Consider the following 266,695-nt stretch of genomic DNA (forward strand, 5'->3'; position numbering starts at 1 on the left):
TTGGTTATGTTTAGGAGGTCATAAATTATCTCAGTTATGTTTATTTCTAATGTATATTCAGTTACGGAAATTACTTCAGCTACACTAAAAATCAACCGTCACTTTTGGTTTCACACACAACACAAATCCTGGGTGAAGTACCTGTGCCTGCCCCATCCAACCACCCCACCTTCCTCCATATATGGACTCTTCTCGCTCTTTATTCTACGTCATTTGACACGTTTGGGAGTGAGAACGGGTTGTTTGCTTATACGTCAGTGACTCTATTTCTAAAAGAATAGAAAAGGTGTTAGAGTGAAGTGTTTATCCTCAACAAATATCTTACTTCCAGACATGACACCCAGTCATGTTTTGTGTGTGTGTGTGTGTGTGTGTGTGTGTGTGTGTGTGTGTGTGTGTGTGTGTGTGTTCTGATAGTGTTTTAGAGCACACACTCACAGTAGATTCATCTACAAGCTCAATGATCTGACACAAAGATACCACAGCAGAGAACAATAGATGGTATTCACCTACATGCATGGCTGATGAAAGAATTTGACTTCCCACTGTGCTCTATTCTTAAATTAGGCCAAACTCCAGATTTTTCTAAAGAAACATTCCACATAAATTCCCCCTTTTAAAATGTTCCAGCCCTGGTTTTGCGTCCACGTCCGTCTTCACTTTCTCCTCCTTTTTCCTGTTTCCCAGTGAAAAACACAGAGGGTGAGGCCTGGAGGTGAGTTTCGGTTCAAAGTTGAAAAGGGCACCACTGAAAAAGAAAAACTGGCAGGTGTTCAACAAGTTTGGCGCATTTATGATAACAGTCAACTTGACTTGGTACTCTTGATCGCTGGCTCTGGGAAAATAAAGGCGCAGAGAGATATGAAGTGTGTCTGCCGTCAAGGTCAGTCTGTGAGTTTGTGTTCAGACTCCTTCACTCAGCCTTCGTGGCAACGGCAACACAGTGAAGCTGCAGCTAACTGCGCAATATCCGTGCATGGACTGAGGCCGGCCGGTGGAATTGTGCAGTGTAAGTGAAAGCTTGACCTCATAAATGCTTAGTGTTAATACTGCATGAATTCACTGGAATTTTGTTTTTATAAATGAGGACAGGAAAGGGTAACAGTGGAGGCATAAATCAGGGAATTTTTTTTTTCCTCTCTCCTCAGAATAAGTGACCGCATGAGTGTAATAATAAACATCTCAGGCAGAGATTGATGTCGGATGGGCCTGACTGAGGGCACGTAGTTGCTAATCTGTACGCAGGCTGTGCCCATGTTGAGCACCAACCCTCCTCACAATTCCCACATTATTCGGGGGCAAAGCAGGAAGAAATGACAGACATAATTTCCCTGTGATCAAACATTGTTGGTCCGCGCATTAACACGCCCGATGCAATCTGTACTGGCACAAAATAATTGAATGTGCTGAAATTGGGTACTATTTTGAGGTATTTCCTCTCTTTAGAGCAGCGGGGCAGATTGGCTTAATTAAGGAGGGAAAAACAGGAAGTTTTAAAGTCACGTCTATAATTAATTGGTTGCCTCAGCCAAAGGGTCTGCCTGGTCAGGGGAGCATGAGGAAGCAGCTCTGTTGTTGTGTTCAGTCACTGGGTTCACGTAAGGCTGAATACAGTCTTTGCTACTATGGATGTTTTCAAACGGGAAACAGTTTAGTCCAACATGGGTTTTATTTTTGCCACCAGTACTATCACTTAAAAGTAATTACTGACATCTTGGAACGAGGCTTATAGTTTTGCCTTTGAGTAGCTGCCACTTTTTTTTAGGTAAAACTGATAAACCGGCAAAAGTGTAATCATCCCTCATTGCACAGGAAATCAGTGAGTGTGCATAAGTTTGGCAAGTGTGGCAGATCAAAGTTGAAAAAAAGGAAGTCAGGCTGTAACCTCTGGGGAGACTCTCAATGGGCCGCTACAACCTGCAAGGCCAATGCCTAATGACCAGTGAAAACATGCAGAAGCATTGGTAGGCTAGTTTTTGGTAGCCTTGCTAGCTTGCCAACCTCAAGTCCGAGGCACAGGCTCCTCTGGACAAAGTGATTTCCTTTGTCCCAAGTGCAATATGCATGCTTGATTTGCACCTATGCACCTTTTGCTCAAACCTAGCACCACTGCACTTTATTTTATCCTATCCCATAAGAATACATCTTTTTATGGATTTTATTATTGTGCTGTTTTGTGCGCTGTCATTTTTTTTATCTGTGCTGAACTGAACTTGTGCAGCAAGAAATCAGTCATTTGGAGAAACACATAACACTTCTATCCCTGAAAAATCAACCTGCTGCAATTTGTTATTCTTTTGCCTTTATTTATTTTTCTTCAGCAGTAACTTATGACTCCAATATGACCAATGCAAAAATTTTCAAATGTAAAAACAAGTTATGGGAGAAACAACCCTGTAAAAGGTCCACCTCCCTCTCATGAAGAATCAAGCAGCAGATTTTGAAGACTTTTCTGTATTACAGTTGTATTTTCTCTGAATTTTCCCTCAAATTCACTAATGTGTTGGTCTGTTGTCTGGCAAAGGGCTTCCACCAACTCTATCCAGAATGACTGACTGCAAAACACCAGATAATGAAGAGGTAACAGGTAACAGAGTGCTATTGCAGTAGAAAAAAAAATATCCCAACATCAGTTTCAAGCGAAATGCATTTATTTATAACACAAAAAACACGAAAAATAATATAATCACACCCCCAACGTGATAACACTGTATTAGCAGTTTGCATGGCAGACAGTAAACATGCTAACTTACTAGCTGCAGTGCTAGCATGGCTAATCCCATCAGTTACGACACGCAGTTCGCAGCTACACTCAAGAGTCTCGCAGGACAGTTTGCCCAGTTATTTTATTGTTAGCCTTCGTCTTCTCTTCCTCTCCAAATAAGTTTGTCTCCAACCTGTATGATTGTCTGACGACTTGTTGCCCTAATTTTTCCATGTTTTGAGATCTCGTCAGCCACTTTGGTGAGTACAACATTATGATCCAACGTTATAATAAGTGGAAACGTGGTTAAAAAATCTTAGAAATCTGTCTTCAGTGGCTTCTGAGATTTTAATGAGGGACTGTCGTCTGTTTGGGGGCCTGCCATGCGTCAGCCTGTTATTTATTTTAGATGCTCATTTGGTTATCAGGAGTTTTCATAAGAGGTCTCAGTAGAGAGACGCCCTATCAGCAGGCAGGAGAGGAGCCTCGCTGGTCTCTTCTGTCAGGCTGCTGCATCCTGCAATTTATCCCCCGTCTTCACTGTGTGGCTGTGCTGCTATCTTGAGCTCTAGATGTAAATTTATTACATTTCATGACTTCAGTGAGCCAAATGGTGTTTACACAAGCATACCTCGTTCTGAAGTCCTGAAGTCTGAGACACTGCATTGCATTCTGGGTAGGAGGAGTTGGTAAAATCCCACCAAACTTTATAGCCCTCAGCTGACCCAAATGACTAAAGCTATCCAAGCAGATTCTGTAGAAGCCGGGAGATTTCTGAGCTGAAGAAGCGATACGAGTCAGGAAGGCATTGTTTCCCCGTTGCTTCTTCATCCAAGTCAAACACAGACATACAAACACAAACATACAACATACAGTACGCCACGGAGTGTGGAAATCACCCATCCCTGACTCACTTCATTGTTTTGTCTCTTTCACACCAGAATAATAACGATCATGGCGGCAATAAGGAAAAATGGATTCCACTCCACCTGTTTTCACAAAACTTCATCAACCCTGTATATTTCTCATCTGTCTAAAAAGTGAAACTGAATCCATTTTCTTTTCTGCTCGTCCTTTCACAGTCGTGATTGACTTCTGATCATACATCACCAGGAGAGAATTTGCTCTCCCCTTCGAGACAGTGATTAGCATATTGCTTGTTGACATATGTTTAATTGATTAAAACAGGCCTGCTGTGATTTCACTGTGTTTTGTTTTTAAAGGCCAGGGTTCTGACAGAAATACTCCGGGAAGTATTGCATTTGGCGGCGAGCTTGGGTTCCCATACACGAGAGCGCTGAACTTAATTCAAAACGCCTTGGACACAAGGCTGACTGTTGGGCTAGTAGGAGAGGAGAGATAGCCATAACCTTGCATTGAACTCCCAAGAATCTCTGTGTACTCCCTGGATCGTGGCAGCAGAAAATACTTACACGAGTTACATGATTTAGTGGATGAGTTTCAAAGCCCAGACCCCTTTCGGCAGACGTCTTGGTAATGAATTAACCTTTCCATTAGAGAGTAACGGTTGCCTGATAAAACTGGCATTGCATTGCACAGAAAAGAGAACAGATTTGATAGTCAAATGGTGCCAGGCTTGTTCCATGCTTTACATAGTTACAGCATGAAAAAAAATGTTTCTCCCGTTGAGAGGGAGTTTACTGAACAGTTGGCCAGTAAGTCAATCAGAGCAGCATCATGGCCACAATATCAGCCCCTTTTTTGGTGTGATGTTGGATGTCCATGTATTATTATTTTTAGGCATCATTTTCCATTTTAAACTTCATGTATCAACCCACATGTTTCTGCCAACTACAGTAACTTGGTTCATTTTTGTGATGATATAATAATAATAATAATAATAATAGTTTTCTCATGAAATTCTCACATGAATCAGTAACTTGTGGATGGGTTGCCACGTAGCTTTGTTCACACTTTTCCTCTGGCGCCAAAATGAGACTGAGTCATTTGTGATATAGTGAAATATCTGAGCAGCTATTTGGTCCATGTATTCATAACCTCCTCCAGATGAACTGTAATAACTTTGGTGATCCTCTGACCCTTCAAGCTCAATAATCATGTCAGTCTTTTAATTTTTCCAATGGCCTCAGCTGCACTCTGTGCTTAGTGCGAATTTGCAAAATGTTAGCATGCTACAATGCTAACTAAGAAAGAGAACATGATAAAGGTTGCCTGCTAAACATCTGTAGGTTAGCATGTGTAAAGCTCTTGTGAAACGTAGCAAACTCACATATATCTCCCCACTGAAACTGCAGTGGACTATACATGCTAACCAGCTAGCTGGTGCATGGTACACATGGTACCTTTAAGCTTGTTTCGTGTGATGTATAGTTCTATCCTAGTTTCCATCGCGTACTGACACCAACGTGCATGTTTTTGGGGATAGATCCATAAAGCAACACAAATGTATTAGTGAGCTCTGTTTTCTACTCTCTGACCTCTTTCAAAAAAAACAAGTCTACAACACTTTCCATTAACCTTGTCTTTGTGTGTGCCAAGTGTGCAAGTTTGGCACACGATCCATAGCAGAGTTCCCAGCAGCCTGCACCTTTAGGAGGAACAACAGATTGAACAAACATGAAATGTGACCAGTGGTAGGCCAGACATTTATTCCCAACATTTTCATTTGTCTTGAATGTTTGCATATCGGAGTAGAGCTTTATTTACCGTTCCTGCAGTACCAGACGCTAAAACATTCACACAGAAGAACGTTTTTTTTCCCCAATACGCATGTATGTATTAATCCTCTGCAGCATCTAGTTCTGAATGTTTAATTAGGGATGGAGGACATATGCGCCATAGAACTTCTATCAACCAAAGGAGAGATGTTTAAAAAAACATGAGTTTCCAATCAGCCTGGATGCAGCCTACATTACTGCGACAGCTCAGCTCTGGACTCACATACAGTCTATATTAGGTGAAGAAAATGGTGAGGAAAGCTTTGTGTCACATTGGAAACGCATTCAAAACACTGGTCTGTCTTACAAGATGCCAACCACCGCTCCATGTTATATTTAAGGTGGCATTGTTGCTTAATTACACGTTAGAGAAGCTGTAGGAGTGGAAAATATGGATAAAAATCTGCTATCACAGTATAGTTGTATATAATTTTGTGTGCCAATAAGCCATAAGATGAGATGGTTTCATGCATATTCTGGTTATGAAAATAAACAGGAATGTCTGTGTACAGCTAACTCAGCAAATGACATACCTGGGAAATCGAATCAATTGATGCAGAGATCATATAAAAATCCAATATTGCCCTAAAACTGTTCAGATAGCCTCATACATCCAGAGATATTCAAGGCAAAACTATAAACATGTGCAATCTGGTACACCAGATTACTATTTGCAGCAGTACTGACCTTATTAAGTATCATGTATAGAGCATTACATGACAGATCCACATTAGATTCAGCTCCCTCAATGTCATTATAAAACTCATCGTCAACAACAGCCCCTGCTTCCATGAATCCAATGATGAGTTCACAGGGCGCTGGGATCAGATTGGCAGTCGGTGAGCTCACAATGTTGGACTCATTAAAAGGAGAGAAACCAGAACTTAGCTATTATTTGCCCATTTTACAAGAACTGTCATCTCATAGCGCTTCTCTCATTTTGACAGATAAGACTTATAATGTCCTGGCAGTCACATGATACACGGCAGCTTTTTAGGTGTTAACTTGTGATTCACTTTCAGGTTAAAGGGTTGTCAGTTGTCAAGGAGCTTTTCCTCTTTCATCATAACAAAGCTCTTTCCCTTTGTCTTTTCCTCCACATTCAGCTTTTAGTTACATGTCCTCCCGTTAGGTCCGATTCCTGATGACTTAATGCCGTCCCTTACAACACACACTCAGCGTGTCCCACCCTCTGATTTTCACTCAGAAGTGTCATTCGTTCCAACGCCCAGCCCTCCTCCATCACACTCCCACTGTTTCTGTAATAAGTAACACTGTCTATACATAGTGATGTGATGTAATCCCTTTATGGAGCTGAACATTTCACTGTTGTTTAGTTTTTAACAACAGTGTCCTAGCTGCTGTTTTATAATGAGCGATCGAGGACTTTCTCCTCATTACTTATTTCCTTGTGACCCTTCCCCCTTAGTGTGACAAGCTTCCTGTGAGTAAGACTGTGAGAGTTTATGACAGGGGTGGAGGAGGCACCTTTATTCTCTCCTAAGCAGTCGTGGATATGTTTACTGACCGAGAGGACAAAATGCTCTGTGGACATAGCTTTGAAAGCACAGTTTGGCTTTCTATGAATCTGACAAGGTGAATAAATCACAGAATAATAATCCAGAATAATAAATGGTTTATATACACAAATTCTCTTTCCACTAGAGATTTTTTAATGGTAGTCCAAATCTAAAAAGACTCCACAAACAAGACAGCCACCATGTTTTTAAGTGTTTTTTCCCCCAGAATGTGCCGGCGTGTCTGTCGAGGAAACCCAAAAGGGCTGAGTCAGAGATCCCATCTCTTCCGGAGGCAGGGCCAGCAGTGCTCTCCTTTGAAAGGCAACATGGAAAGATCAACGGGCATCTCCTGAGGGAGCCACTGGGCCACACTGTGCTGCTTCCCCATGGTCAAACAGCCCTGGGGCCCATAGTCTGCTGCTGCTGCTGCTGCTGCTGCTGCTGCTGCTGCTGCTGCTGCTGCTGCTGCTGCTGCTGCTGCTGCTGGGTTAGCCCGCTCTGTTTACTTTGGGAGGACTTTCAACCCTGCGCAGCCATCAAGATCTCTGTTCTGCCTCTTTGTCTGTCTGCATCTATCTCAAACATGCTCCCTCTTTTCGCCTCTTTCCAGCTTTTGATCACTGTCTTGGACAGCATTCCTACCAAATCCGCAACTCAGTGACAAACATCATTCACAATTACTTTCCGTCACTTTACAGATAATAACTGTAAGCTCGCCGTGAGCATCGCTTTGTGTGAACGTGGCCGTTGATGTGACCCTCAGCTCTGCGAACATCTATCCAGATGAGAGCGCAGGGAGGCTTTCTGCACTGTTGTGTTTATATTTCCTCCCTCGCAGCACCATGGATACAGTGCCAAGGTAGGGCCACCTCATAAATTCACAAAGCTATAAATATTTGCTCGTGCTTTGAGTTCAAAACCAGTTTGCATTTACATATCTAAAGGTGTTTTTGTAATTTATCTGTGTGGAAGCTCAAGGACTTAATGCCCGGTGGTCTCGGTGTGCAAAGCGGGTTGTATATAACACCCAGCAGCAAATGAACACATGCCAAACGTTTCCATTTGCCAATTTCAGCCCCACTCGACATAAGTAACACTAACACTGAAAAAAAGAAACGTTATGACGGACAATTCTTGGGTAAAACAAATGGCAGCGGCTCTAATAAAACATCGAAAAGTTTGATCTTTTGCAAAAGAAAGAAAAATGAGGGCTGTGGATGTGGCCGTTGTGCAGTGCAGCACATTCTTCCACACTCAATAAACTCAGCTAAATCAATATGTCAGAGAGCAGACAGATAACGCTAAGCTCAGACATAAATCTTAACCATCTCTAAAATCTTTTCATGTGGTATTACTCACAGGCCATATTCGCTTAAGTACAGTAAACATTGTGACAGGTACTTTGAGCTGCTGGTTCAAGAGGACACAGGAAAGTGGATTGTGCTTTGAGCCTTCAGGGGCCAGAAGAAAAGGGAAATTCTGAAGTAAAAAAGCTGTCAGGAAGAATAAAGGCTGGCTTTAATGAAACATAAGCAGAGTGTGGAAACAAACCTGGAAACTGAAGTCTGCGTGCATGTTTTTTGGTTCGAGATTCACATTTTGAAGCATTTATGTTGGATTTCTGAAAGTAAGGAGAAAGTTCTCCTAGATGATTTTTTTTTTTCCCCTCTTCACGTTCCTCCCTCCCAATCGTGAACGCATCTGAGAAAAGATTCAGTTTTAGTTCATCGAGGGAGAAATGGGGAGTTAAAGCAAGGCCGCGATTGCCTCATACAAAAGTATGCAATATTAATATTTTGCAAGAACGTGGTCCTTTCCAGCACTTGAAAATTCCTTTCCTTTAAAACACAGGGTAGCTGTAAATTCATTTGCATCACCAGAACAATTTATTGGACTGAATTTAAATAAAAATAATTTCTTAGAAAATAAAACAACAACAAAAAAAATGATGCTAAAATAAACATGATATTTGAAAAATAAATAAATCCAGAAGAATGAATGACATGAAACTTTTTTTTCCTTTTCGGATGGAGCAAGATGTGAATGAAAAAATGAAAATAAAAATATGAAACAACCATCTTTACACCAAGTTTCACATGTAACTCATCAGATGTCATTAGGGTTTAAATCACCCCTCGATTGTTTGATGGTCTGAAATGTTGTTTTTTTTTAAGACTCCATCCAAGCCACTGCTGGAGGACATGGAGACGAACAGTGTGAGAAATTGATTCTGCATGCCACCTGCGCAGCTGTTTCTACCACAAAGGGTGTGAATTTTTAGGAAAATATTGCATTGTGATATAAACTCTTTGTTTTATTCCCTTTTTTCAGCTGTCCCCTTTAACACCTGAGCCATTACGCTCCTCACAGGGACCAGCCAAAGTCATCAAAGTAACAAGAATTTGTTCAGAGGTGTCCTCACTCTCCACTTTGGTCTAATTTTGGTATGAAACGATGCAACTGTACATGCTCGCCTTGTGAATGATACACAGTTTATAGTGAGTCAGGTGGTGCAGCCGACAGTCTTCTTCTGCAGTTTATGTCTTGTAACATAAAGGTCAGGGGGTCCACAGCTATTCTGGGTGCGCTTTGTTCAAACAAGCCATCCAACTGCTTTACATGCAGAAGCGTTTTTGTAGCTCTGTTTTGAGAATAGTACCTTAATGCTAACCAACAGCTGACAACATTCATAAATCACTGTCAAAAATTAGTCTGACGGAGTTGATTATCTTTCAGTAAATAATTAAACAAAACCACTCGATGACATATACCCTGTTTAAACCAAACTAGTTTCAGTCAAATACAGTAAGAGCTTTCAGTGGAAAACATGTGCAGATTCAACACTACTGTACTACAAAAACAACCAGAGGAAAAAAAAAAATTAGAAAAGAAGACATCAGAATGGTTTAACTTCTACTCTATATTGATATCTTTATTAACAATCATAGCCATGTTTTCAACAATGGAAGATTTATAAATATTTTTTTTTCTTTTTGATTGATAAAAGTTGTCTCGGCACTTGTGGCGTGATTCCAGTTGTGGAAAGAAAAAAAAAAATCTAAATGTCCTTAAAGAATACAGCGCTTTACGAAGCAGTGGTATCCAATCAACAGCTTTTTTCTTCAGAGAGGAAATCCGTTATGTACACGATGGCTTTACTTTAAGCAACACGATGTGGTTCTGGGCCACGGGATGGGAGAGACATCGAGTGCATGGCAGGTCCAGAAACCATCCAGAGTAGGCCACCTGACTGATCATCTGGCCTGGAGATTCCCTTTGTTTTCTTAAGGCAACAAGATCCCCACACCAATCTGGAAACCAATCCCGGCTATTCCACACTCGGTTCAAGCTTGCATTGTGACTGAAGGTCGCCTCACCCTTCTTTCCAGTCTGTCCGACTCTTCTTGCATCAGCTGCGAGGAAGGAAGAAAACATTGCCCCCTGAATACTTCCACACTCCATAGCATCCAGACAGAGGGGCCAGGGATTGCTGTCCTCCCGAAGACTTAGATGTTCAAGCTAAGGCCATGGGGCACCAGGGTTCACCCCTCACTGAAGACACATCTGCCGGCTGGGACAGACCCACGCTGGTGTACAGGCCGTCCTGTCCCTGGTACTTCACTGTTGAGCCGGAGCCTGTTCCCTCCCCAGAACTGGGCAGCACGGACGAGCTGACCTGCAACAAAAAAACAACAAAAAAACAATGCATTGTTAACCAAACTGCATTTTCAAAGAAGACATTTCTTATGTAAAATAAGCATCTGTCTCATTTTGGAGTGTGATTCATGGACATTGGACTAAGAAGTCACTTGCATGACACCACTGGAAACAAAAAGCAATGTAATGCTCATTTTACTGTAATCTAATGGTGACACATTTATTAGCAGCAGTCATCACTACAGAGCATCAGTCAGTGTGCATGTGATCCTTTTTAAGCACAACAGCTTTGCACTGCTTTCGATTTGCTCAAATATTCAACCCTCTGGAGGCATCGAGGGCAAAGTTTGACTTTTAAAATCACTGTAAAGATGCTACTTTCAAATTCTAAATGCCCATAAATGTTACTTCAGGTTTTATTAAGAACAATCTCCTGTGCCACATCACCAGTGTGTTCACTTATAATTTAGAAGAAGACATTTTCATTTATTTAAGTCTTACCCCTGACACCTGTCCGGAGGGAGAGCTGGTTTTCGAGCAGTCTTCAGAGTTAGAAGAAGATGTGGATGTGGGAGTCATAGAGACAGAGTTGTTATTTCCTAAAAGAAATAAAAATAAAATAAAAACACATCAAATTTATTGCTGAGATGGTGTTATAAAGAGAAGCTTTTAGATGAAAGCAATCCACAGGCATATGATCAATAATTCTCAGTGACTCACCAGACGATCCCTTTGTTTTGTTCAAGGTTTTCGGTTTTCTTTTCCTTGTCTGGATTCCCTCTTTCTTCATGGCGAGTGGCCGAGGTACCTGCAGATTTCACACCATTTTTTTGGAGAGCGGTTGTTATTTTGCATCGTGACGCGCCAATTAACCCAACAAATTTAGTACCCGCGTATTAAATCTGAGAGAATTGTGAAATAAACTTCGTTAACTCACCCCGTGTAATTTTGTGTAGAGCCCACACGCGTTACACACCGGCTCTCCCTCCGCGTTTCTGCGCCACAAAGTGGTCGTGCTGGTTTGACAATTCGCGCAGGACAGGCCGATTCTTCTGGACGTTGACTGGAGAGGAAAACGTTAACATTGAATTAATGATAATGATCAATGCGTAACTGGAACATTTAGACTTGGAGTCTTTGTCTGTCAGCTAAAGTTAAAGAAAATGTTTTAAAGTGAAAGCCACACTCCACTAATTCAATTAGAATTGGACCATTCACACCCAATTTCCTAACAATAATATTATGATCTATTATGATCTCCAGTTAAATGCCATTTACGCAAAACTTTGTACAGGATGTTCATTTTCAGGGAGTCCATACTTGACATCTGATTTCCTTGTAAAAACTGTGCGTAATGCGCGTAATGGCACCAGAAAAAGATTTGCCCTTATTGTTACGATTAAATTACCCAGCAGAGACAATGGCTGGGGTGACAGATTAAGTGCCCGATTAATTACGTGAACAGATATGCTCATGTATGGGTGGTTTTTAATCCAATCAAATCAGCGCATTCAATTCCGTTAAAGCCGAACTGTGGGAAATTTACCAACAGACGTCTTCGCGTCTAAATATTCTAGTCCTGCATCAGTTTGATTTATATGATTGTTCACTGATAAATTAATATTATTGCATGTTGTGTTAAACGATGTCAACAATTTAGGCAAAAGCACCAATCCTCAAGTAAAATGCCAAATGTGCTGTGATGTATTTTACAGGCGGACTTCTGTCTATTTTACAGGAAGGGCCACACACTAATTTGAAGATATAACAGAAGTTTGTTTTTGTTTTTAATCTAATCTGAACTAACGTTAGATTTCTTTTTGCATCAGACACTATGAATCCCATCGGCGATAACCTCCAGCCATTGTTTGAGACAATTAGGCAGGAAATCGAGCAGTGAAGTGGCCGCCTGCTTACCGTCCGTTTCTGTGGTTTAATTAATGGCCGGCTGAGCCCATTCATTTTGCTGTAAAGGCCGCAGGCGTTGCAGAGAAAGTGGCCCGTGCCGTCGCGCCTCCAGAGCGGCGTGGAGATGGAGCCGCAGTTGACGCACTCTCTGCTCTCCCCCATGTCGTCCAGAATGTCTGAAACTTGAAAGAAAGACATAAATCAACATCTGAACCTGAACGTGCAGCTGTTGAACACGAGCATCTGCCCACAGGTTGTAATTTCCATAAGAGACCGGGCGTCTCAGGCATTAGCACATCAGGTAAAGCAAATTGAATCAGATCCACAGATTTCATGTAGTAAAATAATTAGAATATCTAAAGGATGCTTTTATTAAAATCAGTTAGAACACTGACAGACTTTCAATATACTTCAAGTTTTTTTGTATTTTATGCATATAGTCTACGTATTTGGGTCAGTTAAAAGCCTGCGCGCAAAACAGGCCTAATTTTTCTTGCAGCCCTCACACGCACAAAGCATTTCACACCGAATTCAGCCAAATTTAATGAAAACAAAAGAACATTTTTGTGGTTATTTATGAAGCATTGTTTGTCCTGGCTTATTCTTTCTGCGCTTTTGAGTTGTGGCTCAGGTTACGCTACAAAAGCGCACTAGAGCGCACTCAGTGCCTTGCCTAAAGACACTTCAGCACTTCAATTTAACTTTAACTTCACCGTCAGACATTGAGAATGAGAGTTATTCCATCATGTCCTCTTCAATTTCTTACCTCCATTTGGTCCTCGAATCAAGGGCGCGCCTCTGCTCTGCAAGGTGTGCAGCATCGTGTTATCAAAAGGTCCCCCGGTCCAAGGCGAGGGCAGCTGGGACAGCTGCGGTGCAACATATGGAGAGTATGGACTCGCATAGGTCCCACTGAGGGGCCGAGAGAGGCCGTACTGGTCTCTGCTGCTCACATTCAGCGTGTTACTGTAGCCGGCGTCCCTGGGCGTCCCGTTATTCATGGGCGGGCTTGGTGGGTAGTGGAACCGACTGGAGGTGTGCGGGCTCCCGGTGCTGTATGACGGGCTCTCCGGCGTGGACTGCGACCAGACAGAGTGGCTGGAGACGGCGTGGCTGGGCTGCGCAGAGCCGCTGGCCTGCAGATACGAGAGGCTGGGTATCATGGGGCCAACCCGGGAGCTGGGGACATACACGGGGGAGTTGGGGTTGGAGTGCATATAACCACCAGAGGAGGAATCATATCCAGTCTGGCTCTGGGCGGCGGCGATGGCCAGTGTTTGGTACATGTCGGCCGGGTCTACCAGCAAGCTCGCCTTGTGCGCTCCGCTGGAGAGGACGAGTTTGCTGCCCTGGTCTAAGTCCGTAAACAGCGGGATGTCCTCGGCTGTGGTCAGGGTGTTGTTATGGTGTCCGAAGTGGACGTAGGAGTGTAGTGATCTGCCGTCCGAGCGGCGGTGCCCCAGTGCGTCAAGGTCGTTCGGAGGAGTCCTCAGCTCATCCGAGGTGGGACCGTCCCTCCTGCTGTCACCGGGCAGGTAGGTCTGCTCAGCCGGTGACCCTGGGCTGCTGGATACTTCTCGCTTGACCATGGACCAGCTGTTTTCGCCCAGGTCCATCCAGGAGCACTTTCCATACACTGTTGTGGTTAATAAAAGTCGTCAGGGAGTTGTCTACCCTGTAGCAAAAAAGAGAGTTGGGAGAAAATAAGCTTTACGCATGCGGTGCCAATTTATGGACGAGTGAATCTGACGCACAAACATCTGGACAGAAACTCTCCAAAGTTTCTGGAACAAACGCCGGTCCGCCTCTAATGTACAGCTCGTTTTCATCTTTAAAAGAGCAGCCCACATTTCCACAATAAAAACGACCAAACAGTGAACCTGACTGCTAATTTCACGTCATGTCCGCTGTCTCTGTATCATCTACAACTCCAATAAAACACATCCAGTCCGCAGTGACTGCCATACTCCCATCAGGCGCTCTTAAAGAGACACTGGATCCGTCCATGTCAAATCTCTGTCCTCCCCCCTTCAAAACACACACACAAGTACACACTCACACACATAACAGATAGGAAACAAAACGCAATATGTCACAGCAAAAGAGATAACCGTTTGATAAGACCCAAAACAGATAAGGGCCGAGAGGCAGGCTGGAGCGATAAAAAAAAAATACCCCCGAAATGATGATTTCGCTCCTGCTGCGCTCCACAACCAACACGCCGCCAGATGTTGAATCCAGATGTCAAGAGCAAAGAGAGAAGGAAAAGTAGAGACATTAGAAACTCTCCACCAACATACCTGCTAGTTGTGTGCCATAGGTCGCACGCAAAGTTCCTAATAGTGAGCCGCTGCTTCTCCTGGAAGTAATGGGAAACGTTAGTGCGCTCTGACGAGGTTTATGAGAGGAGGCGCCTCTGGTGGCTGCGGCTGCAGGAGGCGGACCAATCATGTGGAGCGTGAGCGGCTGGAGACGCGATGGGGGTGCCAGCCTGTGAACTCCTCCAATCAATCACACGGAGAAGCTGAGAGAGAGGGAGAGAGAGGAAGAGGAGCGACTTGATCACGTCTGGAACTTCATCAGGAGGACTCGCAAATGCAATCATGTTTCTGAGAGTTGTTGTGACGGTCGACATGCAGCTCCGCCGCGTCATTCCTAATCAATAACTAATATCTGTCCAAAGTCTAACCTCAATATGTTTTTGACACGTCAAAGAATAAAGCCATATTTATTCACCATGATTGTAAATGCTGTTATTTTGCTCTACAACATTCGTTTAAATTACTGACATTTCTTCAAAACTTAATCACAGTTTTGGAATGTGGCTAATTAGATTTACACAAAGAATGAATCTAATTAATACGTCTTTATAGCGCTAAATTGATCTGTTTACTTCATCGATTGTGATTTTACATAACAAATCACATGGTCGGCTAATAAAAAATAGCTAATTATTACACAAGTAAACTAATCAACACTATAAAATGTAGTTTAAATTAGATCCACCAACTAAACCGGAAAACCCTGTTTCCGCGCGAACGCACCATTGACATAGGTCGATAATATAATCAGAGAAAATAAGAAAACAACATTCACAGGGCCTGTTTGTGTGCCTAAGAAATACGTTTGATACTTTTGTACGTTACAGCAAGATTTTTACTTATTATGGAGTATTTATACACATTTTTTCACCCTTTTTTTCCTCAGGTAAAACATCTGAATACTCCCTAAAACTCTGGCTGGTTATTATAAGATGACTTTGATTGATAACTGCTGACTAAAACTCACCATTAATGCTAACTGTATGGTGTTACATGGATATGGACCATTGTGTAGAGATGTCTAATAATATTTATAAAGTATATTTTCTAAAGGGGTAATATGACAGATTACATTTACTGTTGTTTATGCGTATTTTTAATTTCCGCTCCAAATCTGATCTCTATTCAGGCTCTTGATTTAATGACCTCCTCTTTGTTTATTCACTATATTCACCGCGGTGATCAATAAATCCCCTCCCTAATTAGTTTATTTAAGTCAGACGCTTCCATTCAGGATTAAATGGCTTCAGCTGCGTCGGAGCACAAACTCTCGGCACGTCTCCGCGGTGAGGAGCCTCACCTCCGACGGCGATGATTCGTTCAGTCACAATATACATTGTGACTGTGCGGGTGAAGTGATCAAAAGTGACCAGGTGTCAATCGAATCACGCGCTCACCTGGTGTCCTCGTGCGCGCTCACACATGTTAACAAATAGTCGTGCCGGTTCATCACGCTCACAGCCATTCAGCAGGTATTTGTGTCTGTTTGCGTTTTGTCTGGATGCGAGATAACCGAGCTGCACACAGAGCCGAGGACTCCACCATTACTGCTACTAATACTACTAATACTACTACTACTACTACTACTGCTGCTGCTGCTGCTGCTACACAGCAGGCCGGACTGCAGGGAGATACCAGTACTCCTACATTTACCTCTAGTTTTATAATACTACTACTGACAAGTCACTGCAATGCAGAGCTGCAGGGGAGACCTGAGGACTATTTAGTTAATGTCCCTACTACTAATATTATCACTACATACTACAGGCCTAATACCACTACCGCTGCTACAGTCTGCACTGAAAGCTGGAGAGACAGTACTCAGAGCAACTTCTCACTTATGACTAATATTACTAATAAATTACTAATAATATTAATATTACTACTACCAGACTGCAGAGGAGGCCTGTGGATTCCAGCCAAACAACACCACTACTTTTACCTCTACTGTTACTTCAATACAGTACTGAAAGCTACAAAGTTTCATACTAATATGTTTCTCTAAGTAGTAAGTTACTTGTGAGGTATATTTCTGCTACCACTATTACTATTACTATTACAACTACTACCACTACTGTTCCCATGGCTCCAGTTTCTACTACTATAGCCCTCTAGTTGTACAGCTACTACTGTTACAAATACCATTATTATACTCCTAATACCGTTTTTTTTGTACTCTTATGATTATTCTTCTATTGTTAATGATACTGCGATTATTAAACTACTACTAACTACTATTATTACTTTTAATTGCACTGATATTATAACTTGAGGCTACTGTGACGCTTCCGCTACAATGTCAATATTAACATTTAGTTTATTTCTCTTTTTGAAATACAGTTTAACTGCGTCCATATATGGAGGGGTCATAAGAGGAAGTCTGTGTGAGAAACACAACATTATTTCTTTGACTAATAAAAGTCCGGCACTGCTTTTATTGTCACTGCTGCTGAAACTTTACAGTATCAAAGCTGTGCTCTGTCTGCTGCTCTGTGTCTCTCTGTGTTAGATGTCCCTGCGTTGGTCCAAGTTCCCACAGAACTGCAATAATTCTGCTCACATGAGGTCCTCTTTGGGGACATGGTATTTTTACGCACGCTGTCTTATAGGTGTCATGCAGGACCAAACTGGACGCAGCAGCCACGGTGACCGGAGAGGTTTTGGAGATGTGATTTTCTCGGAGGGAGTAACCAAACTATGCGCTACTGTCTCCCATCCCATGGTGTCAGTGAGCAGTTGTCAGGGAGGTGCCTCCTTGCGCGAGAATACAAAATCCTGTTGTTTTTTCTCCCCTCTTTCCTCCCCCCTCTCTCCCATCTTACTCACTGGCTGCGGAGCCTCGAGTTTGATGAATGAGGTGTTTTCGCAGCGATGTCAGAGTGTGCTGCTCGGACACACGGAGCCTGTGAGGAGAAGTGGCAGGACGCCGCCCTGTCTCCACATTTATCCACAGACGGCCAAACACCGCGGGCCCGCGTGAGCGTCAGAGACAGCGGCCTGTAATCTAATTATCTCTATCATACACTTCACTGGAAGACGCCTTTTCACGGCTGTACATCTTGTACTTGAGGATTAATCGACCCATTATCACTGCTGCTATAATAATAATAATAATAATAATAATAATAATAATAATAATAATAATAATAATAATAATAATAATAATAATAATAATAATAGGCATTCGATTTAATTGCATTTAAGCATGATAAAAGCAATTTTAGCTCTAAATTGAATATTAGGTCACATTCTGAATATCTTAAAATATTATAAGAATATTAGCAATATTATTTCCGTTATAACAGAATAAAAGCAAAAAAAAAAAAACAAAACAAAACAACCTAACAATAATAATAATAATAAAAACGCAAAGACTAATTCTAATTAAATCCTCATAATAAGTTACATGTTAAAACTTTTTTTCTATTTTGTATAGATTTTTTTTTTTTTTTACCCAGAAGTCCATGGCCTCGGTTTTATCTGAATAATGTTTGTTTCTTTCAGGAGGTGTGCAGGGTAATGGCCGACCCTCTTCAGGTGTCAGTGCCTTATGTACCGACTTGATAATGATTATCTCCAACACTCCAGCACTTGTTATAGCCTGCTGCTGATGAGCCAATACTGCTGCAATATGCATGATGTTATGGAGATAACAAGGAGCAGGAACAGGGAGTCTTCACTAAATCAAGGGTTAAAGCCTCATTATTACCGAGTGTGAGTTATTCTGCATGGTGGTGTGTGTGTGTGTGTGTGTGTGTGTGTGTGTGTGTGTGTGTGTGTGTGTGTGTGTGTGTGTGTGTGTGTGTGTGTGACAGGACCATTGCTGTGTGGCCTCTTTGCTGAAAAACGCTGGTCAGTGTTACTCATCCAAAAAGCCACTGAATGCACATTTGATTTCTCCTCTGTCACACGGTCATGAAAGGCACTGTGGACATTTAACACGCCCTGCACACAACAATGTCTCTGGTGTCTCCATTATGATTAATGAGAAACGGCTGGAGCTGCATGTAAAACATGCAGGAAAGAGACTTAGTTCATCATTTTAATCACCACTCACATGATTTCTTTTATCTTTGTTTTGCATGTAGAGGCTTACATGTTGTAACAGGCACTTCATGGTAATGAGAGACAAATTTTTTGATTTGGGGAAATATTTTTGTTTTGCTAACCATCACAATAAAATTCATTTTTGCTGTTAAAGCTGCAGTCAAAAGTAATTTTCTGAAATTTACATGAGTTTTATATTGCTGACAATACTGCACCTGTACTGTAAAAAAAAGAATAATTTAATTAATTTCTCTAAGCCTGCTTCAGGCAGCACTTTGGATTTTATTTTGAAAATACATTCACATTTTCAGATGACGTGCATGTGCTATTATGGACAAATAGAGGAGCCTGATGGAGTGTTTTAAGCCAATAAAATTTTTGTATCATCTTTTTAAAAAGTTGTGTGATTCTAAAATACAATATCAAATATTTAAAACATATGTAATTGACAACATATTCATTATAACAATAGAAACATATTACACTGGTGATTCATTATATTCATATTTAATGGAGAGTTTTAAGGCGATCATTACACTGAAACACTCAATTTCAAAATAAAATATTTAATAGCTATAAAAAAAATACATTTATCCCCTTCCAGCAGGATAAATGTATTTATTTATAAGTCTAGCCCCTAAACTGAAACTGAAAAAAGACAAGAAAAACATGAATAAAGCAACAGGCTCACATCTATCTCTCCCTTTTCTTGGAAATGTGTAAATCCATACAGGATGCATCAGTTTAAATCAATGTAGATCAATTTATGAGGGAACTCTCTGAATTTCTCATAAAGTTAAATCAGCCACAGCACCTGTGAAAGCCATTTCATGTGTTTATTACCTCTAGCTTGCTGCTCTGCTGGAGCCTTTAAAACATTGACCTATTTGCTTTTATTTTATGGAAGACACAGTTCAGTTTTATACCTGCACAGGTCTGTTTTCTCGCTGTCTTCCACTGAATGGCAGCTTGTCCAGAGCTGCAGGAGCAAAGGCTGCTGGGAGGCGGTGAGCGTCAGACTCTCCTGTTTGAAGTGGTAGATGATTAAACGGGCCATGACAGGTGTAAAAGCAACCTTTGTCATTTTGGATATGTACCGTCCTTGCTTCCCTGGCTCGCCCACAACGGAACGCCCCGCTCACCTGCCTGCTTATGCTGAGTGTGTGTGTGTGTGTGTGTGTGTGTGTGTGTGTGTGTGTGTGTGTGTGTGTGTGTGCATGAGTGTGCGTTTGAGTCAGTGTATTTTCAGCCTCTGATTAATGAAAGGCCGCACCATCACATTTCCTGTCAGTGTCATGTGATGAACGACAAACACTTGCTTGTTTTAGAGGTGGAAGCGTGTTGTCTGTGTATTCATGCTCTTGCTAAAAAATGACGCTACACACCCCTGAGGAGCAGATGCAGCTGACTTGTGAAAGACGGAGGTGCATTTATCTGTTGTTATGGGTCATTATTTGCATCTCCAGCAGCTCCAGTTTATCAACGTCGCATCACAATGTCACATCAGCCTGACACAAGCTACAGGGTTCACTTGACCTGTTCTCTTAACTCTGGCTCCAGCTATTCCACCACTATAATCAACGGCTTCTATCATCTGTGCTGCTCTTGTCTTCTTCCCTTGAAAAAGAGCCTTGATATCAGTGAGGATACTCCAGCTGAATGAAGATAAAAATAACACATTGTCAGCGTCAATATTTCTCTTTACGATTTCACACAGAGGCTTATTCTGCTATTCTGTGGAGCTGAAATTCAAACAAAGCCTTGGTAGGACTAGCTGAGGCTAAGCACATATGCTCTGTAATGTGAGGGATTAAGTGGATTAGTCAAGCAAAGTCTTGCTGCATGTAATTATAATATTAATTTGCACATTTATCAGGTTGCGCTTAGTCATATTGGATGTGGGATTAAGCGGATAAGGGGAATGAGCTGCTGCCGTGTTGAATTATGAAATTAGTTTGTACACTTTTTAAGCTGGTGCTTCATTTTTGACGTGGACTCTTCGATCTGCAGCAAGTTGTCAGCAGAAAGGCCAAAGTTCATTTGTTATTTTTAGATGATCTATGATGTGGATGGATGACATAGAGCTCCGGGATGCTTTTATTTTTGAGGGCTTATATTGACACACAGGAAACAGAGTTTGCTGTATTTCTGAATGAAAGAAGAGACCCGGAGGGTCAAAGGCACTGTATTCTAAGCGTAATCTCTTTTAATCTCATTTCCATTTCCAAGAAAGCTGACTAACAATATTTTTATTTAGCGAGCTGTAGACTCATAGCGGGAGTCTTGGGGACTTCAGAGAGCCGTGATCGTTTTCTGCTTTTACTTTTGGTCCCATGTCAAAGGAAAGAGCCAGTAGTCAGATAAGCCCCCCATCCATCACCTATAAAAGTTAAGTGTTTAAAAAGCCGTTAAAACAAGATAAGGCAGAGGTGTACAATTCAACGCACTTAGCTAATTGCATTTACAATGTGATCACTACAGTGGGACTGTTTTATGTCTTAAAGAAAAAAAAATACCAGAAGAGCCAAAAAGTGATCCACACTGCCAAAGCAAACAGAGATCAGAGTTTATTTTTTTAGGGTTATTTTAGGATGTTGATCTGTTTCTTTCCAAAATTTAAAAAGTATAATGCCAACATTTCATTTATGTCTCTTAGCCCCAAAATGCTTTTCTAATTAATTAACATTCTCAGTGGTTTGAGATTACAGAAAAATTCCACCAGTGGCTCCAAAACTGGGGGTCGGGACCCTTCCAACGGGCCACAAGGTAAATCTGAGGGGTCGTAAGATGATTTAAAGTTTGAGATTTTTGCGAATGTGCTTTTCGCTTCTTTCACTCTTACTGAGAGTGAGATGACTGTCTGTATGCTAAATTTGAAGCTGCAGCTAGCAGCCGATTAGCTTAGCTCAGCCTGGCTCTGAATGAATTAAACAAACGAGATTTAACATGCTAATTAGTGAGCTTTAGAGGTGGTGGTAGGCCAGTCTTTTGAGAGCGAGGCAAGCTGTTTCCCCTTGTTTGTGTAAAGCTAAGCTATCTGGTTGCTAGCTTCATCTTTAGCATCCAACTCTTGGTAAGAAAGCACATAAGCATATTTCCCAAAATGATTAGCGATTCTTTCAAAAGAAAAACAAAACATTGAATCTACACAGAATTCTGTTCATGTTTTTCTCACTCTAATATTTTTCTAAATGATTATTTAAATCCAACTAATTGATTGGACTCTTGGCAACTCATAGATGCTCCACACAATAAACGGTTTGAGATCGAGTGTGGACGCTGTCTTCCATCTTCTCAAAGACGCCTGAACGCCCGTCTTTCTGTCTCTGGAAAAGCGAGCCTCATCTCATGTTATTGTTTCCACGCTAGCGTCTCCATCCTGTGGAGCCAGCCCCTCTATGTGTTTTGTCTCAGGAGAGAAGGTCAGGTCTCCAGTACACTTTGTGACTTTCCCTGAATCAGCTGTTTGGAGCCCCGGCCTGAGAGAAAACAGCCTTGGGCTAGAGGTGACGTCACTGATAGCCAAACCAAGACAACATGGAGGTGAGTGGGTGGTGGTGGCTACGTAGGGTTGGGCACTTGCTAATGCCTACCATTATAGTAGAGTGATAGAGCTTGGTGGACTGATGCAAGAGAAAAATGTGATTTGCTATGGACTTCGTCATGGACCTCCAACCTTGTGGCACCTATTATTTACGGCTTCTCCTTGATTTTTTGCTTCCTTTCATAACGTGTCATCTCTCAAACTGTCCACTCTCAAATAACTGAACAAAATACCCCAAAATAACTAATAAAGAAAGTGTAATCACACATGGGTGTGGAGCCTACAGCATGCATATAGCCACTGTAGCTCACGTCACGGCCACACAGATACCTCGTGGACCCAGGAAGAACTTTGATTGGCTATCTTGGGCTGCCTGTGTTTTCTCCTACAAGTTTCTGATGCCATCGTCAGGACACGACATCAAAGAAGTTGACAGAAGAAGCTCAGTAGTCTTCTGCTTTTCATCACCGCCTAGCAAAGCCATTGTAAACCTTCTGCTCTCCATCACAGCGCATGAAAGAATGTTAATGTCTGCACGAAAACTTTTGTTTAGAATTGAGATGAGGCAAACCATCCCATCGTATCACCGAGTGAATAAAAGAATCACTGTGGCATTTATGATTAAAGCATGGTACAGCCTGATCATGCATCATGATAGTACATCTGTCTACTGCTGCATTAGTGCTGTAATCAGTTCCAGTTTGTATCTGTAACTTGCATCAAGCATAAATTCAGAAACCTAATGTGCCAGATGGCTTCCAACACAGAAATATCCAGCAATATCTTCTTTCAATGAAGAAATACCCTCCAGCTTTGACAGAACTGATGCTATAACAGCATCTACACTAACCTCTGCAGGAGCTGCCATTGTTTTCTTTGAACGAACGGTCACGCTCTTGTCGCACCTGAAACGGCTGCCAGTAGTTCCTCATAGGATGCTGATTGGTTCAAATGACTGCGCTTGAAGCCTGGCAAGATTGACTCTCACGTTGCGTGATCTCGTGATCAACTGGCAAGGTGATAAATCTAGCTTCGATGTGGTTCGTTTGCCACTGTCAACAGTTGTCATTTCATTAGAGAGTAGTTTCTAGTTGGAGGTAGAAATCTCTGGGAGGAATATCTATAATAATACAAAAGCAAACCCGTCTGTGTATCTGTCTACAGCTAGATGCCATTAGAGGTAAATGAGAAAACCTGGGTGAAAGGACCTTCTAACTGCACACAGAAACAGCAGCAAGATGCCAAACAATGTTTCAAAGAAACTGTCTCTCCATGCGGGAAGTGCCAAAGTTTGGCCTTGAACTTCTGCAAATACAGTTAAACTTTCTTTGCAGGGGAAAATGTGTTCAAATGTGTCGGTAGCTTTTCAGTCCAGAGAACAAACAAGCCCTCGGAGATCTGATAAGATTCCAGCTTCGCTCAAAGAGGTCTGGAGCTCCACCAGACGTGGCCTACTCTGCTCGCCACTTGTCCTTCCATGACCGTGCGGCCTCGCCTCGTCTCGGCCTCTCACACTTCACACACATCCAGACGAGCACGCACTCACGCAGCTCCCCTTCCGCACACATTAAACACACTCTCAGACTGACTCGGAGGTTTCTGTCGCCCTCTCCTTCACTTTAGTCAGTTGCCAGACAATGAAAACATTGAGAGGTAGTTTCTATGGCGTGACCAGGGCTTTTGTTTGACTGAGAAACATATGCATTCTACATGCTCCAATTATGGCTTTATCAGATCGCTGTCAAACACACCAATCATGCGCCTTCCTTTGTGCCCTCTCTAACGGTGTGTACTGTACCACACGGAGCAGTGGCTCGCAGTGTTTGCATGTTTGCCCATGGTGGGTGTGCAATATCTCAGACTGGTTTGCGTCCCTGTTGGCAGAAAACACGCGGCTAAGTCGAAAAACAATGTGTCACGATGCCTTTTACATCTCGGTAACAGATTGGTTTCAAATGCAGAACTTCCTGGTGTGAAATGTTGCAGCAAAATTAAACATGAGCAGCGTTGCCTTTCTCCAGGATTTAACAAAGACGGTCAGTTTGTGCTCTGACTGCCACCGCTGGGTCTCCAGTTTAAGAAAATAAAAGAGGCCATATCAGGGTGATCTGCAGCACGTACAGTTAAATCCCTTATTGTGACTTGCACTGTATGCCTCAACAAAAGAGGCTTAGAAAGACACGCCGATCTGACTTACCATTGGCTCAGTCCTCGATTGGCCTGACTTCCGTTCAGTGTCAAAGTCACGTCCACATTGCCAGTTATTTCACAAGAATGCTGTTATCATAACCAAAGTTGTATAACCATAATATAAATATGTAACGAGTGTATGAAGCTGGAAAAATGTTGGTCAATGATTTTATGAACGTAAAAAAAATCTTTTCCAAATCAAAATCAAAACAAATCCTATTCTGACCTTCAAAAGGAGCCGTCCTCCAGCATGACCCCAGACTCAAAGACGACCCCTGGCCAGTGTGTGTGCTTTGTTTGGATAGACACCGGTCAGCAGCTTAGTGCTTTGTCTCCACTAAGCCCCGTGTTTACAGATGTGCTAGAACGCAGCCTTATAGCCTGAAGATGCTGCGTCCAGGCAGGCAGACATCACTGAGGTCTGAGGTCTGGACTGGCTGATGTTATCCATGAGACATGATTAATGTAAGGTGATAATGCTGCTGAATCAGGGCGAGGATAGAGCGGCTGTCACAGCTTTATCTCCAGTGTGTCATAATGTGAAAAGAGCAGCGATGAGCCAAGATGACCAACACTGTTGTCTTTTACAGTTTGCTTGTTGTTTATGATCAAGATTCATCTGCTGCAACATGACAAACCGGCTGCGCAGACATCTTTAAGATTTCTGCCTCTACTCCAATATAGTGTAATTTCATTTGTGGTGCTCACAGTATTGAAACTTGGCAATTAAAAAAACATAACAGCAGCAAATCTGAACAAACGTTTCTTTGTCTCAGTGTCAATTCGGAAAAGACACATCAGTCAGTCAGAAGGGAGGGACTATTTTATATATATTTCACGAATGCATTTATTAAAATGTGATCTGAAAAACATAAAATAATCAAGTGCAGAACACATTTCTTTCTGCACTGGGGCTGCAAACCTTAAAGCAACTACAAGGGATTTTCATTTTGTGTTGATTTTGGCGGCCCCTGAGGACAAAAACTCTTTCTTTAAAGACACAAATATTCTCATCTGTGTCATCTCAAAGCCGAAGCGTGTTCGCATTGTAGTGCAACGCCTTCACATTTCCTCACCTCGCAGCCTTGTTGTAAGTGAACTGTGAGTCATCCATCAGGGCCCTCTACACCTTAGACTTTTGCCCCAGAGTAAAGTACCTGCAGTACTACATGTCAAACATGGCTCCTCTTAACTTTGTACAGGACATCTTCACGTCTTGGCGGTTTATGGCAGAAAGGATAAAGGTCATCATGAAGGTCGCTGAAAAGATCTAGCGAGGGAGAGGACTGAACAAGCCTGTGTGGGAGAGAAGGAAGCGGAGAGGGATGAATAGAGGGAGGGAGAGGAGGAAGAAGAAAGAATTATGACCAGGAGGGAGGCTGCTTTGACGCCACGCACGGTGAAGGCTAGAGTGTAAAAGTCGTGCCGTAGGAGCACGCACACACACGAATACACACCTAGTGGGATTCCTACCTGTGGCTCGGGTCAGTTGGAGTCTCAAGAGCGAGAGGCGCTAATCAGTAACAGTGTTATATGGCTGTGTTAATCGTTAACGTGGCCCCTAGACACTGTGCCCCTGGCCCAAGCACCTGCAGCCCCTTTTACAGGCATCATCCATGGAAAGAGCAAATAGTCTGAATGCTTGTTGGGCACATCAGCTTTTCATGAAACATCCCATCTGACGTGCCAACAGGTGTTTGATGAAAAGCGTTCCAAAAAAAGCAAGACCAGGCTCAATTATTGGAGATCAGACTTTGTTATTAGCTCCATAAAGCCTTGGCATGCTCTGTGCAACTTTATTGCCCAGTTTTTTCTCCTCTCTTCTCTTCCAGCTTTCCTTCCAGGGTCATAGTAACAGGAGTGAGCGCTATCAGTCTGCCTGACTCCCACAGACGGCCTTCTGGCTTCACACACACAAATGAATATTTGACAAACACCTCTGTCAAAGCCTCCGCTGCATCGAAATTAGCCTTTTTTTTTCCATCGTCTCGCTCAGCCAACACACAGACACACATGCGCTGGCAGACACACAACCACACAAAACAAACTCTTGCACAAGCACGTGGTTTCTCTTCTCCGGGTTTTAGATAAATAGCATAAAATCAAGCTCAGGTCAGGATAACCTCATGGTGACCCATGGGCTCCTTTGTCCTGTAGTGACATCTCTCACCAGCTGCTAAGTCTGGCCTGTTGGCCCGTCCCTGCTGCCTGGTCAACCACACACACACCCAGCATAAATACACATGCACACCATTACTTCCCAAAATTTAACATCAGTCAGGCCTCTTCTCCTCTTTCTGCCATTTGATGCCATTTTTCAGTTTTCCACATCCGAGCAGAATTGATCAAGTCTCAAAGTCCAAGAGCTTGATGCGAACGTAATGGCAGTGACATGAAGAGCGCACTAAGGTAATGTTAATGCTTCTCTGTCCGGGCAGATGGAGGTGTGTGTGCACAGTGCAAACAGACCCTTGTACCGAGGAGGCTAAGCTGGAGCACTCAGCAGTGTAAAAAAATCTGGGCTAATGTCTGTTTCTCTCGTTAAATTGTTTTTTGATAAGGGAATATCTGGAGATAAGTGTTGTCGCTATCCTATCTGCAAACCGGAAGCCAGTCCGATAAATCTCCCCTGTAATCTAATAGGAGTCATGGGCAGTAGCTGCCATTGAGGGAATCCTGTCTGCTGAGGTGAAGACTCAGGCCTGCTCCGATTAAAGACCAGGGCAGAAGTTAGCCACTGCTGCCAGCTTGTAAAAATTGATAACATCTTTACATTAAACAAATGACTATCGCTACTCATTCAGGATTACTTTGGATTTGTTGACATATTAAAGTAATACTGATAGCCTTTGTCAGCTGCCTGGTGACAGTGTATCTCTGTAACAGCGCTCAGAGCCACAAGGCGAAACAAAGTGGAAACATTTGGCATTCGTGTCTCATTCAGAGAGCAGGCCAAGATGGTGAGCTGATTTAAGGATGAACAGATCAAAAATGCCTTCATGACAACTACCGACAAGTTTTTTGAAATATCAATAAAACAGATAATTTGCTAATCCTTTTTGATATATGCTCAACTGAAAACAGCACAAAGACAATATATTGAATGTTTTTCATCATCAGCTTCGGTGATTTTTGTAAATATCTGCTTGTTCTGGATTTGATGCAGCGACATGTTTCAAACATGTTGGGACAGGAGCGACTGGGAAAGATGAGGAACGCTCCAAAAACACCTGTTTGGAACATTCCACAGGTAAACAGGTTCATTGGTAACAGGTGATAGTATCATGATTGGGTGTGAAAGGGGCATCCTGGAAAGACTCAGTCGTTCACAAGCGAGGATGGAGTGAGGTTCACCACTTTGTGAACACATGACTGCATGGGCTCAGGAACACTTTATGTTTGCAGATGATTGCGTTCTGTTTTATAAACCATTCATCTACAATCTATTTTTGCCGTCACTTTTTTTTTTTTTTTTTCATTCATTTCAGCATTTCTTTGTATTTCAGTCACACAATTAGCCACATTCACACAGTGTGTTGCCAAAGGCTGATACAAACACATGAATGCACCACACTGTGATATGATTCTTAAGTACTGTGAAAACAGCTGGTTTCATATATTTTGAGTCAATTCTACACACACTGTGCTGCTGTTGTGTGTGAAAATAACAGCATTCAGCTATTATAGAAAATACATCCCATTTTTAAATTTACATCTTCAGTCGGGACAAATGGGTTTCTTGGTTGGGTGCTGTCCCCAGACAGGGTTGAGAACACAGAGAGACGTAAAATTTTGTTGATTTTGGTATTTTTGAGTAAGAAAAACATCAGGTTATAATCAGGCGGTGTTTCTCAGTGACTTTTACCAACTACTTGTCAAATGATGTCAAAGCTGACTTTGTAGCACAGTAGCAGAAATTTGATAAGAGTTGCAGTCATCCGCAGTCATGTTTCCGATAGAGCTGATGACACCTTCGAGTAGATAATCAGTACACTGTAACACATTTCATCATTTTGACTAGACTATTCAGGTGAACAGTTGGGCTGGTAATTAGCGAGCTTCCAGCATTTAAAGGGTGGCTAACTTTGCACCCCAGCGAGAGGAGGAGAGGATGACTGCTGCCTTCACGAGGAGAAAATGCATCTGAAATCACGTTTTCTCCTTCCAGGCTAGAATCACATTTCCATTTATGCCAATATTGTTTTTTTTTATTATTATTACCACTCTGAGGTTAATGGTGCGAGAAGCAGCTTTTGTTCTTGTTAATGTGTTTTACTGTGGGAAAAGTCAGCTGCAGATGAAGCATTGATGAGATACGGTGTCAGGAAATCAAACCTGGAAAACAAACAGTACGTCAGCTCCCATGTTGTGGAAGCTTTGCATCACCTGCGTGAGTCTCAAACAACGGACGTTTTCTTAATTTCACCAACAAGCAGGGCTTGTCGGAGGTGTCCCTGCTTGCAGACTGTATGGCAGCAAAGTTTAACAAAAGACTAATTGATAATGCAATCACTGCACGTCAATGTGTGTTCTGCACTGACTTGAATGTGAGCTCAGATGGTGGAATATCACTCTGAACTGCAGCAGAAAATCCTCCTTTAATCATTCGTCCTCCTCACTGTCCTCCAGATCTTTTTGCATGACAACAATCTAACTCTGCGAGCTGGAGGTGAACGGGGGTCTGCCCCCCCGCTGACCCGAGCTCCAAGGGGTTGGTGTTAAGTAAACTTTGTCAGCCACGCAACGATCTCCAGCAGAGGACTGTCTCTCTGCTCATCAGGAGACCTCCTCCGTGACCCCCCACCTCTCTGCCTTGGCATTCCTCTGCCACACCACCTCCCTGACCCACCTTGTCTTCATCTCTCCTGCCCTCCCCCGTCAGCCCCGCCATCCGTCCGTCGCCTCGGGTCCTGCTCTCTGTCCCAGCAGCCCGTGCGGCCGGCTGGTGTCTCCTCCGTTGGAGACAGCCTATCAGGGGCCTCACGTCATCTGTCTCCGAGACCTGACTGACAGGTCGACCTCAGAGATTACTGGCTACTATCTGAGGAGGAGGGGGGTCTGGCCTCCCTAAGTGGATGCTCCTTTCTCTCACCATAACACTGGTTGGGAAGTGGAACCTGCTTTAGGCCTCTGAAACGCCAATGTGGCATTTTATCTGTCTGGGAGCTGCTCTGTTGATTTGCTACAAGGTCTGCAGGGACGGAGTACCAGACAGCGACAGATATCAACTATCTTGTCCAGCGTAGACACAGAGAGGAGAGAAAACCTCAAGCTTGTTGGTCTTTGCTGTAAACATCATGAGTTTCCACTGTCCATCCAAGGGGGTTTGTAATAACAGCACGGAAAATCACCCGTCTGCTATCAAGGTCCAGATGCTGCATTCCCAGGCGGCATGCTGAGACCTTCAACCCTAATATTAACAGGACGTTTTTGTTTGTGAAAATTCTTTCAGTGCAGTCGAGTCTCTTCCTGAGTCAAAGCTAAAAGCAGAAAATACTAAAAAAAATAAAATAAAACTGAATATGAAGATGTTTATGGAAAGATTGGTTATTCACTTTCTTGCCAAAAGTTTTATGAGAAGATCGATACTATGCTTATGTTTGTACGCTAAATGCAGCAGCTAGCTTAGCCTCGTTATAATTAGCTAGGCTTAATTATTCACACATTTCAACACATTTCATCTTGTTTTACTCTGTACAAAAATCAAAGTTAAGGGTGGTTTATGTGCCTGACTATTTCTTGCCTCCAATACAAACTCCAGTCTTCAAGCTTATGCTAAGCTAACCAGCTGCTGCCTGTAGCTACATATTCACTGCACAGACATGAAACGGGTATTGATCTTTGTGTCAAACTCCTGGTGAGAAAGTGTATAAGTGTATTTCCCAAAATGTCGAACTGTTCTTTTAACGTTTGCATCTCAGACATTAGCCTAGCGCAGCCTTCAAACTGACATGACTTGAACGTGTTAAGTGTTGATATTTTGCCTTTATTTGCTTCCTATAGGAGGCCTGGTGTATAATCTAGCCTCAGCCTTTCTCCATGACTCTACTGGAGGCTTCTGGCCTTTAAAAAAAGCCCTTTCCCTCGGCCAGGTGCTGTGAAGCTGCCTAACTCTCATGCTCTCGTCACCGCTCTCTGTCTAGAACATGGAGCCCTGGGATATTTGTGTATCGCGTATTGATTTGGAGGTACAACCCCTGGCTGTAAAACAAAGATAAAGAAGTTAGGCATTAACTAGTTTTTTCCAGGGGTCAATCTGAGCCCGTTTCACATAGCTGGAACCCACATGGAAAAAAAAAAGCCCACCAAAATGCCTGCCTGTGTGATGTACTCTGGAATATTGATTTTTCTCTTGGAACAAAAAAAGGCGTTTGCAGTCAGTATTTCCCTCTGAGCTCAGATAGGGCTGCTACATTCCTGTCTACTCCCTCCAAGGTTACTGCCTGCTCGGCGGAGGCGAGCACCTGTCAGATGTACACTTGTTTTCTTATACACAGCGTGCCTTTGTAGCATTTGCTGCCTCCACAGAAGCTCCTTTTTTCCAGTAATGGAGAGAAATTGTAAGCGACAAACGCTCAGGGGGAATTCAGAAAACTCTGGCTTGGGGAGTTTCCTTGTTGTCTCTATCTGAGTTCACAAACTGCTGGACTCTCTGCCTGCATGTGGCTTAAATACTGATCCCAAAGCAAGCCTTGTTTAGAGACCGTCACCTGGCGCCATGCAGGGGGACAGTGTCATCAACACCACGTTGTTTGCTTAGTTAAGAGTTGAATGTGATGAGGTTTGCACTTGTTGATTAAGTATGTCTCCCCCATTGTTCTACATAGTTGTGGAGGTGTGAAACTGATCACATCTAAAGAGAGCTCTAGTTTCTGTTGGTTAATTATTTGAAGAATTTGCTTGTCGCTCTGTTGCAACAGGGTAATACTGGTAGCTATTAATGCCTTTTTTTTTTACAGAAAAAAATCTAAAATATGAACATAATTCACAAGTTATGCTTTCTGTGTTAGTGAATCCATTTAATCATTAATGTGTTTTTTATTTTTCTCCATTTTTACGTGACTGCAGATTACGGCTCTGTTAGTGTTTGTAATCTGCCCAATAAAATTAATAGGTGGCAGCATTTCTAACCCTGTCAGGACTTCTTTTCAATCTCAGCATCAAAAGCACTTGACAGTTTACTGCCCAGGCAAAGGTTGCACCTCCACTGTTTTATAGAATTATTAAGTAAGCAATTATGATAACCCACTGTTTTAAAGATAATAGGATGATAAGGTTCTGCCAAACTCACACTGCAGTTTGCCCTTACGCTGCTCTTCCTGAGGAGAAAATCGATATCTTTTGCACTTAGGCCACTTTGTCCTCTCAACATGCTGAGTGTTTATTTTACCTGTTGAGTGTTAAAAGTTCCAGATGAACCTCAGAAAATTAGAATTATTATCCAAAAAACCCCCAAAAACCTCATGTCTTTGCTTCACATTGTAATGACCCTGCTTGGCTAGTGGCATTTTATCAAAGCTCATAAACCTTGAATGACTATATATTGATAAAGACTGTTTAAAGTGTCATTGGAACGATAACATTTGCACTGTAAATGTGGCATGCAGGCTCCAGGCTCCAATCGTGCTGGGATGATAAGGACAAGCACTGAGTGGGGCTGCAACCAGTGGGTCGAAAGCCATAAAATATTTGGTTTGCGGATGTTGAAAGCCACGTTTTAATTCATCAAAATCTTTAATTGAACATAATTAAACTCCTGCAGGCCTCTAAAGCCAGAAGCTAAATTAACTGTGATAAGCATTTGCAACTGATGCAAACTCAAAATAATTAGTGTTAGTGTGAGGAATATTGGTTGTAACTGCATGTTTATATGATACAAAAAGCATAAAAAAAATAAAATTTATTATTGAAATCACATTTCAACCCCCCAAAAATGTCGTAAAATCAAGTTGTAAAAAAAAGTGCAAGCCATTCTAGAAATCTCTACCTGTTGCTTGTTTTGCTTCAAGCAATCTTACGCCCACATATGTAAAGGACTCTGCTGAGCGTTGTTTGTGTGAACCTTCTACCTCTACATGCATAAATAACTATCACCCACTGAGAGAGAGATGGACGAGTGCTTTGACACTTTGCCCTGATCAATATCAATAAAGCAATCAGCACGCCAGGGGCCTACATGTTTTGAGGAGGGATCTGTGGGAGAGGATAACTGAGTTTATGGCTTTACTGTAGAGGTGGGGCTGCTGCTTTCAGCTACACCAACCCATACAAACACACAAACACATGTATGCTTATATCACTTCTGAGGGACTCTGGGTGATTCCCTGAAGGTTTACCATAACTGTAATTATGGCTGATATATGCTGGACTTTACTTTAGCTATAAATGGACCAAAATTAAGAGAGTTTAGCATCAACTGCAGTTTGACAAATGTCCCCAATTAACTGGCTTAAAGTTAAAATTGCTCCCAAAATGCAACACACACCAATCCTCAGGCCCTTCCCTTCTTCTCCAGCCCTCGAAGAGTCTGTCCAGACAGCCAGATTGCACTTTGCTCAGTCCGACCATAAACTGAGACAATAAATTCAACCGGACCTCTGAACTGGTTGACGTGAGAGAGAAAGAGAGGGAGAGGACCTTCAGACAGTCAGCGATCAATTCCTCCAACATGGAAGGAAAGCCCCTGCGGCCAAAACAAGATGAAAAGAAGTATTTCTCCCCTTTTCTTTATCTGTGTGGTCCGAGCGAGTGCAGGGAAGAATTGATTTCTGCAGCTACAGGTTGTGTTTCTTTAAAAAAAAACACACAGGCTGAGAATTTGAAGTCTGAAATCTCCAAAAAATGTTGTGTAAGAAGAAATATGTTGCAAATGGCGCCGATTCAAGGTCTTATACTCTAACTTTACCCTCTTTTTCTGTTGCTGGAAAATATGCCAGATCTAGAATTCATTTCCCACTGAGACCTCATAAGTCAGTACAGTGAAATCAGAAAAATGCATGTTTTTTTGTTTTCGTAGTTCGCTGCTGAAACTCTGAATGTTCTCTTTAAGTTCTGCTCAGGAGGCTCAATGAGACCCTGTTTCCAGCAGCAACGGAGCACAACTGGGATCACAACACGCGAAGTTCAAGTTCCGTATCAAGATGTGGTTGTAAATTTAGGCTGTTGTATTTCTTGCGGGCAGCCAAGGCGAGGATTAACAACTCTGTTTCAAAGCTCTGAAACAACTGAAGAGTAACCTCTAGATGAGTGATGGCATCTACAGCACGCTGTCACACCAAAATAGAAAACATGAGTAAGTGTCCCGCTGAAGAGTTTGTTGATTTGTCCTCTGCACCGCAAATATAAGTGCATCTGACAGGACAGACCTCCAGCATTTAGTCATTGGATGTACTGCCACCTTGTGATGCGCTCTGAAACCTGCATGTCAGAGCCCCCGTCGGAGCTTCACCTCACAGCACATGTGGAGGGAATAAATTCATTTCTGTCAGGTCATAACTTCAGAGCCAGCACCAAGGGCAAAGCCTGAGGGTGGAGGGGAGTGCTGACTCCGGTGGCAGATGGATGTCACCCACCCTTCTCAGTGATCACAGCACAGACTTGCAGCGGGGTCACAGTCATTTTCCTGATGGCGGTTGCCCGCTCTCCTCTCCAGGGGTTCAATTCATCTCTATCTGCTGCTCAGTCAAGCCCGCAGTGCCGGGCCACCATCACTCACACTCTGCGGGGCAGCCGGTGGATTAGCTGACCCCCCGGTGTGGGAGTAACAACCCCTGCAGTCCAGTCAGCAAACACTGCAGTCCTGGAGCAGCTGAAACCGGCAGGCGTGGGCGGTCAGGGATCCTCCCCAGGATCAGGAGAGATAGTGGCGTCTCCAGCACCCTGACAGTCAGTCAGCATGGCAGGGCTGGTCTGCAGTCAGTCACAATGATGGACAAGCAGCTTGGTCCTGACACTCAGCCCTGAATGTCTCTATTCAGCGTGCAGGCTGATTCTGACATACACTACACGGCCAAAAGTATGTGGACATGCAAAACTCACACTGAGTGTGAGTGATTGTGCAGCATCTCATGGCAAAATGCTGGCCATTAAAATGCCGCCAATCAGCCTCCACTCATCAGGGAAGGCTTTCCATGAGAGTCTGATAACCTGGGTGCAGTGAATTGCTCCCATTCAGCATCAGTGAGGGTCAACCACAGCAAAGCTGGAAGCACACTTATCACATCATCTAAAATACTGTAATACTTGTCACTCTTAGCGTTACCTGTTGACTATATACTTACTGCATACAGCTACAGCAATAATTAGTCTATTGACAGAAAAATCAGTTCATTATTTATGCAATTTGTTGAGTCCAGCTTGAATTAATGTGAGGATCTGTTGCTTTTATCTGGTTTATATTATTATAGCTAGAATTTCTTTGGATTCTGGACTGTTGGCCACTAACACGGGGAAGTTATGACGGGCATTTTTTATTATTTTGTCACAATTAGTCAAGAAAATAGTGAGCAGATTAATCGACAATGAAAATAATCCCTAGTTGCAGCCATACTTTGTTGGGTAAGTGAAAGCACAGGGGCAGCTTCAGCAGGTCGGCTTTGATTACCACTAAAAGCAGAACAACGAATGCGACTCATCACTTCACTGCATTATGGCGTTTCACTCCGCCAAGCAATACAATTACTGACACTACAGGCAATGTGCATTTTCTAGTTCCCCATCTTAATAAAAACAGACACTCTAAAAGGGAAAATACAGATTAGTACCATGAATTTAAGTACGTCAATCATCCTAATAAACATATGTGAAAACTAACGCAAACATAAATCTCATTTTACAATCACTGTATGCTGCAGCATTAACATTTCCTTTTAGTGGAAGTAAGGAGCCAAAACGGCTGCAGAGGAATTCAGAACATGTCCACATACTTATGGCCGTATATTCTCCACGCAGGAAACGGTGAGTCAGTGGCCAGCAGCAGCTGCCATTCACGCTGTTTAACACTGCAGCAGGTAAACCATGAGGGCCCATCGCTTTAAAGACAGGTACTTCAGCATAAAATGACAAAGACACGACACCAGACTACGCACCAACTGTCTCGGCCTTGTGCCAAGTCAGAGATGTGAGAGGGTGTAAGGTGTCACACTCTCCCCTACAGTCAGCATGCATTGACAGAGCCAGAGGGTGACAGCATGATGAATGTCTTGTTATGAGCAGCTGCATACTGCTGCTGTGTGTGAACCAAGCCCAAAGATGTCCAGGTTATGAATGGACTAGTCAATGAGCTAGAACATAAATGGCCTTTGGTCATAATTTCTTAGTGCTATGGAGATGCCTTGCGAGATGTCCTGCTGTCACATCGCTCACTGGAGAAGATGCATCACTCTATTTGGGTCTCTCTCATCTCCCCTGAGTGGTTTTCTTCACTCCTTCCTCTTCTCTCTCGCTCTCTGATTAACATAGCTGACCTATCGCATGCTGGTGCTGAGTCATTATTAGGTGTTAGCATTTTCAATTACCTCACACCTCCCATCTCTGCCACCCTGTCTCCTCTGTGAGGCAGACGCTGCACAGCAGGAGAAAAGCAACAAAATGCTAATTTTCTGCTTTTAAGAAGCTAACTACATCTGAGCTCCCCTAAAAAAAAACCAGGCTAATGAAGAGCAGAAGTGAGAAAAACAAACTTCTAATGTCCCATGGTTCATTTGGAACTTTATTTCAGCTATATGGTTGTTTTAAAAGCACTTATTAGCAATACAGACTGAACGGTTTCCATGATACATGTCGTACTGCATATGTCAAACATTCATGCCAAAGAAAATACTACCGATACATTTCCAACGGGACAGTTACAGGTATTGAAAATGAAGTACAAAATAGGCTTTTTCATAACAACCATAACAAGACAACACTACCATAAAGCGTATTAGTGCTTCTAGCTTAAAGTGTTATCATAACCAATGAAAAGATTCAGAACTGTGCTAAAAAAAGTTGCTTTCAGTCCTAAAAGGGGAACGAAAAGAAAAGAAAATGCTTGTATGTGGTTGCAAATTCCCACATAGCGGCGCAAGCTAGCCACCTTGTTGAGTCTCCACATGGGCAACTGCCTTTTAAAAGAAGTAAGGCAAGTTCTGTCTTTAAAAAAATCATTAGCTTTCCTCCCAAATGAAACACTGGTGAAAAGACACTTGACACTTTTGACAAAAAAATGTCTTTTTTTCTGTTTCACAAATGAACACATTAGGCTTACACAGACCTATTCCAGAGAAAGATGCTTCTACTGAAGATTGCTAGAAAGCTATTGCCAACGAAAAGCAAACACACACACACACACAAAAAAAAACAAACATCACAAACGTATCTCAACATTAATATCGAAGCAGAATGTTTGAGAGATTTTGAGGCTACATATTAGGAAGGCAGTGATACCTATAAATCCTATTTTTTGGGCAGCAATACAAAATAATTTATTCTACATTTTCATCTTAGTGTTCTAATAGATTGTACTCTCTAGCTCAATAAATGTTGATTTTGAGAAAAGGAAATACACTTAAATAAAAAAGTAATACAAGATAAAGAGCACCTTATCCCCATACAAGTTATTTAACAAGTAGATTTTTGGAAGCAAATGGCACAGAGTCATCAATGGTAAATTAGCAATGCTCGTTAAATTGTACATTTTTTTTTTCGTCGGACAAAATACCAAGTCTCAACAGTTTAACATCGAGCTGTGACGAGATACTCTTGTTACGGAAATATTTGCATCGTGTGGGTTTGTGTGTACGACAAACAGGTATGACGGGGGCCGATCACTGGACAGAAGCTGAATGTCTTTGTTTGTCTTGAATTCTTGAACCTCTATGCGACGGCCCTGGAATTCGCAGCCAAAAGGGTGTTGCGACATCCGCCGTTGTTCTCGATACAGCTTGGTAAACAAAGTACGGGTACGGTGTGCTACCTGGCAGTTACTACAACTCCATCTGTGTTTTCACCACTGAGCTGAAGAGAAGTCAGTGCAGAGAAGAGTTTTTACCCTGACTCAGCTTTTCTAGTGCAAAACTGCCAACATCTGGACTTCAACTGCAAGGACAGTCGGCATACAGCGTGTCACAACAGCCAACCTGAACACAGACGTGAAGCTAAAACACTCACTGAAACTTTAAGTGGTGCAAACAGTTAACGTGTCACAAACTTGCCATACTGTCGTGAAAAATGAAGTACTTAAAATCCACATCTGGAGCTTCCGATACCAATACACGTGCATAAAGATTTACAAATACATTAAAACGACTGCAGCTGGCACTGACTGCGACAGATGCGAGAGAACTTTACATCAAAAGGTAACAGCTGACCTCTACATCACCTCCACTGCACTTCTGAGTTTGCTCTGATGCGCAGAGCTGTTCAAGGATAAAATCCAGAAACGGGACTTGCCCCTAAAGTAAATATCCAACAGCATGAGCCTTAAGGAACCATCACAGACTCATTCAGAGAAAAGAATACTCACATATCAAGTAAAAACAGAGAAAGGAGAATGAGAGGGGGTGGTGGGAAAAGGAAGGTGGGGAGAAAGGCGGAGACGCCTGTGGTGCGAGCATCGTTCTGGTTGCAGTTAGGACACATGATGACAGAACAGCAAAACTGATAGAAGTCATATTTTTTCCTTGTTTGTAACAGAAATTCCATCTGAACACAACCAAACCATTAAGACAGCATTTGTTGTGTCGAATAAGACATCTGAGCACGCCCCTGGCTGGCTGACTCGGGTGCTGTGAGGATGGTCGAGCAGCAGTAGCAGCGGCAGCAGCAGCAGCAGCAGCTGGTGTGATTGTGGCTTTGCGGGCGTGGTCGGCGTGGGCTTTAAGAGAAGAGAGAGGAAGAAGAAGAGTCTGTGGGGGTGGGGGGGCGTCTAGTAGAGGAGAATGCGGCGTTCGATGGCCTTGCGGCAGATGGGGCACTCGCTCATTCGGTCCCCACACAGCTGGCAGGTGCCGTGGCCGCACATGAAGATCATGTTCTTCAGCCGGTCCAGACACACCGGACACATGGTCTGCAGAGAGGTGAGGAGGAGCAGCCACAGTTCATGCTTTGTTGTGATACAGTCATCTCAACCACCAATAAATAAATAAATAAACACACAGAGAATCGCTAACCGAGCCAAGCCTCGACAAAAGCTTTATGACACAGACGTCTGTTTGATCTCATAACATTTTTACAGCCCCGTTCATCACATCCTGTCTCATTCTGCCTCAGTCGGTCAGAAGCTACACCTGGTCTGTGTCTACATAAAAAAAACAGGGTGTGTTCAGCTTAATCAGCGAACGTCCTGCAAAGCGTTGGTACTCACAGCAATAGAGGCTCATTCAATTCTGCAAGTAGCCTTGAATGTAATTCTCAGCAGAGCTGAAATGACTAGCTGATAGTCATATTAACTTTCATGATTAATTCATCATTTAAGACATTTATCAAGAAAGAAGCTGCAGACTTACTGATTCAAGCTTCTCAAATGTGAAGGTTTGGACATTTTATATCTTGTGTATAATTTATAAAGTTGAACATCCTCAAATGTCGAAACTGGGAACTTGTAATGGGCATTTTCAACTATATTTTCAGTTAGGGATGTACCGATCCGCTTTGTTCACCTCGATACCGATATCTGAGGTTTAGTAATTGGCCGATACCGTTCTGATACTGATACAGGAAACAGCGCTGAATTACCTAACAAATGTGGTCCACATCATGTGCGCTTCAGCACTGCGTGTTGCTTGCGCATGACTCACAGCACCTATAGCATAGCATTAGACTGAATAGAACGGCCCCTATGTATCGGGCCCAATGTCACCGATACCTGATCTAGAATTTTCTTCAATATCGGGACCGATACCGATATCAATATCGGATCGGTGCATCCCCTTTTTCAGCCATTTTTGACAAAAGAATTCATCATTAATTTGGAAAAACACATCAATAGATAAAGCAATAAAGCTAATAATTACAGGTTGCAGCCCTAACAGTATACTGTTTGAACATACTGTAACATTTGCATCTGTCACTTCTATGCCGGGCTTTCATGTTTTAGTTGACACATCCAGCCAAACGAGAGCCAGCACTCAAAGCCTGTTGCAAAACATCACAGACTGGCGTGGTACGGCGGGGTGTGGATTATTTTCTGCAGAAGAAGGAGAGGCACACTTATTGGCCTCTGTTCTGCAGTGCAGTTTGGACGTACCTGCTCCTTGATGTCCTGGAGCTGTTGCTGTAGCTTCTGTACGTCAGCGTTGACGTTGGTGTTGTCCTTGTCTCTCTGCAGTGCTGGGATGTTTCCGCTGGCTGCTTGGACACAACAACACAAAGGCACGTTGAGGAAAACAGGGATTCAGGTGCCGGCCCAGAGACTGTATAAATGAACACTTTGCACCAGTGGCCAAATCAAAGCTCACCGCCTCATAAAGATAAACTATATTGCCAATTAAACAGAAATGCAGCCACACTGGTGTTGCCATGTGGCACAAGCTGGAAAGTAGATTATACTACAAACATGAGTTTTGTGAAACAAGCATGGATCACAAACACATGCACTCTGAATTTTACTATGTCTGACAGATTAAATTTTGGCTCTAGCAGTCTGTGTTGGCACTGCATTCACTTTTAAATGACTTGAATTCAGAAATGCATACTTTGTAATTATTCCTAATATAAACTGGCATACAGTGCTGCTGGCATTGTATGAGCCACAGGATGCATGTGTGTAATGATACTGGTGTGAAACTGTCTGAATATGTTATTGGAGCACTCAACAAGAACTGGTTGGACTGGGGCCCTGTTGAGGACTCCATCCCAGTCTAGCAAACATCTGCCACAAATAGTGAGCACCAGTGGGATTCTTGGCAGGTGCATCACATATATACTGCATCAGCATATACTGTTTAATGTGTGTGTGTGTGTGTGTGTGTGTGTGTGTGTGTGTGTGTGTGTGTGTGTGTGTGTGTGTGTAACGCTGAAAGAGAAAGGGAGGGGTTTAAGGGGAGGGGATAGGGGCCAGGGCAGCACTGTGGGGAGCCCTTTAAAAAAAGGGTCTGATAAGGGAGGGGATCATAGAGGCATACTTACACCAACTTAGTGCCAGATTGTTGGGCTGGAGAAGATCCTGCGATCCCCCTGCCATAGTGTTAGAGCTCCCTGCTGGGAATAACCAGTCACATTGTTATAGCCGGAGCCGTCCTCACCAGATCAACAGTTGGCCTGAGGACCAAAACTACTCACTACAGCCTCTGAGGGAGGTTCAGAGAAAGAATTTGAAGAGAAAGCTAGCAAGTTGGAAACAGTGATCAGGGACAGAAAGGGAAATAGAGTCTCTTTTATGTAGAATTAACAGTTAAAATGCATAGCGGCAAGTGGTTCTTTCTCTTTTTGCCATCAGCCAATGCTAAAGCATGAGTCTGTGCTCTCTCTGTTAGAAGCGCATCGTGAAAACCAAGTACTACACTAAAGAGCTACGGAGCCAAAATAATCACAGTGACAGATGAATTTCGTGCACTAGATTTGTTTTTGTAACAGACATCGACAGTCGGTGTGACTGGGATGAAGGGAAAGGAGATAAACAACCAATGCTGCCCCTTGCATGAGTGTATGTGTGCCTGCGAGTCAGGTATCAACTGCAAGTAAGATTTGCATGCCAACAAGCCCACACTTGGAGGAATGTTAAATAATTAAGATGGGTAGACATGAGGTTAGTGAACTTACAACAGTTTCCCTTTTAACTCAAAATAAAATGTGGAGGACATGATAGGAACATCAACTCGTGAGACACACCACTCAGAGAAGGATGTGGGCAATAAAATACTGTGTTCAACTTGGAGACAAGAAGATGGATTGTGAATGTAACCAAAAAGAAACAGATTTACACACTTCATGACATCACTATTCATTGGACAGTGTGGAAAGTCATATTTTGGGTGAAACTGATGACATTCAGTCACCAAACACGCTTGTTAGGTGTCTTATCAAACATATCTTATCATTCCAAAACAGTTCTGTATCCCGATTTAGAAAATCTCTGCTAGGGGATTATAATTCAGCTCATTTTCAAATGCATGCCTGTATTAATATGCATATATCATTATGACCGCAGGATGTTTAGCATATGCTTACAAATAAGTCCATCCACTTTATGCGAATGTGATTAGTCAAACTTTTAGAGGCCACAGAAGCATGAATAAGGTAATCAGGTTGTCTGTATACTCTGACATTATTGTATTACCAGGTGCATATCAGTAAAACTTAATCTAGAAATGGCTTCAGAGATCCTATGCTTTGAAATACAAAATCCTCTCTGTTTGGAAAATCTATGCAGCCAAGCATTTGTGAAGCCACTGTCCATTTCAGCCAATCTCTTAAAAAAAAAAAAAGCTAGTACAAATGACGTGACCAAAATGGATGCAATGATTAAAACATGCCGGATCTAGCAGCGGAGACAAGTTAGGAAAGTAAGATTCAAACACCTGATTTAACACGTCCAAGATGGCAAAACAAAGTATCAGTGATGCAAATAAAAGAGTAAAATGCATAAGCGAGGCAGCAACAAAGCAAAAGATACAAAGGGCTAAAGCAAGTACGTGGAAACTAAAAAAGAAGGAAGGAGGAAAAAAGGAAAAAAAGCAGGGGAATTAAAAGGGAATGTGTGGAAGATTCACTCACTAAGGTCATCATCATCATCATCATCATCATCATCAGCGGCATCATCCTCCATACCTTTCCCTCCACAGCAAAGAACAAAGGGGGTGCGGCGTTCCACCACAGCCCGGCACTGTACGCACTTCTTCATGAGGCTGGCACAGTCTGGAGACAACACAACACACACTGATCAGACCTCGATGCTAACTTCATGCTACACACAGTATGCTCCCCCCCCCTCCCCAATTCAGCAGCTTGAGCCCCGGGTGGAAATATCAAGGTTATGATTGATGCTAAAATACGTGTACTTACTCTCACAAGCGCACATGTGACCACAGGGCTGGAACAACACGGCTGCCTTTTTGTCAGAGCAGACCACGCACTCTTCAATCTGCGGAGACACAAATCATACAACAAAGAGAGGGATAAAAGCGTCCGTCCGCTCTTCTTCGTGGGTGTGACGGACAGCTGTGGTGCGTTCTGATACCTTGGTTCTCGACTGGACCTGATCCTTGCAGATGAGACACTTCTTGACACGGGGCGAGCAGAGGGAGCAGGTGGCGATGTGTCCACAGGGCCCGAACAGAGTGTCTCGCTTCATGTCTGAACACACCATACACTCCTCCAGTGATTCGATGTTGCTGTTCAGAGACGGGCTGCGGGTGCCCACCTGGCCACTGGAACATTGAGAATAAAACCACAGTGAGTGTGTGTGTGCATGTGAGAGAGAAAGAGAGAGAGAGCAAGAGAGAGAGAGAAAGTCCAGAGGAGACTACAAGCAAGAGAGGCTGACACAGAACAAAGAAAACAGAGAGAGATTACAGAAGCAGGAAAAGGTAAGACAAGGGAAACGTGTTTCCCTACATGAAACATTTTTAGCAAAGACAGGAAATCATTGATTTTCCTGAGATGGTGCTTCCTTCATTTTTCTCTTTCAGGTGTTGTTACAGTGGCTGGAGCAGAATGAACATACTTAAAAGCACCGAACACGATCCTTTAACATGATCATTATCATCCCTGTGCGTTACCAGGGGTTTCTGCTTCCTTAAAGACCGCTCAGGAGCAGCGTGCTGTCAGTTTGATGAATGGGTGTGTTATATGGCCACATATATGTGAAAAGAGGACTAAATAAATAAAATAGACAAATCTAGGTCTGTGTGACTGTTTTGACCATACATGACCAGACATAGCCTGCTGTTACCTGTGGACAGTCCAGGCAATGCATTACACTCATTTTGTCCAAAGCAGCTTACAACATGAGAGTACACTAGCTGTTTCCCCCAGACTTGAGGCTAAGCTAAGCTATCTGTCTCCTGGCTCCAGTTTCATATTTAACAGACAGACATGAGAGTGGTATTGATCTTCCCATCTAACCCTTGGCAAGAAAGCGAATAGGTGTATTTCACAAAATATCAAACTATTCCTTTAAGGGATGTTTACCTGCTCTTCTCTTTGTGGCATTTGGCCAGAGCCTTGCAGAGGCTGGGGTCAGGACACAGGTCTAGAGGGGACTGGCCCTTCTTGTTACGAATGGTCAAGTCTGCCCCATTAGCTGCCAGGAAGCAGGCAATGGATGCTGCACTCTTCTTTTCTGCCCCCTGGGTGCCCAAGCCCATGATTAACTGCAGACAGTCAGACAGATACAAAAAAACAGAGAAAAATCAGACGCACATCAGGCTTTGGACTTCTGACACAAGAGATTGAATCCAGCGGGAACAGCATCGTGTCGCCACCTTAAACAATGACCCTCAATCCATTAACACAGTGTAAAGAAAGCACTTCTGTTTTTGATGAACCATGTCAAAGTACTATCAGATCACCACTAATTAGCCAATCAAAGACATGCCTTAAGACGGCTGTCTGGCAGTGTAACCCCCTCACCCCCACCCAAAATCCCATTAACTGTCCCTCCTCTCTCTCTCCCTCCTCCAGCTCATCACCTCACTGAGTCTCCCCAAACTCAAAGCCGCTCTCTCTCTCTCTAGCAATTTGGGCCTTCCATGTCTGATTGTCTTCAACCAGTAGCTTTTACATCTCTGCTGATGGAGCCATCGGGCCGGCTAATTCAATTCTCATCTTGAAGGGGTGGTGGTGGTGGTGGGGGATTGGGGAGAGTGACCCAACTGCACATATCTCAATTAGGCCCGCTGTCTGTCTGTTCCGCTCCTCTACTGGGGAACGGGGGGGGGGGGGGGGGGGGGGGGGGGGGGGGCAGGAAGGGGGATAGAAGATAGGAGGAGAAGAGAAAGAAGTGGAAGGGAGACAGAAGGTGACAGGTAAGTCCAGGCCCTGTTGCTTTAAACTCATCCCTGTAGGGATTAGTGGTGTGCTGTTAACATGAAGAGGGTTCAGGTCTGACATGCCCCTGTTGGCCTCTGCAGAGGGACAAGCTCATTCAGGCTGGTCAAGAGGCAGCAGCGAGCTGGTTGACTGCTCCGTGCTAGCATGGGGCTGCTGTCTGAGCGATGGGCCGGTGCAGACTGGCCTGTGCAGTGGTGTAGCTTCCTGTCTAAATGTGATCTGTCACCATTTTTCATATATTGGGCGAGTGGTTCACACACTGATCTTTATACAGGTGTATATACAGATCCTGCAGAATGCTGCCAAGACCAGCCTCATCCAAAATCATAAATGCTAAATGCCATGGCATGATTATACTGTCTAATCACTGGTTGTGCAATTCAATTCTCGGCAGAGCAGACGTGCCACATATTTGTGAGGATGACTACACACTTGACCAACGATTGAGTGTGGATTATGCATTCTCTCCACGTTTATATAGGTTTTCTCTGAGAACTCTGGTATTTTTTCACAGCACAAATACTGCACTCAGACCTCACATGAACTGCAGTCTGTCTTATAGGGCTGATCAATTTGGTGACCTGAGACAAACCCATGTTTGCTGTTAGTCAGAAAGAGTTAACATGAGCTAGCCAACCAGAAATACCACACTGCGGCCTGGCAAAATTTAACACTGATATGACACTATTAGGCTTTGAAAAGAAAACAATGGGTTTCTATAACTATATGTTATTACGGAGTTATGAAGAGTTACTAGATCCACGATAGTCATTAGTAATAACTTCTTGCCCGCTTAACCTTGAAAATTGTTCTTCAAAGTCAGATACAAAACAAAATCTCCAGTGTAAATGTTGCAGCAAGTTGCAACGGGTGCATTAATCTGTCTTACACACAGGGCTGGTGTGTCGAAGTGGCATAAACTGTCCCTCGGTGTGAACATGTGTGTATGGGCATCAGCCCTGCTATACACTGGTGACATCCCAAACTTATACTGGGTAACATTCAACGGTGCCTAAATAAAAAAAAGCAGGTACAGAAAATGGATGGAATGACTTTTCAGACTTCAAACTGGACATTTTAAAGAGGCAGTAGGGCAATGGCAAGTGGTCTGAACTTGCTGCATTAGTGTGTGTGCCTTCACTAGCCAATCATATTTGGGTGTGTCTAATTGAATCACATCAGCCTATTGAGTAATGACCTTGACCCAAGTAAATTACTGTCATCTTGGAGGATCAGTGAGGTTAACAATAGATGTATATGTACAGTGTTCTTGGAGGGTTCCCAGGGCTCCACTTTGCTGACGTCCTGCATATCTTGGAGTTGTCGCAATTGGGACAGCGTGTGGTGACGCAGTGCCTCGTGAAGCGGTGTGTCCCCGTCCTTGTCCTGCACATCCAGCTTGGCCTCTGCCCGCACCAGCAGCTGTTAAGAAAAACACATGCATAAAACAGTCACACAAACAGACAGAAACTCTGGCAACAATCATAAAACAACTTTAATTTTATGCTACAGTGCAAATGCCACAGTGCTGATTTATAAGCCTGCTGCATACAATGAACTGCCTCAGTGCTGTATCCCCCAATTATGGAGTGCATTTTTTCTGGAGTCCACAAGATGGCAACGTGCTATCTCAATCTAACACTACGCCAAATGACTCTAACCAAGACACTGCCTCAGAGAGCATTTCCCCTACACAGCATCAATCTGAAGCAGGACCTCATTCAACTGCAGGACATCCCTGAGAGTAAATTAAATGCTGGTCTGCACTGATGTTGCTGTACTCCCTTTTGTGTATAGTGCAGAATGAGGGACTGATAGAGAGATAACTAGACACAGGATCTTCAGTTTGTGCTGGACGTGAGAAGGGAAAGGGGGAAGAAAAATGACACAAAGCATATGAAAGGAGGATAAGAAAAGAGGGCCCACTAACCCGGACTATCTGGGTGTGTTGACGCTCCACTGCCAGATGCAATGCCGTCTGCTGGTTGACGTTCTGGATGTCTAAGCTGGCATTACCCTGCAAAGTGGGAACAGGAGAGGAGCAAACACACACACAATAAACATATGGACATTCGTGCATACATTAACAACCAAGCATAATGAATCACACATACATATGGGCATATAGATGTGACAGACGAGTGATAAATGTAGAGAAAAAAGAGAAATCAGTCGGAAAGTTAAATAACTGTTCAGCACATGAAAGATGAACACCTATTTTGTCTTCATGTACCGTGACTGAACCTTCCTTCCTTCAAACCTGCCGACCAACAAACTATAACCTCGGGGGTTGGGAAAAAAAAAAAAACGCATCCAACAATAACGCTGCATGTGATTGTCATTTCCAATTGCGAACACCTCAGCTGAGGAGATGTGGAGGGAAGATAAGCATTGTGATCAGGCAGTGTGTGAAATCCCCAAGTAATAAGACTGACTGGCTGGCTGGCTGGCTGGCAGGGAATCTGCAGTGCACCTTGTTGTGTGGTGCAATTTCTGAATAGAAAGCTGAGCCATCACTGTGAACCAGCCCATTGCAGGGACTTGGGAAAAAGGCCGTCCCCTCTGAAAGGTAGCAGCGAGCGTTCATGCGTTGGAATGTTGCAGCAACATTGCTGCCTTGCACCATCCCCTAATTAACCCAGTTCCGACTTGGTCAGGTGACTTTTGCTGTAAACTCCTGTATGTTTTAGGCTTCAGGGAGTTAAACCTGCAATCTCAGAAGGGAAAGTGTGAAGCTATGATTGCAAGAGGAGGAGGATATGAGGGCCCAACAGCACTAAAGAATACCCCTGGAGGCCCTGTGAACCGTATGGATTCAATAAAAAAATGGCAGTTATAGCGGCTTCAAGTGGTCTACAGCTTGCTGGCTGCAGGGAGTGCAGTGGAAGCTGCTCTTAATGGTCTGTAGCCAGGGAGAGCCGGGAGTGCAGGCTGAGCTGATGCAGCTATGCTTAGGGCTGCTTTAGGTCTCTTACAGAGTATGAATAATTGCATTTGTTGTCTTTTTAAGTGATTAAGAATGCATTAAAATGAGCTATTTGTATGTGTGTGAGTGCTTGTGCGTTACTACCTGGTGCACCAGCAGCTCAGCCACCTCCACATGGTTGTTGAGGGCAGCCAGGTGCAGTGCGGTGTAACCGTCGTCCTTCTTCTCATCTACGATCCAAGGCCTTGGCAGTTTGGATAGGAGCACACGCATGGCGCTACACAGAGAGGAGGGGGGGGGGGGGGGGGGGGGAGTGAGTGTTTGAATGGGCTGAGCTGAGATGCAAGACCGAAAAAGCCCAAGAGGGCACAGAGAGTACAGTCAATTTGATAGTTTATGATGCCCACTGCCAAAATTAATCTATCTGTGATTGACTGCCTCATGCACTGTATGATAGCTTATGGCGATACACAAGCTGTTGTACGCAAACACATCACAGTGTCTCTATTGCTGATACACAGCATATTCCAATACAGCTTTTTTTTTTTTTTTTTAACAGCAGAGCATATCCCATTTTCACACATGGGGACAAGAATACTAAATCAACTTAGGGAGGAGTTGCTTTCCAAAGCAGAGTGTTATTTACATCAAGCTTTGAGCGGTACAAGTGCTGTGTGTTATTTTAGAGTACCCGTCCCCCTACCATCTCTTCTGTTAAAAAGGGAAGCCACTTTTCCCTTGATGATGCGCAAAAGCGCCTATCATTGGGAGGCAAAATGGTAATTACACAAGATTTAGCTGCATTCACTCAGGTCTTCTCCTGGGGAAGAAACAGCCAGGGCGGGAAGGGAAAAAAAAAACTCCACTGTTTAAAGAGTGCTGTTTAACAGAGGTGGCTTGGTGTGGTGAAAAGAGCCAGTCAGTTCTGTGCCACTCAAGGTCATTTAGAGGATGTGTGCCACAGAGAGACGTGGCTGCAAAGGCGACTGTACAAGAGGAGGGCTGAGGGGTAGTCACAGTGTCACAGTGGGGATAAAGAGGGAGGCTGACGGTAACTCCCTTCAGCATCACTGAAATGAGAATAGTTTGTTTTACTACTAAGAGGAAGCTACACAGATTTCCATCCCTTATTAAATCCAAAGATCACACAAAAGGCAGCAGGAGAAAAATGAGAAAAAAAGCTGCATGAGAGGCAGATTTATTAAGCTGTAATGCAGTTGTAATTTTTGAAAAAAATACAGTAAATGTGAGTTAAAACTGTTCTTCCTACTAAGTCAACTGAGCTTCATAGCATGACAGCTTTAGTTTAGCATTTGAACTCATCCATTATCTCTTTGCCCCCTACGTCTCTTCCTGCTCTTCTTGCTTTAGCCCCTGGGCACGAATCCAGGCATATGGTACATGAGAAAACTGAAATGAGACTCATCCCTAATTTAATGTATGACTAGGGCATCGGTCGAAGATATGTGATGCAAAAGAAAGGCTGCAAACACAACTTGAATCTGTGCAATATGAAGCAAGACACTCTAAAGCCATATCCCTCAATTGTTCTTGTATCTTGTCTGTAGTCAGGTACACTATGTACCTTCAATAAGCATTAAAGCAGCAATGCTGGAGGGAACACTCGTGACCTTGATTAACCCTGAATAATCATGCAGGGCATATCTTTGAACTGCGACAAAAGGAGGCAGCTGATTTTACTCTGACTTTGATATGACTGAACAGCCCCCATGCGAGCACTGGAGTGTTTACAGTAAGGTAAACAGGGTCTGAAGCAGTAAAGGGAGGAAATAGGCTCTGGCACAGAGCAGGAAGGCCACAGCCTGCACAATCAATGAAAACTGTTAACTATTGAGACAGAGAAAAGAAAGAAATGCAAACCAACATGCTGGCAGGCTTTCAGACTGAAGGTAATCAGGATGGCTGGTTCCCTGCGGGTTTTTGCTAAACCTACAGCTTGTCTCCATCCTTCTGGAGTAATGAAAGAGAGCATCATCAGCACACCCTCTTGAGGAAAGCAGAGAAAGAGGGGCAGAGAGGCAGGGGAGCAAGCAGTCAGCACCTCTGTGCGGACAGAGATCCGGGGCTGGTGTACTGCTGCAGTGATGAACAGCGCAGCACACTGATCCCAGGCTCCCTCGCTCTCTCTCTCTACCTCTCAGTGCACAGAGGCTTACGCACACACACACACACACACATACACACATATACACACTTACTCACACACACCTGCATTGCTTGCAGCTATCTTCAACCACTTAATGCAGAGGAGCACTGCTTAAATGTGATAGCAACCGCACCCATTCTGCCTAATCTCACATTCATAATGTGTCGCCTTTGTTACAAAGAATTATTTGCTTGCTGCTGTAGATTTACCATCTCAGGGGGGACTTTTGAGTAATTTCATCCGTGGCTCTCCCACCGGGTAGGAGTTGAGACTTAAACAAGCAAATTATTCAAGAAAAGACCTTGCCACATCAGATTTCTGCCTGAAGCTATAACATAAAACTTATTCCCAGTGGTTAAACATGGCGCTCTTTTAGCTTTCTTTCAAGTCAAACTGATAGACAATACAGGAATGCTGTTTGTTCCTTAACTACTACAGTTTCCACCAGAATCAAGGGCAATTGTCCCACATAAAGCCTTTGTTCTTTTTGTGCACATTTCCTTCCTCCTATTGGTGCAAAGTGGAACATTTGTGCGATCTGGATTGGCTGGAAATATCTCCTATATGTAGAGCAACTGGCCAATGAATGCACGCCTGCTACACTATAGGGGCACACTGGCGCCTTCTAGTGTCAGAACCAGGCACTTGAGTGCTGGGCAGGTGTTTGCTGGTGTAGGGAGCCCATCCAATAGAAGTCTAGATTGACAGGCTCCCTGCCACGCTGGGCAAAATGGGCGGACATTAATATTAATGCCCCATACTGGCACTGCTGCATTGCAGTTAAGCTATTTGCTGTAAAGGCAGAAAAAAAGAGAGTGAATTAAGAACCAATAAATCCTAGTTGTTGTTTTTTTTATCTCTTGAGTAAGTGATGTTAGTGGTGACTGGGGGGGGTGGGAGAAAAACTGCGTGTTGGCCCTTGAGGTAGGTTGTCGAGCAGGAGACATAACAAACGAGTCTACCTAGCTCAGGCTGCAGACCTTTCACTGAGCAGAAGACACTGACTTGACCTGGGAGTTAACATTTAGACAACTCAGGTATATCTGCCATGAGAAAGGAGAGCGTTAACAAGAGTGAAGGGAGGATCTCCTTATTGCAACTGAACTTTAAATCCACTGCTACGGTCTGTGTGAACACAGGAGGACGTGGAGCTCAGGAGGTGGAATGGTAGAGGAGAGAGGTAGAAGGGGAGACGTGATGGAACTGGGTCACCCTGTGAGAGAGCTCAAGAGTCCCTCAGGAGAGCTACACAGGGGCTTGTTGTCTTGGACTGCAATTTGTCATTGACCAGGACGCTCTCTGACGCCCTCAGCTCTGTGGGTTGGCGTTTGTCATTGTATATAAGACAGTGGAAGTGTGTGTGCCTGCAATTGTGTGTGCGAGCGTCGGGGTCGACAGGGCCCTTCTGCTGCCCTCGCCTGGCTGACAGCCATCTGTGTGGTGGTCAGTAGCCGTTATTACAACAGGAAGTGAGAGTCGGGGGACAATAACTTGGGTAGGACAGGGCAAAACGGGAACAGTCAACATCCAGCCTGAGATTAATGGCCGCGCACAAACATATGGTTACTCTGATGTAGGAGACGTGTTTGGCATACCATCATCCATTAACTAAGGCTTCAAGCTCAAGCAAAAAGATCCAGATTCTGCATTGGAAATTAGTCACAAAAAGGTGCCACCTGCCTTGGCAAAATAAAATGCTTTATACAACTGATAATGAAAATGATCAGTCTCACATCTGTTGGAGTGCTTCTATAATCAAACAGACAGATCAGATCAGATCAGATCTACACCGGTGGGTGCAAATGCTCGACATGCCTAAAAACTTTAACCAGACATGATTTAATTATCACAATTCTTGACTTTGGTAGCCAGAGCTGTCAACTATATCCCATGGACTTTATCAGCAGATGAAGATATGATTCTACCCATTAGATTTTTGGCAAAAAAGTGCTTAACTTTCAAGTAAAAATACAGATAAAAAGTCTATAAAAAGTGGATTGATGGAGGAAACAAAACTACTAAGAGGGCTTTTATTTTCTTCAAAAATGGTTTTAGCTGCCTAACCTTATCCATACTGCCTTCCTGAAACTGGTCACATTGTTCCACAAGGTTTGTCAATATATTTCTTTCCCAGTACCAGCAGGTTTTTTCCCTGAGGCAGAGTCCTTATTGGAAGCCTTTCGAGATGAGAGAACTTCAGACGATACATGAGGTGTCAGCTTATCGGGGACAAGATCAATACTTTCGGGTCCTTTGAAATAGTGAACCCTGTTCCCAACAAATCACTCACAAATGCAACACTCTACCTCCAAATGTAACCCCCCTTCCCCCCTTCCGCTCTGGACAGAGGGGATGCTCTTCATCATGTGTGAGAGGTTTGGAAGACACAGAGTCTCTAAGTCAGAGGCAGCTGGGAGGGTTTGAGGCATTAAACTGTTCAGGATTTCACTGATCTTAAAAACATGCTGCTTTGAGCACTAATGTTCATTTACATACTGCTCATTTTTTAAAATGTTGTCTGTGAAAATCAGAAAGGCAAAACTTCTACACAAAAAAGGCCAATTCCACTGCTGCCAAGAAATAACACAACAGCTACTGGACAATAATTCACACCGCCTATAATTCCCGTGCAAATCGAGCTGGTTGAACTGCAGATTTTTTGAAGTTCAGCCTTGCCATCCCCGCACCCTTAGAAGCAATTAGTTACCAGTTCACTTTGTCAGGGCGGTCCCACAGCTACTCGCTGTCCTGCTGTGGACAGAGTAAATAAACACAGGTAGCGTCCAGGCCAGCAGTGCAGCAGAGAGCTGAGGACAAGAACCTAACTGGCTCCGCTCGATAAAAAAGGCTTTCATTACCATGCCGTGAAGAGAATAATTTCCCTTACAATGTGACCTTCCCCTGCCTGCCTGTACCTGAGGCCCCTGAGTGAGCATGCTTTTATTAAGGACTATTTGCATAAACCGGGAAGGGGGAAGACGGGAAAGGGGTGCATTTCTATGATGTTTTGGTTATCACTATAGCTATTGCTGGTACCTTGAAGGTTGTTTAGGAGACGCAAGGTGCATTCTCAAACAACTTGGGTACAGTTGTCTGTCCATTTGGGGAGTGGGTGGGGGCCTATAAAGGCTTAGCTTTAATTAGCCTTAAATCACCTGGTATTATGGGGTGTCCTGATTCATAGCAATTTATGAAGAAGGAGGCAGCAAGACAGTCAGAGAAGCCCAATGGCGCGTTAATGTCCCATTGGTTCGAGATGACCCAATTATTTCCCCGTGCTACTCTTCCTTTGCACTTTATTCTCCTCAGCACCTTGAAAAAGCCTCATTCTCATTTCTGCACCACCCATAATAGTCATAATATACATCCTTTTACCCAAAAAGCAAAGAATGACATAAAAGACAAAGCAAGGACATGTAGATTATATTAGAATAAAGTGACACCTAAATCATGCATACTATATTGAACAAATGCTCACTAGCATCATTACCTATAAAACTATGTGCCTGTTGAACAGCACTTTTTGCACAGGCTTGGTAGGCCTGCATCATAACGCAATAGGATGTGCCTTCATTTTTAGTCTTTTGCTAACGCAAATCTGGAGACAGTTGAATAAATATTAATAAAACTGAACTCAAGTTAGCCTGCTGTATAAAAATGACTCACACCAGGTTTACCTAGGACTGGCATAAAGGAGTGAATACACTTTGACACTGTGTAAAACGGCCGAATGGTTGACTTAGCATACAAAAAAGTATACAAAACGAGAAAATGAAAATCGTGGCTCAAATCACTTATCAGGCAAAGGTAAAAACAGACGTGAGCACTCTGTCACTAGAGCATCCACACATTGGCCTCTCTTTTCTATCATTACAGTCACTGCACCTCAAACAACCCGCTAACAGAGCAAAGAAAATCATCTCTGACCTCTTCACCTGCCTCACTCCTTTTTCTATAAACACGCTACAGATCACTGCCCACTCATACAACTGCTGCTCCAAGTACAGATTTTCTCCAACTGTAATAGAGAAATTAAATTCATGAAAACAACATAAACCTAAGCACTTCGGCATATAAATCTGGTATGGTTTGTACTCATCCACTGTGGCGGTTGTGAAAAAACAAGCTCATTAATACTCTCCACTAAAAAGAAATGACCCCTGTCACTGTTAAGATAATGGGTGTGAACCCAAACCAGGGCTTCAGAACACCCCTTCAGAAACCTGTGGGTAACATAACATGCTCATTGTGTTTTTCTACAGTCCAAGGTGCAGAAATACTACTGATCCACACTTTGTGCAGCTACATCACAGTGAAAGCCGTATGGCATAAAGAAGTGAATCTACTGTGAAGCAGCAGCACAAAGTGACATGCCATAGGCAGTGGGAGCAGCTCGGCTGATGTTGGTTAGGTTCTGGCCAAAGTTACAAGCTGCAGCAAATTTGTCCAAGACATTTTTGGAGGCTTTTTGTCAATGGTTGCTTTTTATTCAAGTGGACTTATGCAAAACTTACTCACCCCAATCTTGACTTTATTAGATACCTTCTTGGCCTCAGGTGGAGCTACGGAAAACCCTGAATTTCAACTTTAATATGTACATGTTTTCTAACTTGCTAGGTCATCAGCAGTCTTTGTGTTGAGCCACCATGTCATTGTCATTTGACTCATTATCAGGTTTTTTGGCATGAGCTCACACCCCCCGACAGCATCTAAATTACCTCTTATCCCTGAAGCCAATGCTCCATTTCTGATGGACAAAGGCTCTTTCATTGTGACTTGAGATACTGGCCATTTTGTGATTATAAAGTTCCTTTCGGTTTCTGTGAAACAAAATCAGACTAACTCCTGCCCTGTGAAATTAACTGCAGGCGCTTCCACACTGAGGTACAAAGCGGTAAATAGAAGCGAGGGATTGACTCTGGGTTTTGCAGAGCGGTGGAGAATTCAGCTGCTGAAGGTCCTTCGATCGACAGCCACTCAGCAGCATGCCACACTGTCACCATATGGGCAAACAGTCGGAGAGGCTCCCATGATCTACAGTCTCACTGCAAATCCACCACTTTAAATCACCCCTCACTCCGCAGCCTGCCTCCCACCTTTCTGCCCCCACAAACACATTATGCTCACCCTCACACTCCCCGTGAAATGCCCATCTCTGTATGTTGTAACCCGTGAGGGTCCCTCACACATAGCAAGCCAGCAGTCACAGTATGGCCCCTTAAACACAACGGAAAAACGAGGATAACACGCCATCAAATTCTCTTCCACAGTAATTGGCAGAACAGATCCAAAGTGACACAAGCAAGCTGCCATATTGCAGCTGACTCTGACTTCTTCACAGTTACACTTCCAGGCACACATGCAGAGGAAGAAGCTGTGGCTGAAAGAGCGGTTTGGTAATTAAAATCTATTGTTTGCAGTGGGAAATAATAGAGATCAAAGGGCCTTGTATCAGCTACTGCCTCCCCTAAGCACTGAGACAACAGGCCATATGCCCCAGAGCAGCACAGAAAATGTCTAACAGCCAACTTGTTAATGGCAGGGGAATGGAGCTTGTATGAATGTACTATACATTACACAGATAAGGCTCCATAGAAACATGAACATATTCCACACAGATCCACAGATAAGGCAATGAATGTTTTCTCCTGCATTTTCCCATGTAAGCAACTCTACCTCATACCAACAATGTCATGCTTTTTTTGGAAAGAAAGTACGGCGGCATCGTCGATTTTCCTCAGTATTCTTTGCATGTTAGTGCGCAAGCATCCACGTACACACACGCGCAAGCACACCCAATCGACACAAACAAACACAAATCCTTATCCCCTTGACCTGTCATACTGCATTTACATGGGAGCCACTGACTTCAGTGTCCGTACAGGTTACCAAGGTAACATGGTCTGCATTATTCAACAGCTAAGCTTGGTTTAGATGTGAACATCAGCCTGAATGTGTCCCTCAGAGTACATTAGGGTTACTAATACCCCTTCCGCTGACAAAAACGGTATAAGTCTGGACATGGGATACAGCCCAGAAGTTCTGCCCACATTTGACCATACACTTCAACATAATTTCGAAGCTGTTCACACAAGACTTAGTTCTGCGAATTTGGCTCTCTACACATTTAATACTGCTAAAACAAGTGACTGCATTATTTTTTTCGAGGTGAAATTTTTTTGTAGATGATCTAGTGTCTGGCCAGGCCTGAAAATAATTTTGTCACCTTATTAAAAATGATTTTTAGCAACTTAATACATAAAGCCTGATCCATTAAAAAAAAAAGGCTCTGTATTGTTAATGGACTTGGGCTGCGATGACACAAGCATGATCCTGACATTTCTAATTACAATTCAGGGTGATATTAATACATCAATATATATTAATATAAACTCAAGCAAAGAGAAATAAATAAAAACATATAACAATATTCAATCACGCTAGGGGACCAGCTAGTTAAGAACATACTCTGTAACATGACGAGTTTTGTGTTGTATTGTGTGAAACCACATTTACCGCAATGCAAGGTGTATACTTAGTTCTGCAGCGAAAGAAAAATGCAGCTTCTCAGTGTTTCACTAAAAACACAAACCAAAGTGCCATCACTGATGCTTACCTACCATCAAACGCAAAAATAAATTCTATTACTTATTCCAATACGTCAAGTAAATAGATAAACTACATTTGTTTTTAAATGGGGGGAGAAAATATTAAAGATGTCTGACAGCTGTGCTGTGGAAGTATATCACCTTGCTCCATCATATTTATTACCTGCATTGCTGAGGCACTTAAAGTGCCACAAATAAATCCTGCTCTTTCTAGGTTTGGCAAGTAGGAAAAACCATACCATCAGTGCTTATAGTGGCTTCACAATGCAAGCTTTTGTCTTCGCATGCTATAGTCACTTTCCCAAAAGCTCTTTATGTCCTTGAGTCCCTTCAGTAAGGGATGTACCCCTCCCTCTGTCTCTCTCTCCCTCCATCCATCCATCCCTTGATCCCTCATTTTCTCTCTTTCCCCTCTATCCATCCATCCTTCCCTCTCTCTGCTACCCCGACCCCTCCCTCTCCCAACATGTGCTATAGCAACATAGCAGCCAGGACTCAATGCTTCAGCATGCCACAGGACAGACAGAGCATTACAGCATGGCTGAGCTTATCTATTGGCTCAGAGCCACTGTTGGCCCAGCCCAAGGAGGAAGTGTAGGCATTCTGATTGGTCACAGGGGGATTGGGGCTTGTATCAGCTTGTCCTCTGGCTGATCTGTTGGACTGGTCCCAACTCATACAGAGGTGGACACTGGGAGGGCTTCTAGGATTGGGCGACTTTTCAATTAAGTCACAGTGCATGCTGCAGCAAACTGGTGCCCAGGCCCACTGAACGGCCAGTCACTGCACTGCATCTTTTATGAGTACACTCTTCTGTGAGTAATTTAACTAGAATAAGCTACAGCAATATAATGCAGAGTCTAATTGAACAACTGAAGATAATAACAGATAATACTAGGGAGACATTTGTAATTACAAATCATAAATCAGCAGAATCAGTCTCTCTAGACTACATTGAGTATATTATGATAATTGTTCAACATAAAGATATTACCTCCCACTGCGTGCCACAAGAACTCACTGAGTGCAGTTCATCTGGATTCCAAAGGTTACTCTGACATATCTCTGCAATCAGTTATCTTTTAATGAATTACAGATGGGCACCTGTGTATAACTTCTCCCCTGACCAAGTTTATCACCTCCACCATCCTCCCATCAGGAATTATCATATATTACTCTGTAAACACTGCGAGATTATACACACAACAGATAAACACACAAACAGCCAAATCACTATTCCTGAGTGACCTCCCTCCTCAATTTAATCCTGTAAAAGCCTAATATTGTACAATCATGCATTGCATGAATGTGTGTATCTGCATAGGAGCATATGGTGACGAGGGGGAACTCATACATTGTCCTCAGCGGCTACAACACCTTTCCTGTCACCTCTTTTTATTTTATCGATAGGGTTGTTGGCTGGTGCATCTGGCTGTCCTCACCTGTGCTAACTTCCAAAAGCTGGAAAAATGACAACTTACGATCATAAAAGACTAATTGAGACCAAGTGTAACAAAATAACTTGTGCATTTGTATGCACGCATTTACCTGAGTGGCCATACAAATAAACATAGGTCGTAAGAAGTACACTGTTAGTGTGCATGCGTTCGCCTCTGAGAAAATGGTCTTGCACACATGCACCCCTGCAGTGCATAGGTATCTGTGCAGTTTGTGAGTCACTTAACGGTAACATGCGGCGCCAGTAAGGCAAGGTAAAAGATCAGAGGCAGCAGAGGCAGAGGAGCTTCTCCTGCAGTGAGGCTGGAGGGAACAATGGGCTGCTGGATCAGAGAGCCTGACTGCCACTGGCTTTCCCCCTCCAGCACCCAGGTACGTTGGCCCATTCATAAATCACTTTTATTCCTCCAAGCGCTCAACAGCCTCACCTCTTCAAATGATGCACTGTGTAAAGGGATGAGGAGGGAGGGGCGGCATGGGGGACAGAGGAGGGGTTTGAGGGGGAGGCAGAGGAGAGGAACTGACGAGAGAGATAAAGTAAGCATGGGGAAGAGCCAGGCTGATGGAAGAGAAGCACGGAGATTTACTCAAAAAGCACAAACTGGACTCATTAGAAATAGCTCTAATCCCTCTATGATGTTGACTGGTAGAGAGACACACAGAAAGGAGGAATTAAGACAAGCTGAAAGACCAACCAAGACTTCACCAGCAGGCTTGAAGCTCAAAGAAAAAAATGGGGCTGCATCATCATTTGAAGCTAACCAGAATTCTCTGCACAAAACTTAAATCTGAGAGGACACCTGCCTCTCATTTTTGCAAACTCAAAGGAACGAGCTTTCATCAAGACTGTCCATCATAACAGTACACAATGCCTATTAAAAGACGTTCACACCCACCACCCCTGCTCTTTCCCATGTTTAACAGTTTTATAACTTTGGCTAACAATGGAAGCAATCACTGCTTCCTGAGATTGATCAAAAAGAAGAACTATTTAACATCAAAGTGAAAACAAATCTCTACAAATTGATCTTGATTACGTACAAAGCAAAAAGCAAAATAACTGATGGTATTCATCCCCTCAAGTCATTATTTATCAGAGGCACTTCTGGCAGCAATAACAGCCTCAACTCGACATGAATAGTTCTGTGTGGACACTGCTTTTTTTTTTTTTTTAACCCCCATTTTTCTTTCCTAAACTGCCAAAGCTCTGCTATGTTGCATGAGATCCACCAGAAACAAGACATTTTAAAGTCTTGCCACAAATTCTTGATCACGAGCCTTCCAGGGCCTGCAGCACAGAATCATCCTCACAGCGTGATGCTGCCACCACCACGCTTCACGGTGGGGGACTGTGTGTTTCTGCTAGTACACCAACTTGCCCCAAACACAAGATTCACCCGTTGACTACCCAGCGGTGAGCCTTCCACATAGACTTATGTTTAATCTAACATTAATTTGCCACCAGATTAAAAATTGGTAATCTCCACTCAGCATTTTCTAGAATGCCAAAAAACAGCTGGCTGCTTCACTGATGATTTAGAAACAGTATCACAAACTATGTGGAGGATGAATGGTCTGACAATTAATAATGTATAATATTTGTATTTAATTTAGATCAATTTGTAGAGATTTATTTGTTTTGCCCCCTTTCTATTAATCAATGTCAAAACCCCTAATGACACCCATTCGCAATTCTTAAACAACAGGAAATGAATAGCATCAAATATAAAAGTTTCTACAAGAAACTTGAAATGAGCAAATTAATGTTGCATTTTTTTCCATGCACGATGCATCTTCTGAAAAATACAAAGGATAATTAAAACAAACAAATGGCTGATCCTGCACCAATCTGTTTTCTCCACATTTTGTTATTTGAATGGAGATGCGTCTTAAGCGGTACTTGTAGGGAGAACAACCCATCCCACCCCTTCAGCCAGTGAAGGAAAGCACATCCATTAGTCGACCCTTTTCTTATTGATCGATTAACTGCTCAGCTAAACATTCAGCCCTGCGCTATTCATCATGAAGGCAAGATGTAAGCCGTGCTGCTGAGTTTCAGAGGCAGATGGGATGTCGGGATGTAATTGAGATTAAACTGGTGGGTTGGGTGGCTGGAACAGGCAGGGTGGAGACCCACTGAAGGGATATGCAAAACGCACAAGGCCATCGTCAGTGGAGATAGTTATAGACCACAAAACCTTTACCAGCTGAGTAGAGAATTAATGTACAGCATCAGTTCAAATATGCATGTGTACAGTAAGTGCATGTGGTGTGTGTGTGTGTGTGTGTGCGTGTGCGTGTGTGTGTGTATTTACACACAGTATATTAAAAGTTCCACTATGAGGGGAATTAAGGCTGTCTGGAGAGTTACTGGTGGTTCAATTTTAAGTGGTGTGCAAACATAGAGACTGCAGGGCAATAACAGGTGGACATTCACAGTTGCCATTTATGTAGCTGCAATTCTGCACTTTGATTGGCCATGTAAGGTCAAGTTTTGAGCAGACACATTAGCTTGGAATCCATTTTACCTCGCAAATGGTCAATTCTTGTAACAGCCGTAAAGATAATGTAATCGAAAAGCTATAAATTGCTGTGACAATACATTAATTAAATTGCACACTTAAATCAGGGAATGCAGAATTATCTCCACCATGAAAAGGGCCTGAGATATAACAGAGTGAGGGCAGAATGACTGGGAGCTTGTTTGAAGGCTTCTCAAATGAACGGCCAGCGAACTGCTTGACAGCTCATGAGAATACACTTTGACATATGTCTGTGCTGTTTTGAGGGTGTTCGTGAATTTTCACAATCTAATTCAACTGATGTCTACTTGATCACAGCCCGTCTTTCAACGTGATCGCCTTAAAGAGCAAAAACATTAGCTTACACGTCCAGGGGCAGTCTGCAGTTAAGATGCAGGTGGGGTTAGTCAGAGGACTCGTGTGCTGTCATTGAGGTATAAGAGGAGCGGAGAGAGTGAAAAAGAGAGGAGGGCACAGAGGACATTGCTTCCGTACAGTATAGATGTGCCCCGTGATGAGACCAACTAATTAAACAGATTCTTCAGTGGCCGCGCCTCGGGAAAGCTTGAAAAAGACACTTGAAAATTAATGAGAGCTCAAAAAGGAGAGAAAGCAGCAAAAACTTTTCAGTGCCTCAGAGGTGAGGCTGCCACTTGTCTTCCTGCAGCCAAAAGCAGCAAAAATAAATAAATAAATAAATGGGAAAACACAAAAATATTTCCTGCTGCCTAACACCCTCCACTCTCCTCTGCACTACACGTTCACCCTTACTCGCTCCTCCATTTCTCGAATATGCAGTTATTCTAAGTATAGAGGTGAGCAGACGGAAGCTCTACCATAAGTAGTGTGTTCCAGCTCTATTTAAAAAGAAGAATGATAGAGACTGGGGGGCAAAAGGACACACAGAGTGAGGGGGTGGTATCAGAGGAGGCGGTGGAATTGGTGGTGAAGGATGTAAAGCAGGGGAGGGTGGGGAAAGATTCAAGAATATACAAGTGGAAGCACGAGAGACCACTTTATTTGGAGCTACTAAAAATAGTGCAGCAAATGGTAGCAGGGGCTAGCTGGCCTAACGCTCCTCTCTCCTTCCAGGCCGGTGGAATCGATAGGCAGGGAGCCGTAGGGGAGGCTTCCCGGAGCCTGTAGCCAACAGTTGCTGAGGGGGGATATGGAAGAGAGTGGGGGGTGAGGCAAGGAGAGGAGCAGAGTTGAGTGGAGCGGAGCTGGAACTATTTTTTGCACTGCTTGACTAAATATGGTCAGGGAGGTGGTGAGACAAGACACATGAGCAGCCCAGCAACAGGGGCCGAGGCATGTTTCAAATGCTTGGCTTCCCACAAAGTGCTAACCGTTTAGCTTAACCCTCCACACTGTGGGGTAGGAAGCTGCTGGCTGGTTGACCTCTTGGTCCCTAATTTGCTGCCACTGTGTTCCTCCTGTACTCTCTGACCCCCTCACTGCGGCTGCATCTCTACTTGATCTTTTCCAAGTGAAGAGGTGACCCTGCGACGCACGATAAAGAATGCATGAGCTGCGTATTTAGGATTCACAAGCGCAGAAAAATCTAAACACCAAAAATACCAAAAAGGTGTTGCAATATCCTCCATCTCCACTCCCTGACAATGGTAACCAAATTTGCATGGATCGCGAGGGACTATTAAAAGTACAGCTGTCTTCTACCGCAGAGGCACAGCCACCTCTTTTTTTTTTTAAATACCTCCATCACAATTCGGCTCTCAAACATTCAGTAAACTCCCTCTTCTAAGCTGCTGTATAAAGTTCCACTGAATAATAAAAGCGCATTTTAGGAGCAGGATAAAGCTCAGGGGCTGTGCGTGTGTGTCGATGGAATAAGAAAAAGGCAGGGTGGGAGGACGGTTGGTACACTTTCTGCCTCCTCCACCGACCAGGGCATCCTCCCAGTTCTCTCCCTCAGAATGCACATGATGGAGATGAGAGTGCTGCAGATTTTTTTTCACCCCTCCTTCTCTCCCTCTTCTCTCTCTGCCTCCCCTTTTTTTTTCAAATGGCAGCTCTTCATGTCAGCTCTACGTCTTCCTCTTCTAAAGCTATGACTTGTGTTTGTATGGGAATGTGTGTGCATGTGTGCGTGTGTGTATGCCCGCTTTCTCTCCTTTCCCCCTCCTCCCCTCCCTGACTCTGGCACTCAACCCGCCCACCACCACCCCTCCTCCCCCCAATCATAGAAGCTGATTCAGCGAGTCAGGCGTGCACCCGGCACACACGATGGCTGCAGCAGCTGGAGCGCTCTCTAGGTCATTATGGCTCTCTTCACTACGGGAAGAGGAGGAGAGGAGGGGAAGAGAGGAGGAGCAGCTCAGATAAGAAACTGATCTGACAGGTAATATATGCTCTTCCTTGGCTTTCGGACGGAGTTTACCCCTGACGGGCCTTGACGTCTCCTGTCCCGTCTCTTCCCTCTCTCCTCCTCGGATGCGATCAGTTATTAACCGCATGGTTTGCCTGTGAGTCGCGTAGTCGAAAGGGGGAGTGGAATGCACTGTTCTGCTGCAGCAGCAGCAACAGCAGCAGCAGCAGCAGCAGCACTGGGACAGAACTTAACCAGAGAACACCTTTGGGCTTTTCCTTCTCTTGTTCCTCTTGTCTTAAAAGAAGGGAAGAAATAAAGGCTTTATGAAAAGAAAAAAGTATCGAGAGGAAGAGGATGCAGGAGGAGGTGGAACAGGGAAAAGGGAGGCTGGGGAGTTGCTATGGCCCACATGGATTTTAGCCCTGTTTTTTGCACTCTCCACTCTATCTCTCTCATCTTGTTCTTTCTCCCTCCCTCCCTCCCTCCCTCCCTCCCTCTCTTGTCTTGCTCTCTCTCTCGCTCGCTCTCTCGTGTTCCTGGCACTGGCCGGACATGCTGCAGCAGCAGAGCTCTTTGGCTCATTAGGCTTCATGGTTGCAGCCCTACCGCTATCTAATGACGGACTCGTTAACTCAGACCTGCACTGGTGTGGAGAGACATTCCCTTATGCACAATTCGCCCTCTGCTTCCGACACCTTCCAAGATGTTTTTGTCACCATGACTAAGGATACTATAATTACTGGGACTTTTAATGTGTTATTTTTGTCTTTTTTTAAATATCTTTTTGGTCCTTTCTTGGTGGTCTTACCAGACCACTTATCAATTTAACTGAGGGGCGGGGGAGGTCACTGCCATTCTTAATTGATGGGAGGTAAGTTTGAGAACACGTTGCACTTTTAAGCCCAAGGTTGGCTGATTGGGGCGGAAGGATGGAATGTGGCGACCAGAGGGATGACGAAGCATCAGAATAATGAACAGCCGGCAGGTCGGGAGTTCTGAACGGGGGGAAAAGCGGATTGACAGCACACAGCTGTGAGAAGTGTATTAACACAGATGTGGGGGGGAGGAAGGTGAGGATGGGCGGGAGGGGATATTGGGCAGCAATGGTTGGCTGAGTAGATGTGTGTCACTGGCTGAACCCACAGCACTTAGGGTAGTAACCCAGTTTCTTCTCTCTCTCTCTGTAACGGATTGCTATAGGCTAGGCAGGGCATGCAGGGCACACAGTACTGCAGTGTTATCGCCCAAACCAGAACAGACACAACAACCACCAGGCTAATTCGCTGGTTCACGTTCCCCAACCTCCATGTAGGAAGGAATTTCACCCCCCCCCCCCATCTCCTATTTGCTCACCCTCTCGGGTGGCTGTGACATTTCCTAAACAGGACGTCACACCTTTAGGACCAGGCTCATCCACCAACTGTCATCTCCACTTCAACCTCCGCTCATTGCTATTCCAAACCCTTCCACTGCGAAAACATTGCACCACTTTTCCCATTTACTCACTTCTCTACCACCAAGTCTCCAAACTCGAACCTAAGCTGGTCTCCCCTCATCCATGCTTCGTTTCACACCCATTGCCTCAGCACCAAGCCCGCTGGCTAGCTTTGCGTGGTTGGAGGCAGTGTCGACTTGTGGAATGTGTTGGTCTGGGGCAAAGATTCATTAGAGACTTGCTGAACAATTCTCGCCACCATGCAAATGGTTATTGATCGGTTCCATCCCCTCTGCAACAGAACAGCTGCTTTCACTGTAGACAGGTGAGGTTTGATCAGAGGGAAAAAGGAAGTGAGGACAGATGACCATAAAAACAGTGATCTATGAGTGGGAAGAGAGAGAACAAGGTACAGAGAGGGGGGGAGTGGTGGTGGGTGGGGGGTATAGCCAGGACCAATCCACAAGTGCTGAGTGGGCATTAGCGCCTCCATGTGACCTATGGCCTGCCTCTGCGCCTAAAGCCCAAATCCTGCTCACAATAGCTTCCTGTTCCACTTGGATCACCCTCGTTTTCAAACATCAGCAAGCGCTCCAGCTAGCCACTGGGGACGTTGCTGACACAAGAGAGACGAGGGACAGGCAAGTGAGGGGTACGTCGTGGTGCAAGTGAGAGGTAGGACAGGGGAGAGGATAGGGAAAGTGGGGGTGAAATAAGAGAACGACATGGTGGTGAGGGAGACATGCTGAAAGAGAAGTGGGAGGAGAGAAGTGAAAATGTGTAGTATGTCAGCAGGGCAATTCGGCATATAGGTGCACCCCTGCTCCCAGGACGCAGCAAATGACCATCATACAAGACGAGGTGCAGGCAGAGGCGCCTTCCACCACGGACTTTCTATTGAGGAGAAAACTCTTCCCTTTTTTGTTTTATCCAACACCTTAATCTACCTCCTCAACATTTTTCCTGGAAAGAGAAAAAGACCACCATCCAACTGCCATAAAAAAGGGAGCTGTATTCCTCCCCCTGATCCTCCTGGTTTCTCCCAGTTGTCTGGAGGACAGCAGGGGTCACTGGGACAGTCGACTATGGTATGGACTGCAAAACTTCTGTTATGTTCAGGGGCGGGGGGACTGGCTGTTCAGCCTTACATGGCAACCAAACGAAAGCCTTGAGTGTTGAACTGAATTTACACTCAAAGTCACCTTACGGTGCAGACTACCATACTTGGGAGAGAGAACGGTGAGGAAAAATATTCTGCTCCTAACTTCCTGACCTTGGCGAAAGGTGAGAACATTTCATACCTAAGATTACCTCCTTGGTGTACATACTTCTTTATGTACCCATATGAACATATGACAGCTATGGAATGTAAAGAAGTATGTATTCTTGGTGAGGTGCGAGTCCTCGTTCTGGGAAAATGATGTTGGACAGCACTGTGACGACATGTTTGTGCTTTGCAGATTGTTAATATGACTGTGATCGTGGTGTGGGAGAAAATAGCAGGCAAAGTATAGAGGAGGGGGGAAGAGGGAGTGAGAGAGGAAAAGAGAGAGTATGAATGTGAGTTATAAGGCTCATACATTAGCTATACTGTCTCTGGGCAGTCTCACTGCAGCAATGATCGCTGTAGGGAACTTAGTGCTTTCTCAAACTGGCTGACTTAGCCAATAAAAACCTCTCATCCAAGACATGCCAACAATTCATTAGACAATTACGTAAGTTAGCATAAAATGATAGCTATCACGTTTTGAGCTTGCTCTGTCAGCAGTGTGAGTTTAGCACCTTACTTTAGACACCTACAACTATGGGCAAACAGCCGCCTTGTGACATCGCCATATGAACAGGGCCTCCTTTCATTATTGGGTGATTTTACTGCATTACAGCCCTTGAAATTCAGCCAGCTGCAACTTAGCACCAACTTCAGCAGGCAGTGGTATGCTGGAGCTGCTCCTGACCATTAATACCATAATCTTTTCCAGTGCTCCCACATGGCTCAAGGGGAAATGAAAGCAAGGTGAATTGGACCAAAACTCTGCCATTGTTGCTGGCCTTTCTTTAAAACATGCAACTGAAAGAGCAGGACATAGTTGCTGAGGAGGCAGAATGAAGAGGCACTGAGGTTGCTGCTGCTGCTGCTGCTGCTGCTGCTGCTGCTGCTGCTGCTGCTGCTGCTGCCACAAGCTGGCTCTATCCTACTGCTGCATCATATGGCTTCCGTGTTAACAATCTTGTGTGTTTAACTATGACTGCCCTCCCTTTATGCCATTGCCCTTATCCGCACCCCCACCCGACATCAACCCGGCTGCCCCGTGCTCCCCTCCCCTCCCCTGATTCCTGCTCTCATTGTTCACGTTTGCTATGCTTGCCAAATGCTTTGCTGGGCTGCATGGCAGTCAGATTAGACCATCAAAAAGTGACAATGCAGGATCAGAGTCAACTATGGCCCGTCAGCTGATTCCAATTGTTGACTGCTTCAAACAAAAAAAGGCAACAGAATATGGACAGAGGCACAGAGAGAAATGAAGCGAGGGGGGAGGTGGGGAGTAGTTTGCACGCCGAGCTATTCATATCTAGCACTTTCACCTATTCCGACCCCCTCGCTGGCCTGTGCTTGGATCACAGACAATGTCTGTGCCAGTTTTAGCACAGAATTACCTCTCTTAAAACCTCTTTCATGTAGATCCACTGCTCTACTGAAGGTAATTCTTTCCACTGCATTTTGGCTCTCGCTTGAGTAACTACATGAAAAAAAAAAAAACAAATGGAGCAAATAACACAATTAATACAAGCCAATAACCTGTCATAACTGTTTGAGGGCTGATCAAAAAATCAGATAATTAGTCGCTTGGCAATACTTATAATATAAATGTACGACAGTACACTACTAACCCTAGACCTCCAAAGATCATTTATGAAGCTAAAAATACATACAGAGTCTGATATATAAATTGCTCCTTTATCAAATTAGATTTATTTTCCTAAATTGGATTGTTGTTAGAGGCGACAGACTGGGATGTATCAGTGCCTACAAAAATTTTCCCGCAGTGGAGCAATGAAGAAGTGTACATATGCCACTGTAATACCACAGCTCTGTTCCAGTGAATTACAAGACGCTTCATCCTGAACTGATTAATACACCAAGTGTGGGACTGACTGACTCTCTTCCCCTTGAATGAAAGAAATATGCAATCTAGGGTGACATGACTGTTAGACAAAGTAACAATCTCCATTCATTTTACTGGAGTTTACTGACAATTGTTAATAACACTTAAGGCAATCAAAAAAAAAAGTTTGTTGCCTCTAAATCACTTTCTGATCTTCCATTTAATTTTCTTCAGGGTGTGATGAATGAAGAATACAACAAACACCCGAATGAAATTTTCTGAAGGGACAAACTCAACTTGAAGGCAGGACTTAATTTAATTCATAAGAATTTTATACAGTGTTAAACTGATTGAATTGTTGAATTCTAACAGCTGCTGAATGGAGTCAAATCAGTTTATAATAATACTACTTGGGAAAATTAAAAATTACACAACAGAAGGGGCCACTTCAGTCCAGATCTAAAAATGCAAAAGTCTTTTTTTTTTTTTATTAGAGGAAAGCAACAGAATGAAGCTGCATGTTTAGGTTTCAGCTGTTTCATTATTCAGGCCCATCTGCATGATATTCTGTCTGTCTAGCTCCCTTTTCTGTCAAGACATCAGAGACGTGTAGTATTGCATGGCTTGCACTGCATGTTTCTCCCCGGCCCTCAATAGCATTGACCTGCTGTCTGAGTGACAAACACAGCAGATGCTGACATTATCAAATGCTCAGTGCCTGTCGTCCCCCTGCTTTTGCCCTGTTATGGCCCTTAGACGAGGTGAGCAGCCTGGCCACCTGACTCTGAGTGACTGAGAGTGTGTGTGTGTGTGTGTGTGTGTGTGTGTGTGTGTGTGTGTGTGTGTGTGTGTGTGTGTGTGTGTGTGTGTGTGTGTGTGTGTGTGTAAGTGAGCAAGCATGAATGTGCATGTGTATGTTACAAATAGACCTGCCTCTGGTGTGCCATATCAAGCTGGCCCTATGCTGACCTCCATCCTGTCTACAAGCAGTGCCATATATCACTCAGCTGTCGCTGGCCACTCTGAGAACCTCCTTCGTGCCTTGGCAGAAAAAGTCAATAATTATAACAGCTGACTAAAGAAATGAAGGCTGTAAAAGGGCCAAATAAGCATCACTTAACTCTATCTTAGTGCAAAGTTTGAGCTACACAGCGGCTTTTTGGGAGGCAGCACAGGTGCTTGAGACGTTGTATGTTTTGCAGCACAAATAAAAAATCCTGCAGCAATTAGACTGAAAAGAAAAAATGTATTTAACAATACTATGCATGACTAAAACTTTGTAATTTTTTTTAATGCTGTTCTAATAGCAGGAGCGATTGACTAATTTTGCTTTAGATGCAAATGCACAGAAACATAATCAAAGTTCTTAATGTGATCATTTTTTGTATTAGCAGAGGGATGGACTTTTAGTAGAAAGCGGTCAAATACTGTACTACTGTAGAGCGCTGAAAGAGACATAAAATAATCTGCCCTCAGTCACTGTTCAAACAGTACCCTCTGCACTACAAATCAGTCTCTAGGACTTAAATGACTGGTTTAAATTAATGTTGTGACTTGACACCCCGAGTGCCGCTGTAGGAACATGAGTGAGAGAGCTTGTGTATGTGGTTATGCCTCTGCATTTGTCTGTTGGCCGTCTCGGTGACCGCAGCGGCTGCGAGCTTGCAGCAGGGCCCATCTGTCAGAGCCTGTAATTGCTTCATGACTCCAGGACATTTGACTCAAGTGCACTGCCACAGATTATTATTATCCTTTTCTCAGGGAACAATTTTTCTCGCTCTCTGGGAGGGGGCAAGCATAAAACTTAAAAAGATAGCGAGGAGGATAAATAGGCTGCCTGGGAGGCAGCAAAGGAGAAACTTAGGTAAGGTTGATCAACTGTACCTATGCGTTATTGGTGTGGTGGTAAATGGGGTGTAGTGTGCCAAATGTACCTGTGTGTCATACAGAGTGGGTGAAGGTGAACGGGCAAGAGAAAAAAGCAGGAGAGAGAAAGAGCCACGGCATTGTCCATTTCAACCAGTGGGTGGACACGGTGTGATGAGCCACATCTCAGGTTTTAATAAGATGTCTGACTGCAACATGGCCTTTCTCTGCTTAGCGTTGCTCTGTCTTTTTTTTTTTTTTTGATAAAACTTTACTGCAGCAGAGCCTTTGAGACAGTTCACTTCACTTGACTTCACAGCAGTTGCCATGTCCGTCTCTGAAACAGTGATTCCACAATGCTTTGCTAAAGCTGGTAAAATGGAACCAAATCACCTCTTGAATGGATTTGGTCCCCTTCAACCAGCTGTAGCTATGCTTTGATGACTACAGGAACTCCTTTTGCTGTGATGCCTTCAACACAATCACTGCTGTGACAGCAGGCCACTTCTTGATGATGACTGGCTTATGGCTTTCCTTTACCAACAACATCTGGAGTGTTCAGTGATTGTCATGTTCAATGCTAAACCTGTCTCATTTTTGACTAATAAAGAAACCAATGGCAGCTTCCAAACTTTGGTATGCTCCACTTTCCTGACTGAGTGTTGCCTCTCTGCCTCCAACGGGATTGATATTCTGACCACACTATCAATGGCTGTTTCAAAAATAGCAGGGGGGGGAGTAGACATGCAGTGTGCGCTATTTCAGAAACACAGCACTCACATGTCTGTGTGAGAATGTGCGGCTGTCTTGCTAAGACACCAACTAAACTGACTGTCACTGGATGCTAACAGTCAATTACGCTGTGGGTGGGAATGTGCAGCAGAAAATAAATAAATAAAATAGACAGCTAATGCAGCTCAGTGGGGGTGCGGTGGAATTGTAAAGAGATCTGAGGAAGAAATACAGCAATAAGCATGCCAGAAATGAAAAAAGGGGCAACTATAGTTGTTTAGAGGCTTTACAATATACACAAACACTTTGGCCTCCTTCCCTTGAAGCCTCCTGCAGTGATGTTAGACAAGCTGGGGTAGATGAGAGCCAGATGCTCTAGAGGACAGAAGCTGAACACACAAATCACAGGAGCAGACCGCTTGCAAACAGTTACAGTCTCACACATTCGCTCGCTGTTACTGCAGGACAGGCAGGCAGATCAAAACTCCCTTAACGCTGTGTCTCCTGCCCACCCTCCTTTCGATTCACTCTATTTCTTTTGCCTTCCTAATTTGGCGCCTAACGCTATGTCAAACTGACCTGTTCTTAAACTCAGAAAACACACAAGATAACCACAAAAACTCTCCTGAGGGATTTGTTCCAAACTTGATCTAATTTGTCTAATTACTGAAAGTGATTTGAGGATGTATGTATAGCGCAGAAATCAATTATTAAATTCGCTGGAAATAGCACTGTATTCTCTCTAATTTCTCTTGAGTTCAAAGTGTTTTCCATCGGACCAATAACCATGAAATCTATTTGGCTAATGTAAGAGGCACTTGCTTACTCAATCACAGCAGTCTGACTTGATTAGCCTCGTCTGAAATGAGCAAGAGAGAGTGAAAACTCCTAATTTAATCAATAGCAGCCATGAAGAACACATGAATATAGCAGCAAGACCCTAGAAATTAAAACATCTGACCCATTTCGCAGTGTCTCCGTGGGCCCACAATGCTATTTTCTAATTGTGATCCCTGTTACAATACTACCATTGTGGTCTTGCGCATTAGTACTGACATCATATTTGCCTGCATTTTGGAGCACGGTGTGTGTGTGACTGCAGAGCTCCCTGTCAGCTCAGGTGAGGTGATTACCATACGGGGTTTGCCGGTATGTTGCCATACTAAAAGAAATCTGAGCACTATAAGAGAGAGAGATGAGGGCAAATATTACAAGGAGGTAACACGTAAAAGGGTAGAGACCGCCGCTGCAGGGCTTGTTTGGAGCCCGTTTATGAGTCATGGGCTATTAATCGTATTGTTTACAGTATTGTAGCAGCTACTGGCTTCTAGCAGCCCGAGGGAAAGACATGGAGACGAAACAGGCTCCCCTTGCAGGCTGGGGCTGCGGTAAACACACAAGGGGGAACACACAATGTGGATGTCCGCGAAAATTCTTTCCCGAGCATGTTACTGCTGGTTATAACAGCATTTTGACTTTACTACCAATTGTAAACCTTAACAACTAGGTCTAATTTATGAAGAAATGCCTTTAGCCTCTGTTGGTGTGTGTGTGTGTGTGTGTGTGTGTGTGTGAGAGTAATGAACGAGGTGAAATACAGTGAAGCCCCTGTTCCTCCTGCACCCCTGTTGGTAGAGTTGATTTGTCTCTGTATTTGTGACTCCAAGTTGAAAGATTCATCTGTCACCCACGGGGTTCTTCCTATGTGTCTTCCTCAATCTTCTTTCCACCGCTGGAAGACCCACCCACGGTCTTAAAACACCCAGGCACATAACACACATTACACAGACACACACACACACACCAGGGACTCTGACATATCGTAACAGAACACAAAATGGAAGAAGGTTTTTTTTCCTGCTTTACAGGGGCTGTATTGTGGTAGTTTTGATGAGAAATTAAAGGTTAAACTTGTTTAAGCCCCGAATGCTCAACCTAAGCATGAGGAGAGAGAGAGCGGACCTACTATCAGGAAGCAATAATGACATCAATAATTAAATAGAGGGGTTTCATATCATCCCTCATCCAGGGGACTTCCGATCAACTTCCAACTTCAAGCACTTCTCCATGAAAGTCATTGAAGCTACTTTTTAGAAATATGATTCTATGTTCGGAATTCCTCTAAGCACTCAATCGAAACAGCTGCCTCTCCACTGAAAACACACCAGACAAGGTACTTTCACTTCAACCAAGGGAGAGATTTTCGAGGGCTTTAGGACTTGCGGACTGTCTCTCCGATATTGCAGGAGCTCGAGTGTGAAATAAAAGTAAATGGGCAGACCGGAGAAGGCGACATATATCTTCGTTTCTCTGAAGGCAAGGGGACAGAGCGTGGACCGCAGCAAGCAACGCGCACACACCACAACAGCAGCCCTGGTACAGAAAATTCTGTACTCCAGCACTTTTTCGCCACTTAATCAATGAGTCCTGCAGCGGACCAGCTCTCAGCTCCTTTATATTCTGAATCCTGGTTTACATATGCCCATTACACACTCATTGCATTTTAATATTTATAATGCAAGCACTTTTCTGCCAGTCTGCGAGCTTTCCTAAATACGTTTACTATTATTCATTAAAGTTTAAAAGCTGTGCAATAAAAGACAACACAGTAGCCTTGAAATGTTTTTTTTCCCCTCTCACACCGCAAAGTCAGGCAGGGACTGCTGACCACACGGACACTTCGCGTGTTCCGTGTGTGATTGTTATTTATTTCCGTCACCTATGCGGTACAATTTGAGAACAGTTTTAACATGTGAATTAATCACTGACACCTATATCTATTTAACTACATTTAATTATAGAATTTCAGGGATCATCAACTCTGGAACGAACTGCCGAAGGGGATCAGGCAAACCAATTCTGTATGTAAGAAAGACTGAGCAAGAAAAACACCTCGTTGGAGAATTTCTTTTACTTTCATTATTCTACATCCTGTATCTTTCTGCAATTGTGCTGCTGTTCATACTCTGTCTTTATCTGTTAATTTTAGATTTTATGTCAATTTTCTGATCATCTTTTTGTAAAGAGCTGTGTCAATTGTTACTGAAAAGTTTTAAATTAATAGAAAATAAATCCTTGACCCACAATCTGTATGTTGCTTAAATCTATGTGCCAATAAATTTGAATGCAGATTAACTCTGACAAGAGATTATAGCCACGATAAGCAATACTTCATGTTTTTATATAGTTATTCTTTATGTCTATGTCAATCTGCTAATCAACTGATCAGCCACGCAGGAAACAGGCGTTGGCTTTGAACGATTTATTCTGCAGTGTGCCAGAGGTGGAGGGCTGAGTCTGGCCAGGCTTGTGGCAGGTGGCAGGTGCTCCACAGCCCTCTGACCTCAATTCCACTTGTCGTAATGCCAAAGGAATGAATGCCAGTGAAGGGGAATGACATTTAGCCCGGGACAACCACGCTCATGCGCAAACAGGCTCATACACACCCAAACTGCTCAGAATGGGAAGAAGCTGTAACTTTTCTAGAAATCGCTCCAGTCCATAATGCTGACCCCGTAACGTCACTGTTCATCACCTTATGAGGGCCTGGATGATCAAGCGGGTACAGACAGCTGTCTCACTGAGCCATCTTTAATATGCTCATGGTTGAGAGACAAGAATAAAACAGCTCAAGAGTGGAGCAGCAACCTGCCTGAGCCGGAAATAGCTACGGCCAAGGACAAGGCAAACTGCTGCTGCTGAACGGACCAGTTGCTTCAGGCCAGCCTCTGCTCACAACACACGGTGAAGGACCAGCATAACAGTAAAAAGAAACAACAAATGAACTTCAAGGGCTATTAGCTACACTAATAAAGAAAATGTCAAAGCAAGACAGATGCTTTCAAGGCCTCAAAGGTAGTCTAATGTCAATTTGAGACCATACCATCTGTTGGGGAGATGGATGAAGCCTATAGGACTGCTTCAAACTTCAATCACTGTCAAACTAAATAGAGATCCTAAACTAAATTTTATAGCAGGATAAAATGTGATCAGTGAGGTAGTGGAATTAAACTTATTTTAGTTTTCATTGCTTTAAACTACTTTTAAACTCAAGCAGAATCTGTGGAAGAACTTCAAACATCCACATTAAGTGGTCAATCTATTTCAGACTTACAGCTATTGTAAACTTTTGTCCACAAGGAGCATTTTAACGTGAAGCATCACACAAAAAAAGCTGTACTGCCATCTATAAAATGAATCTGTGACTTTCATCTATAGTCTCTGCATATTTTCCTTAAAACACTTTCAGCTATGTCATGATAATCCAGAACTGAAAATTCATGTTTATAACAAATACAACATCTTTTGAAATAACCGGACATTCTTGAGTGCCATGCTTTTCTGATGCCTCATCGGGATCCTCTGGCAATTAATCAAAAATTTGTATTTGTTTGTGAGTGATTGGACCTCGTCTGTCTCCGAGTTTAGACCTGTAGGTGGTGAGCCCAAATCTTTCATTCCAACAGAGGATGATTAAGCAACGGATTAGTAGTAACAGCTAAGTAATTCTGCCATGGCCTCTGCCTCTGGCTGCTAAGAAGCAAAACATAAAGTCTAGTGGTTGTAGTTTTGACTCTTATTTTCAACCGTCTGATACGGCTGAATCATAATAATTCTCTGAATCTCTTTTTCTTGTTTCAGTAGTGCTGAGGTGAATAATCCGTATCGACATGCTAGTTATTATTTAATACTCAAATCTAAATAAGCCAAACAATATGCCAATGACAAAGGACTAACCTGGTGCTCGCTCATTTAAAGGGCTAAACATCTCTAAGTAGTGACAAATTGATTTCAGGATGCTAAGCTTCTCGGCGGATCTTAATTTTTGATTTCTAGACTTTGTTACTGTGAGACTGTACTGTAAACCGTGTGCATCAATACTGAGACATTCATGCATTGAGATTTTTTTTCCCACCATACTTGCCATCTATAAATGTAGTGTGTGAATATTAGAAATATTCAAGGCTTTTAAGGTAAGAGTTCAGGGATTCAGCATGTCTGAATCTGATCTCGGCTTTACTGAAAGCTTTAAGCAGAGATTTATTGAGATGCTGAAAATACCGTTTCCACAGATTCTACTTAAACATGCCCTACTCCCTCAAAGACACCAAATATGTGTGACATTTAGCAAAAGCAGGACAGTGTCTCATACCTGGGGTTTCCTCGCAGGGCAGCATGATGCAGGGCATTGAAGCCGTTATTGTTGGTGATGGTGACATCAGCACCTGCCTCAAGCAGCACCGACAGCATGTCATCTCTCTTCTTGCTTATGGCATCATGCAGAGGTGTGTCCCCTTCTGAATCCTAAAAGGGAAACCTTGTGTTACTACGCTGCCTAAAATGACCTCTCCACTACCATATCATAACAAACTTACCCCCAACCACATAGTATACAACAATTAGTGGAAACCTGACTGATCTTTGACAGTGTTTTTGTATGTTCTTGTTTCTATATTACTCTTCTGAAATGTCACAACCTGTGTCACAAAGCATGTTTCAATAGGTAAATAAGTCTTAGCGTTAGATACCTGGAGGCTGGGGTGGCAGCCAAAGTCCAGCAGGGTTTTGACCACCTGCAAGTGGCCCTTGTTGACAGCTATGTGTAACGGAGTCTGCCTTCTCTTGTTCCTGGCGTTCAAGTCAGCACCGCCCCTCTGCAGCACCTCAATGACAGAGCCCTCATCACCAAAGGCTGCGTGGTGCACTGCCCGGTCTCCATCTTTGTCCTGAGCACAGCGACAAACCCGCATAATGACTCTGTGTTATGTCCATGAGTGGATTCTTACTTGCATGGGTCAAGATGTTTTTATAATATGGAAGAATATGGACGAGAGAGAGGAAATTAATGTATTTTACGAACCTCAGCTTCCAGGTCTACGTTGTGTTTAAGGAGCAGCTTTAGGACATCGACGTGACCGTTCTGACTGGCTGCCTGCATAGCAGTGTGTCCAGCACACTGTCCATTCACCTGTAAAACACATCAAGAGTCAAAGAGAGAATATGGGTGCGTGTCAGCGTCATGTTTCATGTTTAGATGTGCATCGACTGGATTAGCTGTTCACCTGAGGGGCCTAAGAGATTGGCGAGGGTGTGTTTAAGCGTCTGTGTGTGTGTGTGTGTGTGTGTGTGTGTGTGTGTGTGTGTGTGCGTGCGTGCGTGCGTGTGCGTGTGTGTGTGTGTGTGTGTGTGTGTGCGCGCGCGCATGAACGGCTGGGTGTGCATGTTTCATCACCAACTGCAGCACTGCAAAAACTTGGAGCATAAATATTAATGTGGACTCCTTTGGGAGTCTCGAGACGTCTCTTGTCCTGGCAGGCGGATCACTTGGCCAAGCTCAGTGTGCTCAGCTTTAAGCAAATAATTCCACTGAAAGGCAGTAGGGCATCTGGCCAGCCTTCACCACTGACACTGACACACACACAAGCACACACAAGCACACACACGCACACTCATTCACTGCTCTGTGAGTGAAGACAGTATTGCAGACTTGACATGCCAAATTCTTATAAACTATATAGGGCATAGGCTTCTGTCCTGTGGCAAGCAGGTGTTTTCCCTGGGCTGTAGCCTGTGTCATAGCACAATCTGCAGCCATACGGGGGGTTTGTAGAGCTCAGCTTGATTCTAAGAGTGAATCGGGTCTGTGCTGCAGTGCACACCAATGCTCCTTGGTGCCTCCTCTGGGCCCAGCCTTAATGCTTTTCAGATTGAGAGAGGTGCAGAGTGGGAGGATCTCAGAGCCCTTTCCTACGAGACTCTCAGCCTCCTCAATATACTGACAGCAGAGCAGAGCATAGCCAGGGGTATTCCACCTCCAATTATCAATGTACTTAGATCTTTTGTATTAATTCAACAGCAAGATTAATTTGTGTTCATCAAAAACTTCGCGAGAAATCCAGAAGCAGCTCACAGCACAAAATTACTCCCAAAAAACATATGTTAAGCACTTACGTCCACATCAGGTCTCTTAAGGATGTCCTCCACTTTGGCCAGGTCTCCATTGGCTGCTGCCTTAACCAGCTCTTCATTAATGTCTCCGGACTCTTGTGTCTCAAATAGTTTCTTCAGCAACTGAGACAGGCGTTCTGGCCAAACACAGGGAAAACATCACAGTGATTGTGTGTAGATGTCAGAGAACAGGGAGCGGTGAGGGCAAAGAACTAAGATGACACTCTCGTTATGTCACCAGTGCATGTTCATACATACCTCCAGAAGCGTTGCTGACAGCAGAGCCAGAGGGGGCAATCTTGGTGACAGCGGCAGGATTGTAGGTCCAAGAAGTTCCACAAACCTCAACCTTCAGGTCACTGTCAGAGTAGATCTGCTGAACACGGCCCACCTTGCCCAGGGTCTGTTGATAAATATTGCAACAAACTCATTAGTATATGGAGGGCTGTTGTCTTTGGGCTACGTTCTGTGTAACTGAGCCCGTAAGTAGCAGAGGAAAGATGGAGAGAGACTGCTAGAAAGTGCAAAAAACTGAGAGGATGGAGGAAAGGATAAAGAGAAGACAATACCATCTCAACAAAGTAATTGTCCTACACAGAACAGAAACAAAGCTCATGGCAAAAATAAAAATTATATTACAGATTTAGGCTGTGTTCTCATTATTCAGAGGACATGTACTTGCTAGAGAAAGAAGATGGATATAAAAGAAAAAGACCGTTCTACTGGCTAGGCTATTCTTCATCTACACAGGCATTACAGAGAGGACAGAGCAAAATGCTTTCCACTTTTGAATCATATCATCTCAGCCCTGGCTATATGAGAAAGAGGCACTTTGAGTCTGTCGAGCCAGGTCTGGGGCTGTCCTGAAGGATGCCATCAATAATGGGGACTGCTGCAGTAGAAGCAGCAGCGGGCGGCAAACAGCCGTGGTTAGTGATCAAAGCTACAACCCATCTCAGGGTTTTAAGGCTCATTAGCTGCTGAGGGGGGCCAGTTTGGCAGGGACAAGTGGCATATTGGAGTAGACTGGCGTTACATAACCTAAGGCGTGCTGGGCAGCAATGAATAAACTTCATAATAAGTGAAGAATAAAGTCGCGCTACGACCGAAGAAAAGATAAATAAAACAGATAAATGTCAGCAACACAGCCACTGACTGATTTGAGGGGCGGAATCATGTCTCCATATGTTAGAAATACAGCTTTAAATAAAATGAGGGACTGCTAAGTGTGAGGGGAACAGCATGGAAAATTACAGTTATATGAATTGAGAATTACTTAAAGAAGGTTCATGCACACATATTGTATGCCTGTGATAAAGTCCAAGTCAATATCTTCGCACCTTAAAAAAAAAAAAAAGGTAAAAATGTCTGGTGCCAACAGCAGTGATTGTCTCAGATTTTCCTGTAAGTACCTAAAATAACGCAGATTTTTCTCATCAGGTTTAATGAAACTATCCACTAAAGTGTAGTTTAGATTTCAAGATGTTCTGTCACTCAGACAACTTTATAGCTACAGTGGACAATTTCATCTGACGATGTACTACCCAGATTAATTAAATAAATCTATACAGACACATTTCTAAAATGACTCGACATTTTTTGAAAATCAATCATAAAACTCCTCATGTTATTGAAACGGGGCTGCTGAACATTTTATACATATGCGTATATGTTAGCATAAAATTCCAATTGACATTTAAATAAAGGGTAAAGGGTGGTTAAATTTGCAAAAATGAGTGTGAACATCTTTTCAGATTCTTACAGGCAGCATTGCCTCAGCCCACTCTCCATGGCCTCTTTGTAGCAGCTTGATGCGGTCGATGTCATAGCAAATCTGGACCAGGTCTCCCACTAGGAACTGAGAACTGCCTCCCTCGGCCCCGGCTGCTACTTCACCACTGCGCACTACATTGGCCTTTGTCAGCACTGCTGGATTGAATGTCCATCTGTGGATACAGAAATGAATGCATTCAAAAGTCAGATTAATTCACTATAAATTCTGAGCAGACACAAGGAATATGTGGGGATTTTGCAAGCAATGATTAAGTTAAAAAAACATTATAAAATTAAGAAAAACACTTTAAAAAGTGCACCTATGATCAATGAGAGTAATAACATTTTTCTTAATACTAGAAACAGACTGAAAATTAGCAAAGATCCATTTTTTATTATAAATTTTACTGCAAATGGAGCCCTAACTTCTCTCAGGGGTTATAACCCATAAAACCGGAGAAGTGTTTGGTGGCTTTTGACAGAGCTGAACTCAATTTATGGGAAACTATGAGACAACGCAATTTCATTGGTCCCTCTCATTAGCAACCAATAAATCTGAGCCAGTCTATCTATGGACTCACCTGTTCCCACTGGGGTACTGAACGACAATATCGTGATCTTCATCAATGCCACATACTGTGCCAGTGGTAGTGAGCGTCTCAAACATGCCGTCAGTCCACCCACCATGGCCATGTTGGAGGGACTGAACAATCTCTAGGTCTAAGTCGATGTTGACCAGGTCTCCAATCTGGAGACCGCCAGGATTTCTGTTGCCATTCTGCTCACCTGGGAGATAACGGTAAAGTTAGATCTATCAATAGTAAAACTGCATTCCTAAAAGTTTGTCAAAAACAGTATCAATTTAGCACAACAACATTTCAAACCTGCACATGAAGTACAGAGGCAAAGAGGAAAAAATATTTTATGGATATCCTGATAAATCAAATTTGTAATGTAAATATGTGGTAGCATATTAGCAACAAGAAAGCACAGAAAAAAAACATTACAACACATCAAAAGTGCTGCAATCTATGACTAACAACACTATCAAACCTAATGAGGAACTTCTGCTGCAGTGTTCAATGCAGAGAGACAATTCCTTCCTGAAAGACTTGGAAAACTGTAACTGCATGACCTGAGCCTGTACGTGGATTTGGCAGCCAGGTGACTATGTAGTGCTGCCATCTAGTGACCAAACAAAACAAACTACAAGTGAAACTCCCCTAATGCCCTTGAATTCACTGCACCAGAACGATAGGTGAGAGAATTGGTGCAATAAGGATGGTGGACACAGATCAGTGGCTTACTTACCTAAAACGGGACAGTGATCTCTGTAAAAAGAGCCTCCTTTGGCATCCTGGACACATTTCAGATCCGACTAAGAGAGAAAAAGGGGTGGAGGAGGTTAGATAATTATCCTGGGTAATTCCATTAGTGGAGGGGCACGACGGTCATGAATAATGAAACTGATGATTTATACACTTCAAGCCGTTGTGTCAGTGTAGTTTCCCCAGAAAAACCAACAATAGCAGCGCCCTAAGAGAACGGCAGGACAATGAAACACTACACTGCTACAGAGAGAAAGCATCACATCATTTGTGATGACTCAGACGTGCAGCCACTGTGGTAGAATTCGAGGGCAGAGATGATTGTGAGGCAGAGCAGACATTCCTCTGAACTGATGGTACACTTAAGTCCTGAGTACAACAAGTCTCAACAAATTAATAACTCAAGTCTTCCCTACTGCACACAGCCAGCGAGACACTTTTGATCTGATGATGCTTTGCGCACAAAGCAGACATTACAATGCAGGAAAAGGTGTTGGCCTTAAATGCAGCATTTGGAACACACACTTATCTGCAGTGCCTTTGTATGTCTTTGATTTGATCACTGTCTTAATAAGAAACAAAGCCAAAATAAAACTGTCAAGATGGGGGGCGTCTGTTCCACGACTGACTTAATGCAGAGGCAGATGTCGTCTACCTTCCTATTAGCCTATTAGATTAACAAAAGGACAAATCTGCTCTGAAACCGATTGGCCCCTTTCGAAAAAAGGCAAGGACCGTCTGCACCAATGAGGAAGATGCTTTTCATTTGAGACGCGTGTATAGCTGCCCCTGCAACAACCCCAAGAGAATGTCCCCCTCCTCGAAAGTTGACCTCCATGTTCACTCTCTTCTCCTAAAAAGCAGAAAGAACAGCTTGCCTTTATCATGCAGATACCTTCCCCCTCCAGCTGCCTGTACAATGGCGCCTTACTCATGCTGGCTGCGTGGCTCTCACAAAGGCCTGGCAGCAAAAGAAAGACCCTAAGCCCTGTGGTCAAACACAAAAGCCACCTGACAGCTTATCTTTTGTGAGACTGTGTGTGTGCGTGTGTGTGTGAGCAAGTGAGTGACTGAGCGTGAGGGGTCAGTACGGGAGTTTGCTCACCATTCCCTCAAAGCCCACTCTGTACAGGTTCTTGGCCCCATTGTCCCACAGTACGTAGGCAGCGCTGTGAGGGCTGGCTGCACTCCAGTCCTGGATCTCTGTCACCTGTGGAGGATAAGGAGGCATGAGATGAGAAAGACAAAAAAAAGGACACACTGACAGTAGATTGTTTTGAGTTTTAAGCAGAGTTTCATGCCAGTGTTTCTGTTTGAAAAAGGTTTGAACTGGCTGTATATCAAAATAAACACTCTGGCATAGTGTATGTGTAAAATACAACATTGACCAGAAGGGGATAATCTTCTTACAGGGGGATTTTAAAGCAGGTGTTATTCATCTTAAAAAAAAAAACACCACATAATGATATACAATATGATACTTTGTTGATCCCTGTAGGGAAATTATCTTTTCAAATTGAAGGTCAGAGGGAAGGCTGAACTCCAGAACAGCAACCGTGGAGTATTCACTGCCTGCTCATAGACAAGGAGTTGTCTGCCAGCACAACAAGCTGAACTTGGGCTCCTCAAGTTGAAGGGTCCGACATCATCTGGCAATGTACACGGCACCAATCTGCACTCCCAGGCTTGCACGTTTGGTTTTATATACCACTTTTTCCTAACATGGTGTTATATTGTGCATGTGACAGAGGAAAGCAAAGTAGTTGCCAAGCTGATGTAGTAAATCTATACACAGGAGTGTCTGATGCTCTGTATGTTGCACATTCACTGTGTTTCAACTTCAAGGAAAATTTAATTCACCAACTCCTGAAAAATATTAGGAGTGGGACTCATCAAGAACAAATCTGATTAGGCTTTGATTCTCTGGGTCGCAATTAGATTTGGTTTTAATTCTCTCTGCATTGCAATTTTATAGTCAATACTAAACCTTTCATTGTTTTACTTCATTTTACCAGTTGGGAGGAGTTGTGAAATCTTCAAGAATGTTTTAATTAAACTTTTGCAACCATTACTGTGTTTGCTCGCAAAGAAAAACAAGACACAAGACAAAGGCGAGCCTAGTTCAGCCAGACCACAGACCGAGCCTGTGGGATACATTGCTCATCAGGGCAAAGAACTTCTGACACAAGCTGCTACTCAGAAACGGTACTGTGGGTTTCAGAAGACTCTTTCCACCGCTGAAAGGGAATTGGATGCAGTTGTTATTCTGCTAATAAGTAATTAACGGAAATCAGACTCCGGTATCCACAAATGGTTAGCTGCATCATCTTTGATTATATCAGGGTGTCCTAAACATCGATATGTGTGTATTTTTCCATCAAGTAGCATTCAGGGAACATACTTATGGTCTGGAACCAAACTGTGGTGGTAGTATTTAAGCATGTTTAGGTCATCAGAAAAGCAAATTCTCTTCATCGTCATGTCAATTTACTGCATATCTCGAACATATATTTGGAATACACCAACAGACAGTCAGTGATTCTTGGCCACAACAGTTCCTGGCTCCCGCTGGTTTTGACAGAACTTGGAGACACTGATGTGGGAAATGCTTTTCACAAAAAAAAAAACAAAAAAAAAACTGCTCACACTTTCAGAAGCTCCTTCAGAAAACACTCCTATTATCATGGAAACCCAAAGATGGTTAAATAAAGTCAGTGACCCTTTTCTTACAAAGATTCAAAAATCAAAGCCTTCACATTTAAATAAATAACAAGCCATGTGCTTTTCATCCACAGCGGGTGCTCTCTTTAATCTCGGCAGTCTTTTCCTGGTGGGTTGGATCATTAATGTGTTAATAAATCCACCGTTCTCACCTTTGCTCTATTGAACCCCTGCATGCACGTTAAAAATATTAAGAATCAGTGTGAGCCACACACAGTCTTGACTGCCTCACCTGCTGCTCCTGTATAAAGAGTTCATCAAACCACCAAACACACCCCAACAGACACATCTGCCATAACATTTTCATACTGGCTTTTCTTCGATTATTTCTTTTTGTATTACATTATGATGAAAACCTGCCTTTTGTGGTGAGAAGCAGCTCAAAGCTTTTGGCTAATTTTTTTTTTTGAAGGGCACTCAAAGCCAAGTAAAATTGGGCATTATAAGCATAAATATGCAATGAGGTACGAAAAAGAGACTGCAAAATCAATTCAAATTTGGAAGATAAGGTTAAGATTGTCACACGAGACAATTCTCTCTCAATCGCAAGCACCACCCCGGTTTCATCACATCGAGAAAGTGTCAAGAGAAGAGCTGTATTGGAGTAGATGAATTCTTTAATTAAAAGCTGTGCCTTAAGTAAATACAGAAATCAAATCGTTAAATTGTTTTCAGGCCCCTTGCAGAGGTAATTGATTAATGGGCCTTAGGAGGTAATATTCATGCTAAACTAATGGAACATCTAAGCTGCAGGACATGCAATAGCAGTTTTCTGGAGAGCATATTGCTTACAGCATCATAAAACAGTAATGAGATATGCCATTAAATAACACAGCAAAATGAAGTCTTAAATTGCCTGGAGGGACTCTTAAATTGAATACTCTGGGGTCTGGACCGGAGTCAAAATACAAGCACTTTACAGCACATTTACAGCATAAATCTAAATAGACTGTACTAAACAAATGCAGCCTCATCAGACATTGTATTACTTTCTAATGATGTATTTAAGTCTGGAATAACCTACAGCAAGGAAGTCTGTTTATAGCCTCAGCAAAGATATATATAGGAATCAGCAGAATGAAACCAGGAATAAAGGTTTTTCAGTGACACATTCTACTAGTTCCTATTATCAGATCTACATCAATTTGCTACTTAATTTTTATTTAATTCTCCAACACGCCGCATGTTTTGAAAAGAAGTCAATCTCCTGTCAACATAAATCATGAAAATCATGCCATCTTTGCTCCAACGTGTCACTGTATGTTCCCAATTTTTTTTGCTGGAGGACGCCACAAGAAAAGACACATCTTATCACTTTCAACTCCAGCTACAGGTGGCTGATATCACTACATTATTGATAGAGTGATGCAGTGAGACAAGATATTGATTTTGCTTTTTTTGTAATATGCATTACAATGGATCACAGATAAGTGATATAATTTTTCTGAACTTCGAAAAGGCTGCAGAACAATGATATAGTTACAGTGATTATTTCAAAGCCAGCATAATGCTGAACACCTAGCTAGACGCCACAGGACTGGCCTGTCCATGTTCTCGTTTGCCAACAATATGTTCATGCTACTAACATGCTGACTCAGCCTGTGCCCTTTCTGTTTTGGTTGAGGTTCCTGCACATTTCAAATTAAATCAGATTTCCTCCCTAAGGCTGTTAAGGGCAACAGATCCTTCACTTTCCCTTATATGCAACCCTTAAGGGTGGTCATGCTCCCTTCACAACCACAACACATGGGTGGTTGTGATGGCCTCTGGCAGGCTCACCAAGCCTGCCTTACCTCAAGGGATTTATTATCCACTTAATTGTGCGGCTTTGAAGAAGAAAAGAAGAAGAAGAAACCCGTTGAGACAAGTTTGCTTGCATGATGTCTGGAACTGTACCGTTTAGCAGTTAAGTTTGTTCATTCAGCAAAAAAATGGAAAGGTATCTGCACACTTAAACCTCTCTTAGGAGACTATTTTTTCTCTTTGGCTTTTTTTTTAACCATCAAGCACCTTTTACTTTTACTTGAAAAAACCTTGATGACTTATCCACTGCTGACAGCACATCAGTGGCAAAGCAGTGGTAAAGGTCATCTGCTTTTCACTCGATGGGGAAGACTTAAGCCAAAACTGAGTGACTGACAGACTTACTTGAGTCTGTGCCTTATTGCCCTCAGTACTGCTTTACTGCTAAGCAACTGCTCATCTCTGTATTGTAAACATTTGCAGGTCAAAACTGTTGTCATGGGGAGCACAAAAACAAAACTGGCACAGTGGAGTAACGGGCTATAATTTCCTGGTTGGTACCCTACCTTTCCTCTCCTTCCGTTGCCTCCATCCTGGTCTTCCCACTGCCAGTCCACTCCTCTCACCACCCGGCCACCAGTAAAGATCCCTCTGGCCGTGATCTTCTTTGACTTGCGACGTGATTCCAAAAGCACTCTGATCAGGAAGAAAAAGTTTCCAATGAGAAACAACTTCTTTCATATGGGCGAAGCTGTAACTATTCATGTGACACTGTCAGAGCATTCAACAGCAGGTGTTTCCAGGGGCTCTGTTTACATGGATTAATTCATTGTTTTTTCAATTACTGGCAAATATGCACTGCAAAGGGGATGCCAGTGCCTCCCTCCTGCTACCCAGTGTCCTTAACTGTCCTTCCCTGTGTGCCTACTGTTCTGGAGTCATGGTGTAAATTACATTCAGCAAATGGGCCAAGGCTACAGATGAAATATCTTACTGTGAGCGCTGGTCCTCAACACCATCTAATCTGCTGTATCAACCATGCAGTCCCTGAAAATCATTACAGCCTCAGCATTGAGCCACTGATGTTTGATGACAGCAAAACAAATCAAACCAGAAAAATTTGCCAGAGTTGTGAGCAACACATCATTACTGACCTATTTTTTCAGTTCTTTCAAATCACAAACACACCACTTCACATTTGTCCGAGAACAGATGTTAGGTTTCTAAATGTCAAAATTAATTTTGGCAACGGCCTTAAGGAATGCCATATTGCTGCAGTTAAATTCAAGTAGCACATTGGGTGTCATTGAGTAGCAGTTGTCATGTCGTCACATTATGAATAACAATACTTTTGGTAATAGCACGGCATTCGCGCCTTACTGACAATTCCTTGCCTTTTCATCTATACCCAACAATTACGGCTCTGCAAACACAGATGAAAAGCCAGAAGTTAGATAGTCTCATGCAATGTTTTTTACATTTTGATATCACTGTAATGCAGTGAGCTGCGGTCTAATCTAAACTTCATCTTAGCTACAAGCCTAACCAACGAAAAATAAATAGCAAATAAAACATCCAGCTGAGCTCTAACCATCAAACAACAATGTGAGCCTTGATGGTAGACACGGCAGCTGGACAGAGTAGGTCTAACCAATGCAAACAGCTTGAGGCCTCTAACCACTCCCTCTTCGGCAGTTAGTGACAGAGTCTAATGTGGTGTAACAAAACACCCCACCACGCTTTCGGAGCAGTGCGAGCTGGGGAGACCTCCAGCACCCATTGTGCATTATGCAATGTCTGTCTCGGGGGAAATGAAGTCGTACTCAGTTGAAAAGGCAGCCAGCTGTTGGGCCATGTGTTCATTTACTAAACCATGGTGTTTGGCTGGAATAGGCCTGAAATGGATGAAGCATCATCATAGTACTGAAAGTCTATATGATAACAAAATCAGATGGAACTTGTGGAATTTAATGAGCGTGCATACAAGTTAACGGTTTCCAATAATGCATTTAAAGTCTTTAAATCAAACAGTGATTTATTTGCTTGAGCTTGAACACATGAGCTACCTCGATCTCTACATAGAGCATCTCTGAATGCACAGAGAAAAGCTGACCTGAAACAATTTGACTTGAATTTGTCCGTATATGAATTAATTAGTGACAATATTTCTACTTTCCAAACACCATGTATAATAACTGGAAACTTTCAGTAACACATGAGGGTCGATACACATGGCAGGCGCACACACAAACACACACAAAACCTCATGCAGGATTAATGGTATTGCGCACAGATCCCTTGGTCTAATTACCCTGACTGAAGTTTGCCCAAGCTGTAAAAGCTTCTGGTCGCTTCCAGTGCAGAGACTGAAAACTAAACTTCTATTTTCAGATAAATGTTAAGTCAGTCAACTTTGATAATGCTAGCTAATCTCGCTGGCAATGTCGACACTTAAGGCTTTACAGTAAACCTACCACTGTCTTCACACTAAAATGTGTTTATTGTGAGGTGCACAGAGGAAGTGCTGAGTTCATGTAAATGAGTTTTACAGATCTACATGAATGTCTGGCAGCAAATAAAGAGCAAAAGAGAAAACAATGGGACTCCTGCTTTGATGCCATGTGAGTGACTGCAGGCAATTATTATTATTATATGATCAGGAGATTCTGGGAATTTTATCACACACATAAGTCTGCTGTATTGAACAGGAAGCTGTCTTGTCTTGAAGTTTAGTGAAAAGGTTTCATTATCTCTGTTCATCAGATGCAATTTCAATGTTTTCTGCAAAGTCAAAGCACTAAATTCTGAAATTTGAAAGTCAGCTGCAAAACAGACAATCAATCTGAACTTTCATGGGCGAGAAGCCTTCTGACAATGTAAACAGAAAAAAAATTCTGGGAAATCTGCTCAAATAAATTCTTTAAGTGGGAAGCACCACATTACTATAATTTTTAAAAAGGTCTGGCTGGATCTTAAAACGAGGCTGAGTTGTTGCCTGGCAACTGAGGGCTGGGAGCATCGAGATGGATTCTGTCTGCCTGTGAGGCACAGCGCGCAAAAGACTTCTCAAATGTCACACACACATAAAACAACATAAAGCCAAACTACAGGAGTAAAAGGGTAGACCAACCAATCACAATGAAGTGCGAGGATGACCTGGCTGCCTTGTGTCTATTTTATCATTGGTGGGTCTAAGGTGAGGCACAATAATGGTACATGTTGCTGGTTTAACTAACCTCTCACTGCCTGGGGTGGTGATCCTGTAGAACCGGTGTCTCAGGTGATGCTTGTCTCCATGGTAACAGGTTGTGCAGAGGTCGTAATTGGTGCACTCAGCACATTTCCAGCGAATACCAATGATGGGCTGTTGACGGCAGGTGTCGCACATTGTTCCATCATGCTTGATGCCTGAGGGGAGGCAGTAATAGTCAACATTAATTTAGCTTGTATTGTATGTTTATAACTTTTCGGCATCTTGCTGTCAACAGTATGCACACTATCTCTTAAAAAAAATTCTGCATGCAATCTGAACTCTATGTATTTGACAAAGTCTGATGATATTCTCCATATCTTTTAGGAGGGCTATATTCATTCTAACAAAATGCGACACCTGGTAATGTGAGAACACCTAGGCTAATTTTGACTGCAAGGCCTTTAATCGCTCTCTTTTCAAGATGTGGATGATACTTCAGAATAACAAAAAAAGAACTACAGAAAACTCAACAGCTCCTCATCCCATGACTGCATCATCAGGTGGAGATATAAAGAACTGACTGGAGCCTGTTGGAATGGGATACGTGCTGAAAAGTGTAACTATATTGGCGTGTAGTGCATGACAAGCACGGAGAGATAAAGCTAAACAACAGTGAAGTGGTCCTTAAATAATTTAGGTCTATTCTACAGTGCACGTCACAATGACATAATTTTAATTGCAATAATGAGCAAGAAAAAAAGTTCCTCTTTAGGTGCAATTTGGAGTCACAGGCTATGCTGACATGTTCTTGACTCTGAACGCGCACGTCTTGTATATCGTCTACATCATATTTGCATATCCTGCACACAGAGCTGTCTGTGACATACATCTGTTCAGACAGGATGTACTTGAATACTCATCTGATTTTTATACACGAAGTCAAGCAGCCATCGTGTGCGTTCAACACAATTAACTAGCTACAACTAATGTGCTGCGTCTGAGATTTATATTCTGCTCTAATAGTTTCTTCGATAACCTATTGTCAATGGCAAAGACTGCGTTGCTACCGTAACGTTTTAATGACGGCAACAGCTATTTCTCATTGTCTGGTTCTTTAATCACTATCATTCCTGCACCCTCTAAAACCCCAAATTAAGGCCAACCAAAGGACTAATATCTTATATGTTGTGCATAACTCTGATGTATGGAAAGGCACTTGACTTAAATTAGTCTGAAAGTGCTGGCAAACAAACTCAGCTGAAAAGTTACCTGTTGGAGCACTGTCTAATATCCTCACGTCGTAAGCTCCAGAACAACGGTAGTTAGCAGCCGTCCCATTATCCCAGACAACAACCACCTCCTCTGGACTTTCAAAACTCCTGACGGTGCCAACATGTCCCTCTCCACCATCCTGCTTCCCCCACTTCCAGTCAGGTCCGCGCACCACTCTCGCTCCCACTCCTTCCATCATCGCTCGGTTATTTCTGCCGGTGGTCATTTACGAAAAGGTCTGGCAATGACACAGAATATTGTTAGTTCGTTATCACGTTCGCGGCTTTGGGTAGTCAGCTACCGGTGTGCCGGTGGAGTTTCCAAATGCAAGTGCAAGCAAGTCCCAACAGGAAAGAGACTGAAACGATCCACGAAGCTAGCCTGCTAGCTAAGTTAGCTACCTAAGGAGGCTGTTGGACCGTCTTACCTAAACTATTCCCACAAGCTAACGTTAACTGCAAGACAGTGTCTCTTCAGTGTTGCTTCTGAGAACAAGAAATTAATTGTCCCAAAAGCCTATTAAGTAGCCACATTGCTGGCTTGGACAGATCTCAGTACTCAGTAAGCTGGCTCTCTCCTCCACTCCACACACGAGAATGCCACCTCTTCAACTTAGCAAGCTAGCGAGCCGAGTTGCTAGCTATCGCAATGCTAGCAAGATAAGCCTCTCCTGGACAGCAAGTCCTTATCGTTGGGGCAAGTATAGTCCTTTTGGTGGTTGTTTATCCTTAGTGTTGTTGTCTGTGGTGCTGAAAATCCATCCAAGACGCACCCTTTGTCAGCCAGAGATGGTTCCCTGGAGTCAACTCAGAATAAACGCGTCGCCATTATTGTCAATCATCGTTCAGACCTCAGACGAGCAACAACTAGCTACGGAGGTAAACGACAAAGCACGAAGACTCGAGGCTTGGAAAACAAGCACGAGTGCGGCCCACGGTGCGAGTGCGCATGTGCACCATTCAGCACCATTCCCAGTTCAGTGCATGGATGAAAAACATAATCCCAGTATTTGAACCCTTTAAATGAAAGACATTCCTGAATTTTATATTCATTATTATTGTTGTTGTTGTTGTTGTTGTTGTTGTTATATCAAGTAACAAAAACAACAATCTGAACTCCCCATCTCTTACAAATATCTGTAGATAATTTGTAGAGACCAGTGCAAACGTCAGTTGATTAACCACCATTAAACAGTAAATGTTTGAGTCACAACATACTGTATTGTTAATTTTGTGCAACAAAAGATAATTTATAAATTATTACCATAGAAGCTTTAAATACATTTTTTTTCTAAGCATGGGAACATACAGTACATTAACCAACATTGAATAACTAATTTGAAAATAAATACCTTATACATGACAGTGAATTTACATAGGCATATTAATACATCCACAAATACATAATAGATATATTGTCTATAGTGTGTACTGCACTTTGGATTTACAGTGGTTTCACTGGCTGAGCTGATGGCAGCCGACATTAATTCAAATACTCATAATTAAATGACATCCAACCCACAGAGAAGAAACAGCAGCAGCATAAATGTGCTGAAGGCCACCAGCTGGTATTGGTAAATGGAATAATTTTTCAAATTTAAAGACAATATAATGTAGTTATTAAGTGGCATATACGTGTGTGCGCATGTGTGTTTGTGTGCAAAACGACTCTGGAGGCCAACTCAAAGCCAATTGCACAAGTCACCGTCAAGTGTGGCACATACCAAGGTGATATACTATCACCACTGCTGCTTTGCATAGGCCTTAACCCCATCAGTCAGATCATCATGAGGAGTGGCTACGGTTACTGGTCCGAAGCGCAGCGAGCATCAGCCACCTCCTCTACGTGCATGATATCAAGCTGTATGCCAGTAATGAGCAAGACATCAAGTCCCTGCTCCACATCTCCAGGATCTACAGCAACGGCACAGGGGTGTCGTTCAGACTAGATAAATGTGGGTGGGTGGTATCAGAGAGAGGGAAGATGATCAGAGCCAAGGGGGTTGAACAACCAGAAGGCAGCACTGCAAATGTTCAGGGCAGCTACAAAACCTTGGGATACCACAGGCAAATGAGAACCATGAGGGGGCTGCGAGGAAGTCAGCCACAGTCAAATACCCACAATGAGTCAGGCAGGCCCTAAAGAGTCAGCTGAATGGAAAGAACAAAGTCCGGGCTATAAACACATACACACTGCCAGTCATCAGATACCCTGCTGGTATAATTAGCTGGTCAGAGGAGGAGATAGAAGGCACTGATATCAAGACAAGGAAGCTCCTCACAATGCATGGAGGGTTTGTCCTAATCCAGCATCCTGAGACTGTACGCTAAGTAATTTTCTCATATACACAGATTCTGTTTACTAAATTCCCACAATGTAATGATGCACTGAATGCATGTTTAATTTATGGGTTAATCAAATGCTTTAACTTAAAATGAATTTGTGCTGACATCCACCGGCTCTATGCACGCAGTGCTTCCGCTGTATTTGAACCAACTTCCGGCTCAGTCAACACACTAGCAGGAGATGGGGCGGCAAGCCGATCCACAGTTCATCCGGTGTCTGTTAGGACTACCGAAATTAACCATCGACAGTGTGCAGAGGATTTCACACTGTGCGTATAAATGCCAAACACTAAGCTCAACAAGAGTTTCAAGAGATATGTGTCGTCTTGTGCAATTATGAAGGTGCGTATCCTCTGCTAACTTTAGCTAACTGAGCTAGCTGGGCTCACCAACAGTTGCTGCTGTCAGTGTTGTGTGATGCAGCCTAAATGTCGTATCAAATGGTGGTGATTAAACTAAAAGCAGACACTACCTCGGAGGTTAAATAAGGTTTGTGATGTTACTATATAGGCAGGCACACTACTAGCGGTGCACATCTCACTAACTGAGACGAATTCAATATACCTCTATACATGTTTAATGATATGATGTGTTTAGGTACATTTTAAGTAATGATTGAGGTACTGTAGATACGTTTATGTAGTATGTGTCTGCTTCATTCATTTTGGACCAAAAAAAAAAAAAAAGAAGAGGCAAACAGTTATACTTTTTTGAAAGCAATATGGATTCATATTAATTACTGTTTTGTAATTTGTGAAAGCTTTTCTCAGTGCTAAGTTCACTTTTTCAAAACCCTCCATGCAGGAGGCACAATAGCTTTCCTGTGGAACAAACTGTTCATGTTTCACTACTTTGATGGAAAATGTATTCACTGCACCCAATTTGCACACAATGGACTGTAATGGCGTGCCTCAATTATTCATCCGTCTCCCTCTCCTCCCTCTCCCTCTCTCTCTTTCTGTATTACAGGTTGCCCTGACTTGTCTGAGGAGTTGATCTCCCTCTGATTTGTTGCAATCTGCCTCCTCTCAACTCTCTTTGACAAGGTAAGACATTATAGTTAACACTACGTGTATTGAAGGCGTTCACAAGGATGGAAAGTGTCCAGCTGTTTGTCGTGAGCTGGTCTAGGCCAAATGCCAGGCCTATTTTGTTTGTTTGTTTGTCCCAGTCCATATTTTGTGTGATACAGTGAGTGTGAAGTGAAGCTTTAACTTAAAGTAATTTCCCACCCTTTTTTCATGTTTTACATTACAGATGCTGTGACAACAATTTTTAAAGACATCCAAGAGATGAGAAACTCCAGCCGGAATCAGTGATGGGGGCTACCGAATGACTTTTAAGTTCAAGTCCTTTCCCCTCATACACAGTGTCAGTCTTCTACCATCGATCATGTATACTATTCTACACTGTTGTGCACTGCGATCATATCAAACGCCTGGCTTCCAGCATCCCTCAGAGTCCATCCCTTCCATCTTTTACACCTGGAAACACATCTGCCTCGCTCTCTTGACTGCTTAGTTACCACAGACATAGTTAAATGACTATCCTGTTCATTAACAACCTTTCCAACATGCCTTTTTAATGGAAAAAGATTTTAAGATTGCCATCTGCTTCATGGATTTCGAAAGACTGAATTCTAACATTACTTGTTAGTTGAAGCCATGGAGAAAGGTACGTACTCAATTCTCAGTTTATTTGTGTAATTTAAGTTTTTTTTTAATCCTCTGTGTATTGTGTTTTGTGTATTTCTAATGTTTGCATATTTTATATTTTGAACAGACATATGTTTTCAAATAAAAAAGGTCACTATAATAAGCCCTCTGTGCTATTATTTGATGTCTAAAGGACATTGATTCAATGGCTAAGATAAACTCTGGTGAGAATAAGTTGAAAAATCACAAGAGACTTTCTCTAAACATTCACTTTTGAACAAGATTTAACCTGATTTTCTGCACCATTCAGATGTCCAGTCAATGGAAAATTGCTCAGTGGGTGTGGCTCACCGCTGCAGGAAATCCATCATCATTTTTCACAAGCTGAAGTTGTTCAATGACGCTCATGCTGTCTTTGCAAATGCCTACTTAATTGTCTTTGGCTGAGGATGTGTCCCACTGACTGGAAGACTTCCAGGCTCTTGCTTGAGCCCGCAGCTCCGCATGGTGCACCTCACCTCTGCTGCCTGCAGGGGGCGGTGGACGGACCGTGAGCGCCTCCACTGATGGCCGGTCAGAGAGCGCCACCGCTCGCTGCTACATATATCTCCCCACATCAGGTCCCCTTGACTGTCTCCTTCACAGTGGGCTCGTAGGCAGACACAGCTGACTTTGAACCGAGCTGGCCGCTGTCCTTACAGTACGGGTGACAACAGGGACCTTGCAATGATCTCGCTGGACTTCAATTTCAACATCTTGACGAGGGACCTGTCACATTATCTGGAAAATCAAGTGAAAGTTGGGCTGTTCGGTTCGGGCGTAGGACTCTCTCTGGTGCTGGGCTTTAGCGCAGCGTACACCTGCTACTATCTGATTTCAGTAGCGAAGGTAAGAACCGTGAACGTGTAGTTTATGACCACACCGGCTGTTTTAAAGGGACTGTTTGGCTTGTACGGTCAATTTAAAAGGATACTTGCGCTTTTCATGTCGGAGCATCATCGCCACCATGCGAGTAAAGGTGGTCGACCGGTGCGTTCACTGATGGACGTTTCGATTAGGCTGCATCTGTCCGCCGGTGAGCTAACGTTACACCGCCTGCACATGTGGGATGGTTTCAGGCAGGAAGACGTTTTAATCAGCATATTGACTTGAATGAATTAAGCTACACCAGACACGGCCTTTATGTCACAGACGTGACATTAAAATTACTCACAGCAAGATAGTTTCGGTTAAATGACTATTTGGACTAAGCTAAGCTAACATTGATGTTACTGACCGTTAGCTTGACATGCCGGTAGATGGATTTATGTAAGGCATGCTTGGAGACTCAGTGTTGATTTTATGTAATAATTAATCACCCTTTGAGTGTGTCTGTCATGTATGAGTTTGACATTAAAATACCAATAGAGAAAAAATATAACCAGGTTATATTAAACGTTGATCTGTTTGAATTGAGCTTCAGTGAAATGAAAGTGAATGCAGCATTTTCCAGTTAGCCCAACAGTAAAGATTTAGCTGATAGACCAAATTATGCAACAAATCTATGTTGTTCGACGTACCACCATGCTATAACACGTGTAAGACTGTTGATTTTCATTATGCATGCTTAATGTTTATAATCTGTATGTTGAAGTGTGATACAGACCTTAGCAGCAGGGTCATGCAGATGTGTCCATGTCATTTACTTCAGACTTCACTGTCAGTATGTTTTAGGTTCTCAGAAACAACCTTGCTTTCAAATGATTTGCAAAAGCAGTCATTATTAAAGTAAATAAACCAGCAGCAGTTTGATTGATATTCCCTTGAGTGCACAATACAAATAATAATAATAATAATAATAATAAACATGATTTCTGAAAATGGAAACATTTGAGGCATCAGGACAACACCAGTCTGACTGATGACACACAAAGAAACACGAAAAGGAATAAAAACAGAGTGTGACAGCTTTTGGTAAATTAACCCTTTAGTTACAGTTGGATGCTGCAATTTGAATCATATATTGCAACTGACATTTCATCTGTTTTAAGTGTTATTTCGTAGGTGTTATGAAATCTGCATCAGAAGTTTCAGAGACAATAAGGCAACAAGTTATGTAATATAAGAAAACGTCTTAGAGCTGAAAAATGTTTTATTCCAGTCATGGCTCTACTCTATGTCACGTTAATTAATCCCTTAGGAGAAAAAAAAGAGGTCACTTTTTTGACTCATGCCATGCTTCCTTCACCTGTGTTTTGCAGAAGCCGCAGCTCATTTCCGGGGGTAAAAAGTTCTACCAGTTTCTGAGGGAGCAATGTCCGGTAGTGTCAGAGACCTACTACCCCACCTTTTGGTGCTGGGAGAGCCGCATTCAGACCCTGCTGAGACCCTTTGTCACAGCCAAACCTGGGGTCGTCTACAGAAAGTAAGTCCTCACCGTGACTGACATACTGATTACCCATCACACTTTTTTTGTTTTGCTTTTTCCCCTATTTCATTTCTCCTTGCAAGCAGACGCTCTTTTGATCTAATTAAAAAAGCGCAAGTCGATGAGGTCAAATCCAATAAGAGGTAAGCGTGAAGCATACGAGCTAGGAAGTTCACCTTTGACATAGTCACAGCTTCGTTGTTGAGGCCTTCGAGAGTGATTAAACGCTGCTGCAGAATTTTCCATGCCCACAGCAAAAAGCTTCATCATCAAACTTCCAAACTAGCTTTGTCATGGAGAAAATGCCATTGCCTGTTTCTTCATTTCTTTCACACCAGTTTCACAACTGGAAACAAATCCCAGTCTTGTTCTAAGCCGGGACTCAAAAGCTCAGAGGAGAAAGAGATCTTTTGTGCCACGACGCTGGCCCGGGCCGCCCTGCCTGCCCCTCGATACTGTACATTGTTTTGAAGATTAATTGGCACTGTGTTCCTGAACCCCTGCACACATCAAGGAGATTTAAATTAATTAAGAGCAGCTTATTTTTAATTAATGCTATTTATTACTTATTTATTCTTATTACATTCTCACGTTACTTTTATTCTGACACTCCCAAATTTCCGTGTGTGTGTATATAGTATAAACTGTACTATGTGACAGAAATTAAAACTGATTAACCTAAAATCAATCAATACAGGTTCTGTTTTTGGTGTATTTCAAAAGTCATGTTTTTAATTCTTCAGTTGACTTATTAGTCTCATCATTTGTTTGTCCCAAGCACAGTCAAGCTGTATCTGTTTTTGACGGCCTCCTTAGTCAAGGAGACAGATATTCCCATAATGCACAGCAACTGGCTGTTATCAGAATGTGGTAAGACTGACGGTCAGATTGACTGTAGTTGTTATCACGTTTCCTCCGGGGACGCCAGGACGTCCTCTCCCATAATGAAGTTATCCAAGGTTGACCCAAGGACAGACACCGCGAAAACTATCCTATTTGTCGTTGGCTGTCCTGATGACATGCCACTCATCTCATTGTCCGAATGGGGGATTAGCACCAGGTCCCCTCCCACTTTGCGCGCCGGTCGCTCTGGATTGGCCCACGCTGACTTTAAAGTCGAGCCTCAGGTGTATATTTCATGGCGGTTCTGTAATTTCATGCTGATGTACCGCCGGCTGGCCAAGTTAGCTCACTGGCTGCTGAGTGTGTGTGTGTGTGTGTGTGTGTGTGTGTGTGTGTGTGTCTGAGAGTGTGTGTGTACAGTGCAGGTTGTAAAATGCACTCGCGCTGGGACTGAATGACCTCATCTGCCAGGCTACGGGTTGTATAGCCCAGAAATTGATTGATCATAAGAGCCCACTGGTGCAATGCCCTCCTCCTTATCTTAACTTGCTGTGTGCTGCAAAGCACACCGACAAGTTGATCACAAGGGAAATGAGGCGGCTGTCAGTGATCGTTCTCCTCACATATCCAGTTCCCCTTTGGCAGTGCTTTTGGAAGATACAATGAAGTAATCGTGTTACCTGGAACTGAACAGAAAGTATTAATTGTGAGGAGTATTTAAACAGCTTTTAATGAACATCCAGAGAGCTGATATGCATTTCAAACCAAATCTAATGTTAGTTTTAGTGCTTTTTTTGTCCTGTGCGTGTGTGCTTGAGTGCCGGCATGTGTTTGAATGAGACAAATACATAGAAAATACACAGATAGAGGATAATGTTCAGAGGGATCCTCGTTACTGAGTTGCGTGTCCCGCTCGTCTCTGCAGTGAGCTTATTAAGGCAGCAGATGGAGGACAGATCTCTTTGGATTGGTTTGACAACGACGACAGCTTCTCTCATCCCAACCCCGCCACCAGGCCCACAGTCCTCCTTCTCCCCGGTCTGACCGGCACCAGCCGAGAGTCCTACATCCTGCACATGGTCCAACAGAGCCGGGATCTGGGCTATAGGTGGGTGGTCTTGGCCGGAGACCCTGGCTGAGGTCCAGCGCTGAGCGCACACTCAGGACACTAAAACGCACAACTGACACTCTGTGCCTCATGCTCTAATTTGCCTTTCATCTAGAATACAGATATTTTGTCAATTCAAAGTCAGCATATGTCATAACAGTATTGATTAAAAGGTAAAACCCGACAGCCACTTCTGCAGCGATTCTGTAACTTTTATATAATGTGTGCACGAGTGACAGGAGTTTGGGGTTATTTCAGGTGAAGTGCAGGAAAAAGTGAGCAGCTCAGCTTTGTGTCAAGAGCTGCTTTTGTAAATAGCCAAACGTAGCACAAGCTTGAAGAGTTGCAGAGGGAGGCAGCCCCCCCCCCCCCCCCCCCCCCCGCTCTCTCTGCAATAGGCCCTTTCGCTGTGTTCTCTGCACTCATTCTTTCACCCAGATTCGGGAAGGCATGGGAAGAGAGCCGGCAAACTCAGCATCTTCCACCCCTCACCCCTGTCTGTGTAGCTTAATGAATTACAGCTTATCCCAGTACAAGCTTTGCAGCTTAGCCCAGACCAGCTTCCGAGTCTATGCTGCAGTGTGTGTTTAAGCACCCCCCCCCCCCCCGACACACACACACACATACACACACACCTCCTCGTCCTCTTGCCCAACATCCCATCCAGCCCCGCCCTGCTGCTGGGTTACACCGATAGAAACAGCAAGTCTGACTCCGCCAGATAATACATGACTGGCGAGAGATGTGGGGCGAGGAGGGACGCTGATGCTTTTGCTCTGCAGAACAAACAGAATGCTCTTCCCACAGCTGTGCTGCTCTGCACGCTTCATCACGTTCCCAGTTTATTTTAAAGGAACGAAAAATTCTTTAAAGGAGTTTGGGCCACCGTGCTTCTTTGAACATGCGAAGTCGACACTTGTGACTTGTCGTGATGACATCAATAAAAAAAAAAAAACGAGTGTAGGGCTACTAGAGCCTCAAAGTGTTGTTCTTTCCTGTGCACGTGCTTTTGATTAAATAGGGCTGCAATTAACAATTAATTTCATCATTGATTTATTGTGAAAAATGCCACCATAATTTCCCAGAGACACTCAAACCCCCAAAATATTCACAATCATATAGAATAGAATAAAGTAGAATTCACTTACATTTGATAAGCTGGTACTTGAGTGAGTTGCTAATTATCTGCTGATTGACCAATTGATTCATCGGCTCTACTTATTTTGTCCAGTTACAGTCACTGGATAAGGGTTCCTTAATTGTTTTCTCTATAAATTGTTTGATCTATAAAATGCCAGCAAATAATGACCATCGCAGAGTTCCCAGAGCCCTTGAGGATGACGTCAGATGTCTTGTTTTGTCTCACCAGCAGTCTAAAACTCAAAGATATTCCATTTATACTCACATAAGACCATTAAATCCTGAAATTATTAACATTTGACAAGCTGGAACTAGTGAATATTTGTCATTTTTCTTCAAGTTCAATTACAATCAATAGATGAAGTGATTAAAGGGATCCTTTAGGAGACTCTAATGACTCATAGGAGTATTTGTTTTGTGTATTTCAGATGTGTGGTATTCAACAACAGAGGGGTTTCTGGTGAAATGCTGCTGGTAAGAATTGACCCTCTTTCAACCTGTCACTCTTTGTCACTTCAAGTCTTCATTTGTCTCGTCCCCTGTTCAGAAAGGCAGACGTGGGGACAGTCGGTCTTCGCGTTTCCCAGCAGAGTTGTCCTTTTCATTGCTCCAGCCAGCACACAGAGCGCGTCTGTTCCACACGTGTCCACACAGCCCACAGGGAGCCTGAGCGGACGCCGCACAGACATTGTTGTCGCACAGCAGGGATTAAGTTGCAGGCAGATACTGTATTTTAATGCCGATCCGCGGAAATATGACCCCGCCGAGCACGTGCTGTTCTGACACCTGGCTTAATCTGTCCTCATACACGCGGGTATATTTAGCCGACAAGATGGGCCCGAGCTCTGATAGCGCCTAGCGTGCCCACTGTGTTTCACGTCTCCCCCTCTCTGTCGGTACGTGTCCGCTTTGGAACAGAGGCGCAGTCTTTATGTACGACTGTATCACCCTGATCTAATCACACCATCACCACCATACAGAGAGCTCATCTGAAGCACAAATGGTGTTTCATTACAGGCGGGGGTGGCCTACAATCAATCTAATGTTCCTCTTAGTGCGTGTAAATCTGAATCAGTGGCTCATCTGTGTCCTGCTGTTGTCTGCGTCGCATTCTGCCTCAGCCGCTAACGATAAAGAAAAAGGGTAAAAGTGCCACTAAAGCGAGGAGTTTTAAACATGCGTCCTACATCATATCCAGAGTAAGGTGGCTCGGCTGGCATTGTATCGAGTGGTGGTGGTAAGGAGGGAATTTTCTCCCTCATTGCGGTCAGGAATTCAAATGATTCCTGACCGCGCTGTATTCAAATGATTTAGCATTTGTACGCCCCTGTGAGTGTTTTCTCTGTGTCCAGTTAGTGTGAATATCGTCCATTGTTTAAATTGGACGACGCTTTGGAGTGACCCGCTGTGTGAAAGATGCCCCTTGCCTCAAAGACCGCCCTGAGTGTTAGTGCCCTGTTTCTAAACCCTGTTTCTAAAAGCCTATTACATGACACCTCCCTGTGGAGTGGCTCTGCAGTGCAGGGGTTTAAGTCTTGTTCACATATTTCACCCAACTCTTGATATTAATCTTTTAAACATCTTTTTTATGCTCTAAATCAATGTGTAAGTTTTGCTGTTTCACTGCAAAGTCCAGAACTTGTTCAGGCCCATTGGAGGAACCGTGAGAGGGCAGAAAAACAGGAGTTTACTTCGCCTGAGTTGAATCTTAATGACGGGCCTTGAAGAGCTGAAGAGTCGACAGCATCCTGAGAAACTGGGCCCATTAAATAGGCGCCTTCGAGTAAGAGTTTTACAATGCTAAGTAACCTGCTCTGCCTGACAAACGGCTCCAGCAGTGCTCAGTGTTCATCAGCATTCATCTGCATCATCACAGGCAGAAATACTTCAATAAATGATTTTCCAGTATTTTTCAAGATAAAGAATAAGGTTAAGAATTCAGCCTTTGCTGGCCTGCAAAAAAAATACATATATTTCACTGATATGCAGGAGGTTAAAAAATAAAGTAAAAAAGAAATCTTCCATTCACACTTTTAGACAATTATAGACGATGGGAGAGATGCTTCATACCTATGACAGTGAAAAATACACACAGCAGAGTCATAAAAGCAGAAACTAGCGATTGCATAGTTACTATTTAAATGTTAAAGAGGAACACTTTATTTGGATGGGTGAGCCTAAGACTTACATGACGTCACCTGTCATGAACATGAGTTTTTATGACAACTTTGCATTAATGATTCCTGACAATGCATTTCACAGTGCAATAAAACTGGATAACATTTTGATGATTAGCCCAAATTGCACCGCTGCAGTCAAGAAAAATAGCCAAAACCCACCGTATAGTATAGTACAGTTCAGTGTACTGTTAACACGTGAAGCTGATAGTGAAGCTGAGTGTGATAACGGCATGTTGATGACTATTAGGTTATGTCATCCTGGTTAATGTCAGGCTGTCGTGACGAAGACATCTCAAACTAGGAGACAGATGTCATGTTTGTTACTGTTTGTTTTAGGGCTGCAACTAACAATTATTTCAATTACCAGACAATCCAATGATTATTTTACCAATAAACAAATTGATTATTTGGTCTATAAATTGGCAGAAAAAAATGAAAATCCCAAACCCCAAGGTGTCTTCTTCAGATATTTTGCCCAACCAACAGTCTTAGGAGGCCAGCGTCTCATCCATTAGACCACTGGAGCTGCTGCGGCCGCGGGCAGCTAATGCACACAAGGCAGCGTCCAGTTGGAGCAGCACTGACACTTTAATTTCTCTTCTGTGGACAGGGACAGCGTGCTCTGTGTGAAATAAAAGCAAATCATGGAAGAGCTCAATTCAGTCCTTGCCTGATGTTGTCCATTGTCTCCTACGCTACAGAAAAAAAACATCAGACAGTGTTGTTACAGCTTCCCAAAGCCTACGGTGGCATCTTAAAAACCCAAAGATATTCAGTTTAATATTGTAAAAGACTAAGAAAAACATCAAATATTCATATTTGAGACACTAGAACCAGTGAATGATGAAGTGTGAAGTTCTACTTTGATTTGCTGTACATATCATATTGATTGTCAGAGCATCTTGTATTAATGTACAGCACCGGCAGACAACAGCAATCAATCATCCCTAATGATGGAAAATACCACAAGCTGAGAACAGCAGCCCAACAATGACGGGATCTGAGGGTGAACGTCCTCTCTGCTGTCTGTACCTGCAAATAACAAAGGTCACGATGTAGCCCAGGAACAGCGGCCCGTTTGAGAACGATCTGAAACATTTATTCGTCTTAACTTTAACAGAGATAGAGATACTAGATACAAAAGAGACGCTGTATTGTCTTCTTGTCCCACGCAGACCCCGAGGACCTACTGTGCGGCCAACACAGAGGACCTGGAGACTGTCATTGAGCACATCCAGAGGACTCATGAAGCCGCTCCTGTCATGGCTGCTGGAGTATCAATGGGCGGGTAATGAAGCCACTCACTACCAGCTGACTGGACATTTCAGTGCTGGCGACGCTGCTAACAACAGAATGTGACTTAAAGCTTCACAAGACAACTTCGCACATCTGTCAGTGACTCGGTGGTAGCTAAACTCCAACATTAATACACACAACTCACTCGCATTCACTCATTCAGCTGCTCTGTGATTGGTTTATGCCAAATGTTACTGAAAAGACAAGAGAGGCAAAGGATGTCTCAGGTCTGTGTGATAATACCCAAAGTCCAGAATCAGTCGAGCTGTAGTCAGTGCTTCAGTGTGGTCCCGGTCGCTCGGTGCAGCAGTGCCAACGAAGGTGTTTTTTTTTTTTTTACTGCACCGCACTAATCCCATGAAGTGAAGGATTGGTCAGAAATGGAACATGTTCCAATCCCTGTTTTTTCCCCATCTGTCCCTCCCTCTCGCCCGCTCTGCATATTCAGAATGATGCTGGCCAACTACTTGGGGCGCAAGGGCCGGGAAACCTGTCTGAAAGGGGTCGTAGTGTTCTCAGCGGGCTGGGATGTGTTTGAGTGCACCGCTTCGCTGGAAAAACCCCTGGACCGCTTCCTCTTCAACTCCTACCTCACCAGCTGCCTACAAGCCTCCGTGCACAGGTCAGCCGGGGCCAGAGGGGGATTAACGCGGCCGCTAACTCGCTGCTAGTGCCAGGGGAGGAACGTTTCACCAGCTCCAATAACTGTGTTTTACCTCTTTATATTTCATATGTTGATTAGCAGATGAACAAAGCATGTAAAGAAGCCGGGCAGCGTTAACACAATATATTACCCTTAATATATTACAGTCTTTGCATAAACGTGGCCATGATACTAATGCACAGTAACGCCTTTGTTGTTCGACTTTGAAAGCTTGATTGTTGTTTCATTGTGTTGTTACAACCTTGTCAGCGTTTATGAGGGACATTTTCAGACACAAATCATTTCATCTAACAGTGGTCGGTGACAGTTTTATGTTTAATCTCCCCCGCAGACACAGACCAGTGCTCGAAAAGTGTTACGACATCGATCATGTCATGAAGGTTGGGATTATTTTCAGTGACACTTAAAGGGTAAATGCCATAAATGCTAATCTAATTAAACGAAGTAGGAGACATTGAATCAATTTACTGCGTCCCTACAGGCGAGGACCATTCGAGAGTTTGACGAGAGGTTCACCTCCATAATGTTTGGCTATCCCACCAATGATGACTACTACCACGATGCCAGTCCAGTCCACAGGCTGAAATCTGTGCAGGTGCCAATGTTGTGTCTCAACGCGGCTGATGATGTCTTTTCCCCGTCTCATGGTGAGCTCCAGCTACCTCAATAGATTTTCCATACAATCTGACTTCCTTTCGGCTAGCTGTCACCGCTAATACGGTGGCATGGAGCATGAGAGTCGAGTCCAGAGGGAGGAAAACAGGATCTGTTGTTTCCTTTGCAGCCATTCCAGTGGAGGCGGTGAAGCAGAATCCCAACCTGGCCCTGCTCATCACCTGCCACGGCGGCCATATTGGTTTCCTGGAGGGCCTGTGGCCTCGACAGAGCACGTACATGGACCGAGTCTTCAAGCAGTTTGCGAAGGCGGTCATCGAACAAGGCAGCCGACTCAAAGACCTCTCCTGATAAGAGAACTTAACAAAGTGTTCCTCTAATTTTACTTCCTTGCTTCCTCTCTCTTATTCCTTTCTCCTCTCTTTCCTTCCTTCCTTTAATCTTTTCCTTCCTCTTTGCCATTCATCATTCCTTACTGCATTCCATCCTTCATTCCCTCCATTCTAATTCCATTCTTCCTTGTTTTTTCCCTACCTTCCTTCCTTCACCCCTTTCTTTGACCTTTTTTCCTCCTTCATCCTTGCCCTTCATCTCTCCCTTCCTACCTAATCCTATTCTGCCTGTTCCCTTCCTTCCATTCACGTTGCTTATCTTTGCCCTCCATCTTTCCGTCCCATTCTCCCTCCTGCCACAAGCAAAAAAACATTCTCATTTCAATGGCACATCTTATTGAATGCAGCGTTTGTGTTGCATTCGCCATTCATTTATTTATTCCGTACAGTTAACGAGTCATTGTATGTAATCATGCTCTCAATAATATGCTTATTAAAAAACAAGCATAGCTGTTCATTTCACTGTTGAAAAGCCGAATCTGTGCCCATCTTGTTTAGTTGCAATAGCTAGCTTAAAAGAAAAAAAGAAAATCGATGACCTTGTGCAATTATTTTCTTTTGAAGTTAACACAAGTACTGTACATGAAAATCCAATCGTCTTTGCTCATGAAGCATCCTTTTTAGATTTTAGCCCTCAGGGATTGTCTTTATTTACTCATACGTCGTTCCTTCATGTGTAATTTTGTTTTGTCCATCATTCTGCTTCAGTCTGTATTTCCCTCGTTTAAAGGTAGATGCTATTTACCTGTTGACTTATGGATGTTTCCTGTCTTTAAAGTAATAGTTTGATATTATGGGAAATGCACGTGTTTGCTTTCTTTGCAGAGAATGAGATGAGAAGATTGATATCACTTTAATGCCAGGTCATGAAACAGGAAGCTACAGCCGATTATTGTAGCTTAGCATAAAGACTGGAAGCAGGTCGAAACAGCTAGCTTGACGCTGAAGGTAACAAAATCCACCAGTTTTTTGTGTTTTTGGACACAAAAAGCCAACCCAGCTGCTTCCAGTCTTTCAGTTGTTATGCTAAGCGAAGCTAACATAAGCAGCTTCATATCTTTTAGCATACAGACGTGAGAGCGGTATCGGTCTTCTCATCCAACTCTTAGCACAGCAGCAAATTAGCACATTTGCCATACTGTTAAACTTTTCCTTCCTTAACCATTTGCATGCACTTTTACTTTCGCACATTCTACCTTTACGCACACCAAATAGCTCTACAAATGTATAATATGGAGAATAATTCATTAATGACAAGGAATGTGAAATTGCACTATTTTAGTTGATACTGTCATGCCTCTAATTCCTTAATGCAAGGCACTTCATTTCATTTGATATGTGAAAGTATATCCCAAAGGCTGAGCAGAGCAGTGTATGAACTCCATAAGGTTTTCTCTGTGAAGATGATTATGGGGAAGTCCGAGGGTGCTAGATACAGTGATGTGAATGAAGTAATGCACATACGAGAACAGAGAGTGTACATATTGTCTGCTTGAAGCGATGGATGTTGCTTTACAAGATGCATAGTATCATCAATGGAAGCTGGCTGTCAGTCCCGGTTTGTTTCTGTTTCGCCAACAATGATCAAGGGGCTGGCTACCGAGCATGAGTTGGCATCGATGAAGCGGGCAGATCTGACTGGCCGCCAGACTCTCTGTAATGCACTGCATGAGGGATTTTGACTTCCTGTTCCTGTGGAATTTTGGTGTCTGTATGTTCTGCCAAGTGTCCATCAAGTAGCATGTGTCTCATCAGCGTCATCATGTCCTGAACCTTAACACCACTTCGTAATCTGTAGCACAAAGGACATGTTTGTTTGTTTTTTTCATAGGATGCTGCATTTCATTTTGTACACAATATAAAAAGAAGAAGAAGACAAAGAAGACAGTCTGTCTAACATGTGCAGCAATAAGATTTTAAATTTAAAAAATTGTCTCTATAGTATAAGTACCAGTATATGCACATTATCAAAATGAGTGTAATATGCTGTATTTAATAAATTATTAAACAGAGTCTAGGTTCATTTGTGTGCTGTCTCCAGTGCTTCTGCTTGTAATGCGTTCTCTAAACAGTGTATTGGATTGCTCGACTGACCATAGACTGCAGGCTGGAATAATTGACTGCAGTTGCCTTTTGTCAGCAATTTTCTTTCTTTCTTTCTTTCTTTGCACAAGACTCCACCCCTGCTCACGGACCCTGCCCTGAACTTGAGACATTTGACAGTCTCACCGCTGGAGCTGCTGTGCTGCATGACCGGCGTGTCACAGCGGGGTCACGCTCCCTCTCCTCTCACGTCACAGTATTGGGTTTTGGTCCCTGGAATTGACTCGCTCCACGCTCACAGGCTTAGCTGCTGATAGGATATGCATTGCTGCGGTAGTGGATGTGATCCACCAAAGGCAAACTGTAATCCCCCGGCACTCCACTTACCTTCACCCCAACCCCCCCAATAAGCCCACAGACAGATGAGCTTTGGTTTTAGCTAGATGGTTTATAGAAGCCTGAGAGTAATTAGAGTAGACTGCCAAGAGGGATGAGTAATTTACTGTTGCTTACCATCTATGAAAATTGATATTATGTGGCAGGAATCCCTGTATTATAAATGTTGTTGATACCTCTGCTCATGGGAGAATGTACTCTGCTTAATTATATAGTTATAGATCAATAATCAAGCAATTTTCTTGATGTTAAGGCAGAATAAAAGATATTTCACAGTAGTATGGCTCAGTCATACTTTTAATCATCAGTGTTTGAAAGTAGTTTAATATTAAGCACTGCATGGCCTGAGGACTGAATAACTGAAAGAAATATGTCAGAGGGAATTATCAGGAGACATTTTCTCTTTTTGCTTCATGGGATTTGTTGAAATATCAGCCGAAAGAGGAAATCAAACAACGCAATCGATCGAGGAAACTTTTGAATTACAGCATAGCCGAGAGAAGCCAAAGAAAGCAGTCAATTACCCTTTGTCCTCTTTTTAAGCACTGGAATTCCCCAGTTTGTCATAAATTAATCGCTTTGGGACGTCTAAAATCTTTAGAGACGAAAGTGTCTTGGGCCTCGTGGACAACATCTGACTGCTTTTCTCCAAAGAGCAATTAAAAGGTTCAAGAATCAGCATGCCAGCCACTCTCTCTTGACCTCTCTTCCTTGTCCCATCCTGACTGCAGCTGGCTGAAAATAGCCTTGTGTTATATCGCACAGGGGCTTTAGGTTGATGGAAAGTATGCTCTAATATTACCTTGCAGGAGCTGAAATAGTACTGTCCCTGGACCAACAATGCCCCTGTGCCCTTACAGTGAAGCCAGAGAAGAGCCTATAGCATCCATTATAAAGCTATATCTGCTCTTGATAAGAGTGTGGTTGTGCATGGTCACAGCGTGGCTGCAGAGGCGCCGAGGTGAGACAAACATCAGGAAAGGAGGTGACTGAAAGGAGCAAGGTCCTGGGATGTACTCCAGTAGCAGAATGAAAAGATCTGGGACTGAGTGGATGCAGAGGAGAGTGAGAGGATTATTAATCACAGGCTAAAGACTGGGCTGCACGCGCATCTCAACAACACTGCTTAAGCTTTGTATTAATGCACTTTGCAACACACTTCAAAATACTAAGCAGCTGCATGGGAAGCACAGCAAAACAAATGGAAATCATCTTAAAGGGGCACTCCACTGCTTCCAGCTCAGGTTACTAATCACAAGGAGCACTACTCAGCCTGCAGTTGTATAATGTCTTCTGTGGTTCTGGAGAGGGCTTTCCAAAGTTTCATCAAAAATAGGACTGATGATGGTGTCAAGGTTATCTTTGAGCCTGAGACTTCAAAGAGAGTAAAAGAGTGCAGCAAAATGGGGGGTGTAGAGTTTGATAGAAGTGGGAAACTGGTCGGCAGCAGGGAGTTCAAGAGACAATAACTTGCATTGTGGGAAATGTAGGTTCCAGCTATTTTTAAGATTAGAGTTATACTAAAGACGAAAACTCACAATATCTTGGCATCTGCTGCTTCACTGTTGATCATTTATTGTTATGTATATGTACATTGTGTACAGATTATAAAAATACTAAATGCCATAAAAATACTACTGCCCATAAAAATACTGCTACCAATATTCTTATGAGAAAACTACCAATGTCGTGTTGTATTGCACTTGAGAAATACAGCTGCATATGAAGGAATATTGAATTTCATGAGTCTATGTACTGAATATGCACAATATGTACAGTTTATAAATACAGTGTTTGGAGGCCATACAAGGAAAGGCTGATAACTTACAAAAAGGTTGCTTGACTCCAGCTAGAAAAAGAAAGCTCACTGCTCCATTCAGGAATTTTCAAGAAAAGATATCAGTGTGTCAGGAAATGTATTCATTAATATCTGTAAGTCTCTGAAATAGCTTTAAAGTTGCATCTTATTCCTCTGTGTTTGACCGAATCTCACATAGTGTTCTTACTCTTTATTTAAGCTTAATGATTTTGGTGCAGGGTGAAATTTAAACCTAAGCTGTACTTTTCCATCAAAGGGATTAGAGGTCTTGTGCATCATTTTAAACACAAAATTCAAATCCCTGTTTGCTATCACATTTGGGAATGTACATTTCTGTCTCAGTAATCTAATGAACTAACTGTCTAATATGTTATACTGTGGCTGTGTGTACTGCATTGTTTCCAACATTTACAAATGTATGCAAAAAAGAAAAGAAAACACAAATGATTTTAGAAGTCATTTTATTACATTCATAGTTTCAACAACAATAACATGGCTCTAAAGTCATAATGTTCACAGCCCGCAACCACAATGGTAAACATGAGGTAGATCACCCAGACACCAAGGCTACACTGGGCCACACAAGGTTATCAAACACATTTCAGTGAAGATTGTGAGAGCAAGTTGCATATTAAGTGTTAAATTATTAAAAAGAAAGACACATTCTATGGACCATTGGAGTTTAAGTTAACATTTTGATCACCAGTCTTATATTTGGACGAATTTTGGGGTTCATTTAATAGTGGGAAATATTTTTTTCTGCTGGCAACTTGTATAGTGCAAGTTCACATTCCCTACCCCCAGTGACATTCAGTAGATCTAACAATCATTCGTTTGGGTCTTGTGCAAAGCCTTCATGGATGGTTTTGAAGAGGACACACTCCCTCGGTTTAGGCGAGCTTAGCATGCAATCAAATATTACACTTCAATATGATTATCAGTCCAAAATGCTTGTCAAATAAATAAGAATCCCTCATGGACCTGATTTTCATTTTCAATAAAAATCCAACACAAGAACAAGAAGGGATACAGACATATGGTTAAGGACACATCTAGGTAGATTCTTCTTGCCTTTGCAACATAAAATAAAATGCAGAAAGGCATTATGACCAAAATATACTGGCAAAAGTTACACAAGACTAAAAAACATCAGTAACCCTCAGTGGTTAAGGGGATGATATAATATATTAATAATGTAAACACAGCTTTAAACAGTACAGTAGTTCCGAAATCCAATTATTTCGTTTTGCTTCACTCGGACAAACATTTCTTCGCCTCACAGTTAAATGGTTTCTTCATTTCACTGGTCAAAAACAAAAAAAAGTAACATGAGCAGTGACTGTATGAAACGTCACTTAAGGCATATTCTTTGGACAACCCTGTGCAGAAACATATAAAAACATTCTACTTTCAAGTACATGAAATGATCTGGTCGGCTGCTTTTGACAGCATGTAAAGCTTCTTTGATTACCCTTCTTTTTGGTGGCAATAGATGGCAGATTACAAGTTTAATGTGTGGGCGGTAACCAAGACCATCAGCGTACAATCAGCCTCAGAGCATTACGACTCGGAGGTGAAATCCCAGGCACAATCAGTAGCAGGATATTTGGCAGTGATTACAATGTAGCATTTACTGACGCAATGTGATTATGCTTAAAATAGCCAATATTTAAGCCAGTAGATGCCTAAATACAAAACATATATCATTTAGAACATACCTTTAAACTACTCTCACTTCCATGTTGCTATGTCTGGTTGGTAATACACCTCAACAGATGAGTAAAAACCCTTTGGCAAGTCAGATAAGTCTGTTTGGACAACAGACCTGCTTCATAGTTGGATATTCAAGCCCATAATGGAACAAGTTTCTACATTCTTGAAGGAACACATCGTTCTATAGTTGTGAATTAAGTCTTTGGATAAATTTGTGTGTAAGTCATTTGAAAACTAAAACCACACTCGTTGGATGGATTATCGATGCCACATAATTATTTTTAGGAGGCACAGGAGAAAAGTGGTCCCCATATGGGGTTTAAGCGTGTCAGCTCTAATGGTCGCTTGTTGTTTGAATCGCAGTCGAATCTGACACTCTCGATGATACAAATCCAATACAGGCTGACCTCTATGTTTGTATTTCTTTAATGTAATGAGCTGACCTTTTATAGTCAATGAGCTTCGTGGAATTTGAGAGGCAGAGCAGCTACGATGGAAAGCGAAAGGAAAACAGGAGGCGCAGCTGAGGATGTCTTTGGTACCAGCGAAAATCAATGCTAAAAACACACGGTGAGCTTGGAGAAAAGCTTGAAACTTTTGAAACAACTTCCCTCGAATCTCCCTTTAAAACCCTGAGATAAACAAGTATGCCCAGAACGGGCCATACTGTCAAAGTCCATGTACACATACAATCTTCAAATAGTCACATCATTGATCGGAGAGCGTCCATTTTTGTGAAATACAACAACAAAACAAATAAAGTTCAGTTTCAGCTGTGCTTCCCCCCCTCCCCCACAGCATTTTTCAGTAGAACACAAGCTCAAATGGAGGCAAGCCCAGCAACACAGGCATAGTGCACTGTGGTAGTACAAATGTAAGGAAAGCCATATTCGGTGGCCATGTGTCCACTTGTGGGGCACACTGGATCTTGTGCTCCAGCAGATCCCATCTGACCTTCCACTGGAATGGCAAGAATTGTGATTGCTGGCTGGTTTGGAATCAAATCTATCCTCATTTCTGATTGCATTTCTGCAGCAATGCTTTGGACCCAGGGTGCTTCAGGTTCAAACATGGCGGCCAGTCAGAAAGTAGAGGGGACGGTCCTCGCTGCAGTTGGCTGTCTGAAACTCGTCCCGCAGCCGGAACTGCCACTCGTCCTCCAGCTCCAGTCGGACGATCGTCTGACGCAGGGAACTTCGATCCTGGCTGATCACACAGAGAGTGGCACCTGTGGACATGATCGAAATAAAGTCAGACCTGGAGTATCAGACTTAAAATGTGGTGACCCTAAGAGGCTGTGCTGTGTTAAATCACTGACTGTATCTTAAAACAGATGGCATGACAGCTCACCGAAAGTGAACCCTGGTGGCTAGCTTCAGTACAGGTCAAAAACCCTGCCCGCTCCATGTTAGCGGATGGGACATTGGCCAAAGTAGATGTCAAATAAATGGAGTCATTTCAGGTCATTTCTATCACACTGATGCATGGTCAAGTTTTCTGATGTTTGGTTTTATCCAGTTTATTTGATGCCATAAAAAGGGGTGTGATGTCATGATTGACAGCTAACTCTAACCCGTGACAACAAGATGAAATTTAATTATGTTTTTCTAGTTTAATGACCCTGAATTATCCCCTTCACATGTTCCAAATCAGGATATACAAACGTATTAAAAAAACAGTACTTTTCTATCAATATACTCGCCTACCACATGTGTAGTTTGAACTATACCTGCAGTCCATATGTTCTACACAGCACACACACGCACTTAACCATCACAACAACAACAACAGAAGCTGCAGCAGTAACTACGACAGCACCGATCAGTCACCTTTGAGGAAGCGGAACTTCTTGAGGAATCCGGAGACGACGAACGAGTCACAGAGGTAAAGCAGCAGGCCGCTGAACAGCAGGCCCTGGTGTTTCAGGTTGGTGGAGTGTGGACGAGAGTTGATGTAGCACACAGAAATCTGTGACAAAAGATTCGACAAGATGCACTTCATTCATCCCACTCAAGCAAACCAAAGGAAACGTGAAGTTTTAGGTAACAAATAAACAAATTCATCATCATGAGACCTTAATGATCCCTGCGGGGAGCTTCTGGGGGCGTCTTTACAAGCGAAATGTATAGTTTGCATTGTGTGCAACTGTGCGTCATCATTTATTTCCACCACAGGAAAAAGAACGTGGAAAATGTGTGTAGGTGTGCACATCATGACGTCGTGTCGACAGGCATCACCTCTTATGCACAAATGTACGGTACGAAAATGCATTGTCAGCATTCGTGGTTTGCACGTGTGCATGCATACAGGTCAGACTGTTCTCAGCAAAACAGATGGTGAAAACGTGCAACATGTTTCTCTGTGGGTCTCTGTGACTGTTCCACAAACTTTAACTTATAAAAGCATTTGAAATTAATTCAGTCAGCAGGTTTCTCTTATTTTTGTACTAGCTGACACCTTAAAGATTCCCCTGAAACAACAGTCTGTGTACAAATGCTTGAATTTCAGCATGTTTAGGTCACAAAGGCACTTGACTTCCATCCTAAAACAGATTCTCACAATTAACAAGTTAAAATGAAGGGATAGCACTAATTGCCTCTTCTCTTGCTTTCAGACGCAGCCTCCTGGGAGCTCTTACCTCCGGGCTGATGTTGAGGTAGCTGTCGATGGACAGAACTGGGTTGTTTCTGTTCTGAACAGCCTTCGGAAAGAGTCTGTGGCTGCAGCTTTGCAGGAACCTTTCAAGCAGGAACTGGGCCGGGGCGTCCAGGAGGGTCTGCTCGCTGTCTGGGGCGCAAACATACTGGAATGGGCTGATTGGAGCGGGGTTTTCTATTTCCTGGAGAGAGAAGAAAGCAATTAAGTGCTTGAAAAAGAAACTAAATTCACTTACGAATGGGCAAATGTTGTATGAACATGACACCCACCATGAGTTTAGGTTTGACCAGGAAGTCTTTGTTTCCCCCAACTGGAATGTGTTTTTTCATGAGGCTGAAGTAGTTGAAGCGACACAGCAGCAGCCCACTACTGTTCACCCTTAGATTGAAGTCCACCTCCTCACAGCTATACCTGTATGGATGCATAAAACAGCAATGTCAGAACACAAGGACAGTCTACAAATCAACAAACTGACTGACACAAGCCTCCAGTAACTTACCGGTTAAGGTCATATTGAACATTCTGTGTCAGGTCCACGTTGAGCATGACAAACTCATGGAGGTGACACCGACTGAAGGGGTGGCTGGGAGCCCTGTGTGCCAGGCTGCTGCTCCACTTGCGTGTGCCGCACATTGCGTACAGGGAGATCTTCGGTGTGCTTTCCATATGCTGCAGTACCATCTTCAGAGATACGTTGGTGAAGTTCGAGCTTCCATCTGATGTCTCACTGAGAGACAGAGAAAAGGGAGGACAGGGTATAAAAACATGAGGACGTTCACTTTTTTAGGCATCACAGTTTGGGGAAATATATGTTGGTGGCTGCACAATCAATGTGAATAATTACTGTGCTAAAATGTCAGAAATTCTTCAAATTTTACAAATCAGAATCAGTTACTACCTGCTGTCTGTTGACTGGTGGGAGTTCCACAGCACGCAGGAGTCGTCCATCATGACAATGAAAGGCCATACGTCTTGCCTCTTAATACCCTGCTCCTCCAGTCGGTTTCTCTCCAGCTCCAGGTTGTGGTATGACAGCTCTTTGATCATGAATCGGGCAGCGCCTTAAACAGACAGCAGCCAGGGTGTCAGTTTTTTATTTAATACTTTCTCAACACTGTTACACCTCAAATGCCCTTCAACTGGCGCTTTAGGAGGGAATAAAAACTAGCTCCCGCAGCACTGGTTGTGCAATTCCAACTTCAAAGCTGAACAGTAAATTTGCATAGTCCGTGCAGGCATTCAAAATTTACAACAGCACTTTTACATTGTGCTGCTCAGAAAATGCATGTTCCACATACAGCACAAACAGCATTGGCTCTATCCTGGACAGAAACATCAGCAGGAACCCACGATAGGCAAAATGGATAAAATGGTAAACAGACTCTTCAATTCACTGATCCTTGTTACTGTGTATTTAAGAGGAATTTTGTTTAGTTACACGCATTTCAGGTAGGCCCTACATCTGGTCTCAGTACTGTGCTGTGTGCTCTCTCCAGTTGGTGAAGACATTTCACCTTTTACCTACTGCAAACAAACGTGACTGACTGTCATAACTCTATGTCCACGGAGGCTCACTCACTGTAACATGTCCGTTATTATCAGCAGAGAGATAAGTGGCAAGGTGACACAGACTGAACAGACCCTGAGGAATTTATGATCACTCATATCGTGTGCAAGTCCCTGCTGGCAGTAACAAGCAAGGAAGTGTAACAATGCGCCAGGAAAGGCAAGAAAAAAGAAGACTGCAAGCGATCACACATGGATGTAAACAAGGTCTCACGGACACACACAGTGCATTTTCTTGATAAAAACTAAATGTAAATAAAACAAGTTTGTTTCCAAGAAAACCTCCGAGGGCACCTTTAACCTTATTTAAGTCCACCTTTAAAAAACATTGGGGAGATTTAGTTTATGGTTTGGTCTATCCTAATTTACATGAGATCATAGCATTTTTACAATGATCCAAATGCCAATAAGCTTGCAGTAAAATCCGAATCCCTACAAATTGCGTGCATCCATGGGAGGGAGAGGATGGCTCAGAAGAGGTTTATTTCTATCCCCGGTTAAAACATCTGAGTTTAATTAAACCATTAAGCAGCTCACCAACTCCCGCATTATTGAACATGGCCGGCAGGACGAGCAGGATGTGGTTGGGCCAGTACTTCCTGTAGTGTGGCATCTCAAATTGCTTGACCACCAGAATGTGCAGATGAGTGGCGCCTTCCATGGCGTGGAAAATGTTGAGCAGGCCGTGCTCTTGGCGTCCTGTTGTCGGGGTGAAGATGGGACTCTTCAGCAGATCAGGATCCTACAGACAGACAGACAGACAGACAGACAGAGAGAGAACACTTTGATTTGTGATACCTCACTTTTTAACTTTAGCAGGAAGAGATGAGCACGCTTGGCCTCTCCAGTCGTACGCATACCTCCACACAAACACAAATACTCGCACATGCACACAGTAAACTAACCTTAGTGGACACCAGAGGCAGGCGCATGCTCTCCAAGTGCTTGCCCTGCTGACTGAAGACAAAGTGCTGCTCCTTGGCTTTGGGAATGACAAACTGGAGCTGGACCTCCTCCCCCAGCATGGACGAGCAGAAGGTAAAAGCATGGAAGGTGCACTCCAGCAGCTGCAACGCACACATGCATTATTAACACAGAGAGATCACCATTAAACGTGATGACAGAGAGCAAAGAGCTCTCAAGCTTTCAAGTGCCAAAGCATTTTGACAGGTTAGGATATATATATGTGCATCTATAAGTCAGCAATGTTTGAAGCTACTCAAGCCCAAAGAAGGCAGCAGGTGAGAGTCTTGGATGCTGGACTCACCTGTGTGGCAGGGCCTGCTTCACAGTAGTGGTGACACTGTTCACAGTGATGAAAGGCATTGTGGGCAGCAAACCTGCTCAGACGTATGGACTTGGTCACTCGTTTGGCTGGTGCTTGGCTCTCTCCGTCTGCAGATAGCAAAAAGCAAACATGTTCACACCCCTGCTTTGAAAACAAAAAGCAGATTAACATGTTTAACTCTGCTGCTGCTGCTGTGCGTTTGCATATCTGCGCTGACCTTTTAAGCACTTTGGCTTCTTGTCATTGTAAACAGGGCTGGCCTTCCTGAACTTAGGGTCATGAGGGTGGGGGTCAAAGGGCAGCTTTCGAACTTCTTCAATGTCAGGCCACTGGGTATTTACTGGAGTCGTAACCTCTGATGTTTCTGGAGATGAAAAGAACACGAAAAGATGAGAACTGAAGCTGAATCTGGAAAAAGACAGAGGAGTCAGTAAGTCCAGGCGATCTTCACCTTCTTCCTCCACCTCTTCCTCGTCATACACATCTACCTCCAACAGTCTGATGAGCATTCGAAACAGGATACGAAGAAACTGCAGATAGGCGCCGGTCTTTCCCACCTGGGAAGGTTTAACAAAATAAAAACACACCTGCAATGTTACAGTGACACTTTTCACATTTAACTTTTTATTATTTTATTTTCACAGTTTGAAACTGACCAGCATTGATATTCAGACACGTTGATTCATTTACAAAGTCAGCTACAGCTAAAAACAGTCAGGATGTAAATCTAAAATCATTTTTGGTGACAAAAAATAACTGTTTTCCTTATATAACTTATTCAAAATATGTTTTTTTGTTGTAAAATAAAAATCTTACTTTCTCTTTTCTCTTTGTAAAAGTTTGATGTTCTCATTCACATGTGGAAATACAGTTGGTGGTGCACTTAGAGGGGAAGCAGTGTGCATGTTTTGTTACCTGTGGGGGTCCGCTGAGCAGCAGGCGTCGTGGATGTGGCACAGGTGGAGCTTCATAATCAGCGTGATGCTGCCTGCTGATGGTCCACTGGCGGTAGTACATGCTCTGCTCTGCCCCCTGCAGGTTGCTGGTGATAAGGGGTCTCAGCGGGCCGCTCCAGGCCACATCTGCTTGAGGCAGCAAGGAGAAGGAGCTCAGCTGACCCCCCGACTCCCCCGCCAGCAGGTTGTACGCTGCCCGTGACATGATGACTGTCCGCGGGGAGACCCGGGTGGGCTTAGGCTCACGACCGCACTGCGTGGACTGGCTGGGCCTCTGGGTGGAGGAGGAAGATGGAGAAGGAGAGGAAGAGGAGGAACTGGAGCAAAGAGAGGCAGGGGCCTTGGAGGCTTTGGGGGGGTTGGAGGAGAGCTGGCTTCCCAGGGAATCGCACTCTTGCTTGAACACCTGTGTTACTGTGCTCACGTCGGAGGTGACGGCACCTTCAGGTGGACAGGCGGAGGTGGAGGGCTTCTGGAAAGAGTCGGCGACATCAGATGAACTGACACCGTTCTCTGCCAAAGAGCCTGCATGAAGAGAATAAAATGTGGAAAATTAATACAAATGAAGCGTAGTTTCTAAAGCTAACAAATGTGATATCAAATTCAGACCACATTTCCTGTAAAACCAATCATTTACTCATTTGCATGCAGGTCAATTTGCCTTCAGATGGATAATGTGAACAGCTGTAAAAGTTGCAAAGAACGCAGTTGTGCCTCATTTCAATGCACCTCTCTTCCAGTTTCTGTGCCTGCGCCTGTAAAACCCTCTAGTATGCAACTTACTGCCAGTTATGGTGTTTGCATCTTTAATCCTAAAATTCAATATCTCAGCAAGGTCAGGGACTCACCAGATGTTCTGGTTGCAGCGCTGCCGTTGCTCTGAGGTCTTTCAAGCTCATCTCCATCATTCAAACTGGTAGCAGCCTTTTCTCCATCTGAATCCCGAGGGACCATGGCCTTCGTGGGCTCCTGGACCACGCCCATGGACACGTGGGTGCAGGCCAGACCCACCTCCTGCTCCAGGGCTGTACGAGTCAGGTAGCTGGAGTCTATCAGACGCAGGTCACTGTATTTCAGAGACCTGGAAGAGTAAAAGCGTGAAGAAGACTGTGAGAAAAGCTCATATATTTAGATTTTTATCTTATGTGTATTTCAATCTTCTGATCTAAGAGAGTTTACTGATGCTGACACAACACAGATACACATTGGGGTATGATGATGATGGGGTATTGTGACGTTTGAGCTTACCTGGGGAAAGTTTCTCCGAGAGGGTCCTTCCCTGTAAGGATGACAATGCAGGGCAGCCCTTCCAGATCCTCATAAGTGTGCGGCACCCAGTCTTCATTCTCATAGCCTCTCCACGCCTACAGCAAAACACCATGATTACATAATGTTTAGCGTTTAGTTAAGTGGTGTTTAGAGAGCATGCATCCCTGCAGTCTACCTCTAACTGGATCACAAGTCAGCCATCTTTTTGATGGGAGATCGTACCCAGTGGCAGACAAAATTACATGAGAGAACGAGGCTTACAGGGAACCAATGTAAACGCCAATGGTGTCATTATTCTATTGTCATTACGTTGTGAAATCAACATCTACTTCATAATGATACGTCTATGCAAAAAACTTCTCTAGTTTCAGCTTAAAAGGTGAGTGACTCACACTCACTCCTTAATTCCTTGACAATCATTTCAGATTTCTCTGTCAGACCGTGTTTTAGTCATGGATCTGATTTCTTCACATCTTGCCTGAATGAACCACAGCAGCTCTGCACAAATATTTGAAATGTTGCGTACAAAACACAATAAAAAGAAAAGCCTCATGTGACTGTGGTCTCATGTCATTCTCACCCGCAGGCGGTTGGTGAAGTTCCTGGGCAGGCTGAGCTCGGTGGCGGGGCTTCCCAGCAGCACGGCGAAGCACAACTGGAGCCCCAGTTTGTCCCTCACATCCTCTAGTCGCTCCCGGGCCAGCATCGCCAGCTGTAGCGAGGGCACTCGAACCAGCAGCATGTGGCCCCGGCCCTGGGAGCCCTCTCTGTTTGGGGCGTTGATCAGGTCCTCCACCATGGCCAGGGTCTCCGGCGTGATGTGGTCTCTCAGGGACGGGGAAGAGGTCAGAGCCATCATGGCCTCAGTGTACTGCTGAATCAGCAGGTAGCTGCGGATCACCATGCTGTGCAGGTGTGGATGTCTGGGTCACAAACATAAAGATATGACTGATAATGACGTCTCTTATCGCAGTTTTTATATGCTTGTTTCTTAGCAGCCCTCTGCGTTCATGGTTCCTCAGTGATGACACCACACTGACCTTTCAAGCAGAGTGTGGACCATCTTCTCAAAAGCATCATCACAGCGCAGAATGGGGCTGGCCACGCCCCACTGCAGGGAGCTGCTGTAGTCCTTCAGGCCAAAGTACACCAACTCATTAGGAGACAGCTCCCCCTGCTGGAGGAAAATTACACCTGCGTCAGCACTGACAGAAAATTACTGCATTCAGTAAGAACCTGACATTCTCTCTTAAATGTCAATAGTTTTTTCCTTTTACAGAATCTCAGCGCTGCACCAAACACAGTGTATTGAAAAGCAGAACTAATTTACCAAGCACACAATGTGTCCCCCTGCATGATGATCTGACAGGTGAGTAAATGTTCTCATTTCACTATTATTTGTCCTCTAAAATGAGATGATGTCTACTTTCAACAGGTCCATGGCTGCATTATATTAAGCAGTCATTCACAAGAAAAGAAGTCAGAATAAATAATTAAATTTTGTGGAACATTTTCTTTTATCTGCTTTGCCCTGTAAAGTTTACATAATGTCGCTGTAAGTGCAGCTCAGTGTAACAGCATGACCTTAACACCCCTCCTCTGGTCTGAAATGACATTCTCTTTCTCCTGTGCAGGTACATTGAGTGTAATGTTTAAACAGGTGTTAAAATTTCTTGTATGTGCACATATACTTGATTATGATTTTTCCCTCTCCGTGGTCATGTTTACCTCTACAACTGTCAAATTAAGGCAACATCCATCGATTTTCTATACCACCTATCCCTTTCGGGGTTGCGGGGGGGCTGGAGCCTATCCCAGCTGTCAACGGGCGAGAGGCGGGGTACACCCTGGACCGGTCGCCAGTCGATCGCAGGGCAACACACAAGACAAACAACCATTTACACTCACACTCACACCTAGGGGCAATTTTAGAGTCACCAATTAACCTAATGAGCATGTTTTTGGTCTGTGGGAGGAAGCTGGAGTGCCTGGAGAGAACCCACGCATGCACGGGAAGAACATGCAAACTTCGCACAGAAAGGCCCTGTCCGGGGATTGAAGCGGCAACCTTCTTGCTGTGAGGCATGCGCACTACCTGCTGTGCCACCGTGCTGCCAATTAAGGCAAGAAAAAAAGGTAGTTAATAAGGATGAAATTCAGTTGGTGCAGTTGAAGTCCACCAGGTGGAGCAGCAAAAATACAACTGTTCCAAGCTGGTTGTATACTGCCATTGAATTTAACAAAATTTGGAAATGTACTGGCTCAGATGTCCAAATATCTGTGTATGACTTACAGTAAACTATGCCTCTTGACAGTTGTGAGTTGTTTGATTTTCATTAGTCGCATTAGACCCCTTAATAATGACTCGCAGGCCTTTTTCTTGAGGGGTTTTTGGCATTAAAATTATCCTCACCAGACTTTTGTTGGAGGGCCAGTGAACTTCGTTGTGGATGCTGATGCGGGACTGGCGGGTCTGCAGCGTGTAAGGGAAGCAGCTGACCTGCAGGACCAGGAGGTTCATGGCGTCTAGGACCTCCTGGCAGTTCACTACCCGGTCAGCCAAACCCTGCAGCTCCCCGTGGCACACAGAGCCTGACAGAGCGCTGGAGGGGGAGCAGGGAAAAGTGTTTGAAAGCTGTGAAGGATGTTCTAGGCTTCTGTATGAGTCACACCATAGCTGTTGCTTTACAAGGACACAAATAAAAACTGGATTCTAAGCATGGCTCATGAAGGCTTTTACATTTGCTGTGCTAACTGTGCCCACTGTGTTGTAGGTCATTCTCAAGACAAAATGCTCTGGAAAACAGGAAGTGATCTGTTTTAAGTTTCTGGCAGTGAAAACTGCAGTTTGCACTTTGGACCATATAATGTCAAACAGCATCAACAGAAAATGTTTATCAAATATCACTTAGAAGCAAATAAAACACAGGGAACTCAAATTATCTGGCCAACATTTGACCAAAATTCAAGGTAACTGTTATTTGCTTTTCATTTTCTGGCAGCGGTTCTCCTCTCTCCACTTCAATCAGCGTATAAAAAAGGCTCAGGAGGCTACATTTGCAGCCATAACAACTCATCTTTTCAGGCAGCTTTAGATTACCTGCAGGGCAAAATGACTTTGGTAACTTCCTGTGCTTGCGAAGTCGACTTACCTCGTGAGGTCAACGTGCGAGTTGTCGTGAATGAGGACAAACAGGGTGTAAGGGTTCTGTTTGACTTTCCTCATGAAGGCGTCCATCTTGGCGTGAACATCCGCGTCCAAACGCACCACGTACTTGTCTGATTTCTGGTGGGCTGAGGAGGCGTCTTCGATTCCCAGGTCCACAAGCACCCCTGAGCAAAACAAAGAAGAAACTATGAATTAACTTTTTTGGGCAATCTCGCATAAACAAAGTTTGAAAGCTTTAAGCAGGTGGAAAAGTCATCCCCGAATCTTCATCAGTGAAGTTGCTGTCGGACACAAACCTGATTGTCGGATGCGCTGTGCCGTCTGGTGTACCAGAACGTGAGAAGGAGGGACCAAAACAAGAAAGTCCACTTTACAAAAACGGCCCAAATCAAGATTGTGGGTCCCTGAGTCGGCGATGGAGCAGACCTGAGAGAGGAGGCTCCGAGCCACACTCAGCTGGGTCGGATAGATCTGAAAGACCTTACTCAACAGCTCTGCTGCAACAAAATACAGAGGGAGAAAGAATAAGTGCCAATTTAATGTGCAACAAAATGAGAATTACCTCAAATAACACAGACCTTTAAAATGTGGAGAATTTTGGTGATGCATTTATTGTATTTATTGACTGATTGTGATAATTTTCTACTCACAGTACACACAAAACCTACAGCTTTTCTCTAATAAGAGACATTTCTGAGAGAAACAGGACTGTGGCTGTGGTCTGGATTTAAGGCCCACATGTGACTGGGATACCACAAAATCTGGAGTACAGATAAACCACCACAGGGCTCTGCAACATATCGATCTACAGTTATATTGATCGTTTTAGCTGGTATAAAACTGCCCCTGGTGAGGTGAGCCGAGCAGTTCAGTTTAGACAGCGAGCACGACGAAGAGCAGTCTAACCTCTGTCTGAGGGTGGTGACATGCTGGCAGCCTCCTGGGAGTGGATGTTATCTGTGACATCGCCCTGAAAGGGCTGGATGACCTGTCCTTTCCGTCGGCGCTGGTATCTCACCAGCTGCTTGTCCAGATTGTCCCCTAAAAACAAACCATGACCACAGTCACACAAAGACCCAGAGCCGGGCAAACACAGCTGTGCACAAATACTGTCTTTGATATACAGCACAGTCACTGGAAGACATAGCCACAAAAATGCAGCCATCATACCAATCATCTTCAACTGGAGGGGAACAACATCCTCTATTTTAGTCCTTGTGCTCTTTCACAAAATATTTGGACAATGCAGCTGTGTCCTTGTTCTTTCATTTCACAATCTGATATGACCAAGTCATTGCTGTTTTGCAGCCAGTACAAATATATAAAAATATCTAAAATGTCGATGTCAAAGGCATGCGTTCATACTACATAATTCACTAAATTGAAAGAAATAATGACACTGTTAAGATGTATTACTGAGACAAAATTATGCCAATCACTAGATTTAATCAACTATCCACCTACACTAAATGGCAAAATGTTAAAATGCTTCCATCACCAACACGCACATGTGGTATGGACACTCACCCAGTGATGTGGTTTTGAAGTGTGACGCCAAGATGCTGACTTTCCCTGTGATGAGTTCGTAGCTGATTTCCTTCAGAAACTCGTTGGTTGTAAGCATGCCTTCAGCTAAGGCCCGTGCTTGGTACTTTCCTGCATCCGACACATAAGATTATCAAAACTCTCACATCTGTATTGTGCAGGTTGGTCAAGGCAATAAGGTCATAAATGATTGCTGATACCCAAATGGAGCAATCAAGTCGCACACTCACCCAAAACAAGCACGCAGAACTCATTGCCGCTCACTTTCGAGGCACATATTATGACTACGTATGTGGGCAGGCACTGCTGGTGGTGAGGGCCCTCGCTGAGAGAACGGAGTGACTCCGAGATGCCCTCTCCCAAAGAGTTATGAGTGACCACCACTTGGACGCTGCCCCCCGAGACGCTGGCTTCCAGCCGAGCCAGCCAGGGCAGCTGGGACGGGGAGATGGCAGGACCCCCGGGACAACACAGCATGGCCTTCAAAACAATCTGCTCCAGCTCCTCCCTCAGAGGAATCTGGTCCGAGCCTGCGAGAAAAATTGAAAGATGAAAATCCCAAAACCACTGATGGATCGTTTCCGGCAAACCAACGCTCAGCCATGAGAAGTTTCGCCAGTGAAGTTTCTGTTTAAATAAGACACCAGCACCTCCCGGTCATCCACCCCACGACACAGTGTTTGATACAGCAGCATCCAACATGTCAGAAAAGGTCCCAGTGACTGTGAGGCTTTTTTTTTTTTTTTTGCATGTGTGAGTTTGTGTTGTGCTGCTTACCTAAACGTGCAAGATACTGTAAAGTGAGCAGAATCATTGTCTCCACACAGAGAAGCTGGCTGCTTTTGAGGCCCAACGTCTCCAGGGTTTTCTCTGTCAGCTGGTTGCTCTTATAGCAGCTGACCAGCAGGGGGCTCACGACTATATCCCCAACATTCCCATAGAAATAAGGTAAAGTGCCATGTCCTGGAAAGAAAAGTTACTGTTAGATAAAACGTATGATTTCTAGAAACAACTTGTTCAGGTGAATTGTAACACACAACATGCATACAGTTAAACAGTGTTGTGCAGAGAAATGGCCCTGATGACAAGATGTAGCAGAGGCAGCCTGAGCGGGCTAACATGAACAGACTAGTGTCCTATCTTGTCCACATTCGTTTATATACTTCTGCAGACATGCATACACACACGCGGGGCTTCTGCGTTGATATGACCAACACACGCTCATTTTGGGAGGATGCCCAGGCATTTCATCATTCTGCAACCAAGATAATGCCTCAACATTACAATGGCTCACATTAAGTTCACATCCTGCATCCTGTTATTGGCAGCGTGTTAGGTCATCATGACCTGAATCATCACAGGACACCTATTGTTGAGTATCCTGTTATTGCAAGCGTGTATGGAGTTCTCTCTTCTTACGTTTGGCATCGTACGTCTCACTCGAAAAAATAAGAGCGTGACTGGGCTTATTTGACAAAGCTGGCAAAGTGTCTAGTCTGGCATGGGTTGGAATCTGTGTGTTTGCCCTGCAGGATGATGCTAAAGAAGGAGCAGATGACTGGAATAAAGCGTGTACCGATGAGGATGACAGGGCGGACTCCTGAAGAGTTGAGCAGGTTGTCAGGAACGATGACTGTCTCTCCAGCAGTGACGGGTTGGGGCTGAATCACTCCTGCTACAGGCGGCTGAGGAGACGACACTCCTAATACAGAACCTGGGGGAAGGACAGCACATGTCAATACCAGGATTAGTCACTTCCAGCAAAGTTGTGGCATGAGTTTTAACATATCATGGTTAGAGCACAGTGAAGTTATACTTGTGGCTGTAATCACAGACATGTTAAGAAAATCAGGGCAGACACTTAATTTGAAATGATGGTAGTATATGTAATCACAGTTGCATGATGTGGCTGAAATCTTGCTCAATAATGCAATTTTTGTTCAATCATTTCTGCAACAAACTGTCCAGCTCTGTCTCCATGGAGATGCTGAGTGAATCATCCCTAACAACCGCAGAGCATCAGGGATGTGGCACAAACCTGGGGGGGGTGGGGGGTTATAAACAACACAGCCCATGCTGACACCGGGCACAGACACACACCACTGCACACACACAGTGAAATGAGCTAAAAAAAGAAAGATACATGACACAAGAGGGCCAATTTACAACCCATCTCACACTGACTCGTGTGGAATACATTTGAGCTCAAAGAGGCGCCCTGATTGGGCGCAGAGACTGACCCGGAGAACAAATTATCGGCCGGATGGCTGGCACAGGGACGGCTGTGGGCGGTGGGACGGGTACCAGTGAGCTGGGGTGCCAGCTGCGGTGGCGCTTCTTTGGAGGCCCCGAATTCATGGCAGGGGAGGCTGAACATCAAAAACAGACACAGAGAACAACATCAGTACAGAATACAGAAAAAGCTGATGGATGAACTGCACACTGTTCTTCTAAAAAAGTCACTTTACTGTATTTAGTACTGGAATCAGGGCTAAGAGTCTAGAGCCATACGAGCAGCTCTGTGAAGCTCCACAAAGACACAGCTTTAAACTAAATGCTAACATAAGCATGCTAACATTTGTTAATTAGCACAAAACAACAGTTGAGGCTGATGGGAATGTCATCAGCTTTGAAGGTATTTAGTCACAAAGCAAAATTCTGGATAAATTCTAATTTTAACCTGTTGATGGCGCTAGAGGAAAATTCATCAGTTCACCAGATTAATTAGGATTCACCCTGTGGGCGTCATGAAGGTCTCCAAAAATAAGGGCAATCCATCGAATGACTGCCATCCGTACAAATGATTAGTGGCTAATATGACACAATAAAATGTGAAAATGAAAATATTTTCAGAAGGATAACTCCCTGCAGAGGCTGAGCAATACATCAAAATGAGCCAGTACTGAGAGTGACTCATTGATTTCCTATACATGAATGTCTATTGTCAATGACCGCATAGGACATTTTGCAGTCTCATATTCACTATGTTTGCAATACATTCAAACATTGATTGGTATGTGTAGCCTTTACTTGTCAATATCACAACCTTGTAAAGGGACTAATGGATAGCAAGGCCTTAAAAAGTCATTACAGCATTCCTTCCTTCAGTATTGATTAGTGTGTATATACAAGTGCACACACAGGCATGTGTTGGTGTGTACATGGTACACATGTGTCTGTTTGTGTGTGTGTGGCTCAGCAGGCCGGGGCAGATGTTAATCTTGGCTCCACGGTCAGTCACGGCTTCATCTGTCTAACACTGAACCAGTGTCAAAACAACCATGTGGGAGTGTGAGTAACATGTATGTGCTGTTGTTGCTGTGTGAGTTTCGTGTATATAAGCTCAATAATACAGCCAAAGTAAAGACTAATGCAGAGGAAGGAGACAAACTGATGAGGGAATTCGCTGATAAAACAACATGAAAATTACAGGTGTACTGAAAAAGAGCTTCACCTATTGGTTGAGTCTTGTTTCCAGGTGTGGAGGCCAGAGGTTTGATGAAACTGCAGTCTCTGCCGAGGTCCTGACTCCCGAAAAAGACAGAGGATGCTTGTGTCGTTCTGGTGGGTGGAGAATCTGGAGATAAAAACAAAAGACAGCCATCCATTATCGAAAAGAATACACACTTGACTCACCAACTGCCTGCCATGCGGGCGCCCGATGCTCGTTTGTCCACTGACGAGCTACAAATCTCTGGGATTGTCCAAAACTCAGGCTGCAGCCTTAACGCCCACCGTTCCTCTGATTGGTCATTTGGATTGACCTTCATGTATCAAACAAATGCTAGCGGACCCCTCCGTCTATATCCAATGTCCACTGCACAATGCAAACAAACCACCACTCTCCTTTTCATTAATCATTTCAGGGTAAACAGTCAGTTGGAGCGGAGAAGTGCATGTCAGCAAAGTCTTCGGGAGCAGGATGTACCTGGAGGTCACAGTCAGGAGATTTTAGGCGACGCTTATGTCAACAACGAGCCCCGCGACTCGGCCGTCTAACACATTAACGTGTGAGATCTCTGCTGACAGACAGCTTCCAGGTTCAGAACAAATCAATACCATGAGCCCAGGAGCTTTTTCAATCAAAGATGGAACGGGCGCTTCAGTTGTGAGAGGTCAGAGAAGAACAGCGTCTCGTTAGGAAGACGGAGAATCGGCCTCGTGATGATGTGGCCTTCAGCTATTGGTTTACCTGAAGAAATGATTGACGTCTTTCACATGTAACACTGGTACAATTTCTACTTGGCATGAATTCATGTGACAGGAAGTGACAGAGTTAATTCGTGCTGCCTGCATAAAATTTCCCTTGTAGCCTAAAAATGACGTAGACTGCAACAACCATTGTTAAAATAACAAGAACAGGAGTGGGAAATATACTTTAATAGTTGTTTACTATTGATCAGCATGTAACCAGAATGAAGACCAAAGCATCCCAGCCTCCTCTTTCTCACGAACTGACTTATAAACGCCTGAATCAGTGTGCTGGTTCAAGTGTCACACTATGCTCGCTGAATAACTTTCAGGGCTTAGCCACCACCAGCTGTCTCTATGGCAACAACATAAACCTGTCAGCGTATACCAACAGAGGCGATGACTCTTTCTGGTGAAATATTCACACTTTTGATGCATTTCACTGACAATGCAGTCAATAAATTTGCTAAAACTTTAGCCAAACAGCTGTTTAAATCTTATTTTAATCATCTTGTTCAGAGGTTAATCCATCCGTGCGTCTGTGCCGTGTGCAGTCTCACCTGAGAGCGAGAAGGGAGAGGAGCTGTGTCCACTGGTGCCTCCGTTTTCCTTGCTGCTGAGAGACGAGGACGAGCTGGGTTTGGACGTCGACGCGCTGCTGGAGAACTGAAGGGTTTTACAGTCTGAGAAGGGACGAATGACAAACACTGTGACATGCAGCACGTCATCTCAGAATAAATCCGTGCACCTTTAGACAGACGTGTGGAGCTTAAAAACTGGGTCTCTTTTACCTTTCCAGCAGATGAGGGGTCCTTTGCACAGAGCACCCTGAGAATTCTTCACCAGGTAGTATTTTAAGTGCTTCTGCTTCTTGGGCTGGGTGGATAACTTCAGGTTGATGTGGTTCGAAAACTCCGTGAAGTATCTGAAACCCTTCTCCCCGCAGCCCACACAGTTTCCTGAAAAACCTGCAAGCAATGTAACAAAAAGGGAATTACTGACCGGGTTAGCACAGCGATCTAAGAGCAAAATTCAAGCACTTTCAAGGTAGCTAAACCAAAAGCTTGCAGGCTCTTGAAGCTTTTACCATCATCTTAAAATCACAACAGATTCAAAGGAAAGACAAACTTTCTACTGAGACTGACAAATAACATTGCAAGATGGACAAAATGGATAATATACTTGTTTGGCTTAACCTCTCATCCTCTCTGCTTGAAATGCTCGTACAGCATCTGTAATCATGGACACTTATGCTGGATAAGACCCCCAGCCCCTGTTCTATAATACATAATGTAATCTGGATATTATGAATCTCACAATGCCAATTTTGTTGTACTGTGGTGTTGTTCTTGTCAAAAAAAGATCTAATAAAATCTAAGTATACATAAAAAGAAGTTTTTCAAGAGTAAATTTGAACTGAAGCATATTCCTAACCGTCCTAAACATGATGGTTAAAATTAAGCATTTTCCAAACTTTGCAGGCTTTGTACAAACCCTGTAATTATCTCCCATTTACAAAGCTTATTTACAATTACAGTAATTACAATTAGTCATTTGGCAGATGCTTTTATCCAAAGCGACGTACATATGAATTCACACACCGATGGCGCAGCATCAGGGGTAATTTTAGGGTTCAGTACCTTGCTCAAGGATACTTTGGCATGTGGCCTGCCGAGGCCAGGGATCAAACCACCGACCTCTACCCCCTGAGCCACAGCACCGTCCAGTGTATGACAAGCACAGACTAACGACAGAGAGCGTTCACTGTACCCGGAGCTTAAAGTGATGCTGATCTGCCTCTTGGGAACAGACTGACCTAAAAGTGCATTTTTCCCATTCTCGTCAGGCAAAAAGCGGCGGTCCACGGCACACACCAGCATGTGCTCGGGGATGCTGGGGGATTTGGCGCCGACCAGCTCGAAGCCCGCTGGGACTTCGATGGGCTCTGTTGCTATGGAGACCAGGCGGAGGTCCTTGCCGGCCTGACAGAAGCCTGAGGAGAGGAGAGCAAGACGCAGATGTGATATTTGAGAAAATAAAGAAGGGCTTTAGGGTAGATACAGTTTACAGATGAAGTGAAGCTGAAATCATATCTGTAATTCTTAAACAAGAAGCTTCATATTTCCATTTCAGGTTTGTTGCATTTTCACAGTTAAAGTCAAGGCTTTTTGGGGTGTGGGTAATACCATCCAGTGTGCAGCAGCCGTCGGGTGCAGGGGCCTGTAGGTAGGGGAGCGGAGGGCTGCTGCTGTCTGAGTCATCATCCTCCTCCAGCTCCTCCAGATCGTTGGAAGAGTGGCCGTTCGTGAGGCCTGGTGGCTCTCTGCCATGGAGGTCGGCTTTCAGCTTCACATCTGATGGACATTTCAAATTAAATTAAAGCTATCTTCACTAGAGTGGAATTGGAACTATGGGTAAAACTGTTTTTGCAGGTCCACAAATTCATAATATTTTCCAAGACAGTTTGCTGGAAACAAATATGTATCTGATGCAAATCATGCCGAATTATAGTGTACTGCAGGCATATAGCCACACACATACATGAAAAATAAAGTATTGATGATAAATTAGTTAAAGCTTTTCATTCAAGGAAATTTCTCTAATAATTCCAAACAAAAAATACAGTTCTTTCCAGTAAACTTCCCAGAAAATTATTAGGAAATACACTGACAACAGCAACATAACCACAGCTTTGACTCATTAGAGAAACAGATGCTTTTCACGTAAAATAAACCAGAGCTACCTGGCAAATACACCATTTCTTGATTTTAACAATTTCATAAAAGTGAAATAATCAGGAAAATTGTACCGCAGCCTTTCAGACCAGGAAAGGGAACATTTAAAGGTTTAGTGAAGCTTCCTACCTTCCATGTTACCAGGATACGGCTCTGGCTCAAGGTAGAGCTGTGTGAAGATGGGCTGTGGATCTCCGCTGCTCGAGCGCAGCGACGCCTCAATAGAGTTATGGAGAGCCTCTTCAAATCGAGCAGACTTCAGCTGCCCGGCATATGAATTCCCCATTATCTGTGGGAGCTGAGAGGAAAGAGCAGGACGCACAAACGAAAGCCAATTCATTGATTCGTTTCCTCACACGAGAATAGCAAAGACGGCAAAGTGGCAACAGGTGCCTCATGCGAATGCGTCCATGTTTTCAAATGAACACAGCTGTGTCCTTCTGATGGGTCACCGCAGCTCTTCTGATTTTGTATTTAAATTTAGATATCAAACAGAGCATGAAAACTGCTTGATTATTCTAGAAACAATCAGTTCAGTAGTGTCTCTTACACGTCCTTCAGCTGAATTTATGCGTCCAGCTGCAGGTGTCTCATGGTTCAGTAAAAGATTTAACTGGTAAACTGTTGCAACACCAGCACAACACTAGCTCAATACTTTGCATTATCAGGCTGTGCCGTACATTTAAACCCGAAGCAATCATGTTTTATGCTCTATGAAAGACAGTTGCACTTGCAGCAAGGTTTGGTCTTATTTGCAGGATCATGAAATGCAAATGTGCCCAATGCCACTTAAAACAAACAATACAAGCACTGGAAAAATGCAGGAAAAAAGACACACCAGCCAAAGCTTAACAATGACACTTCTTTTCTGTCTGTAATGGACAGTGTGGTTATGCTTTAGAGGAGGCGCATATCAGCTTTGTTGAGTACGATGCATTAAATCCCTAATTGCATCTTTCTCATCAGACCTGAACGGTCGATTAATCCATTCGTGGATCTGCGTCATTTTTCAATCAAAAACTCTAAATCTTTGCTTGTTCCAGCTTCTCAAATGTGAAGATTTACTGATTTTCTCTGACGTGTGAGAGAGGAAATGGAACATCTTAAGGTTTTGGATTGTTGGTCAGACAAAACAAACTATTTAATCGAGCTCTGTGTAATTGTGGTTGGGATGCTTTATGGACCATGTGTGTTGTCTTTTGCTGGAATTATCTGTCTTGTTACCAGAGGCTACGGTGAACAATAACACACACACACACACACACACACACACACACACACACACACACACACACACACACACACACACACACACACACACACACACAGATTTTCTCTATGTCAGCCCAAATGTAATAGCCAAGGCCAATGGCTTTTTCCAATCCTTTTTTTTGGCTCTGTTGTGTCACTCCACTCTGCCCCCGTGCCCCCTCCACCCCAGCGTCCACTCCCGGACATCTGCCGGGGTGGAGGAGGTCGGCTGTGTGGGCCTGAGGTTGGCTGGCTCTCTGGTGGCAGGTGGCAGCTGGACAGAGGGCCAAGCATGGCGTCTCAAAGAAGAAAGCACCAGAAAGAGATGCAGAAAGAAAGAAAGGCGGTTCTCCAAACGCGGTGAAAAGGCAGCAGTGAAGAATGGATATGCTATATCATGGTGTCCACTCATTACACATTAAAGCTTCCTACTCAGACTCCCATTTCTCGGTTTGTCATAACATTTCACAGGATCTGTTTTTAATACCAAGCCAGCAATCAAACTGTGTGGGGCTGAAAAAGAAAATAAATGGAGTTCTGGCTGCTTTCCTGACACACAGGTTGGCCTGAAATTCCTTCAGTGTTTGTCCTTGGACAACATTTGACTGGTGCAGACCAGTGCTGTGGTTCATCAACACCGGGACAGCCAAGCGGAGGCCAGGTTGAAGACTTCAGCTGTTTAGGAAAAGCTCCAACTCCTCTTTCAACTCTAACAAAGATCCTGCGCAGCTGTTGAAGCACTTCCATGACAAGGTTATATTGTAGCTTTAGTTTTGACTATAGTCTGTTGTATAACTCAGCTAAACCTGAGCTCGAAGTAATGATTTACAGCCTTAGATTGGCCTTTTTGAAATGTTTAATTTCCTGCCCAATATTAGCCTTGGATTATAGATGTGCATACACACGTTTATTTGCATGAGCTGCAACTGAAGCAGCTTTTAAAGACAGTATTCATTTTGTTAGGTGCACCGAGGCTGAGGTCTTCAAATGTATTATTTTACATGAACAGCAGTGCAGGAATTAAATCAGTGATTTCTATGTTGGTTGTGCTGTTCATCTGTACCACACACTGAACATGTCAGTCACTTCATCAGTCTACTAGACTGCAGTGTCTCTTGGCCACACACACACACACACACCCTGAACCTTTCTATTTTGTCAATAGTAGGCAGGGTGGGAATAAAGTTGGAGCTGCCTTTCTGGTCTCATTTTGCCCACGCCTGGACAGGTTCCAGACCCCGTGTTTACCTAACAACCTTCCTGGGGAGGAATCTGACCAACCCAGACAAAAGACGAGATTAACAGTGCCTGACTGTGCTGTCAAAGAGATAAGAAGCTTAACAGAATGAAGCTACAGTATTTCTTGCTTAACTGATGGAGGAAGGCGGCTGCATAGAGAAACAAAGACAGAGAGGGTAAAAAGAGCCTGGGGGCGTTTTTAAGCAGCCGCTGCCTCTTCGATTGAGGAGTCAAAGGGGGCTCCAGAGGCCTCTTTGGCCGGCTGACCCTCAAGTCTCAGTGGACAGATTTGCCATTAACCTCCCGCAGGCCGGAGGTGAACACTGAGAATGACCTTTTATCACCTGCGCAACTTAAAACGAAGGCTGACTGTGGCGGAGGTTGCTTAGGTGTTTCTGGGGTGTGACTCAGGTGGTTGCTAAGGTCAGTTGCAGTGGCGGGGGGGGGAAGGGGGGGAGGGGGTAGTTCTTCCAGGTGAGTCAGCGGCTGCAGTGTTACAGCTTGACGAATGGTCAAACATAATGAGTGGACTCCACCGGGGAGAAGCGGTCTAATCTTCAAAGAGTGACGGCTGAAAAAGAGGCGCTCACGTCAGTGAGCGGTGGCTTTAAAACAGCCTCTCAGCCAGTCAGATGGGCAGTCAAGGCCATTCCTCAGCTCCTGGGTGGCATCGACAGATTGCATGAATTTGACCCCAGGTCAAAATAAGCTAGTCTAACCTTCACTCGGTGGAATTGAGACAGAGAAAATATGAGAGCACAGACACTCTGAAAGAAGAGCTGAATTTCTAACAGAGAGCACATACGGGGTGCATTAAAGGAAGAGGGCACTCACGTTGTCGGACTGTTCCCAGGCGTGAAGGGACTTGTTCACCTCTGCTACATGCTGTATCGCTACCACTCGGCAGAAACTTTCAGTGAAGACATTTCACTCAGCGCTTTGAGACCTGGAAGAGAGAAAGGAGGCGTCTAGTTAGCTCACTGACAAGGATGCAACGACACAAAAATTTAACATTTTACATCTCCTGAAAGATATGCTGCAGCATACTGGGGTTAGATCTTCTCTAAGCAGTATTCGTGTAAATTCATTCAAAACTCAACAGACAGGGTCACTGAAACTAATTTTGCGCAACAAATTTAAGCCTGATTCAAAATTCAAGCTGTATTTTTCCTAACACGTGGAGAAAATGTAAGCTTGTTAGCCAAATTCTACCTCTTCCCTTCCCACTGCGTTTTCATATTTGCATTTTATTTGCAAAACATGCCGTAAAACAACAGATTAAGGCATACTGCTACTTAACAAAACTACAATTTATTATGGAAAACAGGTGAAATAGTCTTATCCATTTACAGTTTTCACTTGTAGGACTCAGTCATGTGTGCTACAGTCACCACAGTCCAAAGAACGTGGCCATTCACAAAATGAATAGGTGCACTTATAACCACTCAAACATTAAGAGCAGCTCAGCCCATGACATATGTACTCACTATTCTGAGACTAAAAAGGCGATATGTGATACCGCGGCCCTCGGGCTATTTTCATAAAACACAATTGGGTGTTTTAGTTTGTAGCTGCGCTCACTACACGCAGTCAATCCACTCTGAATGGATCTGCCAGTTACTTTGACCCTTTGACAACGTATTGTTTAGCCACTCAGGCTCTGATATAACATAAGCAAAGTTCCCTTCAAAACACTGACTGTCACAATCTACCCCGTCATCACTTCTGACTGTGTGGTGCTTTTCTGTAAGAGGGAGACTGGTCTGGGGTCCAAGTCCTTCAAATAACAAGTGTACACAAGCTGGTTCAACTAGCATTCACTGTCCACACTGGACCTCATTTTGTGAATGATTAGCCAGCTTGATACAGCTAATCAAAGCAAAGAGTTGAAAATGTCAATATGTCAGAAAGCTGCACTCCTTTAACTTCAGGGCAGCTGGATCGCTTACTGGAATAATGTGGAAGAAAAGGACATCGGAATTCGAAGCGGCATCGATCGTGAAATATACGATTCTGGCTGAAGTGTCTCAACACAAGTTCATGCGCTGGGTGTTCCCACAAAGGAAAGAATCTCAAACAACGCTCTCCCACTCTGCTAATTACCCTAGGAGCAGAGTCTTGAAATATTTTGATGCTTATCTAGTCATGAAGGGCAGCTGACACAGGAGACGCAGACGGCTCCAGAGATGAAGACGCAGGAGCCGTAAACCCAGACACGAACTCAAGCCCAGCCCGAGGTGCTTAATAAGGTTTTCCAGTAATGACAATCGAGGGAGCGTTTAGGCTAACACGCTGGTTTAGTTTCTTACTTAGAGGAGGCTGGATTTAAGGACATAGTTTAAGATGAACGCATTCCTCATGTGTACTTTCTAAGACAAGTGCAACTGCATGTGCAAGCACAAACACACCCAGCATACCAAAAACACACATTCATATATATGGTTACCTGGAATATGCACAACATATAGTGCAGAAAATAGAGTGCACTGCTGTGTTAAGCATGTTTGAGCATCTTTAAAGGGCTCCATTAACTGTTTTTAATAATTAAATAATTTTTAATAATTAACCATTATAATTATAATACTAATTGCATAAAAAGTCAAAACCTCCATCTGTGCTGCCTACACTGTATCACTGAATCATTGAAGACTGTTATCAAAAGTCATGTGAACCAAATTCTCTGTAAATTGTGCATCCCTTTTTTTCTTTTTTTTTTTTAAATGAAAAGTTGTACAGAAAAATCTAAACGTTGTTGTAAATGCAGCAGGTAAGAACACATTTTAATCGCTTCTAACATTAAATTTGAGGGCTAAATATCCCCATGTGTAACGAGCAATCTGTAGCTGGTACGTGTGCCATGATCAATAAGCTTTCTGCCAACAGCAAAAATAAACACACATAACTAAAAACTACTGAATCTAGAGTGAATGTTCCTTACATTGCCTGTAATTTGATATGACCTGTTTACAGACATTTAACTGCAATGAGCTGATCTTACTTTCAACCCAGCCTTTTCTTTCTCTCCAGTCCTTCTTTTGTTTCTCCCTCAAATTCATAATTACATTACAGTCTTTACAATCGAGGCGGATACGCAGGATCAAAATTTCTTCCCAAATAAATGTGTGAAAATATATATATTTTTTAGATTCCAATAAAGAAATAGAGGTAGTACGATGGCCATACTGTCCGTACAGTTAAACTTAATACTTGACTTTATAGTTTTAAAATGTCCTTAAACAACTACAGGTAACTCTAAGCCTTTGATTTAAATTTAAACTACTAAACTAACTAAACCAGTTTTTTTTCTTTTCACCTCAGTAGCAGAGAAAATGTTAATGGAAATTTGATAAATATCTTAATTGTTTTCACCTCATTGTTATGCTTTAACATTTAAGGTCCATACCAATGGCTGAAATGCGGGAAAGAGCTCAGCACGCTCTTAACATTCGAAAAAGCAGCGGTGAAAAGACACTGCCCATCAGATGAGAGAGAAAGGGGGGTGGGGTGACAAATGAGGGGGAAAAAAAGACAAACATCTCTCCATGTTCTCTAAATTAGGTGCTAAAAGTCCATCTCATTAATGCCACATCAGGGCCACATGTGACACACAGCAAGCTCTTTAAAAAGCCTCTCCTGTACCTTGCATGACCACTCGACCGGTGGATGAACCCTTTAAAATCCAAATCAAACGCGGTAAATCCCAAACATGAAGCTCTGTTTTTTTCAAATGTAGTCCATTTTAGATAATAAATCCTTAAGAATTGGTTGATATCCAGGCAGCATATGGAGTTTCACTCTTCTCTGGTCTGCCTCAAGTTACCTTTCTCATGATAGTCTACAGAGAGAAATCCCCCTCTTCCACTCAGTACAGCAGACACCCTCTCTCTCTCTCTCTCTCTCTCTCTCTCTCTCTCTCACTCACATGCAAACAAACACACACACATAACCACAAACCCCTCCCCCTAATCCCCTATGCCCTCCTCTGTCCCGTGCCATTTGCCAAGGAGGGAGGGAATCCACCGGGGGCTCATTCATCTTGGCCCTGCTGACCCCCTGTGGTGACAGATGCTCTCGGGGGCCTGCAGAGCCGCGGGGGGAAACAAAGAAGAAGCCCAGCATTTCCCCGCAGCCGCACATCCATGGCGCCCTGACCGCCCTGCCACGCGTGACCCCCTGGCACACCAACGCAGCCGCTGTGGGCACTGTGTCAGGTGGAAGTTTGGATGTTCAGGAAGAAGTTAGGGCGGGGGGGGGGGGGGGGGGGGGGAGTCTGAGTCTGACTTTCGGTCAGCTCAGTCTCTTGCTGCCACAGCCGACGTTTTTTTTTTTTTTTTTTTTTTTTTTATTGGGGGCCAATTCAGAGCCGGGAGAGTCCGTCCCCAGCAAAACAGGGCCCAGAATGTCAGGTCAGCTCGAGCATTTTGTCTTCGTAGCCTTGCCCGGGATTGACCCCACACTGGGCTTTTACTCCCGCTATAAATACCAGGGGCTCATCTGGTCAAAATAAATAAACGGAAATGCACCACAAATCAACAGGCGCAGGCAGATGTTGTGGGATTGCATGTCATTACAGCCCAGTGATCAGTGCTGGCACCTTATCAGGATATTAATCAATGGAGAGGGCACTCATTTCCAGGAAAGTTAGGTATGTGTCACATCACTGCTAAAACATGCAACATCGGAGCAACATGTCACGCTAACTTTAAAATATAAGACTCGTCGATTCCACTGAGGCCAGATTCCTCACCGTGTTTGTGATGCTCTGACAATCCAGTATCAACAACTGAATCTTAAATCTTCAGTCTTTTTCTGTTCAGGGTTGCTGCAATTCTGTAAAACACTGAACGATGTCCTGACTTTGAAAGGTAAACACATCCAGCTGTCAGACTGCCAAGTCTAACTGTACACTGCCAGGACACTGCTCGGACTGGAGTTCCACGTTTCCGACACGAATATCAGACAGGAAATGAATCATTTACTGTGGAGCTTGCACATGTCAAGTTACAATATGAACTGCCCTCGCTCCTGTGCCTCTTTTCCTGCAGACTAATTAATGTCAAGTTGGCAAGAATTTGTCAGGTAAACAGTAGGTCTGAGTCTCTCACATCTACTTGATGGTGCACTCGGGACAGTTTTAACGAAAGAAAAAAGAGTTTAAACTGAGAGACAGGAAAAAGCTAATGTACAATTGTATTGAAATGCATTTACACAGGAAACCCTACTTCAGAACACAAAATAATAATAGTTAATGTTTGCCTCATTTTAAACATCTTAACTCTTACTGGTTCCTTGCTTCACTGAGCCGTGTGACTGATGTTCCAGTTCATTACCACAGACACAGTCAACAGTTGTTTTAATCAGGTTGTGTGCAGCTCTTCTCACCTCCCCTCCAATGGTTATATTAGGGCACAGTCACTGTGAGGGCTGCTGTAAACCACCACGCGAGCCAATCAGGGCCTCCATTAGTCCTTACGGGGCTTTCATGCACTCAATTCTCTCAATCAGCCACATTTGTCTAAACATTGGGCTTGAGTTTGACTGTGAAATGCGTCTGGCTATTGCTGGTTTAGACCACACACGGGACACGTGAGCGAGATGTTTTTTAAATGAGAAGAATATTTCAAGTTAACTGTAGAGGATCCATCTGATACCAGCGCAGTCACAAGTTCAACTGGAGGAAAAGAGCTGTCAGTGTGATTTATCTCTAAGCCCCTGACTTTGACATGGCCTGTCTTAAATAGCCCATTTAAAACGGAGATAATGAGTAAACCCAGCATTTTCTTTGGCCTCAAAAGACACCGTGCAAAAAAACAAAAGAGTGTGGATTGAATGCTTGCCCGCCCCCGAGCCCATCCTTCACCGCTACATTGAGCTCCCGCTTAAGTCCGTGACAAAGGGGAAGTATCCCTGCCACCGCCACCTGAGGAAAGACGAGTCACATGATCAGCTGTGGGGGGTTCTGGGAGATCCTGGGCTCGGAGTTCTTGAATGTAGGGGGAGTGGGGTTCTTCCTTTCTTAAGAGCGCCACAGCTTTGTCTTAGCTGACTCAGCAGTCGCCAAAGACCTGATGGTTAGAAAAGGGACCCTACATAACTTCACAGATTAGGACGGCCTCCACTTGATGAGGCTGTAGTTAAAGTTCTGCAGACGAGGCTCAACCCGCCAAATCTAGAGATGAGAGATGAGCATCAGGTGGGGAGGAAATACAGCAACAGAGGTGCTAATTAGCACGTCTGACTCTTATAATAAGAAAACAATCCTGCAGCTCAACTGTCAAAAAACAAAACAAGAAAACGAAGCTGCCACCATGTGAAAATTCCCGCAACAGAATTCCCTTTTCTACCCGCCTCACGTGAGCTACCTGACGCCAAGGGTGTGAGGATTCGCACTGTTGTTTACTATCCGGGTGGCAGTCCACGGCTCTGATTTCCTTATAAAAGCCCCGCAAGCTTCTTCGAAAACCCCCTCCTCCCGCTCCTCGGGACTACCTGCTGGGCCCTGAAGTGCAAATCGGTGCTAGTGAGGATAGCAGATGAGCTAAGGTCATTCATGGCTTTCCAGTGGGCCACACAAACAAAGGCAAACATTCCAGCTGAATGCCATTGCTGAAGTCGGCAGCAACAGAGAGAAAGAGAGGGAGAAGGAGACAGAGCAGGGCTCAGTGGAGATAATAGCCTGAGGGAGTGTGTGTGTGTGTGTGTGTGTGTGTGTGTGTGTGTGTGTGTGTTCTAGAGGATTATCTGTGGAACTATAAAGTGGGGTGAACCAGGGTTTAAGGCCCGGTGTGACCAGAGGGAACGGGGGCAGGGTCCAGGGCCTGAGGAGGGGTGGACAAAAGGAGCATTTGGGCAGATGAAGAAGTCATCATCATTAAGCCACTGGAAGTTTACTGTCCAGTTATAAAACTCATTTCAAAATTAGGGGCTAGGGGGTGCGTGTGAAAGGGCAGTGGGGCTGGGAAGGCCTGCGAGGGGCTGGAAGGCGGCGTAGCGACTCGCCGAGGAACTGTAGGGCTAATTCATTAGGGGACAAGCTGGCTTTGTGTTAACACTAGGTTGATTGGAGTGGTGACCTTGCCACACACTCTGGCCCAGCGGATGGGTTTAAGGGCAAGGCATTTAACCTTAAACTAAATCTCCACCACGGACAAAGGCCAGCATCACTTAATGGCACAGGCCGACCAAGCGGATAACTGAAGGCAGCACAAACGGAAAACAAGTCTTGTTAAGAGCAGCCAGTTCAACAATTAACACTATTTTACAGTAAAAGTACGCAATGTATATCAAAGCTAACATTCCAGCATGTTACTTGGAAGACGATGTTTCTTGTTGCTGCTAAATAAGCAGCAGTCATTGAGTTGTGCGTAGGTTTTTATGCATGGAGTTAAATGATTACAGCCAAAAGATGTTTTAAGTTTTTGCATACACAGCTGGAAGCAGACAATGTCCGGCACCTTTGCTTGGAAAATCACTGGAACAATGAATCAATTGACAAAATAGTGAGAGATTTCTGTCGATTGAATAATCAATTAATCAGCTAGTTGTTTCGGCTCAACTCAGAATAATGCCTTCCCGGAGGTTTTTTGAGATAGCTGACCAAAACGACTGGATGAGTGCTTGTTAAAAATGCTTTTGTGTGATCACAGTGAACACACATGTAATAATTCTCTCCTGATTTCATCCTTTGCAATGGCTAAAATATCTTTATAAATGCAAACTCTAAGCTGATGGGCTTATTTTAGGTGTTTGGGCCACAAAAAAGGTCAAATTCCAGGATGTCTTGGCAGTTCTTTGATAACATGATTGGTAAGCCGAGAGATCAGTTCTTATGGCCGTTATCCCTGACAGAATAAGTGAATGAAAGTGAAGGACGAGTGACAGTTTACAACGCTGTTCATGACTGTGTAATAAAATGAAGGCCTGTCAGTGAACCCAATCTGCATTTTACAACGCTGCCGGGTTGAACGCCAGTTCACCTAAGTCTGAACAACAGGGAGAGACACAGGACCCTAATGCATTTATGGACTTATTCAGGGAAGTCATATTGAATAAGACAACAATGAGTTCTATTTCATACTGTAAAGCTGTCAGTGGCAGCGGTCAAACCCCGGTCAATGGTAAAGGGCACGATGAGGGAAGGAGGAAAAAAGCTTTAAAACATGAGCAGGATTTAAACTGGTCAAAATGCATTCACATGTTTATTCCAAGACTGGAGCAATCATCCCTAACCTCGTATGAAACTTTCAAGAAAATTAAACTTATTACACATGGGCTACTACCTTATCCCATTCTGAGATAGAAGCTGATCCTCCACCATCACCACAGCTTCCTCTAACATCTGGTCCACACCTAATGGTTCATCCCAGAGCAGATCTTTGATGATGGTTGACCAGGCCTTGTCCCGGCCATAAACTGTTGTTTAGACAGGCCTATTTGTAATGGGGTGTAAAAAGAGAGCCATGGATCACGTTGAGAGGGCCAACGCTATCAAAACACTGGCTCTTATCAGATGACAGAACAGCAAAGAGGTCAGGTTCTGTTTCCAGGAGCTGCCTTGAGCTGCAGTCCACCCTGCCTCCGCATTACATGTCAATCAAACTGAGGAGCTGAGCATGTGATACTGCTGGGGCATTTCAGAGACCATCGCCGCGTCAGCGAACATTTCAAATACATCAGGGCTTCATATTGTGTGGCATTTTTAAACATCAGCACCATTACGACACCTCAGTTTTGGTATCAATACCGAAACATAATGTATGTTTGACAAAATAACCTCAACTTAAGATCCATTTATTAGCTTCTTTTGAGCTTTCAGCCACATTTTACGCTCTTCATCAAGCATGGAAGAGGCAGGCTCACATATTACCATGAGTGTATCATGTGTGGAACGTTGGTCACATGAGAACAACAACCAATGTGTTATGGACAACACTGAATTTCAGCGTTCTGTAATTTTCCCCAATTATCTCCAAGAAAGTTTCTTTGAAAGAACTATGTAACGTAGAGCTAACTGCAGAGAGAATGAGATGTGAGATCAAAGAAAAGTTCCATATAAAGCCAACAAATAATGAATTAATTTTATAATAATTACTGGAAATAGTGTGCTTGTGTATGTAAAAACATTTAGAAAAGAAATGTTCCTGGATAAATGACCAAAATTATTAACTAAATGAGGAGATTTTGAGCCTTTTCATTTTCAATGTTACAAGCACATTTCAAAAGTACTCCAGAGCTGAAACAATTTGTCAATTAATTCATGAATCAATTAATCATTTTAAGCCCATTTTATAAGAAAAAAAAATGCAAGATGACACCTAATTTCATCTTGTCAAATATCAGGATTTGCTGCTTTTCTTTATCTTATGCGAAAGTAAACTGAATATCTGTGGACTGCTGACCAAACAAGACATATGAAGGGATGAAACTGAGATGGACATTTTATTAAGTACTTCATTAACTGATAAATTAATAAGCAGATTAACCTAAAATAGAAAATAGCAAATAGTTGCACAATTCATTAGAAACGTAGAGGGCATGCTAAAGATAAAGACATCCATTGTCTGCGTCTGAGGCTCTTCACTAAACATTTTGGATACCTTAGGGAAGGAATAAAGGAATAAACATAAAAGGCACAGATACAAAAGAGAGGCGATCCACTTAAAGTTCAGTCAAAAAGCTTCCCTGAAAAGTTCCCACAACTGACACACTAACTCAATTACGGCCACGCAGGAGCTCTCATGGAGAGGCCATAAGAAAGAGGTCTGTTGTGTTTATCAGGCGTCCAGAGAGAGATCCACCTTCACAATAGGACCTCTCCTTTCTTTTCCTCCCTGAAAAAAGTCTCAGCCACCTTGAATCCATTTGAGTGACACCGCGACAAAGAAGCTCCTTAATGTCCCGACGAAGGAGCCTCCTCCCCCTTCCCTCAAAACTTCCTCACCGGGCGATCAGCTGTATCCATCATGCCCCCTCTTCCTGACCCCGGGCGGCACTGCTGCATCAGCAGCACCCCACCCCCCGTCACTCTCTTGCCACATCTCCTCCATCACCCCCCACCCTCCCGATTAATAAGCACCAGGTTGCCATCGGTGACAGGACCCACACTTCAAATCCCATCAGTCCTCCTTACTGCAGCAAGAGCCACAGCATCAGCAGGACTCCTTTTGTCTTTGCGGGACAATGGAAGCAGGGCCATCCTTTGTGGAGGGCTTGACCCCACACACAAACCTTGCTGAAAATGAAAATGTGACAGTAAACCCTATTCAGGTCTGGTGTACTTCATCCTGCACCGATCCCTCTGAGTGATGAGATACTTAACTAACGGGCAGATGTGATCATTAACACAGGGCTCCTTGGAAAATGACCAGGCAGAAGTAATATCTAATAAGTCACTTGGGTGCAAAGTGATTTTGAGTAACAAGATGAGAAAAATACATTCTTCTGTCTTTTCAGTCATGTTGCTTAAAACAGCCAGGATGCTGAAGTAAATGGATGAGTGGGTCATTCAAAGTGAATTTCAAAATGTTCCTACTTAACAATCTTGCAGCAAAGCGCGGATAAAAAAGAACTGCTTATCATACCGACACAGAGCAAGTTTGTCTAAACCACAGATTCAGTGATTCATTCATTCATTCAATCACTCTGGGCTGAGAGAGAGAGACTTTTCTTATCAAATCAAGGGATTCTGGAGGCTCTGCAGTCAGGAAAACTTGCGACAAAACAGACAACATACAGATGGGGGACAAATGAAAGAAAAAACTAAAATATAGCCACGCTGAGGACGGCTGGGCACAGATTCTTTCCCTCGGCTGGTGTTTTAATGATGAAGATGGAGAGCTCCATCAGACATGCTGCTCTAAAATATCCAAACTGTGACTCAGCTGGGTTTAGATGAGGTGATTACAAAGGCCACAGCAAATGTTTCGCCCCATTTTCATTTTCATCATTCAGCATCCTCCATTCCCCGTGTGGGCTTCTGCATTTATGTTTCTCCACCCATTTGTTCAGGGTTTTCCTGTCCTTTGTCACCCTTCTGTAAGCCATTTTAAGAAAAGGACTGAATGCAAATAAAAGACTGTGCTGCCCTTTGCTTTCTATGTACTGTGCTGGTTGTGCTTGGGCTGCAAATGTGCACAGAGAGGGAATGAATAAAGCAAAAGGGAAAGAGCTACATGAATGACCTACAACGCCACAGAGGAACGCTGAGTCCTCGCAGCAGAGGGCTGGGTCTTGGTCACCGTAGCCTTGGACAATCTATGACAGCCTATGGAAAAGCCTTCAGCTACAGAGCTCTCTATCCCCCACAAACCCTGGCAGCATTGGCACACGCTGACCTTGTGCTTCAATATGAAGAGAGAGGGAGAGTGAGAGAGAGTGAATGTCCTGTGTGTGTGTGTGGTGTGTGTGTGTGTGTGTGTAAGAAGGGAGAAATGGGGGCAATACATGTAGGCAAAGGCAACGATGCTGCTGTGGTGAAGTGAGAAATCTGGCTACAAGCCTGACCGCTTCCAGCTATTGTTAGCGCACTTCCTGCTCCTTCACAACAACAACACCAAAGACAACGTTTAAAATTAACCACACGCATCAGCTGGAACTGCGATAAAAATCGTACACTTATTACAATTAATCATCTACCATGAGTGGCATTTTAGACGACTTCTAGAAATCTAGACACGAGTGCATCACCAATATGAGACAAGTCTCTATTGTACTAACTCAGTATACCACTAGTTGTCTCACACAGGTTGTGGTTTTTAATCAAGGACAGAGGATTTCTGAAAAGTGTTGGAGGACAGATTAAAAGTAAAACGCAGATTTAGCAATAGATAGAGAAGCAACATGGTGATGAATTACTGAAATAATTGTATTTGCCAAAAAAGAAGAAAAAAAACTGACCCTCGTAGAGGAGGCCAAAACGATGAAACTAAACCTAAAACCCATGAACTTTCCTTCAGACTGTTGCACTATGATCCAGCCCGAGGCACAGCACACACTGTACTCTTTAAAAAGAACACGTAAGCTGAAACATTCATTTCTGTACTACTGTTCCACAGGGGTTGGCATCTGCACAGGGGGTGGCGGTGGTGGGGGTGGGGGTGGGGGGGGGACAACAGTACACCCTGTGAGAACACACTGTTCCACAACAGTACTGTGCAAGAAGGGATTCTCAGCTGGATGCTTTCCAGGTTTCAATGGCAAGAATGAGGATATACTATTACTAAGTGCTGTCTATGGAGTCGTATGCACACTTTGCTCTTCATGTGCTCACACTGATGTAACGGAGCCCACAAAAAAAATCCACTTAACGCCACCATTCTGCTGTGACTCCATGCAATATGCAAGGACTCAGGCGTTGGAGTTATGAGCCTCATTTGTTTATTATGGCTGCATATGAAAGAGTTCAATTCATCAAAAGACTGAAATTCCTCCTTCACCCTGACATGCCATCACTCCCCTGCAACTGTGGTAGAATTTGTTTATGCAATATGCACTGCTAATTCCTGGAAGTGTTTGGACAGTAAGTATCCTGTGAAGGTTCAGGTCATGGTGACCTGTAACATTAAAATAACAGGATGCGGGATGTAATCTGAACAATTGTAATTCTGACATATCATCTTGGCTGCAGGATGATGACATGCCTCCATGTGGGCACCCTCCCATAATGTCGGCACAGAAGCCCTGTGCATGTGTGTGTATGCATGTCTGCAGAAGTATATAAACAAAGACAGGACAGAACTTTAGTGCTGAACATCTGTAGTGATAGCTCATTGAATAAAGTCCCGCTCTGGCTGCCTCTGCTACATCTTGTCGTCAGTGTCCACAACACGAACACTCAAATGCACTCTCGCTTCATGGCGACCCTTTGACTTTGCTCCGGACACGCTTCCTGACGAACGACTTGTGGCCACGTCCTGATAAGTTCATTCATTTTTTCTGTCGGGGAGCTAGTTCAGCTTTGATCTGGGGGTGGGAGGACGGAGAAAAAGAGCACCATGGGGAACACATTTGGAGCTTTTAACTTCTTATGACTTTTTCAGCTGTCTATTTAGATGCCTTTACAAAATACTTTGTGACAGTGCCACGAAGGGAGTTAATGAAAAGGAATAAACTTCAACTTCTAGACACAGAGGATTTTGATAAACTGGGGACTGGGTTCAGTGAGTTTTTGGGTTAGTCAGCCAGGAGATCCAGCGGTGACAGATAAGAACCTGCCTTGCATGTCAGAATCAGAGATAACTAACAGGACAACAGGAAATGCCATCTACCGGGGTCGTGTTCCACTCACGCATAAATGTGTATACACACCCACGCACACACAACGCATCCCAAGCCTCCCTGACAACAAAGAGCTGGGTGTTCAGTCCAGTCTTTTTGGCTGTACTCCCTAGTACTGCATGTCCTACCTTCCTGATTGTAAGTTCCTTTAATCTGCACTAAGAGCCACATTAGCTGAGTTTAAAGGAATTTCATCCCCACAACCTTTCCCTTTCCCCTCCATTCCTGAGCAGGCAATAAACGCTGAGGCGTGAAGTGGACTCACACCCAACAGCACAAATTCATGGTCAGACATTTAGTGGAGAGGAGTTTTCTTCTAGAATTAAGATACAGAGTTAATGAATTGCCTATTACCAAATTTTCCTTTTCCATAACAACACAAGCTGGTTCCCAGGTCAAAACTACATAGTAATGAGCATGAATATTTTTCATCAATGCATATTTTCATTGAATAAATTGTCCCTGTTTTGTAATCAAAGGAAATGAAACAAGATAAATGTGACTTTTGAGGACACTACAGCCAGTGAGAGCCAACAACGAAGAGGCAAAAGGCTAAGTATTTTCAAGCTGTGTCAGCTACATCTTCATCTAATATGTTGTTTAAATTGATTTTCCAGCTGTGTGTAGCTCCTCCATTTACTTTGCGTCCAGGATTCTAGAACAACGAGGCTGCAGCTAACTCACTGTAATATTCAATTAATCTGTTGTTATTTTCCCAGTTGATCGTTTATTCAATGAGACGTCAGAAATGTCCAACCAAATGTCAAAAACCTCAAACCAATCCCTCTGCTATCACAGAAGAATCAGAAAATGAGACTCTGGGGGATTTTTGTTTAGAAAAGTACTTAAATGATACTAATTTATAATTGAAATTGCATCTGATTAATGTTCTTGATTGCTTGATTGATTAATTGACCAATTGTTTCAGCTCTAACCAATAGCACACATCAGTTGAATTAATCCTGTTTTCGGACACATTTGAGTATACTTCTGCCTCATGTGACGACACTAAACTCTTAAAAAAGAAAGAGCCGGGGGGAATAAAACAAAATGAAATAATCGTTCCGCTTCCTGCAGGTGAAACTAAGATATAACAGCTGATGGTGGAGGGCTTTGAGGAGGAAGCCCCACCCCCACCAGAGGGATCAATGCACATAAATGGAAGAGGTCACAGACCTTTGACATCTCCTTTCAGCCGGGGGAGGGGCAGAGACCTCTGTGAGATTGGCTTTAATGATCCAATTGTCAACTGTGTCATGCACCTTCATACAGTACATACAGATTGTCTCACTTTTTGCTCCAACCTATGCACCCTGCACCTTTAGCGCATGTCCATTCCCTACGCTGTCCAGCCACAAGTGTGACGCTCGGGTAAAAAGCCCCGTATCTCACTCGCCGTCTGCATCCAGCTGCCTTGCTTCACTCTTCATCACTCCCACATCTGTTTTAACCTCCTCTCCCATCACTTGCCGTCCTCAGCCTCCCCTGCTCCTCTCCAGACTTTATCTGTGCTTTCCCTCCCTTTCATGCTGCATTTTTTTTTTTAAGAGGGCTTTGGTGACTTAAAAGGCCAAGGCAGGAGAAGAGGAGCGCTTTCTAAAAAGCCTTTGATGCATTTTTCTCTGTGGAAATCATCTGGGCAAAACAGCAAGAAGCAAAACATCACATGAATCTAAAATTCTGGTTTTGGATGAATAAGTGGTTCAGGGTAGTTAAAGCAAACCATTCACATGACCGCTTTTGAATAGATACTCATTTCACCACATGCACATCTAATTTTCTGCTCCAGAAAGAAAAACATATAACCCCAGCACCACCATTACAGCCTGTAAATGTTGCTTTCTTTAATAGACACAAGTGAACATGGTGTTCCTGGTATTCTTCAATCTCAATATAGAAGGGCAGGTTCAAAGTTTACAAGCATCCATGTGGAACACACCTCTTTCAAAGCACACAACTGAATGATGCTGACTTACATTCGATGCTGATACTGCTAAAGCAATGAACAGATCTTGGTACGAATGCTAAAATATCTTGCTGGGTAGTGAAATGAAACCCCAGTTTCTCTGTGATTTGTTTGCATTTAATATACACATTTGAAATGGATCTCTATTATTTCTGACAGTGGTGAAATGTATACATTTACTCATGTTAAAAAACAGATATTCAAGTTTCCATTTACTTATACTTCAGTATTTCTATTTGATGCAAATTAATATTCATACTCTATACTTTCTATTACAAAATATATGATCTATATATGAAAAATTCTGCATTCTTACAGATTACAGCAGCTAGAATTAGCTTCACCTCCAACGGTTACGACATTGAAATGCTGATTAGACATTAATTCAAAGGTAATAATAAGAAAATAATACAAGATAGAGGCCATATTTTACATAATGAATATTTTTAATTTGATATCTTCACTACATTTTGCTATTACTTTCTTATTATGTGCTTTTGCTTGTAATTGAGCATTTTGAAACTACTGTATCGCTGCTTTGAAAAGACGGTTCTGACTCGTGCCTCCGCAGTTTGATGAATGATGCCTATTTTGAGGACCACCTGTTTTCTGGATCCTCTACCACTGCGCTCAGAAAAAGAGGGAAACAATAGCACTGATCTGCGTGGTTGGGATTTTGTACCATCTGTACTCCGGATCAGAGAGGCCCACAGTCACTAAGAAGTGATTCTGAAAGGATCAAGAGAAGCATCTGCCTGCTTAGCTGACAAGCCCCAGTGGTGTGTTTGTGATCTGAACGTGCACTGCGAATCATCTGAGATGCTGTTTTTTTTTTTTTATGTGAAAGATTCTTCCTCACTGATCAATCCTCAGGATGATGTGTTTCAGGGGCAGAAACTGAAACCTCTTTGTTACTGACTGGATTGGTAATCAATTGTTATGTAGGCCTTCCTCTGTTATGACACTAAATACAGATCCGAGCGATCTATCACACGCTAGCTTGTCATAACAGAGAGCATTAATTAGGGAACATGTGAACGAAAAACACTCGTTTTCAAAGGAACATCTTCTTTTTTTCCCCCCACGGAAAATAAAACAGAAACACTGAGGGCCAACTGAGCAAACACAAGGCATGACAACAAAAGAGGAGTCCTGATGTGCTCCAAATGATACTGAGGGAATAATGAGAGAAAATAAATCAATCTGTTACCTTGGTGACAATTTGCCTTATGTACAAATGGATATGAAATAGTCATCTGTCCACAGCTTGGAGCTTTTTCATACCAGAAAAGACATGATGCATTTTTGGAAAACCTCTTTGCCTCACAGCAGGTCGTGTGCACAATAAAACAACTGCGGATGAGCTGATGGGTAAAAATAGAGAGGGGACCATTATCATAGCCAGAGAAAAAAGCCTTTGCAGCCGGCTAAAAAGATGAATTATTATTTTAAAGATTGCAGCTTTTGAGGATGAGCCATAACTACATCACCTTTTCTTTTCGAATTTTGGTTAAGCTGAATTTTTTTTCTCAACAAGGAGAGGGCCCACATGTGCGTATATCAAAGTGTACAAGAAAAGGGAAATAATGACGGTCTGACTGATTTAAGCAACAAACATCTGTTTTCAAACTATAACCAACTCTCGTGCAGTGTTCCCAGAGCACCACAGTCAGTCACAAAGTCACAAAGAAACTCCCCACTGGCAAACCTCAGCAAGTCACGGCCTTCACAAAGCATCCTGGGACGGAGATGTCTCCTTCAAGGCTAAAGAGAGAAACCTGTCCGAGCGCAGGAGTGGTGTCAGGGGGGCCTTACTTATCTCCTCTCAGATTAAGTCCCAATTGTTCGCTCGGAACAAAGACAGCCAGTGAGGAAACCAGCCCCCCAAGGGCCAGATGGTCAGCGTTCAGAGCCCCATGACCCCTCCAGCCCTTGCCCTCTCTGACAGGGCTGCGCGTGCTCCGGGCAAGACAGGCCACCCAGCAAATTCACAACCCACAGAGCATAACCTCATGTGATACTGTACTACCCGTCTGACTCAAAGCCACGTTTCTCTTCAGCGGATGGTTTTATTTTTTTAGGATGTTTAACCGCAGAGGAAAACCACGAATATCAGATATGATAAATCTGCAATTAACAGCAACAATTAGGCAATATTTCTTATCATGCATGCAAATGTTTTAAAGCAAAAATGGGTTGCTTTATCATGAAAAGCTGTTCAGTATTCCAGTATCTTGGGTGCCTGGTAAGATGGACATGCTCTGCTGTAGTGTAGGACCTTGCAACGTGCATGTAATTGCCCTTAGCTCTAATGGCATTTTGAAAGTACAGGAGGAGGCAATGGGGACATGAGGAATGCAACCTTTGGGACATGAAACACAAGCCCTTAGATTTGATGTGGTCAAGACAGACTGGTTTGCCTGTAATTACAATGACAAACCACCAAATACATCTCCCTGTCACCCTTATCTGATATGACTTTATCTAAGCTGCTGAAGCCTGTTTCAACACGGAGCCTTAGGCAACTGTGACAGTGTTCAGCAGGCAAACGTGTAAACTAGTCGCCTGTTTCCAGACATACTTCACATGACTTTGTTAACGATGATGAATCAGCAGCAGGGACATTTTCGACGATGAAAAAAAAAATAAAAAATAAAAATCTACATTTTGAAGCACCGCAGGCATTTCTTAAAATACCCGTAAGATCAATGATTTGAATGGCTTTCTTTTCTGCTGCAGGTTTCACTAAAGTTTCACCCTGACGCTCGTGTTACACTGCGAAATAGGTCAATTAAAAGGCTAATTAGGCGCTCGGATGTAGGAGAGTTGCACACTCAAATGTGGCCGAGCATCACTGACAGCCACGGCGTTAGGCAAGGCTTGTTCATTTGCGTAAACGTGCGTAATGTGCGCAAATAAGACAAGAAAATGAGAAAACACGTTATGAAAACGTTATTCTTTTATGCCTTTTTTTTCTTTTTCTTTTGAGCACTCAAACAGGCTTACTGACAGTCTTACGAATTGATTACACCCAATTGCCCGTAGTCATACATTAATTATACCTCCCTCTCAAACACCCTGTGCGGTTTCTTCAGCAGCAGCTTTAATGCCGCATGAAAATCACTGATGAAACTAACTTAAAGTCGCATATCTCTTCCAGCCCCGCTGACGGACCCACAGCAGGCTGCGGGGCGACCATCCTCCGGAGAGCGTCAACAGCCCTAATCCGGTCACTACTATGCTTTCTCGTGACATATGAGCGAGATTTAAGCGAGGGTGAGGGCACAGAAACGGCGCATGCATGCCTACCTTGACCCACACGGAAGCGGCTCTGTGCGTAAATTCGCTTCCCCGGGCTCCGACAACACCACCACGGCCAGCAGCTCGGCTTGCTCTGCTCAGCCACAGCTGATCTGCGCACGGCTACGGAGTCGCCAGGTGACGTCAGGAAATTACCGTACGCACCGTTTGGTTCAGAGGAAGGGAAGAAAAAGTTCAGATCAGCTTGTTGCTCCGCTGAGAGGACAAAAACACACGAGAGGAAAAGGAACTGGTACATGACAAACTGTCCCGAGCATGCAAGCAAAGTGAAAAGAATGAATGAGTCATTCATTCAGGCATACATAAGTGGGCAAACACGCAGTACATACATGTTGGGTCTCTACATAGCGTACGCACACCTCCAAATATATATGCATACATACCTAATAACAACAAATATACATAGCAAATATTATTATTAACCAACCTATAAGTAATATTTTAGTTTTAAGGTGCAGGTACAGGCCTTAACTTGTGTGATGTTTCTCTCAAAGAAGCCGAATTAAGCTATAGTAGTTCTCCAACTTAATGATTTCTAAGGTTAGAACAACTCCCTCTGTTGGCAGAAATACAGACCTGATGCATTGATTTCCGGCTGCACAGAAAGCAGCTTTACCAAAAGGGCATGTACATATTTTTTTTTTTTTTTTGTCGAGATGAACTGATATGATTTTAAATGGGATTTTCCAAAGAGAACGCGACAGCAGGTTCAGTTCATATTTCAGTTCCATAAAGACAAGATCACAGGACTCAAGTTTTTTATTAAGGCAATTCAGTTCTCACAATAAAAGTTGTAGAATACCGCCCTCTTTTGGAGGGCATGCTGAATAAAGAGAAAAGACAACAAAAGTGTGATATAGTGAAAGCCTTACACGTGTCATCAATAATAAATTCAATATTCTTACATATTTTAGAGGGAATGGTGTGCTTCATTATTACTTATAACAATAGTCAATGCAGGCTATTGAGGGATTAGGAAAGCAGAAGGCAGAACAAGAAAATATAATATGGTCCAGAATCAAGACCACTGGCAGCCCATGTGATAAAATAGAAGAGAATAGGACAGGCACTTCAGTTATGGCCCATACCAAGAGGACTCATAGGAATAATTACAGCTACCCAGAGGTTAGTGAACATTTAGTTATTTGGGAAGTCACAGTGAGATCCAGCCATAATAAAGCTAAGTCATAAAAAACAATCATCATAGACAACCGCTCCAAACAAGTATGATTTCATCCCATATAGATAAAGGAATGTCTCTAGGCTCATTTTGTCTTGTACTTCCTGCCAGTAGTAAGGTGTGCAGGGCTGGAATCCAGTCTTTGCCAATACAGAGGTGGTATGAGGAACTTTTCGAGTGAACAGATCCTGTGATATGGTGTCATGGCTGTTTACTTTAAACTCAACTAAAGGTGTTAAATAGCATGCAGATTTAGACAGCATGGCCTAATAAATGAAGACACAGGCATGCTGATGCCTTTTAGATGTCAGTGATGACCATCTGACCTTTTCACATAACTCACAGGGGTGAGGGTGAAAGCTGTCCTGGATCACAGTATGAATGGAACTGTGATAAATACAATTGCCTAGAAAACAGTCGAATAGAGTGGAGTATAACAGAATACAATGGACTACTCATTTATGGTTCAGAACCAAGAGCACGTCAAACCCAGATGGATAATTATAGATAATTAACACTTCATAGAATAGAGCAGAATGGAATAGGCTATTTAGCTATGAACCAAAACCAGAGCATACATGACATATTAATACTCTACATTATTTCTATGGGTTACAGTCTGTAACTTATATAAATGCTTTACATCACTGAAAAAATTGAATAGTATAGAACAGAATAGGCCATTTAAATATGATACAGACCCAATATATGTAACCCAGATGTATGTTACATCACTGAATAGAATTGAATAAAACAGAATAGAATAGTTGATTTTGGTCCAGACTCACATCTACGTGACTATTTTTTTTTTACTCAACAGAAAGGTTTAGGGGATTTAATTATGATCCAGAAACAAGAGCATCTCTAGCCTGTGTGAACAATTTATCAATTACAGTATAGAATAGAATAGAATAGAATAGAATAGAATAGAATAGAATATATTCTAGAACCAATGTTTGTAACCATATGAATATGTTACATCACTGAATAGAATAGAATAGGATAGAATAGCACATTTGATTTTGGTCCAGAGCCAAGAGCATTGGAAATCCACATGACTAATTTTCATTACTCAACAGAAGGGTAAAAATAGTTATTATCCAGAAATAAGAGTATTTCCAACATGTGAACAATTTATTAATTACAGAATATAATATCACTGATTAGAATCGAATCGTATCGAAAAGAATAGAACATTGAAACTTTGGGAAACTTTAATAATGAATATTGATTTTTTTTTTCTTATCTTTTTTTCTTTTTAATGTTTTCCTCCCCCTCTGACTGTAGCGTTTCAAACTGAAAAACTTGTTCAGCAGCAACATGTTGCCATCGCTGTGCGTGAACTCTTTGAATGCGTCTCGGCAAGGCGCATGCGCAGTACTTGACATTTTGAAGTTGCTTCTCCGGGGTGTTTGAACAGGAAGGCGGACATGTTGGTCAGGCTGTGGGAGAAAATCGGGCATCGTCTGCTGTTTTTTTTTCCGAAAACGAACACAGAGTAAAACCCCGTTTATGTGTCTTCGAAGTGAGAGTTGAAGGCGTTTGGACGGGAAACGGTCGACAGTCAGTGACAGTGCACGGGAAGCAGCGGAAGGACTGCCGTTAAACGTTGTATCGACTCGGCGTTTAAAGTGATCGAAATTTGGAAGAAGCAGAAGTTTTTTTTCCCACCACTTCTACTTTTGAGCTGTCATATTCTATTGTCGTTTTCTGCAAGGGCCTGGAACAGCAATGGGAACGGGCCTGGACTAACCTTCCCACAAACTGTGCTTTTCAAATAGACATTACTTTCAAGTTTTAATTGCCTTTTGTTTGGATGCACCAACATTTTAAGCCCTTATCCTCAGTGGCATCCTGCGGAGGCTGACTAATCTGTCGCCGCATTTATCTTTTGCCACTGAAGTTGTTGGCCACTCGTACTGGGAAACATCTTACGACTTCGAAAATGTGGCTTTTGTACATTCAACGCAACCTTAAACGTTTCATCGTTTGTGAAGACTCGAGGAGAACGATGTATTTTCTTTGAAGTGCGGTGTAAAGTTCACACGAAGAAAGGAACATTTGGCTAGCTAGCTACAGCTGGCTGCTAAAGCTAGCTAGCCAGCACTCTGCCTCGCCAGTGAGCTGTTTTTGTTCACAACCCAACATCGGGACTGAGTTTAACAGCAAAAATGACTGCCCGGGAAAGTATGGAGGCTCGATTTGAAAAAATCGATGCCATGTTGAAGGACCCAAAGTCAGAAATAAACACGGATTGTCTTCTGGTAAGTTTGTAGCTTGCTAGCTGGCTAGGCAGCTAACGAGTCAACCGTTTGGGGTCAGGCTACTCCTTGGAGCAGAAATTCTTTCCGAGACCAACAAGTCGTCTTAATTGTCACTGAAGGAATGTGCTGATTTTGACGCCGACAGGCCTCTTTGTCTCATACACTTGATCAAGTTCAAACACCCGTGTGCCTGATCGTATATGCATTAACGATTTGCGAGTAGCAATCAATAAGAAGTCTGAAAGTCTTGTATTCTGTCGTCAAACGCTGTATAAAACCCGCAGCCAAAAACAACGTAACTGTCATTTCGAGCAGTTGCATTGATGGTTATCGGTAATTGTGCTGTCAGTGCTCGATAACCAAGCTTCAGTAGAGGAGTTTAACTAATTAGAAAGCAGTGGTAACTAAAAGAGGCTGACAGATGGCAAGCGTGATTCTGTTCTCCACAATGCAGGCGCACTTTTTGAAATACTGGGTCCTTAATTAGGCCAGATGCAACAAATCGTGCTGTGAAATCTGCATTGGTTTCTGTCCACCCACCTCAAACTGATAATGGCCGTGATGTCACTAGTGTCCTCTTTTCTATCATTAGGAAGTGGGTGGTTAGGTGTGCTGTTCTGTTTAGATTTACTTATCTAGGCTTCATTTTGAAGTGATAGACTGCCTGCAAGCCTGTTGAAACCTGCAGGCCTCCAGCTGCATCGGTACACCTGTTGGCTGCCTGCTTCCTGTCTATGGGGGGACAAGTCATGAAGTGACTCTCATATCTAAGGAAAGAAGGCGGCTGCTGCCACGTGCTAAACCCTAAAGCAACACCTTCATGGGTTTTTATTACACGCGGCAATCCCAGGAACTGACTCACCGTGGAGTAGATGCCAAGGGGATGTTGTGTCAAGTGTTTGTTGATGTCAGAAGCCTTTTCGACTTGGGTGACAGTGGCACTCAGTGTTTTTACAAGGATTTGGCTGTTTCGTGACTCAGATGTATCATGCGATGAAACCTAAATTCATGTGCGTAATTGGATGGAACATTTTGACCTGAATTTCCAGGGACTGACCTTGGGACCTACATTTGTGTCTGCTGGTCGGTACGCCTGAGCTTTGCCTAGGGTTCGCTGCTTTAATTAGCAAGGAGGACTGGTGGTTCTGGGTTCTTATATGAAGTAGTTTCATTGTTTATCAGTTGGGTAGTAGTTTCAGCGTGTGTTAGGCTCATACAATCATAGTCTTTGATTAATGATTATATGATATGGCATGTATTAGCAGGCAGACAGACTTGCCAAGCAAAAGGACATCAGGGTAGCTGTTTTGGGAAGGGGCCCTGTCCTTAAACCCTACCCACACACCCAGCTCAGAGTGTTTGTGCATAGCTGTCTTTTGAAAAGAAAACTTGCTTAGTCTTTATCACCTCCCATCCTGTTACAGAAAGAGGCAATTAAACTCACCTAAAAGTGCACACACTCATGCATTTTTAATGGCAAAAAGCTGTGGGGACTGTTCCTGCTGGCAGCCACACACACAGGGGTGTTGTTCCCTCTCTTTCCCCTTTCTGCAATCTCGCCTGATCAATGAATGGAGGCCTTTTGCTGAGGCTCTTTGCCACCATGCAACTCCACCCACAGCTTAATAAAATTCCATGCTAATCAAATAACCTCTTGTCTTTGACTGGCCTGGAGTTCCCTGTGTGTCCCAAAGCCATTCTGCACGTCTGGAGAGAGTTGAGAGCAGGCAGGCAGCTCTGAGGTAGCTGGGTGTGGGCTCTGCTCTCTACCCATAAACCAAAATTATGTGGACTGAAGACTCATGTTTCTGAATGCCGTGAATCAGGACATTTAACTCATAAAGCAGCCAACATGCTTGGCTATGAGTAATAGCTTCCATCAGAATGCACAATGCAGGCCTTTTACTGGCCATGTTTCTGTACCTGAGTCTTCAGCTGGCATTGCTTTCTGCCTAAAGCCATAGCCCTGTTGGGGTTATTCATTTTCTCCCATAGAAACCTGGTCTTGGTCTTTGCTGTGTGATGGTGACATTTGGCCTGCACCTTACCACTTAGCCCTGGGCTGGCCTATTGAGCACAGTATTCCAACCCTGTCCCCCTTATCTTCAACCCTAAATAAATCTCGCTAGGAGAGAAGAGCGCCTTATCTGGGTGGGCCGCCCCCTCCCCAATCATTGTGCTCTAGACAAGCCTCTAAGAGCCAATCTGAACAGACAGAATTCCTGACATTGTCATGTGAAAGCTCACTGACACTAAGGGTGTGAACATTGCCCATATATGCTTATTTGGTAGCAACAGTCAACATCTTGCATCAAATCATTATATCGAATCATGTGTCTGGATTGAACATACTCACCTTGATTGGAGTCTGTGCAAGTTAGCGTGGAGGAAATGGTGTGCTCGTCAGTTTATGAAAATACTGAATAGAAATTCCGAGTAGCTTTTTCACTTCAGTGGTAGTCCATCGTTTTTTGCCAAATTACAACGACTGAGTAAGTTGATATGTTGGAACTTGTTTTGCAGGGACATTGCGTCTGTTTGAGATATATAAAGGCCTCCTTGCGCAGCCTTTGTTCTTACTTTAACACTTGGTGTGCATTAGCATCTGTCTTTTGATCCCTCTTTCATCTGTTATTTGGACTCATAATCTGTAATAAGAGTAATTACAGGAAACGGCAAGGCTAGTAAACCCTATTTGTAGACAGCGATTGACTGTGTGAATGCTGCATGTACATGTCAGGTTGGATGCTATTATTTCCACGCAAGTTAGGCTATTATTAAGACTTATTAGGTAGGTTGTAGCTAAGAGCTAATTTACAGCTGAAGAAACAATTGCTTTATAAATGAATGGGTTAAAATCACATTTGCAGATTAACACCTGTCAGTATTTGCCACTCAAATCAGATTTAGCCCCACAACAGTATCTATATTGGCTTATTGAAAAAAGTGCTTATTACCTCTTATGTCTTCATAAGTAGTCAAAGATGCTGTGTGGCAAAGAAGCTATGGAATAACAATTGCTAGTGTAAAGCCTTTTACTTTGGTGAACATTGTTTTGCAAGCTAAATTCAGCCCAGTTCTAAGAGTTTAGGTATTTAAAGGAAGCTTATCATACAGCAACACTAGGGTCTACTGAAAGCTGGCTGTGAAGAACTTTTTTACCGGCAGAGACAGCTCTAACTTTCAAAATAAGAGTTATGAGAATTTTATTTTTGATTTTGCTGGGATGCTTCCTGTTTGCCTTGCATTGTCATTCTGCTAAGGCCCAGCTTCAGTAACAGCCAGCGTAAAGTCAGTGCAGAGTTCCTGCCCTTGTTCTAAGAACCATTGCCTTTAATGACCTGCAGTGTTTTGACCTGATAATGCAGCTGTAGTCTGTGTTTGGTTCAAAACGCAGAGACAGAAGGAAAGCATTGTCAGTCAAGGATACTGTATTTACACTACATGACATTTTTACTGGGTGAACCTGAAAGTTTTTACTTGACTTGTAACCCAAAGATTTAATAGAATCAAATCATATGACTTTTGAATCAAATCATTTGACCTCATGTTTGTAATTTTGTACTGGCCTGTTATCATTATTTGAAGGACCATTCTGAGGGTTTTCTTTGTTTGTTTCTGTGAAATTGCGTACTGCATATCATTTGATTAAACGCAACAATAGCTGTGAGCATTTATTAACGCATGCTTTAAGATTCCAGGCAGCCGTTGTATTCAGGTTATGCCAGTGCAGTTCAGTCACGTGCCTCTGCCTTGTTTCGTCATTGACATATTAATTCAAAAGAGTGTGCAGAACATACTGTACCATGCTTCATCACATTTGATTATTTTCATCTTTTATTTGGGACTTTCATACAGATAAAAACAACTGTTTCACATGAGATGAGGACAAGGTCATGCCCGCCCTGAATATACAGCAGACACACTAAAGCAATTTGCTCATGAACCCCTGACAGTGTCCTCAGAATCAGGACTGGACATTGTCCAGAGTTGCCGTTTCACGCATGTAGAACATTTGTCCGTGTCAGATGCCTTCTCATTTTTCTGAAGTACTCTGTTTGGTTTAGGCAAAAGCTTTTGTTTGGATGGCGCCTGGGTAGAGCTGCAGGAGGAGAACTCATCTGTAATGATGCCTGTTTTTGTGTTGATATCAATTCTACATGTATTTGGATGTATCTGCAGTGTCAGTGAAAGAGTGGAAAGCAATAAACGTGTAGAAAAGAGTACAAAGCAGCTGCAATCCATGCAGTGGCATCAGCGCGTCCACTTGCTCACTGTGTAGCAGGGTAGCATTACATACATTACATTAATTATGTGATAATTGAGACAGATATGTAATATTGGTGTGGCATGATTTCTTTCTTTGTTATGTTTTTCTAAATTCTCATCGGGGTGGATTACCTACTTCAATCATTTATCAATTCTTCACATGTTGACTTTCATAGCGTGCTGCCTGGACGCAACAAAAGCGCTTCAAAAACCTTTTGTATGCTGTGGAAAATAGAGAGCAACTACGCAGTCTACATGCAATTTGTAGTTAATCGGCTAGAATACTGAAAACTACTAGTTTGGTCCTTTAATGATAAATCTGTATTTGTTGCGACGGTTATAGTCAGCATTTGATCCATCCCTATTGTCAGAAAGGTTTGGGGCTGTCAGTTGTAAACTGCTCTCCTCAGCTATTCAGCTATGGGAACAACAATTGGCTGAGCTATTTGTAGCGCTGCATTCCCTCAACTGACTGATTATGTGCAGGAATGCATACTCAAATGATCTAGTCTTTTAATAATGGAGCACTACGGCGTTTGATTCACCCACTGAACTTTACATCCTCCTGCTTTTCTATTATGTTGTTTCTTCAGGGCTGCAGTCCCAGTTAGTTTGTCACACAAAGGAGACTGTGTCCAGTAAAGATGGTCAAAGTGAACTCAGTTGAGGCGTAACTATACAGGCACTCAGAGCAAGCCACTGCATATGTCTGGATATGTTTCCAAAACTATCGGAATTTCACGTTTGGGTGTGAGTAAGAGTTTAAGTAGTTGCATGATATGAGTGTATTTACATTTCCATAGTCATACCTTAGTCTGAGAAAAACACGTTGTTACAATTGTACCGGTTCTCCCATGAAACCACTGTCCCCGAGCACTCCGTAACAACTGCTTTCTGTATGAAGCTTTAGCAGCAATACGTGTAGGTTAATTCGGAGGATTACTGCTACCTGTGAATGTGGATTGGATTGGAGTCATTGTATTTTGGCAACTGGCCATGTTTTGTCACTGTTGAACTCTCATCTACTAGATTTTAAGATGTATGGGATCTGTTCCGCTATGGCCAAATGTTGTGTCTTGCAATGTTAAGGAAACATAATACTTCATGTATTCACCCTGTGATTTGGATCCTCTCCAAAGTTTATTGTGTTCATCCTTGGCCCATGCTACACCCTTCCATTTATTTTCATGAAAATTGGATCAGTATTTTTTCTGTAATCCATCTGACAATCAGACAAATGAACCAAACAGAAAAGATAACCTCCTCAGTCAAGGTAATAAGGTAGTTATTTTTTGGGGGTGAGGTCACAAATCCTGGCCAGAGCAGGCAGGACAGCAGAGTTTTTCTTGTGAATTCAAAGCTCGGTCAGTGGAAACTCGTGAGTGCTCTCCACTGTTGGAATAACTCAATTATATTTTGACATGAAAGCATTTGTGACAGTGATTCTCGCTCACTGGGACCTCATAAGGAAATGGAATGCCCCTGTTTTGCCACCCCTGGGTTCACTGTCACTGCCATTTATCCAGTAGAGTTGTTAAGATATGCAGTCTTTCTAGGTAAGTGGGATTTCCTGTCAGTAGATATTATGTACAGTAGGAGTGTTTCAAATGTGAATCTCTCAGTGGTGCATTTCAAAGTATACCAAAAGCAGATGGATTAGTTTTCCATTTCTACCTGACTGCCTGTACCTGAAAGGTAGCCCTGGGGAAGCAGTGTGGTATTTTGTGCTTTGAACCTTTTGTTTTGTATGATCACATTTTTGTTTACCCTGCCGCAGCTTGCAGTGGAACTGCCTTTATTTGTATGGCAAACTGAATGGCTGCCTGCACAATCTCTCACATGTGGAAAGCATATTGTCTTGAAGAGGTGGCAGAAAAGGAAGTGAGAAGTAGGGCTCGACTCAGGCCAGTCCACATGCCTTGTGCTGGCATGCAGAAAGGGATGATGTGGCTGAGTCTCCCATGGAAATTTTAACTCAGACTTTAATGTCTGGAAAAGAGCTTGTGTGTGCGTGTGTGTATGTGTGGATTTCACTCCCCTGAAGCTTAAAGAAATAATTGCCATATGTAATGTCAACCACTGGCTTGCGCGTTTTGTAGAACTATACATTTTTTAACATAATTACCACGTTTCATTAATAGGGCGATGAGATGTTTTTTCACGTTATTATTTAGTAGTCCCGGGGATGTGTTGCCCTCTGACTGAAGCAGCATCAGCAGAAATAGGATAACATGGAGTCCTGCGAGCTCTTGGTTTGTTTTCCCAGCAATTTTTTTTTCTCTCCCTCTCTTTTTTTTTTTCCTCCCCCAAGAGTGCCACATAATGAAACATAGCCTGTGGACTGCTACCGCCCAGTGCTTGTAGCGCCGAGTGAATAAAGGTATCTCAGAGGCTAAAGGGTACATCCATATACACAGAGAATTTGTTGTTGTATTGCTATTTATCTGCATGACTGCAGAATTTCTTTTATTTTGAGCTATTTTTTGAACAATGACGTCTTCATCCTTCAGCAGACAGAAAGTACTGAGCCATTGGAAATTTCAGCGCTGTAAGAAGTGTGGTAGAAGTGCTTACCCAGGAACAGTTTCACCTCTTGAAATTGGTCTGAATTACTAGCTAAAAAAGAGCTTTGTCAGTGATCCTGGGCCATCAGCCTCATATTTGTTAGCGTCATCTGGAGCTGATTTTGGGCTGTGCCATGTTGATGCTACTGGCTGCTCCATCTGGCTCAGCGGCAGAGTGGTCTGATAGCTGAAGCCAGATAGTGACAAATGATGTTTGGTTGCTAACCCTCAACCTTGATGATTACAAGCTAGTTAGCAGAGGAGAGGTTATTTATTTTTCACATTTATATATTGAACTTGATGACCCTGCCTCTCTGTTTGTGTGTGTGTGTGCGCACGTGCGCGTGCAGTGTTTTAACAAAATTCAGATATCACAGATGAAAATACTGATACACTGATGTGTAAGGCATTCAGGTACTCCTCTTAGAGTTGGCCAGTATGACTATATATATCATATACTGTGAGACTACACATGTTTGTCTAAAGGCACCATATTGTGCTGTGATAATATATCTGTGTGGCAGTTGTGTTTTTCCATCAGCAGTATTAAATATGCTGGAATAGCCAAAAACAGACACTGTATTCATCAGTAGTTTCTCAATTGGTTTTCCAGAACATCTACAATAACAGTAGAGACGTCATTACAAACAGGATGGAGATAGAGGACGTAATCAGTATTACTCCTAACATCTCTGCATCTCTGAAAACAATTCGACTCAGCACCTTGATGCGGTCCCTGTTTCCATGAAGACAGCTGACACCACTGCAGAGATGCAAATGCTGATATTCAAACCTTGAACAGTTGCGGCTCACACACCAGTGCAGTGCTACACGCTCTTACTGCTTCACATTGCTGATTTAACATTGGGCAGTTCCTTAAATCTGCGTTGTTCTTGCTTCTTTTTTAACCTACAGTGTGATTTTTGTTTTTCCCTCCCCCTACTAAACCTGGTTCTTTTGTCACACTGGCGTTTCAGTAGAGCGCTCTTCTCATGGCTTGTGATGTCTTCCGATTTTTCTTTGTTTTTTCCTTCATTTGTTCTTCTGTTGGACTTGCCAGCCCCACATGCACCAGGCCGCCGCTCCCTCCTCCTTTCCGTCATACTGTAGTGCTAGGCAGTAGTGCTGATTGAAAATGAGGCTCACTCTGTGTCTGTGTACTTGGGATGGATTTTTTTTCCTCCCTTCCTTCACTTTTTGTTGAGAACTTGTTTGGCCACATACCTAAAATAGCTCTCTGACGTGTACAGTCCTGTTAAGGAATGTTACTGTGGCTGTCCAGAGTTCTCTGTGGCAGGAAGTTATGCAAACGTGCATTGCTGAGCACAGAGCCTTGTGATTAGGGTCCTGAAGGACTCGGTTCTTAGCTTCCCCCCCCCCCCCCCAGTGCAAGCTGGCTGGAAACTGTATGGCCAACAAGGCCCCTTTTCTCTCCCAGCCTATGGTCTGTCTTGTGTAAATTCTTCTTCCTGAAAGTTGACTGCAAGCTTTTTTAAAAGCTGAGTAGATGATGGCTCTCAGCTCAGCCATGTGTGTTGATCACAACCTACCCTCTCATTAATTTCCCACATTCTGTCCCTGTGAATATCTACGCTGCTTTTGTTCTTCCCACAGCCATTCTTCACCTCCCATTTTTCCTTTTCTCCTCCCATCTGCCTTTTTCCCTGCATCCACCCATCCCGTAGGGCGCTTGCTTTTATATGTCTCATGGGGGGGGGGGCACGTCTCTGACCTCCACTGCAGAGTTACTTAAGAGGATTCCTCGCTTCATCTGAGCTGCTGATTCACCATGTGTCATCATTGTTTTGCTCAGAGATGCAAAAAGAAATCTGTCACTATTCAACAGATCATTCATGATACAGGAAAGACAAGATTCTTGTGATGACAACGAGTTCAGAGATGATCTAGCTTATGTCAACAAGGGAAGTAAAGTTGTTTACTTTAGATCAGATGAAATATTTATCTATGACCTTTTGAAGAAAGAAAATGTAGGCTAGGTGACCCGTGGCAAAGTGTCTGAAGATGCTCAGTTTCAACATCTGGCTTGCACCCGCTAGAGGGAACGCATAACAGTATGTTGTGTTCAAGTGCTTGTGTGCCTGTCTTCTTTCAGCCATTGTGGATTATGGAAGATTAGATTAAATCCCGCCTGTAGTGCTTATGCTCCTGCCTAGCCAGAGCCAATCTAGCCTGCACTGTATGTTTGTAGCGCTTTAAATTCCAATATTGTAGCTGTCACAGCATGATTTGAAATGGTTATTTATTATGGGTGTTTTATTTATTGACTCCGTCATTCTTAACCCCATTTACGTAGCTAACAGTTGTCATAAAAGGGGTTCTCTCGAGGGTCAGGAACTGGTGAGGTGGGAGTTACTTCTGTCAGTTCAGCGGGTGTCGCAGACACAGTTTACCTCACTGTATTTTTACTGTTAGGCACCACCCTGTAGCCTCAGCCATCAGAAGGTGCTTTGTTTCCTCATTTGCTTTTATTAGAAACTTTGTGACCAGGGTTGGAAATTTTGGTCATCCAGCCAAACTCTACCCTTTCCTTGCTTTTTACATCATCCGTTTCTCATGTAAAGACATTGCAGCAAAGCATACTCCCTTTCACAACGTCCGTGTTTGCCCGCTGACCTCGAGGTTTTCCAGCAGAACGGCTCATAAACGTGTCTCTGGTCAGCAGCTGACTCGAGCCTCCAGATGTAACAACCTGTGTCAGAATGCGTATGCTCACATGAGCAGATGTGCACTTTCATCTGTATGGCTATCACTAACATAACCTTGACAACAGTAAAACCAGACACAGTCTCCGTGGGTCTTTTAGTAGTTGTTCAGTGAGGCTGCGACCACTTATATGAGTGCTGGAGATGTCAGTTTGGCCTGTGCAAGCATTTGTTTGAAGCACGCATTTAAAGATGCACTGCATGAATTTTAAAGAGTATTCTGTCCGCATTTAAAGGGGTTTACAATACTGATTTAGACCCATCCATGGCAGGCAACATGCAAGCCATGTTTTGAGGCACCATTTAAGAAACAACTGCCCTTTGAGATCTTTCAGTGAATCTGTTCCTAATTGCTTTAAGAAACTGTGAATGTTTACAGTAGCACTGAAATCCGGATATTTGTAATAAGATAAAACCCTTGCAGACATTACTGTAATCCAGGCTGGAAGCTCATTTCTAGCTTTACTAAGAAGTCTGTTCAAAGCTGTTCTACAGAGACCAGCAGCCCGACAGGACACTGTTTGCTTTTACATGTTGTCTGTAATGTGGTGGCAGTAGTAGACACTGCAGCTTTGTTTGCCTGCATGTTAACCCCTTGTCCTCTCCCCTCAGGATGGCTTGGACGCACTGGTGTATGACCTTGACTTTCCTGCCCTGAGGAAAAACAAGAGCATTGACAACTTCTTGAATAGATGTAAGTAAGCTCACATCATGCTTTTTCCCCTCCTGTCCGCCTTTAACGTTGATCTGTCCGTGTCTTTCACTTGGACCATTTGTGTTTGCAGACCCTGTTACATATGTGTATCAGCCTAGGCTCAGAAAAGAAGGCTGTTTTTGGGTCACCGCCTCTATGTGGGCTTGGACACAATAGGTGTCTGCTGCTTCGTGTCCCCAACAAAGGGGCTTTCATAAATGGCTGGTGACCCACATGATGCCTATCGTGATGGCTTCTCTTTTTCACAGTGCCCTCAGACTGGGGAACCCCCATAACTATGTTTAGACAAAACATGACAAAATACCAATTAGAAGTTTAGTCGTGAGGCTCAATCTATTTTTCCTTTCCAGATCTAGTGTAACTACCCAATTTGTGGCATTTACATTTCCAGGAAATCATGTTACAGTGTTTACCCCACAGCCCAGCAATGTCAGAGGTGGGGGCAGGGCATCAGGATTGTATTTTCATTTCCAGAATTACATATACATTACAACATGTAATTTAACCAAAACACCTCTGACCAAACTAAACTAAATGGAAAATCCTTACTCTCACCGCCTCCGTTATAACAGTGCATATTCTACCTCCCTTTGTGGCATTACTTTTCATTTTCCTTGGTTTCTCAAGGATTTTTTTGTCCAGTAAATGTACCTTGCAATGAAATCTATTGAGATCTGTAATTCATGTGCACTGTGCACTTGTGATCGGGTAGTAACGATTTTCATGGGGGAATGCTTGTCGCTTTGTATGCACTGTGTACTATATGCTGTGTAAGTGCACAGATTGTTGCATGTGGCCTTATATCACTAGGTCTGCAACACAAAGTATACTGATGCATGTTCCAATAATCATGTACAAAATCTATTTAGTTGTCACTAAATTAGCAGCCTGCCTTAATGAGACATGGCTTGGAGGAGATCTAAAAGGGTTAACGGTTCATTTCTCTCCATGTCGTGACTTTTCTTGAATGTGGCTTTTAAACATTTTTATCAGTTTTAGGAAAACTAATACTCACCGTTTCATATTTGATAATCAACCCAAGCTACTGTAAACCCTTGGGCAAAAACTGCCATTAGGCATCTCCTCAATTACTCTTGGTACAATACTTTTGTGTATAGCAGCCAAGTGTTGGAAATGCATTGATGGATATGGACTAATGGACTAGCTGTCTTGTGAGACACTGGTCGTCAGTAGCATGCATTGCCTGAAGGGCTCTTTACTCTGAATTCTCTCCTCCATGCATTGTGCTCTGCACCCTGATCACCTCAGCTGACTTCGTAACTCTATGTATGCTGGGACCTACTGGGAATAATCCTCCTCCACCCCCACACACATGCAAATACAAACAGTATAGCTATGCAACAGCAACATAAAATCCTATTAGTACCTTTTTGTAAACATGGTTTATATGTCCTTTTGGTCCTCTGAGATTTTTCAAGCGATGCACATGCTCCCGGGAACCAGCGCGCAGAGTGGAAATGACTCACTCTAAAATGTTCTTATTCTAATAACTGTGGCCTTGCTTTTTATTTTTAGATCAATTCAGACTCCCCTGCACGCCCCTTTTCCATGCGTTCCCGTGCCAGTTGTGACCCATGTGAATTGAAAATTATCCCCCTAGTTCAACTATGACCAAATTTGGCTTAACAGTGAATACGGCCTCCCCTAGGGGAGCTATTGTTGCTTACTGAGAGTTGGCCTCTTCCTGATGTAACAAACTTTCCCAAAACGGCATCCCCCAGCTGGACAGAGGCGCTGCCAGCTCTTTCTGCCCCGCTTGCCAACAAGCTTGATGTTCCTACGAAAGTCAGTCTCTGCTATATGCAGACATTACCTGACAGCTGAGTGACATATATGAAAACAGGATAGCAGTGAGCTGATCTTCTGTATAACATTAAACTGTATTTTAAAAACAAAAATGACTAAATACAATCCACATTCTGCAAGTTCTCAGCCACCTTATGCTGTATTACTTGAGCTCACTGATTTTTCCACCCATGCTGTGATGCTTCAATGCACAAGGTTCAGGATAAGACTCCTCTTAAAGCAATGCAATAACTTAAGCAGAGTATCGTTGTCTTCATAGCTTCTATTTTCTATTAACATCTGTTGCTTGTTTTTGTTTGTTTTCAGACAAGGAAACCATTAGTAAAATCCGTGATCTACGCATGAAAGCGGAGGATTATGAGGTGGTTAAAGTTATTGGGAGGGGAGCATTTGGAGAGGTGCAGTTGGTAAGAATGCTATTTTGTGTTCCTGTGGTATGAGTAACATAGTCAATATTTTCTTTGTATTAGTCCAGAAATACTACATTTCTAAGTTTGTGAGCACTCAAAGAAGCTTAACTCAATTGTCACATCTTTGTCTTTTTTTACAGGTAAGACACAGAGCCACAAGCAAGGTATACGCCATGAAGCTGCTGAGCAAGTTTGAGATGATCAAGAGGTCGGACTCTGCTTTCTTTTGGGAGGAGAGGGACATCATGGCTTTTGCCAATAGCTCATGGGTGGTGCAGGTATGACGTGATCGAGAAAAAGCATCTAAAACCTTCTTAACCTAGTTACTATGCAGGGGTCACACACATAAACCCACCCTTATGCATGTGAGGAATTAACGTAGTAAGAGATTTGTTCACACTCGACTGCCATTTTTCTTTTTTATTCATTGTTTGAACGAATCATTTCTTCTCTTTTCTTTTCCGCAGCTCTTTTTTGCATTCCAAGATGACCGCTACCTCTACATGGTGATGGAATACATGCCCGGTGGCGACTTGGTTAACTTGATGAGCAACTATGATGTCCCAGAGAAGTGGGCCCGCTTTTACACTGCTGAGGTGGTGCTGGCTCTGGACGGAATCCACGCCATGGGCTTCATTCACAGGTAAAACAAAGCTTCTGCCTCCTAGATTCATCTTCTAATGGAAAATTCTGTTCCTTACCTCTGCGAGGCAGTGCTCAAGGTTTTATACTCGGTTTGAAAGGTCCTCTGAGACCTTGTTCAAAGCGAATGTGTGAAGTCATTCATCTTTTATGGGTCATGACAACTGCAAGATACGCAGTAGGATCTAGAAGGTGTGGTGGCAACCTATGATCTCACGAGGCATTGTAATAAGAAGGAAGTACCACAGGGTCAGAGGTACTGTTTTTGGCACAAATGCTTTTTACTTGTGTTCTGGCTAGAGCGGCAACTAATGATTATTTTCAGTTTCAATTAATCAGTTACTTTCTTGGTAAATCATTGAGTTGTTTGTTCTAAATGAAAAAAATGCCCATCAGTGTTTTGCAAAGCCCAAAAGGACATCCTCAAATGTTTTTTTTTCTGTTCACAAAGTGAAATATTCAGTTTATTTCATAGAGGACTGAAGAAACTAGAAAATGTCCACATTTAAGAAGCTGGAATCAGAGAATTTAGCCATTTTCCCCTTTAAAAAGTTAGTTATCCAAATGGATTCATTGTTGCAGCTGTAGTTCTAAGGTGTCATGCGTTTAAATGAGTTACAGTTGCTGCCCTTGTCGCCTCATTTTCTGCTTTTTCAGCAGTGATTTATGAGATTTACATTATCTGTTAGAGTTGTTTCTGTTCAGTTCAGTTCCATGATGCAGGCTGTGTGTGTGTCATTTCTCCTGGAGTAGTCGGGTAATCAATCACTGCACCGGACAGCCCCACATTTCTATGATGTAAACGCCATACGCAAGAGTCCTGAAATAGTTTTTTTCCTTTTTAGAAAGTGGTTACTAATATTATTTTACCCACTAAGCTCTGTGCACAGCTGAGATGGTGGAAAATTCTCACCATGACAGACAGTCGTATTAAATAGTTCTCGCTGTGTTCCCATTAGCTTGCTGGAAGTTGCAGTGAAAGGAAATTTCAAGAAAACATAAATTCCGCTCTCTCAGCCTCCTTCATACCTCATTACATCTGACCTATTGCTGCAGAACAGCACAGCACCTTCAGACACTTTGTGATTTGAGAGCTATTTTTTCAGATGGCACCTTCAAGCAGCTCTAACCTTTAACAGTTTTCTTGTTATATCCTTGACTAGGAAGTACTGTTTTGCGTGTTTGATATCACTTTATTTTTGCCTTCTCAGGGACGTGAAGCCTGACAACATGTTGCTAGACAAAGCAGGCCACTTAAAACTGGCAGACTTTGGAACCTGCATGAAAATGAACAAGGTATCCCATTCAGTTTCTGTCTGGTCTGTGAAAAACATTTAAGGATTTTGACGCTTATTTTGAGGGATTCATTATTGCAGTAAAAGTGTTGCAGTTGTAATTTTTGAATGTTTTTCTTCTTCAGGATGGTATGGTACGATGTGACACAGCAGTGGGAACTCCAGACTACATTTCGCCTGAGGTACTGAAATCTCAAGGAGGAGATGGCTATTATGGCAGAGAGTGCGACTGGTGGTCCGTGGGAGTGTTCCTGTACGAAATGCTAGTCGGTGAGTACTTGCTGAAAACGTCAACTGATTGAGTTTAACATTACAAAACAAAAACCTGGGATCATTTTTCCCGTTCTCTCCAGTCTACAACACGAAAATGAGATTCTGAACCTTCCCTGGATAGATTTTTTCATGTTCAGTGTTTGTTTCACACGGTAGAACATTTCAGTAACCCAAGGGTCTTGTTCTTGTCTTGTGTTGTGCACCAGGCGACACTCCTTTCTATGCAGACTCGCTGGTGGGGACCTACAGCAAAATCATGAACCACAAGAATGCCCTGACCTTCCCCGATGACAGCGACATCTCCAATGACGCCAAGAATCTCATCTGTGCTTTCCTGACTGACAGGTTAGATAGTGGCAGACTAAGCGCTGGATTTTTGAGGAGGGCTCTTATCATAAGACCCGTTCCTTGTTTGGGCACAGATTGTTTCGCAGCTTCGAGGACCCTCAGTGGAAAGAATCTTGATTGACACGTACACAGTGAAGATGTGCCTCTTAACACCTGCTTCTGTTCTGAAAGCATTTTAAAAATCACGTGCATAATAGTTGACATTTCAAGGATCAAACTAAGCATAGCCTCACTGACCCCCACAGGGAAGTTCGACTCGGCCGCAACGGTGTCGACGAGATCAAGAGGCATCCTTTCTTCAAGAATGACCAGTGGACGTGGGAGAACATCAGAGAGAGTAAGAACATTTTCACCGTTGAGATTTCTGATTACGTGCACGCCTTTCCATTTGGCAGGCTGCACGCTGTTACCGCAGTCGTGCAGCCCAGCGAGCATGTTTTCCATTTGACCTACTGCAGACAGTTGCAGGAAATTCTTGTAGACGAGCCATTCATTCAGTATCCTCTCCAAGGCCGAACGTGATTCCTGCTCCTATAGGCGCAATTGGCAGCTCATCGGTTTTTGAGGCCATCAGCGTGGAAGCAGCCCATCGCAAATGTTAATGCGCCGGGATTGACAATGGAGCGAAGAGAGATTAGAAATGTACGGCTAAATCCAGGAGCTACAGTCGGTTCTTTAGTGGCTTTATATTTAATACTTGACTAGGCTGAAGTCAGCACTTTGCTGTTGACCACCCCTGTCGTTCCACTGGCTGACCGGCTCTGCGAGCTGGCTGGGTTCCCTTGTTTTAAAGGGGATTTCAAAAGAGATCTGTGATCCAGGAAACTGTGTGCAGAGAAAACTGAAACGCTTTCTGTGTCTCTTATCTATCTGGAAGGCAACCTACCTCAAAATACTGTTATGGCTGATGATAAAAAGAAAATATTTCTTGAAAATAATAGAGAAGGCAGAAGAGAAAAATAATGTGATTTGGGTTAACTGACCATTTTCAAGGCCTGATATGTGCATATTGTTACAGATATATTTGCACATATGATTCATGATAAAGCATTAACATGTTGATTAACAGACTAAATCAAAATTTAGGCTTATTTTGCGGCTGTGTTTACTTATGTAACACCGTAAACACCCAATTTGTGCTTTCTCCGGTGTCCGTCCCTGTATTCAAAGATGTTCGACTTAGTTCGGGAGACTGTTTTGAAGCCTGTGTTTTGATTTTTGCTTGCATTACGGACTGTGCCTTTAATCTGTAGTCGACTTCTGATACCCGATGAGCCCTCGTGGCCCATGTTATCATCACTGAATCTTCCATCTTTTTATGTGTCCTGTGCAGCGGCGGCCCCAGTAGTGCCTGAACTGAGCAGTGACGTTGACACCAGTAACTTTGACGACATCGAGGAGGATCGGGGGGAGGAGGAGACCTTCCCCATACCAAAGGCCTTTGTGGGCAACCAGCTCCCCTTTGTGGGCTTCACTTACTACAGCAATCAGCAGTAAGTGTACCAGATTTCGCTCCATGCCGCGTTCATAATCAATCTGCTCTCCTTGTAACATTGAATTGTTCGCATATTAAGACATGTATGAAAATGTATGAAGCAACAATGGTAGTTGTTAGTCTTAACTTTGATAAGAGGTTTTAATATAACCGCTGTGCTTACATATCAATAATAAAACATGTGTTCTGTTTCCAGCCTTTTGCGCAGGTCCACTGCCGCCACAAAGACCAGTGACAAACGTAGCAGCTCCACAAAAGAAGACAAGAGTCATGTGAGTAGGCAGCTACAGTTTTTAAGAAGAACAACACAGCTGAGATGCAGAATGTCTTTTTTTTTTTTTTTTTTCCCCCCCCTTTCCTGACTTCACGTTCCCTTAATGCAGGAATCTGCAACATCTGTCTGTGTCTATGAAGATCTAAGAGTGTTAAATCTTTGTTTCTATTTAGCTGGAGAACCTGCAGAAAAGGATCTACCAGCTAGAGGAGCAGCTCCACAGTGAGATGCAGCTGAAGGATGAGTTGGAGCAGAAGTGCAGGTATGAAATGGGACTTTAATTGATACAGACATGTATCAGTTAAGTCCGTACAGGCATGATGCACATTCTTTGGCTGCAAAACAGACAATAGCCTTATATATTTTATTCCTAAAAAAAAAAAAAAAAAAAGTCATTTTATGGCAGGACCACAGACAAGTTATTATGAAGTGCCACCGGTGTGTTCTCTGTCCTGTGGTTGCATGTGCATCCTTGATTGCTTATAAAGATTAAATTGGACTTTTGTACACCGAAATGTACATGAAATTTTTATTTAACTTCACCTGATTTTTGTTGGAGACATTCAAAGAAGTTTCTCAAATTCTTTTCTCCTCAGGACATCAAACACCAAGATCGACAAGATCATGAAAGAACTGGATGAAGAGGTCAAATGCTGACACTTTTCTTTCTTTCAACATTCCTCTAATGGACAAATGATAAATTCACAATGTTTGTTGCTTTGATTGCAAACATACCCATAAACAGAAACATCATGTACAGGTTTTATTTTGGTAAGACTTTAAGAAAAGGTAGTTTCATCCTGCCGCATCACAGCTGCTCTTTTGTTCCTTTCCACAGGCAAACCTGAGAAAGACTGCAGAGGCCAGCGTGTCTCTGCTGGAGAAGGACAAGATCATGCTGCAGCACAGATTCACCGAGTACCAAAGAAAAGCTGACCAGGAGGCAGAGAAGAGACGCAATTTGGAGAATGAGGGTAAATATAATGAGGTGCTGTTGATGTATGATTCAGACACTTTGCAATTAAAGTGTAATTGCACAGCGAAGCAGGGGCGCAGTCAGTATTTGAAGTATTTTTGTTGCATGTTAATGCACTTGTCCTCTCAGTATCATTGGGTCTGGGTAAGACACATGCCCAAGATGGATTATCTGGTATCCTGATGTGACCTTCTTCTTGCTCACTGCTAACTACAGATCTAGTTAACTGTTAAATGATCCACATGTCTCTGTGACTTCCCATTGATGTGCAACAGAAGACGGCACTAAGTGGATTGATGAGCAATAAGCTCTTGGAATTGAACACTTTATATCCTCTACCTGGAATTTAACGTGATTTTAATCAGGAAATTGGGAGTAGAAACAGGAGATAAAATGAAGCTTCGTCCAATTCATTTCCCATCTGTTTTTTTTTATAGTGTCAACTTTAAAGGAGCAGGTTGAAGATATGAGGAAGATCAGCCAGAACTCTCAGGCCACAAATGACAAGATTGTCCAGCTGCAGAATCAGGTACACAGTAGAGACACACACACACATGCACACACACACACAGTCTGGACAGAAAGGAGGACAATCCGTTAAAATTTCTTTGTCACTGACAGCTGGAAGAGGCCAATGACCTCCTGCGCGCAGAGTCGGACACAGCAGCGAGGCTGCGGAAGAGCCACACGGAGGTGGCCAAGTCAATGAGCCAGCTGGAGAGCTTGAACCGCGAGCTGCAGGAGAGGAGCCGTGCAGCGGACGGAGAGAAGGCCCAGCTGGAGAAGGAGCTCCTGCTTCTTCAGAGCACCCTGGACTCAGAGAGGAGGAACTACAGCCAGGGCTCTGAGGAGATCAGGGAGCTGCAAGGTGAGCCACAAACGATGACACTGACACACCACTGCAATCTATAAGAGCATGACCAAATCACAGTTTGGTCATGCACAGACAGTTATCTTATAATACAAACAAGCTCATGAAAGTCAGAGAATTAGCGGGGAAGGAAGGGAGTATGATGGAGTGGCAATGAGGAAAGAAAACACCAGCTTTAGATCATAAACACCGTGATGGTGACTGTTTGTCTTTATTGTCCTTTCTCAGCGAGGATGGCAGGGCTGCAAGAGGACAACAAAAGCTTGAAGCTGAGCCTCTCCAAGGTGGAGGGAGAGCGCAAACAGGCCCAGGAGAGGAGCAATAACCTGGAGAAGGTATACACAACCAGTCCTCGTTCTAGCAGCAGCAGTAGTTCATATATGTACTTCCTTCCACCCTGTTGAATTTTAGGAATTGCTTGCTTGCTTCATGTCTCGTTACTCCTCTTCAATAGGAAAAGAACAACCTGGAGATAGACCTGAACTACAAACTGAAGACGTTGCAGCAGCGTCTGGAGCAGGAACAAACTGAGCACAGGGTGACGCGGGCGCAGCTCACTGACAAATATGAGTCTATTGAAGAAGCCAAATCAGCTGCCATGAATGGTATGCCAGTCCTATGTCAGAGCATGCCCTCCTTCACAGTTTTTCCTCTCTGCTTTTTCTATTTGCTTCTATTTTTCGTCTAGAGTCCTACATGAATGTGTCTCTTCATTTTTTATTGCTTCTCCACCCTTATTTCATTTAACTCCTTTTGGACCCCATCCTCTTCTCCCTGTTTCATCTTTCTTGTCTACCATCTGATCATACTTACCTTAAGGGGATGTTTGGGTGAGAGGAATTCAAGGAGTGCAAGCCAGTCAGCATGTCAGGACAGTGTCTCATTGCATATTAAGGCTGGACTCTGAGGCAGTTTATGCAATAGTCTAAGCATCTGTCAAGGTGATTTTCTTGGCTTTCACCTAGCACACGCTGGAATAGACTCCAGCCTGTCTGTGGCAAGGCTCGTCATTGTCCATGTTTCATCAAAAAGTCCAGATTTTTGTTTTTAAAAGGTTTAATCGTCTGAATTTTATGCCCCCTTTCATTCGCATGTAGTTGTGTTTCCAGCTCCAAGAACACACAGTTCACAGTAGTATACAGAAAGAGATCCCCTCCAAACACATACAGTGTCCCTGTACTGTAGGAAGAGAAAGTGGAAGAATAATAATGGACGGACAGACGGACGGACAGACGGACAGACGGACAGACGGACAGACGGACAGACAGACAGACAGTCAGTTCACTGTGAATTCAGGGTTAACAAGTGACCAGCACACTGAAATGATCAGGAATTGAAAAGGAATTGACTGTTCTTCTGTCACCGTCCTGCTCCAGCTGTTCAGCAGAAGATGTCTGAGGAGAATGGAGCGCGGATGCGAGCGGAGAGCCGGGTAGTGGAGGTTGAGAAGCAGTGCTCAATGTTGGAGTTTGACCTCAAGCAGTCTGTGCAGAAGATGGAGCAGCTGATGAAGCAAAAAGAAAGGCTGGAAGATGAGGTAAGTGGTCCCTCTCGCTGCGGTCCTTCTTAAAATTCAGCTATAGCCTCGCATTTGTCATATCTCACCTGTCTCTCCAGGTGAAGAATCTGCGGATACAGGGAGAGCAGGAGTCGAGCAAGCGCGTGGTGGCTCAGAGCGATCTGAAGAGCCGCACGCAGGAGGTGGACCGCCTCAGGTGTTCGGAGAAGCAGCTCAAACAGGAGATCAACACAGCACTAGAGAGTAAACGCTCGCTGGAGTTCCAGCTGGCACAGCTGACCAAGTGAGTGGCCCTCCTGCACGAGAATTTCAAAATTGATCAGCTGATGAGGAAAAACATTAAATATGTTGTCTTCCACTGTTTTCAATTGAGTGTATGACAGAAAGGATTGGAGTTGTAAAAAGAATAAACACTTGTATTATGTTAATTGGGAAAATAAGGAAAATTTGAGGTTACTTGTGCCGGTTAATATTACTGTGAAACTAACTGGCAGCAGCTCTAGCCAGGAGTGCTAATTTTCTGTTATTGCTGCACTGGCCAGTAATACTCTTTGGAAGTCAAAGCGTAAATTGCCCAACAATTGCCTGCTATTTTCAAATAAGTGCTATTATTCCAGATTAGAGGGTGACTACGCCAAAGCTGTTCTGCGACAGTGTTTACATCAAAGGATTAGGGTTTACTCTGAGTCCAGCTCCATCCACTCCGTTGCTAATCCTCTGGCTAGTGCTGCAGCCAGGGCTGCTGGATGTGTCGCTGGTTGCATTTTACTGCAGAGGCGGTCTTAGAGGCCGGCTCCGTTTGCCTGGCTGAGTGTTTCAAAGTGCTCAAACTTGTGAGTACAGTTAGCCACATACCTGGATTTAATGAAGAAATAATGTGATGTGTTAACAGACAATACAGAGGCAATGAGGGACAGATGAGGGAACTTCAGGACCAGCTTGAGGCCGAACAGTATTTTTCTGTAAGTATGAGTCTCAGTTCCTCAGTGTCTCTGTCCTCTTTATTTAGTGTGTAAATCAGTTGTTGAACGATCTGTCTGTCTTCCCTCAGACGCTTTACAAAACTCAGGTCAAGGAACTAAAGGAGGAGATTGAGGAAAGGAACCGGCAGGTACAGGAGGCTCATAAAAAGGTGCAGGAGTTGTGCAGTGAAAGGTAAGAAACTAAGTTCTATTCACAGGATTGAACCACCCAAATATATGTTATTTATCAGCTGACTAAACTTATTGTGGTCTGATGACAAAAGCAACTTTAAAACTGAAAAGACATGGTTATAAAACTTGAAATGTGTTTTATCCTGGACAAAGGGACTCCCTGTCCGCCCAGCTGGATCTGACCGTGACCAAGGCCGAATCAGAACAGCTTGCCCGGGCACTTCAAGAGGAGCAGTACTTTGAGCTCAGCCAGGAGAACAAGAAGGCATTGACTAGACATAAGCAGGAGGTTGGGGAAAAGGAGGCTACTATTGCACGGGTGAGCAGAACCTAAATGGTCTTCCTCTGCAATGTTTATTGTATTGTACATTTAATTATACAGAAGTGATAATGTTGATAATGATAATGTTGAAACTTCTCTGCAGCTTGAGGAATCCAATAAAACTCTGACCAAAGATGTGGAGAACCTCAGCAAAGAGAAGGCTGACTTAAATGAGAAGCTTCATACTCAGGACGAAGGTACTGTCCCTTCGTTGACCTTTGTGTCTTTTTGCTGTATTATAATTATGTCTTTACAAAGCTGAGTCTCTTTTGGTTGACAGAGTATGCAGCTCAGAAGGAAGAGATTGCAAATACAATCAAGGCCAACTATGAGAAGGTCCTCAACACAGAGCGCACATTGAAGACTCAGGTAAAGATGCACCTTTTACGTCAGAAGATATTTGCAAACAGTGGTAAACCAAGTGGTGACTGATGCTTTTCAACTGTTTACGTGCTCAAATTTATCAGGCGGTGAACAAGCTGGCAGAGATCATGAACCGCAAGGACATGAAGCTGGACCAGAAGAAGAAGGGCAGTACTGCCGACCTGCGGAAGAAGGAGAAGGAAAACCGCAAGCTTCAGCTGGAACTTAACCAGGAGAAGGAGAAGTTTAACCACATGGCCATCAAGTACCAGAAGGAGTTGAGTGAGATGCAGGCGGTAAGTTTCAGAAGTCCGAGGATGCTAGAGCTCATTGAAATCAAAGAAGTGCCCCTGTTTTTAACTCAAATCTCATGGTTTTTCCCCCACCAGCAACTGGCAGAAGAATGCACATATCGCAACGAGCTGCAAATGCAGCTGGACAGCAAGGAGAGCGACATCGAGCAGCTTCGAGAGAAACTGAACGACCTGCAGCAGCGCATGGATAACTCCAGCGTCACCAGCTTGCAGACGGATGAGACAGACAGCAACATCGCAGGTAGGGTCACCACGGGGCCTAACTGGACGCCGCCGCTGCTTTTTCTATTCATAAGAGACTCAAATGCAGGACTCCTCTGCTTGGAAATAACATTCAAGAGTGTCCAAATAGTCTGGGATTTGCAGAGAAAGTGCCGTTTGCGTGCTACTTTTAGGTGTGTTACACCTAGTGGATGCAAAAACAAACCTGCTGACGCTGTTTGCATCTTGTGGCCTTTAGGAAGAATGTAGAAGAGTTATGTATCAAGTAGGAAAGATGTAAGATTTCTGCAAACCTTGACTTCCCAGGTTTTGGTTCGAAGGTTGTATTTGGATATGGTTCCAAAACAAAAGAAATCCTTTTTATGTCAAGTTTGTTTCTCAGTTTTGCTGCTTTTTGTGTGGAATGATCAAACTATGTTTTTAGGCTGGTTTAAGTAATGAGTCAGTGTTAGGAACCTCATGTGTATTTAAGATATAGTATCAGGTGTCTGTTGAACAGACTGCCCTTGGTTTTAGGTTTACACTGCTGTACTCAGTGATTGATTGACTAACAGTTGGTCAGAATTCATGACTCCTCTAACACATCTTAATTTAGAAATATGGTCTGTTTTCATGTATGCTGGTGTCTGTGGTTAAACCATTCTCTCTTTATCCCCCTCATGTCCAGCCGGTTCTCCTTGCTCTTCTTATCTTTGTAACTTCTATTCCTTTCCCTCTGTGAGTAACTGAGTGGACGAGCCTCTCTTGCCTGACCTGTGCCGCAGCTGTTGTGTGTTTTTTTTTGTCTTTTTGCCTCTGATTTTCTTCAGCATTATTTTGCCAGGGGTGAGAAAGCCACCTCTGTTGAGGTAGGGGGAACACTTTTGAAAGACGCCTGATGGAGTGGAGAGAAAAATAGCTTTTCAAATTGTCAGAACGGTCTGACCAGCAAACTCTATGAGACCAAGTGGATGTTAAGCAAAGTTGCTGGTGCTGTATCTGCTTAATGTCACGTAGTCAGCCCTAACGGTAAAATAACTGCATCAGATCAAAGCTTACAATCATACTAGACTACACCCTGTGTGAGGTTTACCGCCTCACTCTCAGCACCTTTCAAAACGTGTCTTGAAACTGAAAAAGCTGCTTTTAGATTCATGGCACTGTGTGCTTCAAACACTTGACACTTAACACTCTTATTGGCCTTTTTTTGTTTCTTTTTTGTTTTTTGCAGCATGTTCACCCAGAAGTACTGATCGTTTGGGCACTAAGACCCCCCTCACAGTGTCACATGTAGTAGACAAGCCCCTCTTAGTTCACTGTTCCCCGTTTCACTTGTGTTGTTTCAGCTGCATGCACTTGAAATTAGAATTTTAAAAGCAAACAATGGTTGTTTCAATGAAAGGAGTGAGTGATCGAGCTAATTGGGAGAAATTAATATACTAATTCCTGCTGCAAAATTCTCATTAAAGAGCTTTTTAAACGTTATTGTGAATGATGAAATTGTTCATGTTCTATTAACATGCTGTAAGAAGGACTTACCCATATTTAATATTTTCCTCCTGCATGGGGAGTGTGCAGCAGCAGCATGGGTTATCCAAACTCATCTCTGATCACCAGTGCAGTTACCTTAACGCTGGCAGAACTCCTTGAGGGGTCCGCGTGGTGTTTTGAAACAATTATGACCTTTGTCACTTAACTTTTCATTTTTTTCCCCCCAGTTGAGTTTGGATTTAAACACTGCATGGGCTTTTTTTTCTGCAGTGCGTTTCACTGCGCGGATGTGTAATTTGTGTTTTGCATCTGGGCTGCTTTTCAGAATCCAGATTGGAGGGTTGGCTGTCCATTCCTAACCGTGCTAATATCAAGCGATACGGATGGAAGAAGCAGGTATGTCGTGTTTATTTGGCGCTTCCTCTGTACACTTGCATTGTTTTGAAGTCTGTTATGCTTAACTGAGAATGCTGCCAACCCCTTGAGGGTAATAATCCGTCTTCCTCTCATTGTCCTCTCATTCTTTGCAGTATGTGGTGGTGAGCAGTAAGAAGATTCTGTTCTACAACGATGAGCAGGATAAGGAACAGTCCAGCCCCTCTATGGTACTAGATATCGAGTAAGTGTCATTCCCGTCTGTCCGCAGAGGTCGTGTTGTAAATATAATCGGGATGTGTAATTGCTAATTTTGTGCCCCCTTGTGTAGCAAATTGTTTCACGTGAGACCAGTCACACAAGGAGACGTGTACCGAGCTGAGACGGAAGAGATTCCAAGGATATTCCAGGTTGGAGGCTTCTTCCTGTCATACAGATTTCTTTCATATTTGTGTTCAGCCTGGACTTCTGATGTCAGAACGTCAGATCTGATCATGTGAAGCTCTGCTCGGCCTCAGAAAAAGCTTATTTTAGCGCAGATTTGTTTTGACGCGGCCCTCCCTCCTTCTGTCTTCAGATTTTGTATGCCAACGAGGGAGAGTGCAGGAAGGAGGCGGACATGGAGACGGTCCCTCAGGGCGACAAGACCAACTGTCTCCCACACAAAGGCCACGAGTTCATCCCCACGCTATATCACTTCCCTTCCAACTGTGAGGCCTGCGCCAAGCCTCTGTGGCACGTCTTCAAGCCGCCCCCGGCACTGGAGTGTCGCCGCTGCCACGTCAAGTGCCACAAAGACCACCTCGACAAAAAGGAGGATGTTATTGCTCCTTGCAAAGGTAAAGTGCTGTAATGATGACATTACATTGACACAAACATTTTATTTTTCAAGCCTTTTCTAATGCATTTCTCCTTGTAACCTTTGCAATCTGATTTTTATTTTATTTTATTTTTAAATCCTGTGTGTTTTTACATCCATGTTAAGTGGCTAGCACGCTGAATTTTGAAAATACTGGATGCGTTTAGGTTTTGGGCTGTTGGTTAGGCAAGAAAATGTCATTTTTTTATGTTTTAGGGGCCATTTTGAGTCATGTTTGTCAGAATTGATTGTTAATCTGTAAACACCTCATGCCTTCCTTTACAGTAAACTACGATGTGACCTCTGCCCGGGACATGCTCCTGCTGGCCCTGACCCAAGATGAGCAGAAGAAATGGATCGGCCACCTTGGAAAGAAGATCCCCAAGACCCCACCATCCACATTTTCACGAGCCTCACCTCGTTCCATGTCCACTCGCTCTGGACCAAACCAGTCCTTCCGCAAGAACCCTAAAAGCAATACAGGAAAACTGAGGTAACTTGACAATTTGTGACTTTAGACATTTTCTAATTAGATAATTGCATGACATACAATGAGGCACTGTTGTTTTGGGCAGTAAGTGAGGGTGTGCTGCAGTCAGAAGTCTGGTTTTATCCCATCTGGTGGGCTGAAATGTGGTCAAGACAGTCGCGTGACCTGCTGTTTGTCTCCTGTGTTGTAGCAGAGCGCAGTCCAGCCTCCAAGCAGCAGACACAACATCCAGCACTTGTTGACAGGAACTTCTTCAGAAAGTGTTGATTTGTTTTTGTTTTTAGACTTCACAGCTTTAAACTTGTCTATTTATTAATTGTGTTACTGGGTGTTTCTAACACGAGACACTTCTGGTTGGTTGGTTGGTTGGTTGACTCCTGGGCTCTTTCCAGTTGACACTTGGGTTTTTTTTTTTCTAATTGGCACTAATGTGTTTTTGGGGTCAGAGACTAACTTATAGACTTAATATGCAACTCCATGTGTAAAGGATTTCTACATTACCTGTCAAACATGATGCGGAGGTGTTAATGGTGTTGCAGTGTCTGTAAACCAGCTTTTCTGTTGTATGTTGACTTAGATTGGGTTACTAACCAAAGTCAGGATATTGTATCTTTCTTTTACTGGACACCTGTCTCTGTTCTGTCTTTCAGCTAACCGTCTGAACCGTTTGGATTTTTTTCTGGACTCTAAACTTTCTCTCCTTCCTCATCCTCAAAAATGGAGAAACCTGTATTAAATGAAAAATTCATGCAACTGAAAAAATATATCAATGAATAGCCAGCGCTGGAAAATTGCAACACATGTAAGACACAAGGCATCACGGACATTAAGAGGCCTGATACCCCCCTCTGCCACCTTTCCACGTTCAAGAGATAACCGTCATCCAGCTCGACAAACTCGCAGCTCTCCATTTCCACCAGAAGATGGCGCACTCGTCTTGAACTAAAGATGAACAATGGACCGACAGAGGGACTCCTGTCATGGAGACATTCTGTGTTTCATTTTATATGACAGTTATGATGGAAATGGGAAGGTAAAAGGGGGTTTTGCTGGGACTCCTGTAAGTGCGTGTTGAGCTTAAGGTACTGTCATACAGGGATTGCAGATCTGCAGTGAGTGGTTGTGTCTCAGGGGTGGAAAATGAATATCTATTTTGTAATTTCTTCCCCCACCTGACAGATACTCGAGCTAAATGCAAGCATACTTCTGTTTCCAGCTTAAAAGAAAAAGAGACTGATGCCTTCATCTAATATCTCTGGCCTTTTTGCCTTTATTCTTATCACTCTGCAAGTCACTTATCAGGTTTGGGACAGAGTATCGGGACATGAGTATTAGATGTTTTGCATATTGAGTGAGGAGCATGCAAGATCATCATTTAAATCTATGCATTATTTTTATTATTATAATTATTTTTATTGCTCCAAGCCATAAGGAAAATTCCACTATAATGGCATATAGGAGTCCTAAAACTTAATTGATTTTTTTTTTCTGTTTATTTGGTACATTGTCTCTGTAATTTTTTTTTTTTCTTGTATTGTTTATTTTTTGTAATGTATTGCCTTACATTGACTCATAGATAAATGGTTCAAAAGGAAAACATTAAGTTAACAAATGTAAAACTGCACTGTTTGAATTGTAAATTATTTGTAGAAGACTAAACAGGTGTAGCATTTGGCCCACCTAGTGCCTTAACGTTTGGATATTGATTTTACTGCCATATCTGTTTGTTTTTTTTTCTCCAAAACAAGACAAATCTTAACTCTTCCATCATTTATTTTTTAAGAAATAGCCACACATTTGTGGTTTTATCAGAACTTCTTTTCTCTGGTTTGAGTATATAAAATATATATATTAGATTACCTCTTTATGGACACGTTGCAATAGAGTTAGCGTGTCAAAACAAAGTCCCCAGACTCAGTTCATATCACATGACAAATTTCGGGATGGTGTATCTAAATCGAGCCTACCTGTGTCAGCGATTGTCCTTGTTAACAATTACAAGTTGTTTCTCTAACACGGTAATGTCCCGTTAATGCAAATCCCCCACAGTGTATATAATGAGAGAGACATAAGGATTATGGAATACCTCCGCAATCTCTTTATTTGTAACTTTTTGTTCAGTTAAAAAAAAAAAGCACTGGAACTATGATCTACTCTTGTCTTGGATAATTTGCATGGTTAATTGCATTGGAGTCCGCACTGATGGATATGTCAATAAACATATCTTTATCATTCATTGTATACTAGTTGTCACTACAGATACTTTCACAGGTTTCATGTTTTTATTATCAGGCTGTACATGGGACCATCCCAGACCTGGATTACCAAAAGCGCCAGGCTTACTTTGCCAGCTGGTTTGTGTTAATTTAATTGAGAATTTGGAACTATGTAGCACAGAAGCACAATAATCGTCAACTTGTTAAGGGTCCTGTGGTATTATTTTCTAGTCTTGAAGCCCTTTTTTAAGAGGTCCCATGTGTCAAAATCTATTTTTAAGACCATTATTTCTTTCTGCATAGATGTTGCATATTCCAAGTAAATTGATGTTTAATCAAATTACCACAGTTACTGCTTATCAAGGTAGTATTTCAGTGTAGAAAAACTGTAAACATGCTACATTGACAATGGGAGGAATGGGGGCCTAGGAGTTGATTATTGCCCCGGAGTTCCTCAGCTGGTTCATCTATCCATCAGTAACAGAGATAGACATGCTGAAATAAGTTGTCACATGGTAGGAAAACAATTACCTCCTTGGAGAGAACAAACCTCAGTATCAACAAGCCTGAGTCACAAATACTGTAATTAATGTCGCAGAATAATTCGAGCAGAGACGCTGGGTGTGTGTAGTCTGCGTGCGTTGCATGCGGCAGGATGGCTAGCAGATGTCAGAGCGCATCGATAAGTTCCCAGCGTGTTGTTGCAGCGTCATTCTGTTTGAATGAAGTTCAGACTGAGAACTAGCCAAGTCTTCATTCGCGCCCCGGTGGATTGAAACAGGAAAAAATAAAGAGCTGAGGAAGTAAAAGGTTGCCAAATATGCCGGTGTTTACAGGTATGGTGCTGTTTTAATACAACACATTCACTGACATCGAGAAAGACAATAAAAACACGAACGCTTACACGTGTTTTTGTGCAATAACGTAAATTGCGTTTAGCATGCTAGTTTAGCTAGCTTTAGCATGATATGCAGTTTGCATGCTAACGGTAGTAGGCTTGTTAGGCCACTGGTGAAGTCATCACAAAAACAATATTTCGAGACAGGGGAACATACTAAAGTGCTACACAGCTTTAACTGTGTTACTGTCTGTTCGTGGAGTTCACAGAATGTGTTTGGTTAAAACCGGTTATGCTAACAGTCATCTGACAAACCAGAGAGTAGCTACTGCAGCTAAGTGTTTGCTAGCTACGTTAGCTAGTTGACGTTAAGTGAGGTGGTTTCAGTAGTTATTTGAAACCATTGTTTGTCAGCACAGCTTAGCCACTTTGATTGCATTCTTGTTAGTTTAAGCCACTCACTTCTCTAATTTTGTATCTGTGTAAAATTAACAGAATCATGCCTTTTATTAGCATAGGTAGCCTTGCTAACCAAGTTAGCCAAATCATGAGTGTACACTTAATAAGCTTTTGGCTGCAGTTGCGGCTTTTTGGAGACAAACAATGCTTATAGAACACGAGTTTGCCGTTTTAACATGACAGTAATCTTACGCTGGTATCTAAAATGTCTAATCAATCGTTTTGCCTCATTACATTGGAAGCTGTACCATTATATTCGCTTTCACTTAGTGCATTTATCCCGACAGTTTGGTTGTAGCTGTGTGATTCCATGGAGTATTTTATTATTGCTAACTGGATGCTGTGTCATACATGGCAGCACTTTGACAAAGTTATGGTGCTTACCAACATTCACCCTGGAAAGTTAACGAGTGGGTATGTACCATTCCTCTGTTTTGTTGTCGTTTTTTTTCAGTAAATGTGAAATGGGGCAAAGAGAAGTTTGATGCAGTGGAGCTGAACACTGAGGAACCACCCATGGTTTTCAAGGCTCAGCTCTTTGCCCTGACGGGAGTCCAGCCAGACAGACAGAAGGTCATGGTGAAGGGAGGCACTCTGAAGGTACGAACAGCACTCAAGCATCTGGTTCAGAGATGCATGGGGAAAAGCTACTGTGCTGCAGGTTTTCTTTTGTTAAAGGATTGGGCAGTCAATGCTGTCAAATCCCAGAAAAAGACCTAAACCAGCAATCAGTTGATCATACTAACAAGTGTTGCCTGTCTAGCCAAAGCCTATTGTAGCATTGTCAACATTATGGACAATAAACAAACAAAATACACCATTGAGTCGCATGCTGAACATACACAGTCTATATTAGCCCACGTTGAAAATAATCCCCAACAAATGCAGCAATCACTCCAGTTTATTTTATTTATTTTTTTTAAGTACAGTGCCTGGCTGTTTAAGGGGGGAAAAAATAAGATTTATGGTTTCAGTAGAAACGAATGGGAGGGCTGTGTGCCACAGATGGAAATGAAGTCAATGTATTGCGAGGTGTATGAATACATTGTTGGCCTCAGTGTTTTCATTGGTTTTGAGACAATAAGAAAAAGAACCGTCAGCCCTATCCTTCAAGTGTTTTTAAGAGGCTAACCAATGTCTTGTCTTTGTTGTAGGATGATGAGTGGGGCAACATTAAACTGAAAAATGTGAGTATTTTAGCTGTGTTTGGATGCACATAACAAGCATTTCCTAGTTCACAGAGTGATACTACCAAGTGCATTTTACCAGGCAAGTTAGTGAATGCTCTGTTCTTTTTGTAGGGAATGACTCTGCTGATGATGGGCTCAGCAGATGCCCTGCCTGAAGAGCCTGCTGTCCGGCCCATGTTTGTGGAGGACATGACTGAGGAGCAGCTGGCCTCAGCGGTGAGTAAGACTGAAAATTACCAGTACGGCGAAAACAAATATGGTAATCGCTGTTTGCTGCATTGACATGGTCAATTGATTGTGTTTTCCTCAATGTGTTTACCAAGTAGAGAACATAATAAAGTAGATATGCTGTGTCCACCCCTTTTGGGACATCAGCTTCTGAAAATGAAAAGCTGCATCAGGTTAGTGTTTGTGTTGATCTGAAAGAAATCTACTTCAGCAAATTAAGTTGCAGTCAGGAAGGTGTTTGCTGTTGAATTTATGCAGAGACTTACAATGCATTTCTACCGAGGAGGAATTGTGCTCTTGGACTTTAAATGCATATGAACTGCAAACTGCTGTGTCACTTGATTGTGTTGATACTGGTTGGGCTGCAGTTTCATGTCAGTGAGGAAACTGTCAATTCCTCATGGCAAAGCACCCCGTTTTAACGGGAAAGAGAGTGGCTGATTTGATTGTCTCTGACAATGCCTGCTCTTCTTTGAAATCCTCCCAAATATAATTATTTCATGCGCTAGGAGGTTCTCACAGCTGGATGACACACTGTAACTACTGAGCACTCAGGGAAACTCTGGGATGCCGTAATTAAAGATCTAGATTAAAACAAGCCTGTAAAACAGCGTGTTTTCGGAACAGTTTCTACAAAGCTGCGTGAAGAGCTAACATCCATCTTTTTGGGAGTGGATGAAATGACAGTTAACAATATTGAACGCTCGTCCCACTCTTGTCATTTTTAGTTGGAGCTGCCATGTGGGCTGACCAACTTGGGCAACACCTGTTACATGAACGCCACAGTGCAGTGTCTGCGCTCTGTGCCAGAGCTCAAAACTGCCCTCAGAAGGTGGGTTCTCTGCTGTTCTGCTCAGAATAAATTCAGAAGTTTACGACGCTGAATGTAAATAGAAGCTGTCTACATTGTTGAAATACATTGCTTTAAAACAGCTTTTTGGCTTTCCCTTAAAAAGTGTGTTTTTCTCTTCCCTGGTTTTTGCTGTTTTTTCTGTGACTTTGCTGAAATCGTCCCCCTCCTTCAGGTATTCAGGTGCCCTGCGATCTTCAGGAGCAAATGCGCCATCACAGTACATCACAGCAGGTATTGGGCACAGTCAGTTGTTGTGAAGTCTTAGGCATGTGTTAATGACATACTAATGCATATAAAATGAATATGCATTTATCTTCGTGTTCTCAGCCCTTCGTGACTTGTATGAGACCATGGAGAAGACCTCATCTAGCCTCCCTCCCATCATTTTGCTGCAGTTCCTTCATATGGCCTTTCCACAGTTTGCTGAGAAGGGGGACCAGGGACAGTACCTCCAGCAGGTGAGAAGCTCTTCACCACACCGAATGGACACAGCTGTGCCTTGTATGCTATATGTGTCATGGACCTACATTTTTTTGACATTGTGTGTTTTGTTTTTCTCTCTCTCTCAGGATGCCAACGAGTGCTGGCTGCAGATGATGAGGGTGCTTCAGCAAAAGTTGGAGCCACTAGAGCCAGAAACTCCCATGGAGGTAAAACATTAAATGTTTCTTTTACCTTCAGATGTTTTTTGATGATTCATAAATTAGTTGGTGACAAATAACATGTTCCATTTTTGCATTTCAATCTACAGACCGACTCTGAGAGCGGCGCCGCCTCTGCCTCTACGAAGAAGAACTTCATCGACCAGTATTTCGGCGTAGAATTTGAAACTACGTATCCTTTCTGTCTTCGTCGATCGCATCTTCCTCCTGTTTATTTCTCGGTTCAGTCTGGTTTGACTCTGAATGCTCGGGTCACAAACAGCGGCGTGCAGTGTCACCGTTGTTTTGAAGTCTGACCCAGCTGAGTGACTCGGCTTTTCCTCAACTCTCCTGTTCAGAATGAAATGCACAGAGTCTGAGGACGAGGAGCCAATCAAGGGCAAGGAAAGCCAGCTCCAGCTCAGCTGCTTCATCAACCAAGAAGTCAAGTACCTTGCCACAGGACTGAGGCTGGTATGTAAATGCAGTACTTTATTTTTTTAAATGCATTGAAAGCTGTCACTATCTGGATATTTAAAACTGTACATGGAGATTTTATGTTTGTCCAGGTTTAGCCAGAGGTAAAGCAACGAATACAACATACCTACGTCAAACTCATGTTTCTGCCTGTTCTCTCTCCAGAGACTGCAGGAAGAAATCACAAAAATGTCTACATCCTTGGAAAGAAATGCCCTGTATATAAAATCTGTAAGTAAGAAGTCTTCTGCTGTATTTGTAGACTCGAGATTAAAATGTATTTACCCTCTGAAATCATCCTCTTAACCCTCTAGTCAAAACTGAGCCGTCTGCCTGCCTACTTGACTGTTCAAATGGTCCGATTTTTCTACAAAGAGAAGGAGTCTGTCAATGCAAAAGTCCTTAAGGTTTGTCCTCAGTAATCTCATTTATAACGGGACTCTCTCTAATTGGTTGTTTACTTCTAGGTCTAACATACTGTCTGTTGTTTTGAAGGATGTCAAGTTCCCGCTCATGCTGGACGTCTATGAGCTGTGCACCGCAGAGCTCCAGGAGAAAATGCTGCCAATCAGGTCAAAGTTTAAGGAGGTCGAAGACAAGAAGCTAGAGAAACAGCAGCAAAAGGTAAGGCTGATTTAGAGCCTTTTTATTTTTATTGCCTTTCTACTGTTCATGCCTACATTAGAAGCAGCAAAGCTCCCACTTTAACCATAAATAATCCTGCACAGCGTCTCACAATGTTCTCTTTTTTTTGTTGGGTCAGTTGGTGAAGAAGCCAGAGGCAGCGAAAGAAGTGAAATATGAGCCTTTTTCATTCTCTGATGGTACGTTGGGACATGACACTGACACCCTCTGCACACTTTTTAATGTGTGAATCCACACTTCAACACCGCAAAAAAAAACATGTCACTGTCAGCATTTTTCATGTAATGTATTTATCACAATACATATTTAGTGAAATATAGGCAATCATTCAGCCGTGAATCTGTTATTAAAAACGCTGATAGCTGTTTTCTTGCTGTGCTCATACTATTGCATGTTGTACTTACACTTAGCAAAGGTCACAATTAAATGTGAAGCAATCCCGAGCACTGCACTGCAGAGTAATGGCATGCCAGAGTGGCTTTCCCCATTTCAGTCAGTTAAAAGCCAACATGAGGGAACTGTAACATACTGCTGTTTCTCTTGCAGACATCGGTTCCAACAACAGCGGCTACTACGACCTGCAGGCTGTGCTGACACACCAAGGCCGCTCCAGCTCGTCAGGACACTACGTGGGATGGGTCAAGAGGAAAGAAGGTAAGCACAGTTTCACCCCGCGCTGCGTTCAGCGTGTATGTGTCACGATGTCACGAATCATAAAAGCCGACAGGAGCTTCATGCTCGGTGTGCACAGATGTTCAGGAACTGAATGTTTCCTCTTCCTGCTGTGGTCTCCTCCGTTAGATGAGTGGGTCAAGTTTGATGATGACAAAGTGAGTGTGGTGTCTCCAGAGGATATCTTGCGACTGTCCGGTGGCGGAGACTGGCATATAGCATACGTTCTACTGTACGGTCCCCGGCGGCTGGAAATACTTGAAGAGGAACAGTAACTGTGGAAGATTGCCTAGAAGACAAAGACAACATCCAACATACATACAAATTGCCATTTCCAAGCACTGTCTGCATAGATGTGCAGTAAAACTGGTGTCTTTAAAGATTTGATGACCTTAATTTTTTTGTTTGTTTGTTTGTTTTTGTAACCGACTCGGATGCTTGTAAAACAAATTCTGTCAAACGGTGTTAAATATTCAACCATAGTGGGCTTTGAAAGTGGAGATATGACGAGCGGCAATCTCTGGACTGGATCCTTGAAAGAGGTTTTTAAGTCTAGCTCTGCAGTTTCATTAAATGTTTTATACACATTGTATATTTTTTAAAGCCTTTGATAAGGTGCTCATATCATAAAAGCAAAATATTTCTCTTTAGTCATTTAATCGACTTATACAAAAATGCCTAGCCAAGCTGTTGTCCTCGACATTCTGGCTTGTATCTTCTCAGATGTATTATGGAGATTTTCACGCAACACTGTAAAGACTTGCCCTTGTTCACCTGTTGGCCCGCTGGGAAATTTGGGTTCAATCTCAGGTCTTTTCTTAAGTGCTTGGCTCACATCATCTCCTGGAATTGTTCTTGAACGCATTGACAGATGAGGTTCTTACTGCCAAATCTTCACTAATGCTTTTTTGGGGGAAGCGTGTGGGGAACCAGTTCAGAACAGGTTGCCCTTGTGGTGAACTGTGTGCAGTTAAATAAAGACTTGAGATTCAACTGTGATGGTTTACTCGACAAGCCTTGAACATTGTTCTCGCCGACACTGATTTCAGACATCTGTACGGTTTAAAATGCTACGCTTCACTTTGTTTCTCCTTGCAGGTTTCCTGATCACCCTGCCACAATGTGTAAGACCTAACCATCACCACTCTGTAATAAGTTATTGACGGATCGCTTTTCATAGGTGGTGAAAATAAACTGTTATACCAAAATGTGAGGTCCTTTTAATTGAATGGTCTTACAAGTGGTTTATTAGGAAAAAAAACATTTATTGGTTTTTCTACAGTGAAAAAACTTGTGTCAACCTACACTACATACAAAAATTTTAGTCTCCATTTGTTTTTGGTATGAAAAAGGATACTGCAACAATGTAATGGCGGTATGGGTTATGTAAGTAAAGAGCGATCTACTTTATGCCTCACTGAGGCTGTCCGCAATCTGTGAGAATCCTGCAGCGTTGAGAGCCGTGACCAGGTTGTCCACCGTCGCTTGTGTTCCCTCTCTGTCCTGCCAGGCGACAAGCAGCAGTTTGGCCTGCATGTCAACATCTTCACTGTCTGTTTCGATCTCCCGCAGCTCTGCCGCCTTCATCTCCAAATGAGTAGCCAGCGTCTTCCACTTTGCACCCAGTTTGGCTGCTATGTCATCCATCTGCTGATTTGTCACCATCTTGCTCTGTATGCTCGGACCTGGAAGGACAGACACAATAGGGAGGGTAAAAATAGACTCTTGATCTAAAAGGGATGGACATGAGCGGATACGTGGAGGATGAGGTGATTTAATCTCCAAAACCAGCACGCAAAAAATACAGAGGTCAAGCTGAGGGAAGGATGAACCAGAATATGTTGAGAATTAATTGATAAAAGTTGGGGTGAAAAAAAATGCTCCATATATTCATTGAGAAAAGTTTGAATTCAAGATATCTCCTCAATGTATGTACCTGTGTCAAAAACATAAATATGAAAGAAAACTAGTTAATATTGGTCTAAATGGAGTTGTCGTGTTGAATACACGATCATTCAAACTCACTGTCGTTGCTGTCTTTGAGAAGATTGTCTCCGTTATCGTCGTCATCCTCTTCTCCTGTCTTGATCTCTTCAGAGGGAATGTCCTTCTGCATGTGTCGGATGAAAATTGAAGATGTCAGTGTTTGACAGTTTTTGTGACCATCATGCACAAGAAAAAAAAAAACAAAAACCTCACCGGCAGCTCTTTGGCTAGCTTGCTAACCATGCTGTCGAGGTAGTCTGCCAGGCTCTTGAACTTCTGGTTCGTTGGCTGAAAGAAGTGCGGACTTCTCCTGGACAGCAGCCTCAGAGCGCGCCAGCCGTAGTTTGGGTTCCGCACAACCCTGCGTTGGTTTGCAGGAAGAAAGTTACACAAACACACACGTGGAGGAAACTGAGAATAAAGCCAGTGATGCTCTTTTGGGTAAAAGCTTTTTCGGACTTGCAAACTCACTTGTACTCGTCCTCCACCATGTTAGCAGGGTCGGCCTGCTCGATGGCCTCCGCAAAGAATTCGTCCAGTGATGGCATGAACTCCCTGAATGAAACACATCCGATATGAAAAGATGTAAAATCTGATATATGTCAACCAGACAAATCAGTATAAAGAGTGTGAAGTTTTGTGACCCACTGACCTGCTGTCTGACTTGCAGGCCTCCATGTTGTCATGGTTCAGATTCCACAGTCGAGTCAACTCATCACTAACAAAAACACACACAAGAGCTTTATTTATGGAAGTAACGGTAAGAGATTTTCACAGTAAGATAACGTCTCAGAAAATGATGGTAGGCATGTGGTAGCATTCAATACTGTAGACAAACAGATGCACATAGTTTTTTGCATTATTCGCAGCCTGGTTCCTCTACATGCTTAGAAGAGGATGGTTGAGGGATCTTGCAATGTGCAACCTTACCACTACATGCAACTAAATCCTACACACTGGTCCTTTAATATTAAAGAGAAAAAAAAAAAAACTCCCTCAGCTACTAAACAGCTGGATTAGACCACATACTTTCCCATGAAAATCTTGCGGTCTGGCCCTTTTCCAAGGAAGTCTTCTGGAGCTTGTCGCTTCCTGGTGGGTCTTTTGGGTTTGTCATCCACTGTCCTGTTACAAGAGGAAACAAGCTGTCAATTTGTCATGCTGGCTCACGCTCACACACCACATGGTTTTAATATAAGAATGGACAAATCAATCAAATAAATAACTTTTGTACCTTTCTTTCACAAAGCTCGGGCATCCCTCATTTTTCCAGCCGTTCCAGTTCTCCTCTGTGTTGAGGATATGCTGTCAAAGGTGAGAAACATTTCTAGTGTCACTAATGTTCGGGGAAGCTTGATAGAATGTGAGTGAGCGCAGATGGGCCTCATTTAATATTTAACAGCAGTATTCCTAAAGCACGTCTTACCTCTACCATGGTGGCAAACTTGTCTCCATCAGGAGGGATCTCTCTCAGCAGCTAAGAGAACAGTGAATACAGGTCAATAAAACGCCTAGAAAAATGAAGACTGTCCAAATGACATTTATCTTAGAACTCAAATCAAACCAGTCATTGGCATATCTTAACACAAAAACAGGTAAGACCAAGGGGAGACAGTGAGGCACACTTCTTTATGGATTACAGTAGCTACTAGAATTTATTATCTATCATTGTGACTTAGGGCTGACCTGATAGACCAGTTTAGTCGTCTCTTCAATCCATGTAGTCTGATCATCATTCAGAACACAGTTGGAGCTGTACGAGGACAAAAAAAACAAAACAAAATATGAACCCGCCAACAACCGATGACCGTTTCATCAACGCAAATAAAGTGTGTTCACTGTTCTACGAGGTCCGAGCAGAGACGCGCGTCACCTTTTGAACTTGACCTGACCCTTCAGGTACTGGAAGAGGATGAGGTACTGCAGGAGAATGTGCCGTCTGAAGTTGCTGTCACTGAGCTGCAAGTCCATGAGCTGGAGATGAAGATGAGAGAAGAGGGAATTAGGTCATGCACCTCCCATATCTTTGAAGGGTTATCATTCTTTACTAGAATAAATGAACACATTCAATGCAGATTCCAGCAGATATTTATGAAATACATATAAGAACATAAAAACTGTGGTGCAGTCAAAGTCTTATCTACATTATATTACTAAATGAGACTTCTCATCCACTCTCTACAAAGTCTCAAAGCAGGATAAAGGTTTTCTCACCTTCTCACTTGTTAGAAACTTGGCAAAGTAGACATGCTCTCCTCCAGATGCTCTCAATTCCTCCAGCTTCCTCTTAGAGGCCTGCATGTCATCCAACTTATAGCTCTTGAACACTGCCAAGGTCTCATCTGAGAACTGTGCTCAACAGAAAGAAATTCACGTCAGCAGGGAGTCATTATGTAGCATCTGAAGTCCCAATGCCAAAAAAAAAAAAAGTTGGGACGCTGTGTAAAACATAAATACAACAGAATGTGACAATTTGATAACCCTTTTTGACATAAACTCAATTGAAAACAGTACAAATGCAATATATTTAATGTTTTAATGTAAATATCAGCTTATTCTGAATTTGATGCACAACACGTGTCAAACAAGTTGGTACAGAAGCAACTAAAGACTGGGAACACCTGTAGCGAGGTTCACCACTTTGTGAACACATGATTGTATAAAGGATGTTAGTGCATGAACTCAGGGACACTTCTTAAAACTGCTGTCAGTAAACACAGCTTGTTTGTGATTGACTGAATTGTGTTTTTATTTACGTGTTAAACAGCATCCAAACTGAATCAGGGTTACCCTTTGGGGCACCCTCTGATGACGTGACAAATGGAGAGCAACAGAGAAAGATCCCCCATGGTGCTGTGATCAGGTGCGTTACCTTCAGGAAAGTCATCCAAGAGAATTTATCGTAACACTGCACGGGGTTCCTGAAGTAGTCCTGCAGCGTCCAGAACTTTCTGTACAAGTTGTAGTCAATTGGGATGGAGCTGAAAGTAAAGTTTGACTCAGTTTACACAAACTTAAAAACAGTTGTGTCATTTACATCGAGAACACATGGACAAACTTTGCTGAGAACACCTTCACATACCATGGTGCAGGAGCCTCATCCTCTCCCATTTCTCCTTCCTCCACCTCCATACCATCCTCCTTCTCTTCTGTTTGCTATGAACATGAAACCATAAAATAAGACTCAACTCAAGGTTTCAGATTAAATGTACAATTCTCACAGTCATCGTCGGGTGTGGACACTTCACCTTCTGGCCCAGGGTACTTTCTTGTTCATTTCTGTTGAACACTGTAATATTGTCCAGGTTAAACTGGCTCTGTAGATTGAGACCTGGAACAAACGCAAACAGCAATACATAAAAAAATGGAATCGGACGAGGTCGGAATTGATGTCATTCAAAGATAACACAAACACTGCTCCTACCTGATTTTTCAGACAGAGGGAAGAGCCGTGCCAGGAAAAGCTGGATTCGCCCACAGAATACAGTATTCTGAGATTTGGACAGCCTCCTTAAAAGATCTACACAGATTGAGGGGTGGGTTACAAACAGCGATGCCATTAAACATAAAAGGTCTTGTTCTTCAACAACAAGGAAAAATCATCTTACCATTACACATCCTCAACAAGTAGTTCTTCCCGGCAGTGTAAAAAGAGTTCTGAGAAAACGGACAGTATGAACACAATGATCACGTGATCGATATCATGGTGGAGAAACACTTCAACTGCTTTTACTAAGAGGCTTTAGCTTACTAACCGATTTCCAGGTGGACACATTCTCCTCGACAAAAGAGAATATTTTGTCACACTGGTCGAGGGGGAGGCAGTCCAGCACATCTCCCAGCAGAATGAAAGGAGTTGTAGCAGAACAGATACCTACACGAAGAGAGAGAAGCAAGACAGCAGCTTGATCAGCTCAAGTGTCAAGCTTTGAGTGAGCTGAGAATGCTTGCTCCAAGCTTTCCTCCACACAAGCAGTTTATATATTACGTTTCTCCCCAAAACTGGGGGTGAGCTGAACACCCACCCCATGTCCACCAGTACAGGGTGGTCTGTCTGATAACGGTTCAAACTGACCTGTGAACAGTTATATACAGTCCAACCTGGGCTTCAGGGGACATGGACTAGTAGCAGAAACCCTGGTCACAACATATACTGAACTTATGACACATAAATGGCCTCACTGATAAATGTGAAGAGGATAAAATTTAAGCTTAACCTCATGTTGGTCATGTGGGTATAGCTTGTGTATATACAGCTTCTGACATCTCAGTTCTGTTTTAATGTAAAGAATATTTTACTATCGCCACTATCATTTCAGAAGATCATCATACAGTTCAGATAATCATCATAAAACAAGTGTGCGTCTTTCTTTGAAACAAGAAGGTAAACAGCTGGAAGTTTACTATGATCAGCGCAATACAGATAATATGTACTATCACAGAGTGTCGTGTAATCTCAGTTGAGATGGCCAATTTGAATGCACTCCTCCATTCATTGTTATGATTTCTACAGGTCAGTGTAACGTACCTTCTGTAACTGCATCAATACTCAGGTAGATAAGAGACAAGTAGTCATCACAGCTCGCCTTCTGTTCAACCTGGAGACCAAAACGCACCAATTACAGGTATTCACGTACAGAAAAGTTATTTTAAGGAGGTCTGATTTCCAGTTGATGAGCGCTAATTTACTTACAATCTGATCTCCAAGAACACCCCTCAGCGCCTGGTCAAGGGTGGTCTTCTTCTCTGACTCACTGTAACAAACGAAATACATACGTGAAAAGATGTTTCATGATGGGCTAAACTAACATTATTGATATGCATATAACTTGTACACAGGCTAAGCTAACATTAGCTTGTTACTTACTTCCCAGGCATCTGGTTGAAAACACTGACCAACTGCTTGCTGGTTTTACAAGCAAGGGCATGTTTGGCGGACGTCTGCGGGTGTGTGAGAGGGACGGAGAGAACATTTAAGAGAGAAAATGCATCGTTAAGATAGCGTTTTTGTTAGCCTTGCTAGCATTTGCTACCTGCCATGGGAACACTAAAAGAACAAGAACGATCAGTAACTTGCAGTTACAAGCCCGCTACTTAGCTATGACTTTAATCACGACACACGGTGTACAATAACACGCGCTTTGATAAATAAAAGCAATTCTGCGAGTTCTCACCGCAAATTTGTCTTTAGCGTCGACAAAATTAAATAAGGACGGCGACATCTTTACGCTGTAGCAACCGGAACTGCCGCTAAACTTCTTCCGGTTTCTTCGGCTGTGTGGAAGCGCGTGCAGGAGGTCTCTGATCCAGAATATTCTGTTTATCACACTAATATTGTACAAATAACTAAATAAAATCTATCCATCTCCTTTTGGAATTTTATTTTACCTGTATAATATGCATTTTGTCAGTCTTTTTATTTTATTTATTTATTTATTTATTTACATTTTTATTTTATTTTGTTTAATAACACAGCTCAGGTGTAACATTAAACAGTGCAAACATTAGATCAGACACATGCATTCATTTGCTCAGGAACTAGATTATATTTAATTGTCATTTTCATATTCATATATGCATATATATACTTTTGCCCTACATTTAAAACAGACCAAATGCAGATGGGTTGAGGCCACCTATCTTTAAGTTTTATATGAGGAGCAACACATTTATCCATCATAAATAAATCTAATTTGAAACAGTTCCAGCACCAGATAGTTTACAGTTCCAGAGTGACTGGGTGGACATAAAAAGTGACACACTTTAGAAACGTGTTTTCTTTAAAATCTAAAATGTCTGAGACAATTAGCCTCAGTGTGCAGGGAACATACTGAGTGATATTGGGGATTCATTTGTCTCTGTCTGAAAGGTCTTTGAAAAGCTAAGATTCATTCTCATATTAGGATGGGAGTTGTTAGACTGACTTTAATTTGTTAGTTATTGATGTAACTGCATTGTGACCTTTAGTGTGACTGTTGAAATCCAATTTAGTCCACTGGGCGGCAGCGTTGCACACTATTTTTGCCTTCTAGAGCTGAAGCTGTCAGATCATACACTGCTCTGTTTGCACACATAACATCCTAAGTGGTGGCTGTGTGTGCGTGTGTTTACACACATATGAGCTGCCTGAGTCATCCGATCATCCAATCAGAGTCATGCTAGAATTTGAATTTGAACAAGACCAAAAAACATTAAGAACCTGTTTTTTGTTGTTGCCAAGTGTTAGTGCTCTAATCAATATGAGAGTGATAGCAGGCTTAAATCCCTCGTTGTGAATTTTGTTGGTGGGGTGACCCCTTGATTTATTTATGATCGCACACTCTGCCTTTAACTTTGACACAACCAATGACCCATTTTGATCTGTGTTTACCAAGCACTTTCACGGGTCACGACCTCTGAAGTAGTTCGCAGCAGTGGAACCATTCACCTTCTGCACTGTCTGAAGTGTTTATAGGTCTGCAGTTACAATGACTGAGAACATCTTGTGCTGATGTTCGGAGAAAAACACTAAAGCTATAAAAATATAGGCCAGTAGTGTCACGTAGCAAGAGTCGAGGGATGATTTTCAAGACATCTGTGTGGTTGGAGTGGTCATAAAAAGGGGAAGTGAGAACTATTTCACTCTGCAGTTTTGACTGACGCTTTGTTTCTCAAATCAGAATACAGGGCACAGTTCTGCACACAGTATGCAGCTGTGCACCAAGACACCCCTTTTCTGACACAGCGTTTATTGAACGAGTGCCAAAAACTGACGTAAAGCAGAAGGGAGTGAACACGGCGAGTAACGCTTGGGTTACAGATAAGAGCCCAGCATCAGTCAGTATGTGGAGATGGAGTGAAGACAGCTAATGGGAGGGGTTAAGGTGAAAGGCATGCGGGCCTCAAGTTGGAGGTGTCATTCTACAGGAGGGCTCTGAGGAAGCTGGTGTCTGTCCCTTTGCATGCATGCATTTATATTTTTCATTTTTGAAATAAATCCCAAACATAGTGCAAAGCCCATAGTGTGTGGGTCTGTTTTGTTTTTGGGTTTTTGTCTCTAAACAGGCTCAGTAATTTGCTGAACTGGCTGGACCCTTCAGCTTTCAGCAAATATTACTCAAAAGGAGGAAATAATGCATTTGCTTGGGACAATTTTCAGTCGTGGCTTAATACACATTTGCTGCGCTAATGAGTATTTACTGCAGCAGGACAGTGTATGTTCGGCTAAAAATAAAGTACAGTGCCCATGTTCATTGTCATGAAGGAATGTCATTGAGAGCAACAGTGTGGCTCATTGATGAGTTTATAATAGGTTTTTGAGGTCTATGGCACAGAGCTATATCAGGCTTTGGCTATACAGACAATATAATTAATATATTGACAGTTTTCATGCTATTTCTTGACAAACAACATGAAAATTTGTTGCTTAGAATATACAGAATGTTGCCTGTTCCATCCTTTAATGCATTGTGATTAATTTGTAAAGTGAAAATGGAGGACACTGCTTTAGAGTATTCAGGATGTGTGCTTGACAGGCCATATTGATGGGCTGAATATTACAATGATAACATGTCAAATCAGTTTAAATCAGGTTAAGCTTTGATTCAAACTTGTTTATTTTGTGTAGATAAAGATAATGAGAGGACCACTGAACACTCTCCCATGCCAAGTAATGGAATAATCAAGCTCAACATGAGGGCCAAATCATTTGATGAAGGCCAGGCTCAGACGAAATGACTGAGGGGCAACAAAAAGAGCATTGTCCGTGTTGTTGAGGACAAACTTCAAAACAAGAGGCCAAACACAATGCTCTGACCCCCGAGGTTAAGCACACAAAGGAGGGAGATTTTAGATTGGCCGCCGTCACATGACCGCCCTCTGAAATTCCACCATAAAAAAATCATGTGAAGCAGTGTCACGTCGTCAGCGCAGCTATCCTTCATTGATAAATTTAAAAGCACAGTGCACCTTGTGAAGAAGCTAACTGACAGAGCTGTAGTAACATAAACCAGAGCAGAGCTTTATTCCTCCTCGTCGGGAGGAAAGCCATAAAGAATGATGCATATCCTGAATGCAGATAAATATTTTTATTCTGATTGCTCCAGCCATTGCAATTAGATAAATTGAAACATGTTGATTTATTCAGACTTTGCAGATCCTTATAGCCTCTCCCTCATGCATGTCTATCTGCTGCATTCGGTGCTTCAAAGTTTGTATTACATATCAGTGATTTTCCATCGCGGATTTTACCTGCCAAGCTGTGTGGCAATAAGCGGAATTTATTACCACACAATATGGCAATATAACAAAATGTACACCTTTACTCCCTCACAGGACATAGTAAAAATATTTGGGACATGTTGTTAATGATCATCTCACACAGAGCAGAATAATGGGAATGCTCACCGAGGGGATGTGCATCCAACCACAGCGGTCAGCCTGCCCCTGATTGGTGCTTTAGTTAACAATAACTTGCATCTACTTGAAAGTCCTTGGCTGCACTGCCCTCAGACAGCAGGGTTTCTATTGAGTAATGTTCGGCAGCGGAGTTTAAAGTCACTTGATGGTTATTCAATGATTAGCCCAGGGTGTGGGGATCATGAAATACGCATAAGCCATAAAACGGGATGTGAAAGGGGCCATGTGCGTAGATAGAGAGGACATTCTTGTGACACAGCCAAACAGGAAATCTCCCACACATAGACGGCCACATCTTGTCTAATCATACTTTTCTTATGAAGAACTCAAAGTGCTTTTATGTGCAATTATCTGATCCACATCCTCGTGTTGTTTTACTACAGAGAGATTTTTGGGACTGTTGCCAAACACCTTGACTAGAATAATACTGTATACAATATGTTATAGATTGTAAAGAAAGTCAAGGTGAAGCAAGGTGATATATACATTGTGTTATTCTGGTAGCTGCATAATGTAAATAAGGATATGTTGACCTTACTTTGAACTTATTTGAGATGCAAACACTGAAACTGGATGAAAAGTGATCTTTTTTTTCTCTATAATATCACATCATTAAAGTAACGACAAAAACAGTCAATACAAACATCATATATATGAATGTAATCAACAGCCTATTCAAAGCATATCTGTAAAACATATGTTGTTCAATGTTCAGTGGTTTGGCCCCTGACTTAGCCCTGGGCTGCCGCTGCCTCCTCCACTTATTTCAAATCTATGGTTTTTATCTTCTGGATCATTAAGCAGGGCGTTCCTGCACATGCAGATGTTTTGTGTTCGTGGATACAGAAGGAAAACAAAGATAAGAGCTGCTGCACATCTGGTTCCCAGCCTTTACACCTGGATATCAAAGCAGAGATCATCTGCATTTGTTATCAGAGGAAAAGCTTCGAACTGTCACTACTCATCAAGGCGAGGATTGGTACCACGTCCAGTGAAATTTAAATGCAAATGGAAAAGTCAGCTATTTGAAAAACTCTATTTGTGGAATGCATGACAACAGTTTGAGAGTACACAGTCAACAGATGCATGTACGAATCAACTATGCAGGCGGCTCCTGCAATTCCTGCACAATAACCTTGGGGCACAATAAAGTGCAGTAAATATTTTGACACTCACAAGTTGCAGAGACGTTTTTAGATGTGTTGATATGTTGAATGACCATTATTCCTCTTTGTCATGCAGCTCTCCTGCGTTTGGCATGAGTCCTAATGATTTTTAGATATTTTTAATGGTTTTATTATACAAGTTAGTCTTGGCACCAGGCATTTACCCCTTTCTAACTCTGCAGTTGCCTTATTTTGTCAGAAAAACACACACAAAAATTTGCCACACGCTGCTGATCTCCATTGAACCTATCATGACATTTGTGTAGCTGTCGTTCCGCTTGTGATTTGCTGTGCCTGCTTCCTCAACTGCTGGCACATCAGCCACACGCGCTGCAAAGTTATGTAACAAGGCATGGAGGAAAAGTCTTGAATCGTGCCAATTCCTGCCAAACACAGGAAATATATGCATTGCAAAGAGGAGTCTTACACTCACGTATACCCTTGCCAGCACTGAACAGGATATTCTCCTCACAACACTGCAAATGGCTCCCAAAAACAAAGTCTTAACAAATCCAACATAAAAATTGTTAGCAAATTGTTAGCAAAGTGCTTATATTTTTGTCATTTAAATGAAATCCTCACAGTACTTAGCTGAAGTAGTAACCTTCGCTTTGAAGAGTCTCCACTACATACATTTGTCTCCTGAGCGGTTTCGGTCTGCTGCTGGTCTTGTCAAAATTGCTCTAAAATCCAACCACAGGTTTAGCAGAATTATTGGATTGTGACTCATTTACGGCTGCAAAGTGCTCGAGCCCCACTGACAACCCAATAGCCAGCAGTGCAGAACCTTTTACATCACTGTCACTGATCAGTCACTGCTGTCACACACAAAACCAGCTGAAGGGTAGCAAAGCAGTCGGCGACAAAGCCTTGTCCTGCAGTCTCCTTGTCCAGCTGCGAAAGACTAACTAGATAAATGCAAAAAGTTACTTTTCTGAATAACTGTCCTGTCAAATGAAAGTTAAAAAAGACAATAAGGCTTGCAGGATGTAGTAAACACTCAAATGTGTTTACTGATCTGGCAGCTCATCTTACTCAGTATCTGTAGTGAAGAGCTTTGTCTGCAGAGGGGAGCAGAAAAAGACAGAACAGGAAAAAAAGACTTCAGGTCACACATTTGAGCATCAGAGAGGAGAAATTCCTTATGTTGAAAAAGTATTTTTATTGGACACAAATAAGCAGCATGCCGTAGTAATTTCCACTCAGACCACTTCTTTTGAATTATCTTTAACATCCTCCAGCAGAGGCTCATGAACTGCTGAGCCACAGCAGAACAGGACCCGTGTTTGCTGGCTGAAGGGCTCATCTCTGAATGCCAGCAGGTAATTGTACAGAAGAGCTGCCACCACACCGGCAGTCATTGGTCCCGCCCAGTACACCTGGAAAATAAATAAATAAATAACAATAATAATCGATAGATAAATATCTGATTTTCAACTCTACTATACCAACCCAATGATCAGCAAAAGACTCTTGTATAATCGCAGGCCCAAAGGATCGAGCTGGGTTGATTCCGCATCCTGTGTAGCTGATCTGTAAACCATATCAGAGGAAAACACCATTTGCCTCTCTGGCTGTACATCAGCACATTACTTGCAAGCCTGATTTACAGCCTGTTCAACCTATGCCAATCCATTGTATCAGGCTATAGCAAGCTGGAGAAACCATCTAACGAATTAATGAGAAGGGAAATGTTTTGATATACTCACTCCAGCGAGGTGTCCCAGCCCAACAGACAAGCCGATCGCCAGAGGTGCAAATCCACCGACGTCACGTCTTTTGTCGGTGACTGCGAGCACACAAAGGACCAGCTGGAGTGTGAGCAGGAATTCAACGCCGAAACCTTGACGTGGGCTGATTCCATTTAGCTGCAATAGAGGAGAAAACAGTTTGCACTCAGCCTCTTTAGTTCTGTTAATTATAATTAATGGTGTAGCTTTTGCATTACGAAAAAGACCTTAAAAACATGAAATCAAACTAAGCATGTTGCTAAAAATCCAAGAATTGAGCACGCTTGAAGTATTTTGCTCATTCAGTCCTTAAATTACTGCACAAACTTTCATCCTGTAAACACTGCCTGATGACAGAAGGCCTTCCTTTGTTGCAGGATAGTTACAAACCCAATAAAATTTCACATCTACACAACTTCTTATCAGCAACACTCAGCAAATGTGGAAGTCTTCCAGATTGCAGCACAAAAATTTAGACAATGAGTGTCTGGCTTTCAGCAAACTAGATCAGGCTGGAGACAATTCCCCAAATGCCACTCAACCCGAGAAGTACATGTCATTCATTAAGGGGAGCATTGCACAGGAGAATTAGAAGCACATGGATTCCTCCTTACCTTGTTAACACCAAGTGAATCTGTGGTTTCTGGCCTAATACCATACACAATGGCACTGCCAGCAACTGCTCCCAAAATCTGTGCTATCATGTAAAAAAAGGCTCTGAGGAAGCTCATCTGGCAGCTGGCCAGGAGGCCCAGGGTGATGGCAGGATTCAGGTGGGCCCCGCTAACGTGGCCTATACACTGAGCTAGCGAGGCAACGGCCAAGCCAAAGGCAAACGCCACTTTTATCTCCTGGTCGGGGTAAGAATTATTTTTGTCCCCTATTGCGGCTGACAGGCCGACGAAGACAAAGATGATCATTCCCAGGAACTCAGCCAGAACTGCCCTCCAAAATGCCCACATTTTGATTTCCGACATAGCTGCTCAGAGAATGTCAGTTTCATGCTAACAAACAGGTTTTGGGCAGTATTTGAGTGTTGCACCACAGTCTGTGGCACAGGCACAGATTTGGTTCCACCCGCAGCCCAACTGAAAACATCATGAGTTCACCAGCATTCATCAAGTGTGTGGCTTAAAAAAAAAAAAGTCAGGCCTAATTAGAAACAGCTGAGAGATATGTGTTTGAACCAGTGAAAATGACCTCCACGTCTCCTGCTCCGTTCAGTACTTTTCCAGTTTAACAGAAGGCGGTAGTGCCTTTACTTTTGCTCACAGCTCATTGAAGACTTGCACCGAACTTATTTTGTGTAACATGAGGTGTTCACTGAACAATAGAGAAAACCTGTTCAGATGGACAATATGTCCAATGATCTGAATGCTGTATTGGAATAAAAAGGATTTTTAGTGCATTACATTACAAAAAGCACATGTAGCAATCAGCAGCTTGCATGCAGACTATCGTAAATTAGCATTCTTTATTTTTGCAACATAAAATTAAAAATAGACTATCCTTCCAAATGATCCAGGAATTTAAAGAATGCAATGCATCTTAATATTAAGCAACAAGTTTTCAATATTTTGGCTTTATTCCAGTCACAGGAGCTATTAAATGCGTGAAGGACGCTCACGGCCCTGTTTCTTTTTACATGTCTTTGTAAGTGGTATCCTTATCGTTCAATCTGCTTATTCTATTCTGAGCATGTGTCATGCAGGGCCGGCTGCATTGTAGTTAACATCAGTCATGTGCCGCTGTGAAGGAAATGGGACCTTTTGAATTCACGACCAGGAAACCAGCCTCCCATTCTGCTTTTCTGTGAAAGGACTGACAGGTTAAAAGGTCACCCTGCTTCTTGTCTTCTGTCAGTAGAAAATCAAAGCTTCACCTTTGACTTGTTCAACAATACTTTACCCAAAAAGAGAAAGGCATCCTCATTTTTCCTTATCAGAGCAATGTAGCTCCACTTCAACATTTTTTTTTCTTCCAAATATTTCTTGAATTTGTTATTTCAGTTCATTTCTCTGAGTTGTCAAATCAAACAGTTGTTTCTGTCTTCTGTGTGAGATTTGTTTTCAGGCATTGAAAAGCACACAACAGATCTGTTGCAGTTTTGACTCTATAACATTTGCAGACAAGATACTTGAGATGAGAGATGAAAACACAACTGGGAGGGTGTGGGATTTGTCACTGGATGGAAGAGGAGTATAACAATGAGCAGCACATCAATCATAAAGTGACTCCATTCCTAAAAACTTGCGATATAAATAAAACAGAATGTGACAATTCACTGCTCTTTTCTGACATATGTTCAACTGAAAACAGTGCAGAGACAATATATTTCATGTTTGACCTCATCAGCTTCATTGATTTTTGTAAATATCTACTTATTCTGTATGTGATGCAGCAACATGTTTCAAACAAGTTGGGACAGTAGCAGCTAAAGACTGGGAAAGATGTGGAATGCTCCAAAAACACCTGTTTGGATCATTCCACAGGTAAACAGGTTCATTGGTAACAGGTGATAGCATCATGATTGGGTATGAAAGGGGCATCCTGGAAGGGCTCAGTCGTTCACAAGCGAGGATGGAGCGAGGTTCACCACTTTGTGAACACACACACCAATCTGTTGTCAGTAAACACAGTTTGTTTGCAAATGCAATGCAAACAGTTAACACCCATTCCAAATGACTGAAGTTGGCAAATTAATTAAATAAATAATTAATAAATTAAAGGCAATCGATTCAAGTAAACTAGCAAATTATATTGTATTATATTATATTGTTGAATCATGACAGTGTGAGCAAATGCACAGTCCTACAATATATAAAAAAAATGCACTTTTCATTTGTGCTTTTGGCCAGTTTGTCAATGACATGACTTCAGATGTCTTTTTATCGAATGTTTTTAGGAGTTCATTTCTAATAGTGAACTCGGCTGAAGATAGTGCTGAAACTTAAACTGTTTAAAATATATCAAATAAAAAAACAGATAAATGCCATTAACAGCTCCTGAAACAGCTGTAGTATGAATTTATCAAGGGGAGACAACTTCTTTCTGACCAGCCGACTGCTCAGACAGAAGGATGGCTTTCAACTGACCAACTTTTCCCTGTTTTTAGAGCCCGCCACAACCTGTTTTAATCCTGTGCCAGTGGGACCACCTCATCACGTGTGCCCTCCACTCACCCGTGATGTTCTCTCCCCTGGCTTTCAGATGTAAATAAGACACAAATGTGACTCATCCCCCAAATCTGGTCCTCCAGAGGCAGAAAAAACATCAAAATGCTCGTGTTCTGAGAAAACCCCAAGAGGATTTATTACTGTGGTCTGTCATGAGAGCTGAATCTCAACCTGACTCAGAGATGAAAGAATTCAACCATGCAGAAATGAAAGCAAGTCAAGTATATAATCAATATGTAATCTGGTCTGTTAGGCAGAGTAAAATGATACTGATGACCTCAAAAGGGTTTCCCTCCCAGTTGTGTAAAATCAGTGAAAACATAAAATCATGTATAGACACATAAAGACAACGTTTAAAAAAGCATTGAAGTCTAAATGGTGACGGAGGAGCTTCTGTTGTTCAGTGAGTCCAGATTGGAGTCCAGGTCCAAAGCTTGAGGTGAAATCCCCGTCTGTCCATCCAGTCTGCTGTGAAAAAAACTACTGAGCCTCGGTGGTTTTCCTTAAATAAACCCCTCAATCAGATCTTTTGTCTCCGTTACATATCTGCCTTCACATTTTTCCTGGAAACCTTTCATCGTCTGTCACCTCCCTCAGTGTCATCATCTGTTATATATAGTACTTATACAAATTTTGATATTAATATACCACCTTAAACATCAGAGAGGAGGCACTGGAGCAAACCATTACACCATTCAACCATCTGTCTATTCATAGAAAATGTTGCTTCCTGTATTTTCAGAGGTGATCTCACTCTGCATTGGCACACATAACTAAAAACCAATCAATAAAGCCATTTGAACGTTCGGGCACTTCTTTTCCTCCTATCGAATCAAACTCCTTGTCTCTAATAATGATCCTCCACTGATTCACACTTTGGAACTTCCTATACTGTGCCGCCCTTTTGTATCTGGGAGCAAGCAGTCACTCCAGCCCAGCCTTATTCTTACCAGGAAGAAGGAGGATTTGGTTTAGAAATGCATGGACTTGACTTCATCCTGCTTGATGATGTAGACCACAGTTTGGTTGTCAATCTGTGTTGAGAGATTTTGAGCACTGCTCAAGTACGTTCAAGTGACGAGTCTTTGTTCGGACCACATTTCACACGTGCTTGTTAGAGGACATTCAGACTGAAAAAAACAGCCCTGTGGCTGATCGGAGGGGGCAGGCAGCTTTGGGTACAGGCAGACTTTCTGGTTGAAATCCAGTCCAGTTTGATTAACAGAAACATGAGTTTGAATGCTTATCAGATAGCAAAACACGTTATACTCCCCTCAGGGTCTGACAACTCTGGAAAGTTATCATGCGGGCAACTATTTTATCTTTCTCTCCGATGTTTGCAAGATAAATGGTAGAAATACAGCATTCATGCTAAAAATTCATCCAACAGGAATGCATGCTGAATGAAGTGCATGAAGTCATGTTTTAGTCCTGCAAAAGCTGAGCCAGGTTCAGCTCTTTTTTTAAGCGCTGTCCACATTGGCTGCATTTCTTTCATGCATGCGACCAGTAACTCACCTGAACTGACTCCAATAGCTATGGCAGAAATACCAAAAGGTGTTGTAAGGTGCTTATTTGCCAGCTGCCTCCGGCCTTTTTGCTCTGAACCTACGTCCAAAACCTTTATTCAGTCAAGATATGTTTGTGTCTTTTCCATGGGTCATTCATGTTCCTGTACAGAGGAGCACATTAGCAGCCTAAGCACAACTCCAAAAAACCACAATAAGGCCTATCGTCTCACTCTTTAGCTCTAGCAATCCAAGCAAAAATGAACCTTAATCCTGAACCCAGCCCATACCGTGCATGCTGTGCAGATGCCCCTGACGCTTTGAAATCCTCCACTGTGCAGTGATTCTTTGAAATGGAAGCTTAACGTGAGCCTACTCTGCCAGAAGGTGAGCAAAAAGCTGCAGGGTCAAAGTTAAAAAGCTATTCTGTCTTCCTCAGTCCTTCCCCATTGGCAAACGGCCATAAGATGACCAACTGATCTATGGGGGGGGGGGGGGGGGGGGGGGAATACTAGAGAAAAGGTGAGTCAGTAAAATTCCCAGTATGTGCTGCTTCTTGGCTGCTGGGGAGAAAACTCTCACTAAGCTGGCAACCTGCCATTGGATGCTTCACCTGCTGAAAACATCAGTGAGAGAGAAGCTATTCATCAATCAGCAAGAACAGCTGCACAGTACAATGAAAACACAAGAAGATGGAAGCGTAGCTGAGAACCCGACATTCCTCTCAAGCCAAGGATTCATACTGTTGTGGTGTCACAGGGTTGGTGATGCTTTTGCTCTCCTCTCAGCTTAAATTGCCACCAGTTTAAACATTCATTCAGATATAAGGAGGTTTATTCACAAATGTTACAGAAGAGCTTGACCTAATAATGCAAACTAACTGATTATACTTGAAAATGTAGGCCTGTTTTCATATATACATTGATTTAATCAACCTTTGACATCAGCTAACACCTCAGACTTAGCGCTTGTCTAATCTTTGCGTTGTGTATTTAAAGACCTATCAGTCAGATTGGGTCTGATAGCAGGTTCCGATCCTTTTGACCTTTTGTTTACACTTGAATTATGCCATTATATCTAACTTTTGCCTTCAGGTCACCTGTTCTTGGTTTTCTTGATCAGCATGTAGCTTCCGTAGCATCCATCATGTATGAGACTTCACTGATCACAGCTTTGCTTATTATTTTGTTGAATTGTTATGTCACAGAGAACTGTTGACTGATAAATAATACATAACTAATAGGAAATAATACATTTGATGATTTGGCTCAAATCCTCAGGAATGCAGACCTTTCAACAGTTATTTCAGATAAATCCAAGACTAGATTACCAACTGGACGAACCTCCAAAAACCCCAGGTTCACTGCATGTAAATGTGTTTTGATAATTTGATCACATGCAAATTTATTAGGAAATTTGCACTTAACAGCACTGAAGACCAACAAATGAGGGTTCTGCATCATTCTGCAAAGTTGTCTTCATCATGCCAAAATCCAGGTTGGATGCCTGAAGTGCTTTAGTTTAAATTGTGCTTACATGGTGCTTTTTCAGAAATAAAGTTGTGCTCAATCAAATTTCACACAGTAACCTGGGGTCATGTATTGCTTGCTGCGTGTGCTGTTTTTTGAAAGGAACTTGGAGTCAACTTAAACCATGCGCAGAGGACTGCAGATGAGAAAAGGCCCAACGGCAAAGTTTTGCCCCTGGGCCCCCTAAAAGAGCAGTCTGGCCACAGATTAATCTGTATATTTATAACAGGAAATATTCTGGAAAATGCAGTAAGTATCTAAATTTCAATGTACTGTACTCTCGTTTCATTTCACAATGCAACAGGATATTTTCTCTTCTGTCAAGCTAATATTTATCAGATATGTGAGTATCGATACTCTTTTGTGCTCTCAGACGCACGATTTGAAAGATTTGCATGCCTAATTGTTTAGTGCTGAGTGCACAGATACCAAACATTTATTTATATTTGGTAAGAAGAAAGCTCGTAGAGTAACAGCTGTTAACAACAAGTGTTTTATTTACTTAAAAAAGTGAGAGACATATTAAGAGTGTACACACAATACATTATCCATCAGAAATAAAAAGTGATACAGGCACATGAAGTATACAAAAAATGGCTCATCATAGAATACTGATATGGGACAAAAATTTCAACAAACTGCTCTGCCAAGATGCTCACAACCTCCACTTGTATGCTGCAGTTTTGATAAAATGCGTGTGTGTGGGGTCAAACACAGGAGTGAATTAGAAGGAGACACTAACTGACCCGTTGCCACAACCCTCATTGGTATTTCACAATAGCTCCAAAACACTCACACCCTACAAGTATTTATTTATTTTACAAGATTATAGACAATGAAACTAAGTGGTTGTGACTGTGTGGGACTATTTTGACGTCATCTCCACAGTCGTGGTGTCATTTCCTCCGTTCACGTCGTAGTCGCCCACTGAGCCGCTGACCAGGACCTTCATGCGCTTGGGGAAGTCATCAGTTTTGGGGTACAGCAAGAAATCATACATGAGAGCCGCTGCTACGCCACCACACATTGGCCCCACCCAGAACACCTGAAATGGATAACTCTAATCAATCTCCAGATTGGCATTAGTTGACACCTGCCGTGTGTAAACCATCATTATCACAGAAAGAAATAGCAAAAAGATTCCAGTCGAGATCAAAAGGTTCGCTTTTGTCAATATCTCAGCCGGGCTAACTGTTAAACAAAGGGATGCTATGACTGATTAACTTGTGAAGGAGGATTCACGGGCGATGGAGTCGTCTGTCTGCTGCGGAGTTATTGAATTATTTAGGCTTGACATGTAACATGCATGCAGAAAAATGTCAGGCATGCATAAAAGAGCTTGTGTACTTCCCTCCATGACTTACCCAGTGGTCTGTGAACTGGTTCAGGATCAAAGCTGGACCAAAGGAGCGAGCAGGATTGATGCTGCAGCCTGTGTAGCTGATCTGTGATCAGCAACAAAGACAGAACATATGAGAGGTTATCATCAGCCGCATGGTCTGCTGGTATTATAGAATCTACCAGAGGATTGGAGCTAAAACCATAAAAATGTTTACAGTGCTCACATGTGCTATGCCTAATCCCAGATAAACATGACACTGCTTTGGGGATGGTTGTGAAGTACAACTTACCGCTGCCAAGTGTCCCAGGCAGACTGAGAGGCCAATGGCCAAGGGTGCTGAGCCGGTGACATCACGTCTCCTTTTATCAGTGACTGCAATGACACACAGCACAAGCTGGAAGGTTGCCAGCAGCTCTATGCCCACGCCTTGGCTGGCTGTGACACCGTTGAGCTGCGAGAGTCAGGGGGAATCCAAAAACAACAACAGCTTGTCAGTCTGCGTCAGTTAGACGAACAGTTTCCCATCACGACCACTTCCTGGTTAGCATCGCCCTCGAAGTCTTACAGCAATTTGGCAGGGACTCCAGAGTGCCACACTGCTTATTCATTTTTCATTTTGTGGAAAACCTGATCATTGTTATTCAGTGTAATTCAGCTGTGTGTAAGACTGGCAAGTTTGCCCACAATGAGCAGATGCCTCGACACTCACAAGATTTTTGTTAAGAAAACAGCTGATGTCACACATTATAGATAAAGAAAAGTGCATTTTAGCATTTAGAGAGGCAAAACCTCAAATTCACCAGCTGAACAGCTGAGGAGAAATGTCAAAGAGTTGACTCTGCATATTTTTATTTGCAGATTCTTTCAGCTGTTGCAGTGCAGTGTGCTTTAAATCACGTGTCATCACTATTTAATAATAAGCAATGACAGAATGTCCAAAGAACAACACAAACAGTGCAAACTGAAGCACCTACATCTTAACAAAAGTCACTGGGAGGTCAGCTTTAGACTGCAGAGGCACTTCACATACTGTTGCATCACATACTTTAGTAGTGTGGCATGTTTTTGAGCTCCCAGTTTTAAATCACATATAATCAAATGTTCTGTCAACGACAGTAATATGAAATGTTTCACTTACAGAGTTGACCCCCAGTACAGTAATGGTACTTGGACGTGCTCCATACAAAATGCCACTGGCCAGAGCTGAACCCAACATCTGAGCCACAATGTACATGACCGCCTTCAACAAGCTGATCTGGCAGCTGGCAAGCATCCCAAGGGTCACTGCAGGATTCAGGTGGGCTCCGCTGATGTGGCCTAAACTCTGGGCCAGCGTGGCGATGGCCAGTCCGAAGGCCAGTGACACCTTCACCTCCTGGTCTGGGTCGGTGTTGTTCGTGTTCCCAATAGCCGCGGAGATGCTGAGGAAAATGAAAAGGGTCATGCCAACCAGTTCGGCCAGAACGGCCCTCCAGAAGTCCTTGCTCTTGAACTCTCTCATGGTGGTGGCAGTGTGGCTGTCGGGCTGTGGGTTTGAGCTCTGTAAAGTGTGTGTACTCACAAACAGCGACAGGCTGCATATATAAGGCCTGGGCTGATAATGGTCAGTGGGCGGGCTTTAAAAAAACTGAAAGAGAGGGCCACGCTGAATTAATGAGAAATCCAAAAGACTGGTCTCTTACTTCCCTCCCTCTGCTCCCTCACCCTCCCTCCTCCTCTGCCTGTCCTCCAGCCCCCCTCCCAGTACCTCCCTGTACACCACTTTGTGGTCTTTGGACTTTTGTGAGTAAGAGAACTGGGTCCTGAAATAGCTGTATCCAAAGGTACGTTTTCCACTCACACAAGCATTTACAGTTTTACTGCAGAGCTTCTGATTGTGAGTTTTCAGAAAATATTTCCGCTTCAAATAAGCATTTTATGTTTCATTCATCCTATTTACGTTTGTGCTTCAGCTGCAAAAACACAACAAGAAGAAGAAAAATTACAACTTTGCTCAATCGTGCTTGTGCGCCTGTGGACTTAATCACACCGTGGATGACTGACAGCACATAAGGGAGAGCCAGAGAGAAGCCAGACAACTCTCAAATTGTCTTTTCGGGTCTCACCCCTCCTTCCACAGATAAGGTTTTCAAGCTTTTACAAGACCACCCAAATGACATCTGAAATGCCAGCTCCTCGGCACACTTTGAGACCAAGAAAGGGAACAAAAAACAAAGCTGAAAGAAAAAAAAAAAAAAAACATCAAGAATTTATTGTCAGTGTTGAAAACAGATAAAAACAGCCCTTAAACTGGATGAAACTGGAATCTGTAAGTTTCAAAAAAAGAAAGACAATTAAAAGAGACTTTTTTTGAGCAACCTCAATGAGCAAATGAAAGTATGTAGCAACTCATTAACTGGAAAGGTTTGCAAAATAATTATTCGATGCTTTGTTGAGCAAAAGGTTGGAGCAGAGTAAAACATCAACTTTGAGAAACGAGCTGCCTGTTGCACCTGGACCCCAACTCAGAGGGCTGTGACAGCAAACAGCAGCCAGGCCACTGAAAAATATGTCATGGTATTTACTTTCCGTGGGAGTTTGGATGTCGCCGTGTGCTCTGGTTCTCCGGTTAACAAATTTATTTTGTTTTTAATTTCTGAAGATATCAAGTGTCTGATTCAATTCAAATTAGACAAATTTAGCTGTGTTGCCAAAACACATCATTTCCCACACTCACTATGAAGCTGACTCTCGTAGGATTGACGGAATGCACGTACATGTAGCTATGACTAATTCTGCCATTGCAACACAGGAATTCTTATTAACTCCTTTTGAGCACCATCAAAGATAGATGAGGGAAAGTGTTCTGTCCTTAAACAAATTTATGACTGTTTAATTATTAACTATGCCAGTTTGTACTTTCACATGCTTGATGGGCTCGTATTTGGCACGTTGCTGGCAGTGACAGTGGACAGGATATCTTGCAGTGCCATAAAACTTGCTCTGAAACCATAATGTCGAATGCTTGGAGGACTACATCACTTTGCTCAGCGCTGTGTCATCACATGGAATAAAATGTGTGTCAATCTGTTGGTTGGTGCTGACAATGCGTCTGGACTCTTTTATCTCAATTTCCAGTTAATTGAATCAGCTGACTGCTCGCAAGTGCTATCATTCCTTTAAAATATGGTAGAGAGTACTTTAACTGAAGTATGTTTCTTAAGTACAGTTTTGACCTCCATATTTCATTTAGATTTTCTGCTAGTTTATATTTTCACTGCTCTACAATTCAGTGGCAAATATTGTACTTTTTACTCCACTAGAATTATTTGATTACTTTAAAGTCACTAGTTCCATTAACACTATAAAATATGAACCAACAAACAAATATGTGTGTGTGTTTACATTTACTAGCTGCAATATTAAAGTGATACTTATTAATGCATCAGTAATCATAACCCAGTTACATAACAAACATTTATCTGAAATAGGCCGAAATAGGCCCTGCATGAAGAGAACTTTTAATTTGATATATTTTCATGCTGAAATACTTTTGTGCTTTTACTTAAGTAATATTTTAAATGCATTTATGTTTTCAAATCTATTTATTAAGAGCAAAAGCGCAATGGGTTGTACGTGCAAAAGTATCTGTTTTGACTTTAATATTAGACCCCATTAAATCTTTGACCGGGACACACCTATAGTGCAGCTTTTTTTCTTTTTTTTATGTTCCTGCACTGTGCTTTTCTGGCCAGGAACAGGATGTAGATAAGCAACATTTGTCAGCAATGAATTATGAAATGTCCTCTTTAGTCCTACACAAAATACAGTTTGGTTTGAATATATGGAGATAAACTACAGCACACTCAGCTATTAGCAGCCATACAGAAGTCTCTGGTTTTCATGAAAGATGTATTTTCTCCACCTCACATTTCAGTATACAATAACACGATAACATCACAAGTATTGAGTAACAATATGGTAGATTTCCCTCGAGAATGAGCTGAGTATAATGAAGCAGATTGCACTATTAGTACTGCTCTGTAGTTTGTCAGGCTGCACTCTGAGATGGTATCAATGCAATGTTCGAAAAGTTAGCTAACATGTTTATATCTCTGCAGTGCTAACAGTAGCATGGTAATGCTAGCATTAAGCCAAAAGCACAGCTGAGCCCGATGGACAGCAGCTGAAGCTAACAATGCACAGGCCGTTGATGAAGAGTACAATACACGATCATTACACGAGATTCCTGTGAAAACTGTTTAAGCTATTAATCTCACTAAACTGCGTGCACAGTTACAGAGTTTACCTGATCTGTCCGATAATTGAGTACGTGTCCGGAGGAATGCGTTGCCGCCAACAGGAAGCATTTTATTAGCACAACAAAATAGGAAAGTGGAAAATGCTACTTTATTTTTGGCACTCATGACTTTAATTGTCCTCCACAGTTAGCCAAGACATTATGCAAAATGTAAACAAAACAAAATAAAAAAACCCAACAATTTTGCCTCCATATTATGGTCTGCGCTTACTGGAGCATGTCCAGGATCAAGAGAGTGTGAGAAATCAGATTAAGTGTAGAAATTCCACATGATTTGAATGCTTGATCATGGCTACCCTGAATTTGACCTTAATTTAACAACTCAGTTAAGCTATTAGCATGAAAATAATTACTAGTACTGCTTGATCTAGTAACTAACCATGAGTGAGGAATGATGCGTTGAGGATTGATGTCCTCTGTTCGTTGCAGCAACAAACTGGAGGCATGAATGTTTATTTTAAGACTAAATCCTGATCTGAGGAGACTGATGTGAAACATTTATCAGGCCAGTTCGCAACCTACTGTAGATTTGTTCTGGGTACATTTTGTTCCAGGTGTGCTCTTGCATACCTGATGCAATTGAGTGCGACACATTTTCATAACTACTTCATGGTGTGCAAGAGTTGCACTGGAGCACAAAGTTCCAGGACAGGTGTGGCCTCAGGTTGAGAAAAAGTGCTCTAATGGCAACAGTGAATAAATTGTGTGTATGAGAGGTGAAGGTTTGGAAAGTTTCATTGCCAGAGGTGTGCAGTGCTCACAGCGCAGTCAAAATGAGATGGGGTTCAGAGCCATACAGTACACTGTCAAGCCTGGCAGCACTTACAGTCATTCAAACCAGCTCCTCTTACCTTTAAGAGCAGGGTTGTGCCAGGGTGAACTGACAGCTCTGCAGCACAGAAACGGCCTTTCAAGTAATGACTGACAAACATTTAGAGGAACAGATGGCAGATAAAAGAACAATAAATGATTTATAAATCGCCATTGGTCACATCTCGTTAGTTACATCTGATAAACCTTTTATGTGCATGCCCTCCATTATTACAATTTGTAATAGGAAACTGGAAAGATAGATTTGCAGAGTGAGCCATCAGGGACATGTTGCTGAAGCAACCAAAGTCATGATCAGTGTCAGAGAACGAGCATCAGATTTCAGATGGCAAATGTCAAAAATACATCAAGGGTGATCTTACGTAATGCAGTGTGTAATGTGTAACTCACAGTTATGCACACTGTAATATTTCTGGGGGCAAAATTGGGCAGTTTTGTCATTTACTTGATTAACCAATTTAATTTCCAATCAAACCTGTGGTAACTAAGATTGTCTCTCTGGAATAATTGAAATGTGCGCACATTGAGATAATCCAGAAGCCCCCAAAGTGCAACAGACACACACACACACACACACACACACACACACACACACACACACACACACACCATATTCCCTGTGAGGAAGGCACTTAACTGTTCTGTTCTCAAATTAAGTTTACGTGCATCAATATTCAGAGGAGGTGTGATAACGCCTTTTAAAATGCTTAATAAGCTGAGTTCTAGCCCCGCATTCATTATGTTCAACACTATTCTGATATTTAAATAGATTTTAACCTCAATCACCTCAATCTGAAGTCAACCGCAACCAAAAGAATGATGAAAAAAAGGAATAAAAAAAACACAGGAATATAAAGAACATAATAAACACAGTCAGTCACATCAACATCATGAGCTTTGTCATTTTTAAGCCTATTGTCTTGCTTGGAACACTTTCCAAAACGTTTTCATAAGTGTGTGCAGAAATCTTTCACAGCTGACACCATGACACATATCTGTGCGTCTTATCAGGCTTTCAGACCACTCCTGCCTCACCTCTGCTGATGTCTTCTCCAAAACACACCTCTGCTGGAGGGACGTCGCATTAGGCTGAATTTGCGAGGCGCTCGGACCACGAGTGCAGGAATGCGGAGAATGCTTGAAAACACACAAAGTATTAACACGGTGAGATGCTCCGCGTGAGTGATTTATGTCAGAGGTGAAATAAATGTTATGAAAAACTTTCAGATTTCCCACTAATGGAGGTGATGGCTGTAACGACAGCAGAAAGTAGATGTCAGGGGGAGGTCAAGGTCATGGTGAGCTTGATTATCACACGGGGTTGTTTGGTATTTAGGTTAAAAGGTGACACGTACCATAAACAGAGGTTGAAACTATTACGCCATAATAATCCGGATTGCACATACAGCCATAAATAATTATACAAACAGCAATAAAAGTCTGTAGATTGATCTAAAAAGTAGTAAAGGACTCCAATGTGAAGCCTTTTCTGATTTGTGGGGAAATCATACATTCATTTTCAGAAAAGCACTCACGTGGAACAGTTTTCTTGTTCAAAATGAAAATGGTTGCACAGAGATTGTACCATTTTCCAGAATTTTGCTGTTTGCCTCAATACAGCAAAAGAGAGAGATATTGACATATATGTCATTATTCTTGCACTAAAAGAAAGTGAAAACTTATGAAAAAGTCTTCAAGAAAATGTGCAAAATATGTTCAAACACTATCAAAAAGACAGAAGAGTTTCCTTCTGTGTTGCGACTGAAAGTCAGTACATTATGGATAAACTGTGGTTTGGGAGATGCCATTCAAGTTGACGAGATCTGCCTCAAGCCATATTAGTGGTTGTTACTGTCAGACCGCAATGAATAACAAAACAAATTCAGTAAAAGCTTGACAGGAAAGAGTCATCACTTTTTGGCCCACTTCATCAGTTTCAGGTGTCAGTCTGCCTTCCCTGCTGCTCTGTTTCTCCCAATTCAAAGTGATGCAACGCGCTGAGAAACTAAAGATAAAATCAAAACATGCACAAGTTCCAAGTGTTTGTCGGCAATACTGTGAGCTGGTGGCTGAACAAACAGAGTGAAGGGTTGAAGGTTGAGGAGTATGGGCAACACAGAAATCCAGTGACCCGAAAAACAGCCTGTGACAGTTAGGAGCTCATTTTACTAATTGCTCAAACTTATCTAATTACAGTTTGGTCACAAGGTATTCTGTGTCCAAAGGAAACGTTCTACACTGAAAGAAACAAATACGCAACATTTGCATCGTTTCTTGGATCATTTCCTCTGAAAAAAAAAAAAAAAAAACAAGAAAAAGAAAAAGAAAAGATTAAACTGTTTGTTGAGGCGACAATAGAAACAAAAAAGAGAAAGCACTTGGTGGAAAAGGTTGATAAATTTGTTCCTGAAGAGATGTTTTGATTGCTGGGATAAAGAGAAGCCATTCTTCACACTGACAAGGAGAGGAATTTAGCTACAAGCGTGTGAAACCGGACGCGGACAAAAGACAAAATGACTGATTAAATAATTTGCCAGAGCTCAGATTTCATGTGTTTGACCGTGATGTGGCCCAGAAAACACCCAAACACACACTCCTGCAAACGCTCTGAAATCATCACCGGTGAACTGCTTCCTTCAAAGGCTTCTGTTCTGTTGACAAATCACAATCATGAGACTGCTGCTGCTTAGCGAGTTCGGGTCAGTGCGCTGGTGAGCCGCTGCCAGACCAGACTATCAGTTATATAACTAAAATGAACCATCTCAAAATAAAGAGGACTGCCCCTAAATTAGCTTCTTCTCCCGTTATTCTCATTGCTGGAGTTTTAAATATCACAATCATCAGAAAGGATAAACTCCTTCAGGTTCTCCATCATGTTGCATTCAAGGGCTATTTTTTACTTTGTTTACTTTGTGATTGATCAGTTTTTCTCTACAGCACCAAAAACGGCGAAACAGCCTCACGTCCAGATATTGTTCGAAAAGACAGGTGAATTATAACATCCCTGAAGCTTCCTGCTGTGTCTGCGTCATTTTTATTTGTTTATGAAATATCCAAGGTGTAATGTTTGGCGTGGCTGCTCAGAATAGGAAGCATTAGCAGGTCTAATGTCGCTTTAATGGTTTTTGGCTTATCTGACTTCCACAGTGGGAACACAATTAGCGAGTTATAAGATGAAACTGTTTATTTTTGCAGCAGCCATCATAGGATATCCTCTTATTCTGCATGTGTCTGGTCTCAGGGGAACAGTAGTAGGCTTGTGTGCCCCTCCACAACATTGATCAGTGATTTTGGCAGGACGGCAGCATGCGAGTTCCTTTAGGCCAACTGTGCAGATCTGATACCATCCCAGTTTGGGGTAACAGCTGTGTGAATAAATAAACTTATTATAACTCAAATACCCCGGTTGTATTCCTCTACTTTTATCTCTGGAACGGAAACACGTCAACCTCTTCAGTGAATGACTTTGCTAACACCTGCAGATTGTTTTACAATAGTTGCAGCAGCATCAAGGCGGTCTTATCTGTGCCAGGTTCATATAACTTTAAACATTAACTGATTGGTGTTTGAAGGAATTTTCTACTCGCTGGGTGAAATGCAGCCCTCTCAACTGCGGTGAATTGTCAAGATTTATCTCAGTTGTAAGCAGCTCTTTTTGTGCGGTTACAAGTTGCTTTCAGATTGGCTTCATCGCAACAGCCTCTGCAATTTGGTCCAGGGCTGACGCTTACATATGTCCGTCTCCGAAGAGATTTATATTTCCACTCTGTGCGTTCTCTTGAGAATGGCAGACTCACAACTGCAAAGGGGGTCTTTTATTAGGCGGATCAGTTCCCCTCAATTGTTGCATGTAGCTCCTGGCTCTTTGCCTATTTATTACCATTGTAAAGCTGCTTGCCTGTATCCCCCACCTCTACAAAACCTATACAAAAACATTTCTGAAAGGCTTAGCGAGGGGTCCGCGATGCCATGACAACAGGCCCGACATTATAGACTTCTTCCCGCTTCAGAGACCATATCATGTTTTACGCATCTCTGTGGCGAGATCACCAAGGAGACCTTTCTGACTAACCACATTAGGATTTCGGCACAGAGGAACAGCCCAGCGGCTCACGGCTGAACACTGATGGCTGCGAGCAGGAAAACTGTGAAACTGATCACTAGATTTGTAATAGCACAAAACTGACTTTGAACACCAAATTAATTGATCAACTGATGTTACAAATGTAAGAAGAATAATGATGTCCCGTATACTTCACAATAGCTGTGTCTCGATAACCACACCCCTCCTGAAACATGAGCCTTTATTAAGGCTTTATGGCTGCCTGCTGTCCTGGATGCTTTAGGATAACATTAACTTCTCTGGCATGACAACAGGTTGATAAAATAATAAAATTTTGTGTGCTAACCGATAAGGATGGACTTCGTACTGTCAGTAAGCTCATCTCTGGCTTTAATCCAACACAGATAATGACACATTATTAACCCTGAACTCCCACATGAGGCCAGTTTCACTTGATGTGTTTATATTTTTTTACATACTTATTGGGTAACAGCTGGAACACAAAGTGCTCTGGGAGAGACAAGATTGTTTTCATTGATTTATATGGTTCTGAATATCTTTCTGCAGTCCAAGGATCACACTCAAATACTCGCTTCATGAGCACAAGTATATCTAATTTAAATCGGTATTAATCAATTGTTCTGCGACTTGGCAGTAAAACAAGCTGTAAACATAATGCCGACAACTATGGAAGTGATCTACACAACCAGGTAAGAACCCATCAGACCAAATATTTCAGTCAGACGCTGTGTTAAAGGGAAGTAGTAAAACACTTCTGAAAGGCTTAGCGAGGGGTCTGTGATGCCATGATGGTAACCATATGCCTCGATTGGTGGGAGCTGAAGAGAACCACAGTTGATAATTGTCTTTACCATTACATAAAGTCATGTGATGTGATCACATGACCATTGTTAATATGAAAATACGCTTTGTCTCTCCCAACTCGTCATATACGAACTCTTGGTCAGGACCCCTTGGCGTCACTTTTTAAGATACTGGATAATCCTTTAATGTCACTTTTCAGCATGTAGGGTAGCATTTGACGAACTGAGAGTGAGAATGGGTTGGAAAAAAGTATATAATGAACATATATTATTATTCCTCCTAAAACAAACAATATTTCATAAGTGAAACTGCTTCAATGGCAGATGAACCCTGCTCTATCTGCTGGTGGTTTGCTTGCAGTGAAATAGTGGTATTAAGGTGATCTTTCTATTCCAAACAGAGCAGCACTTAAAGTTATTTATGACAGACTGACAAACTCCTTAAACCGACTGAAAGATGGTGCCTTGGCCAAAACGTGGTTGGGAGGCAAAATGTAATGATATATACTCTGTGTGTGTGTGTGTGTGTGTGTGTGTGTGTGTGTGTGTGTGTGTGTGTGTGTGTGTGTGTGGTGTGTGTGTGTGCATGAACCATGTATTCCTTATGTTGTGGTAACTCTCCAGGAAATGAATGTAAGTCTATGCAATGTCCCCATAAATTATGTATACACTGTGTGTGTGTGTGTGTGTGTGTGTGTGTGTGTGTGTGTGTATACATATATATAAATTTGCGTAAAGGCCTCCTTCTGATCAAAATGGGATTCTCCACAAACCATGCACAGTAAATCTTAGTATCTCAGCAGTAATGTACAGTATAATATACTCACAACATAAATTCATTCAAATGATATCACCATTTGTAAAGCGCCTGTGATAAGAAACTGCAGTATTCAGTGGTACCACAGTCTTGGCAGTTTACTATTCAGGCAGAGCTAATCAGATCATTTTTTAGACATCAGGTAGAATTTTACAGGCATACCTGAGATAAAAAGATATCCTGCAACAGTTTAATATCCAGGCTGGGTACTCCCCAATAAGAGCTAAATGGAAATAGACTCTGCAGAACTAATCTGGGAAAAACACAAAAAGCATTTAATCAAAATGTGCACAAATTTAATGCTCATCTAAGCTCTCTTGGCTCTAAAAAAATAATTAGATTTCTTTGAAATTAGCTTTTATCTTATGAATGTTATTTCATATCTAACAGTGTATTAAACATCAGTATACACTTAATCTCTGTTGGCAAGGTTGTTTGACCGATGCATTTAGACTTGAAGCCTCAATCTAAGCTTGGAGTGATAAGTGATGGTATAATCTGTCTTTTTGTTTGTCCCCAGCCACATGAAGAGCTTTGTGTCAGCAACAGAACAATGCTCTCTGGAAGTGTGAGGGACGCTACATGAGGGTGGATGCTCGATGTCACGGGAGGTCGAGCCTCTGGGCTCTGTGGTGGAGACTCCCTTCTTACAAAAAGAGAGAGGATTGGCCGGATGTCAGAAATTCCTTTTAGGAAGAAGTCAGTCATCTGTGCTGTGTGAAGCAATGAAAATGAAATATGATTACACACATTATACTTTGCGTGCGCATTTCATCTCAATTTAGAGACAACAACAGGTTTATAAGAATGGAGTTGCAATATATCCGTATGATCACAACTGATGAGCTCCTGCAGTACAGAGTGTGTGGATGCACAAGAGCGTAGGTGTGGGTGTGTATATGTCTGTGCACAGCCATCTGTTTTCATACTGAGAAGGGAAACAATGAAACTAAATTAGAATGTGTCCTAAGAGACAATCCACTGGGTTCCAGAAATTAAGACAACAAAACTGACTTCCTTATCATATAGCAACCCTCATTATACCACACATGCCAATGGGCGTGACATTGGCATAGTATACAGCTCTGTCTTTCCAAAAGGAAGAAGGAACACAAATGACTTGACACACAGTCTCCCTGTACACACTGCAGACCAAGATTTCGTGGGAGAGGAATCGGAGGACAATTGCTGCATATATGGTCAGCGGTAATTTAGGATGTGTCCTCAAATATTTTTAATTTCACAGAGAGTGTCTGAAGCTCAATCTGGAGTCCCACCCAACACAAAGGGTCCATAAATTTCCTCTGCTTGTGGTCCCGAAAGTTGAAAACAAAATGTTTTCATGTAGCAGTTAGTGTGGAACGCAACTTCAGTCAATAACTGCAACACAATAAACAGACATGAAAAACATGAAAGCTGTTATTTCTTCACATTATGTTGATAATTCGTGCAACATTTTAAACTAAAATCCTTACATATTGCACCTTTGAGTTATAAGATCTACAAACTTTGTCTTATTTAAGGATATTCTCCATGATGCTGCATCCATGCCAGAGATACAGGATGCTTTTTCTGATGCACAATGGAGCATACACAGTAGTGATTATTGTCATGGTGTCATATTCACAGTATTCACATATTCAACATGATTGGCTCCATACCGGTGGTATTGATTCACACTTTATCTGCATCAGTTGTTTGTGAAAGTGAAAGTGCAGCCAAGTCATTATGGGCTGCATGATCTGTCCAGGGCACTCAACTGTGCCCACAAGATCGTCTGGCTTCCTTTTTATCTCTTCTTGTGGGTAGTGTCTTCATGATCCAATCAGTGGCAGTTAGAAATAGAAAAGATGACAACAGGGAACCCTATTTGACTTCTGATACACAAACTTTTTGCCACATGACCGAATGCCATTCCTCAGAGTTCCTAAAAGGCCTACTGTCTGTTCTGCAGTGCCTAATTATAGTCCACAATATTGTCTGTTGTCAGTGTCTTTTATCCCTCCAACAAAATCCTGTGATTTACCTTTCCTTGGACTGACAACAGTGTGATACCTCTGTAGATCTTGCAAAGGCTGTGGTCACCTTTCACCAATATCCTGATAAGGTATCTTGTCTTCTATCTTGTCTTCTTGTCTTCTGATGGTGTCTATTCTTTCTCTCCTATCTTTAGATAGCCACAGTAAGGTGAACACAGACCGATAACTGTAGAGCTGTTGTACTCTGGACATGAGTCTGACAATGTCTTGCACTCACAGGGGATAGGACTTATGTTGATAGTAGGTGCAGTCCCTAAGAGGCCCTTTGGTGGGGTGACAAGGTCAAGAATAATGGCTATTGCTTTTGAAACTCCTTTTATGCTCCACCGAATGACCCGAGTGTGGAAACAAAAGACATCTTCTACAGTGCAGTCAAGAATCCTTGGACAAGCTCAGTGATAGGCATGGACATATAGAGAACCAGAATCCAGAGGAGATTCAAAGAGATCATTGGGTAGCATTAGTTTGTTAAAAGGAATAAGGAGAACAGGGACAGATATACGTATTTGGGCACTGAACATTCTGATCACCAGAGGATGCATTTTTGTTCACAGCCAGTCAGGTTTCCTGGATCAGTCCCAAGAGAGACCCCGTTGAGTACTTCTGCATGTCCAATAAGTTTCAACATCACTACATAATGTGCAGGTAAAGAAAGGGGTGGAAGCTAAAAGAGTCCATTGTGTACCAAATGCAAGGATATGAACATTCCAACGAGGTAACACAAAAGGCAGAAGTTAAATATATGGCTCCTGCAAGACCAGGAGATCCATACAGATTACAGGTTGGCACTCAGCCTCATGTTCCGACCACATCAGGAGCTATATGACGAGGAGAACCACCTTGATGCCCTCTGACAGGATGTAAAGTGGGTTTCACCTATCAACGAGTACTGGGTACAAGGAAACAACAACAGAAGGAATGGCTATCAGCAGAGAGGACGCAGAAAATCCCGACGTGACAAAAGAAAGAGGAAGCAGTGAACAAACAGCCATGCAAGACCAGTGACAGCGTCAGGACATTTGCAGTATTATGCAAGACAACTGGGAGAAAACACGGGGGCGAAAGACACGTCACTGAGTTTGGTCGCAGAAGCAGAGGAGGCCACAGTACAGCATGACCAGAGTGACTGCCATAAACAATTGTAGACAATTCGGCAGATGGATAGAATATGAATTACAACAAATGCAGTGTTATATTTTTTTCAGTGTTATATTTATGGCAGGTGACTTGTTGGTTCCCTGAATAACACGATTCGAGGTCTTAGAAGATTTTTCTTTGTATTGCCTTTGTATTGGTTTTAGTGTTTTTGGTGGGATGTGAATGTACATCAAATGTACCAATGTCTACACCTAAGTGAAGTTTTATAACTAAGTTCAGGAACAAAGACCACGCCCCAAATACATCCAACTTCCACACGAGTACTTGAGCTCACCTGATTCATTCATTTCCCCTCCAACTCTGTCTTCGCATCCCCCCCCCCACCCAAAGCCCCTTTTTCTCTCTTTCTCCCTTGTCTCTCGCTTGAACACAGGAACCACTGGGGGCTTTTACTGAAATCCGAGAACATCCGAAGAGGTGGCTCCCCAACCCTGAGCCTCAACTCCCCCAGTTCCATCTTGTCTCTACGTCGGCAGCTCACATTGGTCCTTCATCACATTCCATCCATCCATCCACGGCCCGGATCTCTCCCTTCATCCTCTCATTCCTCACCCTCCTTCCCCTACTCCGTCATCCCTCTACCATCATCCCTCCATCCCTCACTCCTTCATCCCTCGACCCTCATTCCTTCATCCCTTCATCCCTTCATCCCTTCATCCCTTCATCCCTTCATCCCTTCATCCCTCCTTCCCTCACCCTAATCTATTATCGTTCATCAGCTATGCTCTCCTCCATCCACAATAGGCATTACACCATTATAAATCTGTATTATCTGCATGATCTTTGCTAGTGAAATGATATTCCAAAGTTCCAAAATCTTTTAAGTATTGAAACTCTGATCCCCTGTATGAGAATGAAGGTGGTAAAATGTTCATAGTTTTCTTCCTCATGGAGATTTGATGCAGCCTGGATTCACTCTAGGTACAAAGGATTCCAATACTAGCAAGGTATCATGGTGGAACAAAGCACCCACGCACGAAATATTCATTTATTCCGACAAGCTTCGGGTCAGGGACATACTTCAAGTATCCATTGCTAGAAGTCACTCCCTATTATGGCAGCTGTCGCTCAGGAGGTAGAACCGGTCATCCATTAATCCCAGGCTCGGTGGTTCAGTCTTCCTGTCAAACTGTCTTGGTGTGAATGAGAGGCAACATTGTCCATTAGGGTAGAGAAGGATTATAAAAATGCAGTCCATTTACCATGTTATTACACGCTCCAGTGCCTCAAATAAGACTTTATCTCGTGGGCAGGAGAATTTGTCTATATTGGACAAAAGGACCTCTACACATCCAGAAAAAGTCTCAAGCTGCTCCTGCAGGATAACCCAACTTTCTGCTGACAATCTGAATGTTTTGAAGCGGACGACAGCTCTTCACTTTCATCTTTCAAGCCACCAGGGGGTGAGTGTTTCATACTCATTGCGCTTTAAGTATTGCATGCTGAGATTCATAGTTGGTTGGTTTTTTTTGCAGATTGACCTTCTCTGTCAGTCAGGAAAGCACCTTTACTGTACAGTATAGCTTTAAAGACCTTTCAGATAAATCAATTTTTCTCTGACATTAAACGAAACCATGCAGTCATTCTTATTTTTGAATTAGTCTTTTACATCATTACCAAGCATTTACTGTTTTTATTGCTGAACTGATTGTCAGTTTTCTCATTTCTCTCATAATTGCAACATGCATTATCTCTGCTTTTATTGACACAGTACACAGGGGCCCCACGAATATAAATGAGCAACTTAATGCTTTCTGGGACTGAAGAGGAAGTTGGTCAATTAATTGCCAAGGCAGCATTAAGACTCTCTTACCGTTGTTGGTCTGACAATGCGAGGAATTGGGATGCATAATCTGACATGTGATCTTTGTGGCAGCAACAGATCAGATAGTACAATAGAAAGTTACGTCAGAGGTTTATCTGATGATCACTGTCTCTTTTTCCTGTGAGGGGAAGACGGGGGTTGTTGCCAGTGCATGCAAACTAAACATTAACACTGGAAGCGGAAGGTGCTGCTTAATTGTGGGATGTGCATTTCTCTCTCTCTCTCTCTCTCTCTCTCTCTCTCTCCCTCTCTCTCTCTCTCTCTCTCTCTCTCTCTCTCTCTCTCTCTCTCTCTCTCTCTCTCTCCCTCTCTCTCTCTCTCTCTCTCTCTCTCTCTCTCTCTCTCATACACATACAAAAGAAAGGTACTCTTCAGGTTCCATCATGTATTACAGTACTTTGTATCATCCAAGATCTTTAATTTAATAAGATTGAAGATTCTGGAAAAAAAAAGGGAAAAAGTTGGGAAAGGCCCTCAGTTAGCCTCATCCAAGACAAATACATTGAACAGACAAAAGAAATCTGGAGAAAGGATGAACTGGATGGAGACGGTCCAAAATGTTAGCCAGGATGCAGATTAAACTTAGCGAGTGAGTGTTGATATTTGATCGGGGCTGTGGTTTCCCCTTCGGACTCACTGCTGTGACAGTGTATCAGTCACTATTAAAACATGTTCAGTGACGATGATGATTGATATATGACGAGTACTGACTGTGAAAAAACACTGAGGCTGACCACAGGTTGATCTTTGTGGCTGCTACTTTCTACCTTTAATTTGTAAAGCACCTGATTAAAAAAAAAGGACCGTATACTTCTGTGCATTATAACCATAAACTGTATGAATGAAATTACAGGAGTCATTATATGCAAAAGTCCCACACTCCAACTTTAGAGTCTGTATCCTTAATAATGTTGAAGCTAAATGCAATAAATTCAGCCTTTGTCTGCATGACTCCACTCATTTCTACTTACCTACACAGACAATTTTACCCGCTGGGAAATGAGAAAGCATCCCTCTTTCCCTTCCTGTGTCCACCTGCAAGTCAAAGAAATCCTGCCTCTGTGAGAGTCATTGGTGATGGACGTCAAGGTCTTTGATGTGGTCAAAATCAGTGGCTGGAACAATGTGGAGGAACGCTGGGCCACCAGTGTGTTGGACAGTGTCCCATGTTGTCTGCCGGTTTTTTGGTAATGATCAATGAGCATTCTGAGTGGAAGCTCTTGGGTGAGGAAGAGAGTCGTATTAGGGATTCAGGTTCCTCTGAATGGCCTTTGATCAGAGGAACTGTCCTCGAACCACACAGGGAAAGTGGCTGCAGCATTGGTGTTAACAGGCTTCTGACGTGCTCAAGTGGCTTTAAACGAGGCACCACATGCCTGCTAGTTCCTGGCCTGATGTAAGCCCAAACAAAATTTCTCTAAAGGGAATAATAAAAAATCACCATAAGCCATTAAGTACAGTGACTCACACGTGTCGCGCCTAACCCCACTTAACAGCGATTAAAATCCGACGGAAGTAGCTTATTTATCCAGGATACGCATGTGCAACAAACAATAAGCAGTACAGAATTTTTTGAGAAAATTCTATTAATAAAGAAACAGTTTAGATTTTGGATGTGTTATCACTTTAGATTGATAATCAACAATCTCCGAGGACGGATGTGCTCACTGCTTTAATTAAAAATCTGAAATATATTAACCAACGTGTCTCTAAACAAAAGTTATGACAGGCTGAACATTCCTCACGGCTCAGTGTGTGAGCTTATTTTTTCATTCTTTTAACTCTTACGCAACCTTGCCGCTTACCAAAGTTTTTATTGCTTAAAAACAGACAATTACAGTATGTACTCCGTGCACTCCTCCCAAAGCCACGGACAGACAGTTATATCACATTGCAAGCATTTCCTAGATGCCTGAGTGTCAGCGCTAAATCTTACATACAAAGCATTGTGTGCGCAGCGGTGGAAACCAGCGAGGGCAGATAATCAGTGGGAGGTCGACTGAAAACTGTAATGGGAGTTCATGGGTGGCAACGGGGCAGGTGTTGGCTCAAAAGGCACAGGATCTTCTCACACAGAGCAGGTCCCGACGGTGCCAAAAGGGCTCTCCTGTCTCCTATTCTGTAGTAGCCACTGCCTTATCAAGGGAAGGAAATAATCTGGGAGCTGCTTCCCTGCATTGTATGTTATTGTTCCCCCTTGTGAGAGGAGGCTGCGTTAGTCAGCATGAGGAAGATAATGCTTAGCGGTGGCTCAAGGTAAGTTTGTTTGTGCTTTCGAGGAATATCAGTAGTTTTGACTCATAGGAGACAAACACAGGAACCTGAGAGATTATAAAATAGCTGACATGGCAGTAAAAGCTTATCTAACAACTAATAATAAAAGAAGTAACTGAATACACAAGATAACACACTCTACTCGAATAGGAAAATGCATGGATGAGAAGTTCACACAAATCCTCACACGCACTCATCAAAACAAAGTTGGTGCTCCTAAGAATCCCATGGTGAGTTTGTATCCGCCAACTTTAAGCGACTGTCCCTCCACCTGAAATTCATTCAACAGCTGAGGTGCGTAGCTGCATAGTAAGAGGCCTGTCCATTCACTTCCCCTGGCAGACAACCCAGCCAAAAAACACTCAATGCCAATTTGGGAGAGGAACAGAGGATGTCCTTTTCCATTTCTTGGGCGGACAGCAGCACTGTAGGCGTCCACATTACCACAACATTGACACTTTAACCATTACTTGTCTTTCAACGTATCCTCCACACATAGCCTTGCTGCCATGCCGCTCAATCCAATCAAAGCAAGTTCGAGAACAGATGGATGACTCAATATCCAATCGTGCACAGTAACATTTAGAGCCAAGCACTGGACTTTGCTAAGCTGTCAGGAGGGCTGTTAAAGGTTCAACAGTTAAAGATGCATTCATGGTCTCTCCTTAATGAAATCCTGGGCTGCTGCTCAGCTGTCCAGGCCAAGGACTTGATACAATACAGACTTGTAACCTGACCAACACTTACCCCTGAAAGTTAGACAGTTTACTCAAACTTGATCCAGCAGCCACAAGGCGTTGAGGGGGCTCCTCATTTGGGAACAGTGCACCTTATTAGATTTATCTCCCAGAAGACTCCAAACCTTCCTTTTACCCTTAGATTGTCAAATTAATGGTGCTTGTTTAAAACCATCTTAAAGGTATTGCTGATGTTCTTATCATCTGGCCAGGGTTTATATCTGGTGCCCTCTCATTATTCTCTCGTGATCTGTCAGCAAGCGAATCAGTCTCGAACAAATTGACCGTCAGCTAAACCCTTTTCCCGCACTGCTTTCAGCTTTGGATTTCTTCACATATTGAAGCGGTGTGCATGGGGCTGTGGTGAGAGCAATGCTTTCTACATGCAGAGTTCAGAGGGTGATGTCTTCTTTTAGCCTTTACAAATGCAAACGTAAGAGCAAAAGGGTAAGGCATGGATTTAACAGTGTGTCTGTGTGCTCTATCATGAACTAACATTACCATGCCTGGGTAACAAGCTTACTGTTTCAAAAGGCACAACACATGATGTTGATTTTGTTATACTACATGTAAAATCTATTTTTCACCTATATGTTATATTGCCAAAAAGCAAGCAAATATGGTAGCAGGAAGGCCTCACGCCATACCGCTCACTAAATAAATGAGTATGACAGCTTTGTTTCTGCCCACTGGGCTTAATGGGGTTAAAGGGCTGCAGTTCTCAAGCCATTACTTTGAATGTCATCAACTGATGCAGCTCAACCTCCTCGAATGTAAAGCATCTCATGCAGCCTAATCGCAACACTAATTTGGGAAATGGTATGCGCCAATTTCAAGTTGCAGAGAACGAGGCTACAAAACAGCAAGTGGCATGGACTCGAGGACATAAAATACTCTGACTGCTACAGTCCACCTTTGCGCTTTACCTCTCTGAATGAGACCAGGTCAGAATATAAATATCACAAAGTGTAATTACAAAATCCCTGGTATTTGAAAAGGTCACTTCTACTTTTTTATTGAAACCACTGATGGGATGCTGGCTCTTTCTCATTGCTACACACCAATGAAAGGATCTGCTGCCATTTTTAATGCAGTTTCCTACCAAACCCCCCATAGTGAGGAATAAAAGCTATTGAGGCAACTCGGGTGTTTGGCCCCTGAGTTGAAAAGGGATCAAATGTGTGAGCAGAAGGCTGTTTCAGACCTATATGTTAATGAGAGAGCACTGCCAAGAGGCTGTCGCTGCAGCAGCTCACACTCAGGATTTGGAAAAGACTAAAGCCCAAAGCCAGCAGATAAACACTTGTCACTAAACTCTAAGAAATAACATCAAAATGTCCCTGGATGTACTCCTGAGTTTCATTTCCACACATCATTAATGCATGGGCACAGCGGTATGGCTGAAATAAATGTCGAAAATCATCATCAGCTGTTCAGCATTGAAGTCCTATTAGTAACCACACGATAAGTGCTTTGGAAATGACCCTCCTTTCTGGGCAGGTGAAGCACTTTGTCATATTTCATTGACGGGGGTCTCTGCCAAAATCAAAACTCACTAAGATGAAGGCAGAGTGAGTCATTCTGACTCAGAGCAGAGAGGACTTTTCAATGTACCCTCCGCACACACTGAGTAAATCAAACTGCTTTGATTAGAGCAACATCCCAGTAAATCACTTCATTAAAGGTTGGCTCAGATTTACTTCCTGTTAAACAAAAGGCCTGTACATCGAGCGGCAGGCCATGACTGAACCGCTGAGCTCTCCTCATAAATTATACATATAGGTAGGAAGTGTGTGCATGCATGTGCAGCTGTGACATAGGCTTTCGTTCAGCATTTCTTTTCCATGGAGCATTTCGCGTGATGGGTTAAAGTAGCAATGTTTGCACAATGGGTTAAAGTAGCAAAAGAGCAGATGTCGTCTACAAATCAAAACCTATCAGGCATAGGGCCAGTCATTGTGACAGCCTTTTGCCAAGTTCAGAACATGCCTTCCAGACTGGGCTGGTTGGCTTGTTTTCTTTCGGAAAGTCCGATATGTGCATTGCATCCTGTCTCAGTGGGTAGCTGGTAAGCTCCATCCACTAGAACACATGTTTTTGTGCAGCTTGTGTATTTTACTAAAAAGCTTTTATTCCTGCGCAGAATCCCCATATTGTTTTAGCCATTTCTGCAAGACAAAAAATTAGCTTTTTCAGCTAACGTGCTCTCACTAAATCCATTGAAAACTTAGTGAGGATTTGAATGCTGCCAACATTTAGGCCTGTAATTCAGAGAAATGCAGTCAGACATTGTCTGGCAATCTTTCTTTCTTTTCTTGTGCAACTGATTTGATTCTTTTGTATCCAGGCAAGAGATTAAACATTATCATGTTTTCTAACACAACACCATTGCACCAGGCCAACCATAACAGACCCAAAACAATCCATTCACATCAGATAATATGGGCATTTTCACACAGAGGAACTGATCTCTGCCCATAGTGCACGAGTCCCCGTCATACTGCTTCCCAAGAACATACAATCACCTCAGAAGCTTCAGCAACCAGACCAACTCATGTTGACAGTGCCTGCTGTGAATTAAAAGAACCAACAATTCCAAACTCATCTAATATAACTTTAAATGAAGAATGAGGAGCCATTTTTATCTACCTTTGTACAATGAAAAGCTTTAAACTGCTGCACAGAGCTGCCAGTCAACCCCTGTCTCCTCCTCCTCCTCCTCCTACCTTTTCCTCCTTTGTCTTCAGCCTTTAAATCAAAACATGCAAAAAAGCAAATATTAACCAACTTTTTGCACTTGTTTAAGACATTAACTGCTGCTTTTTGCGCAGGTGCTGATTGAAATCATTCCATCAGAGTGGTTCTGACTGGACCAGATCAGATTTGGCCACAGATGTCCCATGATGGAGATTATTTGGGGAAAGTAAAATGGGAGGACAGGAAACATCACTATTGACAAAGCACTTGTACAAATATTAGGATAACACGCTGCTGAACTCAAAATAAGGAAGATATGGGCTGCATGTTATTTCAACTCAGTATCCTGCCATTGTAAGATGGGTTGGGAACAAAGAACCAAAATCAGGAATTGATTTAAAAAATGATTCAGTAGTAGTTTATGACTGGATTTCCACGCGAGTTGATCACATACAACCATAAAACTGTGGTTTGTGAACTAAACCTGTCATCATTTGAGGGGAGAAAGACATCCTTGTGATCAGTGACAGCGTCGTGTATAGATCTAGATCTAGGCTTGGCCCCAGTATCAGCTTTAATGATCTCTAGAGTCATTAAGTGTAAATATATATGGTTACATATAAACTATGACATTCTGGAGAGCCTTTATAGGTTGCCTCTGAAGTCAGGAGCTCCACATAGAGATCACTTTATCTTTGCTGGTATCAGGGCATACCTTGCATTCACCAGAGGCCCATCAGGCCACCCATGAAGTTCACATTAATGGAATTTCGAGGTTCTTCAATGCACAAGAAATTGTATCCCATGAATGATGTTTGTTATTTATCAGTGCATTAAGTGAAATGGCAAAGCTCAGTCATCGCCCTCTTGTTATTTTCAATCTGTGATAAGATTAGATGTTGCATTTGGAAGCAGACATCAGCCTCTGCTAACTCCTCAATACTGAGGTGAGCTTTTTTGGAGATTGCAGGGCTGTTAACGTGTCTGCAGTGATGACATCCTCAATAAGTTTTATTGTGACAAATGAAAGAGTTCTTACGTTGCTGAAACTTAGCGGACCTCCTTAATTCCACACATTGTTGGCTATGGTCTATCAAACACAGGGAGTATAGGTACATCACTAACTAATGAAACAAGTCTACATTGGTTATTTATACCTCCAAAGACGCCTCCATGGGGTCAAGCACAAGCTTTTCTCCAAACTCTGAATATCTCTCAAGGGTGGTCAGACCAACCTGACAAAGCTGTTTTGGAAAATATCTGGTGGTATGAATTGCTTAAGCTGCCATGTTGATAAGAAGACCTTTCTTGTGCGTTTAGTTGGCATTATCATCATCTGCTGATGCAAGAGGAAGAGAGCTGGGAGAAGCCTGGCGATGTGCTTTATTGCTATCTTTTGGGAGTTGCTGTGTGCTGTATATTCTGCCCTGACTTTCATCTCTCTCTGCCCACATATAATCCTAACCCTGTCCTTGGTTTGAGTAAATAAAAACAGAGTCAAATTATAAGGGAGTGATGCATAAAATACTCTTTTTGATTTGGTTCATTTCTCAGCTTGGGGGAAATGTACAGTTCCTTGACCTCCTGAAATGGCACACTGGGGAATAAGTGGGAGGATTTGTCCCTCTCCTCCACCAGATGGTGTAGCCATTGGAGCCCATGAAGGCATTTATAGTAACAAGGTGGGGTCTAATGTGCGGCCAAGGTGGGAGACTGTTGGGATACAATACAGCTTAAGTCACATACTCACTCCACGTGACACAGGTCAGATTGACTCCCATCACCAGTGAAATCAACATAATGCCCCAAACAATTTCCCTCTGAACAGATCTCATTGTTTACTGTGGTGCAAAAACTTTAAATAGCAGGGTGCTTGAACTTCCTCTGCATTATGCTTTGTGATTGCATCCGATTTCAAAACATGTCCATGGATGTTTCCCAATAGGCTTTTCTTCAATGTGGACGACATAGCAATCACAACACTCCTTGATTTCCATCTGAATTCCACTCATACCAGATGCAGTCTGAGATACAAAATATGCACTATGTTCCTGCAACATGAGATAAAGGATCAGCCCTTGAACTCCTGGGTCACTGCTCTCATCCCCTAGCCTCATCATTGCCTGGAGTGAACACAAAACAAGACGTTTGATTGTTTCAGCGTGCTTAGAGATGTCATTTTTAGCTTCATAAGAAACAGACAGGCGGTGCTGCACTGTACCTCTGTGAGAAACCCTTTGAGCCAAAGTCTAGTTATGCTATTATTAAATGAAAACTAAAACAGACAGAATGAAACAAGCAAAGCACAAACACTTCAGGTGCTTACATTGATTTCATAATTAGGCCCAAACAGTCAGCGCTACATGTTGCCTTGATAATTGATAATCTAATATTTCAAATAACACACACAAGAGGACTCACACATTCCACACATATTCCCCTTTTTTAGCATGAATGAACACTGATACAGTCATTATAGTTGGACCAAAGTTTGTTCCATTACACCACATTTGGGTGTGAACACAGTATTTTCTCCTGCAACTTAACAGTGCAATCATGACAAGCTAATATTTTAGCAACATTTGGTGTATCAGCAAATTAGAATTTGAAGAGCTCTCTTCAGCCATGCTTTATTACATAAGTACACTACATTAGGTTTAACTTGCAAGTTTTAATGGGAAAATATGTAATGTTCCTGAATTCATGAGCACTAAAACACACATTTGATCAGTTCGGTGCACTAAGGGGTGCAGCCATATTTGGTCTGGTGTTACCAGTAGGTTATGGTAGCTAATATTAGTTAATAGTCAACTTTAGGTATCTCTATAATCACCATTTCTGAGCCAGCTTGCTGACTCTATTACTCTTATCTGCTTGCTACATGCAACTGTTAGGCTATGTTTTAGCATTTTCCAGGATCATGAATTTGTCATTTGTGGCCGCAGAGGCAGCAAAAGTAGCACACCATTAGTCAAGCTGTTAATTCTAACAGTACTTACACCTGAGGCCTCTGGGAACGGACAAACAGCTTGCAAGACAAAGTCCAATGAGAGTACAGCTGCTGCTGCTGCTGCTGCTGCTGCTGGATATGGTTCAATTGTTAGCAAATGCAATGCTGTGATGAACTGATGTGGCAATACACGAGCCACAAATATTACCCATCTGGTTAATGTCAGTGACATTGTGAATTTTTTATCCAGCAAACAAAATGCCAACTCATTATCTGTTTTGAAACAATCATGCTGTCAGTGACTTGACTATCAGTGACATACCCAGAACCTTCATGCACTTCCTCTCCCATAAAGCCTTTTGCACCGCTGCTACTGGTGACACTGGAAATGATTGGACATATTTATCCAAAGCCCTGATGTTTCTGATATGTTTTATTGGAAAGCATGTCTGTAAAAACATGCACACACTCTCTATCCCATCCTTCTCCTGACGTTTTGACTTCTTCTCTAATCACATCAGACCATAGCACATCCAGCCTGAACAGTTTAAAAATAACTGCTGTTAGTGCTTAAGCATGCAAATTTCATTTACACCATTGTTCTCAAGCAATACAAGGAATAACCAGAGCAGCTGAGGAAGAGGATTATCTAATCACCCATCTCCTCATGGCTCTCAATCTGAGTTTATCTCACCGCCACAAGTTGAGCTGAATCATTCCAACAGTATCGTTTTGTATCGGCTCACTGTGAAATTGATTTCACTTGACTTCAGCTCGTCTGCGTAGATTCTAAGTGACTGGGCTTTCAAGGCGCTGAGAGTTGTAATGAGGCAGAAGTCTACTTGGAAGCTGGGAACAGAAGCACACGAAACAAACAACTGAAGCAAGATCGAAGATGGATGTCCCCCTGCTGATGCTGTGATTACTAAAAAGCATTCTTTTTTACATGCATAGCAGCTCGGATGCTATTCACTCTCTCTGACTGCAGTCAAAAATGTCCTTTAGTGATGGTATGCAACATTGAAATCCATATCTCTGTTCACAGTGAACTACTGGCAGAAGTGCTTGGACTTTTAATATTCAGATGTTTACGGTTTGAAACCCTGTAATGCTGCAATCTTGGCCAGGGCTCCCTTGAAAAGGAGATTTTGTGATCTCAATGGGATTTATTTTGGTTAATATAATATACGAGTGATGCTTCTTGCTTCTTGATGCAAACCTGTGGCCTTGTTACAAATGGCTGTTGTATTAAAATAATGTAGTTTTTATATAAACCTTTTTAAAATTATATAAAACATGAAATGATTGTGTGTTATGTTCTAATGTTGTTGTTTAATGTGCATAATTCTCTTCATTAGGAAAGCTCACAACTGCATTTTAAGCTAAATTAACATTTTCTAATGCAAATCAGCTCCACTTTTTGGGACCAGACTAAAATATTATTTTAGGGGCACAGTGTGACATAATACTGCACAGGACACAGTCTCAAAAGAAGAGCTTGTGACTTACTTATTGATCACTGTTTGACTGTAGTTCCTGCACCAAAAGGACTAGAAACACTCCCTTCAAAATTTCTCTGTAGCTGCCTTTTAAGCACAAAGCAGCATTTTGCCAGACATAGAGGAATCAAACAGACTCAGGTGCTTTCATTGAAATAATAGTCTTAGTTCCACTTTTGAATGTGGATCAGAAAACACCCCCAAGACAGACTCAAAACAATATTAATGCTACCTTAGAAATTAACACTGTACACAGCACAATGAATGTCGTGAAGAACTATCTCAAAAACAACAAATACAATGAAAAATATACAGAAAAATACAGAGATGTATACAAAATTGCTAAGATGCCATACATAAATACAAGAATCATAAGAAGACAATCAACTGGAAAAATGTGAAACAAGGTCAGTTTGACTCTAATAAATCTTAACATTAATGTGCACATATTCACCTTTAACTAGCTGCTTATTAGCAGGCGTATTAGTAGCATACTGGGTCTTTATTAGTCATTATAAAACACTTATTAATGCCTTATTCAGGAGGTTAGTAAGCATCAGGGTTAAGTTATTAAGATCATAATTCATGTACAACACCTTCCTTATTTACTATCAATAAGCAGCAGTTAGGAGGTTATTGAGGGAAAACTCTTAGCTAATGACTTAGTAGTTGTAGACTATGGTCATGCAGAATAATGTATTAATAAATACTTTATAATGACTAATGAAAAGCTAACATGTGGCTAATGTGCATGCTGATAAGCAATAGTTAATGGTGGGTATGTGCACCTTAGTGTAACCAAAATCAGCCGTGAAGAGGCAGCTGTGCTGTGAATGAAATGACTGAGGGACTGAGTTGCACATTGAGGTGGTAGGACAGCTTGAATGCTTTTGTGGCCTCTCGCTGAGGGTGAGACCGGTGTCCAGCAGAGGGCAACAATGGATCAACATTCTCTGTCAAAAGCTCACATGCTCTCCATGATCTTTACACAAATGTGTTTGCCTATTTTCTTCCACAGGTTATTTGTACATTGTTTGCTGTGTCTCTGTCTCAATACCAGTATCTACATCTGTCTACCTTTTTGATTTTATGTTATATTGCTTCTTGCCTGCAAGCGTAGAAGCATTCTTATCTTGTCTGTCTATGTTTGCTGATTTCCCCCAAATCCCCATCTCTACTCTCTGTGGCCCTTCAGCATGAATAAAATTCAGGTTTAAATTGACTTGTCTGTTTGAAATGGAGGTTAGACTAATAATTTTCCTCCCCTCTTGAATATGTAGAAGGTTTTTAAGATCCTCGTAAAACACACAGGTATGCCTATTAATCCCAAATCCCATCAAGAATTCATTTGAACTTCAGGTGAAGGATTTATTTAAGGCTTAAGTGGGCGTCTGCATATCTATCACATCACATCAAATTAAAGCACCGCCTTGTACCCTCCAGGCAATTGAAATATGCCATTCATATACAGTTCAGTCCTGCTTCAACGTATCCTCCTCACCAGCTGTATCATTGACGTCATGCTGCAGCTCCTATACAATCCCACCATAAACCTCCCAGCCCCCAACGTGGGAGAGCAAAAAAAAAAAATCGCAGTCTAAAGAGCCTGTGAAAAGCATATTAATATCCAAAGGAAGGAAGTAACAGATAAACAGCCTGCTTTGCTCGCTCTTTAAAATGCTATTCAGTCCGGTGATCAAAATTGAAATGATGCAAAATATTTCACAAGTTGTGACACTTCAGCTTTTAATTTGGCTCCACAATATTTCAAAAGAAAGTGATGTTTATTCAACGGGCTGTCTGAGATCAGAGGTGTGATGGCGCCATGCTGGGTGAACTCGCAGCCACACAGTGTGTTGAATCCCATGCTGAATTTGTTCTGCAGTTTGATCTCATGCACCTAAATATACAGAAGATATTTTTGTGAGGCGGACAATACAAATATGATATGAAATTACTGAATAATTTCAAGTAATATTCACACTAATGTACAAACAAGACCAAGAGTCTACAGTGATACTAATGGATCTGTGTGTCTGAGGCACAGTGGTGCTTGGAATTAAATGCTAATGTCAGCATGCTAACATGCTCACAATGACAGTGCTAACATGCTGATATTAGCAGGTTTTAATTTTATCATGGTCACAATCTTAATTGAGTGTGTTAGCATGCAGCACGCATAAACAGCTCGCCTTGCTCTTTCTTCAGTATGCTATTCAAGTCGGCTATCAAAACTGAAATGACTCAAAAACATGTCAGAGGAACACAGCGTGTGCTCAAAACTGTGCAGGACATAACATTAATATTATGAAAATTAGTTGCGGATATCCTGTCATCACTAGATGTTTGTGCATGTGTCACAGAGTGTGTTTTGTTCGTGGATTGGGGTCTAATATTCTAAAAAAAACCCCACTCCCATCAGTTCAGCTGTCTGTTGATTTCAAGCTAATTCCAGCCATCACAGTAAAAAAGCGTCACAACTTCCGCATTGCGACTGTACAGTACATGCTGTTGTAATTAAGGCTTCTATAGCGCTCGAATCTTAGACTTGGAGACCATCCAAAATTCTAACAGGGCATCAGGTTAATTACAAAATGTTTGGTGTGACTGATGTGATGCAGAGGCTGGGTTGCAGTATCAGAGATCTGAGCCCAAACGTCATGAAACACTTCTGCTGTGATGACAGGATAATCTGCAGCACGTGTTCATCCAACTTCCTCTCTCTCTTGCTCTCTCAGTGTTTCTAGGTCTTAGCTAAGATTTAAACTTCAGCCCCCACTGAGCCTGTAGTTTATTGCCGTTCAGCTCTGTTTTATTGCACTTCTAATCAGTGTGAAATATGTTTGACTCCATCAAGCACCCTGTCGGCTTCTGTCTGTGTGTCAACCATTTTCACACCCATGTGCTTTCGGTGATGGCTAGATAATCTGCATCATACGCTAATCCAATTTGTTGCCATATCTAAAGGATTGTACAGCACAGCTGAACAGATGAATTTCTTCCACACTTGGCAGATTAGTGCAATTAGACACACACGTGCACGCACATGCACTCGCAAACATACACACCACCATGCACAGTCAAATACAGAGGTTGCAATATTCCTTTGATGTGCAGCAGAGACGTTCTCCACAGTGTCTGGAGGATGTTGAGGAGAAATACATTTTAAAAAAGCAATTTTCTCGATGACGCTACAGGTAATTCCATCCATCCATTATCTATACCGCCTATCCCTTTCGGGGTTGCGGGGGGCTGGAGCCAATCCCAGCTACAATGGGCGGGAGGCGGGGTACACCCTGAACCGGTCGCCAGCCGATTGCAGGGCCACATGCAATGACAAACAAACATTCACACTCACACTCACACCTACGGACAATTTTAGAGTCATCAATTAACCTAATGAGCATGTTTTTGGTCTGTGGGAGGAAGCCGGAGTACCCGGAGAGAACCCACGCATGCACGGGAAGAACATGCAAACTTCACACAGAAAGGCCCCGCCTGACCCGGGGATCGAACCGGCAACCTTCTTGCTGTGAGGCACGCGCACTACCTGCTGCACCACCGTGCAGCCCGCTACAGGTAATTATTCACATTCATTTCAATTCTTCTCTCGCTGGGGACCCTGATTCACCATTCAGCAGTTTGCCACGATCACAATCAGATGTTTGTGCAGACAAAGACATCGCAGATTGTTGAGCGGAGGTGGCTGGGTTCTTCACTGTCTGTCCCTGATGTACATTGCATGGTGTTTGTACAGCACAAGTAAAATAATTGTATTAGAGTTTTCGTCACTAAAACAAGGAATATTGTAAAAAATATGCAATGCAATTTGTCTACCTGGAAGCATCTCTAAACTGGTGCTATAGCACTCTCTGCCCTTGTCTTTATATCTTATTAACTACTCAATCCATGCTGAATTTGATGCCATGGTCTTATATAGATAAACATAGAGTCACATGGAGTCTCAAACTTTATTGGGTGGTTCAACGATGTTATAACTTTTATTGAAAAGTTTAATGTAAAAACAATTCAAGAATCTACAGTGATGCTAATTTCTCTGTGTCTGTACTGAGCCACAGTGGTATTTTGAGCTAAAAGCTAATGTCAGCATGCTAACATGCCCCAGTGACAATCATCTTTAGGGGAACATGTATGTACCGAATTTCATTAGAGTCCATCCGACAGGTGTCAAGATATTTCAATAAAAAGAGAAAGAAAACCAGGCACGAGGTTTAAGTCCAAATTAGAGTCAGAGTTACTGTTTGGGTTAGAGTTTAACCAAATCAGTTTAACCGTAACATAAAAGCTAAGGTAACATGGTTTGTAGGTTTAATAGATGCAGATTGTTGACCAAAGGTTCACCTCTGGACTAATTAAATATACTGTCGCTGAATTTCTGAATAATGACTGTCAGTAACACTGAAAGGGCCACGTTAATTCTGAACAAAACTGTCCCACTTGTGTCATAAAAACACAATACAGGACTAATGATTTCCCTTTCTCTTTGGACACTGTTTGTAATGCATTCAATAGCTTGAAAACACACTTCAAAAAAGCACTTCACAGACACTGAGGAAGGATCCAGTAGCACTAAACAGCTGCATGAGAGGTTCTTCACTTACTAGCATTGGGGAAATGGCGTCAGAAAACACAAGAGGCAAGCATGATTAATGGAAATATCACGCACTTAATCATTACTCAGTGTTAGCTCACAGTGTGGCAGGAAAGATAGTCTTATCGTTATGTAAAACTCCAGCTGCTGTTTTGCAGAGATTTCACGTCAAGTCCTTGGTTTGGTAATTGGGTAATTTAAAGTACTTGAAAAAGGTCAAACACAGATATGCAGATGCAAAATTATGCTGACCGGACATTTATGGACACCCACAGAGACCGGACACCTTGTACATAATGACCTTTTTTCACCAACATGCAGTGCTAACAGTCAGAGAGGATCTCATGTTGAATGGAGCAGTAAGTACATGGTAGAGACGGGCACTAGGCTTAAACTTGTGCTTCCGAGCTTCACCTGGAGTTTTGTGAGGACATAAAAATTTACTAAAACAGAAACAAACATCCACCAATAAACAACTTGCCTTACTTCAGTAGAATTAGTGGATGGATGTTGACAGCAGGGACTGTAAACTGAAGAGCTAAAGGTGAGCGTGGGTTGAGCTGTGGCTTTGCATTGAAACCTGCATGAGGTGCTTTATGAAATAATACTGTCACTCGTGGCACCCTGCAGTTTTTGCTTTTAGCCAGTGTCATAATTATCATTTTCACTCCTGCTCACACCTGTGATTATGGCAAACCCACTCACAGGTGTAAAAATCAAACATATATCAAGTCATTCTAATGGAAAGAGAGGGGAAGTAAAACAATAGAATCATTAAAAACACACACACTATGATTTTATCTCCAAAATGTCAACACACGCACGCACGCACGCACGCACGCACGCACGCACGCACGCACGCACGCACGCACGCACGCACGCACGCACGCACTAATAAAATGTATAATGTATTAAGACCACAAAGAACTCTCATGATGCTCACATTAAGTACACATCAGAGCAGTTTACCGAATGGGCTCCAGTATTGACCACGATTGACAGAAAATGTCCAAATAAGCTGTAATAGTCTTTGGGCATTCAATAACAACCATCACATATCCAAAGGGGATACCGACAGCCTTTTGCGCAGTTTTACAGCTTTCTCAGACTGAGTAATGACGCAATTCTGTGAATATTAGATTTTTCTTCCCTCAGAAGCTCTATTACTGAAAATAGTCCCTCTGAGTGTTATTTGATATCACACTGAACAGGATCTTCTATTGTAACTGTCTAGGCAGCTCACCCTTACAGCTGAAAATTGGTAGTATTGATGAAAATAATGGAAACCATTTTTCAACTACCATTTCCCCTGAACTCCAGAGTGGCTGTGCTGAAGCACTTTTATAAATTGCCAGGGGTAACACACACAGGAGAGCTAATAAAACAGAAATTAATACAGGAGTTTAGCTGCAGATACTAAGTTGACTTGTCTGATTGCATCCAGCAGGTTGTTTCACATCCTAAGGGGCCCTGATGGAGGAATCTGCTCATCTTTATTGCAAAATAAGTGAACTTCACTTTACCATCATGATCACACAGCCTGGGTCCAGTGTAGGCTGGATTGACCATAAGATTATTAGATCGTATACTGGCTCATGAAAGCATCAAACTGCAGTGATATAGCAGGCTGTAGAGTGTGTAACAGACCTGAGACACAGCTGTGCTTTGAGCTAAACGCTAATGTCAGCATGCTAACAGGCTGATGTCTTTGCAAAGTGTATGCCATGTTCACTGTGTTAGTTTAGCATGTTAGCCTGCTAAGACTCGCTGACTTGCAGAAAATGCAGCGTGCAGCTGAGAAGGATGTGAATGATATTATGTTTGCAAGTATCTGATCATAAACAGAAGTATGAGAAAAATGGAATGGAACTGTGGGTTTTTTGCCAGTAGAAAATTTTTCCAGTTCATCCTAAGACGGGCATGAATTATATACAAAATCTACATCAAATAATTGTCGAGACATTTCACTCGTGGTGGCAGTCGAGAAAAAGTCAGGGGATCGCCAAAGTCATCAGGGCACCATCATTATCTGTACAAAGTTTCGTGTCAACCCATCGCATAGTTGTGATATTCCCATCAAAAACACATTTTAAATCAGACAATGAGTAACTTCAGCACCAGAACATGTTCAGCACAACTATGCCATATGCATGAAGACAGTTGAGTGACAGCGTTATGATTAAATTTAATTCCTGCGATGAATATGAATCACCCTCCTCTGACTCCAGGCCTTTGAGAGCTTCTTTCCAAACACAAATCTTATGCATAATTCTGAAGAGTGTGGCGACGTAAGTAGGTAAATTATTGAACCGTCTTTCTTGCTTACATTTTTTTGTGTTCTTGTTTGTCTCAAGTGGAATGCATGTAGCCAAAAAAACAGAGCTAATCAGCGTATTGTCTCCTGAAGTGTGCTGCACTGGATGCTCTGTCGATCCCCCGGCTGAGCCTGTGATTTCTGCCTTTTCCAGGGGCTTTTTCTGTGCAGACATTAGTACATTCAGAATATAGGCTATAGATACTCGAGAGGAGTGGCTGAACTGCAGGTGGTGCATTATGTAGCAAACAAAGCAGCATTACATGAGAGCAAATGAACAGTGATGTTTCAGAGTCAGGGACTTGGCCAGATCAGTGGGCCTCGGCTCCTCATGGGTATTGCAGACAGAGCGCAGTCTTCAGCTGGCTGATCATTTGTCAAAATGTTGATTGCTCAACATGAGTTCTGATTATCACAGATTGGAAACATGCTGAATGATTATATGTGGTCAGAGGTGATCGTCTCCCAGTGATCTCATTTTAAAAGAGAGATAATTAAATGGATCGTAAACCTGCATCTAATAAGAGATGCATTCTCTCCAGGGATTATGATAACAATGAATTTGTAATTGCTTGACGCTAGCTGTTCTTTCATTCATAAACCCACTAATGTCCTCTCAGCTACTGCAGGTTTTAAACATGTACTTGTATTTTAAAATACTTTATGTTAAATACCACAACATTTCAGAGGGAAATACTACACTTGTTGTTGTCACAACAAGAGGTACATTGACTTTTACATACAAAACATTGTGGGTACAACTGATTATCTTGTCTGCATAAGATAAAAAAGGGAAATATATCATCTTTTGGGACCTTGACTCCTGAGTACTTTTCTCACCGCCACCAGTCTTATCATAAGTGAATATGACACAAGGCTGGAGAAAATTCCAAAAATGAAAATGAGCTGAAAAATTGCTTTACTGTAAGTGTGGAAAACAGCCAGAATAAGACACAAAACCATGCTCTGTTACACAGCACCCCAAGCTAAAACATGGTGCTTTCAGTCATGACATAAATAAACTTAAGGTATCACACACAAATCAGTTTATTTAGGAGCTGAAAATAAAACTGACTTTGTTTCATATCGCCCTAAATATGGTTTTCTATATTATTTCATAAAATTATGTGTTTCCAAGCCCACAGAGGAACGCAAATCTTTCAGTTGCAGTTAAGCGTTTCACTGAAACTGGGGACAATATTTTTCTTTACCAGACAGCTGGCGGTATCCAGGCTGTGCTTATGCAACATGTGGCTCTTCCTCCTTCCCTCTCTCACCGGGATACTCAGCTTCATTCCTTATCTGCAGAAATTTTGTAGAGCACCTTCTAATTAAATCAAGGATTCGAGCATTAGCATGAATCCTTGTATAATTTTGTCATCAGCTACGATGAGAACTGTGTAAAGGGATAAGGCGTGATAAGCGTTTGTCCTCCCTAATCCTAAAATCAAATCTCAACAATCAGCGGAACAAACTGGGGAAATATCGCCACCTATAGGTCTTCACATTGTCAAGACGGCTTTTTGTCTCGCTTGTTCCATGTTCCATTCAGTCATGTCACAGTTGAGGTTGAGTTGGTGAGTGTGTTTGCTAGGCAGCCATCTAACCAGTTTATGGACATAAGGACATTTTTCGTGATCATCAGCTGTGAACCGCACATGTTCATGATGTTTCAGGTCTGTGAATCCACAGCTGGAACACTTAGCTAGCAGCAGTCAGGTGGTGAAGCGACTAGACCAACATGGAATGGTGGCCAGCTAGCCTGCCTGCATTTATCCTGAATTTATTAATGTTTATTTTTCGTCCTGTCTGTTGATGCAAATGCTACGTTTATGTTGATACTCATGTTGTGGAGCTAAGACTCTCATGAATTGTTTGACACAAGTCGTTTCAAGATACAATCACAACAGGACGCACAATGAATGCCAACAGCTGACAAACAACCATTTTTAACTTTGAGGCGATGATGTCTCTCAGTCGTCCACAGATTACAAACACGTTTGCTCATTGTCCTTTTACTAGCTTTTTCTGGAGCTTTTAACTACAACTGGCAGTCTTCCTAATTGGCTAAATAAGTCAGGCGACTTATTATCATTATGATTTTTTTTTTTTTTTTTTTAATTCCTGTAACTTTTATTATAAAGTGGACACTGAAGCCTTCTTACCCTCCCATTCTTACTGCCTCTGTAGAACATTGCATCGATGGACCATAAATGACCTGAAACATCCTGATTCTGGATCATTTTGACTATCACTGCTACCTACTGTGTAAAGTGATTAGATAATCGTGTCGAGGCTTGTTAGCATATTAATTAGAGATGAAGCTGATATGCCAGTGAAAGACAAAGTTTTTTTTTTAGATATTTCCTCTGGGGTTTGAATGTACCTTTTCATTTTCTCTTTGGATCAGATATCTCCAACTATCTCCTCAGATATAATCTCTATACAGGTCTTCACATAGATGTGCAGTTATAGGACCAATGTTTACACACAACAAGTCAGTTATTATTGTGAATTTCATAATGCTAATCCTCTCATATGTTTTATCTGGTTTTGGGCTATGACAGCGGATCAGGAAGGGCAGTAATGAGTTGGCTGCATAAGGAAATCAGATGTAGTTCCACCAGTTTCACTCAGTCAAACATCTCATTTACTGCCATTTATTCCTCATTCACATACATTTTTTTTGACAAGTGCTGCTCTGCCCTTTGTGTCATGTCAAAATTGCTCTTTTAATATGCAGGTACTGCTAAATAACATGCAGCCTCTCTGTGACACCTGCAAAGGCTTGAATATTGGATTGTGAGCACCTAGAAAACAAAAGGGTTAGGTGGCGGTACCTCTGTCCATCCATTTTGTTGTCACCAGGCATCTAAAAGCGGTGCAGTGGAATTTTTATCTGAGGGCACATTCACAACAAGTATATTTTGAGAGGTTTATTCCAGCTGGTGTGTTAGAAGTGAGAATATTTTGCCACTGATGTCTTTAACCCGGCAGAATGACAAATTAGCAACCTCCACGATAGAACTACTTATGAGTCTATGCGGTTGAAAGTGTGAATTTGAACTCAAACTGATTCCAAATAAAAAAGTAAACTTTCATTTATGGTGCATTTTCTGTGATTAAGATCAAAGAGAATGTGCTGAAGATGTAACCACGTCCTCTGTCCAAAACTATAGAGCTTTTGAAAGTTTTACTTGGCCCAAAGTTTGTTCAGTATGTGCTGAAAATGCTTAAAAACCTTCTGGTAAATACTCACAGTGTAGTGTACACAGTCAAGGGTCGAGCGATCTCCTGTGAATGCCTCAGGTGTGCTGCATATGACTCCCTCTGTGTAATTTAATTGACAAGAACAATCTGATTGACATGTTGTCTCTTCAAGGCACAAAAGCTGATTAGCAAGTCACCTGTGACTGCTGCATTCCACAATTACAGATTTAGCATGTAAGTATATGCTCTTAATTGAATTGCAGATGCTAGGTGCGTCTCTGCATACAAAATATGGTCTAGAGATTTCAAGGGCAATGCTCATGCGTGCATCAATTTATGAAAAATCAAATTAAATGACATTAAAAATCAAGGCTGTGCTGTGCAAAATGCCATAGAAGACATCTGTGTAGTGGAATTTACCACAGCATGGAAAATCCTTTAAACATGTAACATAGCAGGGTGCACAGTCACCCCTTTATGGAGGTGATGGAGATAATCAGAACATCAGATTGGCTTGTTGGTAAGAAAAAGGCAACGGAGAGTGACCTGCCTCCCGCTCAACAGGGTACATTTGCAGCTATTGCAGTGGTACACTGAACAAAAAGGCTGCTTGACAGGCTCATTGATAAGTGTAAATAGCCGATGCAAATCATTCAGCATGTCCATTGTTCAGAGGGAACAAGCACACAAAGCACTCTCCATTCAGCAAAAACATCAGGGAAGGCTGTCAGATTTTCCAAAAAGGTAGAGCAAAATGAATAATGGAGGATCAATAAATTTACTTTAAAACCTGCTACCACAGAGATCATTTGCCTGCACTTACTGTGCAGCCTGATTACTGAGAACAATTAGATTAATGGTATAGTGTGATGCATGGTGGCCCGAAGGAAACGTTTTCATCTAATTTTATTCCAAAAATGGGACACAATATATTTCATCTGCATTGGCTTTCTTCTGCTGTGTTTTCAACTTACTGAGGCACCGCTCTTCTTGTGATCACTGGAAACATTCAGCAAGTGAAAAGCCTTGGTCCTGCTTGTTGTGTCTCACAGGACATACGAAAAGCAAAATTATTCCACGCCACTGAAATTTAAATGAATATTTTTATTCAGATGCTGCAGTGAGTGAATGAAATTCATATTGCTATATCATTAATATTGATCAAATTCATGAGTTCATGCTGAAGCTAAGCAGCTACACCAAGTTATAGCTGGTTCCCCGGGTGTTACAAAGGTTAGTCTGACATTACTAATAGAGGGTAGCTAGCTGATGTTAACTTAATAAAAATGCCACAGTGTGAGTTTATCAAATACATTAATATTAAAACTCAAACTAGCTGATGTTTTGCTAGGTACAACCAGCGCTGTTGAGACTGGAGAAACCATCTCTCTACATGGATCTGGGTATAACATAGTCACCGACTGTCGATTAAACTTATTTCTACAACTATGGGTCTGTATGTACTGCTGTAACCTCTGCAGGGTGATGTTTCTCACTCTGCCCAGAGACACTGCTGTGATAACTGACGAGGTTGGTGTGTTTACCAGGGAAAATAGAGTTCACAGTCTGCTGGATCAGCACCGCCGCTGGCTGTTTGTCTCACAAACCAACCACAATGAAAACACAGACACAACCAGAGACTGCAGCCTCTATGCTTGACTTACACTGTTAACTTAAAGTCCTTCAGAATGAACATGTCCCATTACCCAACAGCAACGTTAAATTCATTAAATTCAGTCCACCATGTTTGCCATTACAGCTTTGGAGGAAGCGTGACCCGTGTGAGGGCAGTTTCCATGAGAATGCAGCCGTCGAGGCATTCATCATATGGAAGTGGTCGTGGTTTCATCTTCACTGGGTTGGAAAATCGATAGACTAGGCTACATCAGCAACAACTGCACCGTGGCCATTGTATAAGATCGTGGTCTTCTGACCAAAATGACAATTATCTCAGTGCACAGAACATGCACACGACTGAATTTATTTCCTATATACCTCCATAAGAGACATTACATACCAACTGACCAATGAGAAGCTGTAAACATCTCATTGGTCAGTCAATAGCTCATTGATGAACTTCAGATTCTAGGAAATGTCCTTTGTCCTGACTTTCAAAAATGCATATGTTCACCATCATTCAGAAAAGAGGCATTTTTAACCATCGGCATACTTTTTGCACATCAAAGTTGCACACTTAACTTTGCCATTTAACCCAGCTTTCTACAGGGACCTTTCTGAGCTGTAGTTTTCACTATAAAGTGCTGCTTCGCGCTAGGTTCAGTCCATGAATTAATCTCAGCAGGGTCATAAATGCCACAGCAGGTCCATTACAGAACCTGCCTTTTGTGTAAATGTAATATGTGGTAAAAGTTTGAAGTCCTGTGTTTTGCATAAATTTTGTTTTTCAATTTATGCACGTGGTTTGTCATGTAGTTTGTCATATTTCAATTGCATTTTTCATTGCTATAGTTTGTTCTCCATTGACTTTGTAGACATTTGATAAACTAGAATTCCTTTTCCATTTCGATCATACTCCATTAATGTGATGATTGATTTGCATGTTCCTGACACACTGCATTTATCTAACTCTACTACTCACTTTCTTGTTTATATAGTGCATTATTTGCTGTGCTCTACCACTGCTTAAATCTCTATGAATCCAGTATCCCCAGAGGCGAAATTAAAAATGCATGGACTCTTTTCAGTTTGTTTATGCAGGAGTTGAATGTGCATAAAATAATTTCAGTATTCTTTCTGCCACACCTTACTGTATAGGGTGCATTCCATCCATTACTTGGCCTCGCATTATTCTGAGACAGAGGAATACAAATGTCGTAGACACAAATAACAACATGGATGCAATGTGTAGGAGATGGAAAACTAATAGCAGAGAGAACAAGAGAGAATTAGAATTACAGATCACCGCTGTTGTGTGTGTGTCCTGTGCATGTGCAGGCATGTTTGAGTTGCAGGGGCAGGGTTTTCAGTGAGACATGCAGTAATATCCAGATTAATGTCAGTACCTCCGAGGCATCTGTTGGTATGGCTACATGCCAGGGATTAATAGTGGATATTAGCGGAGGTGGACTGGTATAACTAATGTTGAAAAGAGCCTTTAACAAATGAGAGAAGGTGGCAGTCTGAGGGCATGAGTTACATAAATTAGGGATTCAGAACGAAGATTAGCTCAAAGACAAATATTTCACAGTCAGGGACAGAAGTCTATCGGTAGAGCACGGACAAAAAGGAATTAGAAAGCCTGCGTGATAAAATTCCAATTAAAACTCTTTCCTTTTTTTCTTTCGAGCATGGTCTTTGTATGCTTCACAATACGATCTTAAATGAATTTAAACAGACTAAAGTGGAGCTGTGGGTGCAAATTGAGCATCTTTCTTATTGCTGCTCCCCCCGGATCCCAGCGGGGATTTCACTTTGCTCTCGGTGGAGAGCTGCAGAAGACATTGTCAGAATAACACCTGCTGACGCACGAGACTCTCACAAATCCAAAGTGTGTTTGTGACTGGTGTGCGACTCTTAAACCGACAAAGTGACATTCAGTTGCCGACCCTTTTCAATCTCTCCTTCAAGCTTCACTCGAGGAGAGGTGGCATCTGAAACAGGTGCTAAGACAGATTAGAGGGATGTCGGCTGAGTGTTAATGGACCAGGGCTCTGTCTCAGATCAGCCAGGAAGAGGGAGATGTCCAGGGAAAAGAGAAGGATTTCATGGATGTCAAAGCCGCAGTGTTGAAAAGGAAGACAGGAAACACTGAGTCCTTGTATCATCCAGTACCTGTAGACAAGACAGTGGAGATTGCAGTAGGTTACCCCTGTGCAGTGAACAACCATAAGAATATAGAGTGTGCTGAAATATTTTTTGTCCATTTTATTTGCTGCTGTATGTGTTCCTTAGTTCCCTACTGGGGATCGTATAAAGAGCTAATGACTCTTAGAGGATGCAATAATTTTGTCTTTCAGTTGTATCCTACTGTCTAATGATGTATAAATGCAGTTTTAGATGCTAAATCTGGATTCTTGGAATTTCTAGGCATTAAACCTGCAACAGTTCCACTGACATAGTATTACCTTATGTATAAAGCTGTTATGCTGCATGTGTTAGCAACCTGTTGCCTATTTATACATCCAGGAGACATAAAACATTATATGTCACTAATTTGGAGTCCTCACTTAATAATAACTGTTTGGCACCAACTCCAAAGTTTTCTGGCTATTTAGTTGCTGAATGCTCCACACAGTCTGCATTTCATGTGTTGATATTAGATAACTGAATGAGACTTAAAACCAGTGTTGTGCCTGAAGGCGTTCATTGAAGGATAGTTCATGAACTCGTTCATATTTTGGGCGAACGTGAACTGAACGTACTGTATTACTGCCTGATGAACGTTACCGTGAACTCTCTCAGTTTAACTTGTTCAATAGAGTGCCAGATTTCTATAGAGCCTTTCAGGCGAAAACCCGGCTAAAACACACCGTAAACAGGCCTTAATATGTAGCAGAAAAACACCCAATCTGGCAACACCAGCTACCAGTGTCGCACCACCGCATGCTTCATCAAAACAAAAAGCAGCATGGAGGCGACAAAGCAGCAAGAAAGTGTCGTTTGATCATTTAAACAAGTTCTATGACAAGGTTGGTGAGGACGGGAAAAATCTTACATTTCTGTGCAAACTTTGCCCGCTGGCTTTCAAAAAGAAAATCCACACTTCAGTCACATCCAGCAAACCTGAAATGGCACATTGAACTGAAGCACCCGGCTAGCCTTTCAAGGTATGTGCAAGCAATAATAACAGCTCGCAGCAACATATGGAAAAAAGAACTATGAACCAGTTCATTTTTGGAACGGTGAACTTAGTTCAAAATTTTGAATTATGAACTATGAACTGAACTAGGTCATTTTAAAATTTGTCAACTGAACTTTGAACTAGTTCATGTAGAAAGTGAACTTTCCCAACACTGCTTAAACATGGATTAAACAGGCGGTCTGAGATGTACATATCTGTGTGTTTGATCTGTCCTATGTGGGTTATTTCTGCATGTGTCAGACCTTGACTGAGCTACAGTCTGATATGCTGATCAATAATGCGTACTCCTTGATCTGACATTTTCATCTTAAATTAGGTGCTACAGTTGTCAAGACACCATCTATGCATGCTGGAGCTGGCATGGCACTCCTGATCTCTGGTAATTAGAGGAAACAAACTCTTGTTTTTCGTGATAACCGGTTGCTTATCTTGTTATCTTGAGATAACGAAGCTTGTTTTCTTGAGATAATGAAACAATTAACTTGGAACTGCAAGCACAGCCAGAGCTGAGAGGAACTGCCGAGTTGGGTGGGAGTCGCTCTGGGTTCATCACTATGATCAACCTTTTACATTACATTTGACGGTTTAAGTCAGTGTCATTATAAAAAAACTGGTAAGGGCAGCTTTAATGTCTACGTCTAAGTTTAAAAGCTACTTGATGCTTTTAATGCTTAATGCTTTTGCACCCCACAAATGAAAAAAGCTACTTGATGCTTTTCATGCTTAATGCTTTTGCGCGCCACAAATATTAACATAATTGGAGGAAATGGGTTTAAGCGGCATTGACGGAGTCAAAATAGCTATAACTTCAACCAAAGCTTTTCATCTGAACACTATGCACTGTTATTGTAAATGCTCGTAGAGGTAAACTACAACACATTCTCACCCCTTAGCATCACTTTTTACAGCACTGGGTATCTCTTTAGTGTCTTTTTTTTCCAACATGCAGGTCTCCGCGGTCAAGTCAGCAAAATGAATGTCACGTTAGTATCGTCCAGTCACACTTTCAAAATAAAGCTTGCTGAGTACAATAATAAACACATGGTTAGCGTTGTGCAGTCACACTTAGAAGATATGTACGTTACTTGCATATATTAAGTTATATATGTTATGTTACTTCACTTACAATGTCTTATGAAGTGCAGGGAGTAAGAATGGGCTGTCTATAGAAGTCTATTGGACTACCATGCATGTTGAAAAATGATGCTAAAGGAGTACCCAGTGCCTTAAAAAGTGACCAAGCCTCGTTGGGAGTTGGGAGTGAAAACGGGTTGTAAAATAGCAAAGATACAATGGTGACTAAATCAAATTTAGGTGGTAATGTTCCTGATTTAGTTCCTGCTGATGACTTGTCCGTCCATTCTTTCATCCATCCATCCACACACTCATTCCCCCGTTTTTGAGCTGCTTGCCATAGTGATGAATTGCTTGTAACACAACAGGCTGCTCTCTTATCTTGGTAAGATCTTCAAGAAAAATTTAGCTGCTCTTCCAATTCCATTCGTCCTTATATCACAGCTATTTTTTCTGTGTGTCACTTCTCTGGATGGTAACATAAGATACTGTAAAAACCCACAACATGGGAACAGATTTCAAACCATTTATCATTTCTGAGAAGCATTTTACACTGCTAATCTCTCTGAACTGGCAGGGGAACATTCAGCATATATGCCATATGGCGGATCCACAGAGCTCATTTAAGGTCCATGATATCATGGAGATTATTCTCTAAGAAAAAAACAAACAAACAAACAGTCCATTTGCACAAATTAAACATGACAATTAAAATAATAACTTTACATTCATGCACACATGCTTTTGAACTATTTACTTATCATAAAACACAAACATAGTCTAAATTTGGATTTGCAAAACGTTATCAGACAGCTTTGCTGGATATTAGAGTCAGATTGCAGATTAAAAGTCTGGAAAACGTAATTCACATAGTGCAAAAAAAGAGTGTGTACAACTGCAGGTTAATGGAGGATTTATTGCAAATAACTATTAAAATGTGACAGGTCATAGGTTAGGTGAAGGCCTGGGAGACAAACTTACTGCATCCAAGAGGGAGAATGACTATGAAATAAATTACACACGCAAATTATATAACACAATACATTACGCAGTTGTAATTACACTAAATTGAACTGTGCATCCTTTATGATCAGTGGGCCTACCTCTTATTGTTTTGTAGCTTATGTCCTCCATTGTGATGTACTATATATAATATATAAAAACACTTGGGAGATAATCTTTAGGATTTCATCTCAGATAAAAGACAGAGCAGGAAATTAAAGCATAAAGCCAACCTATGCAGAGAGTGAGCCTGATCACACACACATTCACACACTGACTCATAGCTGAAAATCAATCAATCAATTGTAAAAGCATCTTATCTTTATTTATAAGAAAATAACTCCCATAATGACTGAAATCTCCTGAGTTCACTTGGAAAGCGCTGCTGTCCAAAATGCAAAATTGTAATCGCCAGTTGGGCCCACTGACTACTCACAGGTGCAAACACTGGTTGCTAAATTGTTCAATTACGAATCTGAGCATAGGGCCAAAGGTGTCTCTCCTGTCTCCTGAATCAATGATAGCATTGCAGTGAAAGGTAGAGGGGGAGGATGAATGGAAGGAAGACAAAGAGCATCCTGGGTTGTATCAGTCATGCCAGGCAATATTTTCCCTGCTGTTTAGCCCGACATTGTAAACAAAAACAAAATCCTGGAATTCATATTATCTTGGTGTTGAAGGGAAAATGTAGCAGGTGTGGGCCTCTTATCGTGTTTTTCTTTCAAGTCGTTATCCTTCAAAACTGGTTTTTGTCAAGATTTATTCATAGAATGTCACGTGTCACCATCTGAATGCAAATTTCAGCTTTTAGGCGACATTAAAAGGTTTCAAGAGATTGGCAGAAAGCATTAACAACTCGGATTAACAGGCAGAGAAACAATCCCTGAAGCTGCTGTATGTCTGCTGATCCAAGCAGCCTGATCTCTTTTAAATTTAAAACAGCGCATATGTTGTGTGACATTTGTTTTTCATTTCTTTGTACGCTGTAGAGTGCACATCCATCTGTTACAACAACCTATTATCTCTTAACTGTTCAGAGAACGTTTAGTCATTCAATGGAACAAGCGGATAGATAGATAGATTTCAATTTGAAGATGCAGGTGAGAGGTTATGGACTCCCAAAAGGTGATGTATATGTATGTTGATTGGCAAGAATTCTCGCCTAGGTCGAGACTCGTTCTCTCCCCCTATACACCATATTTTAAATAGTAAATTTGGCTTTAAAGTGTCACTTCAGAAAGTCAGGACAGAAGCCAGGACAGAAGACGGTCATTAGAAGAATGACAAAATCACTTCGAGATGTAGAGGTCAAATAAAAGGTGGGTAAAGTGTAAATGCCCGCTGGCTTAATTATTCAATGTTAAACTCACGACAGTACAATCCTACCTTTAGCCAATTTTTTTTGCAGTCAATTTAAATGGCACGTTTCTGGCCTATGTAGAGAGTGTGTGGACTGAATGTGATCGACAGCCAGAGCTTGCTGAGGGGCAAATGATCAGTGACGGGTTCGACTGAAGCAGCTGAAAGGGTTGGAAAAAGGGTATTTAAATAAATAAGGAATGCAAAAATACCCAAATCTTTGGGAGCTGGTCTCACTGGACACATTCAAATTGATTCTAAATTACCTGCAAAGCAAGCACAACTGGCTGTGGATGTTTTGTATGTTGATGACATTTTTTTTTTTTAATTTTATGATTATTTGATTGTTCCTTGTTGTCATCTTAAAATGTTATGCTTTTTTTTTTTTTTATGTCTACAGCTGTGTAACTGTTGTGTTGCTTCTTGGTCCTCACACTGCAGAAAAATGAGACTTACTCCTGGTTAAATAAATGTAAAAAAAAAGGAAAAATGATCAGCGATATAGACCTCTTAGATGTAATCACCTGATTGCGGGAACTGTGTGATGATGCATTTTTTTTTCTCTGAAACTGGGACATCAAACCATAATTTTGCTTCCCCTAATTGAACAGTGGGGATGCATTTGCTCCACTTGCTGCATTTCTCAGGCACCTATGCCCATGACCATTAACCACCTGCTTGTAGTCACTTCTCTTTTATGCAGTCCTTTTGTAGTGGAAAATGTGTTTCTTTCTCTCACTATGCGTACTGCACCTGCGGTTTACACTCGGACTTCTTCTCATTTTAAAACAAATCAGAAGTCTAAGCTCATGCTGAGCCTCAAACGTCTGAATTCAAAAATAAAAAAACTAGTGAGGTGGGACGTCCACGCGGTGAAACTGTCATTGAAATCCTGCTTCTTAGACAATGGATTTGGTGCGAGTCAAATATAATTGGATTTGAAATTCACCTTCCCTACTCCCGCTGTTAATGCGGTATGGAATATAATAGATTTACAAGACTGGCTATGACTACACATTGCAGTATAGACCAATGCACAGAACACAACTGAGATAGTTGTTTCAACTAAAAAAAACATCTCAGGAAAGCCTGAAAAAAAAAACAAAAACAAAAACAAGCAAACAAACATACAAACTTTTCAGCTGTTTCAAGCCCCACTGATTCAGTGTTTTATCATGAAAGTGGTTGTCAATATTCATTCACTTATTATGCTTTTAATAATTGATAAATCACTGTACATGAGGGTCCTTCAGTTACAGCACATTTACACCTTGGAACCAAATTTTCCTTTTTATTTAAAATAAAGTTTCTGCATTTGTCTGCAGTAGGACTATCACTCATTCATGACAAACAGGTGTCAGATAAGAAAGACGAGGAGCTTCCTCCTTTGCTGCTATACTGTATGTCAGGTCATGTTATGGTGTTACTAGTTTGCATTCAAGGGACAGTGCAGTTCACAAATACAATATGATGTATGGATGTTGAATTGAATGTAAATGTGCTCCTCTGCACTGTCTCTGGTTTGTGTCATTCAAAAGCTAATGATACATTCTAGTATGCATTCAGCTAGACAATTGGATCGGTGAACACTGCGTGATTACATTTGAATATGATTCAACGTTTCACTTGAACGGAAACAAAAATAGATTACTTAATAGATTAAGAAATATGTGAGGAACAGCACATCACCATTGACCCATCTCAACCACACACACGCACAAAAAAAACACTTTTAAAACTATCAAAATCATGCATGAAAACCAGCACAATATCACAGACTGAGAGGAAGCCACACCAGCGGTCCTCATGCCAGCAGCCCCTCTTCTCATGCAGCCACCAGAGCTTATAAGCACTTCAGTCCCAGGTCAGGTGCACCTCATTCAGCAATCAGATGTAGCACACCTGGGCAGAGCTAGACAGGACGGGAGAGCAAAAGGGACAAACAGAACGCACACAGCCCTAACAGTGACCACTGCTTAAGGATGGCAATGTCTGTCAGTTGATCTGTTGGTCCACTTTGGTCCAAACTGAAGTATCTTGACAGCTCTCGATGGATTGACCAGAGAATGAATCCTACTGACTTTTGATCCCTGAGTTTCGCCTCAATGAGGTTGACCTGTGTGGATCAGAATGAAATATCTTGACTTTTACCTTAAGGCAGTGTTTCTCAATTCCGGTCCTCGGGCCCCCCTGCCCTGCATGTTTTAGATGTTTCCTGCTTCAACACACCTGATTCAAATGAGTGACTTGTTATCAGGCCACTGCAGAGCTTGATGATGAGCTGATCATTTGAATCAGGTGTGGTGGAGGAGGGAAGCATCTAAAACATGCAGGGCAGGGGGGCCCGAGGACCGGAATTGAGAAACACTGCCTTAAGGATACATTCTGATGATTTTGGTGATCCCATGACTTTTCCTTTAGCACCACCAGCAGGTCAAAATGACACTTATTCAATGAAATATTTCAACAAATACAAAAATGGATTGGCACAAAGTTTTGTATACACATTCATGTTGCCCAGAGGATGTATTTTAATACACTTTGGTGATCTCCTGATGTTTTCTCTAGTGCCACTAGACCTATATGGCCTATTGCATGCTAGGAGTGGAACCAGCAATTATCAGAATTAAAACTGAGATCATCTTAAATCCCCATCTGATATATTGGTTGTACTAGCTACTGGACAACAACATTATTGGCATTTCATTCCTTACTTGTTTCTTGCATATGGTTGTTTCTAGTTTTGTACCCTATTTTAAAGAGTTACCTTTGTATGCATTTTTATGCCCTGAAACCCCAAACAGCCTCATTTGCTATGCTACCATTCCACATGTTAAGAAGACCTCTGATTAACTGCAGAAAAAAAAATCTTTGTTGAGCATGGCAAACTTCCTGGGGCAAGAAATTCAGCACTATATGTCCTTTGCTGTATTCTGTTCACATGCTGTAGCTTCTCTCTCCGACACAAGTTTGACATCTCCAGGGAAGCTGGAGCCTGAAGGCACAGAGGTTTTGTTCTTGTGGTACCTACAGTACATTCAAAACTGCACAGGACAGACAGCAAGGGATCACAATCCAATGGTGGATATCAGGATCTAAGTAGTATTTGGGTTTCCTTTCATGACATGTTAAAACTCAGTGGATAAGTCCTGTCTTACAGCCAAAGATAGAGCTACATAAAAGTGTTTCATTGTCATCTTATACCTCCATCATATTTGTTGCTTTTTTCATCTTGAACCTTGTGCTCATTAGTATTTGCATCCCTGGATACAAGGTGGAAAAAAAGAATAAATAACTGCAGCTATTATGTGTCTTTAAGGGATTAGGGAGTTCACTGAAACGCCATCTGCATTTTACACTGAATCACATAACAGATTAAATCCCACCTGGGATGTGAAACCCTTTGCTAACTTGAGGACTGCAAACCGTTTCTTAGAGCTCACCATCAAAACCAGCAATCTAAGCATGGCGTATGTGGTATAGTCAGATGAGGAAAGTCCATGTTATTTAAATTTCATTCATTTATAATCCAGAAAATTGCAAGATTACGCAGTGCTACAGTTAAAGCTGTGCATTGCACTACGTTTAACATAAGATGATTGCTATTTTAGGGTGTGGGTTCAATGTTGTATTTGGAAAAAACACCAGCATTTTACATTCTGATGAAATATCTGTCCAACTTATTAACAGTGTTTACTATAATAGTTAATTGAATATTTTGAACGACAACAGGGAGATCGATTATGAGCTTAATCATGAATTCCCTGCCGTCCAATAGCTTTTGAACAAATGAAACATACAGTGCAGCACAGGATCAAGGACAGTGGAGACAGGATATTGAGCTGAGAAGCATGGCCTCACTTACTCTGAAGATGGAAGAGTAACTATTGATTACAGCCTCTTTCTGTTTGCTTATTGTGCTGCACAGCAATCTACAGGCCGCTCTGTAAATTGAACACTGAGAAAAGAAAACCTGGTTAATCAAAGGTCCAACCGCATCAACACGAACAAATTAAGAACAGTAGCACTCAGTGATGAAGAATTTCACTTAGCACAATGCAAATCACTTGCACGCACGTCAGTTTTGAAATCCTCTTTAGATTTGCGCAGCACCTTGGCCTGCGTGTCTTCAATTCTGAGAAGAGCGAAGGGGGAAATCTCTTAGATAATGACATCTGATCAAAGGAATGGAGAAGACAGAATTGCTTCGCCCATCATATGACAGCTCGTGGCAAAAGTATCACCTCTATTATGCATGATTTACATGGTGAGGGCCTCAGCTTCATTCAGTCAGTTCTTCATTAAGGTGCTGCAGTAAATTCATGACCATGATACAGAATGTGAGCGCTCCTCGTGGCCGTCAGTGAGATTGGATGTCAGTAGTTACGGTAAGTATTTATTTCTATATTTATTTGTAGGATAAACCTTTTGAATACAAATGCCTGTGATGGCGACTGCTCCAAATTTATCTTTCAGTTGATAAGAAACTTGGCGCATTCAACCCAGATACAACTGTGGTGTTTCCTGGCAAAGAAAGCTCCTCTTTCTGTTTGCTGACATGCAATAAAAAGAAATAAATTAAAATAAGTCATAGTTGCATCACATACAAGTTTTTATAATTCTAGTTAATCTGCAGTTGTGCTTCAGGAAATAATTCAGGAAATAATTTGGACCTTTTTGCAGTTACACATATATAAACCCTCTGGGGAAAGAATGTATGATCCTCCGGTGACTGATGCTCGTTGTTCACTCTTCACTGATGATGCATGTATAGTCAACTGTACTAATACTCCTCCAGAGTAAAACACTGCTTTAGAGGAAAATCAAGAAACAGTTTTCCAAAGACCTCTGACAAGGACAAAACATTATTTTGATCTCAAGTCATCCAGTGTTTAAAAATACTGCTTATATTTCCAGCAAACCACAGAAATTAGCTCAACCCACGGCTTTTAGCTTCAGAAGAGATAATTTCTGTCCCCAGGGTGCTGTTTGTAGATACTCTGCCATGAACTCATATATTGCTTCAATTACATTTGCAGTGCTTTCACGCACACCTGGGAACACCACATGGCCAAGCTTCTCTGGGTACAGAGATGATCTTTAATGAAAAGGTTCATGTCTGACATGATCGCATAATTTCACTTCAAACTGAGTGATGAGGAGCAACAGATGTCTCAAGTCTCTGAGGGCTCGAATGAGAGCACTGACAGCGTCATGGTGCAGCTTCATCTTCTAATGTCGAGAGGAGCGATATGGCATTAAAGTCGAAATGAATCTTGACCTTGGGTAATATGTGGCTTGCTCTTCCACCGTGTTGCCACTGACAGCTCCCAAGAAGAGTCTAAAACAGACATCTCATGCAACACATCAGAACAATTTCCGACACTGTGACATGCATGATGCACACCATAGTCTAAAAACGGACCAGAACAATTCACACAAGGTTAATCTGAGGCAGTGGGAGTGACATCCCGTAAGGCGGTGCTCTTTGTCACGCAATTTCACAAAGGCACCCAGGGCGTGTTGGTCTAGCATGCAATATTGTGATGATGCTCATGGAAGGAGTCAGCCTCTGGGAAATAAAGTTGCTGCAATCAACATATTTCTTCGTGCTCAGTGAGCAGATGTAGTGTCTGACATTCCTAAGAGGGGCACTTTTCCTGTGATACTGTAGGAGCATTTCTCCACACAACATCATCATTTCCAGCCTGGGAGGTTTTGCTTATTTAGTTACATACCTTGAGATAAGGTAGGATGAGGAAATATTTTTAATAGTTGTTATGCCTCCCCTGACGGAGCATCTTCACCCCCCCCCCCACCCCCACTTTAAAAAGACAAATTGAGGAGTCTGTGAAATAACACCAAATTGCCAATTGCTATGAAATTAGAGCATTGAGAAGCACTCAGTAAATGAAACAAAGCTTCATTTGTGCTCCCAGCTATGTGTTTACACCGGGTGCGAATGATAATTTCATGCTCAAAATTAATTTTGTTTTTTACTTGAGGGAAGCGCTATCTCTGAAACACTGTGTTTATATTGGTGTCCTGTTACATTGGATGCTTCTTTGAGGCTGCAGAAAGCATCAACCAAGCAGCTGCAATTGTGGCTCCTTCAAACCACGAGAGTTCCCGCTGTGGTCAGCTGATCTTTCAGAGGGGTCAGCTGAATTAACCCTGAAACTGAAGCCTTGACCACACATTTATGGATATTCTTGTTTTACAAAATATTTCTGTACACATGGGAAAGAAAAAACAAATAATTACAAATGCTTAAGGGGCTGCCCAGTGGCGCAGCAGGTAGTGTGCGTGCCTCACAGCAAGAAGGTTGCCGGTTCGATTCCTGGGTCGGGCCTTTCTGTGTGAAGCTTGCATGTTCTTCCCGTGGTGCGTAGGTACTCCAGCTTCCTCCCACAGACCAAAAACATGCTCATTAGGTTGATTGGTGACTCTAAATTGCTCTCTAACTCAATTCAATATTCCTCTCTAATAACTCTCTAATTGAGTGTGAGTGTGAATGGTTGTGTGCATGTGCCCTGCGATTGGCTGGCGACCGATCCAGGGTGTACCCCGCCTCCCGCCCGCCGACAGTCGAGATAGGCTCCGGCCCCCCCGCAACCCCGAAAGGGATAAGCGGCATAGAAAATCAATGGATGGACAAATGCTTAAACTAGCATGCCAGGCCAGCAGGTGGTGATAAGATCTACATCAAACACCAGAGAAGAACATTCTGAGTGTGCCTGTCTTATTTTCTGTATAACTTGGGTGGCACGGTGGAACAAGTGGTAACACTGACGCCTCACAGCTAGAAGAACCCGGATCGAATCCCGCTGTGGGCGCCGGTGGCGTGTCCTCCACCTTGCCTTTGGTGCCTGCTGCTCGAGGAAAAAGGGGGCCTTTCTGTGTGGAGTTTGCATGTTCTCCCCGTGTTCACCCGGGGGCTCCTCCTTAAAGAACCCCCACTAAAAACATGCAAGAAGATCACCACCTGACCAACGGTGACAAGAAGGAACTTGGTCCCCGGGTGCCACCGTCAGCTGGCAGCCCACCACTCCTGGTCTGTTGCGGAGGAAGGACTGACCAGGATGGGTTAAATACGGAGAAAGCAATTTCACCGAAGCATGGCGTGTGCATGTAATGTTGTTGTGTGCACCGAATAGCATATGCATGTTGTGTTGTGTGGGTGATTAATAAAGACAGGATCTTTATCTTAATCTTAATATTAAAAACACAAACAATAGCGCCTAATCATTTCATGTATTTATTTGCAGTTATTTAATACTTTTTCTGGCACACAGCCTAGCAGTGCTAACCGAATGTGAACTGACCAATAGTCTGCCATTGTCGTTTCAGACTCATCACAGCCTGTGCTCCCTTTTGCATCTACACTCGGATACACAAAACCATAAACCACAGACCACAAAATTCTCAATTGACCTAAAATGCTGCTTGCACATTAATGAGATGACCAAATGCAGAGAAACATGTTTGTTTTGAAAAATATCTTTGGTGAGGGCCTGAAACTAAGAATACTCATTTAAGTAGTGTGTGGGAGGAATTTGTGAGGAAGTGAAGTCACATAGGTTCTTAAAAAATAAGGTATAGAGTGGGACACGTAGCCTGCAGGTATGCTTCAACAAACAAATACATTTCTATTTGAAGTACCTTTGCATGGTGAGCAGAATATAAAACAACACACAACCCTCAGTTATAGTAAACAACAGGATGACATACATTTCTATTCATGTTCATATCAAGAGGAAACTCTGCATGTATTACAGATTAAGTCTTAAGTCTAAATTGCATATCCGGGATATAAGTCTAGATCAATAGGAGAATATGACAAACTATCCAATAATCACAAAAATATACAGCCCAGTAGTTTCTGCAAAGCATGGATATGTTAAATGTGCATGCTCTATGTATCACATCAGAGTTTCTACAATAGGTATCAAAGTAGTTAAGTTCACAGTGACAGTTTGTGCACATGACGAGTTTTTCTGATCAGGAGGTGGACGGTGGTGGCACGACAATTGCGAGACGACTGCCTCTATCAAGATGGGGGGTTATTTTCCAGCCATGCAAACATGATCTTGTCCGATCCCTAAACAAGTGATTTCTCTGCTTAAACCTAACCAGACCTTAACCGCAAAATTGAAATGCATGGTTTCAGCACACCTGTGGTTTGCAGAAAAGCACAATGCCAACAATTAATCTTGTGGTTGGGTTGAAAGTAACATTTTAAAGTTTGTGTTTACTTCAAAAAGTATCAGTTCATGTTTGAAATACATTATACACCATCAAATTTGGGATTAGTCGATGCCACGCTCTACCTGCTGAGCCATGGCCATGGAATTATTGACAATAAAAATGACTTAATCTTCTTTTTTCAATAAAATTACAATAATATTTTTGATTCTGATAAGTCTTTTGTTACTGCAAATGCAGATAGCCACAAGCTTTGTGTGAGCTGCTGGATCCAGTCTTGTACATAACAAAGGTTTCTGTTCTGCTCAAGGCTTATTACACCATAACACTTAATGGTATTCCACCTCCTGAGGAATGAAGCTTAGCAAAAGTTCAATCAAAACTAATTAGTTTTAATCCTGTTACTTCAGACAAACTTTAATACGGTTCCTGCCTCTTGTGTTGTCATCCGCCATTTCAGTGTCAGATCAAGGTGACCCACCTCCAGCCCATTCATCTCCAGTTTCATTAGAGCCAACCATCCAATTATTCCAGTGGGCTCCACATCACATCCATCCACATCTTCAGCTACAGTTCTTCTTCACTCCCTCATCCCCACCAGTGTCTCATCTCCAGGGGGACATTCCTGTTTGCTTGTAGCGTGACTTCCCTCTTAAAATGATAACATCACTGTGGGGTTTGACTCGTTCATCTATTCAAATTTTTCTGACGTGCACATTATATCATATACATTAATTCAAGTACCCTTTCATCCCTTCTTTGCCTTAGTCTCTCCTGATTTATGTCTATGTTTTTGGTTTGCAAAATGTTCAACCTTCTTTACTAACCACTTAGTAGCGCAGCAGGTTGTATGCAAAGGTGTGGCTTGGTTCAATTCAACCATTCGGTTTGGAGAACCAAAACAATGAGATAAAGGCTGGGCTCCATTTGATTCAGTGCTACTAACAAAAACTTTTTGTGTCATATTTCAAATACCATATCTATCTGTGCAAATCCTCCTTAAAACACCAGTCTGAAATATATTCATCTTATTGTGAATTTCAGCGTGTGTGCAGCAGCAGCTACCTGCATGCAACTGCTGCTGTCTGAAGCCAGAGCCTGATTGTAAATAGCACTCTGTGTTGTCTGCGCTAACAAGCCTGTTGAGCGAGAGTTCATTCCAAGATGAGCAAAACAGTGACTGACAAAATAGATTTATTCAGGTTGCACTATTCTTGTAAGGTGTGCTGTGTAGCCTCTGTAGTCCTCAAAGAACAAATGCTCTGAGACAAAGGCCTTAGGAAAACAAAGACTGCAGCTGACAAGTCTTTTCTCATCTTCACCCTAATAACTCACACTTCAGCCTCCCAAGAGTCCCGCTAATAACACAAACTACTAAAAGTCATTTCAGATCATCCACTTGAGCTCCATATCGCAATAACAACCACTTGGATTACCCTCACAACGGCACCACCTCCCCCCAAAACACATGCAAATACGCACACATAGACTGATGAGGGCATGCATGCTCATAGATAGACAAGAACAAACAGCACAAACACATCAGCAGGGATAAAACGTCAAAGCTGAAGCTGAACTCTGGAGTGTATTTATTGGGGTGAAAGCTGAAGGAAGCAGGAGAATATGCACTCTCCACCCACGGAGTTGGACTGGTGTCATTACAGACTTGCTTCTTATACCTACAAACACATTTTCCTTCTCAGAGTTTCTATTCCTTTGAACATATGTTTTTACTTATCATGCCCCCACTCTGTGTCATTAACTGAACAACCTCAGGCAAGTTCTGTCTCCCACTGTTTTTGTTTTTAGGGACTGAGACACAAATGCAGTCTCGCTTTATTTTATTTTTTTGTGCTATCCTCAAACCCTCATAAACACACACACACAACCACACATTCATACATTAGACACACACATAAAACAGTGCACACAGCACACATGGAACACCTCAACTTTATAATTTTCTCATTTTAAATATAATATTAATATTATATTTTGAGACATGCTATTTCTTAGTAATTGATGATAAGAAATGATTACTTATCAATGTAAAAATTGCATCTCATCCAGATGACCTGCAGAACAGCTTGCTAAAACATTTTTTCAGCAATCAATTGTGCCAATTCTGTCTTTTGCGGTTCAGGTGGGCAACTTCTTTTCTTTTTCCTGTGCTCTTAGTCACAGTGTGGGCAGGTGAAAATTTAGTGCACAACAAAGCGACGCCAGACACAAAGCCTGCATCAGCAGTGCAAAGTCGTATGTTTATCTACAGTGCGACAGTAGGATTTGCAGTATCTCTGTTTGTATACTGGAATGCTCTGCTTTGGTAAACGCTGCCTAGAAGACATAGGTTTTCCATTCACCCTTCACAGCTCTTGGACTGTTCTCTGCTTGTGATAACACACTGCATTCGTCATGGCTCAGCGTGGAAGCAGAGTTCACAGTGTGATGTGGGCAGATATTTAAGATACCAGTGGCAACAGGTCATTTAGTTTAGCATATTAATTGCAGAACAGTTGCTTGCCTCAGCTTCCAGAGAGGTCATTTAAAATCTTTTAACATGAGGATGTTCATATACAGGCTGCACGGTGGCGCAGCAGGTAGTGCGCGTGTCTCACAGCAAGAAGGTTGCCGGTTCGATCCCCGGGTCAGGCAGGGCCTTTCTGTGTGAAGTTTGCATGTTCTTCCCGTGCATGCGTGGGTTCTCTCCGGGTACTCCGTAGGTGTGAATGTGAGTGTGAATGTTTGTTTGTCCTTACATGTGGCCCTGCAATCGGCTGGCGACCGGCTCAGGGTGTACCCCGCCTCTCGCCCATTGTAGCTGGGATAGGCTCCAGCCCCCTGCAACCCCGAAAGGGATAGGCGGTATAGATAATGGATGGATGGATGTTCATATACAGTGCAACGAGCTGGGGGGTTTAACCACTTCTATATCTGGGCACTGCCCATCAGTTCAGACAGAGCAGAGCGGTCAAAGGTTTTCCTCCATGACGCATTTCTGTTCAACATGCCGTTCTAGTGGTCTCTGGCACAGTGACTCAGAGGAGTGGGTCATGGCTGGCAGCAGCAGGTCATAAACAGAGGGGATGCAACTGCTCACATCCTCAGCCAAATGAACGGGGAGTCAAATGGCTACAGTGAGCAGGGCTTATCACTTGTGCCACCTGAGCAGGGCTCAGTATGTGGCTGCTGAGGTGCACTGTCAAACGGCTGCATGCTTTGCTGAAGTCACCTTGAGGCCGGTGCCCTGCATGATGATATTTATTCAGCAGCTGTCATTTCGTGGACTACAGTAACTCATTCTAAACCCTGCAGTCATGCACAGCTTCTCAGGCTGACTCATGAGATCCTTTTGTCCTTCTATACTGTAGGGAGTCATCTTAAAGCTTAATCAGCTCCTGACAATGCGCTGCATGGTGTATAGCTACTATTGGTCTTTTATAATTTAAACATATCACTGTGTTGTATTTTGCCAAAGGTATTTTTTGGTTGCACTTAGTCAATCTGCGTAGGTTCGCCAGAGGCTCCAGGGTGCACCTAATGCCGCTCCACAGCGGGTTTCTCTGTGCCGCACCCTTGCTCTGAGCCACACTTTCACAATCCTTTGACACATAGCAGATCTACAAATTTGCATTGCTTGGATTTTGGCTCTGCCTTTGTCAGCCAAAGGAGAGAGAAGTGCCTTTTCTTTTGTTGTGCAGAAGGACTCACTTCAAGAAATTGCATTCATTCGAATTAGGTCTCGATTCAAAGGGTGAAGGCTTTCCTTCCAAGAGCTTTCAACATGCCAGTGGCAACAACACAGAGAAAAACAACAGGCAGGTCCCATTAAACTTCAGGTGATTAATTTGGTTCATAACCTCAAAAACCACAAGTTAAAACGAATAATAATCACAAGTTACAGCTCTGCAAAGCAGTCCACTGATGTGTCCTTCTCAGCCAGATAAAACTGGCTTGTTATCTGCAGCCTGTACTTACATTACCCTGAGTCATCAAACACCCTAAGGCTCAGGATCACTAAAGAAATCCCACATAAAAATCAACACTCTTATAAATCAGCACACAATCAGCGGTTGAGTTTGGTTGTGGGATTAGGTCTAAACGCCTTGGGGTCTCGAGATACCCAGGCTCCCACATCTGAGGCTCATAGATGTGCTCGGAGTCCACGCAACCCTGATGAAATGTCCCTTATCTTGGCTCACAGTGAATCCTCTGCTGTTCAAACAAAGAGCAGAAGTTACTACAGGCATGAGAACATACTGCATCATGTAATATCGCAGAAGAGGGAGAAGTCTCTTATGATTCTGTCAAAGGTATAAACCTTTGCTGAACGGAAATCTGAGGTAGCATGATATGTTCAACACTTAAACAAAGGTGCTCTTCAAGCCCATGCGCATTATTGTGATACCTCTAGCAATGATAAGCCCAGAGGAATGCTACTTTGAGCTCAAAACAAGCTTATATGATAGTTTTGCAAAACATATGAATGAATCAGTACAAGGCTCTGTTCATGTCCAATTTAACTTTTCCAGTAAACTAACATTTTTTCATTCTTGATTCTTAAAAGTGACGTACATAGTGTAGAGGAAATACGTTAGGAAAAGTATTAGTTGTAGGGTGGGACAGGCTCTTTTACTTTTGGCTAAGGGGAGAGAGTCAAGCTCTTCTCCTCCCTTGGTTGGGTTTAGGAAGAGCTCGTGGTTTGGGTTAAAAACGTTTCTGGTACGTGTGTTACATAAGCTCAATACCTTACGTAAGTTACAATGTTGGATTTTGGTTTAATGGGGGATATGAACAGTTGGCTGGTTGAAAGTTTTTTGTTTGTTTGACCCATCTATTCAGCCCACGTCTTCCACTTTCTTACTTTTTATACTCACCTGTCACCTGACCTTTGCTCCCATCATAATTACAACAGCAGTAACAGTAAATGTAAATACAGCTCGCAGTGACTTGCACAGACCACCCATACGGACGTTTTTCAGGTGTGGACGGACTGACTTTGATCCCAGAGACAGCGGTTCAAATCCAGACTCTTGCACTCCATGTGCTTATGTTTTAGCCACAAAAGCACTCCCTTCATACACTTTTTCTATATTAGATGAAGACCATGATGTTTTCTATAACTTAACCAAGTGCTGCCAGTTCCTAAACACAACCATAAGACTGAGTATTTTGGTGGAAAACTAATGATTTACATTGCCAGCGTCAACATTTTTGCGACTTGCCAGACACGTTAAATAATTTCCTCATCATGTTAATAGCAAACCTACTCATTTCCTTCCTTTTCTGTTGCAAATTGTGCAATTAAAATGGCACTTTGCTATGTTGGCCATACATATAACCTTTTGAGAAGTTGGAAAGATGTTTCTCCTCCCATTACGGAAAGCAGTATAGTTCAGAGGGAGTGCTGTGGGAGAATTAATTAACTTTTCGGTGCTCTATTAATAGCAGTCGTTGTTCATCACAAGTCAACATTCAGATGCTGGACTTAGTGCTGTGTGATACAGATCTATGAGTACGTGATCTGAAAGCACAGGGCGGTAAAATGACGTGGAGGGCTGGATGTGAAAGCTCAGAGAGGAAGCTTCATGCTGGTGAAAAGGTCGCGTCTCAGATTTAACAGGTAAACAGCCAAGATATTAGAGTCAGTTATGAGGCACAAGTCTAGTCTAGACACTTTTTGTTGGGCAGTTTTAAAGTTTTAGAGCCAGAATTTTGAATATTTCTTGTGCTGTTATTCTTACAGTTTAATTTTTATATCTTTTTTCATTTTTTTTGTTTTACTGTGGTGCTTATTTGCAACCTATTGGCAGGTTTTTAGTTTCCATGTGACACATACTGAAAGTCTTAAACCAAACCGTATACCCAGCTACATCTGCTCTCAAGTCAGCACAGCAACCTTACTTTACAGTTTTTTGGAAAATGTTAAGTGCTGGGAGTGCTGCAGCACATGCTAATATTCGTAGTGGTCATAATTATTTTCACATTTTAAAATCACAAATAGGCCTATAATGTCGAGAGGAAAGCCATCATTTTTAAGGCCTCTCAATCTTTCGAACACTATTGTTCATGAAGTGTAAAA

General features: G+C 42.6%; 9 protein-coding genes and 1 long non-coding RNA gene across 18 annotated transcripts; 4 read left to right on the top strand and 6 right to left on the bottom strand.

Moving 5' to 3' along the window:
* Positions 1-10,112: 10,112 nt before the first annotated feature.
* gata6 (GATA binding protein 6) lies at positions 10,113-14,134 on the bottom strand. The gene is made up of 6 exons (XM_070974602.1): positions 13,255-14,134; positions 12,498-12,670; positions 11,518-11,643; positions 11,301-11,388; positions 11,082-11,179; positions 10,113-10,599 (listed from the first exon to the last, which is right to left on the bottom strand). The coding sequence occupies exons 1-6, from the start codon at positions 14,102-14,104 to the stop codon at positions 10,438-10,440; spliced, it is 1,497 nt and encodes a 498-aa protein (XP_070830703.1). The 5' UTR covers positions 14,105-14,134; the 3' UTR covers positions 10,113-10,437.
* Positions 14,135-36,275: 22,141 nt separating this feature from the next.
* mib1 (MIB E3 ubiquitin protein ligase 1) lies at positions 36,276-89,587 on the bottom strand. Of its 7 annotated transcripts, none has more exons than XM_070973500.1 (23): positions 89,462-89,556; positions 88,687-88,927; positions 87,461-87,632; positions 84,791-84,920; positions 80,866-80,970; positions 79,744-79,810; positions 79,014-79,218; positions 78,422-78,605; positions 76,918-77,062; positions 76,663-76,796; positions 75,572-75,679; positions 75,240-75,437; positions 74,864-75,015; positions 47,632-47,764; positions 46,492-46,578; positions 45,825-45,983; positions 43,701-43,882; positions 42,748-42,937; positions 42,573-42,651; positions 42,285-42,425; positions 40,698-40,769; positions 39,817-39,917; positions 36,281-38,637 (listed from the first exon to the last, which is right to left on the bottom strand). In XM_070973500.1, exons 2-23 carry the CDS (start codon positions 88,913-88,915, stop codon positions 38,497-38,499), a joined length of 3,114 nt encoding a protein of 1,037 aa, XP_070829601.1. In that variant the 5' UTR covers positions 88,916-88,927; positions 89,462-89,556; the 3' UTR covers positions 36,281-38,496. The 7 variants fall into 7 exon arrangements, with proteins under 7 accessions (XP_070829604.1, XP_070829608.1, XP_070829601.1 ...); XM_070973501.1 differs by lacking the exon at positions 89,462-89,556 and adding an exon at positions 89,117-89,227; XM_070973503.1 differs by having other exon boundaries at positions 36,276-38,637; positions 42,339-42,425; positions 88,687-89,587.
* A 1,591-nt stretch (positions 89,588-91,178) lies between these two features.
* On the top strand, positions 91,179-92,847 carry LOC139338900 (uncharacterized). The gene is made up of 3 exons (XR_011602638.1): positions 91,179-91,376; positions 92,004-92,080; positions 92,292-92,847. It is a non-coding gene; the product is annotated as an uncharacterized lncRNA (long non-coding RNA).
* A 411-nt stretch (positions 92,848-93,258) lies between these two features.
* abhd3 (abhydrolase domain containing 3, phospholipase) lies at positions 93,259-105,346 on the top strand. Its single transcript, XM_070974242.1, has 9 exons — positions 93,259-93,577; positions 94,930-95,093; positions 96,865-97,047; positions 98,616-98,661; positions 101,543-101,655; positions 102,112-102,285; positions 102,659-102,707; positions 102,809-102,974; positions 103,112-105,346. The coding sequence occupies exons 1-9, from the start codon at positions 93,416-93,418 to the stop codon at positions 103,291-103,293; spliced, it is 1,239 nt and encodes a 412-aa protein (XP_070830343.1). The 5' UTR covers positions 93,259-93,415; the 3' UTR covers positions 103,294-105,346.
* Positions 105,347-108,036: 2,690 nt separating this feature from the next.
* On the bottom strand, positions 108,037-149,789 carry greb1l (GREB1 like retinoic acid receptor coactivator). 2 transcript variants are annotated; one of them, XM_070974721.1, is made up of 33 exons: positions 149,723-149,789; positions 132,007-132,118; positions 128,812-128,980; positions 128,134-128,301; positions 127,764-127,940; positions 126,739-126,915; positions 126,508-126,630; positions 125,211-125,333; positions 123,997-124,125; positions 123,333-123,470; positions 122,534-122,719; positions 121,987-122,286; positions 121,739-121,867; positions 121,118-121,252; positions 120,508-120,705; positions 120,195-120,375; positions 119,456-119,645; positions 118,083-118,219; positions 117,623-117,965; positions 117,022-117,137; positions 116,622-116,854; positions 115,733-116,298; positions 115,269-115,374; positions 115,035-115,181; positions 114,797-114,924; positions 114,435-114,596; positions 114,067-114,271; positions 112,862-113,024; positions 112,463-112,690; positions 112,233-112,374; positions 111,944-112,144; positions 111,135-111,273; positions 108,037-110,533 (listed from the first exon to the last, which is right to left on the bottom strand). In XM_070974721.1, the coding sequence occupies exons 3-33, from the start codon at positions 128,966-128,968 to the stop codon at positions 110,370-110,372; spliced, it is 5,691 nt and encodes a 1,896-aa protein (XP_070830822.1). In that variant the 5' UTR covers positions 128,969-128,980; positions 132,007-132,118; positions 149,723-149,789; the 3' UTR covers positions 108,037-110,369. The 2 variants fall into 2 exon arrangements, with proteins under 2 accessions (XP_070830822.1, XP_070830821.1); XM_070974720.1 differs by having other exon boundaries at positions 120,508-120,708.
* Positions 149,790-152,311: 2,522 nt separating this feature from the next.
* Positions 152,312-181,189, top strand: rock1 (Rho-associated, coiled-coil containing protein kinase 1). 2 transcript variants are annotated; one of them, XM_070973805.1, is made up of 33 exons: positions 152,312-153,178; positions 163,347-163,428; positions 165,583-165,683; positions 165,827-165,964; positions 166,154-166,329; positions 167,540-167,624; positions 167,749-167,893; positions 168,103-168,241; positions 168,490-168,581; positions 169,578-169,737; positions 169,936-170,011; positions 170,187-170,275; positions 170,610-170,658; positions 170,852-170,987; positions 171,427-171,518; positions 171,611-171,857; positions 172,089-172,195; positions 172,315-172,465; positions 173,237-173,397; positions 173,478-173,662; positions 174,272-174,341; positions 174,431-174,534; positions 174,687-174,852; positions 174,959-175,052; positions 175,136-175,224; positions 175,323-175,514; positions 175,608-175,773; positions 177,550-177,620; positions 177,755-177,843; positions 177,931-178,009; positions 178,177-178,438; positions 178,744-178,951; positions 179,599-181,189. In XM_070973805.1, exons 1-33 carry the CDS (start codon positions 153,086-153,088, stop codon positions 179,600-179,602), a joined length of 4,098 nt encoding a protein of 1,365 aa, XP_070829906.1. In that variant the 5' UTR covers positions 152,312-153,085; the 3' UTR covers positions 179,603-181,189. The 2 variants fall into 2 exon arrangements, with proteins under 2 accessions (XP_070829906.1, XP_070829904.1); XM_070973803.1 differs by lacking the exon at positions 179,599-181,189 and adding an exon at positions 179,139-179,311.
* Positions 181,190-181,828: 639 nt separating this feature from the next.
* On the top strand, positions 181,829-188,160 carry usp14 (ubiquitin specific peptidase 14 (tRNA-guanine transglycosylase)). The gene is made up of 16 exons (XM_070973940.1): positions 181,829-182,000; positions 182,916-183,061; positions 183,616-183,648; positions 183,763-183,867; positions 184,608-184,711; positions 184,905-184,963; positions 185,060-185,190; positions 185,302-185,382; positions 185,484-185,566; positions 185,733-185,847; positions 186,016-186,081; positions 186,165-186,257; positions 186,346-186,474; positions 186,614-186,674; positions 187,042-187,149; positions 187,297-188,160. Exons 1-16 carry the CDS (start codon positions 181,985-181,987, stop codon positions 187,440-187,442), a joined length of 1,476 nt encoding a protein of 491 aa, XP_070830041.1. The 5' UTR covers positions 181,829-181,984; the 3' UTR covers positions 187,443-188,160.
* Positions 188,161-188,413: 253 nt separating this feature from the next.
* thoc1 (THO complex 1) lies at positions 188,414-194,410 on the bottom strand. The gene is made up of 21 exons (XM_070973939.1): positions 194,328-194,410; positions 194,021-194,094; positions 193,847-193,907; positions 193,682-193,751; positions 192,909-193,027; positions 192,762-192,810; positions 192,578-192,673; positions 192,402-192,484; positions 192,236-192,309; positions 192,026-192,134; positions 191,368-191,502; positions 191,027-191,127; positions 190,840-190,906; positions 190,580-190,630; positions 190,388-190,458; positions 190,183-190,278; positions 189,806-189,871; positions 189,625-189,708; positions 189,367-189,514; positions 189,193-189,277; positions 188,414-188,852 (listed from the first exon to the last, which is right to left on the bottom strand). Exons 1-21 carry the CDS (start codon positions 194,373-194,375, stop codon positions 188,575-188,577), a joined length of 1,965 nt encoding a protein of 654 aa, XP_070830040.1. The 5' UTR covers positions 194,376-194,410; the 3' UTR covers positions 188,414-188,574.
* A 5,508-nt stretch (positions 194,411-199,918) lies between these two features.
* On the bottom strand, positions 199,919-201,423 carry LOC139338783 (aquaporin-1-like). The gene is made up of 4 exons (XM_070974046.1): positions 201,061-201,423; positions 200,426-200,584; positions 200,169-200,249; positions 199,919-200,095 (listed from the first exon to the last, which is right to left on the bottom strand). Exons 1-4 carry the CDS (start codon positions 201,421-201,423, stop codon positions 199,919-199,921), a joined length of 780 nt encoding a protein of 259 aa, XP_070830147.1.
* A 5,711-nt stretch (positions 201,424-207,134) lies between these two features.
* On the bottom strand, positions 207,135-209,573 carry LOC139339181 (aquaporin FA-CHIP-like). The gene is made up of 4 exons (XM_070974677.1): positions 209,140-209,573; positions 208,291-208,452; positions 208,024-208,104; positions 207,135-207,704 (listed from the first exon to the last, which is right to left on the bottom strand). The coding sequence occupies exons 1-4, from the start codon at positions 209,500-209,502 to the stop codon at positions 207,525-207,527; spliced, it is 786 nt and encodes a 261-aa protein (XP_070830778.1). The 5' UTR covers positions 209,503-209,573; the 3' UTR covers positions 207,135-207,524.
* Positions 209,574-266,695: the final 57,122 nt, after the last annotated feature.

The sequence above is a fragment of the Chaetodon trifascialis genome, chromosome 11 (genome assembly GCF_039877785.1).
Source record: "Chaetodon trifascialis isolate fChaTrf1 chromosome 11, fChaTrf1.hap1, whole genome shotgun sequence".
Lineage (NCBI taxonomy): Eukaryota > Metazoa > Chordata > Actinopteri > Chaetodontiformes > Chaetodontidae > Chaetodon > Chaetodon trifascialis.

Excerpts from the sequence above, each read along its gene's own strand:
- gata6 (XM_070974602.1), bottom strand. The coding sequence starts at position 14,104 with ATGGACCTGGGCGAAAACAGCTGGTCCATGGTCAAGCGAGAAGTATCC. Across the intron at positions 12,671-13,254 it reads GATTCGAGGACCAAATGGAG|TTTCAGACATTCTGGACGAC; the intron begins GTAAGAAATTGA and ends CTTTCTTTCAAG. Across the intron at positions 11,644-12,497 it reads TTAAACCACAGAAACGGACG|TCAACGTCCAGAAGAATCGG; the intron begins GTAAGCAGGCGG and ends TTTCCTCTCCAG.
- mib1 (XM_070973500.1), bottom strand. The coding sequence starts at position 88,915 with ATGACCACCGGCAGAAATAACCGAGCGATGATGGAAGGAGTGGGAGCG. Across the intron at positions 46,579-47,631 it reads CTGAGCTGCTGGTGCACCAG|GGTAATGCCAGCTTAGACAT; the intron begins GTAGTAACGCAC and ends CCCACTTTGCAG. Across the intron at positions 40,770-42,284 it reads TGATGATGATGATGACCTTA|CAGGGAGCTCTAACACTATG; the intron begins GTGAGTGAATCT and ends GGTTATTCCCAG.
- abhd3 (XM_070974242.1), top strand. The coding sequence starts at position 93,416 with ATGATCTCGCTGGACTTCAATTTCAACATCTTGACGAGGGACCTGTCA. Across the intron at positions 93,578-94,929 it reads ATCTGATTTCAGTAGCGAAG|AAGCCGCAGCTCATTTCCGG; the intron begins GTAAGAACCGTG and ends TGTGTTTTGCAG. Across the intron at positions 102,708-102,808 it reads ACATCGATCATGTCATGAAG|GCGAGGACCATTCGAGAGTT; the intron begins GTTGGGATTATT and ends GCGTCCCTACAG.
- greb1l (XM_070974720.1), bottom strand. The coding sequence starts at position 128,968 with ATGGGGAATTCATATGCCGGGCAGCTGAAGTCTGCTCGATTTGAAGAG. Across the intron at positions 117,138-117,622 it reads ACTTCACCAACCGCCTGCGG|GCGTGGAGAGGCTATGAGAA; the intron begins GTGAGAATGACA and ends GTTTTGCTGTAG. Across the intron at positions 113,025-114,066 it reads GTTCAATAATGCGGGAGTTG|GCGCTGCCCGATTCATGATC; the intron begins GTGAGCTGCTTA and ends TGTCTGTTTAAG.
- rock1 (XM_070973803.1), top strand. The coding sequence starts at position 153,086 with ATGACTGCCCGGGAAAGTATGGAGGCTCGATTTGAAAAAATCGATGCC. Across the intron at positions 174,342-174,430 it reads AGGCCGAACAGTATTTTTCT|ACGCTTTACAAAACTCAGGT; the intron begins GTAAGTATGAGT and ends GTCTTCCCTCAG. Across the intron at positions 174,535-174,686 it reads CAGGAGTTGTGCAGTGAAAG|GGACTCCCTGTCCGCCCAGC; the intron begins GTAAGAAACTAA and ends TCCTGGACAAAG.
- usp14 (XM_070973940.1), top strand. Across the intron at positions 185,848-186,015 it reads TTGCCACAGGACTGAGGCTG|AGACTGCAGGAAGAAATCAC; the intron begins GTATGTAAATGC and ends TTCTCTCTCCAG. Across the intron at positions 186,475-186,613 it reads TAGAGAAACAGCAGCAAAAG|TTGGTGAAGAAGCCAGAGGC; the intron begins GTAAGGCTGATT and ends TTGTTGGGTCAG.
- thoc1 (XM_070973939.1), bottom strand. The coding sequence starts at position 194,375 with ATGTCGCCGTCCTTATTTAATTTTGTCGACGCTAAAGACAAATTTGCG. Across the intron at positions 193,908-194,020 it reads TTCAACCAGATGCCTGGGAA|TGAGTCAGAGAAGAAGACCA; the intron begins GTAAGTAACAAG and ends CGTTTGTTACAG. Across the intron at positions 190,279-190,387 it reads CCGAGCTTTGTGAAAGAAAG|GACAGTGGATGACAAACCCA; the intron begins GTACAAAAGTTA and ends CTCTTGTAACAG.
- LOC139338783 (XM_070974046.1), bottom strand. The coding sequence starts at position 201,423 with ATGTCGGAAATCAAAATGTGGGCATTTTGGAGGGCAGTTCTGGCTGAG. Across the intron at positions 200,585-201,060 it reads ATTCACTTGGTGTTAACAAG|CTAAATGGAATCAGCCCACG; the intron begins GTAAGGAGGAAT and ends CCTCTATTGCAG. Across the intron at positions 200,250-200,425 it reads GGCTGGGACACCTCGCTGGA|ATCAGCTACACAGGATGCGG; the intron begins GTGAGTATATCA and ends TATGGTTTACAG.
- LOC139339181 (XM_070974677.1), bottom strand. The coding sequence starts at position 209,502 with ATGAGAGAGTTCAAGAGCAAGGACTTCTGGAGGGCCGTTCTGGCCGAA. Across the intron at positions 208,105-208,290 it reads GCCTGGGACACTTGGCAGCG|ATCAGCTACACAGGCTGCAG; the intron begins GTAAGTTGTACT and ends TGCTGATCACAG. Across the intron at positions 207,705-208,023 it reads ACCAGTTCACAGACCACTGG|GTGTTCTGGGTGGGGCCAAT; the intron begins GTAAGTCATGGA and ends TATCCATTTCAG.